General features: G+C 53.9%; 11 protein-coding genes across 29 annotated transcripts; 6 read left to right on the forward strand and 5 right to left on the reverse strand.

Annotated features, from left to right (window-relative positions):
• Positions 1-540: 540 nt before the first annotated feature.
• ATP11C (ATPase phospholipid transporting 11C (ATP11C blood group)) lies at positions 541-59,264 on the reverse strand. Of its 7 annotated transcripts, XR_012654017.1 has the most exons (31): positions 59,067-59,263; positions 39,910-40,029; positions 38,093-38,182; positions 33,977-34,057; positions 32,873-32,980; positions 32,130-32,258; positions 29,555-29,658; positions 28,847-28,897; positions 27,909-27,973; positions 27,222-27,303; positions 26,702-26,852; positions 25,872-26,069; positions 24,786-24,947; positions 24,432-24,589; positions 23,435-23,506; positions 22,489-22,562; positions 21,699-21,802; positions 20,909-21,090; positions 20,093-20,356; positions 19,566-19,740; positions 18,770-18,872; positions 17,515-17,660; positions 17,061-17,120; positions 15,905-16,032; positions 13,265-13,400; positions 11,381-11,446; positions 10,433-10,536; positions 8,845-8,998; positions 6,358-6,448; positions 5,323-5,418; positions 4,066-4,087 (listed from the first exon to the last, which is right to left on the reverse strand). XR_012654017.1 is itself a non-coding variant. In XM_075054429.1 (30 exons), exons 1-29 carry the CDS (start codon positions 59,091-59,093, stop codon positions 5,326-5,328), a joined length of 3,387 nt encoding a protein of 1,128 aa, XP_074910530.1. In that variant the 5' UTR covers positions 59,094-59,263; the 3' UTR covers positions 541-4,087; positions 5,323-5,325. The 7 variants fall into 7 exon arrangements, 5 of the variants coding, with proteins under 5 accessions (XP_074910530.1, XP_074910532.1, XP_074910531.1 ...); XM_075054429.1 differs by lacking the exon at positions 6,358-6,448 and having other exon boundaries at positions 541-4,087; XM_075054431.1 differs by lacking the exon at positions 5,323-5,418 and having other exon boundaries at positions 541-4,087.
• Positions 59,265-68,694: 9,430 nt separating this feature from the next.
• On the reverse strand, positions 68,695-74,378 carry ARL13A (ARF like GTPase 13A). The gene is made up of 10 exons (XM_075053964.1): positions 73,986-74,378; positions 73,567-73,666; positions 72,443-72,513; positions 71,960-72,209; positions 71,525-71,630; positions 71,294-71,445; positions 71,109-71,202; positions 70,814-71,018; positions 70,376-70,477; positions 68,695-70,054 (listed from the first exon to the last, which is right to left on the reverse strand). The coding sequence occupies exons 1-10, from the start codon at positions 74,092-74,094 to the stop codon at positions 69,978-69,980; spliced, it is 1,266 nt and encodes a 421-aa protein (XP_074910065.1). The 5' UTR covers positions 74,095-74,378; the 3' UTR covers positions 68,695-69,977.
• Positions 74,379-75,724: 1,346 nt separating this feature from the next.
• XKRX (XK related X-linked) lies at positions 75,725-88,107 on the forward strand. 2 transcript variants are annotated; one of them, XM_075053941.1, is made up of 4 exons: positions 75,725-75,861; positions 82,207-82,580; positions 85,163-85,422; positions 86,972-88,107. In XM_075053941.1, exons 2-4 carry the CDS (start codon positions 82,276-82,278, stop codon positions 87,715-87,717), a joined length of 1,311 nt encoding a protein of 436 aa, XP_074910042.1. In that variant the 5' UTR covers positions 75,725-75,861; positions 82,207-82,275; the 3' UTR covers positions 87,718-88,107. The 2 variants fall into 2 exon arrangements, with proteins under 2 accessions (XP_074910042.1, XP_074910041.1); XM_075053940.1 differs by lacking the exon at positions 75,725-75,861 and adding an exon at positions 75,900-76,193.
• Positions 88,108-88,294: 187 nt separating this feature from the next.
• Positions 88,295-94,342, forward strand: NOX1 (NADPH oxidase 1). Its single transcript, XM_075053939.1, has 13 exons — positions 88,295-89,241; positions 90,212-90,307; positions 91,023-91,133; positions 91,214-91,298; positions 91,378-91,523; positions 91,604-91,785; positions 92,021-92,159; positions 92,254-92,346; positions 92,502-92,737; positions 92,818-92,980; positions 93,108-93,254; positions 93,466-93,590; positions 93,788-94,342. Exons 1-13 carry the CDS (start codon positions 89,197-89,199, stop codon positions 93,912-93,914), a joined length of 1,695 nt encoding a protein of 564 aa, XP_074910040.1. The 5' UTR covers positions 88,295-89,196; the 3' UTR covers positions 93,915-94,342.
• A 584-nt stretch (positions 94,343-94,926) lies between these two features.
• Positions 94,927-102,146, reverse strand: CSTF2 (cleavage stimulation factor subunit 2). 6 transcript variants are annotated; one of them, XM_075053968.1, is made up of 15 exons: positions 102,054-102,146; positions 101,814-101,892; positions 100,865-101,034; positions 100,422-100,558; positions 100,178-100,297; positions 99,920-100,075; positions 99,674-99,746; positions 99,291-99,353; positions 97,926-97,985; positions 97,168-97,309; positions 96,651-96,802; positions 96,074-96,351; positions 95,506-95,631; positions 95,242-95,367; positions 94,927-95,122 (listed from the first exon to the last, which is right to left on the reverse strand). In XM_075053968.1, the coding sequence occupies exons 1-14, from the start codon at positions 102,109-102,111 to the stop codon at positions 95,245-95,247; spliced, it is 1,737 nt and encodes a 578-aa protein (XP_074910069.1). In that variant the 5' UTR covers positions 102,112-102,146; the 3' UTR covers positions 94,927-95,122; positions 95,242-95,244. The 6 variants fall into 6 exon arrangements, with proteins under 6 accessions (XP_074910069.1, XP_074910068.1, XP_074910071.1 ...); XM_075053967.1 differs by having other exon boundaries at positions 99,674-99,797; XM_075053970.1 differs by having other exon boundaries at positions 99,674-99,797; positions 100,865-101,155; positions 102,054-102,134.
• A 47-nt stretch (positions 102,147-102,193) lies between these two features.
• Positions 102,194-106,020, forward strand: TYW2 (tRNA wybutosine-synthesizing protein 2). Of its 6 annotated transcripts, none has more exons than XM_075053635.1 (8): positions 102,194-102,281; positions 102,933-103,004; positions 103,178-103,325; positions 103,406-103,595; positions 103,684-103,834; positions 103,912-104,021; positions 104,697-105,028; positions 105,101-106,020. In XM_075053635.1, the coding sequence occupies exons 2-8, from the start codon at positions 102,934-102,936 to the stop codon at positions 105,545-105,547; spliced, it is 1,449 nt and encodes a 482-aa protein (XP_074909736.1). In that variant the 5' UTR covers positions 102,194-102,281; position 102,933; the 3' UTR covers positions 105,548-106,020. The 6 variants fall into 6 exon arrangements, with proteins under 6 accessions (XP_074909736.1, XP_074909732.1, XP_074909735.1 ...); XM_075053631.1 differs by having other exon boundaries at positions 102,198-102,281; positions 102,715-103,004; XM_075053634.1 differs by lacking the exon at positions 102,194-102,281 and having other exon boundaries at positions 102,291-103,004; positions 104,678-105,028; positions 105,101-105,418.
• Positions 106,021-107,032: 1,012 nt separating this feature from the next.
• SYTL4 (synaptotagmin like 4) lies at positions 107,033-115,127 on the forward strand. The gene is made up of 17 exons (XM_075054125.1): positions 107,033-107,115; positions 107,801-107,963; positions 108,116-108,331; positions 108,867-108,976; positions 109,137-109,251; positions 109,418-109,525; positions 109,810-109,933; positions 110,041-110,131; positions 110,325-110,428; positions 110,550-110,636; positions 110,981-111,159; positions 111,350-111,452; positions 112,400-112,561; positions 113,356-113,461; positions 113,865-113,964; positions 114,511-114,719; positions 114,876-115,127. Exons 2-17 carry the CDS (start codon positions 107,854-107,856, stop codon positions 115,016-115,018), a joined length of 2,067 nt encoding a protein of 688 aa, XP_074910226.1. The 5' UTR covers positions 107,033-107,115; positions 107,801-107,853; the 3' UTR covers positions 115,019-115,127.
• A 411-nt stretch (positions 115,128-115,538) lies between these two features.
• Positions 115,539-122,451, reverse strand: SRPX2 (sushi repeat containing protein X-linked 2). Of its 2 annotated transcripts, XM_075053958.1 has the most exons (11): positions 121,393-122,451; positions 120,644-121,285; positions 118,771-118,857; positions 118,486-118,677; positions 118,181-118,357; positions 117,708-117,834; positions 117,491-117,612; positions 117,219-117,398; positions 116,944-117,077; positions 116,739-116,860; positions 115,539-116,412 (listed from the first exon to the last, which is right to left on the reverse strand). In XM_075053958.1, exons 2-11 carry the CDS (start codon positions 120,711-120,713, stop codon positions 116,232-116,234), a joined length of 1,392 nt encoding a protein of 463 aa, XP_074910059.1. In that variant the 5' UTR covers positions 120,714-121,285; positions 121,393-122,451; the 3' UTR covers positions 115,539-116,231. The 2 variants fall into 2 exon arrangements, with proteins under 2 accessions (XP_074910059.1, XP_074910058.1); XM_075053957.1 differs by having other exon boundaries at positions 120,644-121,418.
• Positions 122,452-125,825: 3,374 nt separating this feature from the next.
• Positions 125,826-131,790, forward strand: TSPAN6 (tetraspanin 6). The gene is made up of 8 exons (XM_075053960.1): positions 125,826-126,146; positions 126,253-126,441; positions 126,927-127,001; positions 127,576-127,674; positions 127,947-128,102; positions 128,809-128,892; positions 130,745-130,850; positions 131,065-131,790. The coding sequence occupies exons 1-7, from the start codon at positions 126,060-126,062 to the stop codon at positions 130,811-130,813; spliced, it is 759 nt and encodes a 252-aa protein (XP_074910061.1). The 5' UTR covers positions 125,826-126,059; the 3' UTR covers positions 130,814-130,850; positions 131,065-131,790.
• A 2,486-nt stretch (positions 131,791-134,276) lies between these two features.
• Positions 134,277-143,114, reverse strand: TNMD (tenomodulin). The gene is made up of 7 exons (XM_075053731.1): positions 142,923-143,114; positions 142,661-142,795; positions 139,224-139,364; positions 138,317-138,418; positions 136,333-136,486; positions 135,136-135,308; positions 134,277-134,747 (listed from the first exon to the last, which is right to left on the reverse strand). Exons 1-7 carry the CDS (start codon positions 143,037-143,039, stop codon positions 134,538-134,540), a joined length of 1,032 nt encoding a protein of 343 aa, XP_074909832.1. The 5' UTR covers positions 143,040-143,114; the 3' UTR covers positions 134,277-134,537.
• Positions 143,115-168,265: 25,151 nt separating this feature from the next.
• On the forward strand, positions 168,266-227,326 carry PCDH19 (protocadherin 19). The gene is made up of 5 exons (XM_075054001.1): positions 168,266-170,676; positions 173,729-174,056; positions 196,671-196,729; positions 199,745-199,914; positions 222,346-227,326. The coding sequence occupies exons 1-5, from the start codon at positions 168,536-168,538 to the stop codon at positions 222,933-222,935; spliced, it is 3,288 nt and encodes a 1,095-aa protein (XP_074910102.1). The 5' UTR covers positions 168,266-168,535; the 3' UTR covers positions 222,936-227,326.
• The last annotated feature ends 49,395 nt before the right edge of the window (positions 227,327-276,721 follow it).

Raw genomic sequence — 276,721 nt, forward strand, 5'->3', positions numbered from 1 at the left:
TAATCCTCACTTGTGTGCTTCTAGGCTTTGAACTAAAAAAGCCCCACTTATTACAGGTAGCCACGACACACAGAACCAATCCACAGCATTAAGAAAAACTCTTCATGCACATATGGAAGTCGGGCACATGAACCTGCTTTTTTTTTTACCCAGTTCCTAAATATCAGCTAAAGCTCAGAGTTCAACTCTTCTACAAAGGTAAATTGATTTATTCACTTAATTCACAGGACTCACTTTCTTAATTTGACATTATTTTTGAGGGAAACAGGTTTAGAGCACGTAGGCCAGCTACGTGCAGCCGCTGTTACCAGCAGAATTGCTAATACCTTGCTGGAAAAATAAAAATATATGAGAAGCAACCAGTATTTCCTTAGGCAAATGCTGCTCCACATCAGAGAACCAAGTACGGCCTTGCTGGCATCATCTACCCCCCAGGAAAAATGCCGATGGTCCCCCTAGTACAGCCTTGGAAAAGCCCACATTATAAACTATTCCCTAAGAGCATCCAAGGAGACAAGACAGACAACAAATATATATTAATCAGAACAACATACCAAAGTTTATTGATTACTTCAAACAAAAGTTTCTGTAATGAAAAAAGAGCAAGTTGCATTCATAAAAGGTAACATTCACATTCAATTTCTTTTATATAAAGCAACATAAATGTATAAAATTGCATTTAAGTGAAAAAAATGTAAGGTTGCAGTCCTTTTTTTTTTTTTTACAAGAAGCTGAAAATGTATCTTCTCATTGCCTGTATATAATTTACACTTTCTATATACTACATGTTTTTTAAAAAAAATCTGTAGCTGGGAAATTGGATAAATGGTGCAGTACTAGGTAAGTTTTTCAACTGTGTGTATACAAATTCAATTTTAAGCTTTTACGCAATTCCAAGTCATTTATAATATTCTCATAACGATTAGGATTAGTTTTCGAAAAGTAGCTATGACTACACCAAGTTCCTCCATTATCGCATAACAGTTTTAGAGGGAATCTTAATTACTTTTCTTATCTTTCAGTGTCACTAGCCAGTGATTAAACTTCAACGAATTATTATGAAAAAACCCAGCCTTTTTTCCTTCAAGTTTTTCCACCGATAAGCCTGTACTGATCTTTTAGCTGACTAACGAGCACTGTCACAGTGCAGCGTGTATTATGGTACATGAATAACAACCACAGCATCACTGTCGGATTACTGCCACTTCAGCATCCTGCTGGCTTATACCTTACAGTTACTACCACCGCTTTTTCTTCCCTTCTAACCCCAGAAGGGGTCTCCTGTTTCCCCTGATTTCACCACTCATCCACAGCAATAGGAATTTCACTTCTGGCATTGCTGAATGATGTGGATCAGCTCTTCTGCAGGTCCAGGGCAGCCCGGCTGTCCTGGCATCCCCAGCGCTACACCAGTGCACTAGCTGAAGATCCAAGCTCAAGAAAACCTGCATTTTCCCCAAAGAGCCGCTATTCAAGACACGTCACGTGAATTCCAACCCGCTTTTCAGCCATGCGTGCCTTGGGTTTGAATGTACAGCTATTGCAATGGCTTGCTCCATCCTGAGACAGGACACTTGGAAATGGGAAGATTGGGTTCTTAGAAGGCTCCATCTTAAAACAGACTCCAGCAATTAGCCCGTTTAAGTGGCTTTATTCAGACAGCTCACACACACATGGCAAGCTTTGCTCTGTTCCCACTGATGTCACCAGCAAAACCTCCAGCTGAATTTCACAGGAACAGACTTTGACCCTAAGAGTAGAGTAGGACACAAAACAAACCGAGAAGCAAGGTGTCAGGCTTGGGACCATTTGGGCTCGGAATGGTTTTGAATCACAGGAATTAGGCATTTCAGTGCCCGCATTTTAAAGGTTATGTAAACACGTCAGCAACTGTATATTTAAGGAGAAAGGTTAGATTTGGCATATAGAGCATATCTTCATTGTATTCATCGCATACTCGATCTGTAGGCACCACATTTCAGCAAGAAAAGTTGAGAATGGGACAAGGTCTGCAAGTTGAATTCTAGGTCCATGAAATGAACTAGGAAAAGGGGAGAAAAAAAAAAAAGAAGAAAAAAAAAAGCTTTGCCCATGGGACACATGCTGGAAGTGCAGCTCCTTACTTGCATGCAGCAAGGAGTCGAGCCGCGGTTGCTAACACGGTGCTAACACACACCACTTGCGTTGAGGCCAGTGCAGCGTATATAATACAGTGGTCCTGTCCATACGTCCCCTCCCATGCTGGGTGATATAAGAGCAGCCACCGGCCATAGGGACTGCACACACCCCTTTCCCACTTGGGTAAGGCCCATCACAAAGTCCTTAATGATGCACGCTAGAATTTGCCTGCAGCTGATCCGTGTCCTGCTTCCACCAGAGTCGAAGACAGACCTCAGGGGTGGCAGCCAAAAAGCAAGATTCGATTCTTCTGAAAATTAATAGTCCGCCGTTAGCAAAATTTGATGAAGGGAATGTTCTGTCTAGTCCCAAGTTGTTGTTTCTTTGCCTGTAAATGACACAAAGCCTGAGCAAGCGGGAGCCAAACCCAGCCACAGCGTAGAACTCATTACTTCTGAAATGAGACTTAAACGCTTCTCACAGTAGTTCCTCTGCACCGCTCTGCAGAGCGCCAGGGCCAGGGGCAGTCAGCAGGAGGGGGACCTTCACACCAGACAGCGGTGGCACACAGGGTGCTCCGTCACTGCTTATGACTTAACGCAACAAAAAAAGCTGCTTTTTCCACATATGAAGTATCAGAGAAAAAAAAAATTACCGAGAGTCAGGCATCTCACCTCTGCTGTGTGCAACCTAAAGAGAAAAGTTCCCATGACCGTGGTACAGGTAGATTTAAAAAGAACATGCCAATTTAAAAACGAAATAAAGTGTAAAATGAAATCAGGTTCCTGTTTTCCTTTTATTTTTAAACCGGCTTCTTTTTTCTTAGTGCAAATAACTCAAGATGCAGTTTTATATGCCTGCAAGTTTACAGGCACAGCCCGTGTCCCTGGGATCATCCAAGGACCACACTGTCACTCAGGCCTTTAAAGTGTTGAAGCAACTGCACAGCGCAGTAACGTAAGCACAACCACAGGAACCCGGGCAAAACGGCTGAAAGTCTGGCACAGCCCAACTTTTGAGATTCTTTCCTCCCCCACAAAAGCTTCCTTCCATCGCCAACAGCCGCAACACGAGGGAAAATGACCTTCTCTTCACGCTCCATCAGGAATAAACCCACCAGCAAACCGGCTGCGGGAGGATGCTCAGGCGCTTCCCAGCACCGCGGGTCTCCGCACGGATACCACTGCTGCGGAGGGAACGCAGACCGCTTCCAGCCGTACCCAGAGGAGGGATACGCGACTGAAGGCTTTGCACCGTCGGCGAAGATTTCTCCCGAGTTTTCAAGTATTTCTGCCGCACGCGTCTGGCAACCCAATGCTGGGAGGGGGCAGCCCACCGCCGCGGGGTCGCAGCCCCAGCACCACCAGAGATGCTCGCAGGGCTGCATCCAGCCTTCTGCGTTGAGAGGAGCAGGCTTGCTTTCCCCGGTGCCTTTGGGGAGCTGGAAGGGGCTGGTTTGGGGTTTAAAGTCTGTGCTACTTCTTTGGTCAGGCAGAGCAAGAGACTTCAGCAGCTCTCTGCTGCTCTTGGACAGATCTGCAGCGGGCAGAGGAAGCCCCCATGTGAAATGGGGCTGGCATTGCTCTCTTGCACTTCAATTCATGCTGTTTTGAATGAATTCCTAAAGATGCTTTCTCAGCCTCCAACAACGTCGAATTCTGCAGAATTTTTTTGGGGAGGGGTGGGGAAGCCACAAGCCCGAAGACAAACAGGTACCGTGGGGCCAGTGCCCTGGCTACTGCTTTATCAGCATGGCTGCTTACTGTACTTGGCAATACTAAAAAGAACTGTTAGGTTAAAACCATGGTTTTTTCCTACAGCGTGACAATACGCAGTGTTTGTGTGGAGCACTTTAAAGTATCCTGAGAGGATATGTTTCTGCCAGATTAGTAACAGCATCTTCAGTCTTCACATAACCATTCTCTATACGTTTGTATGAGACTAACATAGGCAGATCAAAGGGGTCAGTCTGCAAAAATCAGAAGGAAAAATGCACATGTATTGCAATTATTACATTCCCAAACTCAGAAAGCATTTTCTCTACTATTTTTAGAAAAAATACTTAACATTTTATAGAAGAAGAATGATTAGACCACGATAAAAGTGCCAAATTTCATTCACAACCAAGGAACAAATAATAAGATGATAAATTAATTTGCATAATCTGCAAAATGCCATATAAAGTCTAAAAGCAGCATCTGCTTCGCTGTCCCCTGCGGCTTCCATTCTGCCCCAGTCCAGCCACTTCCTGCACCAGTCTGCACCAGTATATGGTAGTGGAGAGCACCACCTAACGTCTGCAGGGAAGGAACAGCCACTCGGCTTGCCAGCAACGCCCAGGCAAGCAGAAACCCGGATTTATGCCAGATACATTTGGAGCTCTGGCAAGCCTGGCTGTTGGACCTGCCATTCCGATTAAAATGATTTCTTTAGAAGCAGGTGTGGGTACAAAGGTAGGAGAGATTTGCAGAGAATTGGCAGTTTTGTGTTTGCAGCAGACACCACAAAGCTATGTAACATCTTACTAAAAGTGAAATTGTGAATTTAATTAGGCACTTTTACTTTTTTATTCTGCTATCGGCTTACTACAATGTTTAAAATCAAGTAAACTTGTGCTAGGATGCTCTCTGTATGCGTATATACATACGGACACAGAGACATGCCTGCTGTACTGTATGTTGACATACATAGACAAGTACACACATTTAGTTTCAATCTATGCAGATGAATTAAAATGTACTTATTTCTATCTGACAGAAGAGCATGCACCCTAGAAAAAGATATTTTGGTACAATACAGATGCAATACTGGAATCATTTTAATAGCTGAGATTTGAATACTTCACTGTAAATACATTAGCGTTAGCTTTTATAAGCACTGTTAGCACGATTCACTGCATTCTCAGATTAAATTTTCTGTTAACATTAGACTAAAATATCAGTTATATTGAAATATTTGTTTACATACTGCAAAATATTTCAGTTTGAGAGAATCTGTACACACACGGGATTCTGAAGAGGTTGGATAGGACAACGTCCCCAAATTAAAATGCATCCCAAGCATTGCATCTCCATTCCACAAGGACAGGTGCCCCACACCGATAGTCAAGAGGATTACAAGAACCACAGTTTAATTGATTTGGAGAGGTTACATTTGGTTAATCGATGCCTTTTAAAACCATCCCAACTCCTTCGGACAGGGTACCTGTTACAACACATTAGACTCATCTGAGAATGTTCTTAAAAGAAGTGGTCTGACAGAAGGTCTGGCCGACAATGAATCAGGTGCCTTCCTGCTGCTCTGCAACAGCGAGGCAAAGAGACTTATAGCACACGTGACACTTGCCCCTGCCTAATGGTCAAACAACGTAAGACACACAGACACCCCCACACACCTTTTTACAGCTGAGTCCTATCATAAGGGATGCAGCAATACATACTCCCTAGATACCACGGTGATTAATACTGGCTGGGTTTTGCAGTGCAAGAGGCACGGAGGGTATTCAGAAACCAGCCCTGGTTCCTGAAATGGTTAACTTCAGGCTTGGGGGTTTATGCTACAGGTGCTTTCGAGGGAGGAGGAAGCCATCCTTGATCTCCACATAACTGGTATTTTTCAAATAGCGAGTAATAGTGGAGATCTGCAGTGAAACCAAATGCTAGAGACATGTTTTCAAGGCACTGGGCTGTGGGGTAGCCCCGCCATCCCCACAGTGGGCAAGTCCAAGACCATCCCTTGTTGGGAGGGTTGCATGCAGTGGCTTATTCACTTGTACAAACAGCACTGGTAGCACTAACACGTGGGATGGACTGGGCAAGACGGGCACTTGGGGAGCTCCTCCTAGATCAAACAAGCCTGAGCTGTTTGCCAAGCCATCCAGAAGATGATTAAAATGGAGTCCACTTTGTCCCACGCTCTAGAGAAGTTTGTATCTGGTCCGTAAACACACAAAACTACAGCGGGGAAGGAGAGTGTAACCAGCACCGGCTGCGTCCACCTCACTTGGACATCGCCAGCACGACCAGCTCACCCACCTGAGGTGCGGCAGGAGACCAAAGGGGAAGAGACAGATGAAATATTTAAGCAAAAGATTTAAATTAAAGCAAGAGGAGTGGTGGGGGGGGAAGCAGGGCTCTGCTGGGTCAGCAAATCTAAACAGGGGTTTTCAGGAGTTAGGCGTTAGAAGGAGGAAAAAAGCAATAGAGCAAGCAACACATAGTGACTCAGAAAGGAAATCACCTTATTCACTCCAAGAAAAGCTGTGATTGCTGGAAGTTTGAGAAAGCATGAAGATAGTGGATGTTCCTGAGGAAGGAAGGCGCTTCGTTACCTAGTTCACAACAGCACAAGAGACAGAAAATTGCAGTACAAGAAAGAGAAAGGCAGAAACCAAGGAAAACACAAATGCGCCTTGCAGGTTAAAAAAAACAACACAACCAAAACACCAAACCAAAAAACACCAAAGCATTTCCACACAGAAAATTTAAAAAAGACTGAGCAGAGCTGACAGGCTGGGTTATAGGGAACTTGGGCTGAAACCTGGTCCCGTTGAGGTCAAGGGCAAACGCCCATCGACCTGGCCTCAGTCCATCCCCCCCCTTCCAGAAGGGACCCTCATCTCTCAAGGCAGGGGTTCAGGCACCTAAATACCATCCCTAATCTTGTTTTTAATTTAATGCTCCCCCTGGGAAACTGATGTTTGGTGTTTTTTTAATATTAAGGTCAGGATTCTCAGAAAGGGTCTAGATCTGAAATCATCTACCTGGTCTTAGATGCCTTTACAAATTAGGTGACTCACTTCAGTGTCTGACCGCTGACACAGACATCTAAAGCTGGTATCTGCTTCAGGCACTTCATAAAGCTCTTACTCAAAATGTACATTTAAATATGGCTCAGCCTGTGTCTAGTTTGGTATGCACATATGAAGAGACTTTTCCTAGTTGAGACTCACTTTGCTTTGCTAAACGATTTCACAAGAGCCTTTTTTTAATGCATATAAAGCACTCTTGAAACCAAGTATTGCAGGGGGGAATGGATCTTCTAGCCAACAGCTGAAGGCAAAAATGGGTCACCTCTCAGGGGAGCTGAGCTGGGGCTCAGAAACCCCCAGGTCACCGTGCCAGGTCACTGTCCTTGAACTGTTGTCCTATGTCCACAGTTGAAAGCAACTTGCTCCCAACCTATTCAATAGGGGTGTCAAGCTAGAAACTATTAAATCATACTTAACTGGAATAAATTACATGAAGCCTCAAAGAATTCAACCATACTTCTTTTACAATCTCTCTTGCTTTCAACTTTAATGGTTTGGGTTTCTGGTGTTTTGTTTTTTTTTTCTTGCAGACACGTGTTTTACTTCACTGATACTGTGCCAAAATTGTATTTCAAATGTTATGGGAGAGGAAAACCTTTACTACTTCATTGGATTTTTTATTTTTTTTTTAATTGAGATAATAATCATTTATAAATAAGGACCAAAGATAACAAGTTATCCCAGGTGAGGAAAGCACACTGCAACCTCATGGGATACCAGAGCTTCAAGGAGAGAAGCCTGGTCTGAATCTCAGTATTGGGAAGGTCATCCCATGGTTTCCTGGGACACAGTCGGACCAGCTGAGCACCAGTCTGCCAGTACCACGCTGCTGGTCCAGGGCACAGCAGAAGCCACTTCTGCACACTGCTGCTACCTCTGCGCTGGCCAAATCCTGCAGCCGTGCCACCGGGCAAAGCGATGGCTGGCTCTGGCCACCCTGGCACCCTGGCCAAACCCAGTCTGCCAGCATCTGCTGGGTATGGACGGGGTGGGGGGGTGACCCCGTGCCAGCAGCGCTGGCCCCTGTCCCTTCGGCCGTGCCCCAAGGACGTGCAAACGTGATGGCCAGAGGCTGGGGCCAGCTGGCAATACGCCGTGTGCTGACCCGAGGCAGGACTTGCTGATGTTGGAGGGGGAAAGAGAGGGGCTGCAGGAGGGAGGGAAGAAGCAGGCAGTGGCGGAGGGTGAGCAGGGGCTGCCCGGGGTGGGGGACGGTGCTGCAGGGGTGTTCGGCACCTCTGGGCAAGCAGAGAGCAAGGGGCAGGGCGGGCGTTTTGGCACGGTGCGAGTCGTGAGCCTGGCAGCGCCGGCATTCACCATTTGCAGGAGTGACAAAGAAAACGTTTCAGAGATGGTTTACACTTCTAAAAAACAAGCCCTCCTCCCCAGCAGTGGAGGGAAGTTGTCGGGTTTCTTAACAGCTTTCAAGGAGAGCTAGACACTGCGGGCTAACGCCATGGTACGAGCTCTCGGTTATTAAGGGGGGTGGGCAGATGTGACAAGCCTTGACCCTGTTCCCCCTGCACCAGCACCTGAGACCATACCCAAGGGGAACATCGTGGACATCTTCTTTGACATAAAAAAGAAGCAGCTTTTTTTCAGGACACGATATGGTGGGTTTGATGATCAGTTCAGGTTGGAAAAAGGTTACTGTACTTTTATAAGAGAGGACAGGTTTCTATCCAGTGAAGGCAACTAAGGAAAGGCACGGGTTGAGTCTCTCCTCACTACAAATCTAGGCAGTATTTTTAGATGAGCTTCTTGACATTTCTGGCATATGAAAGAGCAAGATGAGGCTCTAGAAAGCCTTCCTCAAGATGCAAGTGGTACACGGTACTGTTACGGGTTCATCTCGTGCTTAAGATTAAGAGAGATCTTCCTAAAAATACAGTGTGATACACCATCTTGTTCCTTACCTGATGATTTTTCTCTTTTATATTTTTTAAAACTATTAGAAGAATTTCTGGGAAAAGGCTGATAAAGATCAGGAGGATTATTGCCAACCACGTGGAAACAGAAGTCAGCATATGGGCAAATACAAAATACATTCTTTGCTGCTTCAGGAAAGGCCTGAAAAAGAAAGGATACACATAAATTCTGGTTAACACAAATTTCCCAAGAAGGTGAGAATCAAAGGCAGATTCAGATCAAACTATTACCAGTAATGCCTCCCTTTCAGATGGAGATGGATACAGCCTGCAGAAACACACTGTCCATCCTTCTCCCAACACATCTCCTGTCTTCAACTGTGCTAGTCCTGGAGGACTGTCCTGTCACCTTACAGGATGTATTTTGCATCTTCCACATCTGTTTCACTTTGGGACGGGGAGTAGTTTGAATTTTGCTACTATCACTGAGAGAAAAATTATTCACCTTATTAAAACCCACATAATTTTATTTCAACTTTGGACTTTGCTATAGCTTCTGGTTTGTTTTTGATGGTGGAAATCCAGAGACTCCTAGTCCCAATAGGTTATTTGCTTCTTCCTCCCTCCCTTGATGGAGGGGAACTGACAGATGCTTGTGAAAAATGCCTCAAATAACTGATGACAAGGATCCCAAAGCAGTTGTTGCTTAGCATTAACTCAAAAATATTGAGCTATGCAAGTTAAACACACCAGGAGAAAACACACATTTCAGCAGAGAGATCTGGCTAGATCACAGATCTGTATCTGTTGGTTAGGAACACTGAAGAGTTAAACAAAGCCTGGGACCCTCAATTAAAATATTTACATCCGTTCCACATCTTTATTAGCAGGCTGCTGGGTCAAGGATCTAGCCAATAACCCGTGGCACTAGCCCATGGGAAAGCAAAGCTGTAAAATGGGAGATACTGTAAACGTCAACATGAACATCTACTCCAGCATGGGAAACAGAAAAATAATATTTGTAATATACTATTGCTTGCCTGCTTTTGCAAGACATTAAGCCTAAAATGCTGGTTGCACTCAAATCAATGAGAGTTTCTTCTCCTACTCAGATCCAGGATTTCAGTAGCAGGATCTGTGCTTTCTCCTGCTTATTTCTTCTTCTTAAGCTGCCCCAGAGTGCTGGGTCCTCTTGCTTTGCCATCTGCCTCGTCTGCTCCTTCCTTCTGTATCACTGGGTTTCTTTCCACCCATTCCTTTTCCATCCACATGCACAAACAGATCCTGAAATATTTACCCCAGAACCTCCCAACAAAGACAAGGGCCTCAGCACCAGAAATGACCCTGCAGGCAGAAAAGCAAACCACCTCTTACCAAAGCCGAGCACCCTGGATGGCGATCAGGCTGTCAGACCTCTTCGAACATCACGCAGCAGCCCTCTTCCAGCATTGGCTTTTAGTAGGCATTGGATGGAGATATCCCTTCCCTCCCCGGTAGAGAAAGGAGCATGGTTGCACACACCTTGCCATCCTTAAATCTCTGGATAGCCCAAACAAGGGGTTGCTGCAGCTTAATCCCCTGCAAAGCCAGTGCCGGGCATTCCCCTAAGAAAGCACCGTGAAAAGAAGATACTTGCCAAATGACTCCTCCCCAAAAGAATGAGAAAAACACGTAGAAGGCAAGGGAGCCCCAAATCACAAAGTGGTTCATCCACGTCCAGAATCGGGTATCTAATGCTAGCTGTGTGAATAAAAAAAAAAAAAAAGAGACAAAACAGGCATTAGATGCAGAGTGTATTTGACTGTATTTATATGAAATTTCAGACTGCTTTTACAGTAAGGTTGAAGGTTCTCCTAACAGCTACCCCTCCGCATATGAGCACCAGGGAAAATGTTTTCAGTATCTACAGGTTGGCGCAGGGATGTCAACAGGGAAACAGTGAGTTTCTAATTGTAACTGACACTTTTTAATAGAATAAATTTGATGCAACCTCTGATGCTACAGGGAAGAAATGTCTAAAGGTTACAAGGACTGTAAAATTGCCTCCTGCCACCACCTGCTGTCCTCAACCAAACATAACAGACCTTTTGTAAGGTCTTATGCAAACTGTTCTTTCTGGAAAGCTCTGTGAAACAGAACAGATTTGCTCTTATTATTTGACAGATGTGCTTTTGTTTTATCCCTCTGGTGCTCAGGGGTAGCTGAAACGAGGTGGACAAACCCAAGTTCTCTATTGTCCCTCTCCTCTTGCTGGAACTGACTGCCAAGGGGTGAAAGCATGGGGAAAAGTCAACCAAAACCAACTGGAGTTCTCAAAAGAGGGCAAAAAATAGGAAAACTATTTAACCAAAACATAAACGCTTATAGACCAGCACAGCCCAGGAATACAGACCACAGACTACACAAAGGACAGTGGTCAATAAGCAAGTTTTGCCTCTATGGAAGAGGAGAGGATTTAAGTGTGGTGGGAAACATTCATAGAAACTTCATCTTTAACACATTTACTGCCCGATTTTACAGCACATGCACACGCATTGGAAAATGACTGCAATAAGCAACTGAAAAAAGGAAGGAAGATCCTAACCTTCAGGGTGACGGTGAACACCAGCACGGTGAAAACAATCGTCCCAAAGGTCCAATTCCCAAAAACCTGAAAAACACGTTACACTGCCACAGGCGTCTCGGTCCATCTCCTTGGAGAGGCACAGAAACGATGATGAGGACAGGGGTGCAAGCAGGGACCGGAGGGGAAGGACGGGATGGAGCGACTGCTACGGGGGATTGATGCTCGGAGAGGCACCGGGCACCCCGCAAGACTCGCCACCCGCTACGCTACCCTGTGCCATGCAGTGCCACACGGACGGGTGACCCAAAGTTGGGACAGTGACAGGTACAACCTCCTACTAACAGCAATGTCGATCAAGGATACAAGTCATTGGACCACCTGTATTTCATGATTTCTTGGTAATTTACTCAGTTTCTGCTTTCTTGCAACACCTCTGCTCATAGTCTTGTTTTAGTCCCATTTGCAGAACGCACCAATGGGTATTTTTTCATCTGGTTTGGTTTGTGGATACTAGTGACTATGCACAACAAAGAAAAGCAGATACTGTATATAAATCCAAATGATGGCAATGAATGGGAGGGATGCTTACCAAAGGCTGTCAAGATCTGAATGCATACATTAAAACAGAAAGTGAAATGTAAAAGTTTTCAAAAAATGCAAAAAAATTAAAGTCAATAGGAGCGAAAAAGGAGTCAATCAATCAAACATACATGGATATTATGAACAATTGCTGGTAGCAGTTCTTACAGGCATAAGTGTTTACAAAACAGGACATAACCACAGATCTTATTTTAGTGCCACATAGACTTGACCTCTCAAGGCATTTGCAGAACATATCAGTGCTTCATGTTTTATTCAAATACAGCCAGAATGGCTATAAATACAGAAAAGCACTGAATCTACAATACAGGGCTTGACCACTTACAGCTGGGGCCACAAACATTGGCATCGATGCAATGTATGCGTATATACACATAAATTTCAGCTTTTCTCCAAGTGTTAGCCACTAAAAAAAGTTAAGCTATTTTCAAGGGTCACATGATGGTGTAGAGAAGTTTTGCGCCTTGGGGAAAGGGTCCTGAGACAGCCCAGGCCACCACGCATGGCAGGCACACTGCGCTAATGCTTTGTTCTGTACTCAGTTAACCGGCAAAAAGGAAAAAAAAAAGGAAAAAGAAAAAAAAAATCAATCTCTTCTTTTTCCCTCCTTTCTGTGCAAGTTAACCCAGACAGCTCCCACACCTCGCTCATGTGGTGATGTAAGCGCTTGTCCCGACACAAGAAGCACAAGCAAGCAGACAGCAGGGAGAAGAAGAACAGCCTGCTCGTTCTGACAGCGGTGCTAACTTATGCTGGCTTTGAAACAGTAGTGAAACCCCAGCACCAGCCTTCCCCCTTTGCAAAGGGAGGAGGGAGGCTGAAATCACGCCCCGGAGCAGGTGCAGCCCACAAGCAGCCCTGTACCATGTCTGCGCTAACAAGCGGCATCTTATCAAGGTGGGCTAATTCAGTTGCTTGTAACCAGCCAAACATGTGCTAAATTTCACGCAGCATGCTGGTGGGAAGGACGGACACTGCTTCTGCCTTGGGCCAATGCTTGGGACTACGCAGAAGAGTGGAAGAGTGCTGCGCAAAGCTCACCAGGTTTGAATAAAGCTGTGTGTAAGACTAGTTATTTTACCTACTGAGTATAACCAGCTCTGCCCTGTTTCCATGGCAATTTGGATAACGTTTTATTTCAAGCATTTGCTGCAGAATCACACCATAAGCAAGGCTATGCCATCGGACAAGACTCGAGACACACCGCACAGATTAAGCGTGTAGATATTCCCTGCCAGGCGCATAAAAGAGGCAGTGCACAAAAGAAACGCTCATCTTTCTCTCTTTTTTTGGTGGTGTTACCTTTCCGTTATCTTCCAATGATGAATTTTGAAAAAGAAAATAAACCCCAAAGAAAAACACGAGTCCTTCAAAGGCGCCCAGAAAGGTCCAGTACAGGAACGGTCTCCACTGCAGCATTGCATTATCTGAAACCTTCCTGCCAAGAGACGGAGTAACAAGAACATCACCGTCACATTTAGGATGCGCTGCAAAACCTCTCGCAGCCAGGTGATCAGCGGGCTTTGGAGCAAGCCCTTGCTGTAGGAGACAAGGAGGTAAAACACATAAATATCTGCCAGCATACAGGACATAAACAACATTTGCCATATGCAGCTGCTGGTCACGATAAATCATAAGAGGTTCAGCATATTAATTTGTTTTGTCCTCCTCTAGGTAACTTGCATTATAATCCAAGCCAGCCTAAAGCAAACAGCTGTAACACTGTCCTGAGCCTCTCCCGCAGCCCCTGCACTGCCCGCACTATCTGACATTAACTGCTGAATTTTAAAACCAGGGCAATGCTAAAGAGCAGCCATAGGGGATGCAGCAAATCCGTGGTGTTTCCCTCTTTTTGTTGAATGCACAAACTCCCTCTTTGAGAAAAGCTCTGCAAGTCCCATTCCTGCAAGCGGTGGTTTTCTGCACAGGCTGAAAATAACCTCCTGAATTGCATGGTGGGCGTTTTTAACATGGGGGTTGTAGCGGGAGGCTCTTGGCTGAATATAGGATGAGATCTGGCACAGAGGCAGCAGCAGCAAACTGATGCGCTACGGGTAGAGCTCTGCGCAGACCGCACGCAAAGCCTGGAGAGTGGAGAGTGGCCGTCAGGGCAGGAGGGAGTTAAAAAAGTTTCCTGCATCATTATCTTTTCAAATTACTTTCTTTAAACTTTGAAGATTGATGGGGGAAAAAAGCATGTTTATGGCAAAACCAAAAATCCCCATTCTTTTCTCATTTTTCTTCCTAACTATTAAAGCAATACATCATTTTCAGCAAGACGCGCCTTGCAAACCAGCGTGGTGCTGGGCTCCTATAATTGCAGTTTCCAAAACAAATTCCTACTGAATCCTATGCGTGATGATGCAGTGACAATACTCTAACATACTGCAATTTGGGTATGAGTAAGAAGCGTGGATAAACCAGACTAAGTGAGTTTTATTGCAAGGAGAGAAAACACAACCAACTTCCTCACTGCGAGCTCTGTTTTGCATTCCCATTTATGTCCTGCAGTGCTCATCGTAAACAGGCTTTTTACAGCGCCTCAGACTAGAGATCTGCACTGCAGCAACTCAGCACTTCATACAGCAGAGGCACAGCAGTCATTCTGCATTCAACAACACATGCACAGTCATGAATATTCAAACTAAAGCTATCTGCCTGCACAATTATATCTGTTTTCCCTCAATGGACAGACCCCAGAGATAGAGAACGCACCAGGCGAATGCACAGAGGCCTGCTGCTATTGGTCTATGCCACACAATATTCAATTACCAATTTGTTTAAAAATACATGTGGTGGCATTTTGCCATACGAGTGGAGGAACACAGAAGTCTAATCAATCACGGACCTGAGTGCTTACTTCAAAAACACTCAAGCTCCTTCCTAGCCTTACGGGTCTTGCTGCATTTGCTGATTTTTCTATACCTAAAGCAACTTTCACACAGTACCTTTAGACACCTGCTAATTCCTTTTCTGTCCCTGCAAAGGCATCGCTCTTGGCTCGAGCACAGTTTTGCCACACACAGCTCCTGCACAGCTGAGGAGCATTGTACAACAGCAACAGGGCTTGCACAGAGCCCTGGCCAAAGCAGCCCCGACCTGGTCTCTCTCCACAGAGGTGAACTCGGCACTGAGCTTACTGCCAGGCAAGGGAATTGTAACAGTGATGCACAAAGAGGGGCTTCCTCAAAAAAAGCCTCTTAGTACTCGCTGAAGGGCTGCAGGGTAGGGGTGGGAGGAAGATAGAAGCATCTTGGTTTCTGCAGGAGGTTGGAGCCCCCTTCAGTTGCAACCAAAAGGAGAGAAAGCGACCAGCAAAGCAGAGAAAGGCAGTCGCCTCTTAAGCTGGGCTTGCTGTGGGCAATGTGGCAGAAAACTTTGAGCGGAGTTCCCCAGTAATAGTCTCTGACATGGGGATTTGGCCTGTGGAGGGGAAGCCTGGGGGAGGGTATCCATTTAGACCAACTGAGAAACTACCTGTCTGAGCTGGGCTTCAGGAACATTCGTCTTTCTGAAAATGAATGGATCTTTTTTCTCCTGAAAGCTAGGTCTCCCCTCCATCCATTACACGCTCTATCATGTGCTTGGCTCATGCTGCCTAGCTCAAAGCTAACATGAATGAATGGTCTGACCACACTCACAGCTTGATTTTTCTTAAGGATGAAGAATTCCGCCTACAGTTTATTTTTTTATAGAGACACAGCAGTGCAATTTGCTAGACTAGATACTGTCAGAGAGCATAAATAAGTAGAAATAGGACATTGCTCAGCTCTAATGCAGCAGCATCAGAGCCAGCAGGGACAGAAACAGCTTTTTCTGCAGTTCGCAGCAACCCCATGACTGACATGGGGCAGGGACACCTGCTTACGCTCCTGCACCAACAGAATTAAACTGTGGTTAACCAAGTTGTGCAGAGGCTTACCCAAGTCCGGTGCTACTTACATATACAGCTGAGGATCTGAGGTCAGCGTGTCGATGTTGATATGCTGCTCCAGGAGGCTGTAAGCCAAGATAGGTAGTGATGTGAAGCAGATGTTGTACATGGTAAGATAAGCAGCATCGTACAGTGGCTTAAAAGAGGAAGAAAGGGTACAATGAGACAGAAATTCCACTTTAAAAGTCTCCCCACAAAGAGATTAAAAGTTTCCAGCCCTTGCCTCCGTACATACCCTACAGATTCATCCCTTTGTCATAGCCACATAGGACAGTTTCATTTGATAGGGGTCATGCTCCATGCGATGCCAGGGGGCCAAGGCACCAGCAGGCTACATGGCCAGGACACCGCTCCCACTGCTGGGAAGTTTCGTAACTGGCTGGTCTCATCTCCAGCTCATTCTCCAGAAAAACGTGATTAAACAGCCCTTATCACAGCTTTTCTGTAGCTTGTCACTTGATGACTTGATGTCTCCTGCGACTCTCTAAAGACTAGACTGTTTTAGAGGAATTATAGCTTCTTTTTTTAAGAAAAAAAAAAGCAAGTGGTTCTGCTGAGACAAGCAGAGAATTATCTCCTATCATTTACTCTTCCTCACTGTTACTTTTGAGCCCAAATAGACACAAAAGCTCATGAGTTGACACAAAAATGAAAGCTCTCATCTCCAAGCACTCGAACCCACTCACCACACGAGCTGTCCCTCTGACGCTCACTGGGACTACACAAGGCTCTGATGACACTCATCATGTGTCTTTTTTTTTAAAAGGCTGTCATAAAAGAACAAACTGTTCTTCTTTTTGAAAGACACCTTTCATGCGGGGAAATGTAGCAGAGGAGAAAAGATCAGGAAGCCTGAAAACATCTTCTCAAGAAAAATCAGGTGCTGACAAACCAGCTAAACCCCTCTCTCACTACTTTAGGAAGGTGTCCACCTGTGTTTATGGGTGGTGGATGGGAAAGGAAAGAAAGCAGGTTTCTTTTCAGTTATGGGTCTCAAAAATATTATGCTCCAGACATGGTGCTGAGCAACAAGGTCAGTTCCTCCTGTCCTCTGAAGCGAGGTGAGGAAGGGACAGGATGCCAAAAGCCAAGTCTCTGCTAGAAAGCCTCATTGTGCTTCATTGCTTTTTATCCTGGCTTTATAGACATGTTACTGGAAGTTACCTGCTGTGAGAATCCACAGAAGAACTGGTATAAAAACTGCGGTAAAATGAAGCAAAGGTTCTAGAAAAACAAGAGACAAATGGTTAGCAGGAAAGCGCTTGACTTTTCAATCTAAATCCAAATAATTTTTCCTGTTATCAGACATTAGTGTCTAATATTACAGTATCAGACAAGGTAGGGCACTGTTTTCTACCAAGCACAAAACTAATCCAATGAGCAGCTAGTATGTGCAGAAGACACTGGAAGAAAGTCATGCTCACATTCCCCTGTAAGCACTGTTTTCAATTGACAAGCACATTTCAATGGACAGGCACATAGCAGAGACACAGCCTGTTTTAGGGAAGAAAACAGCTACAGAATGTCCTACACATTTTTTTTCCCATTTACTATTTTTTTCTATTGTCAAAGAAATTCATAGTATAAACAAAGAAATAAGCTGCACACACATCCTTACCTTATAGAAGAAATACTGTACAAGGTGTGCTATTCTCACATAATATAAATGCCCATGTGCTAGTAGCAATTTTCTTAAATGTTTAAACTTTGGCACAGCATAGTCGCTGTTTCTGGAAGCCTGCCGTCCTTCTTTGCCTTTTATACCTGGAGACAGAAGCGTGGCAAGGGGTTAATCCCTAAGGGACTGTAATCTGGAATGATGCTACCCACTAGGTTTGTTCATGTCACTCAGTGTCTCAAGGCATGCGAAAGGCCGTATTTCCCTATTTCCCTCTCGAGTGCCTCAGGAGAGCAAAACACTAACGTGCTGCAAGGCTCAGCGTGGTTTTGGCTCCACAACACTCAGACCTGCCTCTGGAGTTTTTAAGCTATATTTAGGTTGCTGTCTGAGTTCCTATGTAAGAGAGTGTGGTGAAGAGTGTCTAAGCAAAGCTGATAAAAGATAAGGAATTGGTTTCCCCATGGGCTTGCCCGCGTCTCTCACAGCCTAGTTATTTCACTGCAGACGCTCAGCCTCCCGAGACATCCCCGCAGAGCTGAGCTCAAGAAAGACGGGTTTGTTCACTCAAAAGCCACATCCAAGCAAACTGCACTGGGACCCCATTCATTAGAGGGCACCATGGCATTTCCAACAGCCCCAAATAAAGAGGCTGCCCTTTCTCTTCCATTGCCCCTTTTTTAGCGGTATTACAAAAATCTCCAGTAATTCCCGTATCTCTGATGCCAATCTGCAGAAAGGATAGTTTCCGCCTGATGTCAGTCATACAGACAAGGCAGACACAGCATAACTGAGCATCAGCCCCCAGGAAACATGTGTGGGTCCCCAGCATTGAGTTACTAGCAGTGGTGACCAGTTAGTCCTATTAAAGTCTGATATTTTCATTGCACTGCCTTTGCAACAACTGCCAGTAATTACCCATCAGTTTACTACTTATGCCTTTTTTTTTCTGACCAGCCAGCAACCTTTGCCACCTTGAATTTGGCTATGGAGTTTTTGAACACAATCTGCAGTTTATCACAATCATATCTGTTTATAGTTTGGTACTATCAAAGGTGAGCAGTATATGACGATCCCAAGCATTTATCTGGAGTCAAATCCTGGCTCCAAAGAAAGCAACATCAGACTTTACACATTTTTTTAGTGGGATCAGTTTAGCTACGTGCAATCAGAAATACTGACTGCGCCTCAACAGTGAGCCCCAGCAACAGCACACAGGTCTTAGGTGTCCGACGGGTGTTTCCAAAGGTCTTACCTATTCCAACATGTGCTTCTAAAATCATACTAACATCATTTGCGCCATCCCCTATGGAGAGCGTTATCGGGCTCCCTTTTGTGTTCTTCACCATTCGTACAATCTAAAAGATTTTAAAAAAAGGATAGCAGCAGAAACCAAGAATTCAGTTAAAAATCCTCCAGAGACCCCCCACTGCCCCACTTGCACGAGCTCCCCAGAACAAGTAGCTGGCTTTTACAGCAGTAAAATAATACCTGGAAAGTTCAGATTAATAAAAGCCCTCGTTATTTCCTTTGCAGTCACCAACCAGAGCAAAAGCCAAGATCCAGCTGCACAGGGCTGAAGGACACTGTTTAAAAACAAATCCCAGGCAGCAGCGTCCTGTCCTTTCCTTCTGCCAGACCCTGCTCTCCAAAAGATGGGACCTCTCACACCTTTCAGGGGGCAGGAAACCCTCCCATGGAAGAGGGAAAGAAACATGCTGTTTATCAGGCTTGGAGACCATCAGCTGGCTTGAGGAAGTCACAGACTCCACTTGACAAATTTGGAAAGGAAAAATGAACAAACAGGGGGTTTTGTCTATTTCTAATTGGCTTGGGTTTGTGGCTTCCTGCAAACATGTTAAACAAAGGTTTTACATTCAGATTTGAAAGAGTGCTGTGTTTCCACCACACTCAAGCTCAGACAAGGCTTACACATAGCCTGGAGAAGTCCCAGCAGATTGAAGTGACCAGGTCAAGTCCCAGCCAATGGATTAAAAGTGCATCACATCACCTAATGATGTGCTTCAGTCAGTTAAAAGTAGAGTAAATACCTGTGCTTTCTGCAAAGGAGCCATCCGGCAGCAGAGGACTGCAGTACACTTCAAGCAGATTTGTAGAAAGATGTTTTTGTAATTACTAGAACTGGAGTCCTGAGAAGGGTTGAGTATCAGCGACAGTGTCGAGCCATCTATAATCAGGCCATATTCTTGGCTCAACGTCCAGCTTCTGCAACACAACGAGGACCAGATTTGAAATAAAAATCAGACTTTAAGTCATCAAAGTAGCCGATTGTATCATCTTAGTGGAAAAGAAATTGCTTTTGTATTAATCTTCTTCCCATCCCTTTTGGGGGGCTTAGCAATCTTAAAAAGCTTGGATTTAACATGTGCCCTTCACTAAGGGAACTGTGTAATTAAGTTCAAAACCAACTAATACTAGAGATGACGAGCAAAAAGAAGCAGCCAGCTGCAATGCCTGCAAGCAGCGAGTCCCCCAGGCCACAACATGGTCCTATTTCTCTATAAACTTTGCATCTGCATCCGGAATGCACACGGGCTGGGTCCTCTTGCTCACTTACCTCTTCAGGCCTCCCCGGTTTTTGGGAACATCCTGAATCAGCTTTTTATGGTACTCCATCAGCAGCTCATGGAGCCGATCCTCCTTTCTTTCACTCTCGCCCACCGTTTTCGCCGTCAGCTCCAGCAGCTCAGTGCTGGTCTGGAAGAGTCTGCAGGCGTAGCAGGTGGATTTGGCAGTTTCCATCTTGTCTCCCGTCAGCACCCAAACCTTCATGCCAGCTGCATGCAGAGCTTCGATCGTCTCTGCCGACTGCTCCTGCAGCCTGCAAGCAGAAGCAAAACATCGCTCCTCTGGTTGGTCCATACTTAATCCATATAACCCTTATTTTGCAGGTAGACAACACCAGCTCAAGAGAAGTTAATTGATTTTCCCTGTGCTGGGGAGACCACTGCCACAGGAATAAGGATTAGAAATCTGCAATCCCAAATTTTTATTTGTAGGAAAAAAAAAAATAAAAATCACCACTTTATACTGTGAGACCTAAGAGTCAAAAGTAGGAGTTTAATTTACACATGCAGTTACTATAACTGCACACAAAACTGAATTTGTTTTGATGTGCAAATTAACACTGCATGCTTAATTCACTCTCTAGAAGCGTGAGTACTTCTGTAGTTTCATTAATAAATCCTAATTCCTACTACACTGGCCAATTTTAGCAACTAGGGCACTGTGTAATAGGTTGTGCCACCGAGTAATTAATTGCCCTGGACACTTCCAGCATCTGCCTGGCTGCCTAGTTCCACCATGGTAAGTCAGGGCCATGATCCAAGTCGGGGAGAAACCACAGCATTGGTGGTAGTGGTCACCTCTTTACCTGTCTTCTACAGCAGTAGCTCCAATCAAGTGCATGTCTGCTTCTGTGTCTTCAAAAACCTTCGCCATCTTTTCCTCCCTGTCCTGCAAAGCCATCTTAGCTTCATTAACTTGTCTGTCAATTTTGTCGTACTCCTTTTGAGTTAGCTCTTTGAATGCCACACAGAGCGTTCGGTAGCCATCCTGGTAGGGAGAGGAAAAGAAAATAAAGTGACCGGACAAGCACCCTAAAACCAGATTTTCTACAGCTCCTTACTTTAGGGTTAGTGCTTTTCTCCACTATCAGTGCTTTGTCAGTACTGACTCTGATGGCAATGACAATTTTTTGGCTTGAGTCAAAAGACCAACTTCCCTGTGGGTATACAGTAACTTCTTACCATCAGAGTAACTGTGGTTATGTTTATTATGTGCATGTAACATGGCAGAGAGAAACTAAGAGAAGGACCAGAGCCGAGAGCATGTATCCAGCAGGGAGAGCGGGGACCGGGTGTCCCCACGACTGGGACCAGGCGCTTCTCCCACTGGAGGAGACAGCCTGCTATTGTTATTTCTATTTTTAACTTGCTCGGGAGATGCTTGGACACAACTGTGATGGAGACCATATAAGTGTATCAAAACTCAAATGAAGGTGGAAGCCAAAGAAACAGAAAAGGAAAGAAGCCTGGCTTCAAAACAATGTGAAGTGACACTCAGATTTTCAACACTTCCCTCCAAAGCAAGGTCACATCCCTATTTTTGGAATAAGGCTTTCCTGACCCCAGGAGCCAGCCAAATTCCATCCACGTGCTCACCATAGCATTGCGGTCCACGTGGACTTTTGTTTGTTGGATTTCTTCTTGCTGCACCCTTGGAAAAATAGAGGAGTCTGCTCCTTTACAGAAGAGAAGCAACTTTCCTAAAAGCAAATTACAAATACTTTATAGCATTCACAACTTGTAGAAAGACTTAACTTCAGTAGCCAGCAAATGATGCCGAGGGAGGAAATCTGGCAGGACTAAAGAAGGAACTGCTAGAAGCCCAGCTGCCTACCAAAAGTGGCCTTACACTAACCTGTGCAAAACCTTGTTTGACCTCAGGCTGGGACATCAGGTGTCCCTACCTGTCTCTGCACAAGCTTTCTGCAACAGCCTAAACAAAGCAGTTTATTTTTTCTTATTTAGGAGCCTTGGCAGCCTTTCCAGGGAAGGTAAAAAACAGCATCCCATACCTCAGGGGACTGACATTTGAGAAGGATGGCGACCTCTGAATTTTTGTCTCCTATGCCCGTGAAAACCCATCCCGCTCAGGGGAAGGTCTCACGTCTCCCCCCCTTATTTGTACCTCCAGGCTCAAACAAGGCAAGCAGGGAGCTCTCCATGGGTCACTGTCCCCATTTATCTGCTGCTGCTCCCCAACAGCTGCTGTGGAGAGAATTAACTCTATCCCAACCAGGCCCAGTACAGAATTTAATTAGACCAGCTTAGAAAACCTAACAGCTTAGCCTCTCTAGGTTACAGAAATACAGGAATAAAGAGGATGTGTTTTATAGTTGTGCACACGCGCACACATGTATGGGAGCCCAGAAATGCATTTTAACTGTACCCGTGGTGGTTCTCACAATGACACTCATACGGCGACGGACAGGATCAAAGTTCAACACATGGAGAAGTTGGTACCTTAAACAACAAAAAAAAAAGGAGCTTAACCTCAGTAAAAGAAAAATAACTACTTAAGACAGAAAATCACTAACAACAAGCTGCAGAAATCAATACACCCTACAAGTGGCAGCACCCACTGGGCAATGTACTTTTTCCAGCTACTGCAACAAGAAAACCAAGTTAAAAAAAAAACCAAACCCAAAAAACCAACACAACCGCAGTGCTGCGGGTGTGGGTGCTCACCAGCGCACCGACCCCCCAGGCTAGGCAGCGGCTCAGCAGGCAGCGGGGCACCACACGCCACAGGCAGCTACATCGGCTCTGGCATTTAAATAAGAAGTTTCACCATAAGGGGAGTAAAGAAGTGAAACTTGCTTGCAAAGGCAAGTTCTCGGGGAGTGCTGGGATTAGGTCAGTGATTCTCAGATGTCCCCCAAGCTGTGAGCACAGGGTAATTATTTTCAGCTCAGGAGGGGAAAAACGTTACAGGGAAGGGAGCCATATCACGCAGTTTAGGCTTACAGTATCCTGCTGTGAGGCCCAGCCACTGTCTGTAAGGTCAGCAACCACCCCGTGAATCCCAGGAGCCATCTGCACAGCCGGGCACAGATGAAGGATACATGCAAGTGACTGCAAGCACTTGAGGGACCTGAATTTAGATGTCACTAAAACTGCCAGCAGATTTTTGCAAGCAAGCCTTTCAGCCTGCACCTTGCTGTGCTGTGCTTTGTAAAAAAGGCAGTTTTCAGGCAGGTCAGCACAGTCTGACAGAATTCATAGAACAGCTTTGATCTTGGCAGGTTGGCCATGTTGACCAAATTCAATCAAGCCTGGCAGGAGCCAGCACAGCACTAGCAGCCCCGTTCCTCAGCAGACCCTGCAGCACTTACATTTCAGTTTCATTCTTTTGGTTTCGTATTTTCATGAAATCATTTTCAAGTCCTAGAAAAGTGAAACCATACCTGTCAATAAACAAAAGGACAGAACAACATTGAAAACACCCGTTGGCACATATTATACATTAACAACGTTCTCGTTTCACCTTCTGTACTGCAGAGGAGAACAAAGAAGTTAGCAAGCCCAAGCTAAAAAGCTTGGCTGGATGTTTGCTTGCTCCCTGCCGAGCCTGCTATGATGTTCTGGCGCTGCTCCCGTGACCTGGAGAGCTGGACACTGTGGTGCACGGACGCCAAGAGCCTCTGGACACAGTCCCCTGGGTCTCCGGCAGATTTACAAGCCATGACCAAGTATATACAGCTGCAACAGCCTCTGTCTAAAACCTAGGGGCTGGCAGTAGCATAAGTAGCATAGAATCATAGAATGGTTTGGGTTGGAGGGGAATCTTAAAGATCATCCAGTTCCAACCCCCCTGCCATGGGCAGGGGACACCTTCCACTAGACCAGGTTGCTCAAAGCCCCATCCAGCCTGGCCTTAAGCATCTTCGGCAAGATTCAAATGTGGGTTTGATAAAAGTAACCCACCCTGTTATTTTGCCACTGCATGCCAAGGAAGCAATTTGGCTGCAGTATACACATGGTAACTGGTTGTCGTCTTGGGGATTAAAGCACATGGCCCTGGGGGCTCCAGCAAAGGAGCCTCTGCCCCAGCCGGGTACTGCCGCACCTCAGGGCTGTCTCAGCAGTGACTGCAAACCACAGCCTCCCGAGAAGCTGCTCAGGGAAGACCCTTTGCAGAGCATCCCTTTTACACAACCTCATTTAAACCCCCAGGCTCGCATGGCTTCACAAGGCTGCGGGTATCACAACATGCTTCTCGAAGAGAGCTGCAGTCGTGACCAGGGAAAGGGGTCTTTCACCTTCAGATAACCCTCACCTCCCTCCCACCACAGAGAGGGAATTAAAAAACCAGCATCTTCATATTCTTACTTTTCTGCGCCTTTCACCAAAGCAATTTCATCTGGGGAAGAGGAGATATATGTGTATTTGCGTTCTGGATGTCCTATCAGCCCATCGACCTGGTCTGCTTCCTTGATCTGAACAGTGTGGCACAGGCATAGGGCTCGCAGGAACAGCTCCTCACGGCTCTAGGCAGGAGTGAGGGAGGGCTTGTTACCAGCTTGATGCCACACACCAAGCCCACCTTGCAGCACTTGGCTGTGATTTTTGCGTATGCATATTTTAAAACAAAAAACCCAACACCCTCTCCCAGCTTCTGCTGTATTTACCCATCCAGGAGCTGACCACAAAACCCTAACAGTCATCAACACATAGATTTCTTACCTTTTCTGCTTTGCCATAATATTTTAGGGGTCCATCGGTCTGAGAGAAGCCATCCACCTCTGAAATGCAGTCTTTGTACTTGTGCCCATCTATGCAGCACTCAATGAACTCCATGCTGTTCTCCGTCAGGGTCCCAGTTTTGTCCGTGAAGACATATTCCACCTAGAAGCAAGCAGGCAGGCTGCCTCGCTGTACCCCTAGCCCCATGCACCCGGGAAGGAGCCCCCCAGAAACAAAGAGGCTGGGGCATTTTAGTGCATCTGTGCCAATGCCGAAGAGTACTTTGCTGCTATCCTAACCTGGCCCCCCCAAAAGACGCAGGGGAATTACATCACTGTGTAGTTCTACTGCTTTGCTCCTCAGAGCAGCTCCTTTGTTTTTCAGCCTGTTGCACAGATGGCAGGAGGCAGCTCCTGAAGACTTAAAACCTGTTTCCAAGCTCTTTGTTTTCCCCTCATCATCTTTATTGGGTCCTTTGCTATAGCTTCTAGCACTTATATAGCTGCTGCTGCAGGCCTGCTGCCTCCTTTGGGGGATTTTCATCTTGGTGCTGTATTTTAATTAGGTAATTGCTACTCCAAATATATATATGGGTTTTTTTTAAACACAAAATAAAAAGCAGGAGGCAGTACACACACCCTCCACTCAGTCTCTCCTGGTGCAGATAAGAAAGGGAAGCCTGAGCTGTCCAATTGCCCCAGCAAAGCCAGCGTCGCTGCATGTGCATTGCATGCCCAGAGCGATGACTGGGCAGACATTTTCGTTAATCCTTGAAGAGACAGAGGATTTTTAATTTTTCATTGAAGCGGTGAAAGCAAACCACCCTGACACGCAGAGCGCTGCACTTGATATTCCCCAATATGGAAACAATTGACATGACCCAATTCCTGCTCTTTCATGCACTATTTATAACCTTATCCGTTTCGCAGAGAGAGTAGAATCATATTAAATGGAAAGTGCCACCAAACCGGCTGAAGCTCTGCCCTGAGGGGATGGCAAGGGACTGCCACAACAAGGGTTCCTATCAGGGAGGATGTTTTCATCCACATTTTCATCCAAGCAGATGCAAACAGAGCATGTTCTGACCTGCCCAAGCTCTTCGTTTAGGTCTGAGGTGTTCACCAACGCTCCTTCTTTTATTTCTTCATCGTACATCTCCTTGTCCCAAGAGATGAAAAAGGAACCCAAGAACTTCTGCATCTCTACTGTAACGTACATGGAGACTGGGATAATAAAGTTGAAGAGGACCATAAATGACAAGAAGTCTGTGAACATCCGCAAGACCTGCAATGGAAAGAGGAGAAGATGATGCAGTCTGTGCCTGTCAGGCATAACTCAGGGGCAGCTTACAGCAACACCTCTGCAGTTTTAGACAGCTTTTCTTCTAAAGTTAAACAGAAAAAAACATGAAAATTAATACAGCTAAGATACAGGGCCAAATTCCATTTTCCTTTCATGCAGAAAAACTCACTGTCTTCTGCAGAGCTACAAGGATATAATACAAGAGTACATCTCACTGCTTCACAGTGACCAAAATGACCACTTTTCCTCTTAAGAATATACTGCTACGGTCTCACTCTGAACTCAACTAACTAGAAACAAAGAGCAATTTAAGTTTGCCTACTAAAAGCTGAGAGGTAGATCAAGTTCAGATAAGGATCCAAGTTAAATCGGCTGCTGCATTTATGTATTATATAATATTTATTTATGCTTTGACCTGCTCCATGCAAGCATCGCCATGCACAAGCATGAGAGAGGCAGGAAAGAAACGCAAACATCAGGAGAGCCCGAAGGAAACAACAGCACTTCCAGCAAGCAAACAGGACTCACAGGGCTGGCAGAAGACATTATCAGATTAAATAAAACTATCAGAATAAATAAAGCTGGAGGAGGTGCTGAAATACAAATCCACTTACCTTGAACGTCTCTCTCTCTTTTTTAGTCTTTTCATTGTACCAAGGCTCATCATTAAATGGATTACTCTGCCACACATATTTCAGAGTCGTGCACACCGTAGCCTTGCTCAATAGGATGCACAAATACACTATCAAGAAAGCGTTGATAGATCTGAAAAATAAGTTTCTTTTTTAAATTCTTGCATCTATTTTTATATAGAAAATCATGCAAATAAGCAGGAACAAGACTTCCTTACTTTTAAGGGAATTACAGAACAAGTGCTTTTGACAGTGCTGATATTCAGGGTCAGTTCATATATTTTAAAATTTCTTAATTTTGTTTTTAAATAAAAAAGCTACTAAATGATGCAGCTTCTTGAAAGATATGCTTATCAAATATACAGATTTTCTATGCAATCAGAGAGCATCTGAAACAAAAGGCAGCAGATTAGGGGATTATTTCTGTACAAGTCATCCATTAAAAAAAACAACCACAAACACAACAGCCTTTACCAATTTTTTGCTGACTATAAATACTCACTTTTCTACAGCAGACCGTTTCTGAGATTTCCCTTGGTAGTTCAAAGCCATTTTCGTTTCCATTCCAGTATAGACTGCAACTCCTACAGGGTATTAAAGCAGAGCTCATAAGGAACTTGCAGCCCTGGAGGGACCCAGTTTGCACTTAGCCATAAGGGGCATCAGTGTTTACATGAAACTCGAATCCCAATTGAAGAAAGAGGCATTACCCAAGGACTGTTGGACTACAGAAACCTCCGAGGCTGCTAAGTAATGTAATTGCATATATCCCAGAGCACTGAGCAGAAGCCTATGGATCACATACAGTCAGAAAAAACATCAATCTTCCTAACAGCCATCACCCTAAATCACTAGTGTCTGGGACTGTGATCCTAGCACACATTTCCAGCAAAGGATTTGGGAACAACTCCCCACTCTTCGTATCTCAGGCAAAAAGAAAAGCTTGCTGAGGTGTATTAACACAACCTGCAGAGCTTGGCAGCACTGCAGATATAACCAGTATCTCCTAATTTCACCCTGTCAACTTTGCCATCAGCTTGCATACCAAATGTAACTGCAGAGCTCAGGCAGACAAGCTGTAGAGAAGTATTTTCCCTCTCCGGATTTAGTCATGAACATTTGTAACTGTTTATCAGAACTATTCAAATAAATAAAAAATATAACAACAATAATGATAAAAACTGTTCACCATAAATCTTCTTGGTGTTTTTGAGGGTAGCACCTTTCAGCAACAGGTTTTCAGGACCCAAAGACCTAAACATAAAAGAAGTTGTAACATTACATCACTCAAACATTCAAACTGCTTTATAATTTAGAGCCAGAGATAGATTATAAAGCTAAGCAGATGTTCTTTAGATCCGATTACTTGATTTGTATGTTAAAATTGGGCATCGCTTGATTTTTTTCTCTTTATATACTTATATTTCCATTTCATCTTGCACAGACTATTCTCAGTGCTCAAAGTTCCAAATTTAATGGGGGATTATTGGTAAAGCTTTTGAGGAATAAGTGCAAAATGTTCAGCTCTAGTATGTTCCAGTACTTACATAAAACCCTGATTTTAAAAGCACTGAAAACCTGTTCATTCCAGCACAGTCTATCAATGGCACCATCAAAGCCAATGGCTTATTTTGCTCCCATTTGTGTGCTTATTTCTCTTTGAAACCCCCACTCATGACCCTCTGCTGCTTCTAGAGCCCAGGTAGATCTACCACAGCACGAAACACTGCCAGCACCACTCTGGTGACAGTCATCTGCTTTTGATGACTCATAAACATTGTTTGCTTATTTTTTTCCCCGAAACACTGATTGATGCTTAAGTTTCTGCTTTCCCTCGAAAAACAGTATTTTGCAATTGCCTGGTAAATTTGTTCTCCATCAGCAGGGAAGGATGTTATCAAGTGGTCCAGCATTGCTTCCCCAAGAGGGGCTCAAACAAATCACAGGATGGCAGAAGAGAGTAAGTGGAGAGGTTAACTACAGGCCTCCCTTAAGAATGAAATATTTGGAACGGTTAAAGAAAAACAACCATTCCCTAACGATGGCAGCACAAGTTCAGATCCTTGAAATCTGAGGTAGGTGCCCAACTTCTTTGAGGAGGGCCAGCGAGACAGCTGCAAGACCAACCTGGCTACAGGCTCTTGGTTGCTTCTGTAGATGATAATTCTTCCAACAAATCTGCAATAAAAATATGAGAAACTTGTATTACAAACACATTAATGTTATAAAGAGCTACTACAGACATACTAAAAAGAGTCCTTGACAGGAGATAGAAGCAAACACATGAATGAGTGCATTTGGGAGTTCAACGCTTCAGAGGGAGCCTCGTACCCCGCAGCTGCCACCCACCCGTGGAGCAGCAGTACCTGACCATGCCTACGCACCCCAGCGCATCCCCATTACAGAGTGCAACGCACCCCAGCAAACATCCTTCAAGGGATTTAAGCACAAAGACCTCTTACTCCTGGAAGTCATTCAGCCCAATGCATTTTACTTGGGAGGTAGAGCGGCCTAAGAATAGGCACACAGACCATTACTACAGCTGAGCTGACAAAAAATAGCTCTTTACACCACGACAAGCGTTGCACCAGGGAGGTTTTGCTGCAAAGGAACCGAGCCCTGAAGAAGTGCAGTGTCGACTTTGCCATCCTCGTATGGAAGAAGCCTGGCAGCTTATCACTGCCTCAAGAAACCTTTTGGTCTCTGTTGAAAAGAAAAGGCCCTTTGCTTTGCTGAACTGCAACTTATTAGATCCCGTAACCGACGGTGCTTGGGTGTCTGCAGAGATGACGGCAGGCAGCTGCAGGGCTGGAGGAGCAGGAGGAGCAGACTCACTTGTAGAGGTCGGGCTGCGGCTGTTCGCACTCGATGGTGGCAGTGAGGGCATCGATGGCTTCATCCGTACAGAGCACAGTGGTATCCCGCACCGCGTAGTGAGTCTGGGCAGAGAAGCACAGGCAGTGTCACCACAAGCCCCCAGCAACACTGCCCGTCCCCAAGTTTTATACCCCGTTACTTAAAATACCACCATGCAAAGGTTTTTCAGTGCCAACAGCTCACCCAAGCCCTCCCCCCGCTCCCACAAAGCGGCTGAAGCATCTCTCAGTGCAAGACTGAGGTCAATAAGCTTAAGAGAAACCATGGCAGGAAGGAGCTGCTGGATGTCTGAATGGATATACTGAATGGATATTCAGTAAGGCGTGCACCAAAAGCAGAGCATCTTTGGTTGTTTTGGACTTGCTGCCACCCCGGCTGGGGTGGGAGGGAGGCTGCAGGTGCCCCTGAAGCAAAGAGGCTCCCAGGGACCACCCGCTCGTCTGCTCCTGAAGGTAATTAGATGCCAACTCCAGTGCCCAGGGATCAGGCAGAGTGCTGGCAGACTCCAAGCTATTTTTAGCAGCTGCTGCTGCGAAGGTTCATCTCTCACAATTAACTGGAAAGCCCACGAAGGATCCGCTCGCTGCCTTCCAGGCTCTATTTATAGGAGCTACTCAGAGCTCCGAGTCACGGCGGGCTGCACGGCAGGCTGCCTTAATCCATCTTCATAAACAAATTCATTAAAAAGCTTCCTCCACTCCTTACATTTGCGTTCCCCTCCTTGCGCATCCCGGGAGGAAAGGTTTCATTACATGTGCTGTAGTCATGACATTATAAATATCCACCTTCATGCCATCTTGGTAACCTGCCTGGCTTTTCGTATTGAAAGCAGATGCGCAAACGCACACGCATCTCTGGTAAAAATCACAGCTTTTGTGAAACACAACTCAAAACTGTTCCTGCAGTGCCCAGTACCAAACCTGACCCTTGTGCGGGGTTTTGCATCCACTGCTCCTGTCACCATGGACACTGTGCAATTACCGAGTGATACTTCAAAGCAGATTCATTCCACAATCTTTACAGCCTCAGTCCCCTAGTGTATTTAGAAAACACATGTTCTTTAACATATGACCGAAAATTTGCGCTTCAGAGACAGAGCCCTGAAAAAAAATCCCTTTTATAGTTCTGCTCCAGTTTTACTTAACCAGGCATCTTTCCCATACCTCAACCTGACATGCCCCAAATACCAGAAAAATCCCCACCAGGTAGGTGGCAGATATTGGTGCAGATGAGGTTTTGTGCGTACCTGAGCGTGCTTCCCTCACCCTCCTTTTGCAGCAAACCCTGGTTCCTAATGTGAGACCTATTTCCCCAAGCAGCACTTGCTTTTCTATTCCCTCTTCCCCTTCATCTCATCAAGAAACAAGAGACAGCTCTCAGTCACCTACAGGAATCCACAAACCAAGAAAAAAAACCCACCACAGTGCTTGATACAGAAATTCAGCACTTCACTTAGACTCAAAAGTTAGAAAGAGCCAAGAGTCTGCAAAAGTTATGTGAACTTATGCATATAATACACCTGACACAAATAAGCAGTTGCCTATTTAACATGGTTATCTGTTTTTAGCCTCAAGCCACTTCAGAGATCCACTCCTCTTCACTAGTGGAACCAGTATGGTGCACCAGCACTGCATCAACTCCTACACAAGATTTCCAGTACCAATTAACAGCTACCCATAAAGAGAGAAGCCACAGACCCCATACAATACATACCAGACCAACAATGGTATTCCCACTGACTTCAGAGTGTGCCAGAATGAATCATGTCATTTTAAAGTACCTTCCAGTCTTACTACTGCAGTTGCTATTATCTGTATAAATATTTATCAAACACAAGTGCAACTAAATGTTCATGTCTTTTGATGCATTTAAGTTTTTTTGTTGTTGTTGCTGCTTCTAGTTTGGGGGTGGGGTGGGGCACGTATAAAGAAAGAAAATAAACTGAAGAGGAGATTCATACTGAGCAAGATGTATTAAATTTCACTGCTGGCTTCAGGGAAAGGGTGAGGAAAAAAAACCCCAGAAGCAATGTTTTTCTCACACTGATGAAAAATTCCCCAAATGAATCCAGACATACTGCCTCAAAAAGTCCCAGATCTCACTGGAAAAGCTCGGTTAAATAACAGACACATTGGCAGGTACTGGAAAGGGAGCTGAAGCAGCTGCAGGCACTGCTTTACTGATGTACCTCGCAACATGTGGCTGGAGCGGGGAAGCACTAACATGCTTCCCATGATGGGCAATAAATAAGGCAGCGAAGCCATATTGATAGATATCGATACAATTTGCAGCAGCAGCAGAAATGGCTGAGAGAGACAAAATGGAAAACAAACAATCCCCAGGGAGCTTCAGTGCTGACACACTGGGAGCAGACGGAGAGAAGAGCTGTTAAATACAGCCATGCGGCCACAGGGATGGGCTCCGTGGGAGCATCCCCCAGTTAAGCACATACCACCCCCGCACAAGCGCCAGCTTCAGTGGCAGCTCCGGGCACCCGAGTACCCCCAAGTAGCGCCCCATCCATCCCCATCACCTTGAAATTGGACTCGCCATCGAGACTCGCGGTAGTGACATAACAGGTCCCATCAATGCTGCTCGAGGCCAAAAATATCAAGTCACAGGGGAAGGTCTCATCTGCTTTCACTTCTACTATGTCTCCAACCTGGAAGAAAGGAAATGTTTACATGAAAAGCCCTCTCGGCTGTTATTAGATGGTTATGGACTTAGCTTCTCTCAAAGCCTAGAAGAAATCACCTTGGCTAAAAGGGAAATCAGGGTTCAAGAGGTGCACAGGTCCCTGAGCATCACTCCACAGCCTGACGGGTCAGTCCAGCCCAGCACCAACCCAGAGCACCCACGTGGCACAGTTAGTATTTATTTCTCTGCTACATCTTGATGGAGCAAGAGACTGTACTTGTCTGAAGTGCGGTGTTATAAATTAACGTCAAAGCTAAGTGTACTTTCCCGGTGTCCTTGGGAGAGTTGGAAATAGAAGAGGACTGCCTGTCCTGGAGAAGTGCAAAACGCTGACAGATCTGTCACTTGTCAGCCCCAGTACAGCTTTTGCAAGACAGCTTTTCAAAAGCAATCAAACAAAGGCAGCTTCACTCCTTAACTGGGAACAGCTCTCAGAACATCTCGTCTGAAAGTGAGCACACCGGGGCAGCTCTAACCGCAGCACATCCCTCCTCCCCTGCCCTCGCCTCCTTACCACACACCCTTGTGTTCCCATCGGCTTCAAGGATAACTACATGTGAGTTCTCTGTTAACAGTTACCTTGATTTTTTCACTCTCTTTTTGCACTTGCTTTGCATTTTCGACAATGAAGACATTGCTTTTGTTCACTTCGTTGTCAGCTCTGTGCCTCAGCCAGTCCTCGTATCCCTAAGCACACAAATACACACAACACAAACTCGTAACGAAGCAAGTAAACTAGCAAAAGAGGATGAGTGAGGACAGAGAGGGAGAGATTTAAAAAAATGAATAAATTAAGCAGTTCTCAGACCCCCTTCATGCCTGACAAAACATCAACCAGAGTAGCTAAGACTGAATCAATTTATTTTAAAAACTTCATATGCATATTTGACAGATTCAGAACAGATTAAAATAACACACAAAAATGATCTATATGCAGTGCATGCAACGAGCAGCTAAACTACTGTAACATGTTTCTATTATTCTCAGTGTTGGCAAGAACAGGCTGATAATATGAATAATACACTGAGCACCCTGTGACTCTTTCCTATGGTAACACAGGATGAGACTCTTCAGTCTTCACTGAAAGAATAAAACATTCAGATTTGAAGCAGATGGATTTTACTCTAGCTCTCCCTTTCTGGCCCCTGTAAAAGAAACTTCTTTTATTATTCAATCCTTCTGTACAGGAAATTTTAAATGGCACACGTGCGTACAATGGGAAGAAAAAGGGCTTTTAACACTGCAAGAAGATGAGGACCACATATTTTTGGGACTAGCTGAGTGGTTGAACAGAACCTGTCTTTTCCATTTACCAACACGGGAGCAGAGCGTGGGCTATATTTGGAGCACGTCTCTGCAAAGACTCAGAGAGCATTTATAAAGAGAGAAGAAAAATTCAAGTAAAGCCAGAACTACAGAGGTAACCTTTACTGACCCTCACGGCTTGCTTACAACAGTACATACAGAGATGCTTTACATTGCCGAAACGAGAGACCAATAACAACGCTCAACATGCAGCCTCTCTTGAAAAGCACCAGTATATGTGTCTCACCTTCTGAGAAAGGTTCACCAAACCTACCAGCCCATTCTGGTGACTTCTGAGCATATTCAAAAACACGCTCATCATTTTCTCCACTACATGTCCCAAAGAGCATCTTCCTCTCCCCAAACTGACATTGTTACCTGTTTGATAGCGGTGACAGTGATGACAAAGAAGAGTGGGAGGCCGCTGGTCACCGGGCTGGTTGGGGTGTCCACTATCACCTGCAGAGAAAAAAAATGTACTGCTGACAACTGATTTTCAGGCAGCAGAAGAAACAAAACCTCTGGTAACAGGGGAAAAAGGGTGCTGGGTACATTGGGGGTAAGTCACAGCCCAGCAGAGGAGGGAGGGAAGGAAGGGGCACATGAGAAGGACCAGCACGGGCAGTCTGAGCAGATTATAATCCCTTCTCCTGAAGACCATGTGATGTCCTTAGGTGGGAAAAACCCCTTTCAGAAGTAGCTTAAAACCTCAATTTGACGTTGCTCTAGTGGGAAATAAAAGCCTGGATGAATGGGCTGCTGGGGATGGGCTATTAAAATGCAATCACTCCCAGTGCTGGTGCCAACAAGCCTGCTCCCACCATGGGATGTGCTGGAGAGGACCGAGGTAGCGAAGGAGGATGGGGCAGAGAGACAGGAGCAATGCATGACGTGAAAAACACCCTTATTGCTCACTGAGCCCCAGGAGGGTTGTTTCTTCTCTTTGGTAGTGAGGACAGGGCACATCTGAACCCTAAAACATGGCTGGTTATGAGAGGGAAGACATCACCAGTCATCTTGAACCACTGACACTCAGAGGTTAAAAATAACATGCACCAGCCCAAATGACTAAGGAAATACATGGCAGAATGGAACATGAATATTTAAGCAAAACAGAATCCCACATTTTGCTTTTAAGTTCCAAAATTTGGAGTTAAGAGCGCAATTTAAGCACAGTGACGACACAGGGGCCTTGGGGTGGATAGCTGGATCCTTCCTGAGCTCAGTGCAGTGGCTGAGCCAGCGCCACAGCAAAGACCAAGTCCCTTCATCATTAATTAAACCTTCGGGCTGCGGGAAACCGCTGTTTCTTCTGACTGTATCATGACTTAGCCTGAAGGGTAAGAATGGCAGAACAGGTTCATAATCGGGAGGGAATAACATAAGAGCAGGAAGAAGTGCGCCCTTGCCCCACCTTCCAAACGAGGGCATGCAAAGTTGGCCATTTTTCCTGCTGTCCTCGGGAAGGACAGGAGCACGAGAGGCAGATGGTGAGGGCTGTGATGAAAGGGACAGGGAAGCTCAGCAGAAAGGCTTTGTGTCCCCACAAAGGGACTTTGTTTCCCTCCGCTTGTTTGTGCTTCCCTGGCACGCTCACAAACAGCAGCATCTGTATATTTATTGTTTTAGGCTGCCGTAAAAAGCTGCGTTAAGGACAGGACTGCTCTTATTAGCTGGAAGGAAGCAACGTGGAAATTTTTAACTCTGTGAAATGCTATACACTGCAGTATTACCCTGCACTACTGGACTCAAAGAGCCAGAAGATATTGCAGTGGAAGAGATACACCACAAGAAGCAGCCAGGTAAGTGGTGTATGAGTTAAGTAGCATGAGGGTAAACCAAGATAAACACAATAAATATTTCCAGGAACACAAAGCCCTGGCTCACTCAAAGGGGTGTAAATTGTTTACAAATGGAAAGTCTGGTAGAAACCAGACTTTGGAGGAACAACCCTGAGAGAGGATGGTGCCAAGTGTCACACGGACACATCCCACGCAACATGTGATGGACACTCACTGGAGTGGCATCACTGAAGTTTAGGCCAGTCAGACAAAAGTTATCTGGCACAAAATTGGACAGATCTTGGGAATACAGGAGGAACTTTGCCTTTTAGCTGAGAAGGACAAGGGAAAGGACCTCCAGCTGCCCAGCAGGAGATTCTTCTGCACTGGACAAGATGCAGTGGTATGTATTTGTTTAAACAAATGATAAAATCTCTGTCCACACAAATGCTGTATTATAGATGTATGAACACACATAGTGGATGAAGTCCCCGGAAGAACTCATTTATGTATTTAGAGATTGCACTCCCTGCGCATCCCATGGCTGGACACTGCTCTTCCCCTTCACAGCTGGTGGAAAGCCAAGGGACACATGAGCAACGAGCCAGAACAAAGGCAGACTCCTTTGAAGCTATTTTTGAGCTGGTTTAGGACTTCAACAGCTTAATTTAGATCCACTTAAAAGTGACAAAATCCTCCTGTTACTTAATAGTTTCTTCCTAATTCATTGTTTAGAAGACTGCAGACCACAGTCCAGAAGTCATCTCCATCAATTAAAAGGGACATTTTTCATTCCTGGCACCTCCTAAATTAGCTTACTGCCAACAGCTTGGTCTGTCCACAAACATGTTTGGACTACGCTTACTCCAGGCCAGCCATTTCCACCAGGACTTTACTTGTAGTTTCCTTTGAGTGTTGCAATAGGTGCACCAAAGAAACAGCTATTTGTGACCCCATTAGCACGCTAATAGGTGTTTTATGTTTAATGCACATACTTTCTCTCTCTAAAACAAGAGCTGAATTTGGAGTCACAGAGTAATAGACATTTTGATAAAGGGTTTCAGCAGCAGGTAGAGCAGATGCACCAGGCAATTCCCCAAGTACTGTGATACTTCACTCCTCATGCAGCACATAGGGCAATTCCATTAATTTAATTTAAAGATAAGCACCAACATTTAAGCTATAGATGCCATTTATCAAGGTATAACCCTTGGTATTTTAAATGAATGGAGTGGCCCTAGTGCTTTAAGGCAAGTGACATTTCCAGAACAACGAGCGCTCAGGGGCAATCGGTTACTCTTATAGGGCAGCAAGTGTATTAGTGCTGTCAGGTTGGTTTTGTTTGGTTGGGTTTGTTTTTTCTCTAATAGAGCATGAGGGTTGCTTCCTTATTTTAGAGATGCTCACAGAATAAAAACAAGGAGTAATAGCCACGCTCTTCTCTCACCTGCATACACCTGTGCCTAAAATGGGTAAACAGCTAAACTGCAACCGGTTTTCTAAGTATAATGAAGAATATCCCATGTTCTTCATGGCCAGAGGGTCAATAGATAAAATGTAATACCGCGTCACTAAATGGCCAGCTACACAAAAAGGACATCCCGACTCCAGGGCATTGCTTCAGTTCAAGGCAAATTACAAATTCAGTCTGACAAAATGAAGCAACGCCAGCGAAATCAAGAGATGGAGGCGAGCCAGCTGATGCCGGGGTAAATTGGCCTTTCATGTAACACTGCCAGGAGGAGCCATCCACGGCCGTTATCTTGGGATCTCCCATTTCTGCGTCAGCCACTGGGATGACTATAAGCCATAACTCTTTACTGTAAGGACGAAGTATTTTAGATGCTTGTCTTTTGAACATGCAGCCTAGAAGAGAGCAATACCCCAGCCCTGAACCACCAAAACCCCAGAGAAGCCATCTAACAGCAGGCTGTTTGCAGTAGCTGCACGGTGGCATTTAATTTGCTGGAGTAGAGGTTTTTGATGCCTATTTTCAGCCCTAGAGCAGGTTGTCTGCTGAGCCCCAGGCCTGAGGATTTAAAAGGTGAGTAAACGCACTGCAGTGATTCTCCCAAACTCCCTTCGCCCCAAAACATTCTGACAGCCTGCTTTTCTTGCTGACAGAACAGAAAACAAGTATTCAGGTTTGCTCAGGATTTGCCCCTTAACCAAAGCCTCAAAGCAGAGCAGAAAAAGTTTGTCCATGTATAAAATTTGCTATTTTGTCTGTGCAGAGCAGCTTCCTGAAGTTTCACTCTCCCAAAGCTCATGCATTTTCTGAATTTTACTGAGTACAGCCTATCTCTCCTGCTTGCCTTGAAACTCACTATAACTAATATATACAAATATCATATAACTTGGGAAAATACATAGTTATGCAGCAGAAGTAATAAAGATGACAAAAAAATAGATCTTAATTCTGTAGCATCAAATGTATTTTCACCGGTTGACTGATCTTAACAGTTAGAGTTAAGATGGTTTTTTAATGTTCAAATGCTGAAGCAATTATCTCAGACAGGCCCAAATATTTTAATTGTTATTATGCCTTGGACAGTGTGCCAGAATTATAACACAGCTTCCAATTAAAAAAACAACAACCAACCAACCACACCACTTATAAGCACCAGAGTCAGTTTTGAACCTCAATTCTTGTTCAAGCTGTGCTTACCATCAGTAGGTAAATAAAATCTACCCTTGGCATCAAAGCTCTTACCTGCACAAGGAAGATGATGAGGAAGTAGAAGTTGGCAATTCTTCTAAACTGCTCAAAAAGATTCTTCGGGAGGAAGTTCCAGAGGGTGTACTGCGGGGAGAGAGGGGGGGGCTCACAAACAGACCAAGACATGAGGCTTACTGGGGACTTTGGCTACCAAACAGGAAGTATCTGCACAAAATAGGAAAGAAGTTTTCCCTTTTACCCAGCGAGGAGCACCACAGTGAACTGCCTGAGCAGCCCTGGCGTGCTCCAGGCAAAGGTTGAGGTCCACGCTTTAAAACCGGAGTGCGATGCAGCTGGATGCTGAGATGCCACTGAGCTCCTGCTTCAGCTTTCAGCTCCAGCTCTCTCCACTGGTTATTGAACAGTTGAAAGCATCTCACAGTTACATGAGGGGTTTTGTTTCTTTGCTTTAAAGTAGGCAACTATTTCTCTTTTGTCAAAATAACCCAAACCACATGGTTGGAGATGGTGAAAAGTAGAAGATAAAAACAACAGGAACCGTTTCAGCAAACGACTTCTAGATAGGCATTTGGAGAGACATGATCTCATGTAGACGTAATGCACAATGTAGAGATTTATTTTTCCCCAAACAAATTCCAAAAGCCACCTTAGAGTTGCTCTTCTGTTAAAAAAAAAAAGCACCATGCTGCCCATACAAATATGTTATTAGGTTGTGCTTCATTATCATTTTAAGAAGGCTACTGAATCATTTGTTTTGGAAAATGTGGAATTTAAGAACAACATGGAAAATAAGGGGTCTAATATCTGATCTTTCAGTCTGCCTGGAATAAGCAAAGAATAATAAGCAGCCAAGTCTCAAGACCAATATCCGCCTAATTATAAAAAGAGTCTGGTCAGATAAGAAGACTCCATGTCTCTTGCGTGCCAAGGAAACATCAATGGGAATGCTACACATGGTTAGACTTAAAACTTTTCCCCAATATAAACTCAGACAGCACAGAGACATAAAAACAAATAAGATCTAAGCTGTATAAAAACCAAAAGGAGAGGAAAACCCCCTTTACAGCTCAAGTACAGTAAAACTGAAGCCTGACTGTATGCTGAGCATCATGAATCCTAAGCAACATAGTATGTATCCAGCTGTGTTGACAATATCGGATGCCACTTGTTTGATATTTTACTTGAATTGGCTTCAAATCTTTTGAAATAGCTTCATGAATGTCATGGAAAAAAGCTAAGCAGAAGGCAGATGGGTGTCATCACAGTTTTCCACCATAAACAAAAGCTGCATTAATACCGTATGAATGTTTCCCCTTTCATCCAAAGGGATAAATAGAGCATGGTTATTTTTGTCCTATCTCAAGAGAGAAAAAACCCACGGAACAACAGAAGAAAAAAGGAATCGTATTTTTCTGTCCATTTACAAAATAATCCCTATCCCCTTTTGCAAATCTGAGTTGCTGTTGTCTCGTGCTGTATTACGCTTAACCTGTCCTTTCTTCCCAAAGGGAATGCCAGAAAACATAAAAAAAACCCCCACCAAACAAAAAAAAAAACCACCACAAAACCAATGTGTCCATGTGCTTTGCTCTCATCCAGCCTAGAAGAAAGGAACTTGTGTGCACCCCCACTGGGATTGATAGGAAAAAAAAAAAAAAAAAAGACTAATAGACTGGAGCTGTGGCATAAGGTACATACCAGGCTGCTCCACTTGCAAAGTGACCTTTACATCCAGCCTTGGGGAATCGGAGTTTCTAAATTTCAAAACCAACCATCAAATAAAATCAGGGTGAACACACGAGCAGGGAATACACATGCACAATGCCCCCAGACAAGCAGCGCAAGCTCACCTTGGAGGAGACAATCCTGTTGTCACAGAATTTCTGTGCCACGTACGCATCTGTTTCCAAAACCGGACGGTGCCCAACCACCACAGTGCGCGTACCGACCCGCTTCTCTTCTCCGGCACACTGTTGGGCAACCAGGAAAAGGAAAAGTTAGCTTCTAGCTCAAAAACAGTCAAATATTTGTATTAAAAGCTTCCAGCTTCTGAATGCACCGTGCTGTTCGGTGGAAATAAGGCAGCTGGAACCTCAAAAATTCATTTCTCTACCCCAGTGCAGAGAACAAAGGTGCATGTAACGTCATTTAGCAAAACCAAGGCAATGTTGAACTTGCAACCTGGGGTCCCCACTGCTGCTCAGCCACCAACCCCCAGGACCACAGCCTGTCCTACGCCCCACCGGGACAGGTCATTGCTCGTATCCACCGCATTCTTGCCCTACGCAGGACAACTGCTGCCTGCGTTTGCAGACTGGGCCCATCTACCAGGCCATTTTTCCTTCTTGAAGGAGAAAGTATCTTTATCAAATGCTTCAACCCATTAGGAATATAGTTTGTCTTCTATACACCTTTTCCTAGTCCCAACCTGGAGAGCCCTACCTGCACACAGCAAACTTTTTCCTGCACCAGCACGTACTGCACAGAGACAGCTTCAGCCTTGGGTTCCTACAGCAGCTCCAAGTTTTACCCCAGGACCCCAGGGAGGACGATGGAAACTGCACCCTCCTTTACACTTGTTCTCCTGTCAAACCCAAAAGTCCACCCAAAACATCTCACCACCACACCGGTGCACACAGACTTGGGATTTAGCTTTAAAAAAAGGTATACTTCTGCTATTTTAACCTCTCAGATAAAACAAGAAATAACAAAGCAGACAGTTTCACATCACAAACTCCTCAAAAAGACACATGGGGTGCTGGGGATGCCAGCTTGTCTTGTTTTATATTAAAACAGAATGACATGTCACAAGTGAACGATAACCTGGTGTCACAGGGGCTTGACAACAGCTCCTCTGCTCCGCAGCAGCCAGGGGAGGCTGAGGGGAATTACAGCAGAATAAACTCAAACAGAGGGGAAGCAGAGCGGCTCTGCAGAAGGAGAGCATCCCTTGCACAAAGCCACGAGAGATGCCTGTGACCGGCAACACGGGGCTCTAGCAGAGACCCAGCCATCCCCACGGACCTTGCAGGCTTCCCAAAGGAGGTCACAGCACCCAGCAAACTAAAGACAGATCCTCCCAATCCAATGGAGAGCGTGTTAAAATAATGCATAGTAAACAAGGTATCTGAATATACAGAAAGTAACAGTGCTTTTCTACTTAAATGTAACTCAAATATCACATTTCCAACTTCCTATAACTTCATTTAAAAACACTTGCAAACTTAGGAGAAGGCAGAGGCAATGCAGGTCCCTGCCAGCCCTGGGGAAGGCTCTCAGGTGGATGGGGCAACACCATGGGCTCCGTTTCCATCAGCTTCCAGCTCTGGGCTGCCCAGCACGTGCAAGGTTCTCGGTGGATTAGAAAAGTCTATTTTCAAAAGAAATGAACTGTGCGATAGTTCAAAAATTGGCTTTTTGGTCTGTCCAAGTTCTACCTTGCATATAACAAAGTGTCCCTGCCACAGATGCTTGCAGCCAAGGGAGGAGACCTGGCTGGCACCAGGAAGCGTTTTGCAAGGTTGAACTTAAGATTACAAAGTGAATTTAAAATGCCCACTAAGAGCCAATAGAGACAGCGAAAAAGGAATGGTCTTAGGCCAGGCTAAGGTTTTCTTAGAGTTAAGGTTTTGGATTTTAAAACATGAGCAAGGAAGACATTTGTCACTGTTCACGGTTCAAGGGTATTAGCAGGCAGCAAGACTGCTAAAATGCCAGCAGATGCTGTTCATACTTCACTTAGTCTTATTAATACTCAACCCTAGAGCTTGTTTGCTTTGAAACCCCACCAGGGCAGGTGCCAACAATGCCAAATCCCTGTCCCATGTCAGCTGCCCAGCACAGGCTCAGCCCGCTGCAGGCAGATGCTCCTGGCATGCCCCGGTTGTCCAAAGGGCTCATCACAGGCAGCTTGTCAAGCTGCAAGAAAAACCCAGCTGGAGAAAAGGTGCTCTGAAAACAACCACACTAAGACAGCAAGGCCTGGGACTAACTGCTGCTTAGGGAACGTGTGAAAAAAAAATATTAAAAAATAAAAATCTAAGCCAGCCCTATACATGTACCTGGAGCAGCAGCAATTGAATGGATCCTGCTGCACCAGGAGCAGCGTCTGCCCAAAGGAAGCAGCAGCTCTTCCTTCCCCCTGCTGCCCACCCATGTCTGCAACACCTTTAATTAAAGAAGTGTTTTTACACCACGCCTAAACCCACTTCAGTGGGCTGACCGCTCTCACTACAGACCGCTCTCTCAAACCTCCAGCAGCTGACGCTTAGAGCGGACGAAGGAAGTTTCTCGTGCCCCTGCGCCGTGTCCCTGCATTGCCCAGATGCAGAGCCAGCAGCAGCCCAGCAGCTGCTCCCACCGCACACCACTGGCTCCCCAAACACAGATCGGGCAAGCACGTGCTCCCAGCTAGGGATTGCCACCACCATGACACAGGCTGACCGTCCTCCCAGCCTCATCATCACCCTTTGCAGCAGCAAACAGCGCATCTTCTGAAATAGAAACCAGACCCCAAAAAGGTTCCCTGATGTACCTGCTGCATTAAGGAGGCGGCAAGTCCAGGTCTCACCAACCTGCGCCCCAGGAGCGAGAGGCAGAGCCATTCATCCATGTCACCGCAGTGCCGAGGAGCAGAGACAGACTGTCCCCAAGCCTGAAGTCCCCAGGCAGGAGCTGGGCATTGCTCCAGCGCGGGGAGGAAACGAGAGCTTCCCCTGCCCACACTGCTGGCGGAGCGGAGGGAAGGAGCAGGGGCGAGGGTTTGCCAAACACACGCAGTGGCATGGAAGCAACAAAGCTCTGGTTAAAACACTCCTGGAAAAATATACACAAGTATTTACTCTGTAAGACTATCTGTAGTTAGCCATGGAAAACCTGGAGTGTGGAGCACATGAAGCCCCAGAGCAGAAGAGAACCCAAATCCCAGGTGTGCTGTGTTAGCCAACTGAGCCCCACCAAATTATCACCACCAGCTCCTAGGTGGGCTTCCACCCCTCAACTCCCCTTCAGTTATTTATTTGAAGCATCTCCTACAAAGATGACAGCAACCCCCTCCACAGTGCATCAGAGCCCTCTGTGGCTGCAGCAGAAGGAGAAGTCCTCACTCTGTGGTCTAACCAGACTTCCACCATTCCTGGTGTTTCATTTCCCATTCCCTCAATCACCCCACAGTGTCACAACATCACATAGCCACGTGAGCAGCTGGAAGGCTTCATGGCACATCCCTCTATTTTTTCCACCTCCCAGAAAGCGAACACACACCATGATGATGCCTGCAGCAAGAGGCATTGGCTCAGCTTGGCAATTAAAAGGTCTTATTTTGACAAGCCCACCTCAAACAGCTCGCCAGGTTGCTAATAGATTGCTAAGTCTTAATAACAGCTCTCAACAGAGACTTAAGAGAGATTTAGGGAGGAACTGCCAGGCTTTTGGGAAAATTATAAAATATGCAGATTAGCAGGGAGAGGATTTAGATGGCTTTTCCAAACCACCTTTCATCAAAATTTTAATTCTGATGGCAAAAAAAAAATATTACTTGAATACAATTCAAACAGCTGCTTCATTGCCTGGTGAGGTTTTATAAAGCCCATGCTGCAGGGCGTAGGAGTCACCTGCTGCAAGCAAAAGCCAGAGTTTCTTCTGCTGTTTAGAGCCAAGCCTGCCAAAAGGATTATTTAAGAAAATAAACAATTGCGTTCCCCCCATATGCACTTTATCACCTCCCTCTGCCCGAGGCATGGTGTTTGCAGGAGCACTGGGAGAACCAGAGGTATCTGTAGGGATTAGCGGTGTCAGACCGCCCACAGCCTCAGGACCGCGCGGTGGGAAGCTGCACTGCATCTTCCCACCAAGCCACGAGGATCTGGGGATGCTGGTAGGTGACCCCAGTCCCCTCTCTCCCATACCATGCCTGAACAACCCAGAAAAGCTCCCAGCAGCTGGCAGACACACAGCAGCACCCCAGGGAACACCACGGGAATTGAGAGGAGGGAGAGGAGGTATTTTTGAGAAGAGCTGCTATCCTTTTTGCATCACTTGAAGACCAGCCCCAAAGATGCAGGTCTCTCCCACAACGTTTCAAGCTTCAGTTCAGGGCTCCTGCTCTGCTCCCCCAGAGTCTAAACAAGTCCCTCAGCGAGTCAACCTCTCAGCAGGGCATCCAAACCAGATTCCTCCTGAAGGAGCTCAGCTAGAAGACAACAGCCAGAGAGTCAAACACAAATCACAGGAGATAAAGACAAGGCTAGCGGATTTGCCAGGAGCATCTTTCCAAGTTGGCAGCTCGCTATCTATCTTCGCTTCCCACGTCGGGCAGGACCAGGCGCCCAGGCTGCAGTAATAAATAACCACATCTTCACCACCGATGCAGGCACACACGCTCTGCTGCACGCACAGCAGGGCAAAGTGCTGCTGCTGCGGTACGGCCTTCCTCATGCCATGGAGAAATTCAGATACAGAACGTCTTTCTGTTAAATATTTTGATGTAACCCAACCTTCCTGTACTTTCAACTTTGTATAAAGCCCACTTATTGCCAGAAGCAGCAGTTCTGAAAATAAGGCAGTAGGGATAACGGCTGTTTTCTTACATTGTCCAAATTTAAAAAGCCCATCTACACACATTAATGTGCCCTGGGAAGGTCAGCTGCGCATTTTGCTATAAACTTTTCTTTGAGGCGTTCGGAACAGGTATGATTTGAAGGCATCAGACCAGGGCTAAAAAAGCCCATGGATGCAACTAATGACCCAACATCATTTATGACTTGAAGCTGTTGAAGCATTACATAGAGAAGGCAGAATGACATTTGCAGCCCACACCACTCCCCAAATTCTTTGCCTGCATTTGGGCAAGCCTCTCTTCATGGCTCTTTCCCTCTCCATCTGGGCCCTTCTCCCCCAAACATGTCCTGCCCCAGCACAGCAGCTCACTCCTGCCTTGTGGAGAGGCTCCTCTTCACCCGCCCTCCCAAACTTCTGGGAATCCATCACAGCACCATGTCCAGGACCCTGCCAGCACTTGATAAAAGTTGCAAACCTGGGTAAAAATTAGCAAGTCTGGGTAAAAATTAATGGAGTTAGACTGAATTCAAGAGGAGAGGTGAACATGTGCTCTGCAGCCACTGCTGACAAGGAGCCAATCTAAGTGGGCTATTTCTAGGGCAGCTGCAAAACATAGTGTTTAAGTATATGCCCCATATGGAAAACAAGTGTCTGGGCTACCTGCTGGCCCTGTTTCCAGAAAAAAAAAAATAGTGGCGGAAAAAAACCCACCACCATTTGATTTACTGTAGTTTCAGAAAGCACCTAAACCAGAACTAACTAATCAAAAGCAACTCCTTTTATGTTTGCTGAAGATATCTTCAAGCCACAAAGTAAACACAAATAACTCATAGAAAAAAGATCTAATAAAAACCACAGGAATTAAAAAAAATCATCTGCTAAAACCAGAGATAATTATACGGTACAAGTACAAAGCTCAAACATTTGAAATCACAGCTTATATTAAATATATGCAGAAAAAAGAGTAAATCACATTACTTGGCTTAGATCTCATGAATAGTTTAAAGTCTAATCACTCCTGTATTGTTCCATTTATCATAAAAGTAGTAGAGAAGACAACCTGATTTACAAAAAAAGCCTGCAAAAATAACACCACCTCCCAAAACAGCCTGTTCTAGCTCCCCTCTCATTTATCCCAGAAGAACCAAAAAACCCACATCCACAATTTTAAAAAGCCTCCTCAAATTTACCATAACCTCCCCAAACCGTCTGGCAGTCTCAAAAAGTCGCTCGGCACACTGATCTCATTGCCCAACCAATATATTTTTAATTGAGATTTTTCTTGCCAACTTTTCTATTACTCTTTGTCCTTAGTCATTTCTATGCAAGTACAAGCAATGCTTTGAGAAAGCGGTTAATAATTTAGCAGCTCAGACTATGCTTACCGACACAGACCACATTTTTAGGCAGATCTCCTGATTTATAGGGAGAACTCCATCAGTCAGGATCAACCCCACCGTTCTCCCCTACGTTTGCAGAAAAGGGTCAATAACACGCACAGTCCTCAGGGGAAGGAAAAAAAAACCATTGCATTTAAAATACTAAGAGCCCACAGGTCCAAGAGCAAGGGCTGAAGGTGAGCACAGCTCCGAGCTCCTTTCCCACCAGAGGGAACTTTTGTTGCTCGTTCCTAAGCAGAAGAGGGAGGGTCAATACCTTGGGAAAGCAAAAGGTTGAAATTTAAACCAGCATCCCTTCTCCTCCATTGAGGCTGAAGCCCGTACCGATATTTTAAGCAGACAGAGAACAGTATCACCAAGGAGTGACTGCCGGGGTGAGGGGGGGAGCCGGGGGTAACCATGCGAGCCCCCAGATCAAGCAGAACAAGCAAGAGCAGAAGAGGAGACACGGGAAAAGGACCAATACTTTTTATTTTTTTAAACTGTGGTCAACACATGATGGGGCTCAACACCCAGACCTCATCCCTGGTCCCTGTTGGGGATGACAAAGCAGCAGATGATGTGCTCTAGCAAAGCATCATCAACCCAGATCGCACCATCTTTAAGGCAAGTCGAGGTGCATCCAGTGACACGAGGGGGCCTGGCCAAGCCCGTCCCTGTGTCCCCTCTGTCCCAAGGATGTGCTGCCTCACCATATGGGCTTGCAGGAAGGTCACCTTCCCCAAGGACGACGGGGTGGAGAACAGCAGAGCGCAACCAAGCTGAGTTTCCTGGAAAAGTTTACTTAGCCAATAAAGCCACCGATAAAAGCAGACAGAGACATAGCAGGGTGGGGAGAACAGGGGAAAGGACTACTTGAAAGATTTAAGATGGGTGGAGAGAGGAAATAAGAGTTTTTTCCCCAGATAAATTTACAGGAGGGCTCAGCCCTCTCTCAGACTTGGGGAGCGCCGCGCACAAGGGTGACAGCTGAAAAGAGCTTTTTTGGTGTGGGTTTTGGTTTCTTTGGTTCTGGTTCTCTTTTTCCATATGGAGGCAGTCTACCCCCAAATCACACACACTGCATCTTCCCAGCAAATATGCCACATCATCCATAATCACAGCTTCAGTTCAGCAGCGCTTTGCAGAAAGTCAGGTTCATATATGATGCAGAAAGCCAAACCCAGACCAAAGCCAGCAGACATTGATTGGGATAGCATTACTTCAGTGCTGCTGTTTTGTGGAAAATCTGTTGCTCTTGTTCAAACATAACCACCGACCTTTGGAAGTTTTCAGGATCTCAACTCTTTTTCCCTGCCCTGTTGGCAGCCAGGGTTATGAAACCATCGCTCATCTTGAAATACAGGCAGCATATTTTTCTTTTGGACTGCCAAAAATAAAAGTTCGACCAGCATGCTGCCAGCATATAAAATTCAGGCTCATAGGGACACTTCAGACTTGAGAACAGAAAAAGGACTTTGAATAAAAGCCAAATGTTTTGCAGAGGTCACAAAGCAAGTACAACAAGGTCTTCCCATCTTCAAACCTCTTCCTCCCTCCTTTCCCCGGCTCAAGCTGTGCACATATGTCTGCTCATTGGCAGCTATTTTAGCAGGGCAGCAAGCTCTTCAGAGCAGTGATTTGCCCTGGCAAAAATTAAAGTAAGAGCAAACTGGAAAAAAACGTCCAAGTTTGCAATTGACAATGCTTGCATCAGCCAGCAGAGCTATAATTTGTTGGTTTTCCCGCTGCTTTCTGGTCCTCCAAAAGCCTGAGGTCTTCAGTTATGGAAACAAAAAAACCCCTAAATACTATGTTATACATCCCAGCTCAGCCAGACATTACTCTGACCTCCACCACCTACAAACATTTTGCCCTTTTTTAACTTTTCCCAGCATTTCGGAGCCAGGCTGCCAGCTGACTGGCGAGGAGCCCATTTCCCAGAGCCGTTTCCTCCCTTTCCCCCCGGCCAGCTGCCCACCCGCAGGGGGCAGAGGCTGCAGACCCCCCTGCCAGGGTGTACAACACCACAGCAACCCAGAAGCAAGGGCTGGCACCCAGGCCTGCCCACTCTGCATCCCTCCAGGTCAAGACTGTTGTATTTCCCATGCAACAGCCACCAGGAAGGATGGGATGGCAGGTCCAGGCTGCGGAGGGGGGGACGACACTGAGCCCCACACCAGCATCACAGGGTGACCGAGCCCTGTGCCAGCATCACGGGGTGCCCTCAGCCTCTGCAATGGGTAACCAAGGTCCCAGCCCCCCCATGCTGCTTGCTCACGCTGGTTCAGATTAAGTTTTTTGACCCCAAAGAAGTAAAAGCTGTGCATTTTCTAACCCTCCCCTTGCCGTACTGCAGAGAAATGTTTCCACAGAAGTAGCAGGGGATAAAAGGGGGAAGAAAGGGAGAAATCACCTACTTCACCCCTTGCTCCACAGCCAAAGTCAGCTCCACACACCCCAGACCCCATTTGGAGTATTTTCATCCCTAGATACTACAGTAACCAACAGATTTATCCTTGGGGCTGCAGGCACAGTTACACTAGGATACCGGATCAGTGCAATCCATCCAGTCAGGAGAGAAATCCTCAATGTGTGGCCTAGAATTGTTTATCTTCAGGAAATCCTTTTGGCTCATGTTCCTGCCGGACTGGGTAACGTAGCTGCAGAGCAGCTCCAGCAAAGGACACACTGCCTGGGGCTGACCGAGCACCCGTGCTGAGCAATGCAGCAGCCGGGTTTTACAGCGGGAGGGAAATCCGCTTATCCACAGGGACACGGAGCCGAGGTCTGAGCTGGCCCTGGGATGCCGGGCTTGGTACATGAGGGGTTTCAGTGTGGTCCATCCCAGCACCGCCAGTGGCAGAAGCGAGCCCATCCTGTGCGGGAGAAGAGGCCAGCATCCCAGGACGTGACTCACGGCCATCGCCATCCCACCAGCCGTGTTCCCTAGATGGGCATTGGGATAAGAGCGTTCCTGCTCTCACAGTTAAAGACAAGCACCTTCACCCAAGGTTTCCTCTCTCTGCACATCTGGATCTTCCCACCCTGCACTTACCAGAATGGTACTTGTCAAGCGGAAAGTCCCACTTCCATCCATTCAACTGCACTGGAAGAAACCACCCCACAGAAATGACGCATATTAATTTGGCTGATACAAGGACGACAGCCCTCTGGGCATCGCAGCTAATTTTACTGTGTTCCCTCCCTGAGCAAACATTTATAAGATAAGGTGAGCTGGAAGGAAGGGGGAAAAAATTAAATAAATAAAAAACTCCTTCCACAACTCAGAGTGAAGAAAACCAGCATGTAAAACACCACCCTGCAAGCCAAGGCGGGGGGGGGGGGTGGGGGGGGTGGGGGGTGGTAAAAAAAAAAATCAATGTTGCATTTTAAGCTTGGCTTTGCAGCCCCCATAAGACCATGGCTGCTGCTGAGCAGGTGCCCCCAGTACAACCTGAGCCCCCCCAGCCCTGAGCAGCACTCAGGACCTTACAACACCCCTGGTCCCTACAGGCAGCAGCCGCTTGGCTTTGTGTGAACGCTGGGGAGGAATTACACAGAAATCGTACTAAAAGATGGCAGGGCTGCTCATAAAGTGGATTTCCTCTCCCTCACATTTAATTTCTCATCAGTGAGATTTCTCCCCCCCCTTAAGCCAATTGAGACTCAGGTGAAGGAGTACAGCGTCACTGCAGTCTAGCAGTACTTAATTTTTATTACCGCTGAAAAGATCTTGGATCGCCACACCAAAGAAATGCTTCAAATTGTCTAGTCATGCCTGTTGCACATCTTACTCAGCTTTTCTAAATCCTTTACTGTACAAGAAAAATCGGATCCCTCTGTTTTGCAAATCAGTGCATTTGCCACAATATTGCAAACAAATTACATCTATCAAGCTAGTGTTGCCTCTGTTTTTCACTTTAATAGTCTTATAAAATCTCACTAAGGGCATACAGCATACTTTAAGATAAGCCAGACCTAAATACTGCTTGCTGACCTGTTGAAAATACACAGCTAGAAATTACCAAGCCCTCTGCATACCACCCTACGAAAGCAAGGCTAAGGCCAGACCAAGGGCCCTTTCACCTATAGATCCTGCAAAATTCAGCTGAAATCACAGAGCAAAAAGCCCATAGCAAATCATTGCTCATCCAAGGCCACAAAGGAGGTTAACAAGAATCTTGTTCAAGTCATGAACAAAAATAATGAGCCCGATTTGCTCTCAAAATACCCAGCTATGATAGCCTCGCAGGTGCTTACCCCTCCTTTCTGCTGCAGGAGGAAAACAAAAAGCCCTTTACAAACAGCCAGATCAAAAATAAGTACATTAAGCTTTCATTAAGCAGAGCAGGACAAACATCTCTGAACTACAAATGCTATCAATTACAGCTGGATGTTGAGAGTAGGCATGCTTTTAGACTAAATTGGCTTCGGTTGGAATTCCATCTCAAACCAAATTACTAAAGTTTTGGGGAAAAAATGACTGGAGTCAGCAAGATGCAACAGGTACCTGAGAGAGAGAAAGACATACTGCAAATCACATGCGGAAGGAATTGCATAAGGAGTATTGGTTCTGAGCAGCATCCATGGCAGTGAGCATCCCTATGAAAGCATGAAAAATGATGGAGGGGAGGGAAAGCACAACCCAGGACTGCTTCCCTTTTACCAACAAGCCCCTCGTTAGTGTAATGACCAGCTCCTCTCCCCACCCAGCCCTACCACCCTACCTGCGGGCACGCAGCTCTATAGCCAAATGCACTTTGCAGCCATCAAAGCGGTCCCTTGTGCCAACCACCAGCTCCCTGGATTTTGGCTAAGCCCGAGAAAGAGCCCATAAGCAAAAATAAATATATATATTTAATGCACATATATATATTGCATACATGCATATTTAATGTGTATATATTGCATACATGCATATTTAATGCATTAATATTGAAGTTGCTGCAGCCTCTGGGCAGAACAACCTTTTCCTGACCCAGCAGCCGCTGCTGCTGCAAGACAGCAGCTGGGCGAGGGCAGGGGCCAGAGGAGACCTTTTAAAACAGGAACATTTCACCGTTTCCCCAGGCTACAAGTTAGTCATGGGGTACACTGCTTCACATGACCTTCAGACACGCGAGTAAATTCACAGACACCAGTGGGATGATTCAGGCACCAATATTTATGGCACAAAACAGACATACGTGCCCTCCAGCCCTTGCACCCGGGCAGGCAGCACTCCACAACCTGCTCCATCAGCTGGTGAGCCTGACTTAGACATCATGAATTGCCTCACTACCTTTGGTCTCCATTTCCAACTTTGAAAGGTTAAACTAAGCTTTAAAACAGGTTGCCACTTACTGCCCATCCCCTGCAGCGTACAGGCAGTACCGGCATCGCTTTCCTACCACAAAAGGGTGATGGCAATCCATGTAACAGCTCCATGCACAAGTCTTCAAGTCAACTTTATTGCAAAAAGCAAAATACTAACTGCCCAAATGAAATGTTAACCAATTTAGGCAGACACCGGTGAACAACTTGCTGGTCAGATGTTGGATAATTCAAAGCAATTCAGCAAACTGCAGCGTAACAGTTACACCAAAAGCAGCTGAGACTGCCTTGTGGTCGTAGAGCCAGCCTGCGGAAAGGGTGCAGAGAGTCACAGGAGAGCAAAACTACAGCAGATAGATTATTAAATAATAATTAAATAATATTAATAATAGAAATGGCCTACAATCATCAGCAACATGAGCAGCAGTGTCCTTATGACTCATTTCCAATGAGTAGGAGACACTTTCCGACTGGCACAGTGTCCCTAAAGGCAAGGCACGGTCTGAGCACAGCACGCTTCACCGACATGTCCTTCACACAGTGCTCGCTGCTATCAACCACCCAGCGGCATCAGGCTCCTGAGCAGCAGCGGTTAATCACCGGCGGGCAGCAAACAGCCACAGGCAGCAAACAGCCACAGCCCGGCACCCCGAGCTGCTGGGGATCAGCCCTGCCTGCAGCCCAGCACCTGCACGGTCCCCACAAGTTAGAGAAAATCTGCAAATCTCCAGGTGAACGAGGGAAAAACACTAAAAAACCCCACTGAGCCTCAATATTGCTTGGGAATTAAAATGGGAGAAAAAAAAAGATATTGTCTACTTGCAAGAGATGAGGGAGCTGGGGAGGGGGGCAGAGGCTGCAGGCGATGAGCAGCAGGGTTCTCCCAGCTCCCATGCAGTGGTATGCATCATCCGCAGAGCTCAAAGCCCAGGTCTGGATGCAGGTCTGCTGGCTGGGGAGAGCACAGGCAGGTGAAGTCCACAACACCCCATGTATAGCACCAGCAAAACCTTCTAGGCAAAAACCAGCCCATCCTTCCCAACACCAGACCTTAGCCAGCACAGAAATATTTCTGAGATGAGCAACGAGAAGCAGATTTCAGTCTAAAGCTGTAAGTAAGGTATTTTCCAAGATCACCTCAGGACAGTCTGTCCCAGCACAGGGCAAGAGCTGCTGCCTGCTCCCCTCCATAGCCTAACCCCTTCCCTCAGACAGGGGACACTTTTGGGCAGAAGGCCACCGAAGTGCCCAGCTGAGCTGCAGAAGAGAACCTCCGGCCTCAGCACCCGCTGCCTACATGCAACTAAATACAGGAAACTCCCTTGAAAAATCCCCTGAGCAAACATTTTCAGGGAAAGGCAAATGGGTTAATAGTGTACTCTGTCACCCTGTGTCCAAGTTGCTCGGAAAACTCACCCTTCCCAGACACCCCAGCTGGGCTGAGCAGCTCAGTGACTCCCTTACCCCTGCCGCTGCAATGCCAGCTCCTCCAGCGAGCAGATTTTGGTCACACGTATCACAAGGGGTGTCCACCAACTTGGCCACCCTTGCATTTTCTCAGCAGGTTAAAGTCCCCCAAGGGGATGCAGAGTCCCACACCCCGAGGAATTAGCAGCCAAAGGCTGTTCTTCTGTTGCACACCGCTGCAGGTAAGAGATGCGAGCATGGAGAAAGAGGAAGAAAGAGGCTCACAGGGACCCAACCTCCACTGCTAAAGAAACATGGTCACTGGCAGAACAACTAATTTTGGTATGAAGGTTTCTTTTGGCTGAGAGACTCCTGTAACATTCTCCACCGGCTTTGCCTTTAACTAACATTTCAAAAAAAATCTCTCCACTGAAGAGGACATCAACAGTTACAGCCAGAAAGCAGCAGTTTTAATCGGAAAGGAAGTACATAAACCAAAGGCAACAGGATGAAATTAAAGGCAAGGCTGAAAAGCCTGCTATTAATAGACAGCCTGTTTGCTTTTATAATTTTTATTGTTAAAAGCAAATTGCCATGCCTTCAGCTGCAACTCAAGTCAGTTCAGCTCCGAACTTTCCCCACACAGCCCAGACAGTCATTATTATTCTTAGCAAAATACCAACTGGAGACAAAAAAACAGTTTCGAGTTAAGAATAAAATACAGCCTCCAGACACGTGTTATTCTCCACAGAGAAGTTTCTGCACACCACAGGTTTAATTGGCAGCACCATTTATCATTAACGTTTGACCGGTGCTTTCCAGTCCACCCTTATAGCCATTTCTAACCTCTCCAAACTTTAACTGCATATGTGAACATTTCCATGCAGCTGCTTGTCCGAGGCTGGGGTTTTTTGTTTGATTCTTATTTATTTTTAGCCAAATGGTTGAGCTATTACTGGGAATAAAGCTACACTTAAGAGACTGCTTTGCAACATTAAAGAGAAACGGTTACAGGAATTTGAGAAACTCCTGTGACCCCATTTTCCAGGGTAGAGGCATCAATAAGGGATTGCAGCCCCAGGGAAGAGCCTCTTGCAGCTCCAGGTTCCCAATTTGAGCCTCCATTGTCTTCTCTGTGGTTAAGCATGGGCTGCCCTGCGGCTGCTATAGGGGAACTGGCCCTGAGAGCATGAAACACCTTTGTCACGTTAAATACACATTACAAAATAAATCTCAGTAACGTTCATGAAATATTCAAGTCACTTCATTAAAATCCACACTCTTTTGAAGTGTAGGATTTCTCCAAGCAGAACTGCCACCCGGTGTCACAGAGACACCCCAGCCCCAACCTTTGCTGCTTGCAGGTTTTTGTCACATTAATGAAAGCAAAATGCTTCTTGCAGAAGTTGGCAGTCAGGTACAAGGTATTTGACACGCAGCCTCAATCTCAAGGTGTTAACATGGCTGCATTGGGGGAAGAAAAAAAAAAGCAATTCTCAAGGCTTCCAACTCCCACCTATGCTCTTCTTATTAGAATAGGAACGGCAGTCACACACTGTAATGTTTGGTTCACACTTTCTAAAAAAAAAAAAGCAAGCGTGAAAGAAAATCGCAGATGTGCTCTGTGTCCCAAAATAGACTTTATTACACATTTGCTGCAAAAACTAAAGACGGGAGTGTAAATCAGCGTCCTCCACCCTAGGCTCAGACATATCCCACAAGACATACTCCAGCATCCCCCCCCCTGCAGCCGGGCAGGGTCCAGGTGTGCCCCAGGGGCTCTTCCCACCCACCCCTGCCCCTCCTCACCTACTCCGCATTGCCAACAGGCAATTTATCTTCCTTCTAAAAAGCGACTTTGGGCCATTTTCTGTCATTTGAATAGGTCTCAAAGGGAATATTTTCCTGCAGAGCACCAGGTAGGACCTACCCCATGGGGCTGAGCATCACCACCTGCCCCGCTCCTCCCCAGGCTTGAGTCATCTCCCTAACCTCCAGCACACACCTCTTGAGTCAACACAGGCCTTCTCCGAGGCCTTCCTCCTGCCTCTGTTCCTCCCCAAAGCGGCCATGCGGAGCTTTGGGGACACGAGGGGACAAACCACTGTGCACTGGTCCTGCTGATGGCTCTGCCTGCCGTGGGGCATCCTGACCCAGACCCCCCTCCTCAGGAGCACGGGGCTGGGGGGCACTTGGGGTGAGCTGACCTTCAAAAAATCCAAAGGGGCTTTGCAAAACTACATCAGAGCCCAAATGGAGCCCTGAATCTCGCACCAGGCACCACTTGTACGCACATGAGCCCCCACCCACAGGGACAGGATCAGTCTCCCCACCACTTTGGGAAGGGTAAGGATTTGGAAAGGAAATTTGTGACACTTGCAAGCACTTTAATGAGAGAAACCCTTCCCTGCTGTTGGCAGAACACCAGCAGCTCGGCGGGCGCAGCCAGGGCATGCAAAGCAAGCAGCGAAGCAGTGCCCAGGGAGCCTGGCTGGGGCAGCCCCCCCCAGAGGTGACAAGCCACAGGTGACATTAAAGTTTGGTCTCAAGTGCCTGTCCCCTGCAACCCTGCCTCGTGGTGGTTTGCACACAATTATTTTTTTTAATTAGATAAAACAAGCCCCAGATGGAAAAGCTCCACATGAAAGCAGCACTAAGCATGCAAATGAAGAGTAACGGCCGGTTACAAAGGCAGCTCCTTGGGTTTAGGGCTGCACAAAGCAAACCCCCTTCGCTTTCCTCACTGTTCCTCCGCTGGGAAGCGGGCAAGCCTGAGGCGTTCCAGCGGGGACACCAAGGGACAGGTCCTGACCCAGAGAAGCTGACAAGTCCTGGGAAAAGGAGGACAGCGGAGGGCAGGGCACCCCACACAGCCCCATAACCAACCTGGGTGTACCCCCATTGCTGGCAGTCGCGCAGCAGAGAGGGATGGAGACCCCAGGAGAAGACGAGCAAGGGAACATCATTACCGGCCTACGACAAGGCAAAGGCACCGAGTCACAACACAAGTCCAACCCAGGGACAAGCACTGCACACCCGTCTAAGAGGCATCTTCTTTCCCCGAATGTCAAGCAAACGTTCTTGAGTCAGCAGCTCAGAACCAGCCCAGCACTTGCTAAACACTGGGGATTTACCAGGGCACGGGCTGCAAAGAGGATCAGGCCCCAAGGTATTTAATTAAAAGGGAATAACACAACTAAGGTCCTATTGTACACTGCACAAACACAGAAAACAAAGAATTTTGCTCCCGGTTACGGACTGTTTGTTATTTTCTTACTTATCCTGGGTTTTAAACAGGAATAGGAAAATTCCAGAGCAAGGACCCGCACTAACCGCAAAAGCAAGAGACCAAGGCAGGAATGCTGTGACAGCTGAGCACCGGCCGGTGGGCTCAGACAGCACCAGGCACCCCGATAGATGGGAGTGCACCCCGGGGTGCTTCCCCCCCACAGCCTTCCTGCACTGCGAGCAGGGCAACAGCTCCTGGCCTTAAATAAATACAAATGGGGGAAAAACTGAAAACAACGGGGGCATCGGTAACTTTTCATTCTGCACTTCTTACTTAGTTCTTACAACAGCCTGAATCAGCACCAGCCCTGCAGCATCGGTAGAGCTGTGGTGCGTAGCGGTGGCCCGGAGGTACGGCTGTCTGCCCGCTTCACAAGAACCCAAGAAAAGTAATTAAGGAAAAAAAGCACATTGTCTTTGACTCACGACACAGGGACCAGCGCTTCCCAGGCATCTGCCAAGCGAGTTTGGAAGTGGGCAGTTGCTCACCCCAGTCCTGTGGGGAGCCCAGCACAAGGAGATGGACCCAAACCCTCCCCTGGTCACCAACACACTGCCCCACTCTACTCCCACATCTCCCCACAACAGCCATATGAGTAGCATAAGGCTAAAAATAAGAGTCCAATGCCAGAATCCATCTACCAAAAAAAGAATTAAAGTTATATTTCAAGCTGACAGTATCTCCTGAAAGTGGATTAACCATGGCAATTCAATCCCGCCTCCCCACAGCAATCCTGGCCCCACTCTTCTTTCAGCAGGGATGACTTCAGTGGTGTAAATTGAAGTTCAGAATCCAATTTGTTTTTGCAGAGGGCATCGGCCTGCACCCCGAGGGTAGCAAAGCAGACCCACATACGCCACTCTGCCCTTCTTGCTCTTTTTTATCACCCCGTTTCATACCCTATCCAGGATAAAAAAAAAGTTTACGGGAGGCAGAAATGGAGCCACGTAACAGTCATGTTGATAGGGCAAGGCACATTCATCGTGCCTAAGCTGTGAAATACATCTGAAAACAGGATTTTTAATATCCGTTGGTATTTATGAGCCTCTGGCAGAGACCACGCAGCGGAGAGGTGACAACATTTGTCTGAGTAGCCCTATGGGATCTTGGTGTCAGATAATCTGCAGCCTTTAATAACTGCAGTGAATTTTCTGCAACGCCACTGCCACAAGATGAGCAACGCTTGAAGCCCCACGCCACTCATACAGGACCGAGGGCAAGACGGCAGCCTGGGGATACTTCCACGGAGATCAGCGTGGGCTGTCCTCTCCTCCCACGGAGCAGGAGGGGGGACCAACCCAAACCCAGCCAGCTCCTGGGAGACCCACAGGGCTGGGGATGTGGCAGAGCCGCAGCAGCACGGCGGGAGCTGCTACCTGCCCAAGGCCAGCGGACCTGTGCCACCTGCACCAGCCCGATAACAAACACAGCTTGTTGCTGCTCAAATGCCGCTTGCAAAGCCAGTAGATGGAAAAAGTATCCAACAACCCACAGCAATGTTGCAGTCACCCTGGGGCACTGCCCTGGTCCCCCCAAGCAGCGCTGTTCCTCTAACCAGAAAACTACCTCTAACCCTCCAAATACGGGCTACAATGGTTCAACCCTGAACAGAGCAGTTAGAAATACCTGGGTTCAGCGTTCAGGACTGTTTCTTCTCCACTCCCGTGGAGATCACACCCCAGCAGCACATCCCCTTCCCACGCTGAGTGACTGAGAGAGGTGGCACGGAGCCGGTGCGGGACCACCGGGCAGGGCAGGCAGGGGTCATGCTTCACGCGTGAGGAGGATGCTGGAGCCTGAGCCCAGGCAGGCACCTCTGTAGGTTCCTGCTCATGGGAAGCAGCCACCTAAAAACACTTTATAGCTTAACTCAGCTGAGATGCTTCATACCCGAAATGCCTCCCGATACGACTTTTAGAAAAAGCCTCCTGCAAGGGCAGGGTAGGAAGCATGTAACACAAGGCAGAGCTAAATTCAAAGTCATCAAAGTCTAATCTCAGTGCCCTGAGATTCTGATCTGATACATTTATTTGTCCCTCGGGCTGCAAAACAATACTTGCAGTTGGTGTTCTCTACAGGACTAGCCCAAAGCCTACAAAGGGGAAAATTAACCATTTTTTCCCCAGAACTGCTGCAGAGCTACCTCCAGATTTAAAAAGGAGATTAGAGTCCCTTGTGCTGGAAGCACAAACAGCTCGCTCCAAACTAAAAGTGAATAGGAAAATACATCTCCCAGCGGTTCTGGCCTTGCGGGCAGCCGCAGGCAGAGTCCATTATTCTGGCAGGTAACCTGGTGCCAAGAGGTGCAACATGCCTCAGGAAACAGCTCCTGAACCTCCACGGGTGCATACGCTGCACTAATAACAGATGCCTGCTGTTTAAACTTGAGGAACTTTTGTTAACTACGCACTGCGCAATAAATGACACTGCTAAATAAACAGAAGCTCCCGAAATTATGTTAAAACACTGGTTTTACCACACTTGCTGTGGAAGAGGGGAAAAAAAAAAAGAGTAATTACAGAGTTCAGGCCAAGCAATGAGGTCACGGTGAAATGAAATCTCTAAGTAGCTTATGTGGCACCGGGAGGGTGGTGGTTTTTTTTTTTCTTTAACGTATTTGGGGACAGGAAGCGGGTAGAAAAGCAGCGGGCAGCACCTCGACAACTGCCCTGCACCTCGCCTGGCCTATAACCAGGCGGGTTTGGGGGCACGCTTCCAGGGACTGGGAACTCCCCTCCACCAGGTTTTGGGGTTTTTTTTTTTTAGGGGGGGAACCCCAAACAGGTTTGGGCTCTGGCAGCCAAGGCAACTTCTGGTGAAGAGCCGCAGCGCGGGCAGGGCCCTACCCCTGAGGTTTCGCAAGGGAGCGGGGAGCTGCCGCTGCGGCTCGCCGGCAGGAGCGCTGCGGCCGCGACCCCCGCCGCGGGGATGCGCCCCGTCCCCCACGCGTGCCGCACACCCCAACCCGAACCCCCCCCCCAGATTAAAAAAAAAAAACAACAAACCAACCCCCAGATACCAGAACTTTTCCCCCGCCCCCCCCCGTCCCCGCACTCACCAGGCGGCTGAGGCTGCGGCGGAGCATCGCGGCGGCGCCCGGCCCCGCCGCCCTCACCGCCGCATCGCCCGGCTCGGCCCGGCCCGCTTCGGTTCGGTTCCTAGGCTCCCCGCCGGCCGCGCCGCCGACCGCGCACCATGCCCGCCGCGGGGGCCCCGCCGCCCGGCCCGGCCGCCCTCAGCTAGCGGCACTTCCACACACACACCCCCCCACCACCCCCCCTACCGCCAACCCGCGCCCCCGCTTTTGTCCCGCCGACCGCCGGGGAGGGAGGCGGGCCACCGCCTGCCCCGGAGCAGCCTGGGAGCTGTAGTGCCGGGAGGGGGCCGGCGGGGGGAGCCCGCCTCACGGACACCCCCGGGGAAGGCGGGAAGGCGGCGGGTGTGGCCGGCTCTCGCCTGAGGGAAAGCGGCCTCAGGGAGGAGGCCGAGGGCCGGCTCGGGAGCCAGGGGTGAGGGGACGGGCTGCGGGTGGGGCTTGAGAGAAGCCTCGGCCCCGCGGGCCCTCTGAGCCCCAGAGCCTTTGGGTTAGTCAGACCCCCTTCTGCCCGCCTCACCAGCCCCTCCTTTGGGTTAGTCAGACGCCCTTCTGCCCGCCTCACCAGCCCCTCTCTGGAGCCACGGTTGGGCACCGGGCACAGTTTTGTCCTCAATCCACATCCCCTCTCGCCATGTCACAGGCCTCCCGGTAACCCTCTTGGCGCAGAAGTCCGGTCCCTGCCGCGATGCTCAAGGAAACACCATAAACACACCTTGGAGCGCTTTCCGAGTCGTGACAGACCACCGAAGGTTCTTCACACCCCTTGGTATTTTTCTCCTCTGCAAACTCTTCCCAGGCACACCCCAGGAGAGCACTCCTCAGGCGCTGCCCTGGGTGGCTAAGCCTTCCCCACCATCGTGTCCAGCCAAACCCCCGGGGGGGTTTTGCAGCCCCTGAGCCCAGAACTGCCCAGCTTTCCCCAGAGCCTCCAGCCTTTCGGCAGCACACAGGGCAAACCCGTATCCTCTTCCCTCTGGGCTGGGGTAACACGTGAAGGGGAGCGACACTCACCTGGAACAGCTTCCTCCAGGGAGCATCTCCCCGGTCCGGAGGGCATGGAGCATGAGAATATTTGTTTCCACATAAACCACCGAACTCGAGAAAGACAAGATGTAACCTCACAAAAATCTACATTTTTTCTATTACATTGTTGACATTGTTCCAGAAAAGGCTGTTTTATCACCAATATCCTCTGGAACAGCCTTTCTGGTGCCATCCCTTGCCGACAGCCCCGAGGACCTCCGGGAGCAGGCAGGCTGCTCGACCCCAACACCCAGGAGACCCCATCATTTCGGCAGCCTGCATTGCTCCCATTTTAAAGCAGGCTTCTCCTTGGAAACTGAGCAAAACTCGCCTTGTTGCACCACAACTGGGCCCAGAAAGCAGCTGCGGGCTTCCAGAGACCTGGAAAACGCACAGAGATTTTTTCACTCGGCATTTTTAAAGCAAGAATAGTACCCTATTGATTTTACTAAGGCTAAAACCAGTCACATTTGCTCTACTTAAGCACCAACTGTCTGGCAGTTTTACACAGTATGATATATCTAAGCTCTCACAGAAAGCCTGCCCTGGGCAGCACCAAAATAGCAGTCAGATGTTAGACAGGCAGGAGCCTACTTGAGTGGGTTTTGTTCTTTTTTTTTTAACCCCAGTTATCCCAGGACAGCAGTACGTGGCTCGGTGAAGGCTCCCACATCCCCACGGAGCAAGGCAGCGTTCCCGTGGGGACAGCCAGCACTCCTCTGAATCCCAAGTGCAACCTTTCCACTCCATGCAGCTATTCTCCATGCAGCTGTGCTGTTACTTACCTTTCCACACAAAAGCCTAACCACAACAGAGGAAACCAGAAAACAATGCCAGGCAATTTTAAACACATTTTAAAATAATGAATGGAAATTGTTAAACATCTTAATATAATGCCTAACCAGTTTAGCTTTAGACTTCCCTTACCCACAAAACAATAACAGAACTAAACTTAGATCAACACTATACTGCAGCTTTTGCACTGCTTTTTTGATACTTTTCTGATGTTTTCCTAGCCTGTTTGTGTTGGCTAGAAGAGGGAGCTGCTGTTCTCAGACATTTTTCCTGCTGCAGTGCTCTGTGGTGGGTATTGAACAGATCAATGATGCCCAACGAACCACCAACCTTTGGGGCCAGGCACCTGCGTGTTTCCAAAGGCCAAGACAGCCTGGCTGATCTGGCCCAGTAGAAAAAAAAAAAGAAACAAAACCCAAACAACTATATTCTTCTCTTCTACAATCTATTCCTGCAGGTGCAGTGAGTCCTCATCTCTCACCCACATTAACCGGTAAGAAGGGAACTTGGTCTCACCAGAAGAGAGGAACCACACAGCTACACTTGTCTTTATGACTTCCATGCTGTACAAATTGCAGCCCCTATCCAGTTTAGTTTGAAATGCTGCTGTCTTCATTTTTTAAAAGTTTGCTGGAGTTACAACTAAAATGCAAGACTTAGACTGTGATACAGAATTAAGCGATAGGTAATTATCTTTAATGTATTGCCAACAGTGGCTGTGGTTTCAGAGAAGTACCCTCTTCCAGGGAGCTCCCAGATGAAGCAAATCCAAGCAAGTCAGCACAGCTGGGAAACAGGTACAGGCAAACATTTGGTCTTCCATACTCAGCCAGAGCAGAACCAGAGTCTTCTGCCATGGACCAGACTGCTTCGATAAATCTGTCTCCCTATGTAGCCCACAAAGCCAAAGGGATGATTTCACTGGAGAAATCAAGGCAACTGTCATCCTCCCCTTTTGCTGCTGACACAGTAGCCTTGGAGCTGCGAAACCCCTATCTCAGCGGAAACCATCCCACAGAGAGGAAGCACAGCAGCCCTGACTGGGCTTTTTCACACCCTGAAACAGCCTGCATGATTCAGCTGCTGATCTGGTAGCAACTCTATCAGCTCACAGGTCTTTTACAATGGAATCTGGTTTTAATGCACCTTTTAATGCCACAAACAGCCAGTCCCTGTGCGGATAAGACACATGGCACAGGCAGTACCAAAGGGGCCTCCGGCACAGAGCCAGCAGGGACACCATCCTGCATCCAGGCATGTCCTGTCCATGGCAAGGGGACCACGAGGGGCAGGTCCCAAAGAGAATTTTGCACAACACAGCTCAGCTGGGACCCATCACCACTTCAACTAGCATTAAAAACTAGTTATCCAGTACATCAGCCAAGCTCTCAGCAGACTGCCAACCAGGGCATGAACAGATTGCTGTGAACTACTCATAACCTGGGACAGTCCATCAGATCCTTTCACAAAATAGTTTGCATTTCCTGTAACTTTTTTTTTTTTAAAAATGTTCACAGCAATGGAGGCTTTTGAACCTCAATCCCTGGTAGGTAGCTTAACAGGAGGCAAGAGCCAGCCTCCCTCCCCACTAACCATCACAGCCTTTTTTTTTTTTTAAGAAACACTTATTTTTTTCAATATTGTTTGCTTCTTCTGCCACCGTGTGGCCAGTTTGAGGAGGAGAGCTGTCTTTGGAACAACATGCAATTGGCTTGCCCTGTCTTACATTTTATGGATTTTTATAATATCTGGTGGAGTATGAAGTCAATGGAGATGCATTACTTCTCTTCAAGGCCCATCCCACCTCCTGACGAGTACTACAGATTTATCTCTAATGTTGTGATGGCTTGAAGTAGATCTTGTTAATCCAACTATTTAGATAGATAATTTATTGTAAGGGCATGACCTCCCTATTGACTTGCTGCTTGTGGAGCTCCTGCTCACACTGGGCAAGAGGATCAGGGAAAGGGCACTCGCTGCTGGCCACCACCACAGCCATGCACTTTCAAAGCTATTTTTTCCCTCCCAACAACCATCTCCGGGCCATCTCCATCTGGGAAAGTCCGAGTTCATGCTCAGGGCTGCTGCAGTCATGGCACTCCGCAGAGACTGGCAGGGCTCTGTCCTTGCCCACAGGTACATCAATATGTGCTGGGAGCCCTTCTCTGCCTTCCTCGGGGGAATGCCGAGGAGGAGCTGACAACACCATTTTTTTCCTTCCCTTCTGCTGAACAGGGCAGATCCTTCACTGATTCATTGACAAGCGTTGTTCTCATTTCTTATGAAACATTTTTGCCAGCAGATGCCAAGACAGAATCCCTGTCTGTTCACATCTGAGACTTTCAAATCCACCCTGCAGTGGTCTTTGATTACCCTGCCTGCCTGGGCTGACCAACGGGCATGGAACCAGGAGTTTGCTTTCTGAAAATGGTCAAAGCCGCACAAACTCTGCATCTGGAAGTCCTACATAAGGCCTTTAGCTGCTGACATCTCTGGGTATTTCTCATTGCCCCTCACCAGGAGAGGGTGTAGGCTTCATCCTCCTCTAGCACCCACCTGCCCGGGAAAATCAGGTCTCAGCCAGGACGGGCCAGCTAGCACGATATCAGGGGTGTTACAAGGAGGGATTGCATCATACTTGCAAAACACCCACGGGGAAAGGAAACCAATAACTGTCTGCAGAGGGGTTTGCATGGAGGCATGCCTCCGTACTTCCCTCGGAGCCTGCGCATCCCGTCCCCCCCGGATCAGCACAGCATGACAAGCACCAGTGGAGAGCATCACACAGTGACAGTTTCCAAAGTCCTGCCTCACAGCCTGTGCCAAAAAGCTCTGCTTTGGACTTATAACTTCCTCTGGGAAGTCACAACCTGCAGCAGGGACCTCCTGAGGAGAGCTCTGGGCTTTCCTCAGCCTTCCTGGAAAAAGGAAGGAAGAGGCAAGTTCAGAGCCTGCACTGAGCACTATGGAGTTGACTCAGCAGCAGCATCCACGCTGCAGTGTACATTGAGCAAGGGAATTTGGACATGCTTTTCTCTACCTCAAGTCCATGTTAAATCAATTTATCACTCCACCAACAGCTTTCTTTGCTGGAGCAGGGCACGGGGTTCAGATGCTGGTAGCTGCAACCCTGTGCAGCAGTTGTACCTTGCAACCTATAAGCACAAGCCCAGAAAAAAAAAAGAAAAAAACAAACCAAACAGCAAAAGACCTACACAAAATCACCCCCAAAACATCTTCCTACAGCTGCACTATGCATCGAAAGTGGGTTGTAAAGTCTAATGCAGAGCACAGCTTGGGTAGCAAGAAAAAGACTTACATCCCAGGTCAGGGATTTGGGCTAGTCTGACTAAACCCAGCTGCACTGAAATACAAATGCAGTTTAATAAGGTCAAAGTTCTCTCACAGACAAGGCCTGAGCTGTGACTGCTGCAGAAGACTTTAAAATGAAAACTTTTGTTTAATAAATTGGCTCTTGATCCCATTTCCAGTGATATTCTGTAGCAAAAGCCCTTCTAATTAATACACTGATAGTCTCTCTCAAGAGGCACTTTCCCCTTATAGTCTGAAATAAGCTATTCAAATCTGCAGCGACTTACAGAGTGATAATTTATGAAAGAGAAAGACTACCAATTTTAGTTAACAGAATTCCCCTTTTAAAAACAAGCTTTTTATAAGAGGGGGAAAAAAGGCGAGTATATTTGGTACATGATGTGACAAATCTATATACCTCAGATTCCAGCACATTCCCTTGTGCCCCGAGACAAATACATCCATTAAATAAATTTGATTATATCCTTCCTCCTCCTGCCAGCAATAATGTCTCCAACAAGGCTCATTTAACCTAGAAAGGGAAAGTTTTCATATTTTCTTAATTTCCAGTCCTCGTTATCTTCTCTTTCCCTGCAAAGTCTTAATAGCCTCTTTTATAACAATCAGGAGAAGCTTGGGGAGTTACTCTCAGCTAATTAAGCCTTGTTTTTTCTAAAAATTCTGCAGAATACATGACAGCAAACACTCCAGCTCTCATTTTTAATGTAATACAACAGAGGATCTACAACCGATAACAAAACCCCAAAAGAAACCCTGCGCTTGGTTATTCATTATTCAATATATGCAGCCTCTGAGAGCTGGAGGGGGGTGAAAGCTGTCTGATATCACATGCTGGCATTTTTCAGCTCAATATTTTGAATGATCTCAAGGAAATCGTCTGTGCCCTAGGGTGCTTACCCAGAAAAAATAAAAGTATTTCCCAACACTTCCTTTTTCTCACTTGGCTAGGAAACTGCCACAAGAGCATACTGGCACCCAGCCCACCTGAGTCAGAGGGTAGGAGCTGCAAGCATGAGAAAGTGTACATAACAATCAAGTTCTCAAGCTCAAAAAAAAAAAATCCACTCCAGGCTTTTATCAGCCCAAACACCCATTCCAAGGTTTAAAATCCACTAACCTCGCTCATAAATATTTATTTAAGTATATACTTACTGTAACCAGCTTTCAGCAGCAGTGTAACCAGAGAAGGAGCCCCGCATCTTAGTGCTGCCTGATCAGCACATTTGGGATACTTCCAGCCCTATCCCAAGGGATGGCAAAGACAGGGAGCAGCAGCTGCTCACTTCCACCACCAGCCACCGCTGCTGTGGGGCAAGGAAATTTTTATTAATTTTTTTACCTTTGGTCCAGAAGAATGAGGGGAGAGCCACGTGTGAAAGACCTTCACCAACCCAAATCTCAAACTCTATCCCCAGGCAAGCCCTAGGCTTGCCCTGGCTGTATATATGCCCTACAACACGTGATGGGATGTACAGGGAGGCTGGCAGGGAATGAGAAGCACCTGCAGGCATTCCACAGGATGTGACCCATTGCATTTGCCTTGCAAAACACCTGTTAGCAAGGATCACTCACACTTGCACTTAATTGCCTTTACAGTCCTAAATCAATGTTCAAATTCCAGTGTCTGGGATGCTCTCTCAAAAACCACTCCCTGGGTCCTTCTTCTGTAACTTGGGGTTAGTAAAGGAGTGGACAAAGAGCCATCACGTTTTTCACACAATCACAAATCTCTGTCTCTTTGTTAAGTTGTTTTCCCTCATCAGGCCTGGCCTCTGCTGGGTTGTGCCACCTTGTGCTCCCCAATATATGGAGTACCCCAGGACCAGGCTCCCCTTCCCTGTCCTGCCCCTTGGTGTGTGGGGCATCCTCGCTGCAGGCATGAGGAAGGCTGGCTCCCAAAAGATCTCTGCACCTGAAAGCTGGAAATGATGGTGAGACCCACAATGGTTCACACTCCCCTGGAAAGGCTCGTATAGGGTGGAAAAAAAAATACACAAGTGAGTTTTTATTAATAAAGTACAACAGTGGATGTACAGCAGGAGAGATACCTGTGCATCTTAAGACCAGCTTGCCATGGGGGATCTCCTGCCCTGTCCACATCTGTGGGACAAGTCAAGGGCTCTCAGAGGAGATCACAGAGTCAACGTCGCCTTCCCTATCCTCTCCTGGGGGTCGAGAGGAGCAAGGTGGGGTTAAAAAAGTAAAGTGTAATTGCTGGCTGAGCCCAGCCAGTGGGCAGAAAGCAAAGTGTAAAGAAGTGGGAGAAAGCACAGCAGGGCCGTGGGGGCAGCCGGAGGGGCCGGCAGCCTCACCAATGGTCCTGTCTGCCAGGATCTCCTCCAGGTCTTCCCGCTGCCTGGAAAGCTTGGTGATGTGCTGTACACAGGAGGGCTTGGCAGCTTTTGTAGCACTGACCAAGCAATGCTCTTCCCACTCCTCAAAAGAGCAGTAGTCTCTCTCCTACCTTCCAAATTTCAGCCCACGCACAGATATCAGGAAAAAATCTGTTTGTGCAAAGCAATGTTGGTATGAGGAGGTGGGACCAGCCATGCCCCGGTGTAGGTCTATACTCGCAGGCACTTGCTGAAACATCTCTTCGTTTCCTCCTGGTGCTGTACAAACCATCATCAACTTTTGCAAAGCTCAGACAAGTGCAGCCTCCCTCCCTCCCTCCTTCAGGCTTAGGACATGTGCCATGGAGAGAGCTGCTGCTGGCCATGCCGGCAGCCACAGGTTCCCCAAACGAGCACCATCGAAAGTGGGCTGCAGACATGCAAAACTCACACACGCTTCTGCGTCACCAGTTTGCAACAAATGCAGTCGCAGCCCAGGCTGAGGCACCATGAAAACGCTCGTGGAAGCAGAAACTAGGTTTTGTCTACCAGACCCTCCTGAGACAGCTCCTCTGGAAACCTGAAAAGAAGGATGTGCTAGATAATATAAAAATGCTTAAATACAGAGCACGGTTCTATCACCCAGCTAGCTCCAGTTGTTCCTGCAGAAAATGCTATTGATACCATTTACTTTCTGCATCAGTAGAGAGAAGATGGGTCTCGCCGGGGCAGTTGCTGCTGCGTCTCTTCTTCGTGCTTCTCGGTGCGTTTGGAGCTCCAGTGTTTTCCAACAAACCCAAGATTCATGGGAGGGTGCCACTCACCACCACCTCATTTTTGGGGACGTTTCCCCAAGGCAAGCACCGCTGCTGGGCACCACGCCTGTCCTCGGCGCACCCACCAGCAGATCGGACACGTCGGGACCTGCATGGGCAGAGCTGCACCTCACCCCGCTGGAGCAGGCAGTGCCACCGAGGACCGTACTTCCCAGAGACCTCCTTCCCTTGGTGGTTATTCAGCTACCGGGCTGTAAGATGAATAGCAGGAGGAGAACGATGGAAAAAGGAGCCCTGCCCAGCCTGCGTGCCCCTGGCGTGCACCCCCTGCTACAGCCACTGCTTTTCACGAGTGGCAGGAGCAGCCCAGCCCATTACCCCATGGTGTGGAGTAGACGTTAATTAATATATTTCAGTTTATCTTTGATCACATAGACCTCAAGATCTCACTTCTGAGCTGCTTCTGGCTTTGAGGTAGACCATTTCTAACACGGAGCTGTTGCTGTTCACCTTTGAAAGAAGATAAAAGTTGTATTCCTAGTTGGTGCAGACCAGGATTGTCTCCTGGTTGCGGTAGGGATTAGCTGCTCTACAGCCATGGAAGCACCAGGATAACGTGGTTTGTTCTTGAAATATATTTGAACAGCCTGTATGCACCACTCAACTTGCGGTCATTATGTTAGGTGAAAGTGCGTTAGATCAACCTAACCAGTTTCTTACAGCGGGCTCTCAGGGAAAGTTTCATTCAGCCATCCAGCAGAGCCAGCCGGGCCAGTTCTGCCTTTGGACTTGTCTCACTGGCCATCTGCTCTGGCTGTGGGTGTCACACGGGGCACGCCGTGTCCCCGCGTGGCTGCCGGCACCCGTGCCCAGGAGCTGCAGGGAGCACCAGAGGGACCTGGCTGCCGGACGCTCCCAAACCCGCTCAGCTCCCACTCCCCACAGGATTTCGGAGCTGCAGCAAGCGAGGCCATGGGCTGGTTTGGGGTGCTGGCTGTTTGGGAGGGCTTGGGCTCCTCCCAGTGCTGGTGGGTGCATGAGAAGCAGCTGTTAGAGGGGATAAACTTTTAATGTTTCTCTTCCCGTGGCCCTGCAGACATCCGTGACCCCAGCAGAAGGACCCTGGCTGGCAGCCCGGACCAGCCCCCGTGGGGGCACACATGGCCCCAACCCACCCCCAGAGAAGGGGCTCCACCGCAGGCACGGGTCCCCAGTTTGCCCTCCCATGTCGCCCACAGTACCAGCAGCACAGGGATCTCCACCAGACAGAGACGAATGTTTACTAAAAGTGCTGTATTTACAGGCCAGTATTAATTTGTGCTCTTGTTATTTACAATTTATTTACAATTAATCCCTATAGTCACTGACAGTTGAATCTGGCACAGTTAGACAGAACTGTACAGCAGACTGGCAAGGCAGAATAGCCGGAGTTTCTCTTCTTTTCCCTTTTCAGCCCTGCAGAGGGAAGGGCTTTAGTGATTTTTCTTCCCCTGGACGATAAAGACATTGCCTGTTAATCAGTAATCATGGGAGCAGAGGTGACTCATGTTCTGCTGCTGAACACCATTCAAGTCCTAATGCTGTTGCAGCCGTGAAGGGAAAACTGCTGCACTCCTGACTTCATGTAAAGTGTTTCCAGGGCTGACGGCTGGTTTCCCTGCACAGGCACCCAGATGGAGCCGGGCAGCACGAGCCTTCCAGCACATCCCAGTCCCTGCGACAGCCTGGCTCTGCCAGACATGGTGTGCGTTGCAGACAGGTTGTGTTGGGATGCGCATGCTGCTCTTTCTCCCTTCTCAGGGCTGAGCTGAGCACAGATCAGGGACCGCCTGGGGCTGCAGGGTGCCAGCCTGTCAGTGACACGGGAGGATTTTGCATCACCTGCAGGTCACCACTGTCCCTCCCGGGAGGATGGCAGGATCAGGAGGAACGACCCTGGGGAAGGAACCTCCAGCAGCCTCCACCACCAGCTGCCATTGAACTAAGCCTTCGCTGACAGGCTGCAAGGATGCACAGACAACACGGGCATCACCCTCCTCCACCGTGCAAGGGGGTTCCCGACAGCCCTGCCAGGTGTGGCTGGGGGCCAGGGAAGCTCTTCTGCAGACCATCCGTGACTGCCCTCCCACCTTTACCAGCAGGAGATGAGACTGGACCAGGCAGCAGCCAGGGACTGAATGAGGGGCCGAGTCAGCCCCTGACCTACAAAGACAGCTTTGCCTGGGCATAGGCCAATTCAAGAGACAGGCTTTTCCCCTGGGATGTTTGCTCCGATCTTCCTCTCTTCCACAGACTCGGTCAGCTTCAGACTGAATCTTCCACAGAATACTAACACGGGGTCGGCAAGTGGCTGGCTATTTGCTTTTCAGGCGGGTTTGCAGCCCGGCTGCCAGAGAGGCGTCTTACAAAGGGACTTTTGGCTCGCTCCTGCGGATCCCTGGTTTTCAAGCCACGCAGAGCACAACGATGCTGTTCATGCCCCAGGACCCATTGCTCAGGACTCGCAGCCTTGGCCAAGCACCCCAGAAGCCCTGCATGAGCGTCGGTCCCACTGCCACTGCGGTCTGGGGTCCCCCGGGACCACACATATCCCCTGGGACATGCCTTCCTGCTCAGGGGACGATGGCGGACTGCTGCTTCCTCTGCTCCTGCCTCACCTTCAGGGCCAGCATCGCCCGGCGGTACAAGTCTGGGAGGAAGGGAACCGGTCAGGCACTAACACTGGGGCCAACTCCGGGGTCCAGCCTGGCAGCCTGCGCTGAGCGAGGACTGCAAGGACACCCCGGGGTCCAGCACGGTGGCCTCCCCACATCCCACCCAAAGGCAGCAGCAGCAGCAGCATCTGCCTCCCTAACAGCCCCCACCTTGCCCTGCAGCCGCACGGGTTTGTGCCCGTGCCCCCCACACCAAGCACCCCATGGCCAAGGGCTCCTGCACAGCTCATGCCCAGCTGCCAGCAGGCCAGACCCCCTGACCCTTTTCAGCAAAACCTGTGCTGGGAAACACCAACCAAAGGTGCTTGAGACCTCCTCACGCTGCGGCTCCACAGCAGGTTCCTGCGACTTGATTTTATTCTTGATTTTCTTCTTCTTTTTCTTTTTCGTGCCCTGCACTGGATGGAGAAATATGAAATTTCAGGCACCACATCTGAGCAAGGGTGCATTTGTCACCAAACCAGCTGAGAGGACTGCTGCTGGCAGATCCGCAGTCCTCCATCCCATGCATCAGCCCCTGCGGAGATGCTCAGAGATGTCTCTCTTCTTCTCTGGCCGAACTCCTGGGACCCTGCTCTGCGCTCAGCTGATCTGCAAGCAAAGCTTAACGGAGGTGGCGGGCACCAGTGGTCCAGCACACTGCCGTGTTGCCAAATCCCAAAACCGACCCGGTGGGGTGTCTCAGGGGGTCCTGGTACCCGTGGTGCCAGCAGCTCCCCGCGGCCCCCTCTCACCTGGGTGGGGGGTGGCCATCCCGGTGGGTGCGGGCTCCCCCTGCCCGACCCTGTTGGGGGGCAGCAGCCCCCCCGCAGCCCCCGCTCGGCTGTCACCCCCTCCTCCTGGTCCCTCCGGCTCCTCGGCTGGACTTGGCTGCCCCGAGCCCTTCTTCCTCACCTTCCCCTTCCTCTTCCTCCTCCCAGGAGCCTTAGTGCTCTCCTCCTGGGCAGGATAAGGGGGATGAAGGGAAGGTAGCGGGACCCCCCTTTTCCATCCCGTCCCATCCCGGGTTGAGGGGGCAACCTCGCTCACCACGGGGAGAAGGCGGCGGATGGGCCGCAGCGGCCGGCACTCCCCTGTCTTCCCTGTACCGTCTTGGGCATCCTCCCCGGTGGGTGGCGGGTCCCTGGTGGGGCGAGAACACGGCGTGGGGATGGGGACGAGTCCCGCGGGGTGGGGAAACACGGGGACACGCACGGACCGAATCCCGCACCCACCTGCGGGCAGGCGGGCGGCCGCGGGATGCCCTCGGACCGGGACTGGGCGGTGGAACTGGGGTGGTGGGGATGGTGCGGAGGAGCCAGCGCAGCCCCTGTAGGGTGGCACGACCCGGACCGGCGGGGGGAGCCCGGTTGGCAGCGCAGGGCTCCTGCGGGCGGATGGGCAAGGTCAGCCCCGGAGGGGAACGGGGTGGAGGGGAGCGGGGGGAAGAGGACCCCCGCACTCACGATGCGGCAGGGCGAGCGGTTCTCGTTGACCAGCCGCTCCAGGGAAAGGCGCTCGATCAGCTCGCAGGGCAGCAGGGCGGTCGCCGAGTCTTGTTTGTTGGCCAGCCTGGGGGACGGGGAGAACGGAGAGCGGCCGTCACCCCGGCCTCTGGGCGCCTCGCCGCACGACGGCGGGGGAGGCTGGATGCTTTCTCCCCGTTTGGCTTTGCTCCAGCCCTTACCTTGCTCTGGAGCCCCCTCCTCAGTCCCTCTCCAGGGATGGTCCCAGCTCTGGAGCAGCACTGGGGTCCCCATGTGCCAGCACCCCCCGACAGCCCCCTGGGTGCCACATCCCTGCAGGACCCCGGCCACGCACCCCGCAACCCCAGCGACAGGTTATCACTCCCCCCCCTCACCCCAAACCCTACAGGTCGCACCCCGGGGACTCAGCCTTACAGTAAGAGGGGCTTCCCAGAGACGTCGGGATGGCTCAGGACGCGGCTCAGGACCTTGCGGGCCTCCTCTATCCGCGCCAGGTCACTGGAGTCCAGGACGAAGAGGAACCCGTGGGCTGCGCTGTAGTGGTTGCGCCAGGCGCTGCGGGAGCGCTGGCCCCCGGGCAGGTCCACCAGTGTCACCTCGAACCTGTCCACCCGCAGGCAGGTCTGGCCGGGCTGCACGGCGGGCAGCACCTCGCCGGCCAGCGCTGCGTGCGGGGAGAGGGCAGAGAGCTGGCATGGCGAGCCCGGGAGCATCCCTGCCTCCTGGACACATCCCTGCCTCCACTACCAGGGCTGCCCGGCGCCCTGCACATTTCCCCCAGCCCAGCAGCTGTATTTCAAGGGTCTCGGTCCTTCAGGGCTCAGGCGTTTGGTTGCAGATGCCCGTGAAGCTGCTGCCTCCGGCCAAGGCTGGCATCGGGGCTGCGCTGCTCCTCACCTCTCTCTATGTCCATAATGATGGAGGTTTTTCCCGCGTTGTCCAGCCCCACGACGAGGAGGGTCACCTTCCTGCGGAGGGACAACAGCGGGTGAGCATCCCAGAGAAAGGCTGTGCTCTCTGGGGAGGGGTGACCGCTACCGGCCCCTGGACTGCCAGGCAAGGGACCCTGCCCATGGCAGCTGCTCTTCAACCAGGAGAGGGGCAGGACGGTGACACAGGCTCTGGCTGAGCTGGGGGCGAGGGGCAGGGACAGTGCCCGGTGTCTGGGAGAGGACGAGGGCAGGCACAGGCTCCTGGAGCCACCCCGGCACTGCGGGACAGCCACGCTGCGGGACCTTCAATGTGGTTCCCACGGCAGGCATTCCTTTTCAAATCATACAGCATCAAGCAAGGATATGCACAGGCCAAAAAGGTTGTTTCTTATATGCAAACAGTTAATGATTGCTCTCCGTGTCCTTCCTTGTCAGTGAGTTATGGGTATACACTGCTAGGGAGAGGTAGCAAGGATGTTTTATGAGCTTCTGCTTGGACTCAGGAGGTTTTTCCTGTTGCTAAACAATCCTATTCGGTCTCCAGCCATGTGCTCCACCAGAGCCACACGCAGAATGTCTGACAAGCCACCGTAGTCATTCGCAGTGTCTTTTTCTTCCTTAAACATATAGACCAGGCTGCGTGGGCAGCGTGGCTCCACCTCTGGCATTACAGCAACGTGTCCTAGTGGATGGGAGAGGACCATAAACCCCCTCGCTGCCCGCGGTGTCTGCCCAGGCTGGTGCAATGCCATCCCCGGGGAATTAACCCAGGTCTCCCGACACATGAGAACATGGCAAGTGTTTCACTTCGTCCTCCCCAGATTTCTTGGGGAGCTGCTGACTTTGCACAGGGGGAATCCCGCTGGGAGTGCTCCCCACACGCGCACCCCTGCCCACCCTGCCTGCCCAGCTCCTGCCTGCTGCAGGGACAGCGAGGACACGCGTGTGCCTTGCTCCGCAGTTTGGGGACGGTTCTTGCAATGGGCACCGCTCTCACAGTGTTACCGCACGGGTGCCCTCACTGATAAATGCACAGGTAGATGTCGTACCCCCACCGAGGACCCCCAAAGAGCAGGCACCGGGACCTACCTGACAGGCTCCTGTATGGTCTGCAGCCACGACCAGCAGTGGGAGAAGAGGTGGAACATGCTCGGCAGCTCCGCGTGGAGGGAGGGCGTCTCTTCGGCACCTACGAAGCGAGCAGCCCGGCGTGTCCCCGTGCTTCGTCCTCCTGCCTGTGCTTTCTCCCCATGGCGGGGAGCATCTCACCCCCGGGTGCCCCGTCCCACAGCCCATCACTGCTGCCTCCAGCCTGGGGACAAACCCCAGCCCCCCGGGCAATACCCCACGGGCACGGACCCCCTGGCCGGCCCCTGCCCCGGCAGCCCCTTCTCGCGTCGCAGGAGCGCCAATCGGCCTCTCACCCGCTCGTTCCTGCCTCGCAGCCCCTGCTCACATCCCCTTTGCGTAGCAGCTGCTTAAATCTAATCTGGATTTAAATTACTTACTCCTTGCAGCCTCCTTAATCCCGGTGGGTCGGCCCAGGCCGGTGGCCGCTGGGACGTGGAGTGCCGCAGGGCTGCCTGCCGCGCTGGGCGGCACGGCATGGCACTGCATTACCCACCCGGCTGCACCCGGGCTGGGCAGCCTCACGCTTCCATCGCTGGCTTAAATGGCTTGTGGTGGGGACATCGCCTGCCAGCCCACGTGGGGTTTCCAGCTGAATCAGTGTCTCCTCTAACGAACGGCGTCCCTGGCTCCTTGCTGCCTAATCCCTGCGTGGTTGTTTCCCCGCGGCCCCTGCACGGAGCAGCCCCTGCACGGTGTGCGTGGCTCTGCTGGCCGCCTGGGGGTCCCCTCTGTGCCAGGCTGGGGGACGTCACCGCTCACTGCTTGTATTTCACACCCTAACGAGGCACCCCCCGAGCGGCAGCAGGTCCTGGGCCACTCAGAATAGAAATACCAACCAGCCCAAGCTGGGGCCAGGCTGGGAGCGGGGTGGCGGTGGGGACCCTTTGATGGCGGGGCAGGGATTGGAACCAAAAAAGCCCCGACTCCTTGATCTGCAACTCCAAAGCTCTTATCTTGCTCCTCAGGTTTCCTGCTGCTTTCCCCAGCCGGGGCTGCCCTCCCTGGCACACTGCCGCTGTTTGTGGAGGAGAAGAGGCCACACAGGGATATATGAGCCACAGACGCTTTAGGTGGGGGGAGTGGGGTCCGGAGGGTCGAGGCCATGAGACCCTCCAAAAGCCAGCAGGGATCCCACTGCCTCGCATCGGTCCGTGCTAAACCACGGCAGCGCTACCTCGACCACCTGAGCCCCAGCCATTTTGCCGAGGATGCCGAGATGCCACCGGGCATCCCACCGCTCTGGGATGGCCCAAAGGGGGGTGAGCCCAGGCTGGGCACGGTCCCGCACTCCACCGGGAAGCTCGGTGCCCATCCCTGGGCGAGGGAGGTGCCCCAGAGCCGTGCCGCGGGCAGGGAGCCACGCGTGGTTAATGATTGATGGAGGAAGTTTCCGTACCGATATCACGGCCACGTGCAGCAATATTTGGGGCGACTGTTCACCCCCATGCCGCTGGTGGTGGGGCAGCGGCTGCACTTCAGCTGCCTTAGCCTGGCCCGGGTACAGAGCCCCGTCCCCAGCCTGATGGCTTTTCCCAGTTGCTCCCGTGCTGGTAGCTCGCCGGGACCAGTGGCAGCACCAGGTTTGCAGGCAGTGTGGGGCTGGGGGGTCTTTTGCAGAATTAGCCATACCAGGGCTGAAATGACCTGCTGGAAGCGTCAGCGCCTGCCTCTGTGCCTCGGGGTGGCACTGCCAGGGGACGGCTGGGGAGGGCACATGAAGAGGCACAACCATGGGTGCTATAAACAGGGAAGCACCGTGTGGCAGGCAGCCCTGGAGGCAGTGGCACAGCATCCCCCAGGAGCAGCAAGAGCTGGTCTCACTCCGGCACCGATGGATTTCCAGAGGTCTCTGAGCACTTGGGGCTCTGCTGCTTTTAACACAAGTGTCCAAACTCCCCAGCCAAACCGGCGCCGGGGACCGGGAAACCCCCGGAGAGCCTGGGGCAGCTCCAGGTCACCCCTCCCGATGCGCCCACACCGTGCTCAACAGCCAGGAAAACCTCGAAATCCACCCCAGATCTGGTGAAACCCACGCTGGACTGGAGAGGCGGCGCGAGGGCCGAGCCCAGGTCGACGGGTGTTTTGCCGGGCCTGGGCTCAGATTACCGAGCGGGCAGCTGGCCCTTCGCCCGCGCAGCCGGCCGGCCGGGGTGCAACCGCGGCCCCTCTGCCAGCATTTGGGGGGACCCCCCCTGGGCAGTGCCAGCGGGGACCCGCAGCAGCCGTCCGGGTTTCCTTGGTGACTGTTGCCAGGTGAGAAACTCTAAGGCAGAATTTATTATCTTGGCGGATAACTGGAGATGTTCCTCACCGGAGCTGTTACCGGACCGTGCCCCGGCGCTGTGCCGGGCTGGACCCTCTAGTGTTGGCGGTGCCAGCGGGAGCCCCCGAGGGAAGGCTGTGCCCGGGGCACAGGGGCTGCTCGGCCCCTGGCATCGCTCCCTGGAAGGCGGCACGTGTTTTGGGGCTATTTCTGCCTGCTGGAGTGTTGCAGGCAAGGGAAGGAGGCGAAACCGCAGGGACCGCGGAGAAGCGCAGATGGACGTGGGCTGGCGGGCTGCCCTGCCTTGGCTTCCCTAAACCCCGTGAGTATGTGCCCGAGCCAGCACCGGGCACACCGGGAACCCCCCGCCTGGGACCCCCAGTGTGAGGAGCAGAGTCGGGGGGGGAGGCAGTGGCAGGGCTGGGGAGCTCGCACATGGGGAATGACAGCTTGCAAGGGAAAGCAGCGGGCAGCGCAGAGCTATAAGGGCTGCCTATAGCATTGACCGAGAGCCTGGAGCTGGGGTGGCACCAAAACCGAGGTGACGGCACGGACCAAAAAGTCCCGGTGGAAATATTTGCAAGCTGTCCTGCTTTGCTTAGAACCGCATCGTCTCTGACCAAAAAGGCATTCGCAGCAGGGCGAGGACATGCACAGGCTTTGGGGAGGGACTCGTCTTTCTATTTAACGCATCGGACGACGGCAGCGGCACACCGAGGTGGCAGATATGCAAATACCCACATCGTCCCTTTAAATCCACGGCTCTGGTGGCTAACGATAACCCCGGATCATACAAGCTCCTAAATCCCAAGAGCTAATTACAGGCAAACGCCCTGCGGTCAGGCTGGAAATGCAGGATGATTACAGCCTGTGCCACGGAGACCTGTTGGGGATGAATGGGGGCACTGGGGGTGTTTGCCGGAGGGCTGGCGTGGCGGTGGGGAGCATGGCCAGTTTGCACCGTGGCCTCTGTTGCCAGCACTTTACTTTGTGCCGGCGCGGAGGCTGCGATGGAAACCGGCTGCGCTCCGCGCCACCAGGCCAGCAACCATTTTGCAAGCTATTTTGGGTAAGTGATGTTGTTTTTCTGGAGCACTCTTTGCTCCCCCGCTGCCGGTACTACCACCCTGCGGTGGATGCAGAAGCAGGGGAGGAAGTGTGCAGGGAGCTGGTTGCTTTTCACCCAATTTCTGGCCGGGTAGTTCCCAGCTAGGGCACACACGAATTCCCAGGAGAGGCTTGGATTTAAGCGCAAGCTTCTCTGCGAGGGTTTGCTCTGCTCCCTGCTGCGCAGGGAAGGAACCAGCTTGCTCTTGTGCCTTGCACGCTGCTCAGTGATGCCCCTGCGATGGCTAAAAGCTCTCCCCAGACTCCTACAGTGGTTTTGCTGAAAGCATTACAGTGCTCCTCTTGCTTTGCTGCAGCAAAGCATGGGGGAAAGGAGCGTGTAAACCATTCCTCCTGCCTGCCAGGATGCCCGGGCACGCGCAGTCACAGCCTGGCTGGGTTAGCACGCTGCCAGGGCTGTATACTCTTACAGCAGGTAGGACTGGGGGAATCAGTTAATTAAAAGTAATTTTAACCCTTCCTGCCTGGTTTAGTGTTAGAGCATCACCCGCTGCCTAAGCTGGGACTGTAGCCAAGGAGGCATGACTTCAAAATGTGTAATTATCGCAAAGACCTATAAATGCACCCGAAGAAGGTAACTCTGTTTTCTTGTTAAAGAATTTAAGCTGTAAGGCAGCCATGGCATGGCTCGTGCCGGAGGAACACCCTGGCTCTGGCAGCACTGAGCCCAGCAGTGGGCTCAGCACAGCCTCCAGCCTGCAGTGAGATTTAGGGGGATGAGGTCCTCAGGGCAGAGACAGGTTTTTCTCCCAGCAGGATAAGGAAACAAAGCTGGACAAGGAAATGGAGCGGCAAAAGCAGTCGCATGATGAAGCAAATGGAAAAAATATTTTCCCGACCAGAAACTATTCCACAGACTGCCGGGGCAGGAAAAAATACGGCTGAGTTATTGAGAAAGCAATGCAAAATCCAAACAGTTTAGGCTATGAAAACCAGTCATTTGCAAAGCTATTTCCAAACTAAGTAAAAAGTTCCCAGCTCACAGATTCCTGAGAACCCCCCCAGCCACCAGCCCTGCTGCTCACTGCATGTCAAGCTGGGGAACACTCTGTGATTTCCACTTCATCCAGCACACGGGGGCTTTTTGGGGCTCAACACATCCCCACCATCGCTCCGTGTGGCACCAGCTGAATGTTTAATCCTCAGCGCGAAGTGGGGAGATATCAGATCCAAAAGGGCAGTAGGGAGGGAGCTTGGCCGTGCCTGCACCCCGAGCGGCTGCTTCCACCACTGTGTGCAGGGCTATATTTGGGAAGTCGGCAGCGTGTGCTTGGCATGTCCCAGCGAGCAATCTGGGAGCGATGTCTGCTCCGGGTCCTAGTGCAGTGGCAGTGTCCTGGGAAAAGAGAGGAGAGGAGAGGAGAGGAGAGGAGAGGAGAGGAGAGGAGAGGAGAGGAGAGGAGAGGAGAGGAGAGGAGAGGAGAGGAGAGGAGAGGAGAGGAGAGGAGAGGAGAGCTTGCGGGAGCGTGCCGGCAGCACTCCCCACCAAGGCTCTTTAAGGGCTTTGACAAGGAGCTCCCTGCCATTTCCAAACAGCTTTGCTCTTCTCCTTTTACAAGAGCCGAGCCGTCAGGCAGGCGTGTGTAAAGCAGACACGGCTATTTTCAGAGTGAGAGCTGGTGAGGGAGCTTGCTCCCATCCCACGTACGGCCCAGGCTCTCACACACAAATGCCCTCGCGGCATGCAAGGGGCTGGAAAAACTGCACAGCAAATCCCTCGTTTCACACGGCGGGCAGCCGCCACTGCCATGACCCTGTGTTCGAAGTGCGTTGTGTGAACACTGGGATTAAAAAACATAATGAAGGCTGGGATTAAGAAAATAATGAAGCTGGGAAGCTCTCCAGGACAGGGCAGGCATTTGTGGGAATGGGAGAACTGACATCCACATGCGGTGGCAGGACTTGGACCGGTGTCTTGGGCATCCCCGGGTGGGGGAAGACCCCTGAATGCTGGTGCCTGCAGCAGGGCACGGGGCAGGGACTTGGCCAGCACCGTGCCACCCTTGTGCGGGGAAAACAGTGTTTTCTCCTTCCCTCTGCCTTTCGCTCCTATTCCAGCTCCCGACAGTGAGGTCTGCAAAACACATGAGCTTCTAGGTCCTGCTGTAACATAAGTAACCCGCAAACCATCTAAACCCCCTCACTTTCTTAAGCGGTCCTAGAGATGCCAGCACAGTCCCCCTCCGTTTGGCACCTTGGGTTTTACCCCGACGGGCGCTTCCATGGCAGCTTCGCATCATGTTGGTGGTCATTTCACCGACCCAGACCGCAGCTCCACAGCCCGGGGGCTGCTCCGCTCCCGGGAGGGCTCCGAGCTCCGCTGGCCCAGGATGTGCCCACCTCACGTGGGAACACCCGGGTGGGATGTCCCCAGCATCCAGGCAGTCCGTCCCGGCTTGCCGCAGCTCTCGGTCAGCCGGCGGCTCCGTGACTGTCCCAGGGTGTCTGTGCAGCCCAAGCGGCGCTGGGTTTGCAGGCAGAGGCGCAGGCGTCGAGCCGGCAGGCACAGGGAGTGGCGGAGGCAGCGGGGGCAGGACGGCTCGGCGATGCTATCTGCGACACAGATTGTTTTTATGGTCTGCTGTTTACAGTGCTGAGCTGCGGACAGGTAGGGTTAGGCTTGAGGGGTGACTCACAGCACGAACGAGAAAACAGCCCGCTGCCTCTCCGTGCTTGGGTCGGAAAATGGGATAATAACTGGTGTGGGAAGCGCTGTGAGGCTTCGTCCCTCCGGTCCCCTGATGGCTGCTGGTGCTCCTGGACGCAGGACTGGAATTCTTGACTGCTTAAACAATCGCTCTTACGTATTTCATCATGAAGCAGGAGAAGATGAAATTAAAAGTATGATGAGTCGGAGCCCAGGCATTGCTCAGCCGAGGGCTTGGTGACCTGCCAGACTCCTGGGGGATGCTTTTAATTTGGATAAATGGAAGTTGCATAAATGGTATAAATTGCACGTTGCTCTTGCTGCTAATACAGAGGTGTGGGCGCAGTTGGCAGCGCCGAGCGATGCGCCGTTGCCGGCTGAGCGCCCGGCCAGGCTGCGTGCCGGGGCCGGCGCAGCTGCTGCCCGTGCACAGCTCCCACCCCGGGTGTCCGCAGCAGCCACCCGGCTGGCGGACAGGCTCCTTCGCTTGGACGCTGTTCCCTTTGCCCTCTGCCCTGCTAGGGTTTTTTTTGGAGAGGCCGTTTTCCAAAAACAGCCTGAAAGTATGTAACTCTCATACCAGAGCTGAGCGGTCACACGTAGGTCTCCCGTCCCTGCCAGTCAGGCCAGTCCCTGTGAGCTCATGGTGTTTGTGGTTTCCCAAAGCAGTTGTTCGGTGTTGGATGGAAAAGTGCTGAGCAGCTGCAGACAGTGATTGCTTCTGTGTGGGAGCTGCCGTCGGGGGAGACGCGGCCTCCAAGGTCTCAGGCGGTTTTATTCCCGGCTCTGCTGCTGATAAGCCCCATAGCCCTGGTAATGCTTCAATCCTGGTAAAATGGGGGAAACTCTGGTGCGTGGGGCTTGGGCGCTTTCATGCTTTTGGCTTGCACGGGGCTGGGCAGGTGGTGGACACAGCGTCCCTGCCATTAGCCTGGGCATCTCCTTGCGAGCTGGCCTGGCTGCCAAGAGATGAACACTGAGTGCCTTTTAAAAGTTACCTAAGACTTCCCGGTCTGCCTAAACCAGGGAAAATTGGCCGACCTCAAGCACTCCGTGCCTTGTCCCAGCTCTGCCAGCCAGCCAGCGTGTGCCCAGGCTGGACTGAGTAATCTGGCAGGCAGCGTGCAGTCGGGCGAGACGGCGTGCGTGCATCAGCGTGCCGGCAGCTGCCTGCACTCACACCACCGCTTTTGGGGGACAGGCAGGCAGGGCTGGTGCTGGGGGTCACCACTCGTACCGGGCAGCGCAGGGACCCCCGCGGCCGTCGATGCGGGGGGCAGCCCAGCCAGCTTTGTGTTCCCACCGCTGCGCTGGTGACCGAGGTGGGGAGCTCGGCTGGCGTCCCCAGGCCTGGACCACAGGTGGGACAGAGAGGAGGGGATGTGGGGCTGAGCGGTGGGAGGTTTGGCTCCGTCGGCGAGTCCATATAGCCCATCGGCATGAAGGTGGGTCCTTCAAGGCGACGGGAAAGGCGCCCTGCTGCTCAGCTGTAGGCCAAGGTGGTCTTCACGTCCTCCTACCTGGAGGCAGGAGCATCCAGGATGCAGGAGCCACATCTCCCCCGTAACATCCTACCCAAATCTTGAGGCCAGCCCTGCAGACACACACCAGCTCCCCGCCGGACCCGAAGGGGTGCCCCTACCACAGCTTGGCTTGCGAGATACCAAAAAGCTCCCTGCCTTGGCAACACCCTTCCTCCCACACGCTGCCCTACAAAGCGCGAGGTCACGGGCTGGTGGGTGCCCCGGCCCGGTCCCACGCACCCTTCCCTGGGGCTGGAGCTGAGGGTCGGCCCCCCGGAGCTGGGATGGTAGCGGGTGCGGGCAGCGCTTTGGCAGACGGCTGGTAAAAACCGGGGGCCTGGCTGCAGGCAGGGCTGGCACCCACACTGGCATCCCCTCCTGCCCCATGGCAGGACCCCACTGTCCCTGGGGACGCCTGACACCTCTCCCCTGGGGGGGGAACTCCCCGTGTTGCTGCACCTCGGGGTGCTTGTAGCTGCCAGGGCACAATTGGGCCAGGGCTTGGCGGGGGGGGGGGACAACTAGGGAGGGCCCCAGAGGCTGGGGAGTACACAGGGTGCAGCGGGGGGGCTGGCAGGGTGACGGCTGGGGGGTCCCAGGGTAGGTGCTGTGGGGGGGGTCCTTGGGCTGACAGGGGGTCCTGGGGGTTTCCTGAGGCAGGGATCCCTGGCAGAGACGGGGAGTCCTGGGCTGGAGGAGCCTGGCCAAAGATGGGGGTGTCGAGGCAGGGGCGCGGGGGCTCCGTGCCCGGTGGGGACCTGGGCGCAGCAGCGGGACAGTCCCGGGGCAGGGGGGGAGACACCCCGGGATGGGGGGGTCGGTGCCCAGGGCACCGGGGGGGGGGTGTCTCGCCTCCCGTACCCTCCGGGGCGGACCCGGGGCGCTGCCGGCCCCGCCTCCCCGGTGCTGGGCACGGCCGGGCACGGCTCGGCACGGCTCGGCGGGGCCGGGCCAGGGCTCGCCCGTCGGGGGGAGCCCCCGCTCCGCCCCGCTCCGCCCCGCTCCGCCCCGCAGCGCGGCTCTTCTCTGCTCCGCAGCCCGGGATGGCGACGCGGCGGGGCTGAACGGGCCGGGCCGGGCCGGGCCGGGGCCGGGCCGGGGCCGGGATGGACGGGCCGAGCGGGGGTCGCCCGCCCGCCGCCGCCGCCGCCGCCGCCCCGTCGCGGGCGAAGCTGCCGCTGGGCATCGTCTTCTCGACGGCTCTTTTCTGCGGGGAGGGGGCGGCGGCCGCCGTCCTCTGCCTCTCCTACGGCCACTCCGACGACCGCTTCTGGCTGGCGCTCACCGTCTTCTTCGTGCTCTGCCCCTCCGTCCTGGTGCAGCTCACCCTCATCTTCGTGCACCGCGACCTCAGCCGCGACCGCCCCCTCGTCCTCCTCATGCACCTCCTCCAGCTCGGGCCCATCATCAGGTGAGCGCCGCAGGGGACGCGGGGACCCCCGGCAGGGGACGCGGGGACCCCCGGCGATGGGATGAGGGGACCCCCGGCAGGGACGCGGGGACCCCCGACGACGGGATGCGGGGACCCCCGGCAGGGATGTGGGGACCGGGGACGCGGGGAACCCCGGCAATGGGACGCGGGGACCCCCGGCAATGGGATGCGGGGACCCCCGGCAATGGGATGTGGGGACCAGGGATGCGGGGACCCCCGGCAGGGGACGCGGGGACCCCCGGCGATGGGATGAGGGGACCCCCGGCAGGGACGCGGGGACCCCCGACGGCGGGATGCGGGGACCCCCGGCAGGGATGTGGGGACCCCCGGCAATGGGATGTGGGGACCAGGGATGCGGGGACCCCCGGCAGGGGATGCAGGGACCCCTGGCGGGGATGCGGGGACCCCCGTCAGGGGACGTGGAGACCCCAAGGAGGGACGTGGGGACCCCCAGCAGGGACGTGGGGACCCCCAGCAGGTCCCGCCGGCTCTGGGTGAGAGCAGAGACCGGGGGCCAGGCAGGGAGGGGAGCTCTGGGCGCTGCCTGTCAGCAGAAATCTGTCCGTGCGGCAAACCTCGGTGTGCCCGAGCTGCTCTTGATCCCTCCCCGTCTCCCTCCACCCTGGGGATGCTGCTGCTTCTGGTCACCGGCCCGCGGAGGTCTTCTGCTCAGCCACCCGTCCCCAGCGGTGCCGCAGTCCTGCCGGGGGGGTGCTGCCTGCTCTCCTGCCTGCTGGACCCCCGCTCCGGGCAGAACTTGGCTCTGCCAGCCTGTTGCATCTCAGCTGCTGAAAACGTTCCTCCAACAGTTGCTTTCTGCAGCCGGCGCTTCCCTCTGCCTTTGGGTTTTGCCATCATCTGGCTTAGGCTGGGAGCACAGATGCAAATCCCAGCTGGGGTGCTTGAGGGTGAATAGAAAGAGGGGTTCTGCCCCCCAGAAAAGGTCCCCGGGCCTGAGGCGGGTGGGGGTTATGGGACATGGAGGAGAGGAGCTAGGTGCAGGAGCGGGGCTGGCATGGGAGCTGGTGGGGGCCACGGGACCACGCTAGGGAGAGGAGGGAGAGGGGGTGGATGTTGCACAAGCTGGAGAGGTGCTGATCTCTCACTCCTTGGGAATGCTGCAGTGCCTCCCCGGGCTGCCGTCACCCTGGCCGCCCTGCTCGGTGAGAATGCACAGGGTGTGCAGCTGGGCAGCATGGCAGGGCCGCCATCTCCGCCGGGCTCCTTCCCCGAGGGCACGCTGGCAGCCACGCTTCGGGGCACCACCGTACCGGCAGGGCTGCGAAAACACCGCGGCCTGCACCGCGCTTCCTCCATCGGCGGAAACACGCCGGCGGCCGGCGGCGGCCTCGTCACCACGTTTGGAAGGGCTGCGGGTCCACGTCAGCCCACGCTGGCCCACGGTGGTGTCGCAGCTCTCGCTGCACCGACCGCAGGTGTCTGAGACGGTTACGATGGTGCTCGGCCGCTTGCAAGAGCCAGCCAGAGCCGCTCGGGGTGGGGGGAGCTGCTTCAGTTGGCTCCTCGGGCTGGAGATGGAGCCCAGCCTGCTGAGAAGGTCTGGCAGGGCACTGGGAGCCGGCTAGGACTGCCCTTGATGATGGGCCTTTTGGATGAAACCGTTTTCCCGTTAAGAGTTTGCAACGAGCCATGAGCGCTGGCCTGATCTGGCAAGAGAATTTATCCAAAAACCTCATTCCATTTGGGCCTGAAACAGAGCGACTTCTGCTGTCCTAATGAGCGCTCATAAATAATTACGTCCTGTTGGTCCCAGAGCCAGTTTGTCCCCGGGCGGGAGCCAAGCCTGTCGGATGGGTCCTCCCCTGCCCATCGCCTCTGGCCCGCGCACACCCACCTCATGGCTGCGTGCCGAGGGGCTGGGGGGTCCCGCTGGCCTGGCAGCGGGGAGCAGCGTGGGAGAAACCCGCCTCCCTTCCCCGCACATGAGGGTGCCCCGAAAGGAGGGGGCTGCGGAAGCGCCGTCTTATCTGCCCGTGTCACGCTCGGCTTCACCCTGCGCTCCCCTTCCTGCCGCCCCCACCGAGAAGGAAGCGGAGAAGCCTTCTGCTCAGGGGGAGAGATCAAAGAAGATATCAGAAAGTTTGTCTTGCCTCCACTTAGAGGAAGAGATGCGTTTTGTGCTAGTGGGGAAAACAGAGCCCGAGGGCGATTAACCCCTTCCTGTAACTCTTAACTCCCAGCAGAGCTACAGTTTCTGTACCCTGGGTGCTGCACCTCTTGCAGCAGTTGTTGCACCCCATCCTGGGGCAGTTGTTGTCCCCCTGCCCCGGGTGCTTCCCCCTGAGTGCCGGAGCAGAGGAGTAGCCACCAGGCATCCTGGTGTGACCCAGCCCTCATCCTGACATCCCAGGATCCTGCCTTCATCCTCACATCCCAGGGACTGCCCGCAGCACCGCTGAACAGTTGCCCAAATCAGTTGGGCTGCGCTCGGCAGGAGCAGGGTCCGGCCAGCACCGGGCGAGGGGGGGCTGGAAGTGCCGGGAGTGGGGTCGGAGAGCAGCAGGGAGGCTGGTGGGGTGATGGGTACCGTGTCCCCGCAGGTGCATGGAGGCTCTGGTGGTGTACTGCTGGTCGGGGAAGGAGGAGGAGCCCTATGTCACCATCACCCGCAAGCGGCGGCTGCGGAAAGGTTACGAGGTGGAGATGGAGCAGGAGGTGGGCCACTCGGTGCGCCGGCTGGCCACGCACCGCAACGCCTTCAAGCGCATGGCGGTCATCCAGGCCTTCCTGGGCTCCACGCCGCAGCTCACCCTCCAGCTCTACATCAGCATCCTAGAGAAGTACGTCCCCGCCGCCCGAGGTAAGGGTGCCCGGCACGTGGGCTCCCCGGGGGCCGTGCAGGCAGGACCCCACCACGACACAGCGGCAGCTCCTTAGCCCCATGTGCCGGCGTGGCATCCGAATGAAGCTCCAGAGGCTTGCTGGGGGCACAGCTGCCACTAGACTCCCCTAAACGTGGAGCACAACCCACAGAGGTTGGGCACTCGTCCATCCCCTGGTTTGGTTTTCCCACGCTCAGCTCTCTGCTTTCCAGCTTGGAGTGAGGCTGGGGAGGTTGGGAAGAGCTGGCCAGGACAGAGGCACCAAGCTCTGCTCCCAGCCCCGGTGCTTGCAGATGTCTGCCCTATGCAGCTGTGCCATCCTCCCGGTGCCCTGTCCCATAAAGATGCCATGCCCCTGTCCCAGGCTGCTCTAGTCTGCATTATTTACTGGTTTTGCCAGCTAGCTATGGGACTCTGGCTTCCCCACGCTCCCTCCATCAGATCTATTTCTGCACCTTTCCCAACGGCCAGAGCTCCCAGCCCAGTCCTCCCAGGATCCCTCGCCTGGTCCGGCGGTGTTTGTGTGCTCGGGGGCTGGATGTGCCAGAGCAAGCTCTTAACTCCCGCTTCGGTACGCTGAGCCGGGTGTGCAGGAATGCTCTTGCACCATTCCGATTGTAGCGCCTGGGGAGGGAGCTCCCTCGCTGACCCGCACTCCCGGCCGTGCCGAGAGCCCAGACCTTGTCCTCTGTGCCCACGGCAGGCGCACGGAAAGGGGCACGTGGGAGATGCCCCGTAGAAACCCCCTCCCTGGCCGCAGCCCCCTGCGAGGGGATTTTGGGGAGTAGGAGCAGCGGAGGCAGGAGGACGAGCCTGGCGCTCCTCCAGCAGCAGATACGGGAATCGAATCCCGGTTGACACGTTTCAGGTGATTGCCTCAGCTCGGGTAGCTCAGCTCAGCCCCGCAGCTCGCAGCCACCGCCGCCGGCACGGTGTGACCGGGACCAGCCGCATGCTTCCCTTTTTCCGTGTCGCGGTTTTTCCTTGGCTGCGCTGAACGTGAGCAGCTGCCGGTGTTCCCTACAAATGACCTTGGGTTTGCAGCCCCTGGGCAAGTGTGGCTCCCGAGGTGCTCCCAGAGTGAATGGGAGCTCCAGGGGGAATGGTGGGCTACAGCGGTGTGGCTCTTGGCCCGGGTGAGGGCAGAGGGATGCTCGCAGCACAGACCATGCCCCCCTCACCCTCGAGCAGCATTTCTTGCGCCGGGCAGGGGGGTTGGTGCCTGGTTCAAGCGCAGGAACGGCCCCAGTTTGGCAAAGGCCTGTGGTTTATTAACATAGAGAGAAAAATCTGGGAGCAGAGCTTGCTCCTGCTTGCAGCTCCCCCACTGTAGGGTCTGTCACCACCAGCCACGAGCTGTCCCAGCAGTGCTCACGCTGAGCCTCCTGCTGCGAGCCCCGGTGCTTGGCACCCCACGCTTCGCACCCAGGGTTGGCACCCCACGCTTTGCACCCGGGGCAGCAGAGAGGCCGAGCACACAGCCCAAATCCCGGCACTGCCTGACTCCCCTGCCCTCTCCCTCTGCAGCCGTCCTCATGGGCATCTGCCTGGTGTCGGTCACCTACGGAGCGCTCGTCTGCAACATCCTGGCCATCCAGGTCAAGTACGATGACTACAAGGTCCAGCTGCGGCCGCTGGCCTTCCTCTGCATCGTGCTGTGGCGAAGCCTGGAGATCTCCACCCGCGTGGTCGTCCTCGTGCTCTTCAGCACCGTCTTCAAGCACTGGATCATCCCCATCGCCTTGGCCAACCTGCTGGTGGTCTTCTTCTTGCCCTGGGTGCAGTTCTGGCGGAGCGGCACCCGCCTGCCCGACAACATCGAGAAGAACTTCAGCCGGGTGGGCACGGTGGTGGTGCTCTGCGCCTTCACCCTCCTCTACGCCAGCATCAACATGTTCTGCTGGTCGGCCGTGCAGCTCAACCTGGCCGACCGGGACCTCATCGACAAGTCGCAGAACTGGGGCCTCCTGGCCGTGTACTACGTGGCCCGGCTGGCCGAGAACACGGCCCTCGTCATCCTCTGGTACTTCTTCAAGACGGACGTCTACGAGAACATCTGCACCCCGCTGCTGGTGGTGCAGCTGCTCCTCGGTTACTGCCTGGGCATCTACTTCATGCTCCTCTTCTTCCAGTACCTGCACCCCTGCCGCCAGCTCTTCCGACACAACGTCGCCGACTTCTTGCACTGCGTCTGCTGCCGCCGGCGCCCGCCGGGGACCCCTCTGCACCTCCAGGCGCCCTACGAGCCTGGCGTTCGGCACAGCATCGTCTGAGACACGGCCAGCACCGGCTCCTCCAGCCGGACATGGACACGGACACGGACACGGACGTGGGGGTGGGCAGCGCCGGGCTGCACCGGCAGCCGGAGGGGGCTGGCAGCACGAGCCTTGCAGTGGCAGCGGGTCCCGGTGCGTCCCCGCAGCGGCAGGGGGACAGAAGCGTGCCCGCCTCCCTGGGACTGTGCAAGCGGACACGAAAGACTTTTGGGGTGCCCAAATCGCCTGCCGCTGCCAGCCGGCTGCTGTGCGGTGCACAACCCCTGGGGTGCCAGGACACCCCCCCCCCGCCTGCCCGCTACGGTACATACGGTGACCTCGGGGCCACGGATGCCGGCGGGACTGTTTTAAGCAGTAAAAAAAACTTTGCCGTGGCTGCGTGTCCGGGTACTGGCGGGCAGCCGGTGACTCACGCGGAAGGTGGGGACCGTCCCGCCGGCGCTGGCGTGGGTGCGGGCACCGGCTGCCCACGTAGCCCTCGCGCTCACGGGCATCGAGCTGGGGCTGTGCCAGCGGGAATTGGGGATGGGGGAAAGCCCCGCGATGGAGCGTGGCGGGACGGGGACTAGCCTCATCCTGCGCCTCTGTCGGCGTGGCCGTGGCTGCGGGCCAGGAGCAACCCGGCACGCCGGTAAGGAGCAATCCTGCCCAACCTGTTCCTCCAGGCTCGAGGCTCCGGCACTGGCTGCTGTTCCCAGCAGGAGCACTGGGCTCCACTGAGTTTGGGACCCTGCGGTGGAGGGCAGGCAGGAGAGGAAGGGTGGCTGGCACAGCCGTGGGGATGCTGACGGGACCCAGGCATCCTGCCCCCCAAACCAGGAGCGTGACCCGCCCCCTCCCCAGAACCCATTTGCGGGGTCAGCTCAGTTTGGAGGGTGCTGGGTGCCAGGCTGAGGGTGCTCAGCACCCTGGTGTGCCCATGGAGGTGCAGCACCTCTGGCGCTCAGTCTTAATTCACCCTCCCTGGGCTGGATCCTGGCACCGGCGCAGCACTGTGCCCCTGGGACGCTTCTCCTCCTTCGGTGGTTTTCTTGTAAAACAGGGGCAGTGACTGCTGGCAAGGGGGGCCGGGGAACAGGATAGACCCTCCGTGACTTCCTCCCACCAGGAAATTCCTACCTTAAAAAAAAAAAGCCCATTTTTGTCCCTAAATATTGTAAAAAACCAAGAGGAGCAGCCCGATGCCCTGCAGCGCCCAGCCGTGGGGCCGCGGGGGACCCCTCAGTGGGGGCCCTGTACCTGGCCGGTGCGAGGGGCCGGTTTCGGGGCCGGCTGGCCGATGGGGTCAGCCCTACCTTCCTGGAAGATGGCCTTTGAAACTACCCAGCATTTCCTCAAAGGTTTCTCAGGGGAAAGTCCCCGCGGTGCCGTTCCCGTGGCCGGGGCTGCCGCACCGCCTGCCGCCTCCATAAAACGTGGAGCAGGCAGCGGCAGGCAGCAGCAGGCACGGGCAGGCAGACACGGGGACGTTGAACCATGGGCAACTGGCTGGTCAACCACTGGTTTTCGGCCGCGGTCCTCGTGAGTGTGTGGGGCTGGAGGGGGGTCATCTGCTGGGATGGACTGGGGTGATGCGGGGGGTTATGGGGGGTACGGTCTGGGCATGGCCCCGGGGGGCTTACGGGGGAAATGGGGGTTGATGGGTTGTTCTGGGGCTGGGCTGCAGGGAGAGCCAAGCATCTCCTCCGCTCAGCCAACCTGCAAAGCCCCAGCGGCCAGGGGAGGGATGGGGTTTTAAGGAAAACACAACTCAAAGGGGGGATCCTGCTGCAAAACTTAAAAATGCTGCTGCTTTGCCCAGCCGCTTTGGCCAGGAGCCTCCCGTGTGCCTCCTACCCCCATGAGAGCCTGCACCGGGGTGAAAAGCCTGCACCCTAGGGACGATCTGCCAGCGCGTGTAACGGGGCTTGCCCGGCTGGCACCGCACCGGCTGCTTGGCGCTGCTTGAAGAGCTGCAAACGCGTGGGAAAACGGGGGTTTGCAGAAAGTTGGGCTATTTTAATTTTTTAAATTACTTAAAAAAACCCAAACGACAAAACAAATGCAAGGCAAAGTGGTTTTGGGGGCTCTGCGAAAAATTGATGGCTGTGAGAGGGGCCATTGTGGGGTGCAGCAGGGTTAGGCAGGGGACAGCAGTGCGGTGGGGCTGGGTGAGCCGGTTCCCTGAGAAATTTCCTCCTCCCAGCCTTCCCCGCTCAGCCCCGACCACCCTCTCACCGCGCAGGCGTTGCCTGCAGCTGCCTTTCCTCCTTCCTCGTGCACGGGTGATGCACAGGGCCGTGGGTGACAAGACAGTTATTTTGCAAGACTCCCACACCTCTCCCCACCTTTGGCCCCATGTCCCGGCCCCGGGCGTGCAGCTGCAGCTCATAAGGAAGCAGGAGAGGTCCCGCTGTCCTCGTACCCTCCGGCTGTACCCGCGCCCGAGTGCTGCGGGGTGAGGGGGGTCCCGGGCCGGGGTCCCTCACGAGGCCGCGGCTTTCCCCCGTAGGCAGCCTGGCTGGGCATCAACATCTTCCTCTTCACGTACTACTTTCTGTTCTTTGACCGGGACGAGCGGTATTTCTACACCAGGGCCATCCTTGGGGTAAGCACCCTGCCTGCCTGGGCACGTGTGCCCCTTGGAGCCCTCCTGCAGTGGGGTGGGGGCTGCGGACCCTTCTTTGTCCTGTTCTCTTCCAGCCTGCCATTGCTCCGTCCCAGCCCGGCATTGCTCTGTGCTGGTCCCTGTCTTGTCCCAGCCCAGCACTGCACCATCCCAGCCCAGCATCACCCTCTCCCAGTCCCCAGCACAGCCCAGCGTGACGCCCTCCCAGTCCCCAGTGCAGCCCAGCATCACTCTTTCCCAGTTCCTAGCCCAGCATCACCCCTTCCCAGTCCCCGGCACAGCCCAGCATCACTCCTTCCCAGTTCCTAGCCCAGCATCACCCCTTCCCAGTCCCCAGTGCAGCCCAGCATCACTCCTTCCCAGTTCCTAGCCCAGCATCACCCCTTCCCAGTCCCCAGCACAGCCCAGCATCGCTCCTTCCCAGTTCCTAGCCCAGCATCACCCCCTCCCAGTCCCGAGCCCAGCCCAGTGTCACTCCCTCCCAGTCCCCAGTGCAGCCCAGCATCACTCCTTCCCAGTTCCTAGCCCAGCATCACTCAGCCCCAGCTCAGCGTCACTTGGCCCCATCCTGTCCCAGTCCCGGCACAGCACCATGCTGGGCAGAGCCGGGGGGGGGGTCAGCGCGGCTGCAGGCAGGCGTAGCCCACCTGCGGCACGGGACAGTGGGTGCTCACCCCCCTCCTCCTGTCCCCAGTCCGCCTTGGCGTGGGCACGAGCATCGGCCAAATGCCTCAACTTCAACAGCATGCTGATCCTGCTGCCCGTCTGCCGCAACCTCCTCTCCTTCCTCCGCGGGACCTGCTCGGTGAGTGCCCCGCGGCGGCACGGCCACCGCGGCCGTCCCCGTCCCCATCCCTGTCCCAACGCCTCCTCCTCTCCCCGCAGTGCTGCAGGCGGACGCTGCGGAAGCAGCTGGACCACAACCTCACCTTCCACAAGCTGGTGGCTTACGCGCTGGCCCTGCTCACAGGTACCGCCCTGCGCCGGACTGGGGGACGGTGGGGACGGGGTGGGCGGCCGGGTGGGTGACAGCCTGTCCCCCTGCCCAGCCGTGCACACCATCGCCCACCTCTTCAACCTGGAGCGTTACAACCACGGCCAGCAAGCCACCGACGGCAGCCTCCCCGCCGTCCTCTCCAAGATGCACCTGCAGGGTGGTGGCAAGTGGCTGAACCCCATCCACTCCAACCAGACGGTGAGTGCCGGCCCTGGCATCCAGCCCCCCCTGCCACCACCCGTGCCCTGCTTCCCTAAGCCAGCCTGCCAACCCCGCAGACCGTCGAGTACGTGGCTTTCACCACCATCCCGGGGCTGACGGGAGTCATCATCACGCTGGCGCTCATCCTCATGGTCACCTCCTCCACCGAGTTCATCCGCAGGAACTACTTCGAGGTCTTCTGGTACACGCACCACCTCTTCCTCATCTACTTCGCCGGCCTCGTCATCCACGGCATCGCGTAAGGCTCCTCGCCGCTCCCCAAAAGCGGGACAGCGAGGGGCAGCGGCCGCAGACCCCCGATGGGGCAGCCCTGCCTGCCCCGGGGGAGCGGTGCAGCCCCCGAGAAGGTCCAGGGGGGCCGTGAGCTCCCCGTTCCCGGGGCTGGCTAGCCCAACCGGCCTCACGCAGCACGGCTCAGCCCCGGCCGGGGGCACAGGAGCCAGCCCCTGGGCTCATCCCTCACCTCCCCGCAGCGGGCTGGTGCGCGGGCAGACGGAGGAGAGCATGGAGGAGGTGCACCCTCATCGCTGCGCCCAGTATCTCACGCGCAAGGACGAGGACTGCAGCCACAACTGCTGCAAAGACCCCGAGTTCGGGAGCATCCCTGCCGAGGTAGGGTGGTGGCGGGGGGAGAAGCCCTTCCCTTGCGCTTGGGATGCTCCAGCCCCGGCCATCCCCAACCCTTCGCTCTTCACCATCCTCGCAGTCCTGGAAATGGGTTCTGGCTCCCCTCATCCTCTACGCCTTCGAGCGGATCCTCCGGGTCTGGCGTGCGTGGCAGAAGGTCATTGTCACCAAGGTGGGTGGTGCAGGAGCCTGTGCCTACCGCCAGCTCCTTTCCTCGCAACCACCGCTGCCGGGCGGCCGTGGGGAGACGGGCAGGGGCCGCTGCCATCGCCCCTTGCCCGGGGACGGGAGCCAGGCTGGGTGCCGAGCCCTGTCCCTGCCCTGCAGGTGGTCATGCACCCTGCCCGAGTGCTGGAGCTGCAGATGCAGAAGAAGGGCTTCCGCATGGAGGTGGGGCAGTACATCTTCGTCAACTGCCCCGCCATCTCCCTGCTGGAGTGGCATCCCTTCACCCTCACCTCGGCACCCGAGGAGGACTTCTTCTCCATCCACGTCCGGGCAGCCGGTGACTGGACGGAGCGTCTCATCGACACCTTTCAGCAGCAAAAGACGGAGATGCCCAGGTAGGCTGGGGACCACCCCAACAGACCATCCCAGGGATTTGGGGAGGCCGTAGCTCTTACCCAGGCACTCCCTTGGCCAGGATCGAGGTGGATGGCCCCTTTGGCACGGCCAGCGAAGACGTGTTCCAGTATGAGGTGGCCATGCTGGTGGGAGCAGGCATTGGCGTCACCCCCTTTGCTTCCATCCTGAAGTCCATCTGGTACAAGTTCCAGCAGGCTGACCAGACCCTCAAGACCAAGAAGGTATGGGCTGCCCTACAGGACCAGCCATGGGTTTCCCCATGCTGGGCTTCTCAGTCCTCAACATCGCATCCTTCCACCCCTCCTGCTCCGCTCCACCTTGGGCAACCCCTCTGCCCCTGCATCCCAGATCTACTTCTACTGGCTCTGCCGGGACACGGGAGCCTTCGCCTGGTTCAATGACCTGCTTGCCTCGCTGGAGCAGAAGATGGCTGAGTCGGGCAAGGCGGACTTTCTCACCTACCGGCTCTTCCTCACCGGCTGGGACACCAGCATCGTGAGTCGGCCACGGGCAGGCATGACTGCAAGGGGGGACACGGGGTGGCCGAGGCAGGCAGGAGGGGCAGGGCAAGCGTGTCAACGGCTTGCAGGCAGAAAGTCCGGGAGCCGTGTTTGGTGGCCATCAGCCATCACCTCCTCCGTGGTGAGGGAATGGAGGTGGGCTCACGGGTGGTGGCCGGGGTCCTCACCGTCCCTGCTCGGTCCAGGCCAACAATGTGGCGCTCCGCTTCGACACCGCTACGGACACGGTGACGGGCCTCAGGCACAAAACCATCTTTGGGCGGCCCATGTGGAACAGCGAGTTTGCGGCGGTGGCTGCAGCCCACCCCAGGTGAGAGCTGGGCAGGGGGTTTGGGGTGCCAGTGCTGGGAGGCACCCCCTCCTCCCTGGTACCCAGCGCCAGGCTGGGCAGAGCTGGCTTTGGGAGGGGCATGCTCATCCCCACAGGTTGCAGGGATCCCAAAAAGCTCTTAAATCACCTTTCCCTGAGCCGCCCGCCTGGCACTGACAGCCCCGTGCTGTGCATAGGTCAGTGGTCGGTGTGTTCCTCTGCGGGCCGGGGGCCTTGGCAAAGAGCTTGCAGAAGTCTTGCCACCAGCATTCCAGCCTGGACCCCAGGAAGGTCAAATTCTACTTCAACAAGGAGAACTTCTAAGTGGCAGTCAGGCTGGGACCCCAGCGAGCAGGGGACTCTACCGGTCTCACCTCACCGCCTGTGCCAGAGCGTGGCCAGGGATAAGCATCTGCCGAAAAGCGCATGCACCAAAGCCAGGCAAGACACGGCAAGGCACTCCTCCTCCACGAGAAACTCGCGGTTCAAAGACTGCTGCCTTCTTGACCTGGTCTACAAAGGGTCCTCATGAAGGGAGCGGACCCGCAGCTCCGCACAGCCCCTCATCGAGAAACCAGAGGCACGTGCTGCGATGATGCTGCTGGAGCAGCGGGAAGCAGCGGGAACGTCCAGCAGGCTGGGCAGAACCACAAGCTGGGGATGGGGACAGGAGAGGGGCACGCCGAGCAGGCACTGGGGGCCAAACGTGCCCCTCTGGGTTTAAACAGTCCTTTACACAAAAGCGTAAATTAAACGTGCTTTCCTTTGCAATAAAAGCCTCCGTGGTGACTCAGTCCGTGCAGGTGTGAAGGGAGCCTACTCTTTGCCCCCTTGTAGGGCTGCAACAAAAAGGCTGGTTCATAGCAAACCCTCTGGGGTGCAGTGTAAGGCACTCCCCCTCTGCGGGGGCTCGCTGCCACCACCCAGAGCCAGCCTGCACCACCTGCCAGGCACACACCAGTGCACATGCCAACTTCAAAGGCAGCTCACACAAAGGCAACAAATTCTGCTCAAGCATATGCAGGGAAGAGGGGAAAACCACCCTCCCCGAGCAGGCTGGTGTGGTAAGCAATACAGCAATTGGATACAGAGCCCTTCCTGCCCGGTCGGCAGGGACAGAAAGCCGAGCTCCCTGTCCTGCCCTGCCCTTACACCCCTGTGAACAGCTGTGACCTGCACGGCACATAAAATCCCACGAGCAAATCTTGCCTTGGTGCTGGGGAGGTGGGAGGAAGGCGAGTGGTTTGGACTAGCCTGGAGCCAGGCCAGACCGTTCCCAGAACCCAACAGTCCCATTCCGGCCTCCACAAGAGACCAAACAAGGCAGTCGGAAACATGGCTTTACTCAAACCCTCCTCCCACTTTATTTCGAACGTCATAAAATATACACACAGAAAAAAGGATGAATGGGAGGGGAAAACATTGCGGGGGGGAGGAGAAACCTCTCCCAAAACGCAGCATCAGCTCAGACACCAACAGGAAGCAGCTGCCACAGAGCATCGCCTCTGTCCAGGTGGACGGCATCTCCAGGGCTAAGAGAAGGAAGGGGAGTGAGCTCCAGCATAGAGAGGAAAAGCAGCCCCATCCTGAGCAGCTCTCTGATTTACTGATGGGGAGCAGGCACAGGCTGAGGCTGGGTTAAAGACATCACCTGTCAGGGTGCTCCCGTGGACTTCTGGATTTGCTCCTTTAGAATAAGGATGCTCTGCCGTTGCTCCGGAGGCAGCATGGCAATCTGGTCCGCCGTCAGCTGCAGAACCTGCATGATCAGGGCTGCCTGTGGGGAGAGGGGGGGAATCAGAGATGTGCGAGCAGTCACGGGTTACTAGAGTCAGGAAGGGCCTGTCCCCGCCACAGTGAGGCACGTAGGAAGTGCCACTCCTGCTGTCTCACCCTTCCCTTTTTGTCCTCTCACCTTCTCGTGATCCTGGGGGGTGACCTGGCTCTGTCCAGGGCTAAAGCCTCCAGGCTGACCAGCTCCTTGGACCCCTGCCCCAGGAATGCCTCCTCCCTGCATGCCTGCCCCTGCCATGTTAGGAACCTGTGGGCACGAGAGAACGGGTAAGGACCAAGGGGTCCCTGGACTCAGCCATACAAATACAGGAACGTAAAGCAGATGATCAGATGGATGCCCTCACAGACAGCCTGAAGACACCCAAGCGTGAAGAGAGACAGGCTACCGTGTTTTACGTGCTCTCCTCTGCCTCCAACTCCTGCGCTCCTTCCTGCGCATCAGGAAGAGGTGGAGAGGAGCCTGAACCTCGTCCTGTGCCCAGCAGATGGGCAATGCCTGGGGAGATGCGACGGATGCCCTGAACCCCTCAGAGAGCCACTGATCCAGGCCTTGTGCTTCCCAGCGGTGCTGCTCCACAGGACACCCTCCCCTCTCTAGCTGCTGCAGAACGCGATCATGCCCCCCACCCAGCCCCAATCTACAAGACACTGTCGGTGCCCAACCAGCTGAGCAGAGGTGTTGTGTGTACCTGGCGGGGCCCCTGCGGGCCACTGGCTCCCATGTTAAGTGGCCCAGGACCCTGTATCCCACCAGGCATAGGGCCACGTGGGTTGGGACCAGGCCCTCGAGGCTCCAGGCCCCGGGGCTCCATGACCCTGGCCTCCATGGCCCTGGCTTCCAGCACTCGCGGCTCCAGGACCCGTGGCTCCAGGCCTCGTGCCTCCAGAGCTCGCGCCTCCATCACCCGGGGCTCCAGCCCTCGCGGCTCCAATCCTCGCGGCTCCAGCCCTCGGGGATCTCTTCCGACTGCAGAGGAAAGACAAGGCGAGCTGTTGAAGGGAGCAGCGCCGCAGGGAGCGTGGGAGCGAGCCCGCTGCCTCCTTTGTCTGGGGGCTAGCAAATGCCTGGAAGGTGCAGGGCTGGGGGCAGAGGAGACATGCCTGGAGGAAGTCCCTTGCCCCGTGTGAGTGTCCCTCCTTGCCCCGGAGTCAGTCGCTTCACTGCCCAAATCCCCCTTCTACGTCTCGCGTTGGGGCAGCGGGCTCCACTCTGACTTCTTGTCCGTATGCTTTAAGCCACCCGTTATTTCATGCCCCCTCTCTCACCTCGAGCATCCATCAAGGGCCCCCGCGGCTCTCCCATCAGTGGTCGGGGTTCTCCCATGGGTCCCCCCCTCATCTCATGGGGGGGGCCACGGCTGTCATGACCAGGCATATGGTGCATAGGGGCTCCCTGGTGGGGCGGCCCAAGGTAACCTCTGACGCAGAGAGACGAGGAGAGCAAAGCAGGAGGAGGAGAAAAAGCGAGAGAGTGTAAATCAGACGCTGGCTTGGCACGGTCTGGGCAGAGCGCTGGGATTGCCCCCGAAGCCGGCCGCAGGGCAGGAGGGTGAGGCTGGCACAAGGACGGGTGCTGTCGGCCCCATGCCGCAGGGCTGCTGCCATCACCCCGGGGATGCCCCGTCCCCGGGGAAACGGGCCGGCCCCCGCGGTCGGCAGCACACAGGCCTCCGACCAGGCAGCGGTGACTCCCGGAAGGCTGGTGCCATCCCTGTCCTCAGTGAGAGGTCACCCTTGGGCAGGGGACGGTGCCAAGGGCTCCTCTCCTTCCCTCTCCCCTCACCTGGGCTCCACTTCTCCAGTGACTGAGAGCAGGGTCCCTCCGCGAGGGTCATTCGGGGCATCTCCCAAAAGGCCTCGGGGCGGCGGGCCACTAGCAGGTAGAGGTCCACGCTGCATAGGGGCCCTCGGGTCTGGCATGGGCACTGCCAGGGAGACACACAAGAGCTCGTGAGGATCTGCATGACCAGCGCCGTGCTGAGACTGTCCCCCAGCGCTCTCGGGGCTAGGGTGCGGGGCGGCCTCGCTGCTCCCCGGCGCGCAGGCGGGTGAGCCGCGCTGACCGCTGGGGGGGCAGCCCCTCGCACGAGGCCACGGCGCACCGAGGCCCCTTCCCTGGCTGCTGCTTTTATCCCTCTCTTTCCCTCTCTGGCTCTACCTCAGGCTCCTAATGGCACCAGGTGGCCAAAACAAGCGTGGGTGCCCCCGTGGCAATCCCTACGAGCGCGGGCATCAACACCCTGCTGACGTGGGGCCAGGAGCAAAGTAAGACCTGGCAGCGAGGTGTCAAAGGGGGCTGGATCCTAGGCAAAGGCCCTCTCCAAGCAGGCTCTCCTTTTCCACTAGTGGCTCTCTGTGCACAGCACTAGCCTGCTCTCTCCTCTGGCCCCGGAGGAAATCCTGCCTCCTCCTCTTAATCCTGCCAGGCTACACGGAGTGATACACCAGTCCCCGGCCCTGAGCATAGTGGGGTGAAAGCTGCTCTCTGTACACTCCACAACAAGCTCCATGGGAGGAGGGAGCTGGCGAGTGCCGGGATACCTTGAACGCGTTCGATAGACGCAGGCCTGGCAGGTCCCACGGGCGAGAGCTGCAGGTTCCCTGGGCAAGCAGCAGGAAAAGAGGGAGAAGAGCAGACACGTAAATAGTGTATGCACACATGCACTCAGCCTTGGGGACAGTGCTGCCTGCAGGATCACTTCTGCTCCCTGAAGTCCCCCGGAAAACCTACAGAGAAGATGCTGCATGCTGCAGGTCTGGCTTTATCAACCTCTTCCATTAACGCCACCTCAGCCACCACAGGTGTGACAGCCAGCTTGGCACAGCCCTTCCCTCGCTCACTGTGTGAACGTGCAGGGCAGGAGGACATCCTGCCGAAACAATCGGCATTCTGCGGGGCCATGCTGCGCCCCTCAACGCACAGCCAGCCAGCTTCTGCTTCTGCCCCTGCCCGCAGCTTCCCATGGCACTCATCAGTGCCAGCTTCCTGTCTGCTCTCCAAAACCTTGCGGGTGCCAAGAACTACCAGGTTGCTCTCAGGAAGATGGTGCCCACCCCAAAGAAAACGAGAGTCAGCTACCCCTAAGTACCTAAGACCAGAGGATCTCAGAACAGGTTTGCCACGTTCTTGAAACAAGGCCCACGATACAAGTCAAGGCAATAGGGGTGTCAACTGCCTGCGTGCCTTATTACTGGGAGAACAGGAACGCCTTGGTTGTGCTAACCCCGGCGCGTGGCTTGATGGGGCAGCCACACAAGGTGTGAACCGTAAGGAATCCGGCTCCGGGGCTGGGCCGTACAGACCGTGCCTGCGGAGGGAAAGCCAAGCCATCACTCACCGGGAAATTCCCTGCCAAGCCTTGCACTCACTGTCACAAGCAAAAGCGAAAGCCCAGCTCCCTCTGCCGGGCACGGCGCAGGGAGCACTCGCAGAGGCGGGCAGGCGCGGCGGCAGCACAAGCTGCTTCCCAGCACCCAGGCAGCAAAGGAGCAGGACAGGGACCAGAGAAGAGCAAGCTCTGCCTGCCCGCACAAGCACAGGGACAGACATGGGCTCACAGAGAGATGGAAAAAACAGGCACATCCCACTCGGTGGGGCTCTGCGGGGACCGGCAGCTCTCCTGGCTTCCAGGGCTCATCTGCATAACACGGCGCAGAACAAGCTGGGAGCAAACTGGTGCATGGGTTAGGGCCCTGGAAGCAGGAGACCTGCTACCACAGCCTTGCGCCTAAGCGAACAAACTCGGGTGCAGCCCAGCGCTGCAGGAGCTGCCCCAGATCCAGGGGCGGCAAGGCTGCAGGTAGCTGGCAGGGGCTCTCGGCGCAGCACTGCTCAGCACCCGTGGCCTGGGCCCTCGCTGCAACGAGGCTCACATGACACACAGCACTAACCCACATCCGTTTTACCTTGTCCACGCTCCAAGGGGACAGGCCCTCCACCCGGCATCCCCACCTGCGGCTGCATCCCACCTGAGAGGGAACAGGCAAAGATCAGATACCTCCTCCTTGGCCATCCCTACACAACTAACCGATTCCTTTAGCCCCAAATACCTCCCCCTCTCCCAGCTCCTGGGGGAGCATCTGGAGGTTTATTTTCTTGGTGTTAGTTCCCCACAGAGATAAGCCAACTTTTTGGACCGCTGCTGGTGGCAGCCACAACCACAACGCATGGTTTGGGACTACGTGTGCTCTCATGGGGCCAAGCCCTCCGGTTAGGGGGAAGGTAGAGGGGGACTGTCCGTAGGACCCGTACGCCCAGGGCACGGTTCAGCCAAAACCCACGCACTCACCTCCTGGAGCCATGGGGCCGGGGCCTGGGCCCTGTACAGGGGCTGCCATCTGTCCTGGGGCCGGCACTCCTCCCTGCATGGGTGGCTGCATCAGAGGAGGAGCGCCGTTTACGTGCATCCCACCCTACCCAGGAGAGAAACCCGGGGAAGCCCCGTCATTTGGGCACACGCACCCCAGCTGCGAGAGCTGGAACCGCCAATGCCCATCTCTCCCCCGCACAGCACGTGTGTCGCATAGGCTCTTACTATGGGCTGTGGCTGGGACGAGGGGGTATTCTGCGGGTTCAGTTGGGCATTTGGCCCTGGCCCAGGCCCTGGTCCCGGTCCAGGCCCTGGCCCTGGCACTGGCTGCTGGTTGCCTGGGATCAGAGGAGGAACGCTGGTCTGGCGATGCAGGATTTTCTAGGGACAGAACAAGGAGAAAGGAGTTCTCTTCCACCTGCCCTCCGTAACAGGCTGCCACTGATACCCTACCGACCCTGGATGAGGCAGGAAGGGACAAACCAGTGCAATCTCCGGGTCGACGATCCTCATGACGACCTGGGCCTGCAGCAGGGCGTAAGCCAGCTGGGGGTTCTGGAGCAGCATGTTCCTGGCTTCCTGGGGGCTGTTCTGGACACACAACTGAGAAGACACACATAGATCAGAGCTCGGGCAAGGCACGACAGGGGCTGCGAGGGCACAGGCAGCGGTGGTAGAAGCTGTGCTCATGCAGCGAGCAGGGAGCGCAGCCCTCCGCTTCACTTACCTTCATCTGCTTCATCAGCTCAAACATCTGCTCGGGTGGCAGGCTGGCTACTGCTCGGCTGATGGACTCAGGGGCATCTTCAGGATTGACAGGGTCCCCATAAGGTGACTCTATGATGGGTGCACCTGTGCCCAAGCCTGCAACAGAGTTTGTGACCTCGTATGGCAATGTGGACTGGCCGTTTTTAACGGGCTCATTAGAAGGGAAGCACCATGCCGTTACAGGGAAGGGGAGGCGGTGAAAACGGGGAGATTATCTGGGAGAGAAAACAGAGCTGAGCCCACCCATCCCTATGCAAAACTACTTGCTACATCGCTTGGAGCAGGTCAGCTCCACAAGGTCTCCACCTTGCCAGCCTCGCAGAAGAGGCACGCTTTATAACACTGAAAAGGCCAGGCCCAGCATGACATCAGTGCATTCTCCACCATAAAATTCAGACTCACTCTTCAGCTCCTCCTTGTTCTTCTCACTGGCCGCATTGTCGACGCGCAGGGCCCTCCCGCTGAACTCTCGCCCATTCAGGTTCCGCATGGCACTGAGTGCTGTCTCCTGGTCTTGGTACTCACAGAAGCCATAGCCCTTCGGCTTTCCCGTCTCCCTGTCATACACCAGCCTGCACAGCGAGGAGGAGAGAACCACCACGGCTGAGGGCAGCGCAGGCATCTAGCAGTGCGCAGTGCCCACAGCTCCCCATCAGTTGGGAGGGAGCTTTTGGGGTACACCACACAGGAGCGCTGGGGAGCAGAGAGAAGGCACCAGAGTCAGATCAAGGTGCACAGCAGTCGGCCCTAAGCCAGAGCCAAAAGACCTCCTGGCTGCAGGCCGATGGGTGTTCCCAAAACTCCAGTATGCAGGAAGGCCACCAGCGCAGGCGCTGTGCTTTCCATGACCCATGAAGGCAGCTCTTGGGGGCACAGGACTGGACTGGCTGCTCCTGGAGCTCCCAAGCCCTTAATTGGGAGCTCTCTGAAGCCTGGTGCCAAGCCAGGAAAACATCCCTGCAGAGCCGCCGGGATGGGAGTGCTCTACACTCCCATCTCTTTGCATAGAGCCTGATCAGGACGCGAGGCCTTATCCGCCCCAGCCCCACGCCACAGCAGGGCAGCTGCCTCCATCCCGGAGCACCGTGCCCACATTCAGGCTGTTATGCTCTGCATCTCCAGAGGACCTCGGCACAGGATCTCCGTGCCTGTACCCCAAGCACAGCTGCCACAGCCTCCCAAAGCGCCCAGAAGCCGCACCGCTGTGCGCTGCTTTGCTCCTGCCCGTCGGAAGGCTGGCTCTGCGCAGCATGCCCCTCCACAGCCCCCGGCCACCCGCGGGGCTGGGGGCTCGGTTTGCCCACGCTGCCTTCAGGCACCGAGGAAGGGGGAGACCGGCAGCCATTCTCACCTAAAGCTGACCACGGGCCCAACCTCTGAGAAAATGTCCTTCAGCTGCTCCTCTGTGGCTTCGTACGGGATATTCCCCACTGTGGAAAAGAGACGGTGGCCGCCAGTCAGCCTGGAGGCCGAGGGCTGCGCGGGTACCGGCCCCCAACGGCGGGAAGGACTCGGCCGGCTCGCCCTCGCCTTCATCCTCATCCTCATCCTCACCCCCGTCCCCGTCCCCGCCCGCCCCCGTGCCGCTCACCGAAGACAGAGCGCAGGGAGCGGTCCACGGCGGGGTCCCGCACCGACAGCCCCGCCATCCCGCCGCCCGGGCCTCGCCGCCGCTTCCGGTCCCTCGCCCAACGCCATCCCCCCCGTTTCCGCTTCCGGCCGCTCCCGCAACAAACATGGCGGCGGCGTGGCGCAGCGGGGAAAGCGCTCCGACGGGAAACACGGAGCCGCGCCGCTGAACCCCTACGCGCCGCGCTCGGTAGGAGCGGGGAGCGGGGGGGTGGGCGGCCGGGACACCAGGCCGGGGGCTGCTGGGTCCTTGGGGAGCCCCTCCCGGGGCAGCCCCGCGGCCTCAGGGGTGCAGTCCCGGGCACCGGCCCTGAGGCACAGTCCCCCGGGTACCCCACCCCCGGGCACCCCACTCCCAGGGCACCTCATCCCCTGAGGCACCCTATGCCCCGACACACCAACCCTTATCGCCTGGGCACCCCACTCCCAGAGCACCCCATCCCCTGGGCACCCCATTCCCAGGGCACCGCATCCCCAGGGCACCCCATCCCCTGACACCCCGGGCACCCCATTCCCTGGGGTACCCCACCGCCGGGCACCCCATTTCGTGGAGGACCCCATTCCCCGACCCCAGAGTACCCCATCCCATGGGACACCACCACCCAGGGTATCCCACCTTCCAGGGCACCCCATCCCCGGTCACCCCATGGCAGCACCAGGGCAGCCAGCCCCCTGCTCCAGGGTGCAGCCTGGGCTCCGATGCCCCCAGCATGGTGGTGCCAGGGACCCCCACCGGCCCCTGCTCCCTCCTGTCCCTTGCGAGCCAGACCCCCTGTGCCCACCTGGCGGGCGGCCGTATCCCTGCCAGCCGGCGACATCCCTCCGTCCTGGGACTTGGCAGGATGGAGGCCAGGGGTGTCCCCGTCCCTGTCCCTGCGCTGGCCACGGAGCCACGATTCGCCCAGCGCCTCAGGTGAGCCTGCAAGGGGGAATGGGAGCCCTGCAGCTGCTCTGGCAGGGTGCAGGCCGGGCTGGTCGGGAGGAGAGCTCGGAGGGCCAGCCTCACACTCTGGGACTGGGGTCTCTTCCCTTTGGTGGGGTGGGCTGCGGGGCTGGGGAGGGCCTGACCGTGCCTTGGCCTTGCAGGGAGCATTTGGAAGAGGAGCAGCTCCTGGACGGGCGCTACCGGCTGCAGGAGGTGCCGGGGGGCCGCGTGGCCCTGCCCGTGGTTGAGGAGAAGCTCTCCCAACTGCGGCTGCCCCAGGAGATACCCTGTGGACTGGTCCAGATCCAGGTTGGGAGAGACCCCCCCCTCCCTGAGTCCTGCCATGGGGCGGTGGGGTCTTAGCCCCACGTGCCACTTCCCTCCCACAGGACCCCGTCCCCTCCAGGGCAGCCCGCCGGCAGACGCCTGCCCAGAAGCTGCGGGACGAGCTGCGGCGGCTGCTGGGCAAGAGCTGGTCGGAGGAGCTGGAGCGTGATGTGCCCCGTGCCTGGCAGCGGCATGGGGATCTGGTCCTGCTGAGCGAGGATTGCTTCAGGGCTGCGCTGTGGGAGAAGCTAGGTAAGTGGGAGCAGGGTCTGGGTGCCCAGATCCTGCCCGCAGAGCTGTCCTGGCTTTTCCCAAAGCTCCGAGGACGGGTGCATTGCAGGTCCAGCACTCTGGGAGACGGTCACCTCAGCTCTGGGTGCCCGTCGGCTGGCCAGGCGAGGACGGGTGTTGCCAGATGGGATGCGGTCCCCCAGTGTCACCCTGCTGCTGGGCCAGGATGGCTGGGTGGAGCACGTGGACAACGGGATCAGGTAGGCAGGAGCCACAGTGCAGGACACAGCTGGTGCAGGGAAGGGGCTGCCCTCATTGGGCCGGTGATATCTCCCAGGTACACGTTTGATGTGACCAAGTGCATGTTCTCACCGGGCAACATCACAGAGAAGCTGCGCGTGGCCTCGCTGCCCTGCTCCGGGGAGGTCCTGGTGGATCTCTACGCAGGTAACGGGGGTGGCGGAGGGATTTGGCAGGGCAGGCTTGTGGAGGCAGGCAGGCAGGCTGAGAGCAGTGATGCAGGTACCGATGGCATCCAGGTGGATGTGAAACATCGTTTCCAGCCTGGACTGGAAAAATACCCAGGCTTAGAGCTCCTGCCCTGTCTGTGAGCCCTCAGCTAACCTGGCACTGCTGTCCCTCCTGTGTCCTTGTTGCCTTTGGACACTTAGGATGACCTTGCACTCAGGCTCTGCAGAGCACTGCTCTGTATCTAGTGCTGGTCATGGGAATCATTGGGATCCAGGAGAAAGATTTGTCCTCAAGATTGTTTCTAAAAATCTCCCGTAGATGTCCTGAGCCTGTACTGATGCACTTTCTTGACAAGCTGGCTCTAACTGAAACATCCTATGCTGTGAGATGACTGGGGAGATCACATCAGGCATTTGCATGTCAAGAGAGCTGCTGTTTTGTACTTAGGAAAGTTAATGCTTTCAATACGTGCCACACAGAAAGGCAGTGGCACTCACAAAACTGCTCTGGATTAATTAAAATTAATGGTAGTCTGAGCACTTCTGCACTGAGCGGAAGCAGGGCAAGGCAGGTCTTGAGCTAATGAACAAAGACTGAAGGTAAAATAAGCTCCTCTGTAAACATTTTTTCAGACAGATTTTGCTTTTGCAGAGGAGGGAGGGATGAATTTCCATTTTCCCAGCATCTGGGCTTGTTCCAACCCAGAGCAAAGCAGATTCAGAGAGCTGGGGTGGCAATCCGCATCCCTCCCTGCCTCTGGGGAGGAGCATGGACCCCCTGCAGTACCGGGACCCTGCCCTCAGCACTGCCACCTCCTGCCCCCAGGCATCGGCTATTTCACGCTGCCGTACCTGGTTCACGCAGCGGCTGCCTTTGCCCATGCCTGCGAGTGGAACAGCCATGCCGTGGAGGCCCTGCGCAGGAACCTGGCACTGAACGGCGTGCAGGACCGCTGCCGCATCCACCACGGGGACAGCCGGCAGGTGAGTGGTGCTGCCCGGCCGTGGACCCCCCATCCCCGCATGCCATCCCCCTTATCTCCCCTCTCTTTCCAGCTGGAGCTGTGGGACGTAGCGGACCGGGTGAACCTGGGGCTGATTCCCAGCTCGGAGGAAGGCTGGCCGGTGGCCTGCCGTGTCCTGAAGAAGGGCACGGGTGGGGTTCTCCACATCCACCACAACGTGGAGACTGTCCCCTCACCGGCCCCTCCACAGACCCTAGTCCTGCAGGCTAAGCGGGGATCTCTGGAGGGAGCCGGCTCTGATGGAGAGGTGCAGCACCCAACGGAGGATGGTGGGAAGGAGACACTGGGGGCCAGGATCAGACCTGAGTGGCAGAGGTGGGCTGAAGCCACGGCAGCACGAATCCGGGGGCTGCTGGTAGAGCTGCATGGGCAGCCGTGGCGCACCAGCATCCTGCACATCGAGGCAGTGAAGTCCTACGCGCCCCACGTGCATCACCTCGTGCTGGACCTTGAGTGCCGGCCGATGCTGCCCACCTAGCTGGCCACAGGCCCCAGCATGGCTCCGGCTCACATGAAATGCTGGTGTTGGAGCATTGGTGGCCAGGAGATGCTACCGTTGCCTGCTGCCAGCCTGGATTCACTTTACGTCCCCTCGTTCCCAGGTGGCATCACAGCCCAGCAGTGCCTCCCGGTCCCCAGTGCACGGAGGGATGTGCTTCCACGGGAGATCTCTCCAGAAGCTGTATCCCAGCCTAGGATGGGGTGAGCTGGGACTGAGAGCGCCCGGCGTCCTGCCCCGATCTTGGAAATGTGGTGGTGCTTTCAGCCCCATTTTCACACAGGAGAGAGAGCCACGGGGCTGAATAAACCTCAGATTCCTGCCGGGCTTCGTTTCAGCGAGTCAGGGGCAGGCTTTGTACTTGTATTTACCAGCGTGCTTTTTTATTGTACTGGAAACTGATCTGTTCATCTCGGTTTCTTCTCACGTTTTTGCAGAAATAAGGATGTTTCCCACCTCTCTGGTTGTTGTCCAGTTAAAAAGCGAACACTGGTACAAGTGTGGGGGTCTGGCCTGGGGACGCCAGCTCCCAGGGGAGTGTGTGGAGGGGCTGGGAGAGCAAAGCCTCTACCTGCAAGCCCAAAGCTCTCTTGCCTGAGCATCGTGTGGTTACCCCTGTTGCAGAGAAACCCCTGTTTGGGGAGGGAGCTGACACTGGCCCTTTGGTGTCCCTCTGGATTTTCCGCTGTGTAGGTGTCCTGCCTCCTCCCGCAGGGCTGGGAACCTCTGGCTCTCCCTGTCCTGTGGCAGGGAGCCCTGGGGTGCAGCCGAAAGTGTGGGCAGAGCTGCATCCTCGTGTTTGCTTTGGGGCTGCTCCCAGCCGGCCTCCTATGCAGCCCCGCTGTCCTGCGTGGCGAGAAGCTGCCTCCCCACGCATGTGAGCCCCACGCCTCGTCCTGCCACGTGTGCTCACCGTTTCCCTATTGCCTGTGCTGCTGCGGGCAGAGCGCGAGGAGCCCTGCTGGGACCGTACCTCTGTCCACGAAGGACAAGGGCGAAGGCTGGAGCCTTGCAGCGGGGCCATCCTCTGCTGCGGGCAGAGCTGGGTGAACACCACGACCGTGGGTCCCGGTCCTTTGCCCACACCGTGCTGGGCACCCCTGGCTGGCACACCCCCCCAGCATTTGCGGGTGGCTGTAGACTTTGTGCCGGCCTGTGTGTGCACTTTGGGAGGAGCTGCCTTCCCAGATAGGGCTGCGGGGGAAGAACGCCGGGATCGCAGCCCGGAGAACCGGGACGGATCACCCAGCTCCAGGCACCGAGACGGGCTCTGCCCAGCCCTGCCGGGGGAGGAGGAGGAGGAGAACAACCCGCGGGGTTGGGGACGGTCCCCGGGGGGAAGAAGCTGCTGTCCCGGGGGGGAAGGAGCTGCTGTCCCCGGCAGCGCGGGGGCTGGACGGGCCCGGCGCCGCCTCCCGCCCCGTCGGTGCCGCAGGTGCGGCGGGCGCGGCCCCTTTAAGGAGGCGGCACCGCCCCCCCCCCGCCCCGGTGTGTCCCCCCCCCCGGTCCCCGCTGCTGCCGGGAGGCGCCGGCCGGAGCCGCTGCAGGTACCGGGCGGCCACGCGTGGGGCGGGGAGGGGGAGACCGGGAAGGCGGGGGGGGTCCCGGGGGTCGTCGGAGCCGGTCAGGCGTGGGGCTGCCGGTGCTTCCCCGGTGGCCGTGGACGTACACACCCCCCCCCCGGACAGAGAGGAGCCCGGGGTCCGGGCGGCTGCGGGGACCGGAGGGTTCCCCCCCCTCCCCCCACGCTGGGCTGCAGACCCCCGAGCGGGGTGGGGGGGGGTCCGTCTGTCAGCGCCCTCCGGGCCGGATCCTGCCCGCCCTGCCCCGCCGCTGCTCTGCCGGGGGCGGGGGGGGGGGAACCGAGCAGCTTTCCGAGCCCCGGGGTGCATAGGTGGGCGCAGCGGCCCGGGGCAGCTTCTTCCTCCCCGGGGTGGGAGTGGGTTTCCCGGGGGTGCTGGGCGTCAGCCCCGGTCCCACGGAGCCGGCTGAGGTCACCCGGGGCTGGCAGGCGGCCGACAGCCCAGCCCGCAGCAGCGCCGTGCCCTGGGCAGGGCCGCCGAGGCGGCTGGGAGAACCGGGTGCCCGGCGAGACGGCGGCGGCGAGACCGTGTCTCGGGTGCCGTGAGCCGGACCGGGCTGGGTGGGAGCCAGGGCAGCCCCGGGGTGCGGGGCACGGGGGGGGGTACCCGGCAGAGATGGGGCCGCGCTAAGCGGGTGGCTCGCTCTTAGGACGGAGGAGCCCGGCTACTTCTCGGCGAGGGTGGGCGATCCCGGGTGGAACGATGTCGGAGGCCGTGGATCTGTCCTTCCTGTCGGACGCGGAGAGGGATTTGATCCTGCAGGTCCTGCAGCGCGACGAGGAGCTTCGCAAAGCGGAGGAGAGGAGAATCAGGTGAGGACGTGGCCGGAGCCGGGCAGGGCGCTGGTTTCTCCGCTTTGCTCTAGAGGCGGCTGGAGGGGCGATGGGGCTGGGGCGGCAGCTCTGCCCCGGCCCCGGGGGTCCCGGCCCGGCTCTGACAGCTCCCGCTTTTGGGGTCCGAGCAGGCGGCTGAAGAACGAGCTGCTGGAGATCCGGCGCAAGGGTGCCAAGCGGGGCAGCCAGCGCTACAGCGAGCGGACCTGCGCCCGCTGCCAGCAGAGCCTGGGTCGCGTCAGCCCCAAGGCCAACACCTGCAGGGGCTGCAACCACTTGGTGTGTCGGGACTGCCGTTCCTACGGCCCCAACGGCTCCTGGCGCTGCAAAGTCTGCACCAAGGAGGCGTGAGTAGCTGGGGACGAGCGGCGAGGACCTTCTGCGCGCTCCTCCTGTCCCCGTCCTCTTACCGGTCACCCCAGCTTGATGCGCTATGGCCAACCTTGCCTAGCCCAGCCCGTCTTCTCCGCTGTCCCTCTGCTGTCACCTCCCGGGGTGGGCAGCCACGGTTGGGTGATGGAGAACTGGGTCGTGCCCCACTCTTGGGCCTCCTTCACGCCCACCGCGCTCCTTTTCCCCCTTACTTGACTCCGGCATCGCCCCGTGCCCCTCGCGCAGCCTGCTTCAAGCACCCCAGGTTTCCTCCCTCTCGGCCTCCCCTGTCCTACAAAACCCGCCTTGCTCCTGTGTTTGCTGGGGACGTAGCTGGGCCCGTCGTCTGCCCGGTGCATCATCTCTGCCCAGCCACCTGCCAAACGTGCCCACTGTGCCCGTGCTCTCTTTGGCTGGTGGCAGCACTGAGGGTGGTGTTGGGGTGCAGGGAGCAGCCCCCCCGCTGCCCCTGACCCCTGGACTGCCCCCCACCGCCTCCCTGCCCTGCAGCGAGCTGAAGAAGACAACAGGCGACTGGTTCTATGACCAGAGGGTCAACCGCTTCGCCAACCGGCTGGGCAGCGACATGGTGCGGCTGTCCCTGCGGCACAAGTCGGCAGGTAAGGGTGCCGCAGCGATGCCTCCTCCCGCAGCCTGGCCCACCGGGATGCTCCAGCTTTCCCTGGCGCACCTCTGCCCACTGCGGAGCTGGCTGGGAGCAGCTCCTGCTCTGGAAATGGGCTCGGAGCAGTGGTCCTCCTGATGCCTCTCTCCTTCCAGCCAGCAAAAGAGAGACCGTGGGACAAACCCTCCTCCAGAAAGCCCAGCTTGGCGAGCCCAAAAACTCCTCCGCAGCCCGGCAGCAGAGCCCCCCAGCACCCCGAGAGGGGCCCAGGTGAGGATCCCTGCTGTCTCCCCTGCTCCGGGTGCCAGCCCTCGCCTGCTGCAGGGATGGGAAGGACGTTGCCACCCTGCTCAGATCATTGGTGGTGCAGAAGCTCGCTCTCTCAGGCTGGCCTACTTGCCAAACAGGACATACCTGTGGTTTTGTTTGTCTGCAGTTTGTTTCTGGATGCCTCAGATCCTCGGGATGGCAAAAGCGACACAGAGTCCATGGAAAACATGAGCCTGGATGGCTACAGACTTAGTCCCGGTGGCGTGGGGGGCAGGTGAGGGGCTCCCTGGGCGGGTTGTCCTTGGCAAGGCTGGCCTGGTAGAGGATGAGGACTTTTGTCTCATGTGCGTTTTTCTCGGTCTGGTGAGGGAGAGCTGGCTTCTCTGGCTGGGCTGAAACCTGTCCCTGGGCAGGCAGGTCCTCTGCTCCCCAGGCAGGGGTGCTCCGGGGAGCTTGCATGGCTCCGGGGAGCTTGTGGGGAGATGGCATTTCCCGGCCAGCGCTTGCTCTCCCAGCCGTGCTCTTAGCGTGGGACAGACCTTTCTGTGTCCTCCGCAGGAGTAACTCCCTGGAGAGAGCCACCCCTCTCAGAGATGGAAAACAGGTTGCTGCGCCAGCAGGACCTGCTGCCACCAGCCTGACCCTCCCTCTCCGCTCCAAAAACGCGTTCTCCGACGGACGGGTGCGTGCCACTGCTCCGGTAGGCTCAGCCCTGTCCTGGGGGACAGGGCTGGGAGCATTTTGGGGTGCCCAACGCTGCCCTGCACTGAAGGGACCTTTCCTCCCCAGGATGCCGCCGTGGGGAGCTGCAGCAGCGCCTTGGTGGATGAGCACGAAACGATATTCAAGAAGAATCCCCGGCGGGTGGTGAGGCCGGCGGGTGAGAGCTGCGTGGGTGCAGGGGGAGTTTGGGTGCCGACATGGCATGGGGTGGGTGACCGCTTCTGCCTGGGCTGCGGCGGGCTTTCAGTGGAGATGGGAGAGACTGGGGCAGCCCCTTGCTGGAGGGAGCAGCAGGGCTCTGCCAGTCCTGCAGCGTGTCGCTCCCTCCTGCCTCACCATCTCTCGTCCAGACTACACCAAGTCGGTGATCGACCTGCGCCCGGCGGACTTTGTGGGGGAAGGTGGCTCTTTGGGGGACAGGAGCAAGTCGGTCCCTGGCCTCAACACGGAGCTGGTGAGACCCTCGGCGTGCCCCTCGGTGTGCCGCGGAGCCGGCTGCCAGGTGGAGGAACCGGCTGCCTGGCCGGCCGTGCCCCGCTGCTCCCCACGCGGGTGGCTTTTCTCTCTCCTTGCAGGAGGAGGAGGAGGAGGACATCGATAACCTGGTGGAGATCCATCGCCAGAGGGTGGCCCGCAGCAGCATGCGCAGCGGCACCTCCTCGGTGAGTCCCCGCGGTGCGGCCGTGCTCTGCTCCGCTGCAGGAAGAAATGGTGGAGAAGGGCAGCGCCGACAGGTTGAGGTGGAAGAAGGCAGGGCGGGCAGCTCCTGGGGTGCATGAGCAAGAACTTGGGGTGTGGGGGCTTCCTCCTCTTGAAGGGAATCGAAACGTGGAGACCCAGCTCTCTTCCAGGGAGCTGCGCGCGGGTGGGAGGCGCTCGGCAGCCTTCCCCAGCCACGGAGGGGTGAGAGGGGCTGTGCGGAGGAGGCATGGGGAGTAGCCTTGCTGAGGATGAAGAGGGACCGTCAAGTGATGCTGCCCCGGCTCAGCCCTGCCGTGTCTTCCAGAGCACGCTGGGGAGCATGGTCAGCATTTACAGCGAGGCCGGTGACTTCGGCAACGTCACGGTCACCGGGGGAATCTCCTTCTCCCTGAGCTACGAGCAGAAGGCGCAGACCTTGTTCATTCACGTGAAGGAGTGTCGCCAGCTGGCCTACGGGGACGAGGGCAAGAAGCGCTCCAACCCGTAAGAGCCGGAGGGGGCGATGGCTGGTGGCACCGCCGGTGGTGCTCAGCTGGCTTGTGGGGTGCCCACCAGAGACTGGAGCTGTAACTGGGGGGTCTTGGCGAGGCAGGAGGGCTGGGGTTGTCCTGGGAAGCTCAGGGGGCTAGTCATGGGGAGACTTTGGTGAAGCGCTGCCTGCCCCTGCCTTCAGGTACGTGAAGACCTATCTCCTGCCCGACAAATCCCGGCAAGGGAAACGCAAGACGACCATCAAACGCAACACCATCAACCCGCTGTACAACGAGCTGCTGAAGGTGAGCGGGGATGGGCTGGGGTGCAGCCCGCTTCCCGCTGCGGGGCCGGGCAGGCACTCGGCCCCCGGGGATGCTGCTGGAACAAACCAGGGGAGGGATGGGCTCCGAACGCCGAGGCGGGGGCTCCGCAGAGGACCCGTGTCCGGCCACTGCACCCTGAAAGCTGGAAAAACCCACTGCCAGGCTGGGTCGCTGCTCTGATGTGGCTGTGGTGTCAAGCCCCGGGTGCCGTGGTGGAGGCACAGCTGCAGATGTGAATGTGTGTCACGGGCAGTGTTCCTGCCTCCTGTGGCATTCCCCAGAGCTGGGGCTTTCTGCTTAACCTGGACATCATTGCTTTCCATGGAGGATGCTCCCAGGCCGTTGCAGGCAGGTTACAGTGGTGGGAGGGAGGGCAGCACGGCTGCAGAGGCAGAGATAAGGCAGCTCTGGGCCCCAGGGCAGAAGAACTTGGCGCTGCCCTTCACCATCCCCGCTGCGGCCACCACAGGCTGGTGGGACCGGCTGGCTCCGTCCCTGAGCTCTGGCCCCTGGCTCAGGCCAGGCGCTCTCCGGACAGGAGGGAAGTGGGAATCGTGGTTTGGTTTCCAGGCTCCCACAGCCCCAGGTTTGCTGAGGTCTCGCGCTCTGACCACCTGAGGCTTGGTGGGCTGGCAGAGCTTCGCTTGTGGTGGGACGGGGTGGGGTGGCCAGATGCCAGAAGTCCCGGTCCTGGCTCTGCACGGGCTCTGAGGACCACTTGCCTGGAGAACACGGGCTCCTGCACCACTGCCCCAGGACTTTGAGGTTTCAGGAGGCTTGGAAAAGAAGACAAACAGTCTCCTGCATGCATCCATTGCTCCTCAAACCTGTCTCCTGCTCGAGAGCTGCGGCTGATGGTGTATGCCAAGCCTGTCCCCCGCCTGATGCTGCCTGCTCACCGGTGGTTTTCCTGTTTCTCTTCCTAGTACGAGATTAACAAGTCCCTCCTGCTTACAAGGACGCTGCAGTTCTCGGTCTGGCACCACGATCGCTTTGGCCGCAACACGTTCCTGGGGGAGGTGGAGGTCCCACTGGACACCTGGAACTTGGAGAGCCACCTGGAAGAGTTTCTGCCCCTGCACGGCAAGGTGCTGGCCCTGCCACCCCAGCCCTGCTGCCCGCAGCCTCCCTTGCCTGGCCCTGTCTGGGGGGGGGTAGCCATCAGTGGGCAGAGGGGCGCAGAGACCTCGGCCGAGAGCTGCCGAACGGCTTCTGCCAAATCAAATCTTTGGAGGAAGGAAGACCCCAGAAGCAGAGAGCAATACTCTTGTAGTAAAAAAGGGCAGATCTTCTGCCTTGAGCCTAGCTTCCCTCCTCCTCCTCAGTAAGTCCCCGGTGTGATGCTGCGAGACTTGTCTTTGCCCCATCAGGTATTTTCATTCCGCTTGATTGATTGATTGCTCCAAGAGCGCAGCTCTTCCCAGCTCCCTGTCCCAGCTGGGAGGAATTGGAGCCAACATCAGGGAAGCAAATGGGGGAAACTGGCCGGGACATCCTGCTGCGGGTTGCAGAGCCGGGCAGTGAGGGCCTTCGTGCAGCTCGATGGCAGCAGCAGATGCTGCTGCTGGACTTAAGTCTGGTTCTCTGGACTTAACTCGTCCTGCGGGCTCAGCCCTCGGTGTTGCTGGGGCTCGAGCAGCTTGTGGAAGCTCCTAAATAGGCTTTCCTAAGGGAGGTGATTGAGCCAAAGTAGGATCCCGAAGGAGCTGGTCTGAGTCTGACTTGGTGCTGGGGAGGGTCTGCAGGCATTTGTGCTGGCTAAACCGCCTCCAGGAGAAGCCGAGCCCTTTGGCCCTTGTGCTGCATGCAGATCAGGGCCATCACCATGTCTGCTTTGGCCTCTCTAGCAGTGTTTTATTTAGTAAGTCTTGCCTCTTTGCAGATTGGGGCGGATGCTGCTGGTCTCCACCAGTACAAGGGGGAGCTGGTCGTCTCCATGAAGTACATCCCATCTTCCAAACACCCCGGGACTGGGAACGGCAGGAAGGGTGAGTGCCGGAGCTCCAGGATCTCTGCGTCGCCTGCGGGACCCACTTGTGGCCAGGCGAGCTGGGTCTGGGTGGGTTCCTTGGGTGGTACCACCGCAGTCTTCTCCTCTGCAATGCCTGCAAGGCTGCTCTGGGTCGGGGCGGTCCTGGCTGTCCTCAGGCTGGCCGAGCGGTCCCAGTGCTTTCCTGGGGCTGGACCAGGCTGGACCATCGGGCCCCGCGTGAAGCAATTGTCTGCCTTCGCCTCGGCGGGCAGGACCAGTACGGGAGGAGGCAAGAGAAGATACTAGCTGGGGATCTGTACCTGCCTCTGTGATGAGGGCTCTTCAGCAGGACCTTTCCAGAAGTCTGTGGAGGTGGAAATTAAGGTTGATTCATTCTTGCTGTGTTGGGTTTTCCCCAGGCAAAACAGGGGAAGGCGGTGAGCTCCAGGTCTGGATCAAAGAAGCCAAGAACCTCACAGCTGCCAAATCTGGGGGGACCTCAGACAGCTTTGTCAAGGGGTAAGTGTGAGTCCTGGGGGGGGGGGGGGGGCAATGAAGGCACTGTTCTCCCCGGCTGCATCCCAGGGCACTTCCCAGACCTGCCGTGGGGACCTGGGGGAGGGAAGGGTCTCTCCGCTAGCTGCCCCACGCTGCCTGCGTTGGTACCCTGAAAGTCACAATCTGCCCAGTGACAAGATGCTCCTGGTAGCAAACGCTCTCCTGGCTGGTCGAGAGGTTGCGGTGGGAGGCTGTGTGCAGGGCAGGGCTCCAGGTGCCATCAAATCATCGTCCCAGAGGTCACCAAGCCACCGGGCAGCACGGCTGGGGACGAGGAGGCTCTGGTCCTTGCCTTCTCCCCTCCTTAGACTGCTTGCAGTCTGCTGAGCGGCTTTTCAGGAGGCAGGGCAGAGACCTGGCCCGTTGCAGACTGTCGTGGTCCTTCTTGCTGAGCCATAACAGGGAAGGTGGGCTCCAAGCTGGGTCCTGGGGTGCTGAGGTGCCCCAGCCTCTGGGGCAGAAGGCAGTTGCACACATGCTGCTAACCCAAAGGGCTGCTTCCCCCAGCTACCTCCTGCCACACAAAAACAAAGCCTCCAAGAGGAAGACGCCTGTGGTGAAGAAGACCCTGAACCCTCATTACAATCACACCTTTGTCTACAACGGCGTCAACCCCGAGGACCTGCAGCACATCTGCCTGGAGCTGACGGTCTGGGACCGGGAGCCGCTGTCCAGCAACGACTTCCTCGGGGGTGTCCGTCTGGGGGTGGGCAATGGTGAGGAGCCCTGGGGTCCCATCAAACCCTGGGGACCCATCAAACCCTGGGGACCCATCAAACCCTGGGGACAAGCAGCCTTGCTTGGGGCTGCCTGGCTGTGGGCAGGAGGCTGCTCTGGCAGTGACTTCTGCCCGCATCCATCCTTTCTGCCAGGCATGAGCAACGGGCAGGCTGTGGACTGGATGGACTCTACGGGCGAGGAGCTGAACCTGTGGCAGAAGATGTGCCAGTACCCGGGCTCGTGGGCAGAGGGGACGCTCCAGCTCCGCTCCACCATGGCCAAGCTGAGGCCATAGGCTGCGGCGTCGAGGGCTGGCACCGCTGCATGGCCTGGCAGGGCTGCCAAACGTGGGTGGGTTTTTCTTTTTGCTTATACTTTAATAAACATGACCTTCTCTAAACAGGCTTGGGCAGAAAGTCGTCTTGGCCTAGCTTCCTTTAAAGAAAGGGTTTTCCTTTTGTCTTAGGCTTTGCACCAAATTTCAGGCTGAGCTGGAGTCCTTGCGGACCCTCCCTTCTTCCCCCCCAGGCAAAATGCTTTCAAATGTGGTTGGGTTTTTTCTTCTTTCCATTCTTCTTCCTCCCACCCCCTCTGTTTTCACAGTCTGCTCCCTCGCCTCCTCCACCCTCCTTCCGCAGGATGCTGCCGGCTCCGGGACTGGAGCAGCCATGGACAGCCAAGCTCCAGCCCTGGGTGCGGGGCTGGGATGGAGCCGTGTGGGGTCAACCTGGGGGGGACCTGGGGGTAGTGGTCCCCAGGAAGGATTTTTTTTCCCCGCGGCTCTCTGCGACACACCTTCTGCCAGCACTGACTTTTTATACAAATTTATTTCTGTCAAGTTAATATCCTACTGCCAAAACAGTTCCCAGGAAGGGTGCCCCGTGGCTGGTGGAAGGGGAAGCAAAGGGGTAGGGTGGGGATGGCGAGCCCTCGGGGTGGGCTGCGCGCTGGCTGGCTCCTACTGGCTTTGCTGAGCGTGGGGCCGTTTGCTTTTAAAAAAGGCTTTCTGGCAGGACCCTGGCAGCGGTGCCTGCCCGGCAGGGCTGACCCCGGGGTGGGAGGAAGCGGGTTCAGGTTGCGCGTGGGGTGAGGATGGCCGCGGGGAGGGTGAAGCTGCTGTATTAGAGGCTGTCGTGCTGTTGCCCTGCCTGCTCTCCTCTGCTCTGGCAGCCCAGTGTCTGGCTCCCCGTCTCCCCCCAGCCCTGGGGTTTGAGCAGAGGCACTCCGGTGTCTCCCACCATGGTCCTGGCCGGGCTGCGCCATCCCACCCCGCAGCCGGAGGCCGCTCCTGGCTGCTGGGCGGTGGGAACGCTGCCGGCACATGGTCCCCCGTCCCCGTCCCCGCTCGCCTTTCTGTGCCAGAGCGGCCGGAGAGGGGCTCCCCTTCCCCTGGAGGTCCTCGGCACCCTGGTCCCCCTCTACGGTGGGCGACTAGAAAAGCAGAAATGAAGGTGTCCGTCCCCTGAGGCCGGCGGCGGCGGAGGGGTGGGGGTCTCCCCGGCGCTGCCTCACTCGCAGGGGTCCCCGTTCTGCGCCCGCCGCGCCGCCTCCCGCTCGCTCAGCAGGTAGGTGTCGATGAAGACGAAGAGCTCGTCGGGGCTGATCGGGGAGATGTAGCGCTCGCGGTCGGCGCCCGCCTTGTCCAGCAGCACCGCGTTGAAGTGGGAACGGGTGAGGTGCAGGAACTGCCTGGGGGTGCAGGGGGGGAGCCGCTGGGCAGGGCTGGGGGGGGGGGTTTTGCCAGTGATGGCTGAGCCTGCCCGCCCCGTGCAACCGTGCTCAGGTCCTCCTGGGATGGTGGGTCCCATCTCTTCCTCAGGGCCGTGAGCTCCAGGAGGGTCTGGCGATGCCGTATTCAGACTTGCCGGGGGTGTCCCCACGTGGCACAAGCCCCTCTGGCGCGGGGTGTCCACCAACCCAGCTGCAACCTCATGCTTTGCCATCCCTAGAGATGTCCCCATCCCCGGTCCCCTCAGCCCCCTGGTTCTGCAGGACAGCCCCCGTCCCCCCCTTACCTGAGCTCCTCGATGATGCCGAGGGACAGTTGGTGCTCCCGGATACGACCCACCTCGTTCGGGGGCTGCCCCACCAGCTCGACGGTGGTGACGTGACGCAGGTCCAGCCCGCAGGCGGCTTGCTGTGAAGAGGACGGGATGGTGAGAGGGTGCTGGGGGGGGGGGGGTGGAGGTGGGAAGGGGGGCAGAGGGAGGGGGTCCTCACCTGCAGCATGGAGATCTGCATCTTGTAGTAGCGGTTAGAGGGGTCGGGGGCCGAGACGACGAGGAGGCGGCGTTTCTCGTGGAACTGATCCAGCAGGCTGGCGGCCGAGTTCACGGCCGCGTTGATCTGCATGGCTGGGGCGAGAGGGAGCGCGCGGGGAGATGCCATTTTGCCCCCCGTCACCCTTTCCCCACCCCTTCGCCCCACCGGGCAGCATCCTCCCCGAGGACGGGGCATTGCTGCGGGCAGATCCTCCCCTGCCCCACGCCGCTTACGTGCACAGAGGGGCTGGGAGCCCGTCCACTGCTGGGTGGACTGGCAGACGCGCAGGGACGTGCCCTGACGCTCGTAGCCCCCGTCACACAGGTACTCGCAGGTGGCCCCGTAGTTGTTGCCATCGGAGGTGCAGGAGAGGTAGCCGTTCTGCGGAGGCTTCAGGACGGGGCAGCGCCTCACTGGGAAGAGGGGAAACTGGGTGAGGGCTGGGGGTGATGGGGCACGGAGCCGGGGGGAAGGCAGCCAGCAGCCCCAGGGGAGCCCGTGTCACCTTGGACGCGGACGCTGAACTTGCAGCTGGCTCGGTTGTACGCCTGGTCGTGGGCGGTGTAGCGGATTACGTGCTCTCCTTCGGGGAATTCGGAGCCGGGCTCTGGACCCCGCAGCATCACCCTGCGCTCAGCAGATGGGTTTCTCCGTCAGGGCCCCGGGAGGGGGCACCCAGCGTGGCCCCCAGCCCTCGGTGCCCGCGGTGCCTCTGCCCTCACCTCTTGATGATGCCGTCAGCAGAGTCCTTCACGCGGGGGGGGTCCCAGTAGACGGTAGCGGTCAGCTTGCCTGGCTCGGCTATCCGCTCCCGCGAGTCCGGGCAGCGGATCTTGGGAGGCTCCGTATCTACCCGCAGGGAGGAAAGGGAGTCGGGGAACCTGCGGGTGCCCTGGGCTACCAGAGCTGGCCACCGGCCCCGGTGCTCAGCTAGCCCAGGGGTGCTGCACGCAGCCCCAGGCACCCTGGAGCCCGCCTAAAACCAGCACCGAGTGCCCCAATCCTGGACCAACGTGCCCTGTACCAGCCCCTGCTTCGGGGCTAACAGCACCGCAGGGACAGGGGTCCCAGGGCCGGGAGGTGCAGGAGCTGGCAGTGCCTGGGTCAGATTTGGGGGGTGATACCCGCAGGTACCCCAGAGATGGGAGGGTGACCTGCAGCACAGAGGTGGGAGAACGGTAGGGTGAGAATTTACCTACACAGATCGGCTCGCTCCCACTCCAGCGCCCGTCCTCCATGCAGACGCGGCTCCGGTCGCCCTCCAGCTGGTAGCCAGGCAGGCAGGTGTAGTCGCAGCGGGAATCCATCTGCACGCCGGCCGAGCACACGTAGGAGCCCCGCAGCACCGCTGGCAGCACGTGGCACCGGATTTCTGGGACGGAGAGAGGAAAGAGGGGAGGGAAGGGGTTGCCCAGCCACGCTAGTGGGCAGAGCACCCGGGACCGGCCGCCGTGGGTGCCCACGGGGATGCCGGCAAGCCGACGGCCGGGGCATACTCACGTCGGCAGTACGCCATCCCGGACCAGTGGCGGCTGGGCAGGCACTGGACGGCACTGGGCCCCACCAGCCGGTACCCGCGGGCGCAGCTCAGCTCGCAGCGCGTCCCCAGGCTGCTGCGGTAGGAGCCCCCCCGGGGCGAGTAGCAGGTTGCCTCTCCGCGGTGGATGTTGAGCGTGGCACACCACTGGGGCACTGGGGGAGAGGAGGGAGGGGAGGGAAGCACCCGGCCTCGCCGCGCCTTGGTTTCCCCATGAGGACGCGAGGGATGGGTTCGGGTGCCGTTACCTCGGCGGTAGTCCAGGGCGGGCTCGGGGGGGGCTTCTTCCACGTACACTTCGTTGGTGTGGCTCTCAGCCGTGTAGTAGCCGGACCCTGGGGAGGAGGAAGGAGAAGACGGCGCTGTGTGATGGTTCGTGGCCGCAGCAGCACCCAGGCGATGATGCCTCCCCGGGCAGCTTCATCCTCCAGCACCGAAACATCCCGCAACTCCCAGCAAGCGATCCCATCCCTGGGCAGACCCTGTCCTGCCCTCCTTGGGGCTGCCGCCAAGGGTTAAGCTGGGCAGACAGCGAGCCCAGTCCCCAGCGACAATGGTTTGCACTGGCACCAGCCCGCAGACTAAACAGCGGCGGGAGCAGCCGCGGTTATGGCAGGAAACGGGTGCTGGCACAGAGTGGGCTGGCACCGACCCCCGGCTTCGGGCTGCCGGGAAGTCCTTCCACCCGCTCCCGCGGCACCGTGCCCGCCGCCGGGTATCCCAAGGGAGGGAAGCAAGCTGTCCTCTCCTGCCCGTCCCAGCGGAGCCCCTGGTCAAGGCAAGGGAGGGGAGGCACGGCTGGGGGGCTGGCGGGGATGCAGCGTGCCAGGGAAGGATGAAGTTGCTGGAAGGACGCTGCTGGAGGGGCTTGGCTGGAGCCGCTGGCCCCACGCCATCCGTGCTGTGCAGAGGAGCCCCTGGCCCCAAGGACGGGGGGGGAGGACAGCCTCGTGCCATCCTTGCAGGCCACCCTCTGGCCCACGCCGCGTCCCCGTGGGCGAGGGAGCCGTGCAGGGGGAGAGGGTTGGCGCCCTTCCCTGCGGCCCCTCGGTGCCTCGGCCGGCCGCGGCATTCCCCAGCACTGAGCTCACGTTTCCGCCGCGTTTCCGTCGGCCCCCGCCAGCCCACCCCACCGTGCTCCCCGCTCCGGCGTGGCGGGGATGCTCAGCCTGGGAAGGGACCCCGGGCGAAGTGACAGCACCGATCTCCTCTTCCCCCTGCTCCGGGTTTTGGGAAGGGGATATCCGCCAAGGCCAATCCAAGCGGCAGCCCCGCCGTCACGGGGAGGAAACTCCATTACAAATCTTTCCGACATGAACTTTACTACAGAGCTACTCCCCACCGCTTCCCACAAGCTTCTTCAAGTCGCCTACGCGTTTCCACAAGCCTTTTATCCCGACGCGCTTCCCACGCTGCCATGGCTCCCTTGGGGAGCAGAGGGGCCCCGGGCGAGCGCAGGGCTGGCATCCGTGGGGCTGGCGGTGGGGATGTGTCGGTGACCCGACGAGCAGGGCTGCTTCCCGGGGGGGGGACACTGCTGAGCCCCCCTGGCAGAGCCCGCAGGCAGATGTGCCATTTAATTGCGATGTTCCCTTTTCGTGCAGGCGCTGGCTTTTATTTCTCACCTGGGGCCAGCTCGTAGGAGCATCCCCAGCCGGCGGTGCTGGCAGCATGGCAAGGGGATGGGGACGGGGAGCAGGGAAGGGGGAACCCCCCCCAAACAGGGCAAGGGCTTTGGATCTTTGACCCAGCTGCCTGGCTGCAGGGGAGGGGGATGGATCTCAGCGCTCCATCCAGCAAACATCTGCCGGCCGATGGCCCCCGCGGGAGCAAGGAGTCAGCAGGAAAGCTGCTCTCCCGCAGGCAAGGGCGTGATGGAGCGGCTGGTTTTCTGCTCCTCTCTGGATGCCTCCCAGCACTCCCTCCGCTCCTCCCCGTACCCCACAGCGCACCCCCCGCAGGTTCCCCGTACCCCGCAGGCACCGATGCTTTCGCCGGCATCGCCGTACCAGGGTACCCCTCCCTCCATCCCTCCCCGCCGCGAGCCCCCCGAAGGGAACGGGATCCCGCGGGCTGCCGTCCCCCGGGAGCCCCGCTGCGCCCGTACACCCCAGCACTCACCTTCGTGCCACGTGGATGACACCAGCCTGGCGAGGACAACCAGCAGGACGGGGGCTGCCTCCTGCGCCATGCCGGGGGGGCCGGGGGCCGGCCAGCCCACCTACCTTTTGGGGTCCAGGGGCAGCCGCGAGCCCCCGGCGAGGAGGGAGAGGGGCTGGAAACAGGACCAGGGTCCCCTCCGTCGCCTTGTCGCTGCACAGACGCCTGACCCTCCTCCCCGTTGCTGCCTGTGCTGAGCAAACCTACTTTTCCCCTCTGCTGCCCGTCCCAAACATTCAAAAGCCGTGAGTCAGGCCCAAAATGATGCGATTGTCAAAAATAATAAATCCCAGGATCGCCCGTTTTCCAATGCACCTCCTGCTTCTCTGAGGCTTTACAAGGTTGTAAGATTTTTTTTTTTTTTCTTTGCAAGCAGAAGAGCCAGGAGCCTGTTTCGACACAGGCGAGAGCTGAGTCGAGCCTGTGCCAGCCCTGCCGGGCTCCAGGAACGGGGGGTCTTCGGGGCCGAGGACAAAACCACGGGAGCCAGGACCCTTTTTCTTTCCACCTCTTGCCAGGAGGGAGGGAGAGACCTCACTGCAGACGGCGGGCTCCGAAACCCGGTCCCGAGGCAAACGCTTCCAGCTGGGGTCTGTTTTCCAGCTGAAGTTCAGCCCCCGCGAGGCAGAGGTAATGAAACGCTTTCGTTAGGACCCGCCGCCCCGCGTCCCACGGGGATGGGTGGGAGGCGAGGTAGGAGCGGGACCCACCTGGGATTTGGGGTTTGGAGCACAGGACCGCATGGGGAGAGGGGAGACGAGGGACGAGGCTGGCATGGACAGGTAGGAGAGTTGGCGCAGGGCGGCGGCGGGGGACACGCTGCCTGAATGCGCTAATTATGTGGCGGCCAGGACGGTAAGCACACTAATTAATAACACAGCTGTCCTGAGCAGGAGAGGGCTGCTGGGAGGCCACGGTGCAGGGCTGCTTGCTGCAGGGTGTGGGGAGCCCGTGGACCCCCCGCAGCCTGGGGACACCCCCAATTTGGGGCCGGGGTGTTCACCCATGGTGGGCAGGAAGCCCGTCGCTTGGCAGCATGGTGGCCGTGCCACGTGCTGGGGCGCTGGGTGGCTGCCCCCGGCTGGTCCCTGCTCTGCTGGGGGACACCTGGGCGGGAGGTGGGGGCCACGGCGGGGCTGGGGCTGCATCGCCGACCACTAGGGCAGGAGAGCAGGGGCTGGGTGGCACTGGGCAGGCAGGAGGTGGCATGGAGCGGGCAGGGGATGGCATGGAGAAGGCAGGAGGTGGCATGGAGAAGGCGGGACGTGGCACTGGACAGGCAGGGGGTGGCACAGAGCAGGCAGGGGGTGGCACAGAACAGGCAGGAGGTGGCACTGGGCAGGCAGGGGGTGGCATCGGGCAGGCAGGAGGTGGGATGGCGTAGGCAGGAGGTGGCACAGAAGAGGCAGGGGGTGGCACTGGGCGGGTAGGAGGTAGTACAGAACAGGCAGGGGGTGTCACGGAACAGGCAGGGGGTGGCACTGGGCAGGCAGGGGGTGGCATAGAGCAGGCAGGAGGTGGCACCGAGCAGGCCGGGGGTGGCACAGAACAGGCAGGGGGTGGCACTGGGCAGGCAGGAGGTGGCACAGAAGAGGCAGGCGGTGGCACAGAACAGGCAGGGGGTGGCACTGGGCAGGTAGGAGGTAGCACAGAACAGGCAGGGGGTGTCACGGAACAGGCGGGGTTGGCACTGGGCAGGCAGGGGGTGGCATAGAGCAGGCAGGAGGTGGCACCGAGCAGGCCGGGGGTGTCACAGAACAGGCAGGGGGTGGCACTGGGCAGGCAGGGGGTGGCGCAGAACAGGCAGAGGGTGGCACCGGGCAGGCAGGGGGTGGCACAGAGCAGGCAGGGGGTGGCACCGGGCAGGCAGGGGGTGGCACGGGGCAGGCAGGAGGTAGCACAGAACAGGCAGAGGGTGGCACCGGGCAGGCAGGGGGTGGCACAGAGCAGGCAGGGGGTGGCACCGGGCAGGCAGGGGGTGGCACGGGGCAGGCAGGAGGTAGCACAGAACAGGCAGGGGGTGGCGCAGAACAGGCAGGGGGTGGCACAGAGCAGGCAGGGGGTGACACAGAGCAGGCAGGAGGTGGCACCGGGCAGGCAGGGGGTGGCGCGGAGCAGGCAGGGGGTGGCACGGAACAGGCAGGGGGTGGCACCGGGCAGGCAGGGGGTGGCGCGGAGCAGGCAGGGGGTGGCATAGAGCAGGCAGGAGGTGGCACCGAGCAGGCCGGGGGTGTCACAGAACAGGCAGGGGGTGGCACTGGGCAGGCAGGGGGTGGCGCAGAACAGGCAGAGGGTGGCACCGGGCAGGCAGGGGGTGGCACAGAGCAGGCAGGGGGTGGCACCGGGCAGGCAGGGGGTGGCACGGGGCAGGCAGGAGGTAGCACAGAACAGGCAGGGGGTGGCGCAGAACAGGCAGGGGGTGGCACAGAGCAGGCAGGGGGTGACACAGAGCAGGCAGGAGGTGGCACCGGGCAGGCAGGGGGTGGCGCGGAGCAGGCAGGGGGTGGCACGGAACAGGCAGGGGGTGGCACCGGGCAGGCAGGGGGTGGCGCGGAGCAGGCAGGGGGTGGCATAGAGCAGGCAGGAGGTGGCACCGAGCAGGCCGGGGGTGTCACAGAACAGGCAGGGGGTGGCACTGGGCAGGCAGGGGGTGGCGCAGAACAGGCAGAGGGTGGCACCGGGCAGGCAGGGGGTGGCACAGAGCAGGCAGGGGGTGGCACCGGGCAGGCAGGGGGTGGCACAGAGCAGGCAGGGGGTGGCACCGGGCAGGCAGGGGGTGGCACGGGGCAGGCAGGAGGTAGCACAGAACAGGCAGGGGGTGGCGCAGAACAGGCAGGGGGTGGCACAGAGCAGGCAGGGGGTGACACAGAGCAGGCAGGAGGTGGCACCGGGCAGGCAGGGGGTGGCGCGGAGCAGGCAGGGGGTGGCACGGAACAGGCAGGGGGTGGCACCGGGCAGGCAGGGGGTGGCACCGGGCAGGCAGGGGGTGGCGCGGAGCAGGCAGGGGGTGGCATAGAGCAGGCAGGAGGTGGCACCGAGCAGGCCGGGGGTGTCACAGAACAGGCAGGGGGTGGCACTGGGCAGGCAGGGGGTGGCGCAGAACAGGCAGAGGGTGGCACCGGGCAGGCAGGGGGTGGCACAGAGCAGGCAGGGGGTGGCACCGGGCAGGCAGGGGGTGGCACGGGGCAGGCAGGAGGTAGCACAGAACAGGCAGAGGGTGGCACCGGGCAGGCAGGGGGTGGCACAGAGCAGGCAGGGGGTGGCACCGGGCAGGCAGGGGGTGGCACGGGGCAGGCAGGAGGTAGCACAGAACAGGCAGGGGGTGGCGCAGAACAGGCAGAGGGTGGCACCGGGCAGGCAGGGGGTGGCACAGAGCAGGCAGGGGGTGGCACCGGGCAGGCAGGGGGTGGCACGGGGCAGGCAGGAGGTAGCACAGAACAGGCAGGGGGTGGCGCAGAACAGGCAGGGGGTGGCACAGAGCAGGCAGGGGGTGACACAGAGCAGGCAGGAGGTGGCACCGGGCAGGCAGGGGGTGGCGCGGAGCAGGCAGGGGGTGGCACGGAACAGGCAGGGGGTGGCACCGGGCAGGCAGGGGGTGGCGCGGAGCAGGCAGGGGGTGGCATAGAGCAGGCAGGAGGTGGCACCGAGCAGGCCGGGGGTGTCACAGAACAGGCAGGGGGTGGCACTGGGCAGGCAGGGGGTGGCGCAGAACAGGCAGAGGGTGGCACCGGGCAGGCAGGGGGTGGCACAGAGCAGGCAGGGGGTGGCACCGGGCAGGCAGGGGGTGGCACGGGGCAGGCAGGAGGTAGCACAGAACAGGCAGAGGGTGGCACCGGGCAGGCAGGGGGTGGCACAGAGCAGGCAGGGGGTGGCACCGGGCAGGCAGGGGGTGGCACGGGGCAGGCAGGAGGTAGCACAGAACAGGCAGGGGGTGGCGCAGAACAGGCAGGGGGTGGCACAGAGCAGGCAGGGGGTGACACAGAGCAGGCAGGAGGTGGCACCGGGCAGGCAGGGGGTGGCGCGGAGCAGGCAGGGGGTGGCACGGAACAGGCAGGGGGTGGCACCGGGCAGGCAGGGGGTGGCGCGGAGCAGGCAGGGGGTGGCATAGAGCAGGCAGGAGGTGGCACCGAGCAGGCCGGGGGTGTCACAGAACAGGCAGGGGGTGGCACTGGGCAGGCAGGGGGTGGCGCAGAACAGGCAGAGGGTGGCACCGGGCAGGCAGGGGGTGGCACAGAGCAGGCAGGGGGTGGCACCGGGCAGGCAGGGGGTGGCACGGGGCAGGCAGGAGGTAGCACAGAACAGGCAGAGGGTGGCACCGGGCAGGCAGGGGGTGGCACAGAGCAGGCAGGGGGTGGCACCGGGCAGGCAGGGGGTGGCACGGGGCAGGCAGGAGGTAGCACAGAACAGGCAGGGGGTGGCGCAGAACAGGCAGGGGGTGGCACAGAGCAGGCAGGGGGTGACACAGAGCAGGCAGGAGGTGGCACCGGGCAGGCAGGGGGTGGCGCGGAGCAGGCAGGGGGTGGCACGGAACAGGCAGGGGGTGGCACCGGGCAGGCAGGGGGTGGCGCGGAGCAGGCAGGGGGTGGCATAGAGCAGGCAGGAGGTGGCACCGAGCAGGCCGGGGGTGTCACAGAACAGGCAGGGGGTGGCACTGGGCAGGCAGGGGGTGGCGCAGAACAGGCAGAGGGTGGCACCGGGCAGGCAGGGGGTGGCACAGAGCAGGCAGGGGGTGGCACCGGGCAGGCAGGGGGTGGCACGGGGCAGGCAGGAGGTAGCACAGAACAGGCAGAGGGTGGCACCGGGCAGGCAGGGGGTGGCACAGAGCAGGCAGGGGGTGGCACCGGGCAGGCAGGGGGTGGCACGGGGCAGGCAGGAGGTAGCACAGAACAGGCAGGGGGTGGCGCAGAACAGGCAGGGGGTGGCACAGAGCAGGCAGGGGGTGACACAGAGCAGGCAGGAGGTGGCACCGGGCAGGCAGGGGGTGGCGCGGAGCAGGCAGGGGGTGGCACGGAACAGGCAGGGGGTGGCACCGGGCAGGCAGGGGGTGGCGCGGAGCAGGCAGGGGGTGGCATAGAGCAGGCAGGAGGTGGCACCGAGCAGGCCGGGGGTGGCACTGGGCAGGCAGGGGGTGGCACAGAACAGGCAGAGGGTGGCACCGGGCAGGCAGGGGGTGGCACGGAACAGGCAGGGGGCGCCCCCGCTGGGGTGGCGCGGCTCGCCTTCGGGCGCGCTCGGCCATTTCCGCGCCCGCTCGGCAAGCTCCGCCGCCGCTCGGGCGCCTCCGGCGGGGCGGGGCGGGGCGGGGCCCGCCCGGCGGGGCGGGGCCTCGGCGCGGCGCGGCGGGGCCCGTCCCGGCAGCAGACGGCCCGAGTCGGCCATGGCGTCCCCGTCGCGGCGGCTGCAGACGAAGCCGGTGATCACCTGCCTCAAGAGCGTCCTGCTCACCTACACCTTCGTCTTCTGGGTGAGCGCCGGCCCGCGGCCGCCCCGCCCCGCCCCCCGCGGCACGTCGCGGCCGCGCCGGCCTGTCGCGACAGTCGCGAGCCACGGCGGCTTTCCCCTCTCGCCAGGTGTCGGGCATCGTGCTGCTGGCCGTGGGCGTCTGGGGCAGGGTGAGCCTCGCCGTCTACTTCTCCCTGCTGGACGAGAAGGCCACCAACGTGCCCTTCGTGCTGGTGGGCGCCGGCACCGTCGTCGTCCTCCTGGGCACCTTCGGCTGCTTCGCCACCTGCCGCGGCAGCACCTGGATGCTCAAGCTGGTGGGTGGCCCCGGACGGGGTGGGACGGGGTCCCGTCCCCTCCTGACCCAGCCCGGCACGTCCCGTCCTTCCCCCTCCCGTCCCGACCCCATCCCGTCCTACCCCATCTCATCCTGTCCTGACCCCATCCCGTCCTACCCCACCTCATCCCGTCCCAACCCACCCCATTCCGTCCCATCCCGTCCTATCCCATCTCATCCCATCCTGTCCTACTCCATCTCATGCCATCCCAACCCCATCCCGTCCCAACCCACCCCATCCTGTCCCATCCCATCCTACCCCATCTCATCCTGTCCCAACCCCATCCCATCCTACCCTGTCTCATCCCATCCCGACCCCATCCCATCCCAACCCACCCCATCCTGTCCCATTCTGTCCCATCCCGTCCTACCCCATCTCATCCTGTCCCAACCCACCCCATCCCGTCCCATCCCGTCCTACCCCATCCCACCCACCCCGTCCCATCCCGCCCTTTCTGCCCGCAGTACGCCATGCTCCTGTCCCTCATCTTCCTCATCGTCCTGGTGGCTGCCGTCGTGGGGTTCGTCTTCAGGCACGAGGTGAGTCTGGGCGGTCGCTGCTGTCTCCCGATGCTGCGGAGCAAGGTCGATGCTGGTTTTAACCCAAGTGCAGTTGCAAATGTCGCTGGAGGGACAGAGGTGTGGTGATTAGTTTAGCTAAAATGGGGTTAATACAGCCCAAAGTGCACCTTGGTCCCCGAAAAGGCCCATAAGGTCCCATAAGGATAAGGCTGGGTGCAGGGTCCAGCTGGCATGGCACGCTGCCTCTCCGCCAGAACAGGCGAAGTAGTCCTGGACTTTAATTTCTGGCCTTGGTCTACTGCAATAATTTCTGTAATTAAAGCTCCTCTGAGGGTTCCCGTGCCATGGAACAGCCTGCCTGGGGGGCAGTTGGCACTGCACAGGTCCTTGTTATTACGTGCAGCATCCCTGCCGCCACAGCGCATCCCAGCCTGCCCTTTAATACAGCGTTTAATTGCCTGGGTGACCGGGGCAATGTCTGCTGGCCGCGGCCGGAGTCATTCCTGCCATCACCGAGAGGTGACTAACGCGGGGCCGCGGGTCCTGAAGCGCGGGAGGGGACGGCACCGCCGCAGAGACCTCTCTCTTGCAGATTAAGACGAATTTTGAGAGTAACCTCAACCTGGCCTTGAGGGACTACAACGTGACCGCGGATCGGCACAGCGAGGCCGTCGACACCATCCAGAGAACCGTGAGTGCCCCAGGCTGGTGTCTGGATGGCGGCGGGTGGGGACGCTCGCCTCGCCCCGCGCCCTCCCCTGGGAACCCCTGCAGTGTCGGCATCCCTGTCGTGGTGCTGGGGGTCCTTTTGCACCACGGGTTTTTGAGTTTGGGAGGAGGTGCTGGGGGAGATGGGGGCAGTTCCTGGCGAGGCGAGGGCAGGGGAGCCGTGGGAGTGGTGGTAGAAATAGGGGGTCAGTACCCTGGTGTGACTGTGCTCCCCAAATGTGTTTCCCCGTCCAGCTGCACTGCTGCGGGGTGCAGAACTATTCGGACTGGGAGAGGACTGAATACTTCACCCAGAAGGGCATCCCCCAGAGCTGCTGCAAGAGCCAGGATGACTGCTCGGTGGAGGATCTGAAAGACCCAAGCAAAGCCAAGCTGAAAGTGTTTGTGGATGTAAGTTAAGCTCAGAAAAATCCCCCTGCCAGTCCTGGAGGTGGGGAGGGCAGAGCTGGACGGGTGGAAAAGGGCTTGCCCTTCCCTGGGAGGCTTGAAAGGAGAACTACTCTCTCGATGCAGATGCCTTGTGGCCCAGGGACTCCCCTGGGGTGGAGGTAGGTGAAGGGTACGGAGGAACGAGCCCTCCCTCATGTCTGAGGTCGCCCCCCGCTCCTTCCTTGGAGGTCAGGGACCAGCCGGACCCAAGTGTTTGCAGTGGGGGCTGTGTGTTTTGGAGAACAGGTGAATAAGGAGGTAATTTCCCAGTAAAGTTCGTTTCGGCGGCACTGACGTCTCCCGATGACGGTGCAAAGTCCTGAGGCGGTGGTGAGCACGGGTGACCTCATCCTGCAGGGACGGCTGGGTGATGCGAGGGATGTTCCTCTGATGAGTCACCTTACTCAACCCAACGCTCCCTTTGGGAACAGCCCGTGGGCAAGCGCTCCCCTTGATAATGAGGCTGGGCTGGGAGGCTGGTTGGCGAAACGCTGATAGGGAAGTGACTTTGCCCGAGGTGAGGCAGGAGGGTGGCAGCCAGAAGCCCTCAGCTGCCCACACAGGAGCATCTTCTCCTGGAGCTGCTGGTGTTCTGGGGAGGTGCCGGTTTCTGCTCCCAGGGGGGTGAAAAGCACTGGACCATGTTCTCGCTTTCCATCCTCTGCAGGGTTGTTTTTTCCTGGTTACGTCAACGATGGAGTCAAAAATGAGCGTTGTGGCTGGAATCTCCTTCGGCATCGCGTGCTTCCAGGTAAAATCTCCCTTGCCTGGCACAGGGGGAGTGCAGAGTGAAGCTAGCGTGTCTCCGGAGGTATTTAATTTCTGTGCAAATTCCGGTGCGTGTACAAAAGGCACGGCCTGTTTCACCCAGGGAGGAGCAGCTATTCTGCAGATTCTCCTTGGGTTTAATCTCACTATTGTGCAGTCTCCAGTCTCTTAAACCCAGGGCTGAAGCACCGGCTCTGTTTCCATGAGCCCAGGTTATTAGAGAGGAGCTCCTGTCTGAAACACCCGACTTCAAGAAAAAAACAAACGGAGCCTGTGCTGTGCTGGGCAAACTCCTCGCGTTTGCTGTAGGCAGGGATCAAACCTGTGCCCTTCCTTTTCCTACCCACCGACCTCCCTTTTTATCAGGGAGGCGTTTTGGCATCACTTCTGCCTGGCTGGCTCCCTGCGAGCCCCTGTGGGGCACCGCTTGTTCTGGCGGCTCACACCCCGCACGCTGCCTTACTCTACAATTGCTTCCTTTCCCTCCCGCTCCCCAACCTCTCCTTTACTTAATCCTGTAGACGCTTCCTCCAGGAGCCGCGGCAGCAGCCTGCTCGCCGGCCCCTGCTCCCACAGGCTTTATCCCGGCAGGAAACGAGAGGCCCCCGTCCCCCGCTCCGCCACGCTGGGCGCCGGGCACGCTGACGCTGCCCTGGGGTTTCCCGAGGCGCCGAGGGTTTTCCGACGCGCTTCAGCGGGAGCCGCAGGGTGCGCAGCCGGCCCTTCTTCAGCTGGTTTGTGGAAGCTTGGTGGGCTCTCGGTGCTGCGGAGCGAGCTCAGCTGGCCGTGACTTTGGAGGGGCTTGAATTCACCCTCCCCTTGATCCGGCACGCAGAGTCCGTGGCGTGAGCTTCCCGCTGCTGCCACCCGGGACCATTCACTGGCCACACCGGCGTGGGGAGAAGGAACCCTGCCGGGTTTCCAGGAACCTGTCCTGGAAAAGATATTTCTCGTGTAACGAGCGTGTCGCCGTGCGTTTCCCGTAACGGATGAACTGGGGGAGAGGCGGGAGCCAACAGCCCCTGGCTGCAGCGTGTGCTACCAAGTGCTTTCGGTTGCGGCTGGGAGAGCCCGAGAGCCGGAGCCGCTCCGCTGCGCCCAGCCGCTCGCCCCGCTCTCCTCCTCAGTTGGGCTGCGCTCACCGTGGGGTCACCGAGACGTGACCGACACGCAAACGGTGAGCTGCACGCTCCCAGCTGCAAAATCATCTTGGCTGATGCCAGGCTTGGGAATTATAACTGGTTCCTGGCTTTTATCGCTTTCATCAAGCCTTGCTGTGTCGTGCAGCCGGCAGGGACCCATCATGCAAAATGGGCCTCTAACTTTGCTTGTGTAAGTCAAACTCCTGCAGGATCTGGCCCTAAATGTCTGTGCAGGGGCTGTGAGGCCACATTGTGATAACGGTAGTGTGTCCTTCAGATGCTGATGCGAAAACAGCAACCTTGCTTCCCCGCTGTCCTTGCAACAGGGAGAGGTGGCTGCTGTTCTCTAGTGGCTGTGTAATTGGCTGTGACGCTCCTGATATCTGTGTAATGTCCAAAATTACCATAAGACAGTAGATGCTTCATGAAGCAAAATGTAACAGGACAGGACGCGGAGCATCTCTTGTGACGAGCTTGTTTGGCTGATGCCTGCCAGGATCCTCCGCTTCAGCCTCCCTCAGTTAGTCCGAAGCAGGGCGCAGCAGCCTGTGTTGTGGTTTCTAAATCCCACTGTCCATCCTTGGATTTTATAAAACTGATGCTCTAGAGCAATTTGTCAGGCTTTTCCCCTAAAACACCGTGTCCTGGTCTTGGCTGCCTCTGACGTGTGGGGTTTTTTTTCCTCTTTTTCAGTTGGTTGGCATCATTCTTGCCTGCTGCCTGTCCCAGTACATCACGAACAATCAGTACGAGATGGTGTAGCTGGCCCCCAGCACACTGTGGCTGTGGCCGTGGCCGGGTACGTCTGTCTGTCCAGCCGTGTAAGCTCGGTGGGCTGCCTCTGCATCCCAGGCTGCCGCCCGATCGCCCCTGGGGACCTTCGGCACGGCGGCGGGTACCGCGGGGGGCGGCTGCGGGGGTAGAGGGCACCTGCGGGACCGTGTCTGCCACATCATTTTAAGCCGTGTATAAATCCAGCCTTGTCTGCTAACATTTTGCCTTCTGCATTGCAGGGTATGCTCTCCACGGCCGGGGAGGATGCCACCACCTCCAGTTTTCCTCTGGATGCCGCTTCGTGAAATCTTGCTTTGAACTGACTGATCTTCTTCTCGAGTAGCTCACAGAAACGAGTGCAGCAGCTGTCCTGGTGCGCTCAGGGACTTGTCCTAACACTACTCTGCCGTGCCACCGCGTGGGATAATTAGTGTAGCTGCGGTGGTTACAGCAAGCGCACTCCTCCGGGTGCTGCAGCCCCTGGCTCTTTCCTCGGCGGCACGCTCGAGTGCCGTGCCGAGCGGACCATGCTGGCGGCCTCGCGGGACTCCCAGTGCTCATCCTCGGTGCCTCCGTCGGGAAAGCGATGCTTCCCCTCATCTCTGGCAGCCCCTCGATGTCCCCTCGCTCTCTGGACGCGGTGGCTTTTGAGATGGGGCTGTTGCCTGCCCGGAGCCCTTGGCTCAGCAAGGTCTCAGCTTGTTGCCAAGCTCTCTCTCGCCCCTGTCCTGGGTTTTATATACTTTGTTAGATTTGTACTTTTTTAAGTACGGGCTGTAGTGATTCTTTGTAAGCTGTAGCGAGGTTTGGTGATGTAGCTCCTGGTGCCTTTACTTTGGTAGGTGTCCTTGCACCGAGTCAGCTGTGACTTCATTGTCAGTATTATATGCTGCTTTAACTCGTTTTGTGTATTGAGTAGAACTCTCTTGTCCTGAGACACAATAAATATTAAGATATTTTACTCTATGAAACAGCCTTGGCTTTTCTTTTCATCTCCTGGAAATTCCTCTGCTCTAGTTGCTGCAAAGAGCAGCAAACCCCCCGGGAGGTAATCCGCTCGCCCCGGGCCAGCCAGTAACCTCTGGACCATCGTCGCTTGTGTTTCTCCGATGCTCACTGGTGCACTTGCGCTTACAAATAACTTCTGTAATTGAATTTTCTTCATAACAGCAGTTGTGTAACAGTGCTGAAGCAGAAGGCCTGGAGCATCCCAGCCCAGGAGCCGGGCGGATGAGTTCAGACCCGTGCAAACGCGCGCATCCTCGCTCCGAGCAAAGGGCAGGACAGCACGGCTGGAGCTGCCTGCGTCCCCAGCCTCTCCCCGGGGCAAGAAACGTGGATTTAAGCTTTTTGTGTTCGTTTGGTACTGCTCATCTCAGGGCTGTTTCATCAGCAAACCTTTGCCTTACTGAGCGTGATGCCGCAGTGGCGCAGCGAAGCTCCTCTCCTGCCCAGCTTGGGGGATTTTGGGGTCTCAAGCACCGAATTTGCCAGCGCGGTGGCTTGGAGCAGCCTGCCGGCTGCCGGGGCTGCCTCTCCTGCTCCCGGGGAGGAGGGAGATGTAAAAGGAGGGGTTAAGCCACGGGTAGGAGCGGTGGCCCTCGGTTGGCATCATCCCTCTGGCAAACACTGCTCTGGTGCTGGGCGAGCTGCCCCAACCAAACCGCCCCGTGGTGCGGCAAATGACCCGGTATGGGCCAGCCTCGCTGCTGACGGAGGAACCCGAAGGGAAACACGTGAAATCCGTATGTTGCGTTTAACCTGGGTGAGTAAATCAAACTGTTGTCAGCACCTGGCTGGCTGAAAGCCTCCTGGGTCGGGACGGCGAGGCGGAGTGCGTCAGAGCACGGAAACCGGGTTGGAGAGATCAGCCGGTGGCAATTAATGGATGGATGGAGACAGGGGCAGGAACACGTGAGAAGCAGGGCCAGGTTTGGATAAACCCATCCTCATCAGAAAGCCCGCGCAGAGGGAAGCGACCGTGCAGCCTCCTTCCCCGGGTGGGCAGCGGAGGCGATGCCGGGCGGGTGGCGATGGTGCTGCAGGGGGTGGCACGGGGAGCCTGGAGGTTTCTGCAGGAAAACCAGCACTGCCTGACTGTGCTAAGCTGGGGAGCGTGGAGGCTTGTCCAGCCTGCTCGTCCCCATGGCCAGCGACAGGCACTGTGGCCATCAGAGGGTGCAGATCTTATCTAGTTAAATAGTGCTTAAGTAGACACCTCGCTTTAAACGTGGCGAGACAGCAGTAACGTCTGGGAGGTACAGGGGTGTGCTGGGGGAGACGCCAGGCAGAGCTGGGACACTGCTCTCCTGGCAAAGGCATCGGGCACGCTTTTGACTGGACCCACCGAGCTGGGACAGGAGCCCCGCTGGCTGGCCCCGGGGCTCCGGTTTCCCGCAGCAGCTGTGGTCGGGTGAGTTTCACATATCCCCTCCTCTCAGGGGGAATAAATGTCTTCGGGGACTTGTCGGAAACGCTTGGTGTCCCCAAGACTGCTCGGTGTCCCTTAGGACGGCGCGCAGGGAGCTCTGCTGCACCGCGCTCCCAGTGTTTTAACCACGTTGCCAGCACAGCTGTGGAAGGAACTGCCCTTAAAACCTGCTCACATCCCCACAGGAGCCGCAGGGATACGGGGAAGGCCTGGCAGCTCCGGTGACGCCGCCGCTGGCACCGGGCACAGTGGCAGCGAGCAGAGCCCGACCTCTGCTCCTTCTTCTGTACGTACGGCCGGGCAGGCTCATCCCTCCAGGTGTTTCCCTGGAAAGCACCGGCCGTGGCAGCGCGTCCTCAGGGACACCGAGGGGGTTTCCCCCAGTGACACCCACGGTACGCCAAAGCTCTTCGGCAGCAGCCGGCTCCCTCGGGATGAAAGCTGGAACCCGGGGTCTGGCGTGAGCACCGAGCCCACGAGCAAGGGAAGGCTGCGCGGGGATTTTGGCCGTCAGCCCTCAGCGCCGCTGCAGGCAGCGTCCCGCTCAGGGCGGCTGCGGTGTCAAGGACTTACTTTTTCCCTCCTGCAGCTCGGGTTTTACCCCTTTGTTGGTCACAGGGCTGGGGACAGCTGACGGCACTTGGGGTCGTCCGTGCCTCCGCTCCCGCTGGCTTTTGCCGCTGGTTCCCCGGGGGCTCCCGGTGCCCGCTCCTGCCTCTGCCTCTCCTGCCCACCACCACGCTGCACATCGCTCCTGAGGGGACCGCTGCCATCCCTGAGCTGTCGCTAATAACTACCGAACACATCCGAGCGTGCTGGAGCAGAGGGTCGAGACGTGCTGAACAACTACCAGCGCTGTCAGGGAGCAAATTAGGGACCTCTGCACGTTCCCAGCGAGGCGAGCGCCGGCAGTCCTGGTACCTGAGTTATGGATGCTCGTGACAAGGCAGCCGAGCAATTAGATCACTTCTCAGACCCATTAAGCGTCACAGACTGAGACTAAACGACTTTCCATTTTCTTTGCAATCGCTCATACAAGACGTTTATTGTTTGCCTCTTGCTGCTCAGCGTGGCGATGATGCACTCGAGCGTGGCCTCCCCCGGCCCCGCGGGAGCAGCGCAGGATGCCGGGGGGACAGGCGGTGCCCGCGCGGCATCTCGCCGGCAATCAAGCAAGTAACGACCCGCGCGTAGGCTACGTCGGGACTCATCCGGACGGGTGACGACGTGCCAGGGCGGGCACGGGGCAGCACCCAAGCGCCGGGTGCTGCGCGGCGGGGGCTACACCCTGCCCAGCATCCGCGCGATCCACCAGTTGCAGGGCATGATGATCCGGCAGATGACCCTCCCGCCCTGGTAGCAGTAGGGGTAGGGGTAGTAGCCCAGGAGGGGCTCGCAGACCCGCCGGCAGTAGCGGTTGGCGCGGCGGCACTGGGCACAGCAGTAGCCTCGCTCGTCCCACAAGGGGTGGAACTCCAGCCCGTTCTCCGACTGTCAGGAAAAGCCAGCGTCAGCATAGTGAGGAGGATGGGTGGCCGAGGGACCCCGGGAACATGTCCAGGACACCCTGGGAATGTGACCAGGACAGCCCAGGAGCATCGACAGGACACCCCAGAAGCATGGATGGGATCAGGACACCCTGGGACCGTGGCCAGGACACCCCAAGAGCATGGACAGAACAGCCAGGACACCCTGGGACCGTGATCAGGACATCCCAGAAGCATGGACGGGACAGCAGAACACCCTGGGACCGTGGCCAGGACACCCCAGGAGCATGATCAGGGCACCCTAGGGACATGGCCAGGGCACCCTAGGGACATGGCCAGGGCACCCCAGGAGTGTGACCAGGACACCCCAGGGTGCAATTCCCCGCACTCACGTAGTCGTTGACGGGCAGGTCCTCCTCGGTGAGCTGCCGTGCCCGGCGCTTGGGCCCTGCCTGCGCATCCTTCTTCACCTCGTGTTCGCTCCCCCCATCCAACCAGCTCTGGTTGTCTATGAGCAGCTCAGGATCTTCTTCTTCTGCCCCTTCAAGGTTGGCCAGCTCAGGAGCTACAGGAAGAGCCCAAATGTTGCTGTCAACAACCAGGGAGCAGGGGGACAAATGCAGCAGCAGGCATTAAAGGCTCTACCAAAATTTGGTGCCAGGGTACAAGAAAACCCCAGCAAACCAACTGTACACCATTGCCTCCTGCTCTTACCAAGCCTGGGCGATGATATGGTGGGAGGAGAGGGTAAAGCAGACATGGCCCGTCTCCTCCCTGTGCTCGTGGGTGGTGGGTACCCGCGGGTGGTGTTGGCATCCCCTGCATGGGGCACGTGCGGGAAGCACGTCCTCATGGTGAGCTCTGCTGCTGGGGGGGGATTTGTAAAGCCCCAGCAAAGCGAGAGCAGCCAAGGACAGCAGTCTCCCTCTGCACTGGGGTCTCTGATGCCCACTTGCTCGCAGGACCATCGATGGCCGTGAGCTGGCTGGTACCTGCGGGGGACGAGATGAGCCTCTGTGGCTGCAGAGCGGAGGGAGTTTTCTCGGCAGGAGTTTTAAACTAGCTCATTCGGATAGAAGTGGGTTAGAGAGAGTGGGTTAATTACGCCGGCGGATCTCAGAGGCCACAACCTCTGTGAGGGCTGTGTAGTGAGCAGCTGGAGATGGCAACCCTGTTGTGTGATTTAGATGCAGATGTCTGCTCATGCTCTGATGTTCATGCGGTGACGAGAATTTAGGCGTCCCAGTTTCCAGCAGTGCTGGCTTCTTTGCAGGTACAAAGGGTTTTTTTGTTTTTTTTTTTTTGCCTTGTTATGAGGAGGGTGGCCACTCTACAAAGTGCAGGGCAGTGGGGAGCCGGCAGAGACAAGTGCTTTGTAGAGAGAAACTTCAGCCCCTGCTATTAGAACGGCCATACTCTCTCGTGGTTGCGGCTAACATTGTGTTCGTGTCTGAGATGTACGAGGCTGTGGGAAGGGGTTCCCACCATGTCACAGTGGGGGACATGGCAGGGGGAACATGGGTGGGCGGCAGGGCTGCTCCTGACAAGGGGGCTCGTGAGCACTTCACGGATGAGATGGCTCCTCGTACCTGCTATTGGCGTGGGGTGGATCCAGTAGATGGTCACGTTTCGGCAGATGTCAAAAATTTTGGAGCTCTTCAGGAACTCCTTGTTCTGAATGGGCTTTTCCCCAGGCACCCAGACCACGGACTGCTCAAAGTAGGTGGTCGTGATTTCTTCCCCCTGGAAGAAGAGCGAGATTTCACCCCGACGTGGTGAGACACACTCTCCCCACCGCTGGCTGCTTCTCCTCCCTTGGCTTACTCTGAGGCACTTCTCCCCTCCTGAACTTCATCTGCCTTGGCTTGTGGTGCTCGCTGGTCCTCAAGTAGGGAGACCCACCATAAGCCTCGTCTTTCCTGTCTGCTTCCAGCCAACACCACCCCGCTCTCTCTTCCCTCCGTTCATCGTGCTTCAAGAGCCTTCTCCTGTGCAGTCCCCACCATCTGGAAGAGCCTTCTGGAGTGCCCCAGCTCATTTAAAACCCAAGATTAAAACATCTCCTCTCTGCTTTGCTCTTACTACTTAATTTCTCTCTCCTTCTGCTACGGATTTTGTGATCGAACACTTTAATTTATTCCTCACAGAAATTCTTTGCACGGCCATACTCTGTAATTTATACCACATGCCTCTGCTGTTGCATTAGTCCATGGTGTGTTTTGGCAGGCGCTTAGGAAGGGAGATATATAAAGATTATTGGATGGGTCTGCGCTGAGTTATCTGCCAAGGCAACGTTGTGTATGTTGGTGGTGGTAGCCCATAGAGCAAGCTGGCAAATGGCATTTTTGTCTCCAGAAGGCGTCTGGGGCTGTGTTTCTCTTTTAGAGAGTTTTTCCTTACGGCTTTGGGAAGTCTTAGGAAAGAGCCAACACAACCTGACCCAGTCTGAGTCGTTTTCGGAGTCGCTGGTGAAAGCCATGGGGTTGGGGAGGTGCTGCCTGAAGGACCTGGCAGCGCTCGGGCTCCGGGAAGAGATGACTAGAGCTTAAATCTACATTTATCTCATTGGGTTTTACATTTCAGCTCTCTACCCGGGGCAATGTTCTGCTAAAGCCTGGGAAGTCACATCCCTTTTACGACGCTAGCCGAAAAGATCTATTAGCTTCTTACGGCATAATCAAAGAATCGGTGTCTGGGAATTTGGGTCATGATTCAGGGAAATGATTCTGCCCACGCTTCGTTTCAAACACGTGTCCTGCTGGAGTTTTATCTGCAACAGCTTCCTCGGGGGCGATTCAATCTGCTACCACCCTTCGTCTGGCAAACGGGGAGGCGGGAGGGCTGCGCCACCGCCGGGGGCTCAGCGATGGGGACGGGGACAGGGGACAAGGGACAACTGCTTTCAAGGGACTGAGCCATCACCCCGGGTTACACCATCAGAGAGGGGTTAAAGTATGGAGTCAAACACTTTTTTCCCCACAGCATGCAAAGCGTGAGACTCCTTGTAGCGGGAGGTGGTGGGCAAAAGTCCAATGGGTGTAAGAAGCAATCAGGCACACGGATGGGAGGAAGGTCCGTGCAGGACAGGGAGGTGGCCCCAGCCCAGTGCTTCCCACCTCCCCGGGCTGTACGCCAAGTGCCTTCTCAAATCGCATTTCTTAAACGCTGCTGCTCTTTTAAATTCATTACTTCTGCCTCATTCTGCTTGAGAACATGAGGCTCAATTCTTGGAGAAAAGAATTTGATTGACTTTTTGGTGCCTGCTAATCCTGAGCTGCCTTGCGACCTTTTGACTACAACAGGATTATTGTTCTTGATCTCCGGTATTGTACTGAGAGGTTTTTGTCTGTCGGCTGTCTAATCCCATCTCTTTCCACTTGTTGTTTTTAGAAGCAATCCTCTGAAATAAGATCATTTTATGAAGCGATCACAACTCATTATTTCTTTATTGCAGCATCTCTGGGAAGGCTGGAGCAGATGGAAGGGCGGTAGGGACGGCAGCCACGCTCCCAATGCCAGGGAGAGGAGTGGGTTTCACCGGGGGCAGAAGGGTGTCCTGTTTTATTCACCTACCTCAAGCTCAGGGATCTTGGCCTCCGTCGTCTCAGGTAGGACTTTAGTCTGAGTTTTGATGAAACATTTTTGGAGGCCCACAAAGAAGATGCCGGTTATTCCCTACAGCATCAAAACAAACACCAAAAAAGCAGTCAGGGCAAAGCAGGAGGATAAATAACCCCATCGTATGGAGGGTACAGCTGGATGAGGGTTTAGTCATATTTTTCCTGTTGACGTTTTTGTGCAAACTCTGTTCAGCAGTGGTGCTAAGATGTACTAACAGGTTCTCCTAAGAGATATTGCATTTTATGGTTTGGGAGAATTGGGCTTTTTACAAATATTTTGAGGCAGATAGTCATAAAATTTTACTTTGCTCCCCTTCTCCTTATAACTATCACAAGCTCTAGTTATCAGAAATAAAAATATGCAGAATAGCATCTGACCATTATGGTTATATGAACATTGAGCCCCCAGTTCCTGCTAGGCTATTAGCTGAAAATTTTGCCATATGTCACTGCACAGGGTATTTCCCTACAAATTTTAATTAGGTTTCAGAGAGAGCCTACAACATTGTCATGAGGTTTTAATGCTCTCCAGACAGACAAATGTACTGGGCTCGGACAGATTTATGATGATTGCATTCCTTTGCAAGGATAAATCCAATAACTAGGTCTTGCTTTTAAGATGTATTTCACTGGAACTGAACCGCGCCGCTATTAAATACCGGTGGAAGCTTACGTAGATACACATCTCCTTTCCTTTGAGAGCATCCCCAGAGAGTCTGCATCTGGGAATTGCTCTCCCTGACGCAGAAGCAAATCATCCTGGGACTTGCTCCAGCAATCCCGTGGTGTCCTAAGGGATCCCGCCAGTCCCGCTGTAAGACTGCAGGCAGGGTCCCGGGGCCAAACCCTGCCGCACTCACGTTTTTGAAGTCATGGATCTCCAGGATTTCCTCGCTGCCGTTCCCGCTCCTGAAGGTCTCCGTCCTGGCCAGCGGGTCGATCTCCATCACGATCTTCTTCTTCTCCCCGTGGCTGAAGAACGTGTGCTCCATGTCGTAAACCTGTGAGAGCCAAAACCACGCCGGGGTCGGCTCAGCCCCCACCCGATTTCGTACGCCGGCTGGTGGGCGAGCAGGCTGGTGCTGGGTGCGTGACCACTGATGCCGGGTACCCTGCCACGGGGCCGGCTGCTTCCTTGCGCCCCGGCTCTGAGCCAGGACGATCATCGGGATCGCGCAAGGAGAGGCAGGTCCCGGGTGCCAGGGCTGGGAAGAAGGGCAGGACGGGGCCAGGCTGCGGGGGTACACGTGTGTCGAGCCGGGGAGAAGATGCTCATCCCACACTTGCACCAGGAGCTTTGCCACGGCTCGGCCTTCGCTGGTGCTGTCTGTGGCATGAGCCTGTTCACGTCCCAGGCTGGACTGAAGTCCTGAGCCCGAGGGATCTCGCTTTCCCTTCTCCCTGACTTTCTTGCTCCACCATTACATCCCTGGCTTGCTTGCTCCATCACTCTGTCCCCATCTTTCTTGCTCCATTACTGCATCCCCGTCTCGCTTGCTCCATCACTGTGTCCCCGGCTTGCTCGATCCATCGTGCCATCCCCATCTCGCTTGCTCCATCTCTGCACCTTCTGTTTTTCCTGGAAAGGCAGAGGTAAAAGCCTCTCTCTGCCTGGAGGAGATCAGGGATTGCCTGCGGATTAAAGACCTCCTCGAGGGCTGCTGAAGAGCTTCGGGGCGTAGCAGCCGGCTTCCCGGCGGCACTCATCCCTGCGGGGAGCTGGGGGGAGCAGCCCTCTCCCCCTCGCAGGTGCTCACTGCACTCAGCCAGCCCGGCAGCCCTCCAGTCTCTGCGGATGCCTGACCCTTAAAGGATGAGTAGTGGCAGATGCTATTTGAAGCACAAAAATGATTCTGCTGGCGCAGCGAGAGCTGGCAAGCCTTGGGGAGTCTCATTTCCCAAATCAAACGGTGCCGTGATGAAGCAAAGGGCTTGTGCAAAACCCCTCAAGTCCACAGAGCGGCGGGGAGCGATGGAGGCGTGGGGATGGGAAAGCCCCGTTTGTCCCCTGGCACGGCCGGGGAAGGAGCACCCTGGTCCTGCAGCAATGCCCGGGTGAGGGGCAGGGGCTCTGCCGGCTGTCCCAACCTAAACCCCCTTTCACAGTCCCCTGGTTCTTGCACATCCCTCCCCATCAGGGTGTTCAAAGCCTCTTAGCAATGTTTTCAAGCATCAGCATCCCCTGTTTTGCAAGCACTGGATGTAGAACTGGCCGTGCAGGCGGTAACTGCCAGGTACCTTTACCTCTGTTTAAAAGTTAGAAGTGATGTGCGCCTTGGCGGCCATGAGCATCTCCTGTTAGTCAGCAGGAGGCTTTTATAAAGATATATAGCTGTCAATGGATTTTATGGTATGGTAAAAATAGTCTGAAGCCTGAAATGGCTGGAAGGCCGCCGGTTTTGACTGACAAAAAGCGCACGGTGCCATAAATAATTTCTAGGAGGGTAGGATCCCGGGTGGCACCTTACCTTCGAGTGCCTCTCCATTTACAAAGAATTACTTTTGCCAGTGCAGTGGCCAGCTAACCCATTTGGGCTTTGCCGGCTCTGTGCTGCTCAGAGAGCTGTGAGATGTTTTATAGGGCTAAAAATGACACTTGCTTGCGAATCGTTGAAATACGTCCCCCTGCGAGGCTGCGACGAGCCCCTCGTTAGCTGACTCATCGCCTTCCCTCGCCGGCTGTGCCGGCCGGCGCGGATGCTGCCGTGCGGAGGGCAGCGCCGTGTCCAAGGCCACCCCTCGGAGGAACAAGTCTTCTTTAAAGATTTTTTTCCACTCTCCAGTTGCATGAAGAGAGCTCAAAGAGGTTTTTGTTCTTTGAAGAGTTTAATTCCCCTTGGTTTATATTTTTGAGAATTAGGAACTTCCAGCCTCGCCCGTCCTGCTTTTCCCAGAGGAATCCTGGGCCAGCTGGAGAAGTTGCTGCCCCACGGCCGCAGAGGAGTTTGTGATGTGGGATGCCGGGAACATCAGTGTTCAGCTCTACCCCAGGAACATCTCTGCTTTCCTGCCATCTCGCGCTTCACGTGCCTGCCCGTCAGGCATTGTGAAGGGCTTTCAGAAATACCAACGGATTCCATCCTCCACCAGTGCCCACCGATGAGGATGCCGAGGACCAGCGCTCTGGATGACCTTTCCGAGGCTGAAGCGATGGCTCTGTGCCGTCGGCTTGGAGAAAACCTCACCTCCAGGGGTTAACAGCCTCTTCCCCCCGTGGCTGGCACGCACCCTATTTTTCGAGGAACAGTAGAGACTTTATAACCGTCTTGGCAGGAGCCTGGAGGCACATATGGCTTTTATTGCTCTTTCTTTTCTTTTTGGGGGTATTTATTTCTATTTGCTGATAAGAAGACAAAGTTTCCAGCGAGCGGGGTGCTTCCTCTGCCCAGCGGGATGGAAGAGTGGCTGGGCTGGCCCGGCTCTGGCATGGGGCAGGGAGGAGAGAGGAGATGCCACCGTGGGAAAGAGGCCGCCTTGGCTGCGCACGGGAATTTTGGAGACGTCCTCGAGTCGACGGCGTCAGGGTGCAAAGCAGGGCCTCCTGGATGAGCATGGAAACTCAAAGGGGAGGGGGATGAGGAGCAGCGGTCAGGCTGTTGGCTTCAAGGTTAAGCGATTTGCTTGGGGTATGGGATAAAAAAAAGGGGTTTTGGCAGAATTGCCAAGATGCTGGGCAGAAGTGGGCAGAGATGTATGGGAGACGCGCAGCCCCGCTGCCGCCCCCGGCACGCTCGGCACTTACAGCAGCGTCTGTCTGGGGAGCTGGGAATAAACGAGCCCAATCCAGTTAGCAGGAGCTCCTCCAAAAGCTAATCCGTCTCACCGTCCCCTCACATTGCAGACACATTAAAGTAAGAAATATAATCCATGACAATCAATCACCACTGCGTCCTGGCTTTCTCTCCTCTTTATGCGGTGGCATAATGACTTTTCCACCAGTTTCTGGCAAGATAATTGAAATGAAATGGAAAATATTTTCTTACTTGTCATAAAATTTGCTGCCGGTGAAATAGGAGTAACTTTAACTCTTCGTGGCGTAGCTCCCATCCCCTGTAATTGTCAGCTAGGGAAAGAATGCGGTGATAGAGAAAAAAACCCAGCCCGTATAAAGTAAAAGCTAGTTATGAATAATACAAAGACTTTTAAAAGTCCCATGAATACTTGTGGTCTAAGAAAATGCATTTTGCAAAGTTGCCTGTGTTTCGGGGTGTAGTTAAAAGTTTCAGTGAGTCGGGGGGGACAGGTCTGTCTGGGGAAGCGGCACTCTGAAGCGCTGGGTCGGAGAGTTTTTACTTACTTTTCTGGGTGTTGGGTTCCAGAGATATTTGACACCAAAAAATATCAGAATAAGAGAAATGAGCAGCACGCTGAAGAGCAGTCCGCAGATCTGGTATCTGGTGCAGGTCTTCTTTCGCGGCTTGGATGCTTCTGCCTAATTAATGACAAAACAGTGATAGCCAGCGGGCTGCTGATGATTCAAGGAGGGACGAGCACACGCGCGTATCAGACCCCTATCACGCTGACAAGCTGCACGGTGGCAAAGCAAGCCACGAACTTACGTCCAGAAAGCGGCAGTCCTCCGGGCTCTCCCGAGCCGTCCCTCCCATGGTCTCCTCCGTGTGCGAGGACGCCAGCCCGCTCCGAGGTGGAGTTTCCAGAGGCTCTGGGCTGCACATGCGGCGGGGAAGGCTGGGTCACCGCCGCCCCCGTGACGGCGGCAGCCAGATTTTCCCCCCCGCAGCCCGCTGGGCCCCGGGTGCCCCCGCAGAGCTCGCCGTTTGCCCGGCGTGAGCGATTCCCACGCGTTTGGCGACGAGCCCGCACGAAGCTCTGCCGTGCGTTATCCATCGGCCACGTCCAGGGTCCTGTTTTTTTGGCTCAAGCTCTGCTCCTGCCCTTCTGGCGGCTGGAGGTGCCCCGGTTGTGCTCCGGGGACGTGGGCGCTGCTGCTCTCGGGGGGCTGCTGGCTCGTGCCGATGCGCGCGGGGGGAGTTTCTGCAGCGGGGACAGCCCCGGAGCTGCCCACGGGTGTGCGTGGGCACGGGGGTGCCTACGCACGTGCGTTTGGGCGCACGCAGGGTGTGATCGCACGGGCACGGGTGTGCGTGTGCGTATGTGCGCGCACGTTTGCACGCGCACGTGGGTGGGCGCGCACACACGAGTGGGTGTGCAAGCACGCGCGCGTGTGCACGCGCCCACTGCCAGCCCTCAGCGATGCCGTGGGAAGCCCGAGCTCTCCCCGTGGAGGGTTCTGGCATCCTGCTCCCACTTTGTGCAAAGCCTTGCCCCAAAGTGGGCCTAGCCAGGAATTTCCTGACTAATTTTTTTTTTTTGCTACATTCAAAAATTTCCATTTGTTGAAATCATACCCTTTTTTTTTTTCACGGAAATGAACCCATCTTAAGAAAGGCTTTCAGAAATCCAGCGTGAAGTTTCTAGTCTAAACAGGATGAGGCTCCCTGGTGTAGAGGACCTGGCATGTACTGTTTTTCCGAGCTGTTTACTCTCATAAAAACCCAGAGTGCATCATGCGCTAATTAAAATTGCACTGAAAAAAAGAAAATCCATGTTGAGTTTTGCTCAGGGTGAGAAATGGAGAAAGAAATTGCTTTTAACGGGTCCGGCGCTGGCTTTGTGAGCGTGTCGGGGCATCGCTGCCTGCAACCTGGGGGTAAATGCAAGCGGGTCAGAAGCGGAGTTGCTGAATAGTTTGGGGCAAGTGTTGTGCACGTGTGTGTGCAGGGCATGTGTATCTGCTGTGTATCTGCTCCCTGCAAAGGGCTTTGGGCTCCCTGGCCCACAGCCCAGCAGCAGCTCCGGGGCCAGCTCCCCTTCCCTTAACTCGGTAGCAATCGCTCGGGGCTGTAAAACACACCGGGAGTTTTTAATATTTGAGAGGCCAAGAACAGAAGGGAATTATATTGACAAGTGAAAGACAGCAGGTTATTTGGAGGTGAAGAATCACTTTTTAATGGAAAGCAATCCCAGGCAGCCTTTGAAAACATCTGAAAGATTTTGGAAATCTAAGTGCAGCAAAATCTGTGCAGACACCAGGTTTGTCTTTCTTCACTTTTCACCAGAAAGTTTCACCTCCGAAGCTGTTGTTATTCACTGGAAACTGAAGTATCTGAAAACATTTTCATTCCCTGTCAAAATTACAGTTTCAGAGGAAAACTTGGGAGCAGCTCTACTGAAAGACAGTTATGATTACAGGAAAGAATTACAGCAGTGCTGTTAAGCAGGCGTAATTGATCAGCATAGCAGCGATCTTCACAATATCCCCCACTCAAGGCACAGGAAACACTGCAAATACCACTCGTAAACCAAATTAGGCATTATTATTTTATTACTGTTGTAAGGTAAATGTCAAGCTTTTTAATGGCAATCACTGTAACTCCGGCAGGAGTCGGGCGTCTGAATTAGCTGGAAGAGGTGAGAACCTCCCAGGGCTGGGAGTTAATAAAACTCAATAAATATCATCAGTCCCTTCCAGCGCTTGGCGAGTGCTGGGGATGGAGCGGCTGGGGCGAGCGGCGGGGGGTGCGGGGGGGTCCCACCGCTGGGCTGGAGACCTCGTTGTGTTGCAGGCTGCAAAATTGGGCACTGTTGTCCTGGAGGGATGGGCAGCAATGGGAGTGAGCACACATAATGCATGCATGCATGCAGATGCATGCATACATGCATGCACATGCAGCCCCAGAGCCAGCCCAGCCCCATGTGTTCCGGCCCCTGTGCAGGGCAGGGAGCAGGATGAGACCCCTTGACGTCGCTGCTCCCCGTAGAGAGACTTATAAATATCCAGCCTTGAACGGGAGGGATTGACGGCAGCAAAACCCTGTGCAACCCAACTTGTCCTTCCCCTCGGCAGCTGTGGGCTGTGTGACAGCCGCTGGATCCTGACAGGGAGATGGATACTTGGGATGCAGAGAGGGACAGAAACCGTGGCATGATGCTAGTCAGGAATGTTTTTTTTCCCCCCACCCCCCAGTGCTCTGGCTCAGCATTCAGGGTTTCAGAGAAAGAAAAAAAAAAAAAAGATTTTCCATGAAAAGACAACAATTTTGGGGGAAAAAGCCCTCAATCTCTTTAAGATGACAATCAGGTTCTCTGTATAAAAAGCAGTTCCGATGGAAATCTCCCATCAGTGCCAATGAAGAGGGAACAATCACTAATTTTCCTTGAAGCTAATGAGCGCGAGTGTATATGACAGGGGTGAATTTAATCTGATGTGAACTGAGGAAGAGAAGCAATACTGATATTAATGTGTGACTAATTGATACCCAGAAGAACATTTGAAATTATTAAAAGGCATTTGATTTTTATACAGGACAATAAGAGGCTCATTGGCTACAACTGGTGCATCCTTTCAGCTTTCTACTTCTTGCTCCAATTTTCCCAGAAAAATCTATCATATCTGCAGCGTAGCTTGACTGCCGCATAAAATCCCTGTGCCTGGAAATGTTATACCAAGAAATTCCTCCTGGACAACACGAAGGTTTGTACACGGTGTGAGCAGGGGCGAGAAACCTGGCAGAAATAAAATAGGTCCCTGAACCACTAAAAAGCAGCTCCCCAAAGCAGTGGGGCTCGGGCAGCAGCCTCCAGCCGAAAACCCATCGTGATTAATATGGTGCTCTCTGTTATAATGAAAAACCCATTAAGGTCAGTGGCAGCATCTCTGAGCAGCACTAAATTGGAACGATGGAGACAGTAAAGTTAAAAATGAGCCATAATATTAATGTGGATAGTGAATTAATTGGGCAATTCCATAGGTAGTAAGTAAATCATATCGTTTACCGCGGGATGCGGCGCCTCGCGGCTCTCCCTGCAGGGCGGTGAGGTGGCAGCGGTGGCACCCGCTCCCCGACGGAGCCGGGGGAGCGACACGGAGCCGCAGCCCCCGGGGGACCCCGCTGTGCCCGCACATACCAGCCTTCACCCCGTCTCCTTGGGTGCTGCCGAGGGGTCTCTCAGTAGGGGAAATGCCTCTTGCTTTGCTCTTTTAGGTGCTCCAGCCCCCAAATATGTCCAGAATGCTGGCTTACAGTTTGTCTGGGGGGCTGCAGCCGTGGTCCAAGGTGTCTGTCCCCTGGTCCTCAGCCATGGTCCGAGGCTTCTGTCCCCCTTCGCTGTTGCACACACAAAGCTTTGAGCAGGCTGCCAGCAGATTTATGGAACGGCTGTTCCCCTGGTTTGGGTAAGTCTCTCAGGAAAAGCCTTTCCTTGCTTTCGGGAGTTGTGTGCAGTACCATCACGCAGCCCTTAGCCATCTCCTGCTGCTTTTGTGTCTTGGACTGGGACCTGCTGGGGGGGGGCAAAGGGCGGTGATTTATACCAGGGTGAAGCATTTGCACACATGTCGGTCGGGCTCCCGGCTCCCTCCCCGCTTCCAACATCCTGGACAGCAGAGAAAGGGAAAAATCACATACAAAAGGAAATTGCTCATTAGCCAGTGCCTGATTACACAAAACCGTCTCCGCTTCAAACCATTGCGTTTTCTGTAACATTTGCCAGATGAGAGGACGCATACCTCCTCTTATCAACTAGCCACATATGGCCTCAGCTGAAGGGAGGTTTCAGTAATTGGCCTATTCATCATTCATTGTTTATCTTAAGTTCACATTGTCGTAGGGAACTCCAGAGACATCCTTGATTTAAGTTAAGAAACTTAATCATTATGATAAAACTGCTCAGGGAGTTGGACTTCATGTTGGAGATGCACGTGGCCATGTGGCACTCTGGCAGCCTGTAGCCACAGCAGATTATTCAAAGCTGACAAAGCTTTTGGAGAGAATAGAAAAAGATAAATTCGTGGTGGCCGTTCGGATGGAGCTGCTCAGAAAGTTATTACTGAAGACACTCACTTCTCCTTGCTCACAGCCCATGAAAAATCCCGCTCCTCTGGGCTCAGGGGGATGTCTACCTCATTGCTGCTGTTGTGAGTCCCTCGTCAACAGAAGTTATTAACAGCGCCAGAGAATTTTATCCAAATGCTGGTTTGATCTTGATAAATAACAGTTTCATGTCTCTGTTCTACTAGATGACTACATGGTTTTATTTCAAACACTTAACTTCTTCCGAAATGCTTCCCCATGCACAAGGCTTAGCTCATCTCTAGAATATGTGCTGAGCAGTTTTTATTTTCACCAGGCTTCGAATATCTATAATGCAAAGACCAAACCGATAATCCTGCACTATCATAAGTCACTTCTCCCAATAAAGAGCTACTTCCTACTGGGAGTGCTAAAATGTAATTGGAAGCTATGTGTGTATTGGTGTCACACCGAAAAGCGTTTTATTAAAAATAGTTTAAGGGTTGTTAAGATCGGAAGGAATAGTCTGCAGCTCCTCTCGGATGGGCGAGAAAGGAAACCAAGAAGAGGAAAACTTGGGGAACGAGGGGTCGGTGTCTCCCTCTGCCCTGCCGTAATCCCCCCCAGTGCCCATTGCCCAAAGCCACTGTACAGGGGCTGATACTGGGTTCCACGTTCACGGCAGCAGACGGATGCTCGGGGTGATACAGGACGGACGGCTGCTCTGGGTTTCTTCAGCAGCAGCAATAAGCCCATCGGAGCAGGGAGAGGCACCGTGTTCCCCTTCGAGGGACCGCAGGGTCCCTATCCCTATCCCTATCCCTATCCCTATCCCTATCCCTATCCCTATCCCTATCCCTATCCCCTATCCCACCTCGGTCGTGAACTCGACAACGGGAAACCCGCAGGGAGAAGAAAGTTGGTCAAAATGGCTGCATTGTGTTGGGATTGTGCAAAGAGAATAACTAGTGTATTATCGCTGCTTAGTAAACCTAAAATATTTAATAGTAACACATTGAGCGTTTCTTACTGAATCAGTTCAGTATCACATAGGCTTTTGTGTTATTTTACTCTATCACCTGATATATGTGTTAATGTTGTTTACTTACTAAAGCTAGTACAGAGTTGAGATTACTCCTGAATGCTACTAATCAAGAAGGATCTGTTAAACTGAAGAATTCCAACACAGTTAATTTTTCTCTGATTGTCATTAAATCTCCCATTGATGGCCTTTGCAATAAATTGCGCTGCGACGCTGCAAGCATCGCTTTCCCTCGTCCTCTGAGACCACGTACAGCCGCAGCGTCCCAGCGATGGGAGGATGAATGCCTTGGTCTCCCGGGTGCACTGAAGTTTCTGGGGAGATCCTGAGGCTCAGGAGATGGGGGTTTGCCTGGTCCTTTCCCAGTGATGTCTGCAGGCAGCCTCAACCTGCTTTCCCTGCGCCTCAAGCTCAGCCGCTGCCTCTTTCTCAGCTCTCATACGTACAGTCAAGCTGTTCACGGCTCCAGGGTCCTTTTGGAAAAAAAGCAGCTATTTGAAAAATCAATAAAACCAATAAAATGAATCAAAGTCAGCATGATTGCCCGTCTCTGCCCCAAATAGAAGGAAGCAGCGGAAGGCTCTGCACCTCTGTGAATTTGGGGGTTCATCAGCTGGTGCTGCTGCAGGCTGGCTCCCCTTCGGATGCTCACCCTGGGGCGGGGGGGTGCCCAGGTTTGGGGGGCACTCCAGCTAGTTATGCTTCCACCTGGGGCACCAGGAGCAAAGGTGGTTGGAACCAATGCTGCTCACCTGTGCCTGCCTGGGAGGGTATATAGGGGTATATAGGGTATATAGGGGATGGGATGGCTGCAGGGGGGACTTGGGCTGTGCTGCTGCTGGCCCTTGGCTGGCAGAGGAGGGGTCCGAGGATCAGCAAGAGGGAATTGGAAGAAATATAGACAAGAAAGGTGAGAAACAGAGCGGGGAGGAGGCTCTGGCGTGTGCAGCGAGGTGGGAGCAGCAGGGTCACGGCAGGGCTGCATGCATTCACCAGCCCCGTTCCTATAGGGGAACGGCACCTGCGCCAGGCTGGGCTGCGTGCCCGCGCTGCGACGGTGCTGGGGGGATCTTCTCCTCCTCCTCCTCCTCCTCTGCAGCTTCCTCTCCGCCTCAGCCATGTGTGATGGCAGATGGGCTGCAAAGGGGGCGCGGAGGGGAGACGATAAGCATATTGGTGATGATGTACCGTGGCACGCACCGCTCGCTCGCCCGCGAGAGCGGGCTGGCTGCCGGGGGGCTGTGGGCACACCGATCCTGCCCGGGCACCGGGTGCGAGCGGCTTTTGGGGGGGGCAGCCCCATCCCGAGGCTGCTGCCTGACCGGTGACAAGCCGGAGGGTTCCCAGTGCTGTGTCTGGTGGTACTGGGAGCCACTGTGGGTTGTCCCAGGAGCTGATGTCCCACCGGGGGCCCTGGGTGACTGAGCTATTGCCCTCTTGGGAGGTGCCTCCCTCCCAGCGCACTGGCCCCTGGATGGGGCTCCCCTAATGCCCATCCTGGGGTCTGTGGGAGGGCTGGCTCATACCCTGCGTGGTGCTGGCCCACTGGTGCTGTTGCTGGCCCCATTCTGTGCCTCTTTCCCCCGCAGCTGGGCTGGCTGCGGCTCAGCTCTTTCCTCGACTCGGTGAGTCTTTGCCTTTGGGATCGTGACTGCACGCTTCTGCCGCGTGTGGGGTGTCTGCCCTCGCTTTCCACCCGACGGACCCACGGGGGGCTGCTGCAGTGGGGCTCAGCTCGCTGTCGTAGGTGGGCTGAGCCCAGGCCCATGTGCCTTTGGAGCAGTCCGGGCATGCCAAAAGCATCTGCATTGTCTCCTCTCAGGTGGCACCTCCCTTTCTTCTCTCTCTTTCCCTCCTGCTGATCCTCTTATTTTTTCCTAACATTAAGGCTTGAAGCTCTATCTCACCCTCTTTCTCTCCTACTGCTCTGCTCTCCCTCTGCTATACCTGGCAGGGATTTTTTTTTTTTCCCCTCCCTCTCTTCCAAGGTGCTTCCCTTCTGTTGAATTTTTCTCTCCTCCTTTGCTTTGTTCCTGTTCTCTCTCCCGATTCCTCCCGCCCCCTCCTTGCTCTTTCCCTCTCCGCACCACCTGCCATAATCTTCTCCTCCTATTGCACCCCCAGCATCTCCCCCGCTCCCCGGCTGTCTCGGCTCTGCGGCAGGAGGGGGCTGCAGCCCTTGGGAAGGGAGATGCACCCCAATAGTTCAGCCCCTGCCCCAAGCTGGGCTGCCTGGCCCTGGGGTCTGCACCCTGGGTCTGTCCCTGGTGAGGTCTTGGCTGGCAACTGGAAATTCCCAGGAGACCCTGCTTAACTTTGCCGTCAGCTATGGTGATAGGTTTTTGCCTTTTTACTTTTTTTTTTTGTCCTGTGAGAAACTGCTCGCTAAAGAAAGCACATTTTTCTTGCTTACTGGGAGTTCCTGTTTGTCATTTTTATAAATCAGTGTTTATTGGCCTAATTATTGTAAATGCAGAGCCCAATAAAGGTGACTGTGATTGCAATATCTGATAATGAATTTTATAACAAACCTGCTGAGCCTGAAAGCTGCCAGCAGGAAAGACATTATGTCAGGTTAATGACAGAGAGGAGAAATCTTCCCCACTAAGCTTTTTTCCAAAGCATGAAAGGGTCTCTGGTGGAGGCTGCTTGGCGTCCTGCTGGGCTGGAGCACCTCAGGCTGGTGGGGTCTGGCCTCCGATGCTGCACCCCAAAGCTTTTGGGGTTCCTTCACTGTTTCCCCAGCCTTGCCCTGATGGGGGGATGCTTTGGGCACATGGGATGGAGGGCTGCGAGGAGGCTCAGCTCCTGCCAGGCTCAGCTCCTGCTCCGAGTGTGCATATATCAGGCAGCAGCACCCAGGGGTGCTCGTCCCTCTGTTCCCGCTCCCCCCACCCGACTTAATCCCACCATGCAAATGCTGAATGCGAGGCACAGGGAAAGCAGCTTAAATAGCACCTAAAGCTAGCTCAACTCCCACTGCTGTAAATAGATTAATTTAAAAAAAAAAAAAAAATCAATTGAGCTCTGCAGGGGTAGGTTTTTCCAATAGAGATGCTGGCGCCTGCTCTAACCTCATGCCCTTACGTGTGCCCTGGGTGGTGGTGGGGGGCAGAATCCCCCCCCTGCCTCCAGCTCAGCCTGCTTGGGTGGTGGGAAAGCAGCTCCCCTGCCCGTACACGGCCGCGCGTGGGGCTGCCCCTCCATCACCCTCACCTCCTGCCCACGGCGTCCGCTGAGACGGTGCAGGCGAGGAGTCATTTTGCTGGGGAAAGCGATGCTGATCCTGCAAGGTCCTGGTGCGGTGAGGGTGTGGGGGCTTTATGGGCTCCTTGCGGGGAGTCTAGGCAGCCTGGTGCAATGGTGTTACCCCACGGCACTGGGTGTGCTGGGGACCCATCTGATCCTCGAGCAAGGGTGGGCAACCCGGGGCTCGTGGTGGCTCGTGCCTGCCTTCACCTCCAAATTCTGCCTCGCCATGGTGGCCCCAGGGTCTTGCTTTGTCTTGATCCTTCTCAACGCTTGCGATGGTCCCAGGCAAAGTCAGCAGCAGCTGCCCGTGCGTCTGCTCCCTGGGCATGGCTTTTTCCCAGAGTTTGGACCTGGATCTGTATTTCAAAGCTACAAGTGTTGGGCTCTGGGCTTTCGGTCAATGTGTGGCAGCTGTCAGCTCTGCTTTGGGTCCGTCTGATCCGAGAGCCGGCTCTGCTCTGCTGCAGGAACTAGGGCAACTTTCTAGACCTGGATCAGCCCCAGAGTGTGGCTTTGCGCCACTTCAAAACCTGCGCTTGGAGGGTTTGATTTAGTTCACTCACCAGCAGCAGGAATCGAGTGCAAAAGGGAAAGAATAAAGACTAGAAGAGAAAAATGCTTTCTCTTAAATAATGCAGAGAAACATGGGGGAAGAGGATGTGCAAACGTGATTTAGTCCTTTGCGCCTATGTTATTTGCTGCCGGCCGCCAGCGTACCCCAGCTGTGTATCGGGGGCCAAGGGAATTGCCTGCCCTCTGTAATACGCAGATGCCCACACCGAGCCTCCCTCCCAAACCGCCAGCAAGGGGCTGGAGCTGCTTTTTTTTTTTTTTGTATCTTTAATATTTGGTTGGCAGCTGCTGTGTTTGACACTACTCAATGTGAGAGCAAATTGGATTAACTGAAACATATTTACTGGGATAAGCAGGGGAAAAAAAAAAAAAATGTGCGCAGGGGTTGTTTGCAGAAACTGGTGTCTGCAGAAGGTGGCTGAGCCCTTGAGGGGCTTCTGGTGCACAGGGCAGGACGAAGCCAGACCCTGGCCTTGCTCCCAGGCTGGGGTGGAAAAGGGGGAATTGGGGGGGCTGGGGGGGTCTACAAATCCATCGCCAGGTGCCCCTGCAGGATCTCCCCGGTGGCGGCGTGACCCAGTGATTTATTGGTGTTATCTGCCACACATGCGAGAACGCTTGTCTTCAACAGATAACGCTTTCAATAGTGCACTTAATAAGAAGAGGACATGGATACCTCCGGGAAATTTGGGAGATATTTCTGTTTGGATAAATGAGTACCAAGCACTGTGCTCATCACACTGCGAAGCAAACAAGCCATGGTTTGGTGTTCCTGCACCAGCAGTAACTGAGTAACTTCTTGTCTCTGCACCTAGAAATGACCCTCCCTTGCCCAGGAGGGGACAAGGGCACAGGAGAGATGCAGACAGAAGAAGTCCTTGCTGCTGGAGGCAAAAAGTTGGAAGCAGAAGGCTGGTGTCCGTGGTTTGCCCTGCCTGATGCTCAGCTGGTTGCCAAGAGCATTGCCAGGGCAATATCTTGCCCTGCTCCCCGCTCGGCCGACGGAACACTATTATTTCATTAATCTCATGTCATCTCCTCCTTGGCTGATCCAGTTGCAATATTGCAGAAATAACTTTTCGCCACTCCCTGAGGAGGAGCAGACTTCAGAGGCCAGGAGAGCTGTTCCCTCTCCTCCCTGCTCGCAGTGGGCTGTGATCCCTAAAGCTGCAAAGTCTTTGATTCCTTCTAACTCTTACAGTCAGGGATGCATAAAAAGCAGCTCATGCAAAAAAACAACCGGTTATTATTATCATCAAACCCTTCAAAATCCCAGGGTAACTTAGCAAGGTCTAGATGAAGTCACGTCCCCGTCCCAGACACCAAAATGTCACATCGCATCGGCCGATGCCGGCAGATGCTGTCAAGCGAGTGGCGTTGAGGATCATTCCCCATTCTCTTTGTGCACCCAGCTCCTCGGATGCTCCGCTTGCTTCTCCCTCGAGTTACCACCCAGACCGCACGCTGCTCCCTCCGCTCGTGCCGTCCCAGTGTCGTGGTCCCTCTGGGTCTCGTCCAGGTGGGAGCGTTCATAGGGTGCTGATTTGCGGAGCCTCGTTAGCTGCAGATAAATGAGGAGTCAGGTGAATTCTTACTCGAATTCCTAAAATACGGGTTTGATGCATAATATATGTCCGGGGGTAAATCTCTGTTTCTATTTAAATGTGGGGAAGAGCGTGCTGCTGAATTTTAAGTACGTTCTCACAGAAAACAATGACTGTGCCGAGTGAATGACATGTCTAATGAATATAGCGAGGGGAGCAGGGCTGGCATCTCCACTCCCTCGTGCTGGTGCAGCCTCCATTAACTGCACAGGGGATTTTTTTCCCCAAGCGTAGTAGTGACAAATTATACGATCAATATGGAGGCTGATCCATGGTCTAATCTTGCTGAGCCCCAGTAAGCCCAGGATTGATCCAGATCTAATCTTGCTTATCCTGGACAAACCCAGGAGCAGATCCAGATCCTAAGGTAATGCATCCTATGCAAATCCAGAATCACTCTATCGATTCGCTGGCGTCGTCGCTCTGGTTTTGCCTTGCCGCGGAGGGGTTTATCAGCGTTATCTGCCCCTTGATGTGTAACACAATCAAAGCAGTCATCTTGATTAATTGGTGACAGTGCGTGCCTGGCATCTCCGGCTGCAGGGCTGCGGAGCGGTGGGGCTTCCTACGTCGGAGTGGCACAATGGAGGGAGGAGGTCAAATCCTGGCTGGGAATCAAGGCATCCTCCCTTCGTGTTTCACCTGAGCTGCCAGAGCTTTTCTTTGCTGTCCAAGGCGCTCATGGAGCCGTGGATGCCTGCGGAAGGTGCAGCCTGTGTCGGTGAGGGTCCTGCTCCCACCTAGAGTGCTCCTGGGTCTCCTCGCCCTCCACCTGTGACTTTAGTGAGCAGAAGGGCTGTGATGTCTGATGGTCCCCTTATTTTGCTGCGTTGCCCTGCAAAAGCTGGTCCCTGCAGCCCACCAGCCCTGCATGCGGCCCACGTCAGCGAGCTCCAGCGCGCACAGATCTGCTGCTCCTGTGAGTCAAGGGGCTTCTGCTGCAAGGCCTTCCTGCAACTCTAATAACTTCAGGAAGGAAAAAAAAAAAAAAGCAATTACCTTCTGGGGTGGAATTTCTCCAGCCTTTACTCAGCCCACCGGGGAATTTGTCAGGATATGAACTGCAGTTTTATTCAGCTATTCCTGAGTTATACCAGCACAGGGAAAATGGCATGTCTCACAGCTTGATGTTTTTCTGATGTCTTTCTTTGCTCTCAGGTTTTAAAAAAATACCAGACCCCAAAAATCTCTCTTCAAAACATAAAACTTGCCCTTAGCTTAATTCAGTGGAGACTCGAGCAGCTGCTCCTGCATCTTGGAGAAAAGAGGCCTCATGCTATTAACATGTCTAAAGAAATTGGATGTAGAAATATGAAGGTCCCCCGTCTTTTAAGAGCTGCACTCTGTGCCTCCAGCTCCCGGCTCTTGCCCACGCAGTGTGGCACCGTGGGATGCAAAAACGTTTTAAGAGCTGATCCCGCTGGGCTTAAAGGGGGAGTTTGTGCTCCAGCCCCCCGAGGAGAGGGTCCGTGAGCCGGGAGGAGGTGATGGGAGGCTCTCTCCCATCTTACGGCTTTTACGGCCCCATGCAGGTGTATTGTCAGAGGCTGGGCTCAAGTGCTGGGGGACTGAATCCTGGAAGCTTGGTGCCAGAGCTGAGCTACAGCTGTGTCTGCAGCTTGGACCTGTATTTTGCAGAGTGCTTTGAGCTGAAAAGTGTTTTAGCAGTGTAAATATAACCTAGAAGGTTCTCAAACACTCCAGAAATGTTCTCTGAGAAAAAAACGCTGCCTTTCCCCCCTCCTTTCCCTCAAACGGGAAATAATTTCAAATTCATCCAAATGTGCTTTTCTAATCAAAGGGGCCACTTTGTACTTCTGAATCCAAGGGGAGGGGATCGGAGCACGAATAAAACAAAACTCCTTCTCAGTGCTGCGTTTGCGAGATGGATCTCCCGTGGTTAAATCCATCTGTGTTTCTCCTTTGGCGTGAGCAGGAGGATCTTCCCACTGCAGCTGGGCACTTCACAGGCTTAGCTGCTGCACAGGGAGGAAGAGGAGGAGGATGAAAGGCTGGAGTAGCCCAGGTTTCTATGGCAGTGTGTGCAGCAGCCGCTTTCCTTATCTTTCCAACTTGATCGGGAGAAATTGCTTTTGTCAATTTTAATTTCAGCTGAGCTGAGCAGGATAAACAAAGGGAGGTGCAGGCAAAGCAGATGGTTTGTCACAGAGCACGGAGCAGGCAGGAAGACTGTGCAGCTTTTTATAGCGTATAATGGCCTTTCCTTGCATCTAGCTATCCATCACCATATAATTCCTGAAATAAACTGGGCTTGTGCGATATATGTGAAATACCCAAATGTCACAGCAGGTCTGGAATATTCAGGCCGCGGAAGTTTTGGCAGCGGTTGGGAGCATCCGCACAAAAGCTTTCTGCGGGCCGGTGTCGGCTCCTTGTTTGGAAACCCCTGCGGTGGCTGCTCGTCCCACGGCTGGAGCAGGGAAGCTCCGCTGTGCCCAGGGCGAGACTTTCTTCTGCGGTTTGGCAGATGTGGCAGGGTTGCTGATGCTCCTTCTTGGTGTAACGAGGGGTTTGCCTCTTACCCCGCAGTTCTCCCTCCTGATTACAGCAGCCAGGGTCACCTCGGACCTCCTGGCCCAGGTCAGGCAGGTGGCTGAAGAAGCAGGGAAAGGAGACTTCTCATGGCCCTGCTCTCCGTTTCCTCGCCTGCGCGGTGGTCTCGCAGACGTGGAGCTTTGCTGCCCACGCAGGTATCAGTGGGAACACAGAGGAGCTCTGCTTGGTTCCCCCCAAAGACCTCCCACCCCATTGCCTACCCTGGTGTGAGTGCTCGTACCGCAGGGGACGTTTCGGTGATGGGGTGTCCTCTCGTGCCCGACAGCTGCCTTCAGGTCCCCCCTTCCCCTCCGGCAGCGTGGTCCCATCGCGGCCGTGTGCCGCCTGGGATGGTGGCCGAGGTTCGGGCAGGGCTGGCAGGAGGCTGCCGGTGGCCAAGCGGCTCTGACACTGCTGCTGGGGCACCGTGTCCGAACCAGCTGGGGAGACGTGATCTTTGGCGGAGCTGGTGCTCTCGGAGCACGGAGCAGATTGGTGGATATTTGTTTCAATAAGAACCATGCTGGTGTTTGCAAACCCTTTTAAATTGCTCTCAGCAAGCGCTTCTGCATCTGGAGCGAAGGCTGCTTGCGGAAAAGCCTGCAGAAAGAGGAGGTCTGGGGGGGCGGCGGTAGGAGCCTGAATCCTTGCCAGGTTTCCGTCCCGCAGAGCGTGTCGGGGCCGGAGCAGGGACGTGCTGTGGCTGCTGCCTGCTTGCCTTTGAACAGCAGGCAGGCAGCCCCTGCTCCGACACATCCCCATTAAAGCATCCCGGTGCAATTTCAAATAATGAGCAAATATGAAGAAAATCAAAGTATGTTTGAACTTCGTTAATGAACAGAAAGAGGGCTAAACGTTTCCGATAAACCGTTAGCTGCAAATTTGCAGAATACCTAAACCAGCTCTGCCCCTTCCAGCTGAGGTTCTGCAGGTGCCTGAAGCCGTGAAAGTCTCAGCGCCTGAATGATGGCAACCGCCAGACCCCGGTGGGCAGAGCTGCTGGCGGTGGCTGTGATTTCTGGAGATAGGTGACTGATTCAAAATCCGAGCAAGCGTGTTATATTTCCGCGTGCAGGCGGGAACATCCCTTGGGGGAGAGCAGCGGGGGACAGCCCGCCTGTTCCGCTGGCCTCGATAGCGGCGAGGAAAGGGAAGATACGGTCCCGGGTTTGGAAGAGAACAGAATTCAAAGGAGGCTCCCAGGGGGGAACCGGCTTGCATTAAAGAGGACGGTCCCCCAGGCATTTGTGTGCGTTGCAAGAGACCTATTTAGTATTTATTTCCTTTTATTTGTTGTTTACAGGAGGCTGAAGAGTGGGGTTGCTGGCTGCATGGGGGCACCCATCCGGGTGCGGGGTGAGCCCCAATTCCCAGCTGCGCGGGCAGGGCTGTGCAGGCAGGGCTGGGGCACCCAGCCCAGAGGCAGCCGCGGGCTTTGTTTGCGAAGGCAAGCAGAATTTCAACGAGCTGTGTTTTCATTCTTCGGGGCTGGAAACCTGATCTCGGTCACGGGCTGGTTGCTCAGGCCTTCCTCTGTGGACAGACGGACACAAAGGGACAGTTGACCCAGGCTCTGCGGCGCTGAGCACCCCCCCCTGCACCCCTCCCAGCTTAACACAGGTTTAGGGATGCCCTGTGGGGGGTGCAGAGGGGCTGCACGGGTGATGGCTCACGCCGATGGCTTCTTCCATCAGGACCCTCGGCCATCACCCAGTGCCAGCCACTCCACAGTGCCGTCAGCTGGTTAGCTTGATAATTAAACTAAATCACGGCGATGAGGTTGGGGTATACGTTAAATCTCTGCCGGGAAGGGTGTTTCACGTAATCCTGCCACGTGGTCTAGGCTGTAATTGCTGGTTTTCCTTTTGAACGTGGTACCTGCCTTAACTTTAATGATTATTTATTTCCCGGCTGCAGGAGAGCTCAGTGCCCTGAATCACAGGGCACCGGGTTGGCTGCATGAGGGTCTTGGGTGCCACGTGGAGAACCAGGGAGGGGAAGTTTTAGGAGGATGTACGTGCAGAGCTACACTATGGGCGACCGCTTTCTCTGGGATCCCGGTGCGTTCCCCATCGGTCCCCAAGCCTGGGGCTCTGGTCCCAGCTCTGCACGGCGTCTGGGCGTCTGTCTGTCCCCAGGCTGCTGCTGCCCATTGCGTCGTGCTGCCCTTTAACCAGAGCTGGCGTGAGGGCAGCGGTGTGTCTCGTCGTTGCAAAAGCTGGCTGGCAGACTCGACGTGGCACGCTTTGCTGCTCCTGAGCTTGAAACGTGTTGGAGCAGGTCTTGCTTAAAAGGCAGCTCCTCTGTCAGGTAGTATGCCATCCCTCCCCAAGTGCCCCCCTCGCTTTCAGGGGTCATTTGTGATTGCGGAAATACAGAATTTCCAAAAATGCCCTAGAATAGAAGACCAGTCTCTCGGTCTTGTTTACATCACCTGTAAACAAGATGAACTCAGAGAACAGATGCATCTTTTACTGTTAATAGATTAAAATTATAGATGATCACAAAATAGCAGTGTACGGAATAAATGCTTAGCTGATGTAAATTACTTTTTCCTCTATTTCCTTCCATTAGCCACCGACCATTTACCCCAGGCAGAGCTCTGTCTCCGGGAAACACCCAAGCTGGATGTGGAGCAGCAGGCTGGGTAAGTGCTGGGTAAGATAGCACTCCTGATGGACTGAGATGAGATGAAGTGTGAAAATCAGAGGGACTGTGAGATGGAGGATGCTACCTGTCTTATTAACTCCAATTCTTTTAAGGAAAAAAAAAAAAGAAAAGAAAAGAAAAAAAGAAAAAAGGCAGAAAGCTGTTCCTACCTGATTTGTGGTTTTCTGTTCTCGGCATCGCTTGCTTCAGCACAGGATTTGGCCTGCAGACCAGCGAGGAAAGTTTGCAGCATTGGCAACAACACTCTGTGATTCAGGAGCAATCCCTTAAACAAGGTTATTACTCATTTTACCAGGCACAGCTATCCATTATGGTTAATAAAACACCGCATAAGTGATTCTCAGCCTGATCCAAACAATATATCTTGTGGCCCAGCTGGACTCGCTTTTATCCTTAGCCTCACCCTGGAGGATATGTTGGCATCAGCAGATACTGAGATGTTGGTACCTGATCGCATGGACAGCCAAGATCTGCCTCTTACTTTCCAAGGCGACAAACGATGTGAGAAGTTGGACGGGCACGTTTGCCACCTCCTTGCCGTGTCCTTCTCCGAGGGACGGGGTCTGTGTTGGCCATGGCTGTGGTGGCACGTTGGCTCGGGGTCCCGGGGAAAGGCAGCTCCATCCCAGGCACCCACTCCATGGTGGAGGGGCAGCCTCTCGAGGGACCGTGCTTCATGCTTCCACACCGCTGGAGCTGCGGCTGCTGTTTCGGCTGCCTGGAGGGTGATGTCTCATCACCCCGGAGCAAATGAAGTCTGTGAGCTGGGGAAAGGGAGGAGGACCAGCCTGGGCTGAAGGAGGAAGGTTTTTTCCTGGCACTCCTGCTGGAAACGAGGTCCAGGAATTTGTTGCGGAGATGGACCTGATGCGAGGACGGCGACGAGGCTGCCTTCACGCGCCGCTCCTGCGCTGCGGGAGGACGGCAGCCAGCGATCCCGCCGGCACGTTGGCCTTCGCATCCAGCATCATGCCTGCTCTGCAAGGCACCGGGAAGAGCTCGAGGAGCGCCGGGGGCCGGGGCAGCGGCAGGAGCAGGTCCCTGCCAGGATGCCGTTAGCCCACAAATTAGGAGCAAGCACCGCGCGGCTCGGGGTGACCACCTGCGGCAGCACCGGCGTTGCCAGCACCTGCTCTGCGGCGTGCCGGCGGCTGGCCAGGGGGGGCTTTGCTCTGGGCCGTCCATCTGGCATCTTTCTGAGACACCGCGCTTGGTTTTTTGCCATGCCAAAACAAATCCTAGCAGACTATTAATCACTGGCTTGGAACAGCATCCACCCTGGGTTCAGTTATGATAAGCTACGCCAGCCCTTGTCTGACATCGTGTAGCCATTTGAAGAGGCCATAATTACAGCAATTGTTAGGCATTTTTCTAGCCTTTTCTCCCTTCTCTCGTAGGTAACGTTATGTGACAAACCGCTTTCCCTGACATTCGCATCTCCGAGCACTCTGCCGAAACGCCGCCGGGAGCCCGGCTTTGTTGCGGCGCGGGAGCACCAGGCTCACCGCAGACAGCGCAAGCGGGGTGCCATAACGTGCAAATCTCAGTTTGGTGGGTGAAAACGATCCATGCGGCGATGCTGGGGGAGTGCTGGGGTTTTGACAGGTGTATTCTGCCATTTCCCTACATCTGCAGTTGCAGAAGTGGCTGGGGGTGCCGGGGAGGAGGGAAGCGTGCTGGGACCAGTGCCTGGACTGCTAATTGCCAGGTGTAGGACGCAGGCAGCGTTTGAAACGCCGAACTGCAGGATGCTGCTGAGTCAATACCAGCGAGGAACCAGAGCTGGATTCCCCGATGTGGGCACCTTGGTGGGATGGAGCCGGAGCCTGGTCCCAGCCCCGCGGCTGCTCCTCAGCTGGTGCTACACGTCTCCATCGGCTGCTCCGGAGCTGGGGCAAATCGCGCCAGCTGAGGAACGCTGCCGAAATCTCCCAGCTGGCGTTCGGCGCTGCGGCAGGAGGCTGCATATCCCAGAAATGCTCTCTCCTGCCTGTTGGCGTGCTGGGCAGCAGGCTTGTGGCTCGGGTGTAAAAGCAAGCAAATGTTTGGGAGCTGTGAGCTCTCCACCAGTGCCAGGTATCTAATTTCTGCTGGAAGAAGGAAACATTGCAGTCTCTTTCCCATCCCATGGGGTCAGCAGCAGACTAAGCAGCATGCAGGAGTAAAGGGGGAAGAAAAGTAGAAAGATAAATGTAGAATAAGTGATTTAGTTGTATTCATGACTGTTTTGAAAGATGGAACGGATGTCGCTGGAGCGGCTATGCAGAGTTTGCTAAGCTCTGTGTGTTAGCCATGTAGCCATTCAGACCACAGATACCGCACTGCTCTAATTCTCCAAATCACTGTCCTTCCCCAGGTGTCTCTATTCCCCTGACCTTCACAATCTCTTTGTCCACGCAAAGTCTCGGAGACTGAATTAAGACGTGCTATTTGTAAGCAGGATAGAAAGAGCAGAGATTCTCCCATCACCTAGCATAACCTTCACCCGCAGGCAGATCTCCTGCAGAGAGAAGTTTGGTTGCCTCTTAATTCATCCATGGCATTGCTGTCTTGTAAACCCTAAGGCCGTCTGTTCTTCACCTGCGTGGGTAACAGCACGCACGGTTTGTAAATCCAGGCAGGCATCCAACGCGCCGTCCTGAAGGTCCACCACGCAATTGTGCACTGAACTGCATTGCAGCGCTCCCCCGGCTCGGCTCCTGCACACGCTGATGGCACAGATTGCAATTTCCTTGTGCTTCGTTTTCTACTCTCCCTCTTCTCTCCTCCGCGCTTTTAATCTTTGCTTAACTTGTTGTGCAGGCAATTGCATGGCATTTAGTGCATGGTGATGTGTGTTTGGGGCCTGTGCTGGAAATACAGCTCATTATCTGGAGTGGATAATATTAAGCACTTTTCTCTATTGGCCATTTGATCACAAGGTTATCCTGTTTGATGGTTTTATACCCTGGAATTGATTGCATGGGAAATATTTAGCCAGCACGGCTGAAACCTATGTCTCCCCACAGGCTGCCAGGCGCAGGTGTGCTGCTGCACCTGAGGGGCCGGGGGAGCATCTCGCAGGGTGACCAGCGGCCCTTTTCAGACCCTCAGGTCAGCTTTTCTTGTAAGATACGGGATTCAATCGATCAAGCCGCCTAGTTTTTTGGTGGGATCCCGCAGCAGACGGCGGGTCGGTTGTCAGCCACCCGTGAGGATGCTGTTTGGGGGATGACGTTGACCTTGGCCGCGGGACCGGCTCGCTCAGCGATGTGCGGGGCTCTCGCTGCCAGTCCCCTGCCCTGGTGGGGGGCATCTCCCCACCCCGCTCGGTCCCGGCCTCTCGGCTGACACAGCCGGCAGAGATGCCGATGACGGCACTAGCTTTTCGTAATGTGCCCTCTGGGAAGCGACCTGAGAACCAGCCCGCTCATTTGCCACAGGCCATTGAGTAGCTGCCAGGTAATGAAGACCCCCCAAATTGTGCAGCACTTTTTGCTTCGCGTTTTAACAGACCAGATTGTAAAAAGACTGGTTGAGGATGCTGGCTGCCTTGTGCCTTAATATTGCCCCGTGCAGGCTGCTGAGAACCGGTGTCTGTCCGTCAGCTCCTCACTGTGCCCTGCGCTGCCTTCGTTTGCATGGGATGTGCCTGCCTGGCTCCTTTGGTACCTCCAGAAAACACCATCCTATTCTTTCTCCCTCCTCCCCACGTTTTGCTGTCGGGCAGGCTGTGTAAATCAGGAGCGGCTCCAGCGGGCTTCCTCTGGACCGACACCAGTGTGGGAATGGAGAATTAGCCCCGCACCTGCCACTTTTTTAATATAGGCTTTAAATCTGATTATAACTGCCTGTCTGGCTCTGCATTATGTACTTCATGATTATTCAGCATTATGTAATCTTTGATAAAAGATGCTGCATCAGTAAAAGTGAATTAAACTATTGAGTGATAGGAGTTTATCGAATTCCTCAGAGTGATGCTGTCCTCTCTTTGGCACTTTAACCTCTCCTGTGGAAGGAGCGTGCCAGACGCTGCCCTTGCTAACAGCCAGGAAACCCTGCTGACTTGGATGGAATTGCGGGAGTACAAATAAAGTTAGATTTCAGCTTAGAAAGACAGTTTTTTATAGTCTAAAGACTCAATATTTTACAGAAGCGGTTCCTTATCTGCATTATGTGCAAATTGCTAACGGAGTTACACGGACAGATGTCTGCAAGTCCCACGGATGCTCGATAAAGTTTGGCTCTTAGAGGGCTGACGGGCAGAGCTGGCCAGGCTGTCCTCACTCCAAAATCCCTTGAGAGTGGGCATGCACTGAATTCCCACATGATGGAGGGGGGGGAAAAAAGTGTGTTTAATTCTAAACTGAATATTTTGTCTTATATTCCAAACACTCCCTCCAAATATAAAATATTGTATTTTTCTCCTTTTTAGGTCTTCCCTTTCTCCACACAAACAGCAGATGTCTGATGGCTGAATGGTCTAGGGATTTTGCTCTGAGTTTTCCTATTTCTTCATTTCCTTTTTCTGTGCCACAGGTTTTTTTTCACTTTGCTGTGATATTAGAAACATTGCTAGGGGAAAAAAAAGCACAAACCTAAACTGTAACTCCCAACACCCAGATGCTTTGAAAAGCTTTCAAGTTTTGGAGAACTGGGTAAGCAAAGAAAGGAAAAAATAAACCTACATCATTTATTTTACTTCACCTAGTAGCTAAAAGCAAAAGGTGCCGGAAAGGGGAAAAACAACACTTCAGAAACATGAAATTAAAAGGAAGGTTCTGAAAAATTAAGAAGATAAATTTCCTCTTTGATGTTTAAAACAAATTTCAAAATTTCAAACTATTTTGGGCATGTTTTCTCCAGTTCTGCACCGCGCCTGGAGGAATGGGGTGCTGGGGGAGCTGGGTCTGAGCGGGCTTCGCTCCCCCCTTGCTGGAGCCGAGGATGCCAGCGGTGGCTTGGGTACCACCATCCAGGACTGGGGACCAGTTTTGCCATAGAGGGAGGGAGGCAGGGTGTGCGTCGAGCTGCCGAAACCTGCCGGCCTCTGCAGCAGCGCGTCCCAAGAGGGGCAGGGAGGAGAGGCAGGGGTGCGAGCAGGAGCTGGCCGGGCAGGAGCTGATGCCATCCCGCTGCCCTGTCTGCGGGCGATGGCTTTGCCGGCCTCATCCCGTACTCGTCCTTTCCCCTCGCTCCCTGCACAAGGAATGTTTAATAAAAAACCCCAGGCTTGACAGCCTGCTGATACCGTAGTTTTAAATATACATGTTTTAGATCCCGAGATTTACTTTTTGACAGGTACAAGAGAGACAGCTATAAATGTTGGGCTGGAAAGGAAAGTCATTCCCATTAGCACTCAAACAAAGGGCTGCAAAGCTGCACCGCTTGCTTTTAATTAAAAGCTTTCCTTATTTTACAGCGTGGGCAGAACCAGAACCGATATCTTCGTTCAACTCTGCCCATACCCATCAATGAGCTGGCTGAGCGACAGGCCACGGTGCTGCCCCGTCACACCAGCTCCTCCGCCGTAGAGGGGCCGGGGCTGGGCTGGGCTGGCCCCGTGCCCCCCCCAGGACCCCCAGACTGATGCCAAAGGGCAGCAAGCTGGCACCGAGGGGGACGATGCAGCTCCCCAATGGCAGCATGTCCAGAGGAGGGTGCTGTAAATAGGCTGCTGTCTTGCACGGAGAGCTCTTGCAGGGGGTTTGGCCAAGGGAGACGTGGGGACCACCATGTCACCAGTTCCATCCCACCCAGCCAGGCCACCACGCACTGGTGCCAGGGGCATTGGCAGGCGTATCGCGATGGGAGTGTTGGGCTTTGGATAAACTAATTGTGTTGCAAGGAGCGGAGCGAAGCTTTTAGATTTCAGAGCCAACGTGTGGCATCTTTATTAATGTGCCTACTTGAGTTCCCTGGGACGCGATGTTTTCTCCTCACCCTGGCCATCCATCTGAACTGATAATAGGACTATTAATCCATTTTGTTGACAGCACTCTCAGACCTCCAGCGAGGCAGGAGATGGGGAGGGGTGGGGCTGCAATCGATGCCTGTTTTGCTCCAAAGAAATCCCGTCACAGCCTCCGGCAAACTGAGCATTAGCTGGGGGTGAAAGGATGGAGCATTAGCAAGGTTACGGGTGCTGTGCAGCTGGCCAGCTGTGGCCTGGCTTCTCCTTGGTCACCTGGAGAGCCTCCTGCAGAAAGCCATTGAGATACGAGATGCTCTACAGAAGCCAAACCTCCAGGAGACCTTGTGCTCCAGGGCACGTCACACTGTGCAGGGCCACTGACACCAGGGTTGTACACCATGGACCCACTCAGCAACTTCGTACCAATCACTTAACCCCCTCTTTAATCCCCCTCCATAGCCATACGGAGGTGAAGTTTCTCTGATTTCAGGGCCTTTTCAGCCCTGCCCTGCTACAAGGTCCCTGGCACAGCAGCCATTGTGTCAGTGATTTCCTTTACAGCAGCAGAAATACATATATGCAATAAATAAAAAATGTAGGTCTGTTATATATGCGATATATAAAGAAACATTTCAGTGGAAAAAGAGCTGGAAAATGAGGTGCGTCCCTGCCCAGCTCTCGCTCCTCCGTGCATCCCCTGCCAGTGGCTCATCCCAGGCGCCTTTATATTCAGACTGATCCTGTCTGGTTTTAAATATCTCAAGCCACAGAACTTTCTCCCTCCAGGGAACCACGTCGCAGCCTCATAATTTTCGCTGTCAGCAGAGGGGATTTTTTCCCCTGTGACATTCAACCTAAATGCTCCATTTCTTCATTTCCTGTCATCCCTTCTGGTGATGCCCCTTGTACTCTATTAAATAATTCCTTTCCTCCCTCTCTATTTACACCAACCAGATCTGTAAGGCTCTTAGTTTGTCTCCCCATGGACAGCTCTTAGCCAAGCAATATATATATTTAAGCCTTTTAATCTTCCTTCAGAAATCAGTCTCTCCGTGCCTTTGATCATTTGTGTGGCTTGCCTCTGAACTGCCGCCAACGCGTCTGTGCCGAGGGAGCTCCGGTTCGGGCTTCGGCCACACCTGAGCCTCCCGGCACCTCCACGCCACCCTCGGACACCAGTGGCTGATCCCTCCCTGCCGCCCTTATCCCCAACAGCCTCCTGGGTGCCCCTGGCCCCAGGCCCTTCACTGGGGTCTTGCTCCGGCTCCGTGCCGCTGGCTCGGCTCGGCCATCGTGGCCCGTCCTGCTGTCGGCACATACTTGCGTTTGCCTCCCAGCTGCACTCGCTCGCATTTGTCCAAGGCGCAGCTCCTTTTGCTGTTTCGTGCCCGTGTTTCTAATCTCACTAGGCCCTTTTTGTGTTAATTTTCTATGCTTGCTGGAGCTCACAGCATCTCCCAATATAGCATCATCTGCCAAATTCATTAATGTGTAGTTTACTCCCTCTTTCCAGGTCATTAATGAGGGTATTAAATGAGAGCCGACCTAACCTGGATCCCTGCAGTACCCCATAAACACCTCCCCCTGTTTCTAATTACCCTTTGTTTATGATCCTTCAGCCAGGTTTTCAATCCACATGGCACAGTTCAAGTCATCAGAATTAATTTTTTCCAAGGAAGCCATCGCGAACGCGGGAGCAAAGGGTTTACCCACTCGCATCCTCCCCTCCTGCCGCCTCCCCGCGTCCCACCCCCACTCCCCCGCTGGGTCACGGTCACCCACGCCGCTGCTTCCCGGAGAAGGGAAAAAAACCCACCCGGTAAAGGCTTGGGCTCCCGCTCCTCCGGGACACGGCAGCCGGGAGCAGAGGGACCCTGCGTCCCTCCCGTGGCCCCCGGCGAGGAGAGGGGAACCCCTCGGGTCTCCCGGGCCATGTTCGTCCCTGGACGGGGGGATGCCGTCCCGGGGGACGGTGTCTCCGGGGTGGGATGGCGTCCCGGGGGACGCTGTCCCGGGACTGGGCGGTGTCCCGGGGAACGGTGGCCGCGGATGGACGTTGTCCCGGCCACCCTCGGCGGGCCCATCCAGCCGGGTGCTGGCCCTCGGCCGTGCCGTGGCCGCCCGGGACCCGCCGAGGCCGGGCCGGCTTCCCGGCTCCCGCCGTGCTCGGCGGCGCCCCGGCCCGGTGCCCGCCGCTCCGCCTCTCCCGCGGCGGCCGCTAGATGGCGCCATTGTGCCTGGGAAGGCGCGCCGGGGCCCGACGGCGCGGCCGGGCCGGGGAGGAGCCGGCGCCGGGGCCGCGGTGGAGGGGGGGGGGGGATACCCGGGCTGTGCCCACCCGGGCGGCTGAACCGGGGATGCGGCGCCGGCTCCCGCCCCCGACGGGGTCTTGAGCCTCGGCCAGCTCCGGCCGGGCACCCCCCCCCCCCCCCCGCCCTGCTCCCGCCGCCTTTTCCCCGCCCCGGCGCCGGCTCGCCGCTATCGATCGGTGGGCTCCCCGGGGCGGTTTGCCGCAAGGGACGCGGCGGCACCCGGCCCCTCTTTTCACCCTCGGGGCGGGGAACGGCGCGGCTGAACGTTTGCCGCCGAAGGGCTCCAAGCGGAGAGCCGGAACGCCCCGCCTGCACCGGGGGCGACCCGCCGGGGGCGGCACCGCGCCCCCGTGCCCGGGGCACGGTGACATCTTCCCAGTGCCCCCTTTAAATAAGACCCCCGGGAACCTGCGTGCCAACGCGCGGAGACCCGAGGTAAGGCACCGGCAGAGGGACAACGGAAGTTTTATTGCGTTTTTTTAAGAGGAGACGGGGCCGTGGTGCTTTCCCCAATGATTAGCGGCGAGCAGCGAGCGCTCCCGGGACCGGAGCCGCCTGGGAGAGCCTGGCGGTCCCGGGTCCCACGCCGGCTCCCGGGGGACCCTGCCCGGCGGAGCGGGGTGCGGCGCAGCCGGAGCGGGGCGGGTTCGCTCCCGCCCCCGAGGGAAAGCGACTGAACGGGCCTGGGGGAACCTCAGCGCGGCCACGGCGGGTCCCCCCCGCCCGGTCCCCGCGGCGCCCACCCCGGTGCCCGCAGGGGCCCGCCGCCGCCCTGTGCGCGCCCAGCGCCCAGCTGAAGAAGGAACCGCCGGTGACCGCGGCCACGCAGCGGGCCGCCGCGGCGCCCCAAAGCGCCGCTGACGCCCGCAGCTCCCGGGCACCGGAACGGGGCAACAGGGCTCCCGGCGCGACGGAACCGCTCCGCGCCCCGCTCCGCGCCCCGCTCCCCTTCCCGGCCGCGCCGCTCCGCCGGCCCCGCCCCGGCCCCGCCCCGCCGGCCGGCAGCACGGCTCGGCGCGACCCCATTGGCGGCGGCTGGGCTCGCCGGCCCCTCCCCCGAGCGCCCATTGGTCGCAACTCACCGTCGCCCGCCCCCGCGCCGCCCGCCCCCGCGCCGCCCGCCGGCGCTCCGGACTGCGGGCAGTGGCGTGCGGCCGCCGCAGCGAGCGCCGGCGGGAGCGGGCTCGGCGCGGCGCGGCTCGGCTCGGCTCGGCTCGGCACCCCGCTCCCGCACGCCATGCCCGGCCCATCCGCGGCGCCGCCGGCTCGGAGCGCTTGAGCGGGCGGCGTTGGCGTGGGCGCGGGGGACCGCGGCTCCGGTGCCCGCACCCGCCCGCCCGCCGCCGCCGCCGGGGCAGCCCGGCGGGCGCTGCCCGCATGAGGGCGGCGGGCCCCTGAGGCGGGCGGCCGGCGGCCGTCGGGGCGCGGCGCGGCGGCCGGAGGGGGCGGCGGCGGCGATGGGGGCTCTCCCGGCGCTGCTGGGGGCCGCCTTGCTGTGGGCCGGCGCCGGGGCCCTCGTCAACCTCAAGTACTCGGTGGAGGAGGAGCAGCGGGCCGGCACGGTGATCGCCAACGTCGCCAAGGACGCCCGGGACGCCGGTTTCGTGCTGGACCCCCGGCAGCCCGCCGCCTTCCGGGTGGTCTCCAACTCGGCCCCCCACCTGGTGGACATCAGCCCCGGGTCGGGGCTGCTGGTGACCAAGCAGAAGATCGACCGGGACCTGCTGTGCCGGCAGAGCCCCAAGTGCGTCATCTCGCTGGAGGTGATGTCCAGCTCCATGGAGATCTGCGTGATCAAGCTGGAGATCAAGGACCTCAACGACAACGCGCCCAGCTTCCCCACCGACCAGATCGAGCTGGAGATCTCGGAGACGGCCAGCCCCGGCACCCGGGTGCCGCTGGAGAGCGCCTACGACCCCGACTCGGGCAGCTTTGGCGTGCAGAGCTATGAGATCACCCCCAACGACCTCTTTGGGCTGGAGACCAAGACGCGGGGCGATGGGTCCCGCTTCGCCGAGCTGGTGGTGGAGAAGAGCCTGGACCGGGAGACCCAGTCCCACTACAGCTACGTGATCACGGCGCTGGACGGCGGTGACCCGCCCAACTTCGGCACGGTGGAGCTCAGCATCCGCGTCATCGACTCCAACGACAACAACCCGCTCTTCGAGGAGCCGGCCTACACCGTCAGCGTGCCTGAAAACGCCCCGCCGGGTACGCCGGTCATCCGCCTCAACGCCTCCGACCCGGACGAGGGCACCAACGGCCAGGTCCTCTACTCTTTCCACAGCTATGTCTCCGAGCGGGCGCGGGAGCTCTTCCAAATCGACCCCCAGAGCGGCCTCATCACAGTGAGCGGTGCCATCGACTACGAGGAGGGTCACGTCTACGAGCTGGATGTGCAGGCCAAGGACTTGGGGCCTAACTCCATCCCTGCCCATTGCAAAGTGACCATCAGCGTCCAGGATGCCAACGATAACCCGCCCCTCATCAACCTGCTCTCTGTCAACAGCGAGCTGGTGGAGGTGAGCGAGAACGCCCCGCCGGGGTACGTCATCGCCCTGGTACGGGTCTCGGACCGCGACTCCGGGGCCAATGGGCGGGTGCAGTGCAAGCTCCTGGGCAACGTGCCTTTTCGGCTCCAGGAGTACGAGAGCTTCTCCACCATCCTGGTGGACGGGCGGCTGGACCGGGAGCAGAGGGACCAGTACAACCTCACCATCCAGGCCAAGGACAATGGCGTCCCCTCCCTGCAGGCCACCAAGTCCTTCACCGTCAAGATCACCGACGAGAACGACAACCATCCCCACTTCTCCAAGCCCTATTACCAGGTCATCGTGCAGGAGAACAACACCCCGGGGGCCTACCTCCTCTCGGTCTCGGCCAGGGACCCTGACCTGGGCCTCAACGGCAGCGTCTCCTACCAGATCGTGCCCTCCCAAGTCAGGGACATGCCTGTCTTCACCTACGTGTCCATCAACCCCAACTCTGGAGATATCTATGCTTTGAGGTCCTTCAATCACGAACAGACGAAGGCCTTTGAGTTCAAGGTCTTGGCAAAAGACGGGGGTAATCCCTCTCTGCAGAGCAATGCCACCGTCAGGGTGATCGTCCTGGACGTCAATGACAACACGCCCGTGATCACGGCCCCGCCGCTGGTCAACGGGACCGCGGAGGTGTACATCCCCAGGAACGCGGGGGTCGGCTACTTGGTGACGGTGGTCAAGGCAGACGACTACGACGAGGGTGAAAATGGCAGACTTTCCTACGAAATGGTGGAAGGAGACAGAGGATTTTTTGAGATAGACCAGGTCAATGGAGAGATAAGGACCACCAGAGCCTTTGGGGAGAACGCAAAGACAGCCTACGAGCTGATCGTGGTGGCTCACGACCATGGAAAAACATCTCTCTCGGCTTCCGCCTTGATTTTGATATACCTGTCTCCGGCCCTGGATGCCCAGGAGTCCATAGGATCTGTTAACCTCTCCCTGATTTTCATTATTGCCCTGGGGTCTATCGCAGCCATTCTTTTTGTCACTATGATCTTCGTGGCAGTCAAGTGCAAAAGGGATAACAAGGAAATCAGGACCTACAACTGCAGGTAAAGACATCTTTGTTTCTGTACACCTGCCGGGTCTGCTTTGATTTTTGCCATCACAGTTACTTTTCTCTCTGCTGCTGTATACTTGAGGGAGGGGGGTGGTGGTGGTGTTATATTTGCTTTAGGGACAAAAGTGAGGTTCGCGTCCCTCTAAGGAAATTTCCTGCGAAGCTTGAAAAAAATTCTTCTCCGGGAGAAGCACAGAAATCTGTGCCGACTAACGAATTGACTTAATTGCGCGGCTTGACAATCTGTTGCAGCATCCCTGATTTTACGCGCTCCGTCGCAGGAAGGGGGGGAGAACAGTTTTACAGCGGCGTGGCTGGTTCCCGTGGGTCCCCAGTCCCCGCCGCTGCTCCCCGATGCTTGCCAAGGGGGGAAACCCCCCCAGCCCACCGCAGCATCCCCGCAGAAGACGGGGCGAGCGGCCGCGGTGGCATCCGTAAGCCCTCGCTCGCCGTTCAAAAGAGCTATTGTGTGCCCGATGCGGCTCCTCGCCACGGCTGACGATAGGGCCAACGGGATAAAATAGTGGCGAAAATCACCCGGTTCCCCCCGATGCGCCGCTCCAGCTCCCGGCACGGCCGGTTGGGTTGGGAGCGATGGGGCGAGGGAGGATTTTTGCAGCGCTGCGTTATTTTGCCCTGGCTGGATGCGTACTCCCGGGTCCGAAATGCCGGAGGGGAGGTCAGCCCCGCGCCCAGAGCCGCTGAAAGGCTGATAGGGGAAATCCAGTCCCCTGAATATGTAACAGCCCGGCGATTATTGTCTCTCTTTTACTATTCTCTGTGTTACACAAGTTAGGAGACAAATGCTAACCACACATGAATATCAATCAGATGCCATAAAAGAGCAGCTGCAATGCCTCATAAATGGTTTAATCCTGTTACTAGTGAAATAGCCATGACTTCTCCATTCCTTCGGCACCGAGTCGTTTCAGAGGGGAGGGATGGAAATTAATTTTGCTCTACCTTGGAAACGCACGCTCGCCCCCGGCAATTCTGCGGCGCAGGGGGATGTGCGGTCTTTAAAGTTTTATTTACGCGGAAATAATGCCAGAGAGTTCGGGTTTTATACCCCGTTTTCACAGCGTAAAGTACGTTTATAAGCCTTTTTGCTCGATGGGGGAAAAATCATCTGCAAATAAAGGTCGGTCTGTGCTGTATTATGGGATGCCTAGCTTCAAGTGAAAGCTCACATACTAGATTTCTTGCCAGCTCGGCCCATTAAACGAGAATAGGACCTGAATGGATAAAAATCACGTCGTGGCGGTGCCCCTAACAGCTTCACACATATGTGTAAGCCCTGGGTTTACTGTGATGGCTTAGGGATTAATGAAGTGCAGTTTAATTAAATAATTGGTCAATAGAGAAAGGACAGCAAAATGAATGCCTGCAGGAAATAATTGGGCTCTCACATTGCCAAACTTAAACATTTAGGTAAACAAAACAATTAAAGCTTCATCAAGCATTGTTAGACGAGTCAGCAACATATAGATTGTTGGCACAACAGAAATCCCTGCCTTCCCCTGATTTATTTGCACGCTCAGGGGGATGCACGGGCTGTTATCAGTGTGCATCTGAGCAGGAGAAGTCAGCTGCAGAGGTAGAGAAGCACCAGGTAGGCTCAGCAGCAGCCGTGACCGTGGGGCACCCTCTCCCCGCGCTGGGTGCGTGCCTTTAGGCTTTTGCAGTGCCTTATTTTAGAGGTTCTTCGCGACAGCTGCTGGACAGTCTTCATAAAATGTGTTAATTTATGAGGCACATAAGGTTATATGAGAGCTGTTCGACTTGGTGGCATTCTCATGCTCAGGCAATTAGCTTTCTGGAACAAGAATATTTGTCCAATATTTGACTTTCTAGATAAACTGTATTATTTATTCATCCCATTATTTCCGTTGCAGCTATTGGGTTTTTTTCTTTTCTTTTCTTTTTTTCTTTTTTTTAATGCTGTTATCATAACAAGAAGAGGAGCAAAGTCCCGACTTTCAAATGTGTATTTCTGACTGTGGGTAGCATATGATGTGCTTCCCTGGGAAATACCACGCTGCCCAGTGCCGTGCATGTACGAATTTGTCTACGGGGCATTGGCTGGGGCTGTGTTGCTCCCTGTGAAAAGAGGAGCCACAGTCCCTCTGAGCCGAGCATACCCAGTTAATGCAAGGGGCAGTCATATTTGTCATGATTTGCTTGGGGGGTGTTTTAAGGTAACTTTTTTCCTCTGGTGTTTTGCAGAAGGCAAACGAGGCACTTCATCAGTTGATTCTTTTGGCAGGTGGGAAGCAAAGAGGGAAGGAAAGGCAGAGAAAAACAAGCTTGCAGTAAAAAAAAAAAAAAAAGGTCAAAAAGGATAATTTCTCTTTGCAAAACACAGTTGTTGTTCTCTGATTTCTAGAAGGCAAAAGCATTTCCCAGCAGAAGCGGGTGTGCATGTCAGGGGGTGAGGGAGGAATAGGATGTGGTTGGAGAAAAGATTTCAAGTTATCAGGTATTATCAGGAGATAGTCAAAACACCAGCAATTTGGATAAAGCATTAATAAACAAACAGCCTTTGGAGTGTGAGAGAATAGAGCTTGCCAGCTAGGACTGCTTCTGGGTCTGCTTTATTTACTGCTACGGAAAATGAACTGGGAAAAAAATCCGCTATTCATTTTGAATTTTCATTATGGGGACCAAATTAAATCACTTTTAAAATCCTTATTATGCATGGAAATGAATGCAGGTACCCTTTTCAGTTCATGGATTTTAACATCTCCATTTTTCTCTTCTGCAGGCTGGAGTTTACTCCTAGTAACTAAATATCAGCAATTACAAACACTAGAAAAAGAGGCATTCTTCCTTCCCATTATTTTTCATATTTGACCTGAAAGCATTATACATATGAAAATAAGCTAAAGACCGTGTCGTGCCACCAGACCCAAAACATGACGTAATGTGCATGACTAAGAAGCCTACATGGAGATGGGGGCCAAGCCCTCCGGGCTTCTGCATGTGTATTTAGCGGGGCAGGGTTCGGGATGCTCTCAGCTGTTCATGTTCATTCTGTCCCCCAGAATCGCAGAATACTCCTACGGGCATCAGAAGAAATCAAGCAAGAAGAAGAAAATCAGCAAGAATGATATCCGCCTGGTACCGCGGGACGTGGAGGAGACGGATAAAATGAACGTTGTGAGCTGCTCCTCTCTCACTTCATCCCTCAACTACTTCGACTACCACCAGCAGACCCTGCCGCTGGGCTGCCGCCGCTCCGAAAGCACCTTCCTCAACGTGGAGAGCCAGAACAACCGCAACGCCGGCTCCAACCACGTTTACCATCACACCTTCACGGGGCAGAGCCCCCAGCAGCCCGACCTCATCATCAACGGGATGCCACTGCCGGAGGTGAGTTGCGGGCAGGCAGCCCGTCCCCCCGGGGGCATCGGGCAGCGGGTTTGCACGTGGTGGACCGCGGCGTGCGGGTCTGGCGGCGCGAGCGTTGCCGAAACGGCGCGTGGCGAGCAAATCCGGCGGCGGCGGTTTCCCGGTGTTGGATGCCCCGGGGCGAGGGAGCCGTGGAGGACGGGCGGTGGGGAGCAGCGGGCACCCGCCTTGCGAGTTCTGGGGCGGCCCCGCCACGCGGTCCTGGGTGGGTTTTTCACTCCCGTTCGCCGCAGAGACCCTCAAAAGCGCCCGGGTGGGGATGCCGGGGCCAGGCCAGGCTGCCCCGGTGCTGCCGGGAGGCCGGAGGCGGCTGCTTTGCAAGTGGATTTTGAGTGTGGTGATGCTCAAGGGAGGAGACGCTCGTTGGCTTCACGGCTTTTTGAAAAGGGTATCGAAAGCGGTGGCAGTGGCGGTCGTCCTGGAGGCAGAGGGTCGTGCCGGGGATGCTGGCAGCGCGCGGTGCCCCGGTGTGACCGCCCGCACGCCTGGCCCGGTGCCGGGCAGGACGGGAGCGCGCCGGCCGGCGTGGGAGGGATGCGCGGTGCCCACCGAAGGCAGGGGAAGGGGCTGCTCCGATCCACGCCATCCTCATCAGGTTCTTCTAATTCGTCGGCTTTTCTGTACATCACAGGCATCATTTAATGTTGCTTGTTTGTCTCTCTTTGAATTATTGTTTGGTATCAAGCAAAACAATCAAAGGTTTGTCATGTTTCCTGCTTTGAACAGAATAACAAAGCTGAAAAAGCAGCTGAAATATTTATAGCTTGCTCTGTTTTGCGTTCCGTGTGCTGGTGTAAATGCAAAATGATGCTGCTGAAGGCAGCGGAGCTGCTTCAGATTTATACTCGCACTGTGGAGAGCAGAGCCCGGCCCTTTGCGAGAGTCTGCAGGGCTGCTGGAGAGGGCTGGTGCCGGCGGGCCTGATCCTGCAGCGTCTGTACGGGCAAAATGCTCATTGAACCCTGGTGTTTAACCTCTGCTAAGGCTACAGGACCGGCTCCCGAGAGGTCACGTACCGGTGTTGGCCCAGTTTTGGGGTGCTCCCAGCCCAAATGCCAGTCGCTCAAAGCAGCGGCACAGCTTTTAATGACCCGGCGGTGGGGAGGGGGTTGTCGGGATCTCCGTGACAGATCGTGGGTACTTAACCTTCTTCTGCCCAGCCTACATTTCGAGCCTCTCCCGCCCTCGTGCGTGCATGCTCCTCGCCCTACGGCGTTGCCTTTTCAAGGTTACCCGCTGAGATGCTGCGAGGAGGCAACTCCTGCACGGGTGCACCAGCACAGCCCAGTACAGCCCAGCACAGCCCAGTACAGCCCAGCACAGCCCAGTACAGCCCAGTACAGCCCAGTACAGCCCAGCACAGCCCAGTACAGCCCAGCACAGCCCAGCACCGCCGCCTGTGGCTGCGGGGCTGGGAGCCCGCCTGCATGTGGGAGGGTACATGGGGAGCAGCCCAGCGCTGGTCCAGAGAATTAAAGCTCGCTTTAACTTCTGGTGTTGGTATAAAAGCTGTAATAGAGTTTCTTAGCAATAACCGAATGGAAATGACCTGGATATAAGCACTCGTATATTCTACTTGCATGTATCCAGCCATAGAGCTGAGCAGGCTCTGCTTTTCCCAAGTGCCGTGATGGGGAGAGGCAGGGATTTTGCATCCGAGTCTGGGTCAGAGCGGTTTGGGATAAGCCCATCTCTGGTCAAACAAGGCAGAAGAGCTGCTACCAAAGCCGCCTGCTCCTTGCGCCGTGCTGCGGGCAGCCCAGGGGTGGGAAACACCATCTATCACCTATTGGGGGATCCCCATCGATGCTCAGATTTGCCCGTGCTCTTTGCCGAGGACCAGCTGGGGCTGCGGGTGCCCCCCTGCCTGGGGGGTGCATCCCAAGGTTGTGGGTGCCCATGGCTGTTGGGAAGCGGCGGCAGCGGTCCCTGCGGAATTCCAGCCTTCCTGGAGCAGTGTCCTTTGGAGAGGGGTCTCGAGTGCATCTCTGGCTGGTGCCTTGCTGCGGGCATTGAGCAGTGGAGCACTCTCAGCCTGTGATTCACTGCCACAGACGAAATTCAGTCATAAAATCCATCACGCGTTGGCATTAGCCAGAAGTACGCGCCGGCAGCAGGAGGTCTGCGGTGCCGGGGAGGAGGGAAGGACCATCGGGAATATCATAGCTCAGCTGATAAAGTTAACAGGCAGCTGCGGGCAGAAGGCAGCGCTGCCCACGTTCCTCCTCGACGCAGCAGTTAGCCTGGGGTCTGGCGGCACGAGCTCCCCAAAGACCCCCAGTGCCTCGTGCACCCTCGTGCACCCTCGTGCGAGGGAGCCGGGACGCTTCTCCCTGTGGTTCCAGCTCGCCCCATTTCCCCACCACTGGTGCAGGTGGGACGCGCTGCGAAGAGCTGGTACGTCGCCCGGAGGAAGAAATTTGTCTCTTGTAACGAGTGCCATGGAGTGTCAGCTTAAAACGTGCCCTCCAGCAGCCCCGCGAGCGTGCAGGAGGGCAGCTTGATGGCTCTCCAGTCCTGCTAAGGGACCAGCAGCTCTTGCGTGGGTGCTCTCGGGAGAGCAGCATGGGGATCTGCTCGCTCCCTGGGGATGCTTGTGGACAAAAGGGCAGGGCCAGGGCACGGGGAGGAGAAATCAGAACTGGAACCTGCTTGGAAGTTTGGGTTAGGGTGGGAACTTTTATGGTTTTTGGCAGAGAGTCCCAGTGTTATGCTTCCAGCTGTTGCAAGGGAAGTTATCTTGTTGGCGGTGGGGGTTCTACCGGCTCCTAAAAATCCGGGTGACCCCTGAGGGTGAGGAGGTTCGGTGGTGACTAAGTGATGGCCCTGTCCTGGCACACAGGGTGACACGAAAACTCCATAGAAGATGCTTCCACGGAGGACCATCGTAGCCTTGTACCCACCGTAGCCCCTCGCTGCCTTAGCAGGTGATGGGGCGTGATGATACGCGTACGAAGCGTGCTATTGGTACACCTCCAGGTGACGGTGATTTAATAAATACGATTCCTGCCCAGAGTTTCCAGAGCCAAACCGTTCCCTGCGGTGCATCCAGCGGGACTTTGTCGGGGCTGGTTTGAATCGCCTCCGGTGACGGGGCTGCCGGCATTTCCCCCGGGAGCCTTTACGAGGTGTCAGCGTCAGGGAGATATCGCTGCTGCTCCACCTAGGAGTGACTTTTCCTGATGGGAAGGCAAAGCATTGGTTGATAAAAGATAAAATACGGAGGGAAACGTGTCGTTGGTGGTGTCGCTTAGCGTACGATGGTTGTGGCTGGAGTAAGCGATTGCCTCCGCGTACAGGCGCTGTCCTGGCAGCGGTGGGTTTGCGACGTAGCTGATCTTTAATGTGAGGCTCATTTGCTTTAACAGTCAGGAACCTTGAAATAAAAGTCCCCAAGGATGGGCTGGTTGTGGAGCTTCAGGAAACGTTTCCTCCCACGCCGCGACAGCGGTACGCGCAGCGGCAGGTCTCGGGGCTGGCGGTGCCGTGCTGTGCCGGCGGTAATTGGGTTCGTCGGTGCTCCCCACCTTTCCCCGCTGCTCCAGAAAGGATTAAACAGTGGCGTCTGCGGGGGCTGCAACCCCGCTCTGAGGATGCAAAAAAAGTTTGAGATGACCCGTGAAAAGCTTTTCCCTTTGGCTGGGGGCCGGGCTCGCCTGCCGGCTCTGCTTGTGCCAGGGCACGGCTGCAAAGACAGAATTGGGAGGTGGCAGGGGATGTCCCGGGGGGGTTCTGGCCCCGCTGGGTTTCAGTGGTCCCTTGGGTGCTGGGGTACCACTCAGGGACCCCTACCCGTGGCCTTTTAGCATCCTTGTGGCTGTAGGCAGTGATGGCAAAAAGCATTTGCGAGCAGCTCTGGTGATCGTGGCTGACAGCAGGAGGCTTGGCCCCTGTTAGTATTTTGCCTTGTTTTGCAGGAGGGAGAGTGGGACATGTTGGAGCTGCAAGGGCATTGCCGGTCAGAAGCTTTGCCGCTGCCGAGGGGTTTTTTTTTTCCCTTCCTGCTGAGCCGGAGGAGAAGTCAGCTTTGAAACCAAAAGGGCTTGTTGTCAGGTTTTGCATGTGTATTACTGGAAGTTGTACCAGGAGATTAAAAATCAAAATTAATAGGAGCCATTAGGCAGCTTCCTTGATAAAAATGCACGTTGCATTGGGGTGGTGTGGAAACCGGTCTGAATGCCGAGCCTTTTAGGATCCCCGGGACAAGACTTGCATGTAGAGCAGCCACCCTTGGGTAACACTTAGATGCCTGGATTTTGACTTCATGCTTTTAAAAGAAAACAACGCGCGCCTAATGGCCGCGTCTCTGTTTCAGAGGCAGTTTTACATCCAAAATCTGCTCCGCTTTGGGAAACGGTGCCGAAGCGTCGTCTGCTGTCCCGGGACGGGGAGCATCCCCCGGGGCACGGCAGCTTGATCTGCCCCTCGGTCTCTCCCGGGGCCGAGGTGGTGGCCGGTCCCTGGCAGGACTCAGCACGGGAGAGGCGAGGAGGTGTGAAATGGGAGCGAGCCAGCCTTGTTGGAGAGGTTGGATGTCCAAAGGTGGAATCAGCACGGAGGTTCAGGGCTGACTCTGGCGGGGCTGGGATGGCTCCGTCGCGGCAGGGAATGGCCTTGCTCTGGTGCTGCTTTGGGAGGTCCCTCTGGAGAAGGTCAAGGTGGAGCAGCCGATGATCCAGCGGGACTCGAGTCCTCCGGGGACCCTCATGCCCGACAGCTCCCGGACCCCGGTCCGGTCCCGGCGCTGGGGGGGGTCGTGGCCGTGGTGCTCCGCCGCCTCCGGAGCTGGTGACCACCATCAGTAAGATGGGGAATTACTGGGTTTAGTGATAATCCTGGTCTAATCCCTCAACCTTGATACACTCCCGCGTAATCCTCACTCACACTGATTTCGTTTGGGCTCCTCGTGGCAGCGGGGATTATTTGAGCGAGCAACAGTTGCAGGATAAGGCCCCGTTGGTTTCAGATATGCTTTTTACTACCTGGAAAGCGTTCTCCTCACTGTAGGAAATGGTTTTCTAAGCACAATAGAGCAATTTTCGTTTCAGGCAGCACCGGCAGTTTTTGCTCTGGCTATCTGGCGGTGTTAACTAAAGCACATTTCTACAACACACAAAGATTTTTGTTTTGTAAGAAATGAAATCAGCGTGGCTGTTCCTCTTTCTCTGTCATTTCTCTACTTGTCAATTCTTTCTTCCCCTCCAGCTTATCTTCCTCTTCTCCGCTAGCCTTAAAAAGCCCCCAAAGTGTCTGTTATAATCACATTTTGTGTGTTACAACCAGAATGAATGTACTCACTTTAATATGCTGGGTTTGAGGAAATCAGTTTCTGTCTGGTATAACAGACAATTTGTTATAAACCATGCCATTTAGAAGTGAAGGGCCTTGCTTTAGTGTAACGCTGGGGAAACGTCGTGATACATAATTGGAAGGGATTTGGCTTGCTTCTGAGTAATACTGTGTATAGAGCAGGGGAAAAAAAAAGAAGAAAGGAGATAATTTCCAACCCGGAGAAAGTTTGTGGCGCTGAGACATGCCAGGCTGTTGAAGTAAGGCTTATTTTCGGCAGAGATAATAATTAAAGCATTATCAGCGATGATGTTCGACTAGTTGGAAGGCTGACTTCGCAGCAAGCGTTGCCAGTCTTGTTTTCTCCTTGGGAGGTCACTGTAACTCAGCACTTTTTTGTGCCTGCGATGCGCACCGCGATGGGTAAGCACAGGTCACGGCTCTCGTTAGTGCCTCTGCGTTTCTGCGCCTCTGCATCCCTGTCTGGGAGCTCCGGCAGCCTTTATTCTCCGAGAGCCCGCCGGTGAGGAGCGATGCTTTTGGCTTCGGTGATCCCCTCCCTGGGGAAAGCTCGCCGGTCCGTGCCAGGGCGGCCAGCGGGCTCCTGGGGCATCGGAGCCTCCGGGATGGGAACCCCAGACCTCCCTGGATGCTCTCCCTGCTCCCTCCAAATGCGCCCCGAATTCGCAAGTCCCAGCAAATCCCTCGGCTTAACTACTCCCAGAGTGTTTCGTGTATCGCTGCACGTTCCCTGACCTCTCCGAGCATGGGAGGCTGACATTATGGAAATCAGCAGCTTTTTATTCCATTCCGAGGTCAGCCTAACCAAATTATACATCTCCTAATGTAATCGCTCCGAGCTCTCTGTTTGGAAGAATTCATTTGAATACCTTGCAGCAGAGATAACTCTACCAGGTCCCGTTGACGTTTAACCACGTCTCCCAGCGATGGCCACGCTCGCTGCGCTGTGTCTTACGCAAGCCTTTAGCTCAACACGCTTTGGCTTTTCATAGAATCATTTCGGTTGGAAAAAACATTTAATATCATTGACTCCAACTGTAAAGCTAACACTGCCAAGTCCACTGCTAAACCATGTCTGTTTGCGATGGGTGATGATACGGGGCTGCGACCTCATTCCGGCACCAATTTGGGTTTTCCAAGGGTTTTCCAGCCCACAGTGGGGTCCCGGCTGGGTGGGACCAAGGGGGTTTGCGGCAAGGGTCCGTGGAGGAATTAGGGCCGGTGTGCGGTGTGGTGGCAGTAGCCAAGATGTATTTAACAGTAAAAACCCTGTCCTCTGATGGTAAGGCCTAGAGTGCTCAGCATGGAGATGATGATATCGTTATATATTACATACTATAGATTATATCTTATATATTATCTGTTACATACTATACGCTGTGTGATATACACGATATATTTATAAGCATATAAAAAGTGTGTGTAGAATTCTTACATATTGTACCTAATTATGTAAATAAGTATATAGTATGTCATATAACCATACATATATCTCATTTGTTTTTATGCTACTGGTTTGGGTTTTATGGTTCACTTTTACTGAAAGTAGAGAGGCTCGTCTTGTTTTCCTTTCAGTAAATTTGAATTTCTCATGCATAACTCCTACTTGTTGCGTCTATAAAAAAAAGCCCCTGCAACTATATTTACATGGCACTTAAGAGTTTTCCCTTAAATTAGGAAAGATTTGTAGTAAGTTTTTTTTAAATTACATGAAAAGCGTGGTCTTGCCTGCTACTTACGGCCTTTCTTACAGTAGTTCCCAAATGAACTCCTGTTGTATTGAGCGATTTGAACTCTGTGGTTTCTCCCCGTCGTTTACTTTGCATAACGCAGGCGCTGCCTGCAAAGGCATCGGTCAGGCCAAGCGCGTGTAGCCTTTGAGTAACCTTACGCGCATCTGCTCGGCTCCGGTGGAAAAGCCGTATTTTCCAGCTGCCGCCTCCTGAAGTCCCTCCTGAGGGCTTGGAGCCGGAGAAGCTCCTCAGCCAGGTGCCCTCCCGGGTCCTCAGCCTCCGGAGGGTGCCCTGCTCAGGTCTTTCCTCAATTCCCAGCTGGAATTGATGACGGCTCCCGCTCTGGTGCGAGGGCTCGGGTGGGGGGACCCCCAGCCCTGCCCGCTCCCCCTTCCCTGCCGCGCTGCCTGCGGGGCTGGGCACGGCCTCGCTTCAATAAATGATTAGATATTGTTCCCAGCAGAGGCTACAGTTGAGTTCCAATCATTTTCTGTTAATTAAAATACAGGATGGTCTTATTTGTAGCATAAATAGTTGTAATCTGTGTACTTATAAGTGTAATTATAATTTAAATTAGAGCGTGCTCTGAATTGGCGATGGATGGGGTGCTCTGCAGGCAGCGCTGCCCTCGCAGGGCTGTGGTGTGGGTTGTCCCCCGGGGTCCCCCGCAGTCCCCGTCCCCAGGAGAGCATCGCCCAGGGCTCAGCAAAGGGGCACCGAGGCCGTTGGCGGCTCCCGACCGTTCCTGTCGGGGCAGAGCTTGCCCGTGGCACCCGTCGGAGGGGTTTGCCGGAGAAGAGACTGCAGCATCAGTGTCTCCTTCTAGATTCTAGTCTGAATTTGGAGCCAAGTAATGGCTCACGTCAGCCGGACAAGTGGTTACAACTTAGCCTCGAAGCGACTCCCTCTTTAACGCAGAATTACGGTGAGTTCTCGTTAGGCGAAGGCACGGCAGGTAACGCCGGCCGCTCCTCCTCCTGACGCCCAATTCATGGTGCAGGTCTGTGATAAATCGCGGGGGTCCGCGTGCGGCGGAGCCCTGGAGAGAAGGTCCTCGTCTCGACGCCCCGTTGGCCGCTGGAGATGTGGATGTGAATCCTTCCCGGTTCTCACGGGGATCTGGAGCTTGTCGGATTATACCATCTTTTGTAATGGCAGGTGTGTGCCACAGGGCACGTTTTAAAATTCCTGTGTTGGTGGATTGCATTAACCCATCCTAAGTCAGGTATGTAAAATTCCATTAAGCGAAAACCCTCTGGCATTTTCTCACCCGTGCTCGAGCTCTGCAGGCTATGCTAATGCAGTGCGTTTGCTCATCTATTAGGAGGATGATGGCTTTAAAATAATAACATTTATCTTTGGCAGCGGACCTACAATAGTGCACGCCGAGTACAATTTTGTGAAAGGCTCTGCAGATGTTGCCTCATTCAATCTGGGTCAAAAAGAGTGCTTAGAATCATAAAGGTTAGAAAGAGATCAAATAATTCGGCAGTTTTATTGCTGAATAATGTACTTGGAAAATATCATTCACCATTATTAGACTAAGTGAGTACAGAAAACACAGGACTCAATAGTCATTTCTCAGTATTGGCTGATTTTACTGTTTTTATAATGTAGCTAAATTCCCTGTTATTGATTCTAGCATTGATTATCGATCTGGAGATCTAAATGTATGTGCTGGTGGGAGCACACGGGAGTCGGACCTTTAGGGAATTAGGATTCCGCACCTCCCTGCAGTGCCTGGCAGTAGGCAACACACCCGTGGGGCAGGTTGATGCTACTTCTGGGGAGCTGTCGGGGTTTGGGGAGCTGTCGGGGTTTGGGGAGCTGTCGTCACAAATGAAGATGAAAAACCAGGAAAACACCCATTTTATGTGTGTTCTTTTCCATGCCTGCGAGTTTATGTAAACTTGGTCACGCAGACCCAGATGGGCTGGGACGCTGGCACCGGGATGGGGGCTCAGTGCCCGCGCCTGCGACTCCCGTCACCTGCTCCCTCCTGGACTTTTCATATTCAGATTCACATCTGGATGCTCTGGCAGCGACCCAGCTTCAGTGACATTTAGTAATCAAATCCACACGGCTCTTGGCTTAGAAACATCATCCAAACCTGCCTGCCCGGTGAAACGCTTTTCCAGACGTTTGCAAGCAATTCCTCTGCTTTCTGGTTCGGCCCCCCGCCGTGGCTGTGCCCCTCTTTGGGGGGATGTCGTGGTTTCAGCCCAGCCGGTGACGAAGCACCACGCAGCTGCTCGCTCCCTCCGGTGGGATGGGGAGCAGAATCAGAACGGAGAAAGTAAAAAAGTGAAACCTCATGGGTTGAATAAGGACAATTTACGGGGACAACACAAAAAAGAGAAGTTACAACAACAACAACGGTACTAATAAAAGAATATACAAAACGAGCGATGCGCAGTACAGCTGCTCACCACCTGGAACCTGATGCTCCGCCAGTTCCCCCACCGAAAACCAAGAGCGTCCCCGCAGCCCGCTCCCCGTTTATAAACTGAGCATGATGGCAAATGGTATGGAATAGCTCCTTGGCTAGTTCAGGTCAGCTGTCCTGGCTGTGCCCCATCCGAGGTGTCTGTGAAAATTAACTCTGTCCCAGCTGAACCCAGGCCAGGGGAAATGCCGCGCTTGGGCTGAGGTCCTTCCCTCTACATCAGTTAATTGCAGGGGTTGGGTGAGGGAGAGCCCAAAACCGTGGTCCCGTACAGGCTTCGCATCCTGTGGCGAGCCCATGGACCAGAGCCGGGAGCGTCGCTGTGGGAGCCACGGGCTCCCACCAGGCTGGGGCTGGCTCAGCTGCACGATGGATTCCTTTGTTTGGAAAAAAAAGATGGATTTGGAATATGTTCATCTCTTGTTCTCTGCACTTCGTTGTTGTCAGCATTAATATGCCATTAACACATGCTCATTAGGAGGAGAATGATTATACCCTGCAGAATATGGGGGAAACCTTCATTAGGCACTAACATATTGAACCGAGCTGCAAACTTCACTTGGGAAAACTGGGGAAGGTTCTGCTCAGCATCAGGTTTCCCTAATTTCTCCTCGTTGGTCCGATAAAAGCGCCTCGTCTTCTAGCAAGTGCTTTCGGCCAGGGCTGTGGGTGATGCGCAGGTGAGCCTGGACTCAGGCTGCAGCACTGAATTCCTTCTCGGGACCTCAAATCCATCTTCCCCCGGACCGAAGACGTCCTCATCAGAGCTTATTTTGGCACGCAAAGAGGACGCGAGCCTGTGTCCCCCCTCCAAGGGCTACACTGACTCTTCAGGCTTAACGAGATGAAATCTCCGCAGAGCTGGGACATGCTCCGGGAACAGATTTGTTGAGAAAGGAGGTGTCATTTCTACGTCCTCGCTTTTCACACTGTAACGACGTTTTAAGCGTTCATCTGGCCTTGCTGCCTCCAGTCTGAAGCCATAACCTGCCATGTGTGACAGGGCAATTGCTCGCCCCGGTAATGATTACAGCGGAGCCCGGCGTTGCTCCCTTGTTTGCTTGGCGCGTGGCAGCTCGAGGCATGTGCATGGTGCTCTCTTAAAGTCAATCAATAAGAATAATTGGAAGTTCAGGTGGGGGTGAGGGAGGAGAGTGCTGTAGCAGACAAATATTTGCAGATTAAGACCCTGTTTACATGCAGATGCTTCTTGTGATAGGTAACAAGGGATGGACAATAAGGACCATATGTGGTATTTAATCAGAATTTATTCTAAATGGGGTGATTTCATAGATTTCCACGGAGCTGACAGCTGTCCTCTGTATTAAATGTGAGTGTGCTTCTTCCGTCCCTGCCCCGCTGCCCTGCCTGCCCTGGCGTTTTGCAGGATTTTGCACCGTTGGCGGTGGGCCATTGCGGTCCCGTCCCCCCATCCCTTCTGTATAGGTGCAGCCAGAGGGAATCGCACAGATCAGTTTTCAACTACAAACCTCAGCAATGGAAAAACGGCGTTTGACGGGCCTGGATTTCCCGTTGTGAAGGTGAATGACAGCATAGCCACGTCAGGAGCGCAGGAGGGTGCTGGGGGAGGTGGCCATTTCTTCTCGTGCCCGTAGCAGCCTGGGGAAGAGCGATGCTGGGCTGAGCAGTGCCTGCTGCCCGCAGGACAGCCAGCACCCGCGGCATATGCTGGAGTTGCAGCTGGTTGTAGGGAGATCCAAACCACAGGAGGGTTTCTTCCTGCAGAGAGGGAGACGAAGAGGGCTGGAGCTGCCCATCCCCGGCTCGCCTTGCCTTTGGCGACCTGACTCCCCTTTTGTCGTTGATCCTGAAACCTAATAATGAAGAAGTACGCCAAAACCAGCGAGGTGACCCATGATTACCTGTCATTGACATGAGGTGGCGAGGTGAGATACCAATAGGCTTGGAAGCTTTTCAGTGTCTACCAGTGCCTTCATTAGAAGTTGAGTACCATCTCCTGGCTTGCGGTGGCTGGGCGGATGGACGGACGGATGGACACCCTGGCCGTTGAGGAGGCAGGTCGGTGGCCATCCCAGCTTCACCCAACTTCTCCTTGGTTATTTCTTCTCCGATGCTAATGACTTCTTCCTCTCAGCCCACCGTGCTGTCCGCAGGCAGAACAGCCACAGGCTCCCATCTAATCGCATCTTGCCACGTTGGAAACGTGGCTGCGTCCGTTTGCTGGGTGCTGCGTGACTCATGTAATCACCATGCGAAATGCATCATTCATAAACTGTTTAGCACGACCTTTTGTACGGTAGCACTAATTATTATTATCACAGAAGCCCAGTAAACTAGACTAGTAATTATCAGGGATTTATTTGAATGGACAGCTAAGCTATTCTTGGCAAGTTAGTCAAAGCAGTTGTCATGACAGCCACACAAATGTGTCTTATGAATTGGGTTAATTAGGGTAATTAATAACTGTTGTTTTGCCCTTTTTAACAAGGTATTGCCTAGACACTATAAAAAAATAGCAGTTGTACCCAACAGAAAGAGTCTTCTTCTAGCAGCAACCTTCAAATCACAAAATCAAAGTAGTAAATACCTGTTGGGTTGTCGTTTCACAAAGAAACGTGTCATCCTTCTTGCGCAAAAAGCAGGGAGTAAAAGGCTCTGTTGTAATTTTTCTGCTGAGCTTCCCCTGCTGTGCAGTGTTATCTAGAGATCGGTCGTCATCATTATTGATATTATTATTATTTATTTTGATGCCGTGCTGCTCTGAGCTGTTGTCGCAGAGGGCTCTCTGCCGTGCCCAGCTCCGTGCGAGTGGTGAGGGCAACCCCGAGGTGCTCCCATCGCTCGGAGCAGGCTCTGCAAGAGGCAGGACTTAAAGCCAATTTTAAAGTCGTGACCATAAATTATTGTTGTTTTGCTGGTGCATCATCACCATCCTCATCAGGATAGTTGGTGCCAAGCAGCTGAGTCCTCACTCAGCAGAGCATCTGCTTCTTTCGAAAGAAGGGTTTTGCTGAAGAAATGGTTTGGGTTTTGTCGTGGTTGTTGCCGGTACTGAGTAATGGTGGCAACTAAAGCTTTTAATAACGAAGTAGCACCAAAGAGCCTCAAAAAGAGAAAAAACCCCATAGTTCCCATCCCAGGGAGCTCCCTGGGCATCCCACGCCGGTGGGCTGGGTGCTTGCTGGCACAGAGCACCGTCTCCCCGAGGACTGCAAGATTTGGTGCTGATTATTAAAAATGGCCCAAGATTACACATGCGACCGAGGAACATTACGTAAGTTTTGTAGAAAAATGACCTGAATAGATGAGTGAAGGCTCTGGCTGGTTCTCCAGCTGCACTGAGCCCTGTCTATTTATATCACCTCTGGGCTTTCGAAGCCCTCTTTTAACTAAAGCTTATTTGATAACACATGTCTTTTCAAAAGAAAAGAATAAAAAAAAAAAGAAGGAGGAAAGGGGGAAAAAAACCCCTAAAGAAAAACACCTCTATGGAGAAGGTAGGGTTTTAATGAAGAAATATTTTACACCATTCTCCTACAACCTTAGGGCTAATAGCCTGGAACTGGTACTTTGGCTCCTTAAAAAGCCCAACAAGACAAGCCAATTACGGCCTCTGAAACATTTTTATTTTTAGTTCCTTGTAATAGCAATTCATCCTCGGCTATGGTACATTAACTGGAAGGAACAAGAAGTAGTAAGGTTTTGGCATCTTTGTAATAACCAACGGGCTGTGTTTACCAGGCTGTTAATAATGTGGGGTGGCTGTCGGGCAGAGGGAGAGGGCAGTGCGGGGATAAGAGGGGCATCCAGTTAGCGCCGGAGCAGAGACCCCTTCGCCCGCTGAGCGCTTTATTACCATTTATTTCCCTACAGTTTATTCTGGGAGAAAACAGGCTCCTGTTGGGATAAATTCCTCAGTTTCCCGACACCCCGGAGCTGGCAGCGCGGCTCAGAAGGGCTCTTCGGAGGGTGCTGGTGTGTCCCCAAGGATGCTGGAGCCAGTGTGGCACTTTTGGGGGTGGTGGGTTTCGAGCGGAGCCAAGCTGAGCCGAGCCGGGCTTCGCATCCCGCTCGTCCCCCCCGGGCTCTGCCCGTGGTGCCGCGGCCGCCGAGGATGGCGATGGCAGCGGGGAGGAAGGCCAGTCCTGCTCACGTTTGCGGTCGGTCTCATGGCTGCGGGGTAATTTTGTGGGCTGTCTTTTCCTGCCCAAGTAGGGAAAAAAATTAAAAGAGGGGAAAACTGGTTTCGATAAATAATTTTGTTGTGAGCAAAAGCCCCTTGAGGCTTAGAGCGGGAGCTGGCCGAGCCTATCCTGATTGCATGGCCTTCCCATGCAATTACAGATAAACAATGTAAATGATAACACGATGAGCACACGGGGCAGCGTTCGCCTCAGTTTTATTATCCGCCATTGCTGGGGAATTTTAGCTGAAGCCAGGTGGGAGCCGCTGGAGCGGAGGTTTCGCTCCGGAGCTGGACGTGGCTAGTGCGTGGCTACGTGCCGGGTGAAGCTGTAGGATGAAAACATCCGTGGGGTGTGTAGGTGATATAGGAAACACTCGCTGCTTGCCCAAAAATCAGAAGAAATGGGGCTTGCACTGAGACGCAGGGCAGGACTGAATTCCCTGCGCGCCCATCCTGCCTTCCGCGGCTGCTCCCGGCGCTGTCACCGTGCCGGTCTTGGTACCCACCAGCCAAATTTCTCCCCGCTAAGCCACAAAGTGGGGAAAAACTCTGGCAGCCGCCACGAGCCCCCTCGCCCACTGCCCTGGGGTGCCTTAGGAGCATCCCCATCTCCTCCGGGATGCAGAAGCAAAGCGAGGTGCCCCCGGGGGTGGCCGGAGGGCAACTGAGCCAGCCTGCCCGTTTCGGTGCCCGGCCCCGTTTCGGCGTGTCCCCCCTGTGCCCCCTGCCAGCCCCGGGGCTTGTGCACGCTCAGGGACGCAGCTGGAGGGGCGGCCGCTTGGGCATCCCGTCACTCTGATGTGCCGAGCTGGCGGCGGCATCTCACGCCTTTGCTATTTTTAACTCAGCTGCAATGATTTTTCGTTTTTTTCTTTTTTTTTTTTTTTTTTTTTTTTTTTTTGCAGTGACAAATCTGTGATTTCTCCTGTTCCCTACAAAACTCATCGGTCTGACCTGACGCTCCAGAAGGTGAATGACAAGGAGTTTTATTTAGCCCTAGCGATGGGAACATTTAAAAAAAGGTTCCTCTGTTATATTTGTTTTCATTCCTAATGGCAGGAGGCAGGGAAAGGACAGTTCTGAAAGGTTTTTTAACAAATCTGTAAGTCATGCCCCATTACCCTGGGACTGCTGATTAGATCCAGATTGTTTCTTGCACTACTTAGGGAGGGGTGCAGTCCACGCTGGAAGCTGCGTGCATGGATCCATTACACATCTGGAAGTCCCAGGAATAGGTGATGGGAAAAAAACCCCCTTTTATTAGGTTTATTGGCTATGACATCCCCGCAGGGAATTTTCCTCGGTGTCTCGAGGCAGCACCCCTGTGCAGAAGGCTGTGTCCTGGGGGTCCGGCGACCTCGGTGCCGTGGTACATGGGAGAGAGGCATTGCTCCCGCTGCCCCAAAATCCCTCCTGTCCCAGCCCTGGGGGGGATACTGGGCAGCTGCTGGGGCATTGCCAGCCTCCTGGCTGCTCACAGTCCAGGGAAGGCATCTGTATGCTCTCCTCGAGAAAGCATGCCCCCCTTTTGGGTCAGTATTTTGCTTTTCGATGGATCTTGTGGGAGCGGTGTCAAGCTGGTGCCTGCCCCGCTGGTGCTGCTGGAGGGCCCCCTGTGCCACGGCCACCAAAGAGCTTTCGGGTTATAGGTGCCATCTGAATGTAAGGCAGGTTTTGTATTATTGCATTTTTGCTCTTCATAACCATACTGTAGGTTTCTAATATGTTGACAAATTCAACCGGGTGACACTATTTGTGGCTTTCAGGAGTGTAATTATGGCTTCATTGTGTGTTGCCGCTCTCGGGATTCAATCTGGGTTTCTAATCCTATACCCTTTTTCGAAATCACATCACAGCAGCTCCTTTCCTCCTGCCTCCGATCCATTTTCAGACAAAAAATGACAAAGCCTGTATTTATTTGGGGAGGGAACAGGAGTTCAGCGCGGATTAGTGGGCATGCCTGCGCCGTAATACAATCTGGTTTGATACTTCTGCTCATTCTGATGAACGGGGTGATGCTAAAGGATGAACTCTCCCAGTGATTTCTCTGCAATGCTTTTTATTTCATCAAGAGAAAATGGAGGCTGGACTCAGTTCCTTCGGTGTTTAATAATGTCCATCAGAACCAAATGCCCTTTATTTAAGCTGCAGTAGTAATTAGAGGGTCGGTGGTGTTAAGCAGCCATGGAGTCTGGCTCTGAGGAATGTTCATTGTGCCTCATTAAATTTGGAATTAGTGCTTAAAAGGTCAGAAATAAATATTCTGTTTATATTTCGGGGATAGTAAATCTAAATGGATGCTGTGTTTGCACATCCTCGTCTCTGCTCGTTCCTGCTGAACCGAGCGAGGCACCGCTCCATTTGGTTCAGGCAGCAATCAGAGTGTCTGCAAAAAAGCCCAACCCCAAAACCAACCCTGGTTTCATTGATCAAGGGCAGGAAAATGATCTGCTGTATTACATCTAATTATAAAACATCAATATCAGATGCTAAATGCACTTACTTTTTCAGAGACACTATGTTGCTAGTTTACAGTTTGCACTCTCCTGTATCGTAGGCTTTAGCAGTGAGCTGGGCACGGGGAGATGGCTGCACAGGGAGATGCCAGAGGTCGGATCCTTTTAACCTTTATTGAACTCCTCCAGGTGACTTAAATGCTCCTTAATAAGAGCCCGTTGCTTCACGTTTTCCTTCCGTCTTGCCTGGGGCTGTTGACACAGAAGAGGTGCATCCCCCTGCCCCGGCTGGAGCTGCTGGTGGGGACCGGTGGCCAGCCGGCTCCTTCCCAAAGTCCCTGACCCCGCGGGGGTCCCCGAGCCACAGCACAGCCTGGCTGTCGGAAGAGAGGGTGGTGGGCTCCTTGGGGTGTCCATCAGCATTTTCCGACTTTCCCCCACGGTGGAAGCACCGCTAGCTGTTTGGGTAGAGTTTGCGCAGGCGTTTAACCCAAAATCTTGGGCTGACGCTGCTCTGGCATCTCTCATACCCACCGTGCTGGGAGGTGGTGATGCTGGAGAGGGAGGAACTGGGAAGGACGGGTCTATCTCCTGCTGCAGCTTCCCAGGCCGTGGCCGCGGTGCTCAGGACCCTCACACGCGGTTGCAGATGTTGCAGATGCCATCGGTGCCTGAGCAGAGCCGGCGGCAAGCGCGGGGAAGGAGGAGCAGAGCTCCTCAAGTGGGTCAGGCACCGTGGGGCTCATCCAGATTGGTCTCCAGCCACCGGTCCTGGCCTCCGACCGATGCTCCGAGGCAGCAGCGTCCTCGACTGCAGCCGGTAGCGCAGGGACTAATTACGTGGCGTCACAGACAACGGGGGAAAAAGTCTCTCCTGCCATCCTTTGGGATCCGCTCCCAGCCCGGAGCTGGATCTGATGAGTCTCCTGCCGGGGTGCGGAGAGAGACCAGCCGCGTTGCTGGGTGTGAGAGCATCAGGACAAGCCTGGTTGTTCCTCTCGGGGCCGTGGGGCTAGATTTTGGGGTTGGGTGGCGTTTCATACCAGGCCTGCTCCTGGCGGGAAGGAGTCTCAGATCACTTATTTATTTCCCACGGGGTAAATAAGCAGCTTGCTAAATGGTAATGACTTTCCCTCATTGCTGATGCATACTTCATTTGACCTGGTCCCTACTTTGAAATTTTCCCTGTTTCTCAAGTGCAGCTGAGTGGTTTTATTTAATTTGCATGAATCCTATATCACCTGCAATATAGTTCAAACCGTAAGAATTAAGTGCTGGTGAGATCTCCTAACAGGCAGCAACAGTTTTATTGCAGATGCTGGAGCCTGTGATTGAGTGGCCCATGGAGAACAGGACCGAGGATACAGGAGGACCAGGAGAAGCGGTCTTACAAGCCCTGCCCTTCCCACCAGGGAGGCCCAGTGGATTTTTGGGAACGATTTGCCATTTCTGTGGTCCCTGACGATGCCTGCAGCACAGAGGGAAGGTCAGGAGACCGGTGCTCCTGGTGAAGACGTGCAGCTTGATGCAGAGGATGAGGAGCCGTTCATGTTTTGGGAGGATTTTCTGAAACCCAAAAGGAGAGATGCACATTGCAGCCTTGGAGAAAGGTCCGCTTTGTTTTTTAATAATAAAGGGTGACATGCAAGCTTTATTAACAAGGCACGTAGGGGAAAAAAAAGGGCTCAAGGGATAACCCTGAAAAAGTGGCGCTAAATGTGTCATTTTTATGAAGCTGATTTTGTGAAGGGTCCCTACATGCTTTGGCAGGAGGTTGCAGCAGGTTTACAATAATTTGTAGAAAGATAGAAATGTTTTCACCCTGAAGTGAGAAGAAGGGCAAAAAAACCCGTGTTGAGATGCTTTAGAGTCATCTTCTGAGGCGGAGGCTGGCGGAGGGACGGATACCTGTCACTTCGGGTCGGGAGAGATGGGTCCAGCTTCGAACAACCATGGACTTTGCTGGGGGGCTGATGTGCAGACCGAGGAGCCAAACCCTCCGTCAAGAGCCTGGATCCAGACACAGCGGAGAAACCTGGATTTTCACCTCCGTGGAGTTTGGTTTGAAAAAAAAAACCCACATTTGAAATAGCTGAAAAGAAGGAAGAGTGAGAAAGAGCCAGATCCTGGGCATCTGCTCCGAGGCAGGCAGGCTGGCAGGGACGCGGCTGCGCTGCTCCGAGCCTCCTGGCACGGCTCAAGACTCATCCCCCCCACCCTGGGGACCGACCCCGGCCAGCATCCTCTATTTCTCCATCAGTCCACAGTGGTGGTCGTGCCCGGCGTCGCCACAGCCCGCTGACCTTTCCGCTGGCGCTTGCGTTAATTGCCCTTAAACCGCCTTTGGATCCTCCGGGGTTTATTTCTGTTTCTAAGGCAGAGAGTGAGCAGTCGTTAGAGCAGTGCCCTGTTGCTAACGGACCTTTTGCTAATGCGGAAGTCATCCCCCCCCGATGTCCAGGTCAAGAAGAGTTGTACTGACGTTTGTACATCTTTTTTTTTAAATTTAATGGAATCGGCAGTCCTCAACTGAAAGCAACCGCTGGGGGGAAAAAAAAAAAAAGTTTCAAATTTCCCTGCTGATTGCTCGATTCCGAGTGTGTCTGTTGTTATATTTATATTTGTGTTGCTAAGGCAGCAGTTAAAAGCATTTTTCAAATTAGGCACTGGTAAGCTGCATGCTGAGCCAGGGCTCTCTCTTTGATGGCATTGACACCAACATGCCTGCATCTGGAAAGCAAATCCTGAGCCCAGAGGACAACAGGGTTTTTCTCCTGTGAGAGAAATGCAGGCTGAGACCACAGACTTTATGCTAGGTGTTATTCGGCACTTCCCCATGTCTTGAATGTAGTGTTTATTCATAGCACGGAGGCTGAGGGTCTGATCCTGACGCGCGTGAGCATCCTTCGTTCGTGTTACGATGAGGAGGAGATAAAAATTGGCAGCGCCGTTCGCGAGGTCCTTGCCGTACCTGGCTCTGGATATGGAAGGAGAGCCTGGGCTCGAGGCTGGGCTCCCCTTTGGTTTCTACAGGGGCGATGCCGGTCAGCGAGAAAGTAACGGTTTGTTTGCTTCTGCCAAAATAATGAAGAAGATGAGGGCTGGCCTCTTGATGATGCACTTTATGAAGAGCACACTTTCATCGGCGCCTGCCAGCCTTACCTTTTCCCTCTTTTTTGTGCTTTGACTTTGTTCTTTGGGCCTCATTAAGAGAGGGAGTGGATCCTTTCCCAATTAAAATGTTGACATGTCAGAGACGTTCTCCTTCCCTGTCGTTTTGCCTCTGTTTGTAAGTGATTGCAATTCGCAGGATGAACTAGAATTAAATCAAGTGATCTTCGATTGAATAATGCAAGCTATAAAGCAGCCCTTCTCCATGAAAAATCTCATTTCTTTTTTATTTTTCTGTTTTGATCCCCTAGCCTGCATGGAGATAACCTTGACGGATAATCCCACGGCTGAGGAGAGGTCTCGTAAACTGCTGGGCTGCCTCGTGCACCGGCAGGAGCGTGCCAGCGCGGGCAGGGCAGGCAGCTCTCGCCGAGGGTGTAAAATCCCAGCCCCAGGAAGCAGATTTCCCAGATTTCCCATCCTTGTGGCTGTGTCACTCTCTTTTCCCAGATTTCCCATCCTTGTGGCTGTGTCACTCCCCCCCTTTTTTTTTTTTTTGGTCTGAAATCTGGAAGTAATTAGCATTAGTTGTGCTGCTCTCGGTGGCGCGGGGGATTCGAAGCCTGGGAACGGATGCTGTGACCGACCCCGCGGGAACCCGCTCGCTTGCGTGTGGATTTACGGGGTTGCGTTAGTGATGGATGCGGCGCAGAGCATCGCGACCAGGGGGGACACGTGGACCAGGGAGTCCGCGTGGGAGGGACGTTACTCCAGTCCATCAAATGTAAATCATGGGGAATTTGCTCGTTGGTGAATGATTTCAGTTGAGCCAGGATTTGGTCATCTTTTTTGGGTCAGAAATCGATAGCAAAGCTGGCTGTGGTGTCGGTCAGAGGGGGATTTAGCGTCAAGTCTGTACCTGGGCTGCGGCAGGAGATGCGATGGCAGCACGCGTGGCGTTTCCACAGCCTGCGGTGGGATTTCGGTGGCACTGGTTGACTGTTCCCTGTGGATGGCCCTGGGTATCCCTTGGTCCCTGAAGCCTGGGCCACGCCGTGTCAGTGCTTTGAGTATTTTAAAGCTCCGTGATGTACCTGTATATATTGAAATTGGCTCTCTGGGTCTTCCCACCCGCCCGTTCCTCTCCTGCTTTTCCCAGGGCTGAGATGCGCACATCCAGGGATGAAGCTGGTGGAGGTAGCGGTGGGCGCAGGGGGGTCTCACGCTGGTTTTGGGCACAGCAGAGGGGCTGGGGACACGGGGACGGAGCCGGCTGAGGCTCTGGGCTGTCTGGATGTTCCCACAGGGTGACGGAGGGGGCTCCCCGCCGAGGGGGGATCGCTCCGAAACTGGCTCCGATCCTGGCTGCCCTCAGAGCCCATTTGCGGGGCTGGGATCTCCTGCGGGACTGCTGGGGAGGGACGTGCCGTGGGGTGGCATCCCTCCTCCTGGGATGGCAGCACCAGGATTGATGGATAAACACAGGAGCAGGCATTTTCCGTGGCCTTTAAAGTCTCGAGCGTCGTGTATTTTAAAAATACATGTGTCCGTTTCCTCCCGAGCTCTAACCATCAAAGTCGTCCTGCAGGACTGAGGATGCAGGAACTGCAGGGACGAGTAGTTTGTGCAGTAAATCTCCTGCGTGAGTCTCCAGCAGTAATTACTATGTGAAAGTAATAACCGAGCTGTGCTGAGTGCTAGGCCAACTCCCCCGGCTCGCAGCTCCTTGCATGTTTCTCTCTGGGAGGTTCCTGTTTGGTAAATTAGATATTGTGCTGTATTTCAGAAAAGGTCACACTTAACCAATGCTGCCTTTGCTTTATTATCTTGGCAGAGCAGTGTAACCTCTGCCGGGGTACGATTGGATTTCGCATTCGGCTCTGCTGCAGCCGCCCCGCTCCCTGCATCCTGCCATTGTGATTACGTTAGCAGCAGACTCTGCTTTCCTTTATTTATTGAGACATTAAAGATGCATGCATTTATTTTTACCATGTTCATAATTGCCGTAAAAACAGGCCATAGTATCCCAGAGAGGCTCTTTGGGAAGGAGAACGGCCACGAGGCTGGGTCGAGGAGGAGCCGCGGCAGGGAGGAGGCAGGACGGGGCTGTCCCCGCTCCCGTCCCGGGACGATGCTGCCGTCGGCCCAGAGGAAGGGGGGAAAGAGCAGAATCTGTCCCTTCTGCCGCCCAGGGTGCCTGGAGGGGGCAAGGAGCGTCCCCCGGGCCAGGGGTGATGCTGGTGGGAGCCCAGGTGGGATCCCTGCAGATCTGGGAGCACTTTGGGTGGGTAGATGGACTGGGGTGCCTGACTCATCCAGAGACCCGCGTGGGGCCCCGGAGCCCAGGAACGATCCTGCCCAAGGCCATGCAGATCCTAGCGTGTCCCACCACACGGCTTCCACTGTGACTCACCGCGCGTCTCCCACCGCATCCCACCCTGCAACCGCCGCTGCATCCCACTGCCCAGCTCCCACCGCATCCCACCCTGCAACCGCCGCTGCATCCCACTGCCCAGCTCCCACCGCATCCCACCGCGCAGCTCCCACACATCCCACCCTGCAACCGCCGCTGCATCCCACCGAACAGCTCCTACCATGTCCCACCGTGCATCGCCCACCGTGTCCCACCACGTCCCACCCCACGGCTCCCACCATGACCTCTTCCCTGCCCGTGGTTCCTTACCGGCTGCAAGCACCAGAAAGCCGGGGCTATGTAATCTGAGGTTAAAAGATGGTGTTTCAAGTGCAGAGCGAGTTAGTGGGCTTTGCTTCCAAATCCATTGACTTTTCTCCCCTGGTTTCACTCCCCTCCAACTTTTAAGCATGTCACCCATTGTTTGCTTTTTTATTAATAACAGAGCCCACTGTCTCTGCAAATGAAATGATGTAAAACAAAGAAAAGTGCCCGCATTAAATTCTCCGGCAGGGGATTACCTTGCTGGCATTTACATATCTATGCAATAAATATTTTAACATGTTAATTATACACTAATAAGAAAAATACCTTTTGAACTTTCAGTCAAATTGACACACACAGAACTGAGTCCATCAGGGAATTAAAAGCAATTAGTTTTGTAACAGAGCGTAGTCACATTGTTTCTTCTCTGCAAATTGTTCTGTGGTCACCAGCCAGCCTTTTTTTTTGGTAAAAGCTGGTGGAAAGACCGACAGGGACCAGAGTTTTCTGCGCCCGGCTCCGTCCCGCTCGCTGGGGTCTGTCCCGTGCCGGGGTGCTCCTTCCCTGCCACGGGGTTTGCTGCTGGCTTTTGTCCTGGCCCTGCAAACCTGGCTGCTCCCAGATGTGGGGAAATCAGACTTGTAACCATCTCCTTTTTCTTTTCCTCCTTCCAGACTGAAAACTACTCCTTTGATTCCAACTACGTGAACAGCAGAGCTCATTTAATAAAAAGGTACGTAGGCTTGCTTGAAAGCGCTTGGCTTTGCCCAGCCAAATCCTGATTATTTAATGTTCTTCCTTACTGCGTTATATACTGTTTGCTTTTTTTAATATGCAAAACGTTTCAAGAGTAATCATTTGATTTTAAAAATAGTATTTAGTTCCTATTAAGTCCCATTGCTCTTGGTTTGCAATAAAGGAAAGTCTTTTTTTCTTCTCTTTGGCTCCTTCGCACCGGGAAGTTGCAGCGAATTAGGTGGAGTGCTGTTACCCTGACAACTTTCGAATTCATAGAGTTTATTCTATTTGAATGCACAGGAATAAAATGATAGATTTGGATGGTGAGATCTCCCTGCCATGTGAGGTGCAGGAAAACGAAAAAAAAAAAAAAATCTCGTTTGGGGGCAGGTAATTGGGTTGGATCCACGCTCACTGTTTCAGTTCCAATGCCGAGGCAAAACAGCACTTTGCTAGGCTTTTTTCTTCCATGGGTAAAAAGGAAATCATCAGTTCGGTTGAAACCTGGTAATTACCCTTGGGGGAATTTAACCCTTTGGGTAAAGTGCTGGCATCCTCAGAGCTTAGCAGTGGCGAAGAGATGTCTCGGGGAGGTTAACGCCGAGATTACCCGGTTGAACCCGGCTGGATTGTGTTAAACTAGAGGTGAGCATCGCCCCGTGGGGCGGGTGGCAAGACTTGCCTCTGCCTCCCCGGCTCTTTGCGAGGCAGGGAAAGGCACTGACACAGCACAATCAATACTCATCAGGAGGTCGCCACGTAAGGATGTGGGCGCAGGAGGTGGCCGGCAGCTCTTTGCCCACCTCCCCTCTCCTCCCCGGGGACCGGCCGAGGTGCGCGGCGAACAAGCCGCGGCCGTGGCCGTGGCCGGCGGGGTTGTGCCCGGGGGCTCTGCAGAAGCTGTGGCGGTAGCAGGGGTGGAACGGAGAGCAGGAGCCGGCCCCGAACTGCTGAGATCTGATCTGAGCAGTAAAAATATCCAATTATCTGCCTGGCTGAGATCCCATTTGTTTACATCTTAAAAAATATAAGGAGAAAGGGAGCTGCGAGCGCATTGTTTAAGCAGCTCGGGTTCAGCTAGCGAAGGGCAGGTGTATTTGCCTGCCTGGCTCGTGATGTTTAACGATGCTAATGCAATTGCGAGAGAGATGGCTTGCCTGCGCCACGCCGCTCCTCGCCAGAGAGTCTCCAGGCATACTGAAAAAAAACCACCCCAATCTATTAATCTTTCCTCGTTCACACCTAAGATAAAGGGAAACGGTGCTCCCGCCCGCCGCAGCAGGGCTCACTCCGTGGTTGTATTGTTTGGGAAATGCTGCTGCCGCCGATTCCGTGAGACCTGCCCATCCTTTAGAGAAGTGTCAGCCGCGGAAACATGTCGTGTGGCTGCTGCATTACGGTCTGGTTCACTGCGGGGAAGATAAATGCGTTGTAACACGGGTTGCTTGCGCATTATGAACAGCAGCTCTGTGTAGGACAGCGTTTCCCCTCGCTTTCTACCTTTGTCTTGTATCTTAAGTACAACGGGTGCTGGGAACGCTGTGCAGACATCTAAGAACAAAAAATATTTTCTGTAACATACTGTGGCATCATTTTCATCCTTTGCCTTTATGAAGATGTTGTAGCTCTTCTATCTTTGGTGAGTGAATCTCCTCAAATCCAGCACTTTAATTAATCTATTTGTACTTTTCCTGTGTTGTCTGCCTGCCTCTCTCGCTCATCTACGTGCACACAAATGAATTGTAGATTTGTAGTGCTTTCTTAACTTAAAATTCTTTGATGTCGCCTGGAATCAAAGTCAGTGGCTTCAACAGGGACATCTTTATTTAAAAGGTAATGTTTGAAGGTTTACCAATTTATATGTATTTCAGAGCTCCCCCCTCGCGTGCTTTTGCAAAGCATCAGATGGTAGGTGGTCTGTTTGGTTTCCGTGGAGACGCAAAAGGGCTTTTCAAAGTAATGAAAATCTCCAGCTCTTCGGGGCTTTGAAGCCCAGGCCCCTTCTTCCACCGACATTTCGCACCAAATCAGCCAGCGAAAAAGTTTGGTGCCCTGGGTGCAGGCGGTTCCCCCCCCGTGGGTGCAGACGTCCCATGCCCTGGGTGTCGAAGGAGGCACAGGGTGGGTGACCCCAGGGACGCCCCGATGGCCGTGCCACCCGGGGCAGGAGCATCTCAAGACTCAAGACATCCCTGCATCTCGCTGCGGCCGGGTGTCCTGGGGCATCACCCCTCATGGGGCATCGGGGAGCAGCAGAAGGATCCCCAGTGCAGCCAGAAATGAAACTCTTCTGTCCCTCCAGCCGAGGAGCTGGGTGCTGTGGGACGATGCAGCTGCTCAGCCCTTGGGGGAAATTTGGGAGCAGCTCAGCCCTCGGGTCTCCCCCCCAGCAGTGGCTGCGCTTGCAGGGGATGTCAAGGAGTCCGACCGTGTATCAGATCTCCTTAAAGCTGCGTGGAATTGGACCCAGAATCACCGGGTTATTTTTAAAAATAAGAATGGCATCGCCATCGTGAAAAGAAATTCCCATTTCTAGGAAGACTTTTATTTTCAAACTTTAAGTGATTAGGATTTGGCCTATAACCTAAAAGATTAGGGTTTAGTTCCTGTGTGACTTCAATGTGAGGTAATAGGACTTGAGAGAGCCTGGTTATAGAAACAGCTCATTTAATGTATGTTTTTTAAATTTTATTTTCAAGTCCTGCTTCGCTCTCAGCTTCCAGAATACCCACAGCAGCCCGACCCGCAGCCTCATACTGCACCCAGGGGCAGCAGCAGCCTGCAAGGCGGTGCAGGCTGGATGCTGTGTTTCGGGGTGCTGAGCAGGGCGTGCACCCCCCCAGCCCCTTTTCCCAGCTTTCCATGCTGGGGGAGAAGTCCAAGCCCTGCGACCGGGTGCTGGGGTCGGCGGGGGACCTTCCCGTCCCCGCGGGTCTCCCTGCAGTGCCGCGGGGTGCCGGGGTCGCCTTGTTCCCACCCTGTAAATCACGGCTCTTGTCTCCCCCAGCAGCTCCACGTTCAAGGACTTGGAGGGGAACAGTCTGAAGGACAGCGGCCACGAGGAGAGCGACCAGACGGACAGCGAGCACGACGTGCAGCGGGGCCTCTACTGCGACACGGCCGTCAACGACGTGCTGAACACCAGCGTCCCCTCCATGGGGTCCCAGGGCCCTGAGCAAGGTGAGCCACCGCCACGCGCCCCGGCGGGCTTCCCACCACCCTCCCGACCCCCCTCACACCCCACACGGTGCCTTTGGTGCTGCCTCGGTGGGCGCACGGTGAGGATGCTTAGCGCTCGCCGGGGATAACGCTGTACGTCGTCAGAGCGCTGGCTAGATAGAAATTAATCTTCACGCCGCGCCTGTCAGGTAAGCGAGCAGTTGGGATTATCCTCTCTCTCACAGGCAGAAAACCCAAAGCCCCCAGCATCCGCCTGACAGCGGTGGAGTTGGGATTAGGGCCGGAATTACCGGGGCCGGTCCCCGCCGGCATTCCTCTCCGGAGTGCGGTCGGTGCGCCCTTCCCCGCGCGCTCTGCTCACCGTCTCTGGAGCTCGTACGCAGGCGCCATCCGGGCAACTTTTCCAAAAGGTCGGCGGAGCGTGTAGGCAATTAGTCAGGCATCCCACGAGGGATTCGCTCAGGCCAGTGGGCGAGGGTTTGCATCTTTTTCCCCCCGAATAGGCGGCAGGGTTTCAGCTCTTACGCGTCCCCACGTGCAGGGATGAAGCCCTGCTCCGAAACCAGACCGGTGTTAGCCAGAGGAAAGAAGTCAGAGGAGTTCAGCTGAGCCCAAGTCATCATTTGTACTTGGGCACGAGTGTCGCTTTTAATGTCTGACGGATGCAAACATCCTATGCAAACATCCTGTCTTTTTCAATTAAGAAGCCTGAATGCGGTTTGGTGCTCCGGCGCAGGGGAGCCTCGGGGCGCTTGGCTATATCTTGAGATAAGCTGTAGCTGAGGCTCAACTGGAAGCCCCACTGCTAAAAGACTTAAGGATACGAAAACAAAATGCTGTGATTATGAACTGGTCTTCAGCTGTTTAATTCAATTCATGGTAAACATCATTAAAAGCCTTTGTTTTGCTGTCATAAAAGAGTCAAACCGGGGAGAGAGAGTTCTTGCCATCTGCGCCGCCGAATGTGTTTTTTTTCTGGAGAGAAGCTGATCGCTGTATTAATTCTCGATAGAGTCTGTTAAATGGCCATAGTTAACCCTGTAAGACTCCGCGAGTAGGGGAACGTGGAGGTCACCTACCCATTCCACGCTGCCAGCCACGCTAATTGGAGAGGGATGGCATCCGCAGCGATAATGTATTTCCAGACAACCCTACTGTGGCCAAAGATGAAAAAAATTAAACATTTATATAACTGTACAGTGGCAGTTTAATTCTCTGCGGACCGGCACCGTGTCAGAGAATGCAGGCTGATAGCTATCATTTATTATTCTTCTATTACAAAGAACTGCTTTTTCATTTCGATCAGGAGAGGGTTTCCTAAGATGCGTTTGCAGGAAGGGATGACTGTAGGAGCAAAAATGTTCATAATTGATTCCCATCCTGTTGAATGGTCTGAGCAACATCTGTTAATTTTTTGTCACATTTCTTCGGCAGAAACAACAATCTCAATGGACTGCAGATAGGGTTTTACAGAGATTACATTTCTGATAAGTCTGCGTGCTGGTTCTGTTGTGCACCAGATAACAATGCAAATAAGTTAAAGAGGATGAGTTGGAGGCAGAGCTCATCGGAGGACTCAGATGGATATAAATACGGTCCAATCCACTGTAACACGAACTCCTCACTGCATGTAAAATACCCCCCAAAAATCAGGAGTATTTCCAGAAAGCGACTTACAAAGGCAACCTGTGTGTCTGGCTCCCAGTCCTGCGATGGCCAGGGGGTTGGTGCTCTTGGCTTTGGTTTATTTCTGGGAGGAAACCAGCATCCCAGTGCTGCATTGCCGTGCAGCTGGACCTGCAGGCAGGCAGGCAGCGGTGCCGGGGGGGACCAGCTCTCCTGTCCTGCGGGACCCACGGTGCGGGTCACCCAGGGGAAACTCGCCTGCGAGGTTATCGGGGTGTTTGTGGAACAATGAGAGGACCAGCACAGGCAGGGATGTTAGCAGTTACTGTAACAGAAGCTGGAAAAAAAGGTTAAAGAGAATATTTTCTGAGCTGATTTGTCAAGCAGGGACTGCAGAAAATAATCAGGACAATCAAGACGCTGAGATGATGGTGATAACAGCGGTTCCAGCATGATTAAAGTGATGGTTTTGGCATGGTAATTTTTACCCGATTTGGGGTCAGAGCGGCAGGGCGGGGAGGAAACACAATGAGTTGAGTGCCGAGGATGCACAGGACCCGTGGGCTGACCACCTCCCCGAGCACGCGGTCCGTGGCCGAAGGGCAGCCCGGCAGCTCGTGTCCCCGTGCTTTGCCTTCGCTCGCCATCCCTGCCCAAACTGCGTCTCACGTCGTCCCAGAGAGAAGTGCTGGGAGAGTCGTCGGAGTTTGCTCATCAATGCTAACGATCTGCCCAGGAGCCTGGCGAGGTGCTCCCATGGCCAGGCTCTGCTGGGCTTGGACCTCGGCTTCTAACACCACGAGCCCTTCGTGCGTGGCCAACTCTGACTTCGTCCAGATAATTTGGGAGTCTTTATCTGCTTGGTGGCTAATCCTGGACCTGCCGAGGCAAGCCGCTGGTTGGCAGAAACCCTTGCAGCTCAGGGGTAGAGGACGATCCCTCTGCGGTGGCACCGGGAGGTCAGCGTGGACCTGTCTGACCAGCCTTTGCCTACTGAGATGCTGGATTTCCTGCAGAAAGAGGGAGGCGTGGGGTAGGCACGGATGGCTCCGACCTCCTTTAGTGTTCTTAAACCAGTGCTCGAGCCCGGCGCTGGTGGTGAGTACGTGGCCACGGGAGCACCAGGGACTTGCTGCAGATGCTGGGGTGGCCTCCGGGCCCTCTACCCCTTCACTGCCCCGGTACCACTCTTGGGTGGGAGCAGATGCCAGTCCCGCTGGCAGGAGCCCTTTCTCTTCCTTTGGAAATGACCTACATTTCCAGAAAAAAAGGCAAACTAGTGTGAAGGGTGTTGAGCTTTAGTGGGCAGGAGCAGGTCATCAGAAATACCGCCTGGAGCTCCGCCACATGGCTTATTTTGGGAGTAGGACTTCTGCCCAGTCCCTCTTTACCTCAGGATCTTAATTATTGATTACAAATTCATCAGTTGAAAAGATGGCTTTAATTGCTCTAATATGTACCCAGTTTGGAGTTCATTATCACCCAGAATTGTTTTCCTTCCCCTGCTAATTGATACCAAATGGGACGCTGAGGAAGGCGGGCACGGGCACCCGCTCCACCTTTTGCGATTTAATTGTTTGTTTATTTGTGGAGGTGTTAAGCGCTGCTAGAAGTTTATACGCGCTCCTTTCCTAACGGTGTCCTCAGCTGAACTTCCACGTGGGTTGCCTTGAGAAAGGGAGGGTTTGAAGCGTCTGTCGGATCTCAGCGACGTTTTGGGTTGGCTGGAGAAGTCTGGTGGAAGATGGGGGTAAATCCTGGCGTCCCCTTGGGTTTCCAGCAAGGAGGCGAACTGCGCGGTGGTGCCGGGCGGGAGACCCACCGTCGGCATCGCCTCCGTGGGACAGCGGTGGGAGATGCCGGCGGCTGCGGGAGCTTTGCCGTCGGCTTTGAAGCTTCTGACGCCTGTTCCTCCCAGCAACTTGGGGAAGTCTCAGCGTGAAATGTTTTCTAACACCGCAGAGCATGGCAGTGCTTTTCCCAGGAAATGGCAGCGTGGACCAGATGTTTCACAGGGTAATTGAAAATTCCATTTTATCAGAAAGCATTTGCTGTCAAAAAGTTTTATCTTTACTTCAACAAAGAGGTTGATTAGATCCCTCAGGACCTGAATTAGCATCTTTGAGGCTAGATACTCTGTTTTGTGATTCAGGTAGTTATTCCTCCCTTGGTTTTGCTCATACTGGGACTTTTTTTTTTCTTAAAATCCCTTTGCCCTTTTCCAAACGTAGTGTTTGTGCAGGTTTGGTTTGTTTTCTTTGTGTGGACGTATACAGGCACCTAGATCTGCTTAAATGTTTTCTATTACCTTTTTCACCTTGCCTTGAGCCACTCTGTAAGACGTAGGAGCTCTTGTCAGCATAGAAATCAGAAAGGAACTATTTCAAATATGTGTTTCTAATGTTAGAAGCAACAGATTTCACCTTATCTTAATTCCCAGTGCCGGCCAGTATTTTTACCATCAGTTACAGAAGGAAAATTGTTGGCCCAATGAAGCAGAGATTTGCTGTTTGAGATAAAAATAGAATCCAAAAGAAACTATGAAAATAATAAACACACACTAATCATAAAAAAGCCAGTGTTAGAAATAGTCACCACAGCCATAAAATAGTGAAAAAGCTTTAAAATCAAAGTGAGAGGGTTTTTAAGCAATGTCAGTAATATGTCTCTACAGAGAATTGCTTCTAAAAGCATCACTTCCATTTTTCTGGTGCCAGATCAGCAGTAAAGGTTGGCACGAAATGTCATCTGGAAAGACCTGATCCTGCATACATTTCCACATTTGAGTAACGTCACTCACATAGGTGGTTTAATTGTGTCTAAGTCTCATAAACTCCAGCAAGACGAAGGGCTCTTTGAACAGAAATGGCTTATATTTAAATGCTTACGTTAAGTCTTCTTTATACTACTGCACAATATAGAAATAGGCTTGGATGTGAAGGAGAGCCGGGCACATGATATTCACTGAAACTTTTCTTGCTGGTTGCATCCCAAATTATTCAGATACATCATCATTTAGGGGACCAGGTTTTATCTGGAATATTCCAATTGGTTCTTATGCTCATCTCCATAGTATCTGGGTGCATGTCAGTCGTGAATTGAGAACATGGCTAATGGTATTAACTGGCGGCAAACACAGGTATTAGAAACTGTTGATTTTTTAAGCTGATTTCCAGCAGTCGTTCCACCTGCAACTCCCTTTCACTCTGCAGAAAAGCCTTTCTGTAGAGTTGTATGTACATGAAGACCTAAGTGACACATTCTAGGGCTTTGGAGGCTGGGAATACAGCTGCATTTCTCTGGAAGTTTCTACAAATTAAGAAAAATACCTACTTTCTTGTATTTCTATCTACAGCACAAGACATAAAGTATAACATTCATATGCGAGTGACAGCACATCCCTTAAGATGGATAAACGCTGTAAGCTTTCTTTACAGGGCAATGTCAATTATTACAGCTCTTCTGATTTCTGTATTATTGCACGGATCTCTCAGTAAAGCAGCCTCAGTGAGCTCATGGTGCTCCTGCAGTGGCCAGCCTGGAGGGAGCAGTCAGCTTCTCACAGTACTTTGAACTCCCAGCGAAGGATTTTTCTGATGTGCGGGTAAGCTGGGCTTTGGGAAGAGGAGTTGATTGTCTTACACTTACTCTGCTTTTAAATGATTACGTATTGAGCATCTAAGTCAGCTCGTGGATGGCTGCGTGGTGGTTACCGATGCTTTTGTACACTCTCTCCATCCTCCCCAAGCGCCCGCTCCTGCTAATGTTGCCCAACCAGGCTCGCAGGGGGACATAATATCTTTCATTAGACCAGTGCACATAACTGGGAAAAAAGCTGTCAAGCGCTCAGGCTGACAAGTCTCTCTTCAGGATGACCCTTATTGTTGCCGGGTGCATGGTCCTTGGCTCCGTCTTCAGTGGGCGATGTGGACAGGCTGCCCCACGGAGGGGCTCGGCTTCCTCCACCGCCGCGTCGCGTCGCAGCGGAGCAGGGCAGCACTCGCTCCGGGAGGTTTGATCCACGCACAGACACCCCGGCTGGCGCGGACAGATCCCTCGTGTTGCTTCTTCCTTAGGTTCGTAGCTCTGTAGCGTGGAGCACAGCTTGGAGAAGTCCTTGCTGGAAGCTGGTGGTGGGGCAGGGGTGACACTGAAGTCATATCCACAGCGAGAAAGGAACGCCAACCCCTTTCTGCAACAGCAGAACTAAATAACAAACAGATGTGTAACCCCCTTTGTTTGCAGAAGCAGCATGATCATATATCCCACATTCCTGGCACTCTTTCATCAGTTTTTCAGGTTCCTTCCATCAAAGATAATTCTTGCAGTGTCTCCATCACTGAAGTTACTCAGTCCAGGGTCACAGGAGTTACAACCTTTAGATCCTCAAGTCCTTTCCATCCCAGCGCAGCAAACACTCACCAGATGTGAACATTTTGGCAACTTCGAGAGGAAAATTAAAACTTGGATCTGTGCCCTGTTGTGTAGGTTTGTAATGGATGAATGATCAACCCAGAAAGTTGGAGGGTTTCTAGTGTTTTATTGTACTTTTTAATGAGATTTTGTCAAATTTAGTTATTGCTTACCCATATTTTTGCTGGGTGGCTGGAGAGCAATTTATAGGAGATGTGAACAAGTGATATTTCTGATTAGAGAGCTTCAGCTTCTATTTCTGCTTGGTTTTGTTAACTGCTCCTAACCTCCAGCCCAAGCAGAAGGTTCGCAGAGAAGATCTTTGTCAGGGTTCAGCTGAAGGACAGGGCGGTGCTAACCCTGCCTCTCCCGAAGCATCCTTTTCCAAAACCACTACACAATACTTGGGTTTTCAAATATTTCTAAGATAAATAAACAGTCCAGTCAAGATTGCAGCTTCCTTTTCCCTTATAAACAAGCCAGAAAAAGGCTCACGTGAACTTTTTTTTCCCCTTTGCCAGTAACCTCTAAGGAAACCATTAACACTTTCTGTCTCACAGCAGTTAAGACTAGCAAAATGGTCAAGGTAATGGCCATCATATTTAACAGCAGGGAAGGTATATGAATAAAACCAAACCTTCTGCTAACGCAGCAAGCCAGCACTTCCTGATCTCCTCCTGTAATCAATCTACATCGTTAATGACTCTGAAAACAGACTGAACTGCTGGGGCTGGCACTGGGAAACTTGCATTACGAACTAACCATCTCTTATTAACCTTTTGGTGTTTCCTTCACAACACTAATTAGAGCCAAATAAAACTACTGTTTGTGAAACTCTTAAGTTAAAATACAATTTTCAGAGGAAATATGGTAAACTCCAAGGCTCCTGTTTGCTTGGCCTTTCTTTTTAATTATGATGGAGGATGGCTGTTACTTGTTTAACAGAGGCTTACATGATTAATGCTGCAATGTTACTGTAATTAAAACAGCAAAAAAAGATGTGATTGGAGCCCGCATAATTTACAGACATCTCGGCATTCTGGTGGCAGAGCAGCTCTAAGTGTTGCAAAGAGGAATCATAAAAATTTATTCTAATTAAAATTGCCAGATTGACTAAACAACAGGTGACTTATGTAACTTGAGCGACTTGCTCTTGGGGTGAGAAATCATCTGAAATCAGTGAATTATACAAAGCTGTCTATTATTCTACTAAATGGGAAAGTGTGTGCTTACCATGGCAACCTGCATCAATTTTGCAGCCGCTGGAAAATACAGGGCCCTTTATTAAAGGAATAATCACCGCAAACAGCGCGCTGACCTTCGGCTCTGCGGGCACGGGGTGCGTGGCGCGGGGAGTTTGAGAGCAGCAATCTGGGCACGGGCTCTATCGAAACAAGCACTGATTCGGGTACGGCGCTGGAGCAGCATCTCCGGACGGGGTGGTACAAGTTGGGTGCAATTAACTTTGTAAGTGCACTAAAGATAAATCGTTCGGACCGCTCTTAATGACGCTTGTGTGCTGTAGAGAGCGGTAGGGCAGGGAACTGCATCTCCCCTGGGTGCAGGGGAAGGAGCCCACCTGGGTCTGAAATATGGTGTATATGGGTGAGTGTCTAAACTGCACCGGTTCCAGCAGATAACTGCTGAAGGGAGACATACCGCTGGGTTTGTATGTAGGTTGTTTTACTAAATGATCTATGTAATAATATATAAGTCAAAACTCGGTAATAATTGGCACCAAACAGCAAAGAGAACTTGCAGCTTTTATCCGTCTTAAGGGAAGGGCTGCCACTCAAAACTCACGAGCGCTATATTTTATTTCTCATACAGCATATATGAATGTAAGAGAGTAGATCTTTTTAAATGGGTCACAGAATTATTAAGAAGTTTGGCAGCCTTTCCTCACGGTAGACATGCAGGTATGCAGCGGAGCGGGCTGGGCTGGGAAGCAGGAGCGCAGGGCTGTGCCAGGCTCTGGCTGGGTTTGTGTTGCCTTTGCTCAGCGATTTCCCTTTCCATCCTGCATTTAACCCCTGCATCTGTTGGGAAAATAAGTTCTTTATAGCGAGTGTATTATAGATATATGCTAGCCACAATGTGTATAATCACAGTAAGCATAATGTGGTCCTATTTTTGCTGAGTATCTGTAATAGTAATGATCAGCTTCCGCGCTCTCAGCATTAGCTCTCTTAGTGTTTTTATTTTTCAGCAGAAACCCTTTTTTGTTCCATTTCCCTTATCGTATTTTCACCCTCTGTCAAGTGTGGAGAAAGACTTGCTTTGTAACCAGCTTCATTAGCTACTCGCACGTTGTGTTTCATTACCGATGCCCACAGCTGGCTGCGGGTGACAACACGTGGCAGCGGGTGACCGGCGGTCACCGCTGTGTCGCTTCACCTTCGGGCAGCGACAGTCACACTTGGGGCAGGGAAGTGGAGTCCGGTGGAGCTGGGTTGGGCTCGAGGTCTGGGTGTAGTAAATAGGAGGACATCTGGATACGTGCAATGAGTAGCTGTAGTGAAAGCGGAGCTTTATCCTGAAGAAATCCTGGATTAACATCAGTCCCTGTAGGAAAAGGAGAAAATTGAACCACCAAAAAAAAAAAAAAGATGAAAAAAACCCTCTCTGAATTGAAGCAATAGGAAATGAAAATTGCTGAGATATACTGTCATGTGGGTAGTGGTGCTACCAACCTTGTGCTGCAGTAATTACCTCTATGCATGCAATTTGTGCTCGGCTACGACTGATTTCCCACATCATCCGGTGCCCAGGCTATATTCAATCAGTCCCAGCTGGAGAAAACTATCTTGGATCATTTGGTGAGATTTCACCACAGATGCTACCTTGCGTCTTACGGAAGCACTCGAGAGCTGGATGCCACAAATCTCCCTGGCACACGGGTAGACGTGTGGGGACGGTCACGGGAGGTTCCCCGCGGCCGGGGGGGGCCTGGCTGCAAGGCAGGGGGGTGCCGGATCCTGCGGGATGCTGAGCGCCTGCGGCTGGTGGAGGTTAAAGGTTAAAGAGCTTCTGGCTCTTCCTAAGGAGAAGGCTTTGCTCCGCTGGGTGCGTGCTGGAGAGACTAGGTTTTGTGGTCGTCCTTGCAGCGTTTTATGTGAAAAATGACAGAGCGAAGAGCGTTGGTTGGAAATTTTTGCAAGAAGCCCAAGGAAGGTGGGTGTCCGCGTTGCTTGCAAACCAAAATGGGTCGGGCGCTGGATTTCCTCGGACTGCTTTGGAAACGTCGGCTTCGTTAAAGAGACGAGGAGGAGAGTAGCTGGTGCGAGTACAGCAGACGGCGCTGCCTCGTCTGCTCAGGCACGTGAATAGGGGAACCGTCCCGGAGCCAGGCGAGGAGCCTCTGGATTCGCCCTGTGAGAGGAACGGCTTTCTCAATTCAACTACCTCCGCTTCTGGATTCGATCCAGCTCCGTGAGAAGTTCTGAAGGGGCATCGCCGGTTGACTTCCATGTCCTGCATCTGTTCTGACAGGCGGTGCGTTTGCAGCCGCTCTCGGATTAGTTTTGGTCCCTCGGATGCATCGATTTACAGACCCTTCCTCTGCGATACGGCTTTTCTCGATGACAGTCCTGAAGCGCATGATAACTCAGCAGCCTAAATTATTCAGGCAAATTCAATGTGTTTGGCTTGTTCCAAACTTTTGTTTCCTTTCAGTGCTGTCAGGAGAACAGGTAGCCGTGATGCTTGTATCCAACTCATTCATGTGCTGGGGAGACACAAAGAGCTCCAGTGTAACCCATGTTTTACCTCGTTCGTCATTTATTTCCACTTTCAGCCGTGCTTTTTCTGGGCACTTTTGTGCCTCATAAAAATGCTTATCTTGCATCTAGGGTTGCTTCCCTCTGGTGCGCTGCTGGGGTCTGGGAAGTCACTTCATCTTGTGGTGGTAATGCCCGTGTAAAATCCCAAGAAAATTCCGTGTCTGTTCCACCCTTTAGCCACGTGTCCTTTTGTGGAATTATATTCACTCATGCAAATATTTTGACCCGTTAGTCATCACTGTAGGATCCAGGAACCTCATATTAAAGAAGACAAGTAATTAAAATGAACAATTCTACCTGCAATTCCCACATTGCCTGACCTCTGCTTTGTCAGTCTTCCTCCATTGTTATTGGGTAGATATGTCCAATTAATTCACTATAAAATCCACGCAAGCCCTTCACTGGGCAGACGTGCCTTGCTGGGACCACCGAGCTCTGGCTCATCAGGTGGAGAGGAGATGTTTGGTCAGTGCAAAAATGTCCCCTTGCTTTCTGCAGGCTGTTCTGCATCAGGAGCTTCTGGGTATAGCTGAAGGCATCGGCTTGCACTCTCCAAACATGTGTCTGGAGATTTAGGACCTGACTCAGAGCCTGTTGAATCCGGCAGGGCTCTTTCAGCTGAGACCATTGGGCTTGAAATAGGACCCAAGAGAGACAGCATCCTTGGGGGACGTGCTCTGAACTTTGCTTGAGACATCGGTCATCTAAGCCTGTGTTCAGAGGTGAACTCAGGGAGAAGAGATCTGCTGCTGAGCATCTCTCTAATTCAGCGAACAATGCAGAGCTGCTGCTGGCGGATGGAGGTTTGCCTTGGAAAATTCTAGCTGCAAATGAGATGCATGATTTTAGGAATTAGAATAATTACCCCCTGGAACAGGTTCCCAAGGGATGTGATATATTCTGTATCACTTAGAGTCTTTAAATCACATTTGCATGTTTTTCCTAAAAGCGTGCCTAGTCACTCAAAGTGAAGGGCTGTTCTTGAGAAGCACAGCGTGACAAAGCTGAGCATCCTGTGGTTTGCAAGGGAGTTGAGCAGGGACTCACTGCGGTCCCGCGTGGATTCAGCTCTGCGGATCCCTGGAGGAGTGGGTTTTGGCACATCCTCGAGGAGAAGAGCTCAGGACTGTCCCCTTGGCCGGCACTGGCTGCCATGCAGGAATGTGCAGAATTGAGCAAGTAACCACACTGGGTATGATTCAGGAGTGACCCCCCCCAGCCAAAAATCTGCCTTCCCTTTCGGAACACACACAGTCCCTTCCTCGCTGAATCAGACGTCCCCAGGGGCTGAGCAATCCTGGCTGTATCAGTGTTTCCAGGACCTTCCCTCCCACCGCTCCCTAAATGACGAGAGTGTTTTTGAAGACCTCATTTCCTGGCCTTTCCCTTTTATCTCTCCAAACAGCAAGTAAACGAGCAGCCCTTTGGTTTTTAGTTACTGCTTCTGCACCCGGTGAGCTATCAGAGGCTGTTGACGACGACTTTTCTCTTTTCCTTGCTCCTGCCTGCAGGATTTGGGGAGATAATTCATTTGGTCCTGGTGCTTTGTCAACTTTCAGCAGTTGTAATTGCCTAATGATCAGTGCTGATGCTGTTGTTAAGCCTGTTAAAACTTTGTCCTGCTGAAAAGCCAGACTGCGGCTGTCTCATCATGTTGTGCCTTGCTGTGTCGACTGGGGCCGCCTTTGATGCTCCCTCCCCGGCCCCGGTTTCGGCTGCCGGCACCCACCGAGGATGCAGCAGGGTGCTCCCCACGCTGGGCAACCGTGCCTGGGGGTACGAATAACTAAAGAATAACCCCACGGGGAGCCAGGTGCTTTCCAGGATGAACCTCCTCTCGCCTGCCCCGATGCCCGTGCTGGCCCTGAGAAGCCTGGTGCTGGGAGGTGAAGGTGGTCCATCACCCCGAGCCCTGGTGGGTGGGCGAGAGGAGCTCTCTGGAGGAGGCTGTCACCGGTAGAGCATTGCTCTTTAGCAACCTGCATGCCATTTTTGCTCTTCCATCTCTCGGATGCCTTTTCCACCTTCGTTATAATTTTTTTTAGAGCTCTGATTGGCCACGTTTCGTGCTCTCACCTTCTTTGCTGTGCATCTGAGGTGCCCAACTGGCTGGTGCCATCTCTCGAAGCCCCCGTCACTCATCCTCTCCTCTTCCAAGGCTGTTTCTTACTTAATGACACACACTGAACATTAGTGCATTACCATCCCTTTTCCAAGAACAGTCTCCATCCACTCTTCTCTCGTCCCCCAGTGCCTCATCCAATTTAATTAATTATACTTAGTATATTACACATCCTGTCAAAGTTTTTCCTTTCCGAGGTTTAATGGTTTTTTAATTCTAATGCATGCTGCATGTGTAAGTGTTTTAGAAATGAGGCGAGCGTGCAGTGGCAAAGAGGCAGCATTACATCTGTGTGCCGCAGACAGCGAGGGTGGATCCCTGTAGAGAGGCTCCAGCAGAATTACTGCAGGACCGCATTGCCTGCCTTCCCGTTGCATCCCCCTTCTTGTGCTCGGGGGGGAAAATCAGGCCGATTCCCACCGCAGAGGGACACGTTTGGGTTAAACCTACCCGCTTATGGCGCATCTCGTGCTCCTGCTGCAGAAGCGAGTGCCCGGCCGGCGGCTCAGCCCCAGCACTGGCCGCGTCTTCTCAGCTGCTGCAGCCCTGTGGTGAACTCCAGTGTAATGAACTTGACTCTTCTCCTCACGCTAACTCTCTGAAAGCACCAAATTACATCAGTCATTGCAGCCTTGCTTTGTCCCTTTGAAGAAAAGCCGTGTTGAGGATGCGGTGGGGACTAGACTAATCGGGTAATGCCGGCTGGGGCTGGTACCTATCGCTCTTTATTTCCCAGTGACAGTTAAAAGGTTTGGCCAGAAAAATGGTTCGGGAGGAATGACTTTGTGGGGTCTTACACTTACTAGCTTTGGGTATTTCCAGATAAAACCTGCTCAGACTCAGAGGGCTGTGGGTTGGTGGGGGTTTTTTTCTTGCCTGTCAGTGTTGCAAAATGCTTACGTTTTGAAAATCCAGCTGGGCTCTGTCTGTCTGTCACACCATCACTGGGAGTAACGATGCTGTGGTGCAATTTAGCTGACAGCCCTGTGAACCGGGGCCAGGAGCCAACACAATCCAGCCTGACCTCGGGGCAGCGCTGCAGAAACGCGCCTCGGAGAAATCGGAAATCATCGGAGGCTGCGCAGGCAGAGGGTGGGCCAGAAGTCCGCCGTGCTCCGGCAGCCCTGGAGCAGCCCACCTCGGGGAGAAGGAGCCTCTTGCCCCCTGCATTGGACCCCAGGGCGGCGTTCAGACCCCCCACGTCGGACTCGGCATCGGTGCCCGGGCACCCACGGGTTGGCATCAGCGTGGCTGGAGCTGTGGAGCCGGCTGCTTTCCTTGCAGTACTTACACCCGTCACGGAAATACGGTTATTTTCTCTTCCCATTGTTCAGCCGTCTCCCCACCGCTCTTCAGTTTACAGCCCCAGACAAACTCAAGGGCTTGTTCTCCATCTCGCCCCCATAGCTGTGGGACAGGATGGGATGGGACGGGATGGGATGGGATGGGACCCCACCAGCATTGCTGGAAATTGAGCTTGTCCATGACTCGCAGGTAATGTAATTTCCTTAGGCTTATAATGAGATTTTAGATTTGACTCTTGACCTTATAGTAATTTTATGTGTATATTTATACACTATGATCACTCTCTTAATTAATGAAGGTAAACTTAATTGCCAGAACGAAGTTTCGGCTGAATTAAATGGGCCAGATTCCCAGCCGGCTTTGTCAATGCTGTGATCTCTTCTGGTGGCCATGGGGCCAGCCTAACCCACGGCTGGTGTTTCCCTGGCATCGCTGTTATCCCTCCTCGGCGTGGAGCTGGAAGCTCGTTTGAGCCCTCCACGTAGATCCGTGGCCAGGGCAGAGAGGAAAGGGAGCGTCCTTGGGTTGCTGTGAGTCATGGTGCTGGATCAGACCACGGGTGCTGTTGGATGCTGGACAATGCAGAGCAGCTTTTGCAGAGCTCTCCTCATGGCCATCCCAGTTCCCTCTGGGATTTTCTGATGCATCTGCCACCTTAGGCCAGCATCTCATCGTGGGACATCCCTGCGCTTCACAGGAGAGGATCCACCAGCATGGAAAAGCCCCATGTTCATCCTAAAAAGAGTTAAAGTATAACACCACAGAGGGGATAACGCCAGGCTCCAGGGTGGAGGAGTGAGAGGTCAATGTCATGATGAGAGTTGGCCAGCAACCAACGCTTTTGGTTTGAAAAAAAAAAAGGGGGGAAAAATTCCCTAGCTATCTCTCGATGGTGGGGAACGCCCCATCGTGCTGGGAAGGCTTCCAGCTCCCTCCGCTCTTCAGAGCTGTGCACTTTTAGAAAGTACAAAGAGCTTCTCATAATGTTTTGCCTTGTGGGTACGTCTATGATTAATTCCGTGCAAGCATTACTGGTGCAATAACAATACTGGAGGTCCTAAAACTGAAAAAGGAAACACATTTGGCTCGTACTTCATACACAATCACTTACACTTAAGCTATTGATAGTTGATTGGGATCTGTAGACTGCTGGGCTGGTGCCACTGGGTTTCTGAGCGCGTTCAATGGCTGGAACAGACAGCGAGGCTGTAGGTTTTGGCAAGCTGTAGGTCTCATTAGTCAGGCTGACTGTATCTGACACGAGAGATTCCCATCCACCAAGATGAAGCTCACTTCCCTAGGCTTTGGCTGACGTCCCAACAATATTTACATGAAGGACAACAGAGGATCAGTGTTAGATTAAGGCTGTGAGTTTCCAGTAGGCAGACAGTTAAATATTCTATTGAAATACTCTTTTGATTATTTAGATAATAATGAAGTTTATGCATGTCCTTGAGAAATCTGGGGAAAGGCAGTTGTTTTATGCTAAGCATGCAAAGATGTGTTTAATCTTGATAATAGGAGTAAATTATGTATCAGCGTTTATAACCTCGGCTCCTTTATTTCTCACTTGTTGTGTGGAAGCACCAGAAACCTTGCAGGGAAGGGAGAGCCGCCTCGGGCGGGTGCGCGGGAGGGGGCAGGCGGGGGTCTCACCCGCAGCCCCCCGCTCCTGCCAGCCCCCTGGCCCTCTGCATCCCTGCAGGGAGAGGATGACGATGGGTCGTTCCTCTTCGTCCTGGCCAAGGGAGGTGCTGGCTGCGGTAACATGTTGGCCGTGAGCCCCCCAAGGGGTGTCCATCGGTAGGCGAGGGCAGGGATGCTGCTCCGACAGGCGCTGGGCCGGGAGCTGGCCTGGTACGAGTGGCTGCGAATTGCTTCTTATCTGCCCCAACTGTAATTTCTGTTTTGTTGGATTTTTATCAGAATCGTGGAGTAGCTATTTTCTGAGCGACACCTGATTTTGAATGGGACGGGGTAATAATTCGATTTATTGCTGCCGTTGGAATGTGGCTGCCTGGCTGGTCCTGCGTTACCCTGACAGAATATGTGAATTTGTCTGGTTTGGGTTTGATAATAGCGGAGAGAAGTAACCTTTGGATTAATTTGTTTTAGCGACTAAAGTCCCATTAAATGGAAGGCAGCTGGTGTCAAAGGCATAAACGGAGACAAAGTTTTGCTCCCAATTGTGGGAAATGTGTTTAAACAGACTAGAAATGTTTCCATCTCTGCAGGGTATAATATACTCAAATGGTTACATTAACATGAAAAAAATATAAGAAAGAGTGTATTTAGGACAATCCCTCTGTATCCAGTGTTAATGAAATTGAATTCCAGTAATGAAGTCAAAGGGTTGTATTCTGCACTCGTGCAGGCAGCACAGTAACTGCCATTAACATTAATGGGAGCTGTGCCTATGAATTACGGAGCCGTAATGGTTTGAGATGGAAAAGGTCTACCGGATCCCAGAGTGCTCTCCTCTCCGAGGACTGGATCCTGCATCCTAACAGCAGTTAGGATGCTAATGAGCCCTGTATCGAGGCATGAGTAGCGAAGTTTTGGAGGTGAAATCCCCTCCGCTCAGGGGCCAGCACGAGCTCTACGGACCACTTAAGAAAAGGATTAATTGCAGTTTAAATGTTGTGTTCCGCCGGTCCTCTGAAAGGGAATTAATTTTGCCTTGTGAATGAGGTGGGGAATTGGCCCACAGTCCTGGATAAAGGGGGGCAGCCAGCATCAAATTGCATTCCAGCCCATAATATCTTCTGGGGCTGACTCCGCTGTAGCGCACGGCATGCCCCAAACCCAGCTCCTCTCGCTTTGGGTGATCGCCCTCCTTCCCACAGCCACCTTCTCATCCCGAAGGCTTCGGCATGCCCGGGAAGGCGTTTTTCCGGAGGAAATATTTTCCACCAAACCTATCCTTAGCCCTCCGGTGTGTAGCTAGCCAGGCACCCCAGAGGTGTCGGAGTGCCAGGCTTCATTCCTGACACAGGGACCGTTCCGCAGAAGAAAAGGCGTTATTAATGGTAATACAGAGCAGGAGAAGAGGTGAATGGGCCAACACCTGGACGGGTGTAAATGAGTATGGTTTCTCGGCTCTTCTCGGGAGCTGTATGTGTCTGCAGCAGCTGGGAGCGAGCCCTGTCGCATCTCTCCATTGACCATTACAGAAGCACTGCCCATGAGCTGCATTCAGCCATGGGTCCTTATCAGCAATTGCCTGATAAATTAATCTAATTCGCATCCCTCATTTCGTTAAAATAATTCCTCGCAGGCATTTGCTTTGTCCAAGCACTGTTGACCTCCTGCGTCGGGACAGACAATCCAGGATTAAAAATACAGCGTTTTTTAGCTTGCATAAATCCTGAACAATGGCGAAAGAGAGGAAAAGAAAGGCTCCTCGTTGCGTTAAAGAGCATTTGTCACTGTCCCTGGTTATTAGTATCCTCCGAGCATTGTGCAAGGGAAGCCACGCCAGGATTACATTCCTGCATTGACTGGAGATTTCTTATTAGGAAAGGCGAAGAAGGCTCTGTAAAAGCCCATAGGTCAAAAATATAATACACTGTTCCCCACCTCTTGTTTCCTGATATTATGCTATTACAGGAGATAAGGGAGAGGTGCAGAGTCTTAATTTACAAGCAAATGATGAACCATGGCTGGGGACTGTTTGTATTTTGCTGGAGCTTATTATTTTATCTGGAGTGTAATGCGGTGGATCGCTGCTTCCGAGCCGGGAACGGCCGCTCCTGGCGGGGTGGAGGGGAGGTGGGCTCCGCCGGCGTGCCGAGGGTGGTGGGTGCTGCACGGGGGCTCGGGGACGTGCCTCGCGCCTTGTGGCACACATCCCCGAGAAAATTGAGGTGCTGGAGCTGAAAAGAAACCCCGAAGTAGCTGGAAGAGGAGTGTTAAATAATGCAGTTGCGCATTGTCCATGAAAGATGGCTAACCATGAGTAAACATCAACAGCAGTGTTTGATCCCTTCATGTTTACTATTTATTCATATTTATTATTCATAAATTCCGTCACAAATGTTAGGCCCGCACCCCAGTGAGACATTTGCATTTTATTTTAAGTTTCATTCCCCCACACCCCCCTTGGTTTCATGAACTGAGATTTAATGATTTGCTTTTCCACATCATTCCTGTGCTGGCTCTCCCTGGCTCTCCTCTTCTTGTTTCAGGAAGAGATTTCTAACATGGAAAAGTGATATTTGAATAGATTCCCCTAAGGCAATCAATTTACTTTTAATTTGTCTGGAACTAAGCTTTTCTTTGTTGCAATGAGAAAGGATTGAAACTGCTGTAAAATTTATTAGCTTCCAGGAAGATTTTGAAATGAATTTTTTAATGATCGTGCTGTTTGCTGTACCCAGGAGCAGTGTCATCATGATTACAGTATAATCATACGGTTGCTGAGGAAAACACCGAAATGTGGAGACAGAGCCAGGCTCCTGCACGAGGGTTACCTGCGGTACCGGCCCAGGTATGGGCACGCGTGCCCCGCACCGGCACAGGGCTGAGGTTTTTGGGCTACAGCCGCTCCGCACGACGCTTGCCCACGCACCCCCCGCCCCACGCACGTCCCAGCCGGGCTGCGGTTCTTCCAGTTGCCCTTTTTCTTTCTTATTTTTCATTTTCAAGCGACTCCTCCGCTCCTTTTCCTTGCTCCCCATGTAATAGCACAAACGAGCTCTACTTACTCACCTCGGCAAAGCTGCTCTGACATGGATTGGATTGAACTGAGCGGCTGTTTGAAAATGGAAACTCCGGGGACTATTGTCATCGCCCAAATTGCACCTTAGATTGTATAACAGCACATGTCATCTGGCCATTTATCAGGAATATTACATTCCCAGGCACTTGCACCTTGCTACGATTTAACTTTGTCTCTTTGGCCAGCGCTGCGATTCCACTGGAGATAATTCAATTGCTCCGAGAGCTGAATGGGCACCTCGCACATCAGCTGCGTGTTGCTCTGCCGCAGGTACGCGGGCTTTGAATAGGAGACTGAAAGCACTTGTACACCCCGGACGGTCGTTAATCCTTCCTTTTAACGAGAGAAGGCCCCGCGCAGGGGCAGCCCCAGTGTTTCGCGTCCCCTCCCTGCGTCTCGTCTCGCTGTGCCCTGGTCCCCGGCTCCCGTTCCCCGCCGGCGGTGCTGGCCGTGCCTCTGCCCGCAGACGAGCTGTGGGTGGTGGTGTCTCTCCCACCAGATTTTCCTGCAGCCCCCTGCCTGGCTCGGACCCCGCAGGCAGCCCACGGGGCTGGCTGGGGCTCGGGTTAGTTGCCTTTGTGCCGGTCCCCCGAGGTGCAAGTAGAGCAGGTTCGAAATCTGGAGCTCAACATGGGTTTTGCCGTACTCGTTGAGGAGCGTATTTATTCCAGAGGTGGCTGTTGGTTTTATTTTATTTCATATTTGCTATGTGAGAGCGTATGTTTAGCAATGACGCATTTTTTTCTGCCAAGCCTGACTGCAGGATAACTGCTCACCTCTCCATGGCGAGGGTTCCGCCAGGATGTTTTTGTACCTGGGGAACATTTTAAAAGCGACCCTGCCCCAAGGTGCTCCGAAACAAGATTCTGGATTTGTGCTGGGTGAAGGCAGACTGGCTGAAAAATGGAGATCGCTGCTGCGGGACCTGCACACGTCGTGTGCCAGACGGCACAGCCATCACCCGTGCATGGCACCTGCGCTCCGGCGAGCGGTTCAGCATCTCTCTGGCCAGCCCGCGTGTGACACGGGTATCTCTACAGCCAGATTTGCAATAGGACTCTCTCCCCAGCGTCTGCGCGACGTTCTCGGCTCGTTAGAAAGCCCAGCCCAGCTCAGGGTGTCTTGCAAAGCCCTGGACCGTGGTGTTCCCCTTCCCCAGTCTGTCCCAGCCAGCAGCTCGCTGCCAGCCCAGTGCATCGGGCTCCTCGCGGACTCCCGTCCAGGATGAAGCATTTGCTCTGTGGCTTGTGCAAAGCAGTGCCGGAGCTGTGGTGTTGCTCACCCAGTGGTTATTACCTGGGCTTTGCTCCTTGCATTAACAATATTTTTTTAGTGCGGATGGTAACAGTCGTATTGACTAGGGCAGGTCTAGGGCTGTAAAAAAATTTCCTGTTGTCCTATTTCCGATTGTTAAAAGTGGTAAAAAACACAAGACAGAACAGTCCAATAAAGAGCCTGTGAATGTGAATGACCGTCCTGGGTGCCGTTACGGCCGGGTGAGTCAGACCTAGCTGCAAAGGGCAGCGCCAGGAGCGGTGCCCGGCGGCTCCGTGCCTGCCTCTGCTTTGGGGCAGCATTTGCTCCTGCGCAGGAGGAGGGTGCGAGGTGACAGCCCTGGGATCAGCCCGCTGGAGGAGCCCAGACCCCTCTGAGCTTGCTTTCTTTGGACCTGGGATAGCAGAAGAGTGGGGTGGTGTTCGTGCATATCAACGGGGCACGCTTGTGCCCTCAAAATAGTATTTTTTATCAGCTCCAGGGTTAAGGCAGTGATGGGTGGGTAGCTGAGGATCCTCATTCTGCCATGGAGAAGCGGCGGCTGCTCAGGGCTGGGTGCTGGTCCCTGGGTCTGCTGCCAGCTCAGGGCTGGGCTGGGCAGCCTGGACACGCGTTGTCCCCGAGACCAGGATGGTTTCTGGCTGCGGGATGCGGTCTCTGCAGACCAAAGCTGAGGTGTGTGGCAGGAACAGGAGCAGGGAGGCAGAATGTGCCGTGGAGCTACCTGTTCAGGTCTGTGGGTGGATGGTGACTCCTGCCCCTCTGCCTGTCAACCCCGGCGTCTTTCATACTTGCTACGTTCCCTTCATAAGATAAAATATGGAAACAGTATAATTTAACGTAACACTTTCCATCTCTTCCCCTGCCTGCGTTTCAGCTGCTGCTGGTGTGACTTGTAGACAAGCATCTTGGTGTCCAAAGCTGATCATCTCCCCAGCAGATAGGCACCACGCCAGCGGTCTTTAATAAAACCGCTCTTAAAGCACGGGTCCCTTTCTAAGGTTTGAGGATATCCACTTGCAGTGCAGTCATCAGTGAAGTCCTCGATTTGTTTTTAACAGTAAAGTGTGCCAGCTCGGAATAAATGGGTCAAGGCAAGACAAACCCGCCTGTGCTCCATCTGGAGGGCAACTTACCTCAGCTGCGGTGGTCCTGTGGATGTGGGGCTGAGCCGTGATGCTGGGTGGGGAAGGTGAGGAGCAGCAGCTCCCTCCGTGCCCTCCCGTGCCGGACCAGCCAGCCCAGCGCGCATCCAGGTCCGGTGTTTCATGTTTGTGGAGAGACTGAAGTGATGTGTGCTCCAGCAACACGCCCAAGGTCACACAGCACAATAAATCAGTGTCTCATTGGGGATGAGAACCCAAGATATTTCTGTAGCCCCTCCAGCCATCACCAAGTCCTCTGCTATCGCAGCCAGACTACACAACTTTGTATGCCTGTAGCACCCTTTTGAAGTTAAGCTGTGGATAAATAGGCAGACAGCAACACTTTCTGGGCAATTTTTCTTTTTTTTTTTTCTATTTTGCTCAAGTACTTGAAAGTAACAGAATCAAAGTATAAGAGCATGGGCTTTTAGATCTCGGTGCAGGTTGTTCTGCATGTAAGGCTCAGAGCATCCTTCTCTCAAACTGCTGTAAAGGCAGCTGCCGAAACCCAGACCTCCTACACAGCCACACGGCACCGCGCTCCGCACCACCGGGTAGCAGCTCTGATGTAGAAAAAAAGCTAATGTTTTACCCATAGATTTTTCAATTAATTGGCTTCTTCTCCTTTAAAAAAAAATCCCCCCCCCCCTTTTTTTTTTTTGAGGTCTGCCTTTTACTCGTTTATTCTCTGTAAGTGTTAAGCTGCTCATATTTTGGTGCATTGTGTTATGTGCTGAGAATTTTTATCAGCCGCCCTAGTGCTCGAATGTGGTGGAAATACCAATGTGTCTGAGGAGCGGAGGTTATGCACACAGATGTACAAAGCATCAAAATGAACGGTTTGCAGATGGACGGGAAGCAAACCCAGGCTGAGTCTGCACCTTCGCAGGCTTCCATCCATCAAAGCGGCACCGACCGAGCGCAGCCTTGTACGGGCAGTGGCGTTAGAGCTTTAATGCTGCTTTGTGTGTATATAGGTTATGATAGGAAGGAGCTACGTCTTTGCGTAGGGAAAGGTTGTGCTTTATGAGGGCTAGCTGCAACTACGAGTTCTTACCAAATGAAGGAAAAAGTCGTAAGCCGAGACTGAAAAGCAGCCGGGAGCCCGCAGTGTTTGGCGGGAGCCACGGTCGGATGCTCAGCAAAAGCTGGGGATGTTGAGACTCTTGGATTTGATTTCCAGCTTTGCGCTCGGCTGAGCCCGGCTGTCTCCCTGGGCCCCAGTTTGTCCGTCTGCGATGGGGCGGTGAGGCTGTGCAGTCCCCTTGGGGTCGGCCGGCAGCGCGGGGACGCGTGCGAGCACCGGGCACGAGGGTTTGCGCCCGCCTGGGAGCCCTCAGACCTGGGCATGGAGGGTCCTTGGAAAGGGTTAAACCACCACTCCGTATTTCAGCCCTGTAAAGTGGTGTTGGGACAGCCCCAAGTCGAGAGAAGGGATCTTTATTGCTCTTGTATGAATAAAGCCCCAGCGCTGGGAATGACACATTTAATCTTCAGTGGAGTGGGCAGTCTTGGAGATTTATAAAGCCTCTGTTGTGTGGGAGGACAGGAGGGATTAAGCAAAAAGTTAAAACACTCGTATACACCAAAAGAAAAAATAAAAAGAACCCCCCCTCCTCCCTCTGTTCCTTTCCCCTCTCTGCAAAAAGTCAAGCTTAAATGTCACGTCAAACCAAGCTTAAAACATGGTGGCTTTTAGCGCTGGTTACTAAACCCAGAAAGTGCTGACTCTGAGCGGCTGGACACATGGGACAGACCCGCCGGGACGGATTCGCAGCCGTAACTCCTTTCCCGGGGTTGCAGGTCTGGCGGCGGCAGATGACACGCAACCTGTTGGAAACCGAACTCCGGTCTTTAGAGAAATGGCAGAGAAACGGCCGCAAAAATCCCTCTTCCGAGCCTTGCCTTAAAAACGGTTTGGGGTAGGCGAACCAGTGCTTGGGTGGGAGCGACGGGCAGCGCTGGGGAGGTGGGGGGCAGCGTCACCCCCGTCGGGGCTCCCCCCCTTCACCGTCCCTTGTGGTTTTTTTTGTCCCCACGCAGATCAGAGCGAAGGATTTCATTGCAGGGAGGAGTGCCGCATCCTGGGCCACTCGGACAGGTGCTGGATGCCCCGCGGCGCCGTCCCCAGCCGCGCCAAATCCCCCGAGCACGGGAGGAACGTCATCGCCCTCTCCATCGAGGCGACGGCGGTGGACGCGGAGCCTTACGCAGACTGCAGCACAAAAAGGACCTTCGCCACCTTCGGCAAGGAGGGCGGCGAGCCCCTCGCCGACGAGCGGCTCGCCAACGCCAAAGGCAAAAGAACGGTGGACCCGGCCGCCTGCAGCCCCAAGGTGAGCGGTGCCGTCCGCGAGGCGGGCAACGGCTGCGAGGCCGTCAGCCCCGTCACCTCGCCCCTCCACCTGAAGAGCCCTTTATCCGGCAAGCCGGCGGCACCCTACGGCGCCGGGCACTGCGCCGGCAACCGGGAACGGGAGCCCTTTGGGAACAGTGGCCCTTCCCGGCCGACGGAGGCAGAGCCCCGGGGGGCGGACAGCGAGAGCGGCGGGCAGGAGGGGAACCCGCTCCTGCAGGAACGCCGGGAAAAGGACTCGCCCGGCGCCCGGAGACTAAAAGACATCGTCCTCTGAGCGGCACCCGGCGAGAGGAGGAGGAGGAGGAGGAGGAGGAGGAGGAGGAGGAGGTGGAGGAGGAGGATGAGGGACCGCACGACTCCCAGCGCAGATTGTTTTTATCGCTTACCAATGGTTCACAGATTGCTGTATTTAAAAGCTTTCCCTAAATGTATTGTTTATAAATGAAGCTATCGTTAATGTGACAATCCCACTTGTCTCAACAGGCAGCAGGGGTGTGCAGCCGGAGCAAAGTAGCGGGCGTTTTGCTTTTGCCGGGAGGCGGTGGGTGGCGGGGGGCGGAGGCGAGACCCCCCCGGTCCTCAGGAGCGCTCGGTATCCCCTCCTCGGAGTTTATATATTTTTTTATATCTCAAAACGAAGATAAATTTCCAGTCCTGGAAAGAATCGAATGGCAAATTCCTTATTCGGACATCTTTGGTAATCACCCCGGCGGTTTTGTAGTCTAGACAAAATAGCGGCCATTTCTTGTGCGCGACTGTTCAAAATGACAGTCGGGTGAGTTTTAATATTCGCCCAACACGAGGCTGTTTGTATCTGAAGGTGTTGCTATTTTGCTACGGACACCCCTGCATCTATGAATCCTTTTGCTGTCACATGCTTATCTGTACTATTATTGTATTTGATATTGCAAATTCCTGTATGTCTAGTGATGGCAAAAGGCTTTCAAGCTTAAAAAAAATAAAAATAAAAAAATCACAATCATCTTACTTAAACTTTGGGGAACCTGCAGTTTTCAGACCCGGTGGTGCAAGCGCTTCTTCCAGCCCCCACCATCGCCTGCGGCCTCCCCCGGCTCTTGCAGGGCAGTGACAGGGCATTACGGGAAGACGTTTTGGGGAAAATTCTGCCTGGATTGCAATTGTTGGATGCACTGTACTGAACTTTTTCCCTCATACGTTTCTTTTGCATAATTTCAAGGCAATGCATGGAAAGTTTTTCTGGAAGTTGGTTGTTTTGGGTTTTTTTCCACTTCCTAGATTTAGATATCCCCCGTCTCCGATCATTTCCAAGTCAAAGTGATGGAATTATTTAAGAGATCTAAATTACCTTCTCAATAGACACACACTTCCAAGTCAGCATTTCCCAGTCACGATGATGCCAAGTACATGTGTGTATGTATGTCATCATGGCATGGATTTTAGACTGTTCTGATTTCTTTCTATCCCTGCATCATAAATAAGTATGGAATGAGCAATAGTGATGTTAATTTAGGGGCAGACAGGTGATATGTAACAACACTACTAATTCAATTAATGTGCCTTCTTAATGGAGAAAAAATTAAAGCAATTCATTATTTTTTCTCATAATTAAGGACTTTGTGTGGGTACAAATTTACTCATATAAAATTGATTTTAAAATTGAGCTACTTTAATAGCCATTTTGTAGAAGGGAGAGAGGGAAGAGGTTTCACAGCTCTCTGCTCTCTTGCAGTGATAATTCCTCAGTGAGGTATGAGTAAGGTAGGAGGATTTCAGTTAGCATATTATGATGATTATTATTAACTCTTCACCGGACAGATTTTCCTACCGTAAATAGTGTTTCCTAGAATTTAAAATTGATTATGGAAGGGAAAATATATAGCTCTTGCCAATGTTTGCTGTACCAGCAAGTTGAAATTAGTGGTTTCTAGAGAAATAGTCTTTCTAGGTCTACATATCATGATAAAATATTTGTTACTTTGATTTATTTAAATTAAAAACGTCAACAAGAAAACAAGCTCCAGTCATTATTATCCTCAAAATGAAATTAAGCTCCAGCCATTTGTTTCTTCAGGGCAAATTGAGCCTGCCTGAAGCCGTAGCCGGTCCGAGACAGGTCCGCAGTCAGTCTGTTCCCCCTGCCGCTTGCTAGGGCCAGGAATTGGGAGAGAACCGACAAAAGACGGTCGTCTTAACGAAATTTGTGACGCTTCCCTCGCTGGTGTTGATGACTACCTCATTCAGCTCCCATCCCACACATTAACGTGATGTCCTGCATCCCTCTGGAAAGCGAACTGGGGATTTTCCCCTCTGTTCTGGAGTTTGAGCCCATTTTTCAGGGATATGTTATTTCTGTTCCTGCAGTATTTCCTGCCTGCGTACTGTTACTACTGTCATTTATTTCTGGGTTTTTTTTCCCCAAATGTGTGTATTATTATAACACAAGCAAAGAAGAAAGGGGCCGGCTTGGGGCTGTTGGAGTAACTGGATTTTCTGTACCTGTTAGGCTGGGTTTATTCTGACGTTACCTGTCTTTGTCACCTCTGGGTGGTTTTTGGTGGGGGAAGCTTCTCGTAGGTGTTTGCTGAGCGACAGAGCCTGCGATGCCTCGTCTGTCAGATCCTCTTGGCTTCGCAGGGCAACGGCCCCATCGTCCGCCCCCCCACCTCCGGCAGGATCAGACCCGTCTCCCCCCATTGCCCATCGCAGGGATGGGGACCGTGGGTCCCACCATCATCCCCAGCTGCCCAAAAAGCGCTGGCTGTTAATTTCTGCTGAGCGTTGCCCTCTGCCTGCGGAGCTGCCACCACCACCAGCCCGGCGTTTTGGATGAAAAATAGATGCTAACTGAAAAGGAAGAAAGAAAAAAATAAATAAAATAGAAACATTTCTCTAATTTACCCAGAGGAAACGTTCCTTGCCACTCTGAATAAAAGCACAGCCGAGAAGGAATGTGAAATAATTCTGTATTAAAAGGGGGCATTAAAGAGGTCAGTAAACCCTTATGCCTCCAAGAAAATCGTTTAAACACCAGTTTTCCGGGCTGACCCGGGCTGCAGCCAGGGATGCTGAGCGAGGGGCCCTTTCCTGGCACGTCCTCGCTGCGCGGGGCCGAGGGGAGAGCCGGAGAGCGGCCCCGGCTCTGCCGCCTCGTCCCTCTCCTGAATATTTTGCTACTCCTGTCACTGTCCCTCTGTGTCACTTGAGATGAGTTCAGGGCTCCCAGGCAAATCGCAGTCTGTCTTCTTTTTTTTTTTTTTTCCTAGTTGCATCAAAACTGGCCATGCAAAAACGTTCAAGGCTGCAGGGTGGGTGGCGGGGGGGAAGGGTTTGGGAGGGCTCCAGATGTAATTATTGTGCTTTTTAATAACTTAAACCTGTCCTCAGATTTGGTTTAGGAAAAATCGCTGGGATCTGTTGGTTTCCTTCAGGCAAACTCGCTCTGCTCCCCTGGTTATCCCCCGTTTATCCAGGAGAGCAGCGACCACCACCGATTCTCCCCCCCCCCCCCGAGCGTGAGGAGGACCCCACCTGGACCAGCCCCGGGGCTGGGGACCCGGAGGGATGAACCCACCCTGTGCTGGCCCAGGGACCCTTCCCTGCTCCCTGGGGAGCTCCTGGGCCTTTCCCACCCTCGGGGCTGCAGGGCTGTGCCGGGAGGGATGATGGAGGGCTGGGGCGGGGAACACGACCGACGGCTGGAAAAATCCCCCCTGAGCACCATCCTGCTGAGGTTGTTGCCGTTCCCTGTTTGTTGTGAAGCTGGAGGTGGCCTGTGGATCACACGTTGTGCAGAAGTGAATTCCTTTTTTTTTTTTTTTTTTCAAATAGGAAACAAGTTGCTTTTGTAAAGAACACACTGTCTGATGAATATGTTGAAATTATTCTTGGGGGGAAAAAAAAAAATCTAATTATGAATGGAAACACATTTGTCTGTCATTGGGGAAAATCGATGATCTTGTTGCTACAGCTGCTCTTGCAGCTATGGGTAATCTCTGATCCAACCTGTGAGTTGCGGTACCCGTTGGGGAGAAGCCCAGCCGACCCCGCTGCGAGCCCTGCTGAGACGGATCCTTGATCGGCATCAGCTGACGTTCAGCTGATCTAAGCTGGGATATAACCTTCCAACACACCTAACGCAAAACTGGTTTTCAGCAGCACGCGCCTCCTGGCAGGGCGGCAGGTATACGAGCCGCGGGTCTCGCCACCGGTAACACCGGTGCCTTCCCATCGCGGGAAGAGCCGGCGGCGGCACCGTGGCCGCTCGCCTGCCGGCAGCGGGCAGGGCTGCCGCGGGACTTGAGCGCGGTACGTCTCGTCATGGTGTCTCCGTTGCCGAGTATATGAAGAATAAATTGTTGTATATGCTGATATGTATGTTATGTACATTTTCACAGTGATTGAATCATTGTAAACAACAAAATGGAAAAAGGAAAAAAAAAGAATCACCATTCTGTCTATTTTATGAAGATGATAAAGCAGCTTTATTAAATTATTACGATTCTGTTTCAAAATGGTGTACCTGCCACGTTGGGTTTTTTTCATCTGATGAGAACTTTGTTTTCCACCTAAATGTGATTTTTTTTTTCTTTTCTCTGCTTTGAGCATCTAATGCATTTTAGTATTAAAGCAATTATTGAATAAAATGGAAAGTAAGTGTTTGGTTAAATACGCCTAAGTGGGTTTGCTTTGACGGGCTCCAAGCGCTGGCCCCGCAGAACCCGGCGCACAGCCGGGTGCCCGCGGGGTCCCCCGGGTGCCACCCCAGCCCTTTCCCTGTCCGTTTCTCCCACAGCTGATCCGCTTTGGCACCCGAGAGGCTGCAAACCTCAGGCAGAGCTTTCCCGGCCCCCAGGAGGGGACATCACTGTCCCCACGGGTGACCCACTGGGGTGGGCAAGCTCCGAGCCCCGTCGTGGCTCTGGCCGTGGCAGGGTCCCTCTCCTCGCTCCCACGAAAATGGGCACGGGGCTGGTCCTTCGCACCGCCACCCCCTCACCTTCGGGGGGGACACGGCTCCGAGAAGGGCAGGCACGGGTGGGAAACACCTCCAACGCACCCTTCTCCGCCGCGGAACAGTAGAGAAGACTTATTTTCCCTGGGTTTTCAGGAGGGCGCGTTGGAGGCTCAGAGAGGGTGGTGAGGAGCATCCACTGCCTCTGAATTAATGGTCTGTTCAAGGACCGCTCTTACGCTTGGAGTATCTGAGCGCTTTGTGGCTGGCGGGTGTAAACGCCCTCCCCTCACCACTTCTGCTGGTTCCGTGGCTCAGCTGAGGGTGATACCAAGGCGGAACTGGAACGAGAGCCGTGACAGGGGAACCTCCACGAGAAGATGCTTGAACTGCATGACCCCGCACGGCTGGGGCACGCGAGGAGCGGGGGGGCAGCCGGGGTTAATCACGCCTGGGTGGGCCCCCCCACGGCTGTAACCCCACGGGAAAGGCTCCAGCGACGCAGCGGGGTCTGGCCGACTGCCCTGGGGTCAGCTCCGGCACAGGGACCCTGGGCAAAGCAGCCAGCCCAGCACCAGGACCCAGGGCCTGCTTGCCCCCTCGTTAGTGAGTCGTTTGGCAGGTGGGTAAAAGAAAATAAAGCCAGGCTGTGGAAGGGAGGTTGGTGGGTGTCTGGAGGTTTGCAGCCTGTTTGGGGAGCAGCGGCGATGCCGCAGACCGATGCCCATGCCTGAAGATGCGGTGGGCTGTGTCGCAGCATCCTTGAGCCGTGCCCTTTGCTACCCCGGGGACCCCGCGCTGGACCTGTGCTAGCACGGTGGGCTCACCTCCCAGGTAGGATCTGACCCTGTTTTTTGGGGGGAATGGCATCGGCGAGCCATTGAACAGCAGCCGTGGGTGGTGGAGGAAGGCAGGCAGCGGCCGTGGGGCTGCCCAGGCTGCAGTGGGGCTTACTGGGGGGGCTGGCAGTGGGGTGATGCAGACCCCCAGCCCTGGGGCCAGGCATGGGCTGACTGCAGGATCGGACCCAAAATGGGGCTGAAACCTCCCCAGAGGGAGGACACCCCCCCTTTGCGACATCCCAGACCAGCTCTCCCCCAGAACCTGCCGGGACCCTGCGGGCGCTGGGCTCGCTCCTAATTTAATAACCCCCCCTCCAACGCCAGTCAGCTCGCCGTGCCGGCTGCGGGGCTGCTGCTGGCGGCGAGCTCGGGGGCTCCGAGATGTCAGGTTGGTGACACGTCCCCGCCGCGCTCCCCCGGCCGGCTCTCGCCGTCCCCCGTCCCCCCCAGCGCACCCCGAAGAGCTGCAGCATCTCCTCTGCTGAGACAGCAGCAGGAACGGCGGCATTGGAGTTTGCATAAATAACAGTGCCAGGAAGGGCCGAGGTGGGCGGCGGGAGGGAGCGTGATTGAGAGTCTGCTGCAGATAAAAAAGGGATTCTTCTTTCAAGCGTGCCTGTCTGGAAACGCCGCTGGCCCGTAAGGGTGTGCTAAATCTTACCGCTCGGCAGGTTTCCTTGCGCTGAGGGGCCAGATCCTGAGCTGACGCAAGGTCCCTGGGGCTGGGCTGGCTTTGGCCAGGCAGGTTTTTCCCTGGGCTGCAGCCTTTGGTCTGTGCCACGCGTGGCTGATAAGCAGGAGCGGTCGGAACGGAGAGCTGGGTGCTGCGGGTGGGCTGGGCTCCCCAGGGAGCTGCTGCTCCCCCCCAGGACTGCCCCACACCGGGGGGCACCCAGCCCGTGGTCCGTGGGCTCGCCAGCATCCCTAGGAGAGGGTCCCTGGGGCTGTGCCGGCGGCTGGCTGTCCCTGCTCTCCCGTGGGAGAATGCTTCTAGGGGTGCTGTGCTGCACCCCAAGGTGCAGAGCCCCCCGCCCTGCTGTGCCCCCGGCTGCGGTGAGGGGTTCAGCCATGAAAACGGGCTCGGTGAAGCCCGAGAGAGGATAAATTCGCAAAGAAAGCAGCCAGCCCTCACTGGGCAAGGTTCAGAGCTGGTTCATAGACGTGGATCTCATTTCTGTTTCTTCTGGACATTATTTTCTATTATATTTGATGTTAAACCGGAATATCTAAAGAGAGCCAAATTGGATTAACAAGCAATGAATTATCATACACTTTGACTGTTAAGTCCACAAAGACAAGAACAAATAAATTGGGGGGATCAAAGGCCTGAAAGCACAGAGCAAAAATATATATATATATATATATATATTTCTCTTTGAAGCAGGGCTCCGCAAACACAGAGTATTGCGGGCAGGGCAGGGAAGGGGGGAGCAGAGGTCCCTGTCCTGCATTTCTCTTGCTCCTGGATCTGGGATTTGCTCCCATGTCGTGGTGCCGGTGGGGAAAGGCACGGAACCGGCTGCCTGCCGTGTGGCTGCCTGCAGTCGCTCGCCTGGGGCAGAAACCAGAGTCCAACCTCCCCGGCAGCCCCAGCGGGCCTTCCACTTGTTTAACTTGCATCTGTTTTTTTGTTTTGTGTTGTTGTCCTTTTCTTTTGAACGTGATGTAACCGAGCGTCCCCGAAGAGCCATCAGAGAACAAACACAGGCAGGTGTACAATTATAGAGCTCACCTCTGCTGCCGCGTGCGGCCCCGCGCAGCTCCCTCCTCTGCTCCCGGCCGCGGGAACGGGCTGCGGCAGGAAGGATGGCTCTTTGGGGACAAACTCTGGGCTTTAGGGTAGACGCCGTGCCGTCGGTGGGGCTGTCTGGGCAGCTTCTGCGGGGACCTGGTTGGTAGCTGCTGTGCCGCAGCATGCTCACTCATTGCAACCCGGGGTTTAAAAAAAAAACAAAACAAAACAAAAAACACCCAACAGCAAAAAAAACCCCCAACTAACCAACAAAGCACCACCGTAGTACTGCTGTAGAAAACCCTGCCGTGGCACTTTCCATTAATACAGATAAAAAATTGAGACACGGGGCAAACAATATTAACCCCATCACTGATCAAGCTTAAAAGCTTTTCCCAAGAGAAATTGTCTCTGGATTGCAGTTAAATAACGGGCAGGGGGATCGCTGCCTGCAGAAGCCTCCGCCACGGGTCCCGTGCTGCTTGCAGGTGCTCCTGCCTGGGGCGAGGGAAGGTGGCTGGGATGGCAGCAGAGGGTCCAAGACAAAACGTGAGTCCGATCCCTTGCAAAGCTTTAGGAACAGAAGAAACTCAACGTTGGCCCGGTGCTTTGGGGGGAGACGGCGCGGGAGCAGAGCAGCAGCCTTGGCAGGGGCCAGTCTGTGCTGCCTGAGGGTGATGAATTGTCTTCCAAGGCCCACATAAAAAGGAATTACAATAATAAAACCTCCAAGAGAGAGAAGCTCAGTGCAAGGGTTTCCAGCTTCCCGGACAGGAGGGGTGGGGGTTGCTTGGTAGGAGCTCACATCCCCCAAATGTGAAGGTAGCTGGGGCAGGGGGTCCCTGCACCCCTAGGGCAGAGGGCTCCAGCATGGCCCCGCTCCCCTGCCGTGGCAGAACTGGTTTTCCCCTTTCCAGCCCCAAATCTCTGCCTTCCTCACCTCGCCCTCGCTCCCCAGCCCCTTTTGCCAGCGGCTCTCCTGCCCGTGCCGATGGATGCTCTTATCGCCAGCGTATTTCGTCATCTCCCATCACTTATGGCAGACTTTGCAGATGTTGGCCCCCGCTACGTTGGACCCGCTCGGGCACCGCAGCGCTGAGGCAGCTTCTCGGGGCAGGGGCCACCCGGGAAGGGCCGGGTGTGGGGTGGGGGGTCCAGGGACCGGGACTGCAGCAGTTCCATGCCAGCCCTGCTATGAGAAACCCTCCACTGCTCTGCTCCCCCGGTGCCCACGCAGAGAGCAGACAGAGGCGGGGTTGTTTTGACTGGAAAAGGAAAAAATGAGCAAACAATATTCTCCAGGTTCCTTTCTATCTTTTTTTTTTTTTTTTTTAACTTTCCTGATAAGGAAAGAACCTTTTTTTTTAACTCCCCTCTCTGCCTCTGCTGTACACTGGCTCAAAGGCTGTTCTTTATCTATTTGATTCTCTGTAAAATTGATCTTATTCTCTTTGGAGGAGTTAGGTTTAAATCACAGGATGAAATCCTGGCCCCAGTGAATCAATATCAAATGTCCTATCAACCTCAGCCTGGGGTGGGGATTTTGGCCATGGGGTTTTGGTTCCCTGGTTTCCAGTGAGAAATGTCATCAGTTGATGGAGGACATTTTCGTCCCCGGCCAGCAAGCTGTTCCCAGGGTCTCTATTAAAGCACATTGCTTCTGCCGTCCTGCTGCTGCAGCCCCAGCTGCCTCTGCTTGTGATCGAGATGAGGGCTGAAGTCTCCTGCTCTAAATTTCGGTGGAAGGTCTCCGACCCGCCTTCCAATTACCTCCCCAGCCCTCCTCTCGCTCCTCGCCGCCTTTCTCAGGAAGGTGATGTAGGCGTGAAGGCATTGCCCGGCGATCCCAGCCTGGCTGGCTGAGGCAGGAGATGTGCTCAGCGGGGAATGAGCTCTGGGTGGCTGTGCCGTCCCTCCTCCGTCGTTTGTCCCAGTCTCCAAACCCCAGCATGGCTCTGCGTCCCCCAGTGCTCCTTCCCTGGCCCGTGGCACAGGGAGGGTGCCCAGCGCTGACACCCACAGCCGTGGCCAAGGCTCTGGTGCTGTGCTCCCCCAGGGGGAAAAAAAATAAATCTTTTTTTTTGTTGTTTTGTTGCTTTTTTTGTTGTGTTTTTGTGGTTTTTTTTTTTCCCCTGTTGCCACAGCAACCACATCCCACCTCCTCAGTGGGCAGCTGGGGCTGGCTGGGCAGCCTGAGCGCCCATCAGGGCCATTGGCAGGATGCGACCCCGGGCAGGGGAAGGGTCGTGCTGGCTCCCCATCACCTCCAGTGGGTCCAGCGGCCACAGTGCTGGGGCTGGACGGTGTCAGGGTACCCGTCTGTGGAGATGTCCCTCCGGTGGCTGCATCTCCCCTTCCTGCTGCCGGTGGTGCGAGGTTCCCCTGAAGCAGCCGATACAGCCAAGCTGTGTCTTTACCAGAGGATACCGGTAGCATTCCGCTGCTTTGGAAGTCTCCAAAGAGAGCTGGGATATTTCTTGATCTGCTCTTAAATAAGTCATCGCCGCCGCTGTTAACTCGCATTAAGCGTCGGAAGATGCCGGGTGTGCGGGCAGCTCGGCACGCCGGGACGGGAGGCCGTCTGCGCGGGGTGCGCGGCTGCGGGGCGTAGCCTCGGGAAGAGGCTTTGGGCTATTAAATATTTGATGTGCAAAGTTTATTTTAACCTGAGCCAAACCGGAATCCCGCGCCTCCAGAATGCAGTTGGTCGGAGGAACGAACTCGGCTGGCTTTGTGTTGGGTTTGCGTCGGTTTTGCACTTTGATTTCTCTTGGTGCCGCTGCAATTGCATTTCCACGGCACCCCCAGCCCCGGTGATTCTGCGGGGGCTGAGCCCCAGCCCTGCCCGCTGCCTCCAGAGCTGCTCCCCTGCTCTCTGGACACACATCTACGCATATGTGTTGGGGCATCTCATCCCTTTCAAAGGCGCTGAGAAAGGCACGCCTTGCTGTTTTGGCTTGAATGCGCAACCGTTTGCACCCGGATACCCTTTTTTTTTTTTCTGGTTCTTTGCTTGTGCTTAGCTGCGGGGAGGAGGAGGGGGGTTTGCAGAAGGCTGAAGCAGTGCCTGGCGTCCAGGAGGTATTCGGTGTTAACAGAAATGTTGACAGGTCAGACTGCGTTTTTTAAATGCTACTTTTTCACTTTTGCCCATTCCCCTTGGACTCTCTTCCCACCAGCAGCACCTTTAGCATTTATCTCATTCGAGCCCTCTAAGCAAATCTTATCTCTACATTTATTGCATCTTTGGGAATAGTAATTTTCAAGTCAGCTTTCACATTATTCCATATTTGTTACTACCCCTCTGTCGAGGGAAAACCTGGCTCGTTATTAGTTCTCTGCCTGATACAAAACATTTAATTTGAACAGAAACCACCAAGAGAGAGATACATATTGCTTTTCATAACCAAAGTGTCAACATCTTGACCAGACTGTAGCTGAAGCAGTCTTTACCATATGGTGGATTTTTATACTTTAACGTCACATCTGCATCCCCGCTGCCTCTCCTTTCATTCCAGAGATGCCGTGCTGGTGATAAAAGGCGCTGTCTGCATGTCCTTCCTCAACACAATCACAAAAGGACCCCTCAGCAGATAAGGAACTAAACCAGAGATACAATAGCTGTGGCTTCCCACTGGCTTTCTACTCAATAGTTTTCTGCTATGCAGTAAAAAAAAAAAAAAAAAAAAAGAAGAAAAAGAATAGCAACGAGGGAGCATGTGTTGGGAAAAAAAGCCCCTGTAAATCCCAGGGAGGGCACGGCTGCAGAACATGCTGGGAATAGTGACTAGAACGGGGCTGAAACAAGATGAAACTGCTTTTTCCAGATCCCTGGTTAATGGGATGCTACGGACAGCTTCACTGAAGCTCAGGGGCCTTAAAAGCATCCAGATTTGTTTTTTAGGAAAAAAAATGGGGCTATATTAGTGTTGGGGTTTATTGCAATCTAATGCAAAAATGCATTAAACTCTGTTGAAGCCCGGTAGGGATGGGATGTGCAAAGTTGCTAGTTTAAAAGCTTGTCTAAAGCCACAGTGCAGTCGGAAAGCACCTGTACCTGCCACCAAGCAGCAGGCAAATGTTTTGCACAAGCTGCCGATGAGCTGGGGTCGGGGCCGTGATGACTGTGCTCGAGAGGGCTCGGAGCATCGCCTCTGTTTTCTGCTTGCTCGAGCAGTGCCTGCCCCAGCTCCCGGCCGAGGCATTGGCTCGATGCCGGTCCCAAACCCCTCCACTGCTTCTCCCCATCCCTTCTGAAGGATGCCAGGAGCTTCATTGCTTGAAGTGTGCTGTGAGCATCAGTCCTCCTCCTGGCAGCTGAATGTCTTGGCATGCTCTCAAAATCGGCTACAAATGCCGATGTTGATTGTACGGAGGAGGCGCAGACGCTGCCACCAGCTCTTTCCTCTTCTCACCTGGGCCGGCCCAGAGTCCTGACCTGTGAACGGGAGAAACGGGACTCCCGTCCTCATCCCACTCCACTTCCACGATGGATGTTTTAACTCGTGCATTTTCTTAGACCCTTGCCCGTCCTTTTTTTCTACCCCCAGGGCCTCAAGTCTTGCCCGCCTGCCTTCCCACACCTCTTCCCGCATCCCCGGCAGCTTCGCGGAGCCTGAGGACTTTGGTTGGGTGCAAGGAAGAACATGGTCGGGTTCTGTGCTTGGCACGTGCCCTAAACTCCTGCCTCAGCATTTTGCATGCCGCATAGGATTTTATTGTATTGCTTTAATGGGAAGTCATGCAGCTCTGAACCCCAAATACACAGCTTTGTAAGAGTAGTGGCTGGAAAAATCCGCAGATAATTCAGTCCTGCCTCTCTTAAGTGAAATAGGATGTTAATACAATACAGTGGAGAATCGCTAATACAATCCTATTTTTATACTAGCACTTTCATGTCATATTAGAAGAAGATTCGACTTTTAGATCTTTTTTAGCAATTTAGCACAGTGAGGATTTCATTATACTGACAGAACTATTGACAAAAAGAAACACGTTAGAATTGGGAGGATAATGGTCCTTGGGAAGAGGAAGTTTTGCAAGGCTTTTCATTTAAAACTGGACTGGACAAAGTAACAGGCACTGTGCTGTGGGGAATAATCCTGCATTAGCAAAGGGGTGGACTAGATGACCTTTTAAGTCTTGTCACAGACTAATAGAAGTCGGAGATGGAAGAGACTTTTAGGTCACATCAAACGCTTCTTCCAACCCAGTGCAAGATTATTTCTTGATATATTTGATGGCATTTTTTTCCACTTCTAAAAGTTCCAAGTCACGAAGCTTTCTCTCCTAAAGAGTCTTGTTCACACTATTTCACCTAGTAAGCGTGCGCTTAACTTTGCGCGCTATCATTAATTCCCCTGAATTTAAGTCTCTGTGGGATTTAACAACTTTAATTGGATTACTCACAGCCTGCAAAGTTAAGCACCTGCATAAGGCTTTGCAAGAGGGAGGTTTAACAGATCTTAGCATTAAGTTCTTCTCACTTTTCCACCTTAATCTTTATTTTGCTTCGCAGTCCTCTCACCTTTCCCTTCCCTGGTTCAGCTCAATCTCTCCTCCTTCCCCCCGACACGCAGACAGTTCTCACCTCCCCTGACGCCGGTGATGCAGACCACGCAAACCTCTCCTCACGAGACCGACTGCCGCTCCGCAGGCACGCGGCGAGATGGAGAACCGCGTCACCGCCAGCGGCGTGGCTTCTGGCACCAGATCTAAATCGGGTTTGCTCTTGCTGCACTGAACAATTAAAGCGCTTTTCCACACACCCCCCCCCGGCTCCCTGCCTGCTTTGGAGCAAGAAGAGAAGAAAACATGGGGATGCAGCCCGGGATGGCGGCACCACCACCCAGCAGGCAATCTGGCGAGGTGGTGAACCTCGCTTGCCGCGGCTCTGCGACAAGAGGAGGAGAAACTTTCCCGTTCCATCTGCTCCCAGCCTTCTCGACTAGGTACCCGCTTTCCACGCCGAGAGCAGATGTTCCTGCTGGAAATAGGCTTCCCTTCTGAAGTTGGAGCCATCACTTTGCATTAGAGCCTGCAAGCCTGCTTTTTGCCTTATAGTGCTTTCCCTGCTGACAGGGTGTGAGGCACAAAACATTTTAAATGAAGATCTTTACAATTGTGAACATGCTGCAATAAATATTAATGCTGACTTGTTAAATGGCGAATCAGCAATTTATATAATGGCTGGGGATGCCTCTCCTTAAGTGACACATGGTGGTTGGGTGTTGCTCCGTGTTTCCCAGCCTTGGTTCACCGCTGCCTCTTGGAGAGGAGTGTTACCTGGGCTCCTGCTCCGCTGAGGACACTGTCCCCGATGATGCCGTGCCACGTTTCCCACCCTAGGGACTGCAGCACAAGTGGTGTGCAGCGAGGGTTTGACGCCTGAGCTACTCTGGCTGGCTCCGGCAGGATGCCTGGCGTTTCTCTGGATGAACCATCCGTGGGTGTCCCAGGGCTGCCCTGCAAAGCCCGTTTCAGCCCGGTGCCCTGGGCACGTTTGCAGCCCAGGTTCCTTCTTCTTCTGTGTAATTGTCTCCAAGGGAGAGATGAGACTCTACCTCAGTGCTGGGGGATGTGTATGAGCATTGGTAGAGTTGTCTTAATTGTTGAATAAAAGGCACTTCAGAACTGTGACCTATTGCTGTTAATGAACATATTACATTAGTATGATGGAGATCTGAATAGGCCAATTGTCGTGGTTTAACCTCAGCCGGCAACTAAGCATCACAGAGCTGCTTGCTCACTCCCCCCACCCAGTGGGATGGGGGAGAGAATTGGGAAAAAGTAAAACCTGTGGGTTGAGATAAAGACAGTTTAATAGGACAGAAAAAGAAGAAAATAATAATAATAATAATAAAATTACAATAATAATAAAAAAAATTAGTATATACAAAACAAGTGATGCACAATGCAATTGCTCACCACTTGCCAACTGATGCCCAGTCAGTTCCTGAGCAATGGCCCCTGGCCAACTCCCCCCAGTTTATATACTGGGCATGACGTCACATGTTATGGAACACCCCTTTGGCCAGTTTGGGTCAGCTGCCCTGGCTGTGTCCCCTCCCAACTGCTTGTGCCCCTCCAGCCTTCTTGCTGGCTGGGCATGAGAAGCTCAAAAGTCCTTGACTTGGTCTAAACACTACTTAGCAACAACTGCAAACATCAGTGAGTTATCAATGTTATTCTCATACTAAATCAAAACCATAACACTATACCAGCTACTAGGAAGAAAATTAACTCCATCCCAGTCAAAACCAGGACACCAATCAAAGCAAATGCTCAGGTTCTGTTGTTTCCCTGGTGAGCTGAGGGGTTGTAAATAGAGCTTGACCAGTCTCCAGCTCCGACTACCTCTTGCCTCCCGAACAGCCGTGTATTGTCCAGGCAGGAGGTGGATTTTCAGCAGAGACAAAAGCAAGGCAAGTTCCTTTTTTAGATTTTAAGCTTGAGTTCATCCAAAGGAGACAATTTACTTCTCTTTGTTGTTTCCAGCATCATTCATCCCTTCTGTTTGTGCTCTGTAGAGGCTGAGCCTGGGATATCATCTGAAAGAAGTTTCTCTTTCAGGATCTTTGATGTTAGGTTTGTTATATGTATATTTGAAAAGTACTTCTGCGATGACAAAGCTCGGTACTACTCCTGCTGGGCTGATGTGCGTGTGAACCGTGCCAGTGAGTGGCAGTTATTAATCCAACATCACCATGTACTTTTGCTACTGAACGGCTCGCAGTGCGGACAAAGCAGCAACACGTTGGATTTAAATTGGTGACAAAGGGGATGGCACGGTTTTCCTCGTCCTCAGGTGTGGAGGAGTTTTTTTAGGGGGCACTGGTGTGAACCCCATGCCCGACCAGGCTTTCCTGCCTGCAGCACAAGGAGGGATGCCCTGCCTGGGCTGTCAGGGATGGGGTCCTGCTCTGTTCTGCCAGGGGGGGCTCCCAGCTTCTAGCCCAGTGGGACCAGTCCAGCCAAGGCACGTGAAATTCATCCCCGAGGTCTGCTGCAGCACCCCAGACAAGCCTACGGTCTGAGCCACGGGGATGAGCTGACTTGTTGCACGTTATACTGATCTCAGGAAAAAAACTCGACGTCCTCTGCAGGTAGCTACCCCCAACCAAGAAGGCTTGGTTGATGTCTGGATCTAAACCATCGCTCAAATGCCTGCCTTGCGGCGCGCAGCTGGATCACTTGCAGGCTCCTGCCGGGGTGCCGTTGACTGCGGGTTTGCTCTTTAGCACCTTCCCACCCGCGAGCAGAGCAGGAGGGTGGCTGTGCCAGCCCAGCTCAGGACTCGGCTCCATGCTCAGCCTCCAACACCGGCCAGCAGCAGATGCTGGGGAGAAAGTCTCAGGAGCAAGGGCTGAGCTTTCCCATGGCAGAGCCTGCTGACTTCCAGCAGCGAGGGGTACGGGGAAATCCCGAGCCAGGGATGGCAGCCAGGCCGCCAGGCTTGGTAGCCAGCTGATCTGCTCCCCCGTTTATACGTCTGGTCTCTTTTGAAGCAGCTTGTGCTCTTGGCTACCACAACATCTGGTGGTAATAAACTCTACCATGTAATTGCGTTCTGTGTGGAAAAGGGTTTCCTTTTTTTTTTTTTTTCCCAGCTTAAATTTACTACCTAATAATTTCACATGCCCAAGGATGGGTTGGGAATATCACCGTGGCACTGGCGGTAATTTGCAGGGTGTTCTTTTTGCCACAGCCTGCGGTGCTGTAAAAGACCCGACGCCCACGGGGACACGCTGAATGCACCGAGCGGGCCGAGGTGACCCGGCGCGTGGCCCTGCCAGCCTCTGCGTCCCTGTTAGATGGGGCTGAAATCTGGTTTTGTTTGCTAGATGCTATGTAAATAAAATCCAGATCTGTCACATTTGCTGCTAATTGGCTTGCAAGGGCTGCTTGTTTGAATTGTGGAGCTCGCACAGAAATGGGTGACCTTTGGCAGTGCTAATGTTTCCTGTTGAAATCCCCAAAGCTCCATACGTTCCCTCGCTCCTGCTGAGAAAACCTGCTGAGAGGAGCTGCTCCCCTTGTCCCCCGCGCCTTCCCCGTCCCCGCACTCAGCTCCTCTTCCACGACACGTGACGAGAAAGGTTCTTCGTCACAACGGGTTAATTATTGAGCAGCAAAAGTCCGGTGCTCAGAGTTGTTAAGCAAGGGCAAGCGAAGCAAAGCATCACCACTTTCGGTGGCTTCTGGCCTGTTTCTGAGACGGCATTCAGGCCACTGGCATGTCTGCAGATGCATCCCAGGCTGGGCTGCGTCCTGGAGGGGAGCAAACGCTTCCCTGCAGGAGAAAATCCTGGCGTGGCTCAGATGGTGATTTGCAAAGGATCCTGATGGGACTGGCAGCCGGGACAGTGCTCTGTTCCATCACTTCTCAGCCTTGCGGCTCAGCCAGCTGCACCGCTCGGTGCGGGGACCGCGGCTCGCCGCCTCCGGAGCAGCCCAGCCAGCCATAAGCTCTCCTCCTGCGCTCCCTCACCAGCACCGGGCTGTATTTTGCACGTTTAGTTTTACAGCTGGTTCAGCTGCTCGACCTGGCTCAGCACCCCACCAGTCAAGCACCGGTGCTGGGCCAGGGCAGGGTGACATGGCCGGGGTGAGGGGGGAAGCAGGACAGCACCCTAAACCTGCCCCACAGGGAACTGCCTGGAGCTCAGCAGGATTTGTGCTATTTTCCTGGCAGGATGCTTAGCTATTTCTTTCCCATCCATCCTCACAGCGTCTCTTCTTATTATTCCTTTATTCGTATTGATTTTAGTTCAGTGGAACATGAACCACTTGGTGTGTAAATCGCTGGAGTCTGGCTTTCCCTTCTGTGTGGCTCTGTCTGATTTGGGGTGTAATTCCCCAAATAAAATCCCCCCCTGGGGAGAGTCAAGCCCCTCGTGCCAGCCCACCCGCTGCCGGCCGTGCCCCGGCGGGGCCGTTCCCCTTCAGTCCTGCTCATCCTTACGAAATGCCTCTGGGTTCTGCTGCTGGCAGGGAGTTTTGGGTGACGCATGCTCAGCCCCTGCTATTTGTGCTCTCGGTTACCCGCTTAACCATGGTGATTTACATGGCAACCTGATGAGGCCTGGCATTTCAGTGCCTTTATGCATTAAGCAGCATCAGCTCCCATGTAATTTAATTGTCTGTGTTTTAAACATAAATCAGCAAACTGTGGGCTGGAGCAGAGCAAACTCCTCTCCGGGCACGGAGGCTGCTCCTGCTGACTGCCCCTTCGGCAAGACGTGGCCCATCCCGGTGTCCCTGCTCCCTGGGGATGCGCCGTGGAGAAAATTTAGGCTGTGGGTGTTTCACTTGGATGAGCGTCCCCTTTGGGGTCCCTGATTTAGGTTGCATCAGTCAGGCTGGAGCCAGGAGTCCTGCGAGCGGTGGGATCGGCGAGGTGGGTTCCCGCATCCCCCTTCGGAGCAGGATCTGCAGCTGGGGCTGCTGGCCCCCAAAGCACCTAGGAATGTGATACCTCAAGGACTTCCCTTTCAGTCAATTTTTTCTGAAATTGGCCAAAGGGCTTAGAATTCATTAGGCACTGTGAATAATAGTTGTGACTCAACCAGCTTAATTTCCTGAGGAAATTAGGCTAAGTGACACCCCCCCCTTGTGTTTTCCGTCCCATCAGACCTTCCCGGATAAGCTCTCAGAGAGAGCTACTTCTCAGCAAGGCTTTGATCACCCAGAGCCAAGCGTCTGGGTGGGCGGTGAAAGGGTTTTTGGGTTTTGCTCCCCTTCCTTTGTGAGGCAGCTCCCTGGTTTCAATAGGGTGAGAGTGCTTGCGCCCACTGGCTGCTTCCCGAGGCCCAGGAATGTGGGATGTGATGCGGGGGATAATGTGCTATCAGTGTGGGAACGGGAAGCAGGACGTGCTAATCGGACGGGGTTTGGGCTGGGGGAGAGTCTTCCCCTGCCCTCCCCTTCATGCAGCCTTGCTGACATCGGGGGATTTCTGCCGACAAATTCCCACCACCGCAGCTGCGTCCCTGCTAGCGATGGTGGGAAGCGCGCTCCAAAATCCTCGAGGGCAGTTGGCCCTGCTGTCCTTCCCAATCCCAGCAGGCAGCCTCCGCGCTGGCCAAGGCCACTAGTTCCCATCGTGGCCAAGGCCAGGGACGAGCTGCATCTCCCCGCCAGGTCCCTGGGCTGCGAGGGGGGCAAACAGGGCGATACCCCCGTGGCGGGCAGGTCACAGCTGCAGGCTGAGCGAGCCAAGGTGATGCTTTTCCCAGACCTCCTGCTGCCCATCCCCTGGTCCCCTGCCTGCAGTTGTCTGTCTGTCCCCCCACCCCGGCACGGCGAAGGTGGGAGAGGGGGGCTGAGCTTGGAGCTTCTAGTGTGGCCACTCCACTTTTGTCATGCTCCCGCACCCCTGGCCAGCCCCCTCCAACCCTCTAGGATATGGGAGCAGCAAATGTCGGTGCAGTGACTGCACGTGTGTTTCATCTTTGCTAAATGGTTTGCCCTTCTTTTGCACTCTTCTGCAAAGCATTTTGCAGGCTCTTTGGAGTGTACAGATCCTCCCATGCGGGGTAAACCAAGGACCAGAGGGAGGTAAAAAATAACTTGGGTAAAAAATAAACCTTACGCTGCCAGGTCTTACCAGATGTATGCTATGGTACACGTTATATTTCTACTAGGTTGGAGCTACAGCAATAAGTAGCTTCCTTATAGCAGCTTTTTGTAAGCCTTTTTGTATGCAAGTGCTCCTTGTAGTGTAAAGTGGCTTCCCAGCAGCAGTTATCTCCTGCAGCAGTACAGCATCTACATAGACTTTCCAGGGTGGGAAGGGGCTGGAAGGGTCGCGCTGCAAAGCCGACTGCAACCCGGGCAGGAGCAGCCGGCCAGAGAGGGCTATCTCGGCGTGGAGCCTGGCTCTGCAGGCGACAGGAGCTGTGCTGCCTGGGTTTGGTAGGAGAAACGTGTGGAGCTGATTACCATAGTTAATTCAGCTCTGTGATTTTCGCCGGAGGGGGTTGGTATTTTGGGATGCATCAGGTGAGGCAAGGTGAACCAGGCTGCGACCTGCAGGCGTTCGTACAAACACGTTAGTGGGCTGGGGCCAGGAGGGCACAGGGTAGCTGGGAGCGATTTATTCCCTTAACTACATTCACAGTCTGCAGGCTCGAACGGGTAGTTATTTATTTTAGTGTGCTAGTTTTATGCCCATGGAGGGACTTGTCTCCTGTCCTGAACATAGATCAGCGTGGGACCATGTGGCTTGTGCTGAGCAGAGTCACCCCGGCTCCCGGGATGGGCTGGAGGTGGCTCCTGCACCTGAGAACAGACCCGTGCTGCAAAACCTCCTCTTGCCATGGCTCTGCTCGTCGTGGCTGGTGCCGCTTGAGTTCCTCCTCGGTGGTGCCCAAGCGGCTGCTCCCCCTCCTTGGCAGGAGAGCCGCGGCAAGGCAAGGCAAACTGGGGGCTGCTTCGCACCCCGAGGCAGAGGGGGGGTCCCATGGGGAGCAGGGTGTACGCCGGGCAGCGCAGGGTCCCGCTGGGGCACGTGGGCACGAGACACTCGCTTACAGCAGAAGGATTCTCCCGGCCGGAGACCTCGCAGCCTCGCGGAGCCACCATTACGGCAGAAAGAGGCAGCCCCGAGTTTTTGTATGGACGCTGATGGCTCTGGACGATGCAAGAGCGATATGGAAACCGCATCCCCCCCGAAGAGACGCGGGCTGCCCGTTGTACCTTATAGCGGGTCTCGCTGGGGCTTGGCCGCTGCTGAGGGATGCTGCGAGCCCGCTCCGAGCTCTGACATGCGACCTCTCCATCTCACCGCCCCCCCATTTCGGAGCCATCTCCCGGCTGCGTTCCGTGCCATCCTCGCGGGGAGGACGGCGAGCACGGCACCGCGCGTGGTCCGGCCGCTGCCCGGTGCGTGGGCACGGCGGCTGGGGCCGGTGGGGGACGGCGCGAGCCAGGCTGACCGCCTTTCTCATCAAGAAGCGCCTGTATAATTTATGAGGAGCCTCTGCTTGTATGAATATTTCCCGTAATGAGCGGCGGGGCTCGCTTTCACGCTTTTCCTCTACCGTGTGCCGCTTATTTTGTTTGCTTTTCTGACGGGAGATCCACCCTTCGCCCACTACCCAGTCTTGCTCTTCCCCCCATCCCGTGCGGCGATGCCCCCCGTCCCGGGCAGGCTGCGTCCCTGCCTCTTTGTTGGCTCCTTTCAGAGGTCGGAGCCCGCCTCGCTGCGGCGCGGGCAGCTTGGGGCAGGGAGAACAACAAAGGGAAGCAAAGAATCCCTCTTCAAAAGGCCGGGGAGGAAGGCAGGTGGCCAGTGAGCGTCGGGGCGAGAAGACAAAGAGCCGGGGACAATGGGAGCTCCGTGGAGCACAAACACTTGCCCCTCTCATTATCCACCCATCGCCCAGATGAGTCACACGCAGGGGCTGAACTCTCCATCTCCGGAGTCAGAACGGGGGAGGAATGGCTGGAGGTAAAGAACCGGGCGCACAGCACCTTAGGGTGATTATGGGGCTCCTCCGGGGTGCAGACCCGTGCACAGGGACAGTCTCAGCCACGTGAGGGCTGGGGCCATCGCCGGCGGCAGCCGGAGAAAGCTCCAGGCTGCAAGGATGGGACTAACCCCCATGGCCAGAAGCTCAGCAGCAAAGCCAAGAGGCAGGGGCTCCTCAGGGACACCCCACAAGGGAGTTTTTAGCTCCCGATGGCTCTTAAATGGTGGCGGTGGACACGTGCAGCCCAAGGAACATGTCCCCGGAGAGAGGAGTCAAGGTGCACTTCAGGCATTTCACTTGGAAACCTTTCTGAGCATCTCCTGTCCTCAGAGGGACCATGCTAAGCTGCTTCTAGGACAGAGAAATGTGTGCCTTTTGCAAGATGACACCGTCAGGAGTAAAGTAGAAGAAAATAAACCTCTTAGCCAGATGAATTCAGCGGGTCAGGCATTGGCTGCTGGCAAATACAGAGCTAATGACTAGATTCTTTTCATGTACCAGGCATAACTATTCCAGGGACCTGCCGGTAAGCGGATGGAGGGCAGGGGCAAGTTTTATCTTAGCACACTCATATTCAAAGGTGCCACTCTGTGATTATGTAATTTTCTCCAGCTTTTTCCATTCATCTGTCTCGCTGTGATGAGCATCTGTCTGTGTCAGAACAAGGGGTTGTTGACTGCACTCGAGCTGAGCTGCTTTGACCTGCACTTCACAATGCACAAAGGCTTTTCTCTATGATGATCAGCTCTGTGGTGCAACATTAAGGCTCTTTCTTCCTCCTTACGTGCTTTTTACAGAGTCTGCTAGGTGGGGAGCTTCAAAGGGCCTGCTGGAGGGTCCTGCCACCGTCTGACTCGGATCTGATGCTGCCCTCCTTCCCCCTGGAGCAGGAAACCATCTGATACAGTACGACTCCATCAGAAATGCGGAGAGGGGGGAAGAGGCGCAAGGAAAGATTATCACGTGAAACTGGGTGCCACAGACTATGCAGTGCTGTTCTTGGTGAGATTAGACATGTGTATGGGCAGCGGCAATGCCGTGAGGTAGAGGAGCATGTAAGCAAGGGTTCGGGAGGTGTGGAGGTGCCCGTAGGAGGTATGGAGTCACCAGGACTCCCCTCTCTGCCTGTTCTCTGCTGCTCTCCTCCGTCCTGCAAAGCAGCAACTGTTGGCCCTTCTCAACGTTGAAGTGCTGAATTAGCTGGGGAAGAAACCCAGAAGCTTCCAGGCTGTGAAGGTAAACTGTTCAGTGGTGGAAGGTCTTTCAGAGCTATTTCATGGAGTCTCCCATAGATGGAGATAGTATTTTTCCTACATGCAAAACCCTTGATTTCACATTGTTTGGGACTCCAGCTTTCCGGGAACATTTGGGAAGTGTCTTGTATGATCCTAAACAGCTTTGGGCTTTCCCATTGTCGTCTTAGCTCCTGGTGCCACATGGACCGGAGCACAGGGTGACCATGGGCTGAGGTCCCACTGGGCAAAAGCACTTGCTGAAACTCGACTTGAGCTTCAGCGCAGCTTTTGGACATATACGGCACACGGGGCGGGTGTGCAGGCACAGTGACCTCTCAGGGACCACTCTTCCCCCACTTATGTGTGAGCAGAAAATTAGTCTCTTTTCTTCCTGACTCTTTTGGTAGGATCTGAGGAGGAGGGCCTTCCCCCCACCCCCTTTTTCTTTGATAATTAAATAAATAAATAGAGCCCTTGAGCAAATGAAATGTCATTTCACATTCAGGCAAATACATTTGGGTTAGAAATCTAGGTCAGAATGTAAATTATCTTTCTGCTTTCTTGAAGGTGAAGTCCCTGAAATGATCTCGATTTAACTGAAATTGGGGATTTCCCAGTTTTTGCAAGCACTTTATTTTCCTCCTAATGAGTACAAGGAAAAAAACTTTCCTGAAACTGCCAGGGGTTACAATCTATCTCGAACGGCTGTAATATTGTATAATAAAATAAACCTTAACAATAAATGCCTTATGCTCTTAGAGCCTGTATTTTGAGCACGACATGTAGGGTGTTAAATTTGGTGGAAAATCTGACCAGAAGTCAGAAAATCAATTGAATTTTTTTCAAGATTGCTGCCGGACAGAGAGGCCTTTATTTTGGTGCCATATAGAAGAAGGACCCAAGGATGCTTCCTGCATGGGGCCAGGGATGCAGCAGGGCACGGTGCATCTCCTGGTGCTGGTGTCATCTCCCTGTGCTGAGACAAGAGGACGAGGGGCAAGTGCATGGAAAGGTGGAGGGAGAAGGATTTTTTTTCCCCGGTGCCATTCTCCCATCCCCTGGGCACTGCTTTCCCCTTGCCCTGCTGAAGTGGTCCCAGCCTGCCCAGCTCAGCTGGACATGAGCCCCCGGTGGAAGCTGCAGCAGAGGCAGCGATGCCCTGCATGGGAGGGAAGACATGAATTCAGTCTTGTATTTGATAGGAAAAGAAAAACTTTCAGTATGACACTGGGGCTACAACCATTTGTACAGCAAAAACTACATTAGCACTGTAAATTATTTGTAGGAAAGTACGACCAGGAACATGAGCTGCAATCGGTTCTGAGGAATTCAACGGCAGGAGCTCTCTGCTTTCACTGCCCCCTCCCTTCTCTTATTCGGGGAATTAAATCCTTGAGTGTTTCTATTTACCACGCAGTCAGTGTTTGTTTGTCTCAGTGTTAACATTTCCTTTCTTTTTTGTCTTTAATCAGCTGCAATTATTCAGTTATATTCATGGGTAGCACTAAAATAAAAATAGGTGCATTATGAATATTAAACTCCTGCAAACAAAGCCCTGAATTAGATGATTTGTGTGCTCTGTGTACATAGGTTTTTCTGCTTGGAGTATACAGTGAGCCATATATTTTTCCCCTTCCCTTCTCTCTCATTTTCTGTATGCACAGGATGAGAAGCAATGTGAGCCCCAGAGGGAATGGCCAGGGGAAGGGAGACGGGGAAATTCCGGGTGCCTTCAGAGCATCGCTGCGAGATGCTACTCCCGGCGGACCCTGCAGAGGGGAGTCTGCAAAGAAGAGCTTTAAATTGCACATCTGGATTGCGACCGGGAGAGCGAGGGCAGCGGGGAAGTGCCTTCTGCTGCAATTCCCAGAGAGGAACCATCTCGGTTAGTACCCTTGCCCAAGCCCTGCCCAGGGGGGAGCCGGGCTCCCTCTCCCCACTGAAGCCACGGCAGAGGGTCAGCCCCTGCGTTTGCAGCAATTCTGGTTTTGAGGGTCCTCTCACAACCAGGTCCTTCAGCGTGGTTGCCTGTGAGGAGCTTTCACCCATGGCTTCGGGCAGCCGCAGAGTATGGGGTTACACAGGGTGGAAGTTTTTTTTGCTCTAGATCACTAGAAAAGAGAGCGGGATGCCTGAGACCGTGCTTTAGGAGATTTGGGGTCTCTCCCTGCTGCCGTGATGCGCACCATCACGTATTCCCCTCTGTTGGCTGGACTGGGGAGAAGTTGGACCTGCTGCTGTTAGCTCCTGCCAGGGCTGCTGCCTTCGCTCCCCTGGAAGTGCTTTTGTGGGCAAAGCCAGGATTAGGCACAAGCTTTTTCTTGCTTTTCTTCTGCCTCAGATTTCTTAGGTTTTGTTGAAGGGAAGCTGGGAGCCGATGCCACAGCCTGACGAACTTGCCATTGCTCATATCCTGCATTTTGTCTGGATGACTGGTTCTTTACATTTTTAATGGTATTTTGTATTGCTTTTCTTGTACTGCTCCTGGATATTTTGCAATACGCATCTTTGTGGATGGATGCAATGAATCAATAGCAAATAATAATCTAAGTCTAGAGGGAACAGAGTCTGCAAAGCAGCTCACCATTCACACTTGCTGGAAATGCAATGAGAAATCACCAGGATAAGGCCGAGTAGAGAGAAAATGATCTGCAAGAAGGACAAGGAGGAAATCCAGTCTCTGAAAATGAAAATAGATTTTGTTTAAGTGCTGTGTAAAATTATACATGTAATTATTTTTCTCTTAGCATCAAACCTTACAGCAGATTGTGCTATAGCAACTTCCTTGCTGCTCCTGCCGTCTGACTCTCAGGAGCTGGGGTGTCTTAGCGACTTCTTTTTCCCTGTACCGCTATAGTTTTCTATCTTGTTCCTTAAATGATTGGTTTTGGGAGGCCTTTAAATCACGCCAGCCAGCTGGGGTGACCGCTGAATTTGCCGTTGAAGCCCCGCACGTTGTCCAAAAGGGAAGGCTGCCGTCCTTAGCCCAGCTCTGTACAGCCCTCGACACAAGCTCGCTCCCAAGGCTGCGCCTCCCGCCGCCGTTCCCCCTTGAGCTGAAGATGGACTGTGCCTCTCAGCCTGCTCGCCCTGATGAATGTCCCCAGCGTAAATAAAATCCGTTACAGGGGCTCGAGCCGATGTCCGTGTTCGTCCCCGCTCCCTCCTGCTGCCCACTCTACCGCTGCGACGAATTGTCTCAATCTATCACAATTACAAAGACACTTGAACTAAATAACTTCGTAAAGATCTGCTGGGAAAATTCATTGGTTTGAGACCTTAGAAATGGATTTTATTTACAGTGGCCAGAGAGTCATAAAAAAGAGGTGAGCTGGGCCGTGGCCGTACTCGGGAGCAGCCCAGCCCCACTGTACGGACTGCCCGTGCCCTGTCCCCCCCAGTCCTCACCAGCTACCAGGCTGGGGAGACCTGGAAGTCTTCATGGAAGGGTATTAAATAAGGTACCACTGCATATAGGATCGCAGAGGGATGTTTAACCCACCTTTGCTGGGAATAAAGGGGTAGGAGGGATTTCATGTCTTAGGGGAATGTGACGGCGGTGCCTCTATCCTGACCAAAGTTTTCCAAACCCCTTTCGTGTCCAGACTGCCCATACTCATTTTCAAAACTAATGTTAGCATCTGAGGACTTGCCGGAGATAGGATCGAGTTACAGCAGCATAACAAATTACCTCCTGTCAGCTGAACTGTGATAGCCGAGTACGGATGTGCTCTTACTCTGTGATCTTTCACTGACATTTAAACTAAGCTGTTTTAAGGATTTAAGAGCAGTCATAACAGGTCATAGCAAAGGGCCAGCCAGCCTGAGCTGCTGGCCCTGGGAGAGGCTTTGGCCGAAGCCCTGGGAAGCGCGTAGGAAGAGCCAAACCTGCCCCACCGCCTCCCCGAGGGCTCTCGCCGCCCCCAGCACCGCGGTGGGGCTGGAGGAGCTGGGATGGGATGGGACGGGATGGGATGAGATGGGATGGGATGCCTCAGCCCACAAGGGACTTTTCTCCTACTCATTTCCTTTCTTTTCTTGAACTCAAGTAAATTTTTATCATCTGCAAAATCCTGTGGCAAGATATTTCAAAGCTTAACCCCATGTTGGGCTTAGGGAAGTTTTCTGGTTCAGTTTTTTATGTTCCCTGGATCATTTCTACTGTGGTTTGGGGCGTACGCACCTGACAGTTGCTGTGCTCCCGTGTCCCAACACACGTCTCTGGGCTCAGCAGGGGTGAGGCTCCTAAACCCCACACTTTTTGGTGCCTAAACCCTGTGCATTCCAGGCAGCTTCATATACCAGGTTAGGACCAGCAAGCACCCAGCGGGTACGGTGAGATGCCCGTTCCCTTCCCACCACATGCGTTTGTATGTATCGCTGCATGCTGCTGCAGGTGTACTGGGCAGAAAACAGGCTGACCCTGCTCTGGCCGCGTCTTTGCTGCTAAGCATCCAGGCTGAGTGGCGCATAGAGGGAATAATCATTTGTAAAAAATTATGTGAGTGGTGGTAGATGAATAAATCGTGCTTATTTAGTGCTGTCTGAGGGAATGTGCCCTGCATGCCTGCGACTCGTCGTTCTTTGGAAGGCAGTCATGCACGCTCTGTCGGGGATAACACTTGTTCCAAGTACTAAATGCCAATTTGGCTGCCTTCGTTCGTTCCCATTTTACTACAATTAACTGTATCTCTGCCGAGTGTGGCTGGGGTGGTGAGTCCGGGCACTGGCCGGATCCTGGCTCTGCTGTGAAGGGGCTGGTCCTGCCAGGGAGCAGGGCTCCGTCGCTGCTGACGTTCGTGCGGACCGCTGCATTGGCCCTGCCGGATGGACCTTCCTTCCCTTGCTAATTTAAATATGATAATCTTCGTTTAGCTACTGCATGCAAATCCCTAAATATTGTAATTTTGATTGCCTCCCTGGCAGTTGAAAGGATTATATCTGGGTTATTTTTAGCCCAGATCATTTCCTTGATCTGATTTACAGGCTATGCCCAGAAGGAGTTGTAGGCAGGTGGGTTGCAGGGAGAAGCCGTGGGGCTGAGCGTCCCAGGCCGAGGCTGCAGCCCGTGCTGGGGGGGTGACGGAGGGACCTCGCAGGGTGTAGGCGCAGTATTTGCATCTCGTAGAGAGTGATGAGTTGCATCCTTGCAGCACAGCTGGGCCTGCGGAGGTGGACTTGGTGCTGCAAAGTGGTCGCTCATCTTTTGATGGGTTTGGGGAAAAAACCTGTGATTTTCTTCACCTCCCTCTCAGAGCAGGTTTAGGACAGACAGGAGGTGCAGGACACCCTTTCGCAGCTCTATCTGCCTCTTTAGCACCTGTCCTCTCTCCTTCACCCCCAGCCAGCCGGCACAAGGTCCCTGGGCCGCCTCCTCCCTCCCAGCCCGAGGAAGAGCATTATCTCCCGTGCTTCAAAGGCAGCACCAGCGGCACAGCGAACCCCCTTGCTCCTTTCACCGGGGGATTTAGCTAATGCTCTCTCCAATCCATTTTACTTCCCTGCAGCTTAGCGTGGATTTTCATCCCCGTCTCATCAGCCCACTTAGGGTGTGCAGCCCTCTGCCAGCCTGGAGGCATTTCAACCCTGCCAGCAGCCTGCCCGCGCTGAGGGCTCCTTAGGGGCTGAGGCAGAACCGAGGGTACTGAGCACCAGGCGAGCACGTTGTGGAGGAGCTCCAGAGCCAAGAGAAGGAGTTAAAAAAAAAAAAAAAAAAAAAGCCCGTTATGGCACGGTTAGGCTCCAGTGACCCTGCTTGTCCCTCCCTCGTGCCTGCGCATCCTGGGGGGGACCCGGGATGGAGAGCCCACGGAGGAGCGGCAGCACCAGCTGCGCCATCGGTCCGAGCGATGGCTCTCAGGCTGGTGAGGCTTCCCTGGTGATGGAGCAGGAGGCCTGGATTCATCAGTCATGTCACATTACATTATGTGATGCAACGCAACATGGCATGACTGATGCAACCCAACGTTAAATGTCATAGAGCAATGGATCAGCTCAAGGCTACGGTAATTTTATGTGCCCATTTAATCTGGTATTTAAAAACAAACACTCATAGCAATCTGCATCACACGCTACATTTTGCAAAATTGAGCAGCAAATCTGTACCAAGCAAATTATATAATTCTGTCATCTCTCAGCCTTACGTACATGTGTGTAAATATCGTAGTCGGATTTAAAATTGGTGCTCTGACCTTCCTCTCACACCACGAGCATCACCGGGGAGGTCCTCGCGGAGCTGTTGCAGGCTACCCAGCGGTGGGGTCTCCACTCTTCAGCCCGTGCTGGAGGCAGGTACTGGTGGCACGTCCCACTGGCGTTCACCACCGCCGGCTGGGGCTGCCGCTCTCGCCATCCGCAGACGGAGCGGCCCCTGCCACCGTCCGCTCCGGGTAAATCAGCCGGGCTGGTTTAGATCAACCATTTACACTCTTAAGCTGAAGATGAAGGGTTTTGCCTGAAGCTCGTTTTGGGCACGCTTGCCTGAGCTAAGGCGGGCGCAGGCGCGGGGGGCAGAGCCTCGGCACAGCTGCACCCACAGCTGTCTGCAGCTGCACAGAAATTCAGGGCTTCCCTCTCCCTCGTGGCCTGCAAACGCATCTGCCGCCTGTCCTCTCCCCTCCGTGGCGCGGGCTCTCCTGCAGACTCAGCCTTGCCGTGTCTTTCAAAGCAACTTGGTGTTTTGAAAGGGAAAAGCCTACCCTGTTTTTCTTCCTCCCAGCCCTGTGTCTGTGTGGCCTTGGTCTGGCTCTGCTTGGAGAAAAAAAAAAAAATCCCTTAAGCACTTGCTTACTCCAGCCCAAATGAGGGTAGCACTTCGACGTGAGCTGAATTTTAAGCAGGTACGTAAGGGCTGTCCTGGGATGCTTTCCCAGATCGGAGCAGGGCAGACCTCTCTAGAGCAGAGACCATTCCTCCTTTTAATGGCTGGAGCAACAATAATGGTAATTAATGTTTCCCCAGCCTGTCATAGCACCGTCAAATTTTATGACCAAAAGAAATGCTTCAGTCCTTTTGCCTTGTTGGGCTCCTCTCGGACAGGAGGGCAGCAGCTCTGTGCCTGGGTATCCAGCCCACTGCCTGCCCTGTCCAACCTGCCAGGCAGCGGTCCAGTGGCAGGGAACACTGCTTTTCCTTAAGGAAGCAAAAAAAAAAAAAAGAAAAAAAAATAAAATCAAACAGAACCAAAGGAGCAGAGCCCACACTGAGGCATGGCCAAGTTTCCCTGCACACATGGGTGTTTTCTGGTGGTGGGTGCCGAGGAGCTGCCATCGGCATCGATCCACGTGGGTCTCTGCTCCCCATCCCCGACAGCTCTCACGGTTTTGGCGTTTGCTGTGCCTTGCAGGGCTCATGAGTCTGCATTTGCAAAACACACTCGTGTCAGAGCATCCCCTTTCTGACCAAAACCACCCTGTTGAGGTCTGGAGGGTAGCAGACCTGCGAGAGCATGAACTTTCCATCAGAAAAATCTCCTCTCTGAGGCTGGGTGTTGGCAAAGCGCTGTGGCTCGGTCAGGGGAGCTCACTGCAACACAAACCAGAGCAAACGGCAGAGACTGTGCCCAGGCTGGGTACAGATGCTGCTCTGCATGCTGGCTGCAGAGCTGGGATTCTGTGTTTATGTGCACCGTTGTTGTTGTTGCACAGACCTTTCCAAGGTGGTCTGTGTTTTGCAGCATTTGCTAATATTGCTGCGTTGAGCCAGGATTTTCGTTTTCCTTTAATTTCTAGAGCTGACTGGCAGCGTGCAGCCAGGTACGGATCCGGAGCAGGACTGGAGCGAGCCATTTCGGAGAGGCTTTGCAGCAGCCGGTAGCACAGTTAGACGATGTAGCTGTCTGCAGGGTGTGTGCTCAGCAAACCCATCTCCAGGGCTCTGGAGGTGGGTGAAAACAGGTAGATGCTTGCAGCCTCGGAAGTCTGTTTTTACATCTTGAATCAGAAACATGCAATGAAAAATTCATATTTCGGTTAAGATCTTATTTTTGGCTCAAGATCAGAAAAAAAATGTTAAGTGGGGAATCTAATGTGCATTTATATTTGCGTAACTCGCTAGCAGTGGAACTGCTTTGTGTCTTATACAGCTCATGCCAAAGTGAAGGATTTGCTCTTTCATTTTCAGCCTGGGGTGAAATTTTACAGTTGAGATTATAGGATCCTGAAAATAATTGTTGCCCCAACCTTAACTCTTACATTATAAATGAGGCTGCATCATCCTCAGCATGACTGGGAATTACAGAAATTAAGGATGAAAAAGACCTCATCTTCCAGCCAGTGTAGGATTATTTTGTACAGCGTATTTGATTTTTTAAAGTATTCTCTCCCTCGTCGATGATGGCCATTTTCCTTACAGAGCAGTGCTGCTAATGAACGCCTCCATTTCAAGCGAGACGCAACAGCGGTGTCCACATGCCGCTCTTCTCCAAAAAGGAAAAAAGCTGTTTCTTTACCCCGCCCTCATATTCTTCTGGCCCAGGGAGCCCAAAGATGTTCGGGGCTGAGATGGAGGCTGAGGTTTGTATTTCAAGGGATAGCTGGATACCCCGGCTGCCAGCATGAGGCTGGCTGGGTGGTCGCTGCCAGTGCCCTGGAAGCGGGAGGTGCTGGCATCTGGGCAGGCATCGCTGACGGCAACCCGTGAGCCTGGGAATAAGGCGGCTCTGCCTCCGTGCCCACCAGCGACCTCCTGGACCTCCTCCTCTGCTTGCCCGGCCGCCCTCCCTCCGCCATCCCCATGCCCTGGGCTCGGGGTGGCAGCGCCGGGGCCATCCCCGCTGGTCCCCCCCATCCTGCCAGGACAGCACCAGGGGAGAGGGCAGATGCAGAGCCACGACTCTGATGACACCGTTTTTCTCCCTAAGCCCGTCAGGCCAGATTTCTGTGGTGGAACGAATAACTGAAAGCTGTAAAAGGGAAGTTTTCTTTCTGTGCTTTCTTTTTCTCCCTCTTTGCCCATCCAGGCTGGCTCCTTTCCACCCTCCTTGCACTTCTCTTTGTTGTCACTAAAAAGATTAAACTTGTTTGACCAGGTTCTGAGTCAGCACAGTTGTAGGGGGAAGATGAATGAGGCTCTTTAACCCTGCTTATCCCTCCAAATGCCCTCCTCATGGAAAGAAACACACACACGTATGCTCCGGGAAACATTGGTTTTAATGTTCCTTTTATTTTTAAGTCATTCTTTCCCCCAGTCTTATTTCTACTTCTGTCAGATAATGGGGCTGCTCTCACTCCTGCTGCTCTCTGTGCTGAACCTTTCTCTGCTTTTCCACGCTGAAAGGGCTCTCCCTTTCTTCTGGATCTTCTGCAGTAAGCTAGAGCAGGATGCGCGATCCTGAAAGGGCAAAACGGCTCTGTTCTCTTTTGTCCCCAAAACCTTTCCCCTCTCAGCCTGACTCTCACATCTTGATCCTTTTTTCCTCAGTCCTCGGAGGAGGATGCTTTCAAAACCTTTTTATCCTGGTAGTAAAAATCAGAAGTGTGAAGAGAAATCTGAAAGACGATGCAGAGAGATGGGGCTTATACCCGGGCAGAGCGGGTTTGGGATGGGATGGGATGCTGCTGAGCGTTGAGGGGAACCCATTGGGGTACACATTGCCCTTGGCACTTGCATCTCCTCGTGAACCACTGTGTGGTCAGACTTGATGGGTCCCCTCGGTCCGCTCCCCGTGACCAGCCTCATGGCACAGCACCGAGACCCCGTGTGCCGGCATTGCGCGGTTCCCGGCCGCGGCGAGCCCCGACAGCACCCGCCGGCACACCAGCATCCCGGCGCTTGCAGCCCTTTTGTGCTGCAGGCAACGTCCCGCTTTGCCAGCACCTGGGTCCGACCAAAGAGCATCTTCCTGCCCACTGAGACGGATCCCATGGCAGAACAAAACTTCGGGGCAGGATTTCAATCCCCAGCCGTGCTAATTACTCCCAGTGTTTCTCTTTTGTTTGACAGCCTGCCCCCAAAGCCCACAGAGCTCCAGGAAATTTCTTGAGCTGAAGGCTCAGGAGAGACAAATATTTTCCAGTTTTCTGTTTGGGGGATAAACAGAAGTAAATGGTGCATCCATAATCCAGGATTCTGCTTTACAAATGCCTTGTGGTGGTACTGTGTGTCATTCATGTAGGTGACTTTTACAATGAAAAATCCCATTTAAGCCTGACCTTTCACGTTCTGGAACATAATAGACTGTGCAACCAAATCGCATCCTCCTGGCAGGAACACCAGTGAACTGGAATATTAGTTTTGTAAGGGAACATTTGAATTCTGAAAATTCATTTGTCAGAAGTTGTGTTTCTAACTATGGGTCCATTCCGGGGAGAGGGCAGGGGGAGCTTTGCGGGCAGCGTGGGGCAGGGAGCGTGCCCCCAGCCTGCCATCACCGCGGTTTGGTGCAGGTGAGCATCCCCCAAGGGGACAGTGGTTTGAATTTGGGAATAGGTCTCCTGAGAGCCCTCTCTGCAGGGAAGTCTGTCTGTCTCCCAGGGAGCAGGAGGAAGAAAACACAAAGATGGCAAATGAGGTAGAAACAAGATCTTCTGCTCTCCACAGCAAGCACTGGGTGACGATGGATTATTTTACCTGGAATGGATGGGATGGGGTGGGATGGCGTGCGATGAGATGAGATAAGAGGGGATGAGATGGGGTGAGGTGGGATGAGATGGGGTGGGATGGGACAACGTCTTGTTCTCGCTCCCCAGCACCCTCTCCCCGTCCTGCCCTTGCCCAGGCTGTAGGGCAGGAGAGGCGGCTCACGCAGGTGGGCCTATTTCCAGCCCAACAATTAATTATCGCCGCTGCTTCCCTCGCAGGGCTCTTTGTGCAGCAGCTCCCAACATCATCTGACCAGGCTGCTAATTCCCCCGTTCCTGCTGGCTCGCGAGGCCGCTGCGGCTGCTACTTGAAGCATTTATGTTAATACGCGATCAGGCAGCCACATCCCATGGCTTATCATTTTCATCAAGTCTTGGTTTTATGGTTGAAAGGAATTACTTTCAAAAGACCATTACCACCTCCCTGTTTCTCATGGCCTTATGCCTACCTGCTGTTAAGCTTTTATAAAGGCATAATTTTTTTTGTGTAAAGCTCATAAAAGCCGCTACTCAAGTCCCATGCTCGAGTCCACTTCCCTCTCTCGCTGCCTGGGACTCGGACTCGGGCAGAAGTGATCCTGGCTGATGCTGCTGGGGAGCTGGGCAGCGGAGGAGAGAGCAACCGCTTCTTCCTTGGCGAACCCATGGCTCTGTGGGGCTGCGTGAGGATGCCCGTGTGGTTAGACTGAGCACGGCTTCTGCTGAGGATGCCCCAGGTCCTTTTCAGGGAAGACAAGGGGACGTGGGTATGCTTGGCCATCTTCAGGCTGGGAGAGGGCAGGATGCTGGTGGCCCCGAGCCCCTGTGGTCCTGTTCATCCCAAGCACGAGTTTCGGCACCTCCTTTACCCGGGGGTCCTGTCTTCCCTTTGCAACCGAACTCCTCCCCGCTGTTCCAGGCAGAGGGTTTCTGCCCCTCGGGCTGCGCAGCAAGCTCTGGGGCTGGGGCAGACACCGCTCTCCAGATCCTGCCATCAGGGCATTTTCGCCTTTAGCATTCCTGCTGCATTCACTGCTGCTTTATTTTCTATTTTTTTTTTCTGCTGGCAAGTTGAAAAGGGGCACGCAGCTAGTCACACCGCCTGATAGTCACTTGCCAGTAACATAAAAACTCTTATGCGCCAATATATCAATCAGCGTTATGTGTCAGCCTTGACTACTGCATTCAGCTTCCATCACCCAAACAAAATCACGCTGTAGCAGTCGAGGAGGAGGCTAATACCGGTGACTGGCGGCATGGCCGGGCATACAAAGCACGGGTGGAGAGCTGGGTGGCCGAGCCGGCTGCTGGAGCTGGGGAGAAAAGCCAGGGGAGATGCGGGGTGCAGGCAGAGATGGGTTTGCCGAGCCCGGGGTGCTCCCTGCCCCACGGGGACAGATGCGGTGGCCGGAGAGGGACCAGGGTGTCCCTGCACCCTCGGCAGCTGAAAGGTGCCTGCAGGAACAGCTTGGGGGGGGTCGGTACCTGCAGCTCCCCCAGCCTCCTGCTGCTAGTCTCCATGCCTGCTCCTCCTCTTTACATCCAATTAGAATAATTACCGCTAATTAAAAGGAGGTAATGGATTTCAAGAGAGGCACTGCGCGCTGGCCCAATCTCTCTTTCCACCAGAGCTGCCGTGAGGTAGTTGCTCCTCGCTAGCTCCTTTTGCAAGCCCAGGTGCCCGCGGTTGCTCCTGGGCAGCGAAGGCGGACGTGCCCTGGCCAGGCTGGTCCTGCCAAGGGCAAACGCTGCCCCGAGCGTGTGGGAGACCCCACGCAGCCCGTGGCGGGCCAGGCAGCTACGATCGGCAGCGAATGCTAAGGTCCGAGGTATGTTTCGAATTAAAAGTGCGTGAAAATTTAAACGTGACCGGGGGGCAGTCCCCAGGCCCTTGGCAACTTGCTGACGCAACGCTCGGTGTCTGCATCCCTCTGGCTTTTGGAGAGGAGAAGAAATGCGGTGGGGGGGCTCCCCGGGACCCCCCTCGCAGACCACCCCAGGCTGCTGCAAGGCAGAGCTGTGCCAAGGAGGGGAAGGTGCTGCCCCTTGGCTCCGGCAGCGCCGGAGCTTCTGCTCGGGCTGAGCCTGTGCAGGGTTTGCTGGATGCGGCCATCGGCGCAGGGCTGGTGTCATCCTCACGGCGCTTCTCCTGGCTGGAACGGCGCTGGCGTCAGCTCTCCCCGGTGTGGCCACGGCAGGGATGGAGAGGCTGCGGCGTGGGTGGTCTCACAACAGCAGAAAGCTCTGGGCTTCGCGTTTGTTCATATTACATATGCGAGTGGCCACTGTATCTCCTGATTATTTAATTTGACTTGGAATAAGAGGTATTTGTATTCATTTCCAGAGATGATGTACAGGCCTGATCTTAAACTGATTTAGACAGTATTGTACATCAAGAAAAATGAGAATGGGAAAATCTAATGTATGGTGTTTTTTTTAAAATAGGGCACTTCACAAACCTGCACGGAATTACAAGCAATAGGCAAATGCTGTCACAAAAGTCTCTCTTAAATGACAAAAGGACATGAAGAATAGCGCTGCTCAGCAGCACAATACAAGCTCCAATAATATGATCACATGCTTCCTCTCGAGTAGTTTGTAGTACGAGGGCTTTGACAGATGTCCTCTGTCAAATCTTCCTCTGGTAGCTGGAGATGTTACCGGTGTCTCCCGTGCCCTCTGCCAGCAGCTGCTGACCTCTCGGGCAGGGAGCTGCCTTCTCCAGGTGCCTGCGTGTCCCCTGGGCACGTTCACCCCTCCACGTCCATGCTTCAGGTCCGGATTCATTGCCAGGGCTCATTTTGGGGTTGCGTTTTGGCTGGGTCAGGTACAACCCCGTATCGTCCCTGCTGTGTGGGGTGGATGGTGAGCCCGGAGGTTTCTGCGGGTTGGAGCTCTCTTTAGGCTGGCGTTGTCGGCGATAGCCCGGATTTAGGAGGGTGAGCGGGAGAAGTAAGCAAGCGGCAGGCAGAGCCGGGTGAGAAAGGCTGTTCTGCACGTGGGTACGCAGTGCATCCTCTCTTTGCACGTACAGATATATGGAGATATAGGTGCTGCTCAGTCGCACCCGGCCGCTGGAGCAGAACACGCTCAGTGCTTGGGTGGGCTGCAAGCCATCTGCTGTGAGAGGTGACATCGGTGGCTTAATAACAGCACTCAGGATCAGAATTAAAGCCCTGGCTGTGGCTTAGCGGGTGCTGCGATCTCTGCAAGGTCTGGATTTTAAACAGTCATTAAAGCTGATGTGATAAAGGGGGAGAGGCTCGAGCGGGTGCCCTGGCTGGGTCAGAGCACGCACACACACCTTGCAGTTTGGTTACCGTAGCATTCGCTCTCATCTTCCTTCCAAAATCATTGCAGAGCAACGCTGGGAGCTGCTAGGAAACAGCTGTATTATTGGAGGTGGCTGTGTGCCTGCGGGAGGGATAGTGAACTGATCTTTTCTGGGAATCTCTTAGGATCAGTGTAAACCTTTCCATGGAAGTAAATATGCTTTGGACAAGGGCCATATTTTGACCTTGGCTCGATGTGAGGTTTTAATTATCAGAGCTGGCTGAATAACACACAACATTTTGCCACGAGCATTGCAATTTCTAGGAATTTATTTCAGCTTTGCTTGCTCCTTTTGGGCTTCGTGTTTATGAACATACAAATAAAGCCGCTCCAAAGCAGGTATTTTCACCTAAGCAGTGTGCTGAGGGGGCTGTGATTTTATTTACATGCTCTTTATGCCGCTTCTTTACTGTGGATATAAATACAACTTACACATTTACAAAATACTTTTTTGCCGAAAAAATGTGTGAGATCCCAGCTCAGAGGAGTCGCAAACCTTCAGTAAGTGCTGCAGGGTGGTTTGGGGGTCGGACGTGACTTCGCAGCTCTCTGACACCCACTCCTGCGTGGTGGGAGAAGAAGAGCCGTCTCAGGCAGCGGGGCTGTGCCGGGACACGGCGTCTCCCCCCCACCTCATCGCAGCACGGTGCCTTCAAAGGTGTCCTGCTTCCTCTGTGAAGCATCCCAAAATGCTGCTCAAGCCCCAGGCAGGGTGTTTCCTGGGCTGGCCCTCCAGAAAAACCAGGGGACCCTTGGCAGGCATGTAACTTTGAGCTTTAGGAGACGCTTGTTGCTGTTTAAATATATAATAATCAAATGAAAGTGGTCTTTTGCCGACTCATGGGAGTGTTCCATCTTCGGAGTGGCATGAAGTGATTTAGCCATTAAGGTTAATGCTCGTCTTCCTGCTGTCTGTTGAAACTCTGGGCTAGGCAATGCAAATAGCTTAGCCAGTACTTTTAAAGGTCATTGTGCATGAAAAAAATAAAGATCATACACCGCTCATGGAAATGTCCTTAGTAATCACTGCCTGCTCTAGGGAGGAGGGACGAGGCACTCCTGGAGCGTTTATCTCATCCTGCTGATAGTTTGGTGACAGGTGCCTTGAATTTGTGGCAGCTTTAGCTGCAAGTTGTCATCCCCGTCGGCACCCGTGCCTCCCCGTCCAGTTTGTTTGCTGGGCGATGGTGGTGCTGGCAGTTACCGAATATGGGGGATGGCGACTCCAGGCAGGGTCCCCATCATCAAGGCACGCGCTTCAGTGATGGGCACGCAGGGCACGTTTCACCTCCAGTCTCTTCTTTGGGTTTCCTGCAGGACTCCTTCGGGTTCAGATCTTCCCTTCTTTGCTTTCCCCACAGGATGTCTTGCTCCTAATTTATCTAGGAGGTAATTTTAATCCTTCTCTCCTCAGACAACCGGCTACCTCAGTGCATAATTAATTTATTAACACACTAACCTACTTTAAGGCGATAATCACTTTAGGGTCACAGCAGATCTCAACCTGGCCTCATGACAGGGGTTTCGGAGAACCTAAATTCCTTGGTGTCGGGAGGCATCCGTACGGATACCGACCACGGCATCCTCTCCCCATCAGTCCCGTCCCCTGCAGCCATCCCGTTCCAGCTCCTGGGCTGACCCCTGTCCTCAGCCCCGCTGCCCGCAGCGAAACCTCGGCGTGAAGGGGATCTGCTCGGTGTGAAGGGGATCTGCTCGCCCGTGGAACCGGGAGGAGTCGATCCTTTTGGCGATGTCCTTTAGTAGTGCCTTCCTCTTTGTCTTTTCCGAGGGGAGCTGCCGGATTGTGACTTCCCAGAGGAGGAGAGGAGGGAGCCGTTGCTTTGCAGCCGCTCTGATGTGGGTGTTTAGCACCAGCTCTAATAGCCTCCTCTCTCAGAGAAGTGAACTATATCCTCCGCTCATTACTGCAGCCCTTCAGAGGAAGAGGAGAGAAAAAGATCCTATTCAGTCTCACTGTTTCCAAACAATACAAAGAGGATAAGGACTCCTGTGTTTGTAGTGAGCTTATATAAGAAATAAGCAATAAATGAGGAAATCCTGATGACCTGCAGTGTGCCCTGAGCCCTAACGTTTCTGGTGCTTGACTGTCCGTGTACAGAGCTGCAAAGTGAAATGAAAGCAGCTTTTAAAGTCTCTATTCTTCTTTTCTGCTGTGAAATTCCTGCCTTTCTTTGTTGAGTATGATCTTTGTTGGTGTTTTCTTTGTGCCTGGAGTAATTTCTGTGTTGAGAGTCTGTTGTGCAGCTTCCCAGTGCTGCCGTGCAGTCATTGTTCATCCTGACATCCCAGGAAAGCGCCTGCTCCGCGGCTGCCACGCCGGCTGCCAAGCGGCTCCGATGGGGAGAAGGCAGCGGGGCCTCCAGTGCTGGCACAGGGGGACCTCAAAAAGGGTCCCCGTTCCCCCCGGAGTAAGCGCCCACCAACTCCTGAGCTCCTCGGAGGCTTCGTGCAGCCAAGGGGAGTCAGAAACCTTACGGAGATGGTCCCTGCCCAGGGAGGTTTGGAGATGGCTTTGGGTGAAGGTGGGAGGGCGAGCAGGAGGTTCTGCAGCCCAGCCTGCGGCTCTCCCGGTGCCAGGGCTGGAGAGATACAGTCCTGCAAAATGTGCTGGAAGAAGCAATCCTGCCTTCTGGGAGAGAGCTGAGACAGCGCTCCTCAGGTTCCCGAGACTTCATTCTACGCCGTATAGAATGGATATTAATGGATACGAATAAATATTGATATTAATTATCTCAGCCTGCTTGAAGCTCCTGAAAAGTACATGTTTGGGGCTCTGCGAGATGTGAGCTGACCTTAATTCTGCTCGCACTGAGCGAGGTGTGCTGAAAGCCTGGCACGTGTGCCGATTTCTCTGCGTTATTGGTCGTCCACAGGGACAGCTGAGATTACGCTCCATGTGAGAAGTTAAACATGCCTCATACATCTGTACAAGAGGACGGCTTGCACGTTGTATTTTATAACTTTTCCTGCTTCTCATCTGTAAACTTCACAGTCAGGGTAACAGATGGGGACAGCTTGGATGTTGCAGATACGGTTTGATGTATATGGGCTTGAGCCAACGTCCTACTGAAGCTGAGGGTTGTCTTCCAGTCTCTGGAACACGGGAAATGAATTAATGCAGGCTCTGGGGTCATCATAAATAGTCACCCTGTCCGAGGAGTGATGGTGTCTGGTGTGTGGCTGGAATACTACACCTTGCGAAGGCAGGCTCTAGTCCAAAGCTGGGCTGAACTGTTCCATCCCTGATGCGACGCTCGTTCTCGCCGGGAGTTTTTTCAGGCCTGACTCAGAAAAGCAGGGGAACACACGCAGGAAGACAGCAAAGCGGTGGAGCTGAGAAGGAGTTTCCCTGGAGAAGTCTGCCATGAGACCAAAGCCAAGGTCCGGGCATGGAACTTCACTGAGCCAGCTCCTCCCCAGAGAGTGGTCCGAGCCCAGCAGCGGGTGCAGGATGAGGGCTGTTCACCCCTGCCAGCGGGGCCGGATCCTGCTCCTCAGCTGGCAGCGTGGGGAGGCGAGGAAGCACCCAGCTCCTGCTTTGATCGACCCTCCGGAGGGGTCCCTGGGGACCCGGTGCAGATCCTCGTCCTGGTTGAGCCCGGCTGGGTGATGAGTTTGTCCTCCCAGACATCCGCGAGCCGCTCCGTGCCGTCGCAGACGTGGGATGTTTCCTTCTTTCTGTCACTCGCCTGTGTGCTTTAGTGCCTTGGCGTCCCTCCAAGGTATTACAGCCTGGGTAGGCGACATGATTTATTCTTTTTGTCCCTCTGTTAAAGGATGTCTCCTGGGTGTTTGGAGAGGCAAACCCGAGCTTGCACACAACTCGGCTGTGTGAGTGCGAGCTGGTAAGTCATGCAGAGAGACACGTCACCCTGGCTCGGGATGCTGCGGTCGTCCCCGGCTCGGCTGACGGTGCCCTCGCCATCCCCGCTGCCTCTGGGGATGTGGTGCCGTGCCCGTAGTGAAACTTGGCCGTAAAACTTTGGGGGTCTCTGTCTGGAAGCAGAAATGGGGGATTCAGCCCTCCCCTGCTCCCCTCCCTCTCCCTCACATTTCCTTGGAAGAAAGCTGCTTTAAACTTCTTCCCTGGCTTATCCTGCCGAGGCAGAGCTCAGCAAGTTGCATCTGCCTGTCATGTCACGTTAGTGTTTGCTGTGAGCCACGCCATGACATCCCAAGCAGACTGGCGTACCATGGAAATAAAGTTGCTCTAAGTGAAAATGGAAAAGTTGTCGCTTTCCAGAAAACAGGCTGGAGAACATCAGCTGCAAATGGGAAGGAAAAAAAAAAAAAAAGGCTTGTCTGAGTGGATGAAGGGATAGCTTTTAAAAGGCAGACCTAGCTTCCACCGATGTCAGTGGAAAGCCTTACACAAACGTTAATGGCTATGGAGTCATGCCCTAAAGCATTATATTTTTGGGGATGATGTCAAATCGTAGTATCTCAAACGAAGCTTTTGTGTTACTATAATATGGTCTTTTTTGATTCAACTACTTAGGTTAGCTCTTTAGTGAAGTCACTTCACCTCTCCCTGCCCCTGAAAAATAGCTCTCATGAAAGCTGTGAAACTTTATCGAGTGCTTTGAGATCTATAGGTGGAGTTAGACTATTGGGGATGTATTGTTATCACTCTCAGTAGAGAGTGATTTGAGGGAGGAAAAATGTTTGTGATTCTTTGGGCAGATCTGCAGAGGGTGGAAAAAAAATGAGTAATTTGTCCCCTATTAAAACACTGTGAAATACTCTGACTCTGGAAGAATTTCCCTTGTGCTTTTAGAATCCCCCTGAGTTCAAAGCATCCACCCCCTGATGCTCCAGTGTAAGCTGTATCTTGTAATCTCCGCTGTACCCTTTGGGAAATTTCCCCATGGCTTTGTGTACACAAGAGAGACTCTTCTAAGGAAATTTTATTAAAAAAGACATTTTTTTAAAAGTGAGATTTAAATAGTAAGCTACATTCTCTCTGTCAGCAGTTCTCTCCCTTCACGCATAGTGGATCCTGTTCTTGAATAGATATCCATCTCTCGTCTGGCACATATGCATCTGTGATAATAAGGACAAGTATCTGGCTGAAGCGATCGAAGATAATAGCGGCCCTGCTGCTCCCCAGCCGGTTTGGGAATGTCTGGAGTCGGCATTCGGTGCCGTTAGCCACCGCCGCTCGCACCATCGTCACGGATGCCGGGAGAGGTGACTTTGTGCCGGGTTGGAAGAGGAGCGCTCACTACGGAGCAGCTCCACCGGCTCTGCGGTGGGACGTCACCTCCAGCCGGCCACGGCGACGAGCACTCGTAGGCGCTGGCGGTGCTCGCTCTTTGCAAAGCGAGCGCGTGTCTATAGGTTACGTCTCCATTCAAGGACGCATTTTGAAGTGGTTTTTATTGTCTGTGGTGGTCATCCTGTGCGGCCCTTATAGGGAGGGCACTGAAACTTGTTCCAGTGTTTCCCTGAACTGCCATCGTAATCTTATAATGGAGGTAGCAGCAGCCGGCTGAATATTATGGATTCTTTTTGTGTTGCTCTGATAAATACTGTCTACAGGGTACGTTGCAACAAATGATACAAGTCCCAAATACAGCACTTTCAGAGGCAGTACACAACCTGATAATCTCATTATTTGCTACTCCTACACAATATAAGAGCAACATCAGATCAGCCTTAGGTGTTGCTGCAATAGAAATAATTAATAAAAATCAATCTGCCACCTATAATGTCTTTAAAAAGCAATAGAGAACATGCACAAGCTACTCCTAAACAGCTCTGCCTCCCAGGACTGGAGCTGGGGGTAACATCTTCTGCAACTTCTCACCTGAAAAAGGAAAGAATTGTTTTGCATTCAGATTCGCTTTGAATGTTGTGAATATTTTATAGTGGTTTACCAGCAGAAAATGGTGAATTTTTAAGGGCTTATTTGTAAAACATGAATTTTGAGCTTCTAGGAAGAACTGTTTATAGCAGGTGCTCATTCTGAGGGTTATGGGTAGCTGAGCAAGGCACAGTACTCACTGCAGAGCCTCGCTCACAAGTGTTCACAACCATCTTCCCACGGCAATCTGCAAACCACAGATTTTAACATCAGTTAACGATGACATCAGACTGACAAATCTAACTGACCACATGTTGGTTTGGAACAGCTCACCTGGTTTTGCCGAGTGTGGAGGGATCCGCTCAACAAAGCAGTAGGGTAGATGAGGGAGGACTTCCAGGGGACACTTTGTGCGAAGCATTTCTCAAGGTGCCTTCACAGGGGCTGCAACTCAAGCAGGGAAGAGCCATCACGGGCTGATGTTGTGGGCTGCAGACCTGCACGGTGTTTGCCCCCGTAGCGCGAATACCAGTTGTCCCTGGAGGACATCGCCTGTACGTTTGGGCCGTAGTTTGAGTTTGGGCTAGCCTAACTCCAGTAGGAGTGTTTCCGTCACAGCTTTCCCCATATGATGGCTCTGGGATTATTCCCCACCCGTACCAAAGCGCGGCCATGCTTTGACCTCCCTCCCGTTACCAGCCCTCCGCGCTGGGGTTGGAAGTGCCCAAGCAGCAAGCGGGAGGCTCTGGCTGTGTCTGCGGCATACCCCGAGGGTTTAGCATTACTAAGCACCATTTAAAAGCGGTAGCAGCAGCAGGAGCTCTGTATTCATAATGAAAAATTCTTCAGCAAGCAAAGCAGTCTAAGGAGATAGAAGGGAGCCCGCCCAGTTGGGAGTCATTTGCAGATGGTTCTGGTTCATTTGTTGACTGCTTTTTCTCTGTCTTCATCAACCACCACTTCCCTTGGCTTAGCAGCGCTCTCTGAGCACATTCTTCGCTTTAAGCACCTGAGAAGTCCCATTGACTTCAATGGGGCGACTAATGTGCTTGATTAAAGGTAAGTACCTGCTTCAGTGCTTTGCTAAATCTCCGGTCTGGGAATAGAAATAAATGGAAGGATCCTGCCTGCAGAGGGGGGACCTTCTGGGGAAATATTTGCTCTGGAGGTAGAAGAAACAGGTCCTAGGGCAAATTTCCTATCTACATCCCAGGGTCTTCAGCAATCTTTCTTTGGGAGGTTATCCACACTGAACACGTGGCTCCAAACCGAGCTTGAACCGTTTACTCTCATGGTTGCAGGGGGAGAAAACTTATTTCACTGCCATGCCTTGGTATATAAATGTAAGAAAACTGTGAAAGTGAGTAACTCCCCTCTTGCGGGGAGGTGAAGAAGGAACTATTCACCCTTTTGATCTTATATTTGGATTAATTTAAAGCTGGGAAATAGGACTGCTGCAGAAAATCTGGGTTACATTCCCAGCTTGCTGCTTGACCTTGGTCAAGCCCTATCATATGGCTCCCTGTGTGCCCTGCCTGCCTCAGTTTCCCCATCGGCAAGATGGGGTGACGATACAGGTCTCACCAGTGAAGAGCTTCACAACCTGTTGACAGCAAATTTCTATTTACAGTGGTAAGAGTGGACAGACCAAGCTTTTTGCTGGTGCAAAGTGCCCCAGCTGCGGTGCCCTGATCTCCTGCAGCTGCTGCCTGGTCAGCGGGAGCCACAGCTGGAGAGCCCTCGCTGCATCCGTGCTCATACACGCAACAGATGCTGAGCTTAATGGACTAACAGCCTGATGTGGTTTGGTAATCTTTCGTCTCTAATAGTTATGCCTGCTAATTATTAGTATTAATTATGTAGAGAGTGGTATTTTATAGGCAAACAGAAGACAAGTTTCCTGTCCCATAGGATCCACAGTGTAAAGTCAACGATGAGAGAATCAGAGCAGACCCAAAATGTCTTGGAGGAGGAAGAGGAAGGTGAGGAAGCCCATCTCGCTTTTTGGAGCAAAAAGAACATGTCAGGACGACCCTGCTCATCACCAAACTGGGGTGGCAGAGGTAAAACCAGCACTCCCTGAGCACTTTGTTTGAGGCTGGCTCAGAAAGCCAGTCTGGTCCCCTGCAAGGGCTCCCGGTTGGGGATGCCAGGTGGGAACAGGTTGGCTATAAACGCTCTGCCCAGCGGCGAAGGTGAGTCTCTGTGAGAGCATTAAGTGCCAGCGAGGACCGGGACAGAACTAATGGGCTACTAGCCTCTGGGGACTAATGGGCTGGCTAATAAGGACATGGATTTTGACATCGCAGAGCAAACAAGAATTGGCAGGCATTAACCTCAGACATGTCTGTTACCTAGAGAAATCCAAGCCCCTCTCTCACTCTTCGTTCTGTTTAGCGTATTAACGTTTAATTCCATTAACATCAGCGGCGGTGGCTGCCGTTCAGCCCGGGAGCTGCTTGGGCGAGCCTCGGGAGGTGCCGCTTTTGGAAGGGGGACCCCGCGGCTGGCCGGGAGCCAGGATCAGGCCCTGCCCCGGCTCATCAGCCGGCAGCAGTTGCTAACGCCGCCACGGCTCCCAGCATCTGCCTCTTGTTTGCGCTCCCCTGTGAATTCAGCATCAACCGCTGCTGCCCACTCCGCAGGCTGTCTCCTCCCTGACACACGGCTTTCGCCTTTCATTTCTGTTCACCGGAGGGATTTTCCGTCTTTCTCCTCCGCTCGCTTTCACCCCTTTCCCTTTCGTGTTTAGGGTGCAATTCCTATACGCCTTCCAGGAGAAGCAAGGTTGCGGGGGCTGCTTCCAGGATGGAAATAGGACAGGGCAACAGCTCCTCACAAAGAAATGAACCATGTTGATTCATCTTCTCCAGCCTCCCTGCTCTCCTCTCCTCGCTAAGTGGCAGTGGCAGCAGCAGCATGGTGTTCAGTGGTGCATTTCCCTGCGTTCGACCCAGCAGCCCTGCACCTCTGGAGGGAGGATTGATCGCGGGAGGACAGGAAAGAAGCAGACCTGATGGCTGGTGCGATTCCTTACAGAGCTTAGAAATCTAATCAGCGTGGTGGTGGTCTATTTTTTCTCGCCTTTTCCCCCTTAATGTTTCCCTTTAAACGAGATATTAAAAATAGGAATATTAATTTGGCAGATGGTGCAATTGGGCTTTTGGCAGGAGTCTGCACACTGTGCTGCAGAGCCGCAGACCTCCGTCTCCATGCTGGAGCACTGAGCGATGCTCTGGCTCCTCTCCAGGCACTGCCTTCCTCCAGCTCCTGCTCTCTCCTCCAGCTTTCGGTGCTGGGAGAGCCGGAGAGAGCTCCTGTGGGTCCTTCCTTCAGCTGCAGCCAAGTAGCTTTGATTTCTGACAGTTCTGAGCCATCACCGAAGGGGTGGAGAGCTCGTTTCTGCTTTAATTGCAGCCAGGTTTGATGGCAGTGGGAGCAGCACATGTGTGCTGCATTACTTCTATGGGGGTAGTTGAGGCTCAGTCCTGAGTTTATGTGGGGTAGCTGGGTGCTTTGGGCTTTCTGCAGCGTGGGGAGGCACCCCTCCTCAGGAGGGTCTGTGGGAGCTGAGCACGGCGGGGCTTGTTTCAGATGTGGCAGGGAGGTAGGTAGAGCGTTTCTGACCGGAGTGATTTTTACAGACTTTTCTGGGCGCTGTATGCTTTTTTTTAAATTTTTCTTCTTTTTGCTGGTGTTCTGGTTGGTCTCAGCTCCATCCAAGAGGAGGGTTTTGGTCTTTTATTGCTTTTCATTGCCTGAATTTTCAGAAACACTACAGAGTCAAATTTCCCCTAAATTTTCTCTGCTGGAGTTTTGGCCCTATGCTGCAATTTCACCGAGGGCAAAATGAGCCCTAATTAATCCCTGCATCTATGTTGCATCCCTTTTGCCCATCTGTAGCATCCTGTTATTTAGCATGTCTCTCCCCATGCTGTGTCTGACACCAGCCTCAGGCCGACCTCAGTTTCTCGGGGCTGTAACTCCTCCGGCCTCAGCAGGGTCCTGGGAACGGTAGGGAACAAAAGCGGAGTCAGGTCTCTTGCAGTTCATTTTTCACTTGCGTACAAAGATTTTTGTTTTCCAAATCTTTTGGCATTTTTGTTGTTCTTTGAACTCCTTCTGGCTTGTCTGTCTTTGTTACGATGTGATGCCCAGATCTGGGCGTGCTGCTTCAAACAGCAGCCTGATGAGCACTGGGAAGAGCAGAATAATTACCTTGCTGGGTTGCAGCAGCCTGATGTTATTGACTTCTGTTCAATCGATCATCCCCCCAGACCACTCTCTGTTGTATAGCTGTTTGGCCAGATATCTCCATACAGCCTCTGTCCTTTTGTTTATTCCTTCCTATGTGTTAATCTTTTGCATTTGTCCTGCTGAATCTCTTTGTATTGATTGCAGGCCACTTCTTTAATTTATCAACCTCGTATTGTATTTTATTTCTGTCCTGCAAATTATTTGCTACCCTCCCACCCTGGTAAAATGTTCAGATTTGATTAGCATGCCTCTGGTCCGGTTTCCAAGTTGTTAATAAAACTATTGAATTGTATTGACCTCGCAGGGCACTCAGTGGGACCCCACTTAACATTTCTGCCCTCTGGATTCTGAAGTGTTGAGGTATGCGCACATGTATTTTTAATCAGCAGCACGTCTTTGTTCTTGTAGTTCATCTTATTTACACTACGTAAAGAGCCATATGATGTTTTGATAGTAAAAATGATGATCTGTGTAGCTCCAGCAGCCTGCCTGAGGATCTTCCTAGTGATAGATATAGTATCTGACATGATGGTCTCTGAGCCCTTGTCTGTTGATGAGCTGCCAATACCAATGGGCAGGATTTGTGTAAAGTCTGAAGTTAAAATATCATATTGCGTTGTCAAAAAAACCTCCAGGGCCTTGATTGTGTAACGAGACTCCCCCATTCCCTAGAGTTTTTCCCACCCAGCACCCTGGGCACGCTGGGGGCTTGGATGTGTAAAATCACGGTCGTGTTCAGCAGCTCTCCGCTCCTCCTCTGGGAAAGGCGCAGCAGCAAGAAACTTGCTCAGAGTCCTGCGGACTCCGATTAATCACAAACATAAAGGTGGGCAGTTTGCAGAGGCAGGGGCTGTGCAAAGCTGGTGTCAGGCGATGAGGCTGGTCCCTAGAGCGAGGGGATAACCCGAAGGGTCAAGTCCCCGGCGCCGGGCTGGGTGGCAGCATCTCACACCTCCTCTGGCTCTTCCAGCCCCTGGGTATTCTCACCTTGCAACCAGATGCTCTGCCCATCAAAAGAGCCTATCTTTAGCATGTTTTCCTCGCTCTGTGGGGGACAGGAGTTGCCTTTTAAGAAAAAGGAGAGGTGACAGAAAAAAACCCTCTCACTAATTCAGTTACATGCTTCTGACTGCCAGAACCAGCTTGCGTTTCACACGCCTGATTTAGGTGATTGCTGCTTGCCAGCGCTGGGTGCTGCTCCATTTGCCATTGCGAAAGAAATCTCCAAGGCCAGCGCTTTTTGGGAGCATCCCCTCGGTTTTGGTCCTGGCTGACACCACAGATCCTTGGCTAGGAAACTTCAGCCTGTGCCTTGACCACTGATGGAAAATATGTTCCCAGCATATGAGAAAATCAAGCCTTAAAAAAATGAATCCTACTGAACTTGAGGCCATTTTAGAAAAGTTGGGGCTAAATTGCCCTGGTAAGCTTTGCCCTGGATGGGGCTTGCCTGACTTTCAATATCACCTTTTATTTTTTTGGTGGGTACACCCCCCCCCCCCCGCATGCTTCATTAAATGCCCTTTCATTTTGTCTGGTGTTAAAAGTAAAGGGAAGCTGATGTATGATTATCCTCATTTCCCTTTTCCCTCCTGAGAGACAGCATGTTTGACCCCCCCAATCCTTCCCGAGGTCGTGGGGACAGCCCGAGGGTCACCTCACCCCACACTGGTCCCTCCAACCCCGATGGCGAGCGTGGCTGTGCCCCCCGCTCCGCTCCTCGGCGGGGTATCTGCGTGCCGGCGCTCCTTCCTCTGCCTATGACAGCTCCTTTTCCTGCTAACTGTTATTGAATTACACAGCCTCTTAATTGTCTCCTTTTCCTTGAAGACTAAATCAAAGCAACTCTTTAGTTTATTAGTCTCCTTGCTGTCTGTCAGAACTGACTTTTTTGACTGAGCCTATGTCAGGTGATGTTCCTTCTCCCCTCTCTCCCAAAGACCCTGAAGGAATTCACCCTCCAGTGCTGTTTCAATGCCTCAAAGTTGCATTTTGGGGAGCCCCCGTGGTCCCCAGCGAGAACTGTTCCCAGTTGCATGGGGTGGTCAGCTGAAGTTAGGGGAAGGGGTGCCCTGTCCTGTCCCACCCGTCCTGTCCTGCCTCCCTGGTGGAAAACTGAGCTTCCAAAAGTGCTCAGTCTGAAGCCGAAAGTCTAGCTGAGAGCGACGTGGCCAAAGTCTGTGGTCTGCTGGGCACAAGCACCTCTTCCCACCACCTCTGCTTCCAGGCAGAGCTCCTCCTGGCTCACGCCATCTCCCGCATCTCCACCTCTTGCTCCTGCTGCACGCTCGTCTGAACCGCTCTGCGTCTGCCTCGATGACGCACGAAACCTCCCGTCCTCCTCTCTCTGCGTCACCGGCGCGTGGTGCCGCGCTGAGGGGTGCTGGTGGGCACCCCAGCAGCGGAGACCCCTTCCCTCTCGGCACGAGGAGCAGTGGCCGTGTCGGTGGGACTCCTAGCCCAGAAGCAGCTACCCACTGGAGATGGCCACGTACCCACGCGGGCTGCCTGCGCCGGGGCCAGCTCCTCTGGGCAGTAAACTTCAGGAAACCAACAGCTTCTGCCAACAAAAGAATGAAGGACCTGAAAGCCAAGGGGGTCGAGATTCAGTTAGTGAGGGCTAAATATTACTCAAGAGCCAAACGCTGTTATTCTTATACCGTGTAAGAGCTGTCTCTCCAAACAGTCTGATTTTCTTCTTTGGGACTCCCTACACACTACAGCAGCGGTCCCACTACTTTTGAATGAGGCTGCAGAGATGCCGTGGATCCAGCTACATCAGACCTCAGCTGCCAGGATCAATCCTGAGCAGCACTGAGACTGGAGGAGGCACGAAGATAAGAAACACGGCTCCTCTCTGACACTCAAGTAGCTCTGGCACTTACGGTGACTGATCTCTGGAGGCCCCTGGAAGAGGGTCCCCTGCCTTGCCAACATCAGCATCGATCCCTGCCACCTCCTTTCTCCCCACCGCAGGCAGTTTGCACCATCTGTGCACTTGTCAGCTCCGGAGCTCCAGGACCCTCCTTAGAAAATGTGCTCTATGGCATAATTCTCCGTGCCGTAGCGAGAGCCCAGCCCCGGTGACAGTTGCACAGGTGTGAATTTATCTCCTCTCTCCCACGACAATAGATCATCCATCTGCAACGCAGAACCCAAATCCGTAGGCTTCCCTTTTGCCTACCCGATTTGGCCAGACCTATATAAAATGAATCATTGCTACTTGGGTGTTCCCGTGGAAATCTGCGGGACTAGTCTTGTGTGAGAGTACAGCTGCACTTGAGGAAGGCTGGCAGAATCTGGCCCACGGAGGCTGACATATGGTAAGGCAATATATGTTTCCTAGCATGTGGATCCAAAAATTATTCCTACAAGGTGCAGAGTTGCATTGATTGTATTACTGGATTATCAAATGATTAAAGCCATTAACAATCCACTCTTGAGCAATCAACGTAACAATGTTTAGTTGCCTTGCAGTAACAATTAAAAGATGAAGCAATTTGCAATAATTAGGTAGTATCTGGAAAAAGTAGTCCTCATTAAGAGAAGTTAAAAGGACTTTTTCTTATGGTTGAGATGAACCTAGCAGGCCAATTTCGCTCCTCCTCGCCCTTGCTCCTTTCCCCCCCTCCCCCCAACATTTAAAGAAAACAATCTGTTCTTTTTTAGCCTTTTATTCTGGAAAAGATCAAAGGGGATCTAATGACTGGATGGCTCCCTCTGTACTCAGGGGGCGGTGGGAATCTCGGGACCACAGTGCCAGGGTTGGGAGCTCCTTTTCGTGGGGAAGCTGTCCTGAGTCGGTGCCGAGTCGTCAGGCTGTTTGGCTGCCCGGTGGGATTTCAGACAAAAAACCCTCAGCAGTTTCTCTAGCGGGGGAGTTTCTCAGGATCGAGCAGTTGTTCAGGCACATGCCCGTCTCTTCCCCTTCCTCGGCCCCTCGCAGAGGACCACGCATCGCTTCCAGCCTTGCATTATCTTGGCAGTCCATCAGGTGTCAATGAGCAAAACACGAGGCAGACCAGGCTCGGGCAAGGGTCAGCAGTAGACCCAGCTGCTGGAGAAGATGATGTTGAGTTCTTCTCATGGCACTGAAGCGGTTGCTTGCAGAGGGGTTGGAGCTGCTGCACCAGCCATGGGGTGCTGCTGCACACCCAGCTCCTGCGCCAGGGGATGGTGTGGTTACAACGACTGCGTGCAGATGGGCTTGGATGAGAACTCTTGTGGATGAGAAGAAAAATGCATCCTCAAGGCTCAGGAATAGGCAAGCGAATAAGAGCCCAACATTTTTCTTCTTTATACTTATTTAGCTGAACTCAGGAATTTTGAGGTCATGAGTCAGGATTTTGGAATACTTGATGCTGGTTGTACCTCTGTCCTCTTCTCACAGTGGTCACTGTGCTGGTGACCACTGGTATTTGCTTTGAAGGAAAGCTCATCTGTGTAGTTATATTATTAAGAGGCTTGCTGAGTGCTGGTGGCTCAAGATGCTACATTTCCTCATGCAGCAAAAAAGTAGACACATCCCCCTTCTGAGTCCAACCTCCAGGCACATACTTGGTTGATACTCCTTCGTGTTTAGTGCCATCAGCCGCAGGGGAGTGGAGGAAGAGGGATGTGCTTTGTAGCACAGGCCCTAGAAGAAACCTGGGTGTACAAGTCTTGGTCTCCGTGTACAAAGTAAAAACTAGTCCAGTGCCTATGTGTGGAAGTCAGTAACCATTGTAGAAGCGTACTGAGGACCTTCCAGTAACAGGTTTGTTAGATCCATAGCTCATGCAGGGATGGGTATCTTACTTCACTGAAAAATAATCTCCTTGGTGACAGTCCAATCATCCTGTTTGGATGATTCTGCTCCAGAATGTCAAACAGATTTTCTACCTGAAGGTACAAGTGAAGATGTTCAGGTCAATAAGTAATTACAGAAATTGGGATCTGGCTAGTACCCTGGGATTCCCTCTTCTGCACTGACAGAACGAGCAGCGGCCAGGATCTCTCCTGGCCGACAGCAGGCAGGGCTTTGATTTTCTGCACCACCCAAATGGCAGCCGGTCTGTGGCCTCCAAACCATACTGGGGCACATGTGTCCCTGGAGAAATGCCATCTATCTCCACATGGAGTTTATAACTACACCGACGGTGCTCGGGAGCTCGCAGGCGAAGTGGAAACAGCGCAAGTTCACAAAACCAGCCTGGGGGAGAGTGCACACATAGAGGTTTGTCACACCTGCCTGCAACAACTTGAAGCAGAAAAAGGCACCGAGGGAAGTGGCCTCCACCACAATTCGAGTCTACACAGCGTGCAGAAATGAACGGAGAACTTGGGCTAGACGAGTCCCAACACCATGTACAGCCTTTAGAGAGAATATGGTGAGGGGGAAGGGCCTGGATTGCCACTGGTGATGCAGCACCAGTATGTCCTCCTCTGCTGTGTCCATATGGAGTACCATCTGGTGGCAGGATGCAGACTGTGCCTTTGCGCTTCCCTGGAACACGCAGCTGCTGGGATGCGCGTTGCCATTCGAGGCACAAAAATTAGAAATTATATCAGATACTGTAAAGTTGTCATGAACGATATGAACTGATAGGAGCCTATGTTCTTTAGCAAACTACTGCTGTCACGAATAGAAAATGAGAATGGATTGAGCTACATTAGGACTGTGAGAGTAAATCATCTGCAGTTTCTGGAATATTTAGAAATACGAGGATACCCTGAAGGTATCCTTTGCTGATGGGAAGACTGGAGTGAAAAAGGCATTTAAGTAGTGGATAGACAGGAAAGATGTGGTCACTATGATTATTTATATAGTCCTCAAAACCAGAGCAGCATTTGAAATAAATGATCACAAAATACCTCAGACAATAGGACTTAGGCTCTTTAAACTCAGGCAGCACTCTTGTACATATTGCCCATAGCTTTTTTGACCTTTGGTATCATGGCTGGAACAGGGCTGACACCAAACAGAGATCGTTCCACATTCACCGTTGGATGTGATAGATGTAGATCAGACAGGTTTGTTCTCGTGTTCAATGAAAGATGAACGTGGATTACAACACAGGTGTAGCAACGAGGACCCGACTCCATACATCATTGTCACTCGTCAACATTGTAGGCGCTGCTTGGGTACGTCATCCATTTTGTGCCAGAAGCTCGTGCAAGCCAAGCACTCCCAGCAGGAATCAAAGCCGGGGGGTCCCTGGCACACGTGCGGCTGGAAGGAGCCCTCAGGTCACCTGCAGTCAACGTGGTTACACCAAATATCAGGGAAAGAGCTGGAGGCAGGTTTGGCAGCCTGGCCAGACCTGCAGCCCTGGGGGCTGAACGTGGCTGCTGTTGGGGTCCGTGGTGGCCTTGGGCCAACAGGGAGCTTGGACATGAAGGTAGCAGATGGGTGGCAGATGACTTCTGCCTTGGGTAGGTTCGGTGGGAACCCTGACTTGAGTAAGAAGGGATGTCATGTAAAAGCAGAGCGACTGAATGATGTTTTCATGCTTCCCTTGACTATCATTCAGTATTTTTTAAAGACTACTTCTGGTTGCATATTTAGATTAAAAAAATTATTTTTCCAGCGCTGTCCTCCTTAACTGCTGCCCCTTTTTTTCTTCAAAAATATCAGCGTGCTCCCTTGCCCCCAGGGAAGTGTCTGCTATTAATCCTGCCTCTTAGGGAACCCTAAGGGATCCCAACCCTTCCCAGTGCTCCTTGTTTGAGGTGTCAATGGGGCTGTGTGTGCCCAGGCATGCAACAAGAGCACTGGTGCTGGGTCTGTTGGGTGTTGGCACAACTCGGCACACAGCAGCAACTGTCTTGTGATGCTGGTTGGCGGGTTGAAACCCAAATGCGAGGCTGTTGCTTAACACGTGGCCACAGAATGAGCCCCTCGGTGCTGGACCCAGGGCCTGAGGGCAGTAATGGGAGGACGCGCACTGATGGCGCTTTGACTTGGGCTCAGCAGAGGTAACGTGGGAGTCTGGGACAAAAGTTGCAAATGCTGGTGATGGACTAGCATTAGTCTTGGTCTGTATTTATGTTGCTGGCTTGGTATTCAGACTGCTTCCCAGAGTAATGGACTCTGCTGAAATAATTTATTCCTGATTCCAGCAGTGTGCATGCATCTTTCTGCCTTTTATTCACAAATAAAAAAGTTATGTGGAATGCTGTCTTACAAGAACAGAAATATATTTAGTGATTCAGGTGGTGTTATAAAGCATGAAAATGAAGCTCATGTTGTCAGTCAGTGGTATGCTAGGACGTATTTATACCTTTGGTCATAATTTCCTTGCTTTAAAATAACTGGTTCTGGGTTTGAAGTTGCACAGGAAAAGCAATAGCACTTAAAGAAGAAATGTAACAGAGATGCTTTAAAGAAAAACTCTCTGTGTGTGTGTGCATATATATGTGTGTGTATATAACAGATACTTTGTAATATCTATTTATCTGTCTATAATAGGTTTTAAACCAAATATACTGTCAGTGCAAGACAGAGCCTTGTACTTTGCAGAGTTGGTTAGGAATTTTCAAAGTCTGCACATGTCATACAAGTCCTGCATTGACAACAGCTGTTAATGCTGAAGTTTTTAGTCTAATGGGGCTAGACACTCTGTTGTATGGGACAATACTCAGCTGCCTCCAGCACCTTACACTGCTGCTGCAAATTAAGAGAAATGGGTTAGTCCCATTTTGGAAATGGGAATAAATAATACATTTGGTACCATCCAGGAAACCTGCAGCAGAGTAAAAAAATAGAACCTCTGTCACTGAGTCCTCTCCAAGCACTGCGGATATGAGCCCATCCCACCTCTTGCCTGTATCAAAGGTTTCCAAGTGTTTTTAAGTCCTGATCTCAGTTTGGCACAGTTCTATGGTG

Source organism: Buteo buteo, chromosome 22 (assembly GCF_964188355.1).
Source record: "Buteo buteo chromosome 22, bButBut1.hap1.1, whole genome shotgun sequence".
NCBI lineage: Eukaryota > Metazoa > Chordata > Aves > Accipitriformes > Accipitridae > Buteo > Buteo buteo.

Excerpts from the sequence above, each read along its gene's own strand:
- ARL13A (XM_075053964.1), bottom strand. The coding sequence starts at position 74,094 with ATGCAGTGCCATGCCGTGCCGCCCAGCGCGGCAGGCAGCCCTGCGGCA. Across the intron at positions 73,667-73,985 it reads GATTAAGGAGGCTGCAAGGA|GTGCCGAAGAGACGCCCTCC; the intron begins GTAAGTAATTTA and ends CTCGCTTCGTAG. Across the intron at positions 71,631-71,959 it reads TCTGGGAAGCCCCTCTTACT|GCTGGCCAACAAACAAGACT; the intron begins GTAAGGCTGAGT and ends CCCGTCCCCCAG.
- ATP11C (XM_075054427.1), bottom strand. The coding sequence starts at position 59,093 with ATGCTCCGCCGCAGCCTCAGCCGCCTG. Across the intron at positions 23,507-24,431 it reads TTGGTGAAAGGCGCAGAAAA|GTATGGTTTCACTTTTCTAG; the intron begins GTAAGAATATGA and ends GTTTATTGACAG. Across the intron at positions 16,033-17,060 it reads TCTGTGGATTCTCACAGCAG|CCACTGTACGATGCTGCTTA; the intron begins GTAACTTCCAGT and ends TCCTCTTTTAAG.
- CSTF2 (XM_075053967.1), bottom strand. The coding sequence starts at position 102,111 with ATGGCGGGGCTGTCGGTGCGGGACCCCGCCGTGGACCGCTCCCTGCGC. Across the intron at positions 99,798-99,919 it reads CGTCCCAGCCACAGCCCATA|GGTGGGATGCACGTAAACGG; the intron begins GTAAGAGCCTAT and ends TCTCCTGGGTAG. Across the intron at positions 95,632-96,073 it reads GCCCGCAGGGGCCCCGCCAG|GTTCCTAACATGGCAGGGGC; the intron begins GTACACACAACA and ends TCGTGCCCACAG.
- TSPAN6 (XM_075053960.1), top strand. The coding sequence starts at position 126,060 with ATGGCGTCCCCGTCGCGGCGGCTGCAGACGAAGCCGGTGATCACCTGC. Across the intron at positions 127,002-127,575 it reads GGTTCGTCTTCAGGCACGAG|ATTAAGACGAATTTTGAGAG; the intron begins GTGAGTCTGGGC and ends TCTCTCTTGCAG. Across the intron at positions 128,103-128,808 it reads AGCTGAAAGTGTTTGTGGAT|GGTTGTTTTTTCCTGGTTAC; the intron begins GTAAGTTAAGCT and ends CATCCTCTGCAG.
- PCDH19 (XM_075054001.1), top strand. The coding sequence starts at position 168,536 with ATGGGGGCTCTCCCGGCGCTGCTGGGGGCCGCCTTGCTGTGGGCCGGC. Across the intron at positions 174,057-196,670 it reads ACGGGATGCCACTGCCGGAG|ACTGAAAACTACTCCTTTGA; the intron begins GTGAGTTGCGGG and ends TCCTCCTTCCAG. Across the intron at positions 196,730-199,744 it reads AGAGCTCATTTAATAAAAAG|CTCCACGTTCAAGGACTTGG; the intron begins GTACGTAGGCTT and ends CTCCCCCAGCAG.
- SRPX2 (XM_075053958.1), bottom strand. The coding sequence starts at position 120,713 with ATGGCGCAGGAGGCAGCCCCCGTCCTGCTGGTTGTCCTCGCCAGGCTG. Across the intron at positions 117,078-117,218 it reads CTCCCAGCCCCTCTGTGCAC|CCATGCAGATCAACGCGGCC; the intron begins GTAAGCGGCGTG and ends CTCTCGCCCCAG. Across the intron at positions 116,413-116,738 it reads GGCATCATCGAGGAGCTCAG|GCAGTTCCTGCACCTCACCC; the intron begins GTAAGGGGGGGA and ends CTGCACCCCCAG.
- TNMD (XM_075053731.1), bottom strand. The coding sequence starts at position 143,039 with ATGTGCAGCCCAGAGCCTCTGGAAACTCCACCTCGGAGCGGGCTGGCG. Across the intron at positions 139,365-142,660 it reads GGAACCCAACACCCAGAAAA|GTTTACGACATGGAGCACAC; the intron begins GTAAGTAAAAAC and ends TGGCTCTCACAG. Across the intron at positions 136,487-138,316 it reads CCAAGATCCCTGAGCTTGAG|GGGGAAGAAATCACGACCAC; the intron begins GTAGGTGAATAA and ends CTCTTCTTCCAG.
- XKRX (XM_075053941.1), top strand. The coding sequence starts at position 82,276 with ATGGACGGGCCGAGCGGGGGTCGCCCGCCCGCCGCCGCCGCCGCCGCC. Across the intron at positions 82,581-85,162 it reads CAGCTCGGGCCCATCATCAG|GTGCATGGAGGCTCTGGTGG; the intron begins GTGAGCGCCGCA and ends GTGTCCCCGCAG. Across the intron at positions 85,423-86,971 it reads GTACGTCCCCGCCGCCCGAG|CCGTCCTCATGGGCATCTGC; the intron begins GTAAGGGTGCCC and ends CTCCCTCTGCAG.
- NOX1 (XM_075053939.1), top strand. The coding sequence starts at position 89,197 with ATGGGCAACTGGCTGGTCAACCACTGGTTTTCGGCCGCGGTCCTC. Across the intron at positions 91,786-92,020 it reads CTCGTCATCCACGGCATCGC|CGGGCTGGTGCGCGGGCAGA; the intron begins GTAAGGCTCCTC and ends ACCTCCCCGCAG. Across the intron at positions 92,981-93,107 it reads AGACCCTCAAGACCAAGAAG|ATCTACTTCTACTGGCTCTG; the intron begins GTATGGGCTGCC and ends CCTGCATCCCAG.
- TYW2 (XM_075053629.1), top strand. The coding sequence starts at position 102,679 with ATGGGACACCACCACCCAGGGTATCCCACCTTCCAGGGCACCCCATCC. Across the intron at positions 104,022-104,696 it reads CCTGGTGGATCTCTACGCAG|AGGAGGGAGGGATGAATTTC; the intron begins GTAACGGGGGTG and ends TTGCTTTTGCAG. Across the intron at positions 105,029-105,100 it reads ACCACGGGGACAGCCGGCAG|CTGGAGCTGTGGGACGTAGC; the intron begins GTGAGTGGTGCT and ends CTCTCTTTCCAG.
- SYTL4 (XM_075054125.1), top strand. The coding sequence starts at position 107,854 with ATGTCGGAGGCCGTGGATCTGTCCTTCCTGTCGGACGCGGAGAGGGAT. Across the intron at positions 111,160-111,349 it reads GGCAAGAAGCGCTCCAACCC|GTACGTGAAGACCTATCTCC; the intron begins GTAAGAGCCGGA and ends CCCTGCCTTCAG. Across the intron at positions 112,562-113,355 it reads TTCTGCCCCTGCACGGCAAG|ATTGGGGCGGATGCTGCTGG; the intron begins GTGCTGGCCCTG and ends GCCTCTTTGCAG.